This window comes from Leptosomus discolor, chromosome 7 (genome assembly GCF_034619465.1).
Source record: "Leptosomus discolor isolate bLepDis1 chromosome 7, bLepDis1.hap2, whole genome shotgun sequence".
Taxonomy (NCBI): domain Eukaryota; kingdom Metazoa; phylum Chordata; class Aves; order Leptosomiformes; family Leptosomidae; genus Leptosomus; species Leptosomus discolor.
In genome coordinates this window covers 28,489,431-28,748,143 of record NC_141397.1, presented here as the reverse complement: position 1 = coordinate 28,748,143, position 258,713 = coordinate 28,489,431, and the positions used below count along the sequence as shown (strand labels likewise).

Genomic DNA, 258,713 nt, shown 5'->3' with positions numbered 1-258,713 from the left:
TTAAAGCGCAGTAGAGTTTGGACTGTTTGCCTCTTAGCCTTGATCACTTCTTGACAAAATCAGCAACTGTTTCTTCTAGCCGTCTGGTGAAAATAATTGGATTGTTGGTAATGATAGGTCAGAGCTATTTACAACACTAAAGCATGTTTGAAACTTAAATTCTTGTCATGCTGACTATAATGCTGGCTTAAAAAGTTCAGGCGTTCAGCCACGTTTGAAGCATGTCACAGAAGGGCTTGATTTTGAGCTTAATGCCAGCAATTACCTCTTGTATGGAATATCTATGGAAACTGTTCTGGCCTCATTACTGGATTGTAGTTTCTTACTTTATCTCAACCAGTTTTGTGACTTATGTCAGTAGATAGCCAGCAAGCGGGATAATATTCTTGCATGTATGAAACTTAGAAAATAAGATGACACTGACCTCACTGTGAAAGCGATAAACATTTTTTTGGTAGAGGAGCCTTTTTGCTAGCCCCAAAATTTTACTTCCATCATTTCCATTTTGATGACAGGCCTTATGCAGAGAGGACAACTTTGTTTTTCATTGGATTAAGATGCAAGGAAGTGATAGACTGTTTCCAGCCAGGCTCCTGGCTGTTTTGTTACATGTTATTTCATTTTCATCAGTTTCTCAGCTGTTTGCAAATACTGGAATGGAATTACTTGCTCAAAATTGGTTAACAGTTTGTCGGTTTGACTTAGCTGAAATTCTTCCATCTCCTATTCCTATTAATACACAACAACCTCATTATTATTGTAGTATTAAGTGCTTCTAAGTTGCTCTCAATAAGGTAACATTTGCTGATTTGTTCCAACTTTTCATTCTTCTAGTCATGGCTACGACCATCTTGAAGAAATTATGATGAGAATGTCTCATGACACTGCTGCTTAGATATATGTTCATATCTCTGTTGTTGTCCCTTGAGAAGGGACAAGAAGAAAAGCTATTATTCAAGGTCACAAACGGAACAGCAAGAACCAAAACTCAGCACCACCTTTGGACCATGAATATAGTTAAAACTGCCTTGACGAGAAACGCTAATCAGGGGTTATCTGGTGATGAGTCTTTTTTCTCTTCTATTGAACACTGTCTTCTATTTTGTGTTAAAGGTTATTTTTTTAAAGGAGAGAAAAGACTTTATCCTGGGAAGGAATTGCCCACTACTGTATCTCTATACAGGCTTTACTGGGTGTTTTTTAAGAGTTGAAATAAATGGTTTGTTTCTTCTATTTATTTTTTTATTTTTGAATGAATTGTGCAATACATTTTTGGGTGGATAGCGGTTGAGGTGATTTTCCTGATGAACTAGACACTCTTAATGACTACTTTCTCCCAATTTGATCTTATGATTGTTTGCTAAAGGTCACTTCTATATGCTTTTACCTACAATAAATCCAAATTGCAGTACCTCATTTGTTTACTCCTAGCTTTTGTACTTATATTTTCTGGAGAAAAAGTACGTTACTGTAAATTGTAAATAGTTAATACATAACTGTATCATATGCTGATCTGTGACTGTTGACAGCACTAATCTGACAAGAGCTGAGATGAAATAAAGTTTATTTACTGTATAATTTCGGAACTTCTTTGGTGTGATTTTTTCGTTTTTTTGAAAGGATCTGACAGTTTTATTCTTATTCCTGTTTGAAACATCCTTAGCTGAGATGTTTCCAGGCTGAAATCCCTCTCACAAGAAGAGCTATTCAAGGGCATTGAACTGTAAGATGTCAGTGGAGACCTTCAGATTTTCAAGGGATCACAACCCTTGAAACAGACACGTGGTGAGCTGAAAAGCTGGCATGAGAATGTAGCAAGGAGGGAAGTTTGCTTCGTAAAGGTTTTAAATCATGCGGTTTTGTTCTTTTGATTAATGCCTGTCTGGTCATTTTGGCACATAAGTTGTGATCCTCTGAAGCGATATGCAAATATGGATAAATTTAACGTGTTCTCCAGCTACGTTAACACTTAGCATATCAGTAACCACCACCTGTACTGTATATGCTAGTTTGCCAAGGTGGTTCAAGGTGATCGGCCCTCCATGAGTATGATTTTTAACAAGTGTTTATGGGAGCAGCAGTCCTCCAAATAGCTCATCTCTGAGCATAAGCGGGCCTTCTCAATGTACCGCCTGCCTGAAAGATACTTCTGAGTGCCGTTAGGAGGGGATGGTTAGTTGCTGATGCAGCTGCTGCGGGGATGCTCCGTCTGTTCCTCAGGGTGCTGCCCTGTTAGCCAAGGAAACCAGCAGGTCCTCCTGACCACAGGAGCAGATTTGACTAGTGTGGTGTGGTCCAGACTGAGGGGTTTGATTTGTCCTCCTGCTCCAGCTGTCACGCCCAGGGGCACTACCTAAAATTTTGTATTTCTTTGTACCCAAATTTTGTATTTCTCATACTGTTATCTAAATAATCTCAGCTTCATACAGTGTTAGAGTTTCGATTACCTCGGCGTTGTTGGCGTTTCAAGACTCTGCGTCCCAAATATTCACCTCTGATTATAAAGTTCAGCCTTCTCTTGTGTAGCTCCCCCTGTGAGATCCAGCCATTCCTCACACCGCTCTGCCTTTTGTCAGCTTCTTGTACTGTTACCTGTCACGTTCAGCTGTTTCTTTTGTTGCATCCAGTGGTTTTCCATGTCCTGTGTAGTTGGCTTACCCTCAGGCCAGGGCGCAGGTAGCAGCCTAATACTTGTGTGTGGCTCCAAAAAATAAAGTACAGGCCAATGACATGTAGGGTGTTTGGTACAGTTAGGGGTTTGCTTTGGGTTTTTGTTGTTGTCTTTTTTTTTTCTTTTCTTTTTTTTTTTTTTCCCAGAGGGACTGGGATTCACCTTTTTTTTTTCATCTCCAGGAAAAGAAAGGAGGCAGCTGAATTTATTTGAACAGTTCTGTTGTATCCTAGCGAATGTGGGAGAAGTGCAACAATTTGAGTGCTCCAAGGCCTCTTGTGGTCACCCGCTGTCTAGAGAACACATCTGGCTTTGAATTATTGTTTGTGCTCTAAAGGGACATGGCTTGCCTTTGATAGTTAAGGACCCAGAGTTACATCTTTATTTCCTACTGCCTTGTTCTGGCAAAATCTCTCAATTTTCATGCTGCTTTATTATTTATAGCTTTTTTTACTTTTGAGCTTTTTCCTTTTATCAACTGTCTCAAATTTGGTTTAAAAAAAATTTCTTTGGCTACGGTTTCAGTTAGAAGACCTTATATTTGCTTCTGTTGCATAGCAGAACGGCATCCTCCAGCACATTGCCTCACACAGCAGCAGCCTGGACCAGGCTTGACATGGGTGCACTGGGCTGTGAAAAATGCACATTCCTCTTGTAGCTGGCTGAGGGTTGGTAGGATTTTGCTATCGCTATCATTACAGCAATCTAAAACGTAGATTTGAGTTTCAGGTGTTCATGTAAGGTATCTGTTGTCGTAGGCTTTGGGAAATTAAATGCAGGGATCTGTTACTCTGACAGTGAGTATCTCTATGATCACTTACAGTTCTCTTCTCCTCACAGGTAGGCTATTTTTCACGTTTTCTCATTTTGTTCTTTTGTTCTTTTCCCTTTCCACGAAAGATACTCATTATAGACTCTACTTAGTCAAGCATGACCTGAGTGCAGTGGAGCAAACTGAAATAGTCTGTATAATATTCATACAACATTGGATGGAGTAAATAAGCTTTTTTTTTCCCCCTTGAGCGACCTAATTAAAGAATCCAAAGGAGTTACAGAGTTATCCTTGATTCCTTTTTTTAAAACTAAAATCAGATAACTACTCCCCAAATTCACATTTTGAAAAAGTTAAATGTTTTTTCCCTTCTATATATAACTCATAAGCAACCACATAACTATTCCTTAACATAATGGGAAAGTGTGTTAAGTACAAGAGTTTTGTCAGACTGAAGTTTTAACTGCTTCTAGATTATTTTTTTAAGAGAATATAAATAAAGCATTGCTTCAGAGTTTAAAGAAAGAAAATTAGTTAGGGTGAAAGCCTGAAAATGAGAGCTTCACTTTGAGCAGTGGATTTTTTTGTTGTTGGAGTGTCATAAAATACTGCTAGTAGTGCCAATATGACTGTAAATTAATATACTCCATGCCACAAATACTTCTGATTATAAAATAGCCTTGTTTAGACACATGTAGCTAAAAGCCAAAGACTATATCAAAGTTTCGGCTGCCTTTTTACCCAAGGTTAGGGAATCCCAAGCTTGTCCAGACTGGATTGTTAAAAGATGCTGCTTCAAGAGATCATATTTGGATTGTCTTATGTTGAACTTTCCCCCAGTTTTACACGCAATGGACGTCATCTTTATAATGTTATAGACCCATGCACACATGCATAGAAAAGAATGCGTAGATCTGTTTATAAAGATAAGACTTAAAATGTTTATCGTGTCCTAAGGATTAAACATTGTTAGTTTAGATGAAAAATGCCAGAGTTTTTATTCCTGTATTATTTCAGTACCTAGGCTGATATTTATTGACAACATACTGTTTCAAACTTTATATAAAACATCATATATAAATCCATCCACCTTCCAGTTCTGCCATTTATAGTCCCTCTTTCTGTGTGCTGTACTAAAACTTATTTTCTTTCCTACGTAGTACATGGTCTCTGGTTCTCTCTAAAATGAGGATTCCAGGCTCTCTGAAAACTAGGATGAATACTGAGAAGGTTGGTTTCATTTTCATCCTTGTAAACGATCTTATTGTCCATCCATCTGCACCACAGAAAATATTTTTTTTCCTCTATGGAGTTTGTTAAATTGAGGAACGTATTTTTTCATTTGCTTTTTCAAGAAAAGACAGCTCTGTCACAATGCTGTCACTGATTCATTTTGGAAATCAAGATGAGCAGAAACTGTCAGCCTCTCCCCTACGTGTGGGATATCCAGACTCCGGGGGGTATGAATCCTTGTGGCTGTTTCTAGACCCTGGTCCTCGAAAGCATTGCTAGCATGGGATTTTCCAACTCTGTTTGGTTGTGTGTATTCATGACGTTGCAGATTAGAGTTGCTAGAACAGAAGCAAGCGGCGAGTCGTGTGTTACTCTACATTGTGTTTGTGATCTAGGAGTTGATGCTTTTCTCTTGCAGGCTCTCATTTACACTGATTCTAGTCTTCCTGTGTTAACATTGAGTTAGTTTCCTGTGTATATTAGAGTAATTTTAAAGGCATGTTGTCTCAAAGTAAGCACATCTCAAGAGACTTCTTTCATTGTAGAACAGTGACAGCTTTTATTTCCTACAGTTGCCACTTCATACCGTGTGACATTTCAGAGGAGCGGAAATTAAGCCCGTGGTAATTACGTGTTGCCTTACAGCTGTGCAAGCACATCGTGGTACAGCAGGGGATGATGATGGAGTTAAGCATGGTGTGGACATCTGCTGTGACACACGACTTGCTCCTATTGGTTGCAGCTTCTAGAGCAGCCCAGATCCTGTCATCACCTGGTGGCCGTTGGGCAAAGGGAGGAGGTAGTTGTTCTAGTTAGGTATGCTGCCGTGACCAGAGCGACTTCGATTTGGCAGGTAGCTTTTTCCAAATGGAGACCAAGGCCTGCGTGGCCCTCGGGGCTGACCAGGTTCACGGTCTGGAGTGCACCCGGGGGGCTGATGCCGACGCAGGTCAGCACACCTGCAGCAGAGACTCCTTTTCCTGCTGAGCTCTTTGTGGCTGGGTGGCTTGAATCTCCAGCATTTCTGTAAGCATTTAACTTCGCTGAAAGGAAAAGGGACGAATAGCAGAGCACATGCTGTAATCTTTGCCACTGTTTATATTTTGGAAACATTAGTGGTCCAAGAAAGTATTTATCCTTCTTATTTAGATCTGTGATTCCTACTTGTTACAGTGCTGATGTCTGCAAGAAAAATAGCCATCGCATTTAGCAGCATTGTGAATCGTCCAGTTTTATTGGAGCAAGGGCAGCACTTAAAAGTTTTCTAACTTGGATGAAGCAGTAGTATAGCTTTTGCAAATGAATCAAAATGATCAAACAAACTATACAAATTTAGAACAGGCATCTCTCTGTGCAGCCAACATGACATGCTCTGTGGTTCCTTAACTAAGCTGCTGCTTCTGCTGGGTCTTGCCAGTCTTTCTCATTCAAGCCACAAGCTCTGGAGAAACAGCTGAAATGGAAAACTAGGAGAATGCGTATCTGAGGAAGAGAAAAGTGAAGTAGGCCTAGGGTAAAGTTATTTGTGAGATTCATCATGGCAGAGCAGATGAGAAGTATTAAATATACTACTGGGTTTATGTAGAAGTTTTGAGTTCACCATGTTTGCCATGTCTCTGACCAACACTCCAGCTGTTCTCACAGCCCATCAGCTGTTGTGGAGGGGGTAGAAGTAATTGATCACGAGCAGGCACAAGCTGTCTGGAAGTAGACCTCCCCAGTGCCCATGAGATTTTGTGCCCCGATGCGTGAGAATTGCTGGAATGGAATATCCTGTGTAATGTAACGATATTCTGGTTCACTGACACAGCTACATATCTTTATGGATGCTACCAAATTATCATCCTTGCTGATGCAACAAATTAGTCTGGGAATGAACTGTGGGATTGCAAATAATACTTTCCTTTATCCCTTAACAAAATGGGCTGTACTTCCCTATGCCTAGAAGTGGAAAAGCCCGCTGCAGGTGGTTTATAAGCTTGAAACAACTAAATGGCAAACTACACAAAATGAAGACATAGCCAATCCAACAATTCTTACTGGTGTATGTTGTTGTGATGGCTATCTAGGGCTTATAATAGGCAGAGCAGTATGCCTTACAAGTAACGGAGAATATTTCCCCTCCTTATAGCTGAGGCTAGAACCAGAGTTACATGGCCCTTTTAGAATGGTGATTAAATAAGTGGCAAAAAAAAAAAAAAAAGAGGAGGGATAAGGTGAAAGACCAGGGTCTTCCTTTACGATAATGAAAATAACAAGTAGGCTGAGCGATCTTTAGAGAGCGAATGTTTTGTTTTCCCGCACTGAGTTCTAGCTTTGACTTCCCCAAGAAGTGTTTCCACATAGAAAGAAACTGCCCTCTCCTTCAAGCCCTGCAGCCACAGTGAGCATTATCTGCGTAGTATTTAAGCACAGCATGCTTCAGCCCCAAGATTCCAGTGCTGTTACGCACTGAATTAAAATCTGATCCAGCCATAAATTCAGTACAGGAGGTGTCTACCTTAGGTAAGTGTGGACTTTTTTTCCCCACTCAGCTTCAGGTAGCACATTGAGGATGTGATGAAGCACAGTTTCTTTGTATTTTGTGGAGGCTCTGCCATGGTGGGACCTCATTTCTAGGATGGACCAATAGAAATGTTGCTATAGTAGATACAGGGTGAGCAGGAGAGATCCAGGGTACCTGTACATTTCCTGAAGATGAGGATATCCCCATGCTATCCAAAAATACTATGGACATTGTGCTGGCCTTACAGCACTCTCCTTGTTCAACCAGTGAATAATTACAAAACTTCCATGTCAGTCCCTGGGAATATGGATACACCTTTATCTATGGGCCTGTCTGATAGACTTCCGTAGGGCTTTTTAATGTTTTGGGGGTTTGTTGGGTTTTTTTTTAATGTGACTTGCATAATACAATAACAGAGGAAGAGGGGAGAATGGGCCGGTAATGGCCAGCCCAAGTAAGGTCTTGCAAGGAGACATGTGGTTACTCCCTAGCGCGCTGCGCACAGCCGTGCGTAGGACCTGCTGTGTTTAGGCTTTTGAGCACAGGCAGACATACTGCCTTAGTGACTTGTAGTGGTATGAGGCCTTTTTTTATAAAAAAAAGTTCAGCGGTTAGAGACAGCCTTTCTGTTTGGAGAGCTAGACTTGACCTCGCACCAATGGGTGGATGCATGTGGCCACCTCAATAAACCAGTAGGGCAAGCCGGAAGTTTTGGCAGAGTCAGCAGCTCCCTCTAGGCCAGAGAGCTGCTGGGCGACAGCCAGCATTGCACTGTGCAGGCGATCTCTTAGCTCCTCTTTGACGTGCTGGTTATGTGCAATTATTCGTTAAACACTTGATTTCATTTGTCTTCACTGGCCCTTTCCAGGGCTTGTGCATCAGAGTCTCCTTGGAAATAAGTTTTTAAGCAGGCAGAAGGTGAGGGTGACTTTCAGTGAGCAGCTAGACAACACGGGTCCACTGCTTGTTTTATACAGTGTGTGGAGACTGAGCCTAAGAGGCAAACACGTGAAGTCACCGGCTTATTTTTAGGTTGAGAATAAGAGTGTGTGTTTCAGGGAGGGAAGTCGGAATTACTGTTTACTTTAGATAAGCTCTAATATTGACTAAAAATAGAAGTCAATTTATGTATTGTTATAGACATCCTTCAGAAGGATCCTGATGGTTTTCAGAAAGCTCTTTGTGGCTGCACTAATGGCATACTGTAGCTGGGGAATCAAATAAACGCGGTGGACAAGAGGAGGTAAAAATAACTTCAGTTCATGCCCTTTTGACAAGGTGACAATTAAACTTTTCTTATACCTCATGTCACTGCTGCTGTCAACTAATTGTGAGCCTAGCTTGTTTAATATGTCACACTGGGATGCCTGGACTAATTTATCTTGTGTCAGGGAAGGCAAAGCATCTCACCGGGTTTCATGCACACTGTGACCAGCCCAACCAGGCTGGTCCCAGTTTTGTGGGTGATGTTGCTGAGGACGGACGCATGGCTTGCTTTCACCTGGGACACACAGCCTGCAAGCACTCACAAGGAGGGTGGGGAAGCATCACTTTTTTTTTCCAAAGGTTCTGCTTTTCTCTGAAATTGGGGATGAGGCTGAGCTAGGACTATTTATTTCTCGTGGAGAAGCCTCTACCAAAACCCCAGTCTCACAGCTCAGGCATGACAGTCACTGTCTCCATTTTGGAAGACATCCCAAGCCTTTTCTAGCATTGCTAGTGCCACCTGGTCATCAGCTGAGTGAGAGGGCTAGGAGTGTGCAACTTTGTCTTAATAGAGCGTGCTAGAAGCGACTCAGCAGAAACTAACAGGTGAGCCGCAAAACTGTCCCATCAGCCTCCAAGTTTGTCTTATTTTCTTGCTGGTTGATGGGATGACAGGGTTGTTACTGCCAAATTCCTCCCAGAACCTCTCTTATACCAGGGTCAGTCACTGAGGTGTGTGAATAATATCACTCATAAACAAGAGAGCCTGCTGTGTTATCACAACTGCTGTGCTTCTCTCCTCATATTATTTGTAGTGAATATCACTCTGAAGATTGAAAATTCTTTGCCTTAATTCCACTAATTTAAATTGAATGACACCCGCAAGTGTCTTAGAGGGTGGGTGGGTTTGGGGGATTTTTTTGCCTTTTTTTTTTTTTTTTTAATTACTGGCATCAACACAGCATCCTTCTTGCTATCTGGATGTTCAAATTCAGTGTATTTCACATTATTAAGCTGGATAACTATGTGGCTTGTGGCATATCTCATGCCAATAACAAGTCCTATGTAGTTCCAAAGTTTACTTTTCTGAACTACGCTGTATGTGCAGCACACACCAAATAAAGCCATGGCATGGTAGGCAGTTTAGGAATAACTGCGTCATAGAAGGGTGCTGTGTATCCTAAATTACTTGGTTAAGGGCTCGGGCTTTGAGTGCCCAAGCACACAACTGCAAGAAGTGTCTTTTCTGTGTGGGGAGAACAGGTTTGGATCTCTCAAAGATGACAATAGCTTATTGTTCACCAAACTTTTCGCACAAGGAGCGTATGATAGTTAACATGTGGAATAATAAACACTGAGTGTCTGGCTAATGGAAAGCAGATGGGCCAAGAATGCCAAGCAAAACATCTGAAAGCCGTCGTGTAAACTGGACCTTTCGACAAGTGGCCAAAGCTCGTGTGACCACCAGAGTTTCAAACCAGTAGATTCTGAAACAGAGGCTAAAAAGGAAAGGAGACACCACTTTGATGTATAAATCAGGGAGATTTAGTATCCTGTAGAGAAATGGTGCATCACAGGCCAGTATTTCCTGACTTTCTTGTATCTAGTACATGCTTCCCATGTGGGATTTTTATTTTGATGTAGTGAAATGAGATAAATGAGACAAAATCCACTTGTATTTGGCTTAAAAAATTCTAAACAGTCCAGCTCCATTAAAGCTTCTGGGAACCCTTCTGCTGGGTTTCTGTGGGTTAGGTCCAGGGACCTCTATCACTGGAGGGTCACTGAAAAGTAAAAATCAAATGAAAGAAACAATCAACAGCCTCTGTAATTACAGACCTAATATCTTTGTCTTAAGCTGTAATTTTATAGAAAACTTAAGACACAAATTTAACAGCATGTAAGTTGGTATAATCTTTAAGTCTAGTTAATTCCAATTAGATTTAACACTCTATTTCTGAAAATAGGATAGGTCCTGGTTTATAACACTGTATTTGTTTTGTAGGTCTCATCACCAGCTGGCCCGCTGAGTACGGCCACAGCACAGCTAGCAGGGAGGGTTAGCTGTCTGTAAAGCAGTGGTTCAATAAGCTGCTGTGATACTGACTGCAAGGTAGCTTTCCTCACCTTAGGGAAGAGTAGGCTCCAGCTGTGCTCAGCACTTGAACTGTGCGGGCTGAAATCACTGGGATTTTGCATGGGAGGGAATGCTTGCAGAATTTCCTTTACAATTTATCCTTTTCGCCGCAACGCTGCAGCACGTTAGATTGCCTTATAAGGTTACACCATTGTCCTGGGGATCCCCTAAGAGAAGGGGGAAGAGCTGTCGGTGGTTTGCAACTCAGATAGCTACTGGGGACAGGGCTAAGCTACCCAAGAAAAGGGTGATAAGGATCCATTGTTTTTCTATGTCCTAGATACCCAAATTCTTGTCAGTCCGAGGTTGATGTAGGAACCGCAGGTTTTGCAGCAGGTCTAATCCCCTCCTGATGCTGGACAAAGAACAGTAATCAGTAGGGGGATTTGGTTTATCATTTCTCTTTGATGTATTTCTCCAGGCAGCCTAGCACTTTTCCCAGAAGTCCCAGGGCTAGCAGTAAGGAGGTAGTCTTCTGGGAAAAGGAGCACTTTTGTGAAAAGTCACAATTTCAGCATTCACCACCTTTACTTAAAGTCCCCATGAGGTTATTGAGGAGATTATGGAGAAAAGCTACAGGCTGGGGAAATGCCTTTCGAAAGCTAGTGACACGTTTTTCTCCACCTTGTATGGTACATTCAACAGCCTCATCTAGTCTGAGTTTAAAAGTCAGCCATGGGTGAAAGCTCACTGGTTAGCCAGGAAACATTGTTAGACGAGGCTGAGACAATGCTAGCAAGTGAGTTCAGTTAAGAGCATATCAACGTTCTGAAGCATGGGGATACCCATGAGTTATGTTTTAGGGCTATCATCTTTTTGGTTACACTTCAGTGATTGTTTCAGAGGTACTGACAAAGGCTCGCTTGGGTGTGGTGGGGTTAGTATTTCTGGGGTTTCTCGGTAGTCACGGGTGAGAAATGGGTTTTATCTATTCGACCATTTCTGAAAGCCCCAGCTTCAGGTGCTCTGAATTCTCCACTGGTGAAGCTTCAGTTTCGCTTAACCACAGCTCTTGTACCTTGATAACCTGTACCCATCCTCACCATGGTCCTGATGGGCATCTGTCAATGGAGATGAAGGAAACGGAACTTTTTCATGTTTTCGCTTAAGAGAGGCCATGTGGGGCTGGCGCAGCTATTTTAGGGCTAACTACCTGAGTCACATTGCATGTGCTTTGGAATGTATTGCCATGTGGCTTATTTTCTGGATTTGCAGATTTTTTATCCACTGGTCTTCCTTATCACATATATACATCAAAAGAAATAGCACATAGAGGATTTGATTACAGTATATTGCCAAATAAAAATGTGTCTCCTCTTGTTAGTGTGAGAAGAGCTTTTTGATCCATTGACCCCTGAGCTGTAGTAATGGGGTTCAGTCACCTCTGAGGGACTGAGCACGTGGCCTCGCTGTCATCAGCGTGAAATAAAAATGCTAGTGAACAAAATGCGATTCAAAAGAAGTCTGTGTGTGTTTGGTGTGCATGTGGATTTTTAAATATATAGTATGCAAATACGTCCAGCAAAGTTGTAATTCTAAGCACACGCAAACAAACACATGACAGCTGTCAGAGAGTATGAGAGGTGCAAAACCTGACAACTACTTGCTCTCAGCAGTGTATCTGAAAGGTAGCCTGAGTCCCGATTCCCCCTGAGCACACGCTTGGCTTCAGGTCTGCCTTCAGTTCCCCTTAGGTCAATGAAGCACAAGCATGCACTTGTGTTTAAGCACACAGCATAGCTGGACTGAGACTGCTGAGTAGAGGTCTGATATGTGAGTGTGAAAATGCAGAGATCTGAATGTACTAAACAAAGGAAAAAAAACCCACAACCTTTATCAAACTGGAAAAATGTACTTAATGGATTTTTATCTTTTACTTGACTCAGATAAATTTCTTCAGTTACCAATATGCAGCATATGATAAATGTTTTAGAAATATGTTTTGCATTATAAGATGCATTTTCATTTGGGCACAAGTTGACCATAAATCAGGCTGAAATACACCCCAGTATTGAAAGCCAGGGCAAGTGTTTAAGTGCAATGTTAACGCATAGTTTTCAAGGGGATAGAAAAATGGTGAGGCTGGATCACAGAATAAACCAGATTGCTGCTGAAACAGTACAGTTTAAGAGAAGAAATCCTTTAAATGCCTAAAAAGGGACAAGTGATTTTTGCGTATGAGACTGCGAAAAATCTGTCTTTCCACTCTGTTCTTTTAGCTATTATTATTAGAAGATGATTTTTGATTAAGTCATCAGCTTCAGTATCACCTAAGATTTGCATTGGCTCTGTCTTTCATCCAGATAAAACTTTTGGATTCTCAGTCTGTTTGGAAAACTCTAGTAGAGCTCTATGGGAAAGGTAAGAAACAGTGGTGGAAGAGCGAACGACAGCAAGTAACATTACCAGCAAGAGAATCGTTTTCCTTCTTCCGTATTTCCTCCAGCTGAAGAACTAGCTACAGCCAAAGGGAAGAGCAGACCAGTAGGAATTAAATGCATATATTCTGTGAGGAGAGCAGTGTGGGTACCTCATTCAGTTTTCCGGTGGGAACTCAGCCTGAATATGTTACTAGTGGAAGTAATTCCTCTTGCATTTGATGCAAAAATTGAGGCTGACATCTCCTTCTTTTAATGGGAATAGTGTAGGAAGGTGTCGTTTGTACCATGACAATCACAGTCTAGATTTGCCGGTAAGCCTGGATGCTGCAGGGGGTTTGATGTCTGACAGGCTGAAATGGTGTGAGTTGAAATGCAGGCAGCTCCTCTCGGTGTGACCGCAGTCATTTTGGAAACACAGAGCTCTGTCCTTGTCAGTCTGACCGCTTCCTGCCTCATTCTCTGGCAGGCAGGTGAATGTGGGAAGTTCCCTCTTTATCCAAAATATATGATGTTTATCTTATTTTAGGTATATATATTAATATTTTAGTCTTTTGTGGTTATTCCATCTATGTATTTCTTACCAAGCAACACCCCCTCTCTGACAGCTTCAGCAATGATGAGGCCTTGAAAAGAAAGGGGGAAAGAGGAGAAGTCTCTTCTGTTCTCCTTACAGTGCAGTAAAAGGTGGCAGTGCTCTTCTCTCTCCTTCAGTAGGGGAGGCAACCACAACCAGTATTTTGCATGAAGCCACAGTGGAAGAGGATGCTGTTTAACTGGTAGGCAAGAAAAGCTACAAAAAATGCCTGGAAAACATCTAATCCACTGAAAGACTGAAGAAGTTTGGCCTCCTGAGCTCCTTATGGCTGAGTCTGAAGGTGGATTAGATCACACAGCTCTATGGGAACTGAAAATCAACTGCAGTGTTACCATTCAGATCTGATTGACAAACACAGTTACTGTGGCTGAGAGCGAGCGAGAGGAAGCTGGGGACAGGTTCGAGAAAGCCACACCTGAACAGATGGGGCTCAAAAGAGGCGGTCAAAGAAGCTTACAGCAACGGCACTCGTGAGCCGTGGGTGCCCGTGGGAAGTCAGTGAAAATGCAGAGTTATTTGCGGATATAGACTAGGGGAGAACAGATGGTAAAACCTCAACCACAACACCACCACAGGAATGCCACAGCCCCACTTGGACACAAATGCAAGGAAAGGCTAAAGATGAGCATACCAAAAAGGAGTGTCTTAAAATTAAGTAAGGTATTGGTAAAAATAGGGAAAACAATATTGGATTCAGTACATGCAGTGCAGGAGCAAAATTATGTATATATATAAAAAAAGCATGTGTGAAGTGGTATTTTGGGAAGAGAAGCCTCCAGGAGGGAAACTATCTGTTAACACTCACTTTTGATGAACCAGGTTGGCACACAGCTGACTCTCTAAGCGATGCAGGCATGGGGCATTTGTTTTCTTTCTCTTTCCATAGTGAGAAGATTATTGTGATGGTTTTTTTTATTTGTTTTGCTTTGGGTTTTTTTTTTTTATTTGTTTGTCTTTTTCCCGAGCTCTACAGTTCAAGTTATTAATTAAAATGTATTGTCAAGGGTGCTGTTTCACCAACAGTCCTCAATTTACAGATAACTTCTCTAATTTAAAAACTAATCTGGAGACTGAGCCCTGCCAAGATCCAGCATGTTAAATTCCAGTTAAGTGCTTAATTAATGTAGGTGGATGTAAACTACAAATTAGCCCTGTGGTACAGGTATGGAACCTCCCTTGATGATGCAAATGTCAAGGTTCAAGCAGATGTAGCTACTCCTACTTTGAATGATTCCTTTACAAAGGGTTGGCATGTGATTTAACATATTCTTTCTTGTTCTCAGACCTTACTTTCACCGTCATATTCATTTGACAGTACATTATTGTTATTATTATGCCTGTTGCTGCAGTTGGACGCTTCCCATTGCTTTCGTAAATGGCATGCCAGGATTTTATCAGCTAAACGTACGCTGTCGAGACAGGCAGTTTCTGTTTCTGCTCGGACTGACAAAATTCCCGTTGGATTAAGTGTGGTGAGATGACTTCAGTATTTGGATGCACAGTAAAAGAAAGACATGGATGGACGTACAGAGTTCCTGGCCTTTCTCTGGATAGCCTTCCTTGCCAAGAATGGAGAGCTAAATTTTTTTCTGGACTGACACAGTTCCATGTTGTGTCACTTCCAGCTGAAATAAGTCCTCCCAAGAGCACTCTGCAAGTGTTTGATTCACCTCCTCTAGCCGCTATGCTTCCCTCCTCCCCCAGAGACGGACCAACCCCTCGCTCTGTCCAGCGTGTCAGCTCACTTTTCCTTTAGCTTTGTCGGAGAGCTGCCTGGGCATTGTCCAGTGCCCAGGTCATTAACTGAAAAGCCCCATCACTTTCTTGCTTGAAAAGGCAAAGGATTTGGCTTGGTGGTGCTGATGGGATTGCATGTCATTTGTGGAATTTGCTTAATCACCGCATATTGACTTTCTGCCTAAATCAGATTACTTTTATCCATATTGATTGCACAGTTATAAAACCCCCATGAAAATCTTTTCATTAAATGTTATAAATCTCTCTGCTAATGAGATGTGAATGCCCCATTGTTTTCACTTGATGCTCTAATGAGCAAATTGGTTCTTTCCATTTGATCACCCATGAAAGGCTGAAGTTACTGATAAGTGACTTTTCATTCGATATTGAGCATTGGGTCACTTAGATTGAAGAGTGGAAAACGTTCACTTCTCCATAACCCTGGACATGCACGAAGAAGAGAGGGCTTCCATTACCCCAACCTTTTTACAAGCCACCTTGAACAGGGGCTTTAAATAGTGATACCACAAGGCCTTAGGGAGCAAATATAAAATACCTTGATGACTGGAAACCTCCCTGCCTCCCTTGATTTTTGTCATCACAAAATTCTGTAGCTATTACTGCTCTGTTAGACTTACCCCTGGAATGTTCCTACGCTAGCGTCCACTTTCTGGCATCACAATCAATGTCAAAAATGGCAGTTTCTAAACATCAACATATACATATGGCACCAGGGCGCTTGCTCTGAGAGTGATGCTCAAGGGCGACACTTATGAACAATCTTTTTCCTGATAAGCGTGCTCCCCTGCAGGAACAGGCTCTGCTTTTGGAAGAGCCACGTGGCTACCATGAAACAGCCTACTGCAAAACTCCCTGCTGGCCGAACACGCATCCTGGTGCAAACCTTTTGCAGAAAATGACTAAACTTTCACCAAGAGCTTCCCGCGCTGAAAGACGGTTCGACCTGCAAGAGCATTTTCCCACGCCAGCTTTCAAGCAGCCCCAGCCTCCAGCGCTCTTCCCCGGAGATGGCTGTCGTCACAAAAAGCAAATTCCCCGTGAACCAGTGTATGCCTACACAAGAAGTATCAGAGCTGGCTGCCTACCTCAGCTGCCTGCTGGGAGAAGCAGTTCCTGCCGTATCAGAGCTGCTGGCCCCTCCGCTCATGTGTTTCCCAGGATCCAAACTGCCTCTCCCAGCGCACCTCCTCTGGGCGAGGGGGGCACATGGAATTAAACAGCCAAAGCCAAGGCTAATGATGACAAATGAAAATCCCAGTTACCTCTGAGGGAGTGTTTCTTCTCTGAGATCCTGTTCTTGGTCTTCAAGAGGGATCTAAACACGACTGCTCATTAATCCTGAGCACTAAATGATAGTGCTTTTTACTGAACTCTATGGGCCCAAGGGCTTTCAAGCACAGAACTCCCCTCCCCTTTCTCCTGTAGGGGGTTATGTCACCCTTGTCTTACCTGCTGGGGGAGACTATGGTCTTGCCTTTTGCTCATCTTTTATTGCATGTCTGACGGATTGTTTTTGCTCTCAGACAGTCTTACCTATTAAAGCATTAGAGCAATTATTTTCAGCTTTTACTTAGCCACAAAGGTTGCTTCTTCTTTTCAACCCTGAATGCCTTATGCCAGAAGATGGGTCCGATTTTTTTTTTTCCCAAAGTATTTTCATTCCTGCTGCCCTGACAAAAGACACCACCTCTCCCCACGGCTTCCTTTTCTCAGGAAAATCTCCCATTCATTTCAGCGTGATGCAAATCGGGCCCTTCTCCTGTCACCCTGGGCACGCAGCGGTCCTTTCCACCTGCCAAATCCAAGCGGGGCTGATGGCTGATGGGAGGGCGGGCGGCAGGGCCGACTCCTCCAACATCTCTTGCTGGCCCTCAGCTTCGTGTCTTCCCCGTGCTCCCTCCGGACCCCCGACGCTCCAGGACGGGGGCAGAGCTGGAGGCGCACGCGAGGACAGGGCAGGGGAAGGCGGGAAAACGAGGTTAAGCCGCAGCCGAAGGGCTGTTCCGTGGAAGACGGGGCTGCCGCGGCGTGGCCGCGGGGCTCCCGGGACCCTCACGGGCGCGGCGGCGGCGGGGGGAGCCGGGAGTGGAGCGACGAGAACGGAGCGCTCCGGAGCGGGGATTCCGGCGGGGCGCTGCCGGGGGCCGCCTGCGGCCGCCAGGAGGCGCCGGAGTGGCGGGGCGGGGCGGAAGGGGCGCGCAGTCCCCGCGCATCGCGGCGCGGGGCGCAGCGGAGCCGGGCCGGGTCGGGCCGGGTCGAGCCGAGCCGAGCCGCGCCGCGGGGCGGGCACAAAAACGCCTCCCCCGGCCCTGCCGCCTGGGAGTCGGCACCGGTGGCAGCGCGGGCTCGGCGGGCCGGGTTCAGCGCTCAGCGGCGCCGGGACGGGCGGCTGCCCCGGGGCTCGCAGGATGCCGGCGGCTGGGCGGCGGCGCGGAGAGCGTGTGCTGTGGGCGCTGCTGTGGGTGCTGCTGTGGGTGGCCTTGGCGCGCTGCTTCAACGTGGACGTGGGTCGCCCCGTAGTTTTCCAGGGCCCCAACGGCTCCTTCTTCGGGTACTCGGTGCTGCAGCACTATCACGACAGCACGCGGTGGTGAGTAGCGCCGACCCTCCGTGCCCGGGGGCGGCGGGGCTGGCGCTGCCGGGGCACCCCCCGCCGCAGCCGGGGAGCGGGACCCAAGGCCGCCTCTCAGGGGCGGGCGGCGGCGCCCCGGCGGCCCTTCTCTGCGCTCTTTCCGCCCCGTCGTGCCCCGTAGCTCCGGGGGTTCCCCTCGCCGGGCGGTGTTTTAACGCGGGAGTGCCCGTCCCGGGCCGGCAGCAGGCGCTCGGCATCGGGAACGGGCGGTCCGCAGGCGCCAGCGGCCCCTCGCCCGGCGGGTCGGCGCGGCTCCCCCCGCGCTTTGCAGCCCCTCTCGGTGGCGGCAGCCGCTGGCGGTGCGGAGGGTCGTGCCGTGCCGAGCGGGAGCCGTCCGGGGAGCGGTGCCCTCCGGCGGGAGCAGCGCGTTGGGCAGTGACAGCGCTGGTGTCGCCAGACGCTGCTGCGGGGGAGGGAGAGCTCTCGGGTGGCTGGAGGGACGTTTCCAAATCCAGAGGGGTTGGTGCCCTCTGTGTGCCCGCTTTTGGTGTGAGCGACCGCGTGAGCGACCGCGGAGGAAATGTCTGTGTAACTTTTTAACAAAATAAAATAAAAACAAAAACAAAAACAAAAAAAAAAAAACAAAAAACCGACGGTAGAAAGTTTGTCTACATCTCCAAAAAATTATGCAAACTGGCAAGCTGCTTGTTTTTCCTGTTGAGTGAAAAGAGCCTTGGAGCATAGTCTGTCTCTCTTGTCCGGGTCAGAGGCGCTTTGTTAGAGTTCAGACTGATTTCTCTTCATTGGACCTAGTTGATGTCATCTGGTGCACTTCTAATGTGAGTAGGAGCCCCTGCTGCCAGTAAGCGTCCACAAAGCTTGTCTTTATCTTTTGCACTTAGATATGGCCCAATTACTCAGCTGTTGGTGTTGGAACTGTGGTGCACTGTGATATAAATAAATGTATTCATGTCAGTGTCCAGTTCTTTAAAAAATGAATTTCTTTCACACCCTTTGCTTAACAAGAAGTTGAATGCTGTGCCTCTCTGCATAGTGGCTTTCATGGAGTGTTCATTTTTAAGGACTTATCAGAAATCTTCACAGAGGAAAAGCGCTCCGGGAAAAGAAAAGCTCTCAGTTTAAAGCAAGGCTTAACTTGGGGCAGGAACTGACAAAGTCTGCAAAAGCTGAAAGCGACTTGTGTTCAACACAAATTGCTGGGGATTCACGGTGGTGTGAATGAAGTGCTGATCTTGTGGGGTACGGTGGCATGAAAATGATATGTTTTATTGCTCCTTGTGTATGTCTCTCTCATTCTGATCAATAATGTGAATTATCTTCAGATGGCACCTGCTGGTATGATTTTGTTTTGTTGGTTTGTTTTGTTGTTGTGGGGGTTTTGGTTTTTTTTTTTTTTTTTGAAGGGGAGGTGGACCAGGGAGGAGAGTTTTCCAGATATCCCACTTTGTCTGGAAATGATGCTGGGCTAGCAATGCTAGGTGTCTGTCTGAAGGCAGGTCTCTGTAAGAAGTCTGGTGCTCAAAAGTAAAAACTCCCGTTATGCAAAGTCCAGTTTTCTGAAAATGGAGCTTCTTCGTGGAGTCTCAGCTGTGGCACCCAGGAAAAGAAATAGTATCTAAGATCATGAAGAGTGTTTAATAAATTGACAGTCCTAACACCCAGGAGGGTTAACAGCAGCTTAATATGGTCAGCATCAGCACTAGGCTGTCAAAAATCATGAGGATGGGATTACCATCACTGAAGGGAAAGCTCCTCTTTTTGTTGTGGAACCAGGGTGTTTATTTTCATGGGTGCTTCAAAATCCTGTGCCCAACAGAGGCTGGGATAACAAGCTGGGGAGATACTTTTCTTTTGTTTTGTTTTTTATTTCTTTACAGTCTCCTTGACAATGGTTTGCTATGTGCAGTTGTGCTCTTACTGTGTGCATGCAGCCTAAACGTCAATGGCCAGCAATGAATTTCTCTGCTCTTAAAAGTATATGCAGCCTTCTTCCAGTTTTCTGAAGGTGCCGTCTCCTGTAGTGGGTGGGTGTAGCTGAGTGCAAGCAGGTTGTTTTGCATACTGTAACATGATATCGATTAATCTTAAAAGATCTGGCTCATCTTCCTTGACATTCAGACCATCAAAGGGGTGAACACTTGTCAGTGCCTGTAGCTATGCCTGCTTCAACTGGGCATAAAGACTTGCAGTATTATATAGTATTATTTAAAAACGTTATTTATACTGTACAGAATCTTATTTCTGCCTCTAGACATCACTTTGGAGCATAAAAGTCTCTGATTTCCAGTTTAAAGTAATTACCAGTTGCAGGTTATTGAAATACAAGATACAGTCCCCGTTTATTGGATGAGTGCAGACGGAAATGCTTGGTAGAAGTGATGCCATTTTTCATGTTTGTCAGGTTTTTGTGTGCAAAGCAATAGAGCTGTTTCTCTAAATGGCTGGATGATTTTTCGTTTTATTTTTTTTCCTCCCTTCTCTTTCAAGTGTGATATTCTGGGGAAAGGTTGAAGTCTGTTATAGAGAATATGTAGTAAAAATGATTTTATTCATCCCACTGTAGTATATAGCTCTTCTTAATAGTCATAGGGTTATTGTTTGGTTTTATGCATCAGTTTTCTTCTTAGCTTTGTAGCTTTTCTTTACCCAAAGAAGAGTTACGATTTCAGTCTCTTATGCCCATTTGGCCCGTGCACTACAGTGGGCAGTAGTTAAGCTAAGTTAACTTTAGACAGTAATATTCTGGGAATTCATGGCTTGTCTGGTGAGCTGTGCGCTATGGGAGCCTGCAAAAACGTGACTGATCATATATGAGGCTGATAGGGCTCCTGCCTATCTAAAATTATTTAGTATGTTAATGTGCTCTCAAGCATATGAGAGTGTTTTCATGATAGTTCAGGGCTTCTTGCTATGAATATTTGGGCCAGATATTAACTTAATATACTTCTGATCATAAGAGCTTCTTAGCTGAAGCGTGTTATTCTCAGTAGCGTGTGTGTGTGTGTATAGTCACTGTTTTGTATTAAAATTGTATCTGTAATTGCCAGCTCTTCAACTTCAGTCTTTCAGCTGTTTGTTTTCCAGCACCACAAAGGCACCCGTCTGTATTATCTGCTATAGACTTGCAGGTTTCCAGTGAACTGATTCAGGGTTTGCTGATTCTTGAGGATTTGTATGAGCCAAATAGTCTTGCAGGAGGAAAGAAAAGGGGGATATTTGGTTTGAAATACTCCATCAGTTAAATGTGAATAGTCAGGCTGCCATGCAGCCCTTGATACAGAAATTGTAGTGGAATTATGGGTACTCAGCCTCCACTGCGACAGTGGAGTAAGTCCGTGGCTTTGACCTGTCTGAAACAGTTAATTGCGACGATGCTTCTGTTTAGTTGGTTTTTTGCATGGTTTTCATCTGGAGAAAAGTTTGTCATCACAGATGTGCTGGGGTTATTGTATTTCTGACAATGTCTCCTTTTACTTCCTTAAGTGGATTTTAGGACTGTAAATCTTGAAATATTTACCTGGTTCCTGGTCATTGCCATTTTCAGTCGAGTAGGGAACCAGGTGGCTGCTTGCGTTTGGCACAGAGACAAGCTGAAGTGCTTCTGTTCTCTGAATATAATTTCAAAGCTTGGAGTAAAGACTCTACAAAGCAACCAAGAATGTTGCTTTCTCTGCTTCCCTTCAGGCAGTTTAAGAAGAAACAAATGGCAATTTTGCCCCAATAAAAGAATGTTAATAATGTGACATCTCAGATAATTCTTTTTTAAAATAAGATGTTACTTTATTGCTCTCCTTTCCCTATGCCCCCTTCTTGCTGTCACCCTCAAATCCTGCAGCAAGTTCAGGGTAACAACTTTATCTTTTCTGACAACACAATCTGGCATGAAAAAGAAATGGAGTCAGTTTTTAGTTGCATGGTGTCCTGCTGTGAGTTTTACAATAAGGAATGAGTCTGGTTCTGTGCTGTTGCTTCGTTCCTTTGGCCCTGCTCTTCACTGGATTGCGCTGCTGCTGAAATAGTAAAGGCTGTTCTGCACCTCAGGCTGATGGGTACGTGTGGTTACTGCATGATGTACTTGTCCGCAACCAGAAGGAAGGTGCAGGAACAGACCGGCCCTGTGGGGGCTGGGTGTTGTGTTAATGATGCTGTAGTGATGCTGTAGGTGCTGCCGTGGCGTTTCAGGGAACCGATGTTGTTGGTCACAGGTCATCCGTCTGCTGCACAGATAACAACTGCTTCTTGCTTTGCGTGCAATGGATGAACCACTGGGATTTTTATTTCAAGGGCATAGCAAGTGACAGACCTTTCTGAAGGGAAGAAATGCAACTTGGCTATGCTAGTGGTGCACCCTCCTCTGGTGCTGCTTTTGAAATCTGCTGTGGCATGCGAGGATGTTTAAAGACTTTTTTTCTCCACCACTTAACATTGCAGCGAGGTGAGGTACCTCCACTCCCCAGTCCTTGAGCTCTGATTGCCTAATCACTGCTGGCATGCCGTAGGCTGATGCTTAATGTGCTTGGCATCTCTCCATGCCATCGTTCAGCTCGACACTGTCGTTCTCTGTTCCTTCTGCTAAATGCAGCACTTAATTTCCAAATCTGTGTGTCCCGAGGGTCAATCACCAGTGAAGTGATAGTTAATGTTACGCAGGAAATAATTTTAAGGAGGTGTGGATTTCCATGTGGCCAAAAAAGCTTCTTGTCATCCATTAATATTGGCTGCTGCAGCTCCTGCAGTATGATGGTTTCTGGCCATGCACCTGCATAGCTGTCTCTGTACAGATGAGGGTGTTTGTCCTTGGAAGTACAGATGCAAGAGGGTTAAGTGATCTCCCAGCCTACTACTCCTCATACCGGTTTAGACCCCAGTACTTGGTTCAGAGCGCTCTGTGCACATCAAGCAAAAATGACCTTAAAATGGCCCCAAATCCACTCCTACTGCCCTCTCTTCTCTTCAATGGAAAGTAATCCCTTTCTCTTGATGAGGTTTCCCCTTCAAGGTGTCTTCTTGCAGCTACTCAGAAATATCCTAGGGGCTTCCTGCAGAGCATTACGGTTGTGGTGAGAGACAGCACTCATTGATAATCTATGCAAATAGTACTGCCCACACCATAAGCCTTTTGGGAAAAGGCTGGAGAAGTGCTGGTGCTTGCTGACAACCCAAGTAGTCCTATAGTGGCACTGGAAATCTGTACCACAAAAATTAGGCTATTTTAAACGAGAGCTGGTTAAACTAGTGGGAATATGTTGGAAGGTTGCCTGATAATGGCAAGATGACAGGGTTGTACTTCTGCTGGCTGTTTACGTATCTTCTGTGTTTATGCCGGGCAAGACTCCACAGCACTGAAATGCAAGAAGACTGTATTAGACTCTAAGGCTTTGTTTTGAAATGGATTTCTGTTTCGATGTGGTGCCAGAGAAAAACACCTTCTCTGGTTGCAGCATTGTTTCATAGAAATCACAAAAAAAAAGTGTTAATATGCAGGGGAAATACAAAACAGGCATTTGTTTTGCTTAATGAGTCCCAAAATACCTGGATGCAAATGAGTCTTCTATGCTGGTCTGCTGAAAAGACTCATGACAGTTAAATAGGTGACTTTCTTCGAGCAGTTAGGCTGTTACATACAGCAACTAATGAAAGAGTGAAGGACTTTTCTTGACAAAATACTCCAGTCTCAAACCTTTGAGTAAAACCGAAGTAAGTGACATGTGGCAAATACCAGCTTCACTAACCAAAAAGCATATGAACCAACAAAAAAACCTCCCGTCTCCCTGAAGCTAACTGTCTCAGGGCACAGCTGAGCACGGGTCATGCCAAACGGAACAGGAAATCGGCAAAGGTTTTTCACCTGCCGGGATCTAGGTGCAAGAGTGAAAGAGAATGAGGCAAGATCGTAAGATGACATAGTGTGTGATATGGGTGAAATACCAAATTTAAATGTATGGACATTCAGGACAATCCAAAATAAATTTGCTTTTGGCACACATCACCAGTTGCTTTACTGGCTGCTTCCTTTTGCTCAGTCTGCATGAAGAAATAGGAACAGATGTTTTCTTTTTGAAAGGTATATTTGCTCAAGACAGCAATATTATCTGTCCAGTAGCCTACTCAAATCATCAATTATCAATTTTTCCCATTTGGCTACTGAAAGAGAGCTGAAGAGCCTTTGTGATTTAAGCTTCTCCATCTCCATCTTGCATTCTGCAACCCAAGGTATCTTGTGCACTAATTGCTGAATCGTATTTACTTTTCTTGGGTATAGAGCAAAGCTTCTTTTAAACTGGAGGTCAATGTGGCCTACATTATCTTATTGTTATAACAGGTCATAGAAACAGTTTCTTACCATTTGCAATTTGAACCCGTAACTCTTTAAGCTAGTAATATCCCCCCCTTATTTATTTTTGTTAGACCTCATGAATGTCAGTAAGTGAATGACATGCATTCATCGCCTGTATAAATGAAATGATTGGCATTTGATTTTCTGCCTGCTGCCTGCCTAGTGGGATTTCCATTTGGAGCTATTATTTCAGGCTTCTTTGCGCTCGCTCCCCAGTGCATGCAGGCTTTGTAGGTTTTAGCAACCTAAGTATTTCAGATATTAATTCTTCTCACTTGTGAAAACATGATGTATGTTCTAGAGTGCAGCCCCATCAAACTTGTCCAAAGGATACAGCTTAGCTCATGAAACTTTGGAGAAAACTGTTGCTTAGTGTGGGGGTTTCTCTTCTTTTTGTTAATGTATTTCCAAGTGCCACAGGACAGTTTTGTTGCATCCCGCATCCAGGGAAGTGTGTAGGGAGTGGAGGCATGCCTCTGTTTAGTATAGACCAGACTGATGCAGGAGCAACTGTTCCAGGTGACTCAGGTTGACCCTGGACACGTGCATGCCCTGTGCCTCGGGTCTCCCTGTGTTTACTGAGGTGGTGATGATTGGTGGCCGTCAGGGGTGGAACTTGCAATTAGACTATGAAGGAGAGGCTGTTTTAAACGGGGAAAGCTTCAATTCTGGGGCTTGTGCTGGGCTGTCCATGTGTGCTGTGGGTGGGCTGTGTATGCGGACTGACTTTGCGCTAGTAGCTCTTTATCCCTTTAGTGGTTAAACCAAGAACAGCGTCTCCTTGGTCAGCTGCTGCCTCCCAAGTAGCAGGCTAGATCCGCACATGCAAGTGCTGGAGGCTCAGTCTTTTAGAGATGCCCTTAGTTCCAGCCCTGGGCTTATCTTCAGCAAGGACTGTGTTATATACAGAAGCTCTGTCCTGCCTCATAGCATGAGGGTATCGGCAAACTGATACTAAACTACCTGGTGTTCCCCACTACCCTCCCTGGGGCTGCCTTCCTCCTGCTTAACCTACCTCCTCACTCAGATCTGGGCTCACAACCAGGTGAGAAAGATTGTCCCTTTAAAGAGGAGGCAGTAAAAGGGCTCCCTTAATGCTTCTGCTTCCCCTGTAATCTGCAAAAAGCATCTCTTAGGGCACAAGCAGTTGCCAGTTTTTTAAACAGTTACCTGGGTTGTAACACAAGTGATTAAAAAGTGCTCATCATCTTTCAAGGGTACATTAAGGTACCCTATGGTCAGACCTTGTGCGTTGGTGCTTCCCAAAGACACTAGCTCTCATGTGGGATAAATAGCCCAGGTATCATCTTCATAGCCTTAATGTTAAACGTTGTCAATAGCAACACATTGTGGAAGAGACTTGCTTCTCTGTAGTTGGTTGGATGTTTTTGTTGTTTTATAAAGCTGTAGTTAACATAAAGTGTTCTGAGAATGGGGTGCCTCAACTTTCTAAACAAGCTTGCTAGTCTGGCTGGCTGGCAAGCACACAGGTTAGATTTCATCTGCTCATGTTATGTGTATTAGCTCTTGGGGGTTCTTGGATTGATAGGGGAGTAGTTAAAACTGAGGAAAAATGGATGCAGCTGCTGTTGTCTGTCCTAATACTTTCCTACATGCTTTCAGGGGGTGGGGTGGAGGGGTACTTTAAATGTGTTACAATCCTAATGGAAATTTAACTTGTTAAAGTATTTGTGGCTTCACTGGGGAAAAATGCCCTTATTGTGTGTGAAGTTTTCAGTTTGTGAGTCAATGTCATCATTTTACAAGGTTGCTGCGGAAAGTCCTTTTGCTGAGGAAGCTTTGGCAGTGTGAACCTTACTGTTGTTTGGTTTTTGGGTTTGGGTTTTTTTTTTTTTTCCTTTTCTCTTGAAATTAATTGCTTGTTACTTTACTTTTGGTTTCCAGGGTCTTGGTTGGTGCTCCCAAGGCAGAATCTAAATACAGCACCTCTGTGCAGTCCCCAGGAGCAGTGTTTAAATGTCGAGTCCATACCAATCCTGACAGAAGGTGCACAGAACTGGATATGGGTCGAGGTAGGTAGTTACAATGCTTGGGAGGGGGAAGGAGTGGGGGAACCCAAAAAAATAGCATACTCCAAATGGCTAGCAATCCTCCTGACAGCTTCAAAGAGGCCCTAAGACACTGAGAGGGATTCGTCATCCTCTCCTGACAGATTTTGAGCACTGGTAGCAAAGGTGTCTTGTTCTCTTCAGCATTATGAAACAGCATCCCACCTGGCGCTGGTGTCCTCCCAGTGGTCCTGCTCGCTCTCTCCAGCAAGTAACCAGGCAAAGGTGGATTTTTCCATGCTTACCCTGACTTTTCTCCACCTGCTTCAGTGTGGCTTTGCAGTGTGGCGGTGGGTATGTGGCGCTGCTGCCCACTCCAGGCTGGGCTGAAATAAGGGTGTGTGGGACGACCCCAGGCAGTGCGGTGGTGGGCTCATGATGTGTGGTGTTATTAGCAAGGTGGCAATCTGTGGGTTCCCTCGTAATGCAGCAAACCATTCCTTGGGTTTGCTTTTTCTGCTAAAGGAAATAAATTTCTTGGTGAGAGCCGTGCTTGTACGCTATTGCACGCGATCAGGATCGGCTTTGGTTTCTCTGATGTACTGTCTAAATCAGAGGAAGGTGGAGTCCTAAAGTAAGGCTCTGATCCAAAACCTTGTGCTGGATTCTGATGGAGAAGACTGAAGCCTTTTAATACTTTGGTTTTCTTTGTGATATGCGTGTTACTGCTTTGTCTGCCTATTAAAAAGGCATGTTAGTATTGTTCATCTTTCATGACTGAGTCAAGTAGAATTTATTTTTATGAAGCATACACATGTTAAAACAGTGTTTTGGCTAAATTTGATTTGTCCTGCTATTGTAATGTAAACTGTCTCTCATGGGTTTGCGAATAGTGCCTGACAGGACTAAAGGTTTAGGCCCCAATTTTTTTGAAGTGCCCCAGATCTCATTTTCAATAGTAATTTTTGCTTTGATTGCGTTCTGCAAGCAATCTCACATCTCTCCCATTGACTTCAGTTGGATGGTTTATTCAAGTAGAGCTGTGGACGTGCTGTCATAGCTGCTGGCTGTTTGGAACAGGGTCTGTCCTCTACTATGTGTTTGTACGGTGCCTAGTAAGAGTGAGAGCATTGCCCTGATTAATGCATACAGGAGCTAATAATCAGGATGAAAGGGAAAAGAAAAAGCACTGTCGGGCACAGATTTGATGGGCAGTCTCGTTTCTTGTAGGGATTCTTTGGTGGGGGTTTAAAACTCATGTCTCCTTGCCTTGCTGCCTTTTCCCTCTTTGTGTAGGCAATTCTCGGGGCACACTCTGCGGAAAGACCTGCAAAGAAGACAGAGATGATGAATGGATGGGTGTGAGCCTGGCTAGACAGCCGAAGGCTGGTGGAAGTGTACTGGTAAGTCCACTCTTTTCTTTGATCTCATTAAAACCGTTGCTGCTGTCTGACTCTAATGCTAAACACGTCAGGATTAATGTGTGCGGCAGTGACTGACGGAGTCCAGCTTCACAGGCAGCAAATTCTGTAGTCCTTTCCTTCAAGCGGAAGGAAAAGTGAGCCCCAGCCAGAAAGCTTTATTTACAGAGGGAGGACTTCAAAGCTGTCACACCTGACTTGTGTCACCCAAGGGCTTCCTCCTCAATCTGAGGGATTAAATCTTTCAGCCGAATAAATAGAACTTTGTCTGGGAGGTACCTGCTAGTTTTGTTCTTTTTGTCGTTGGCCTGTGTTTATGTAGGGAATATGTACACATCCGTTTTCCCTGAGTGTATGTATTGCATGTCAGAACTTAGAATGAAAAATGTAAGATGAGTCTTTGTGGTGATGTTTTTTTTCTTCATGTATATTAATTTTCCATTAATGAGGCAGAAGAGTTGCGAGTAGAGAAGAGTTAGTTGTGTGCAGGTGGCCTTGTTGTCTTTTGAAATGGTTACCATGCACATAGACAGGTCAAGGAGAGCAGATGTGATCCTTAGGGTGTGGAATTTATCAGAAAACAACATCTCCTGTGTTGGAAAAAAGTAATCGTAAAGAGAGCTAGGCAAGAACCTTTCTAAAATACATGGGTGTATTATGATCAATAATTGTCGGTGTTTACATTCGCGGCTGGGTTGACTGTCTACCTGAGTGACTCTGCCTGCAGGAGTGTTACCCGAAATAAAAAAAAGTTGCAACAAAATGTTTGGGAGTCAGAAACTTGTAGTATGACCCCATCTTCCCAGTGAGATAGGGGATTGCCCTGGTACGTGGCATCAAACTGTCACAAAGCTGCTAGTGAGAAAGATCTTCTACAGTGATTACTGTGCCAACCACCTGTGTAAGGCAAGTGGACAAAGCTGCTTCATTCTAAGTTTTTTTTCTTAATATGTGCTTAGAGTCCAAACATTTACACCCCAAGTCCTTGCACATCAACTTCCCTGTGGGGTACCAGGTGATTTTTGATACCTTTGATAGCACTGTGGTATTTTCTGATTGTCTCTTTTGGTGTACAGCTTGCCAGTGCTATCGGGGCTGGCTGATGCTTTACTTTTCTTAGGTGTCTTAAATGTGTTCAGCACTAGAGAAGGAGGGGAAAAAGAGGGGCATAAATAAAATACGCTGTAAACATGTACAGCAGTGCATAAAATTGAGACAGTCGTGCTAGTGCAGGTAATTCATGTTTTCAAGGGATATCCTGATCTGTATGTGTGTTCCATTTTCCAGTCATCAGGCTGAACCAGACAAATGTCCCACTTTCAGAAGCTGCACATCCACGCTTTCAGGCAACGCTGAGGCATTTTTGTAAAAACAGTATCTTAAGAATAATGTTTTTGTGTATTTTGTTTCAAAGGGGAATGGGTTGCAGCTGATGCTTAGCTGTCATCTGCATAGACAGAAAGCAGCAAAGGAAGGGAAGGCGGGTGGGGAAAACCACCGTGTGACTACCAAGGCTGAGGCCGTCTGCTTGCTGGCTATGGGGATGCTACAAGGGTGAGAGACATGGGCAGGCTGTGAGGGCTTGGACTGGGGCTGGGCGGATAGACATCTCAGACCTAAAGTAGATTAAAAGCAAAATGTAGCTAAAGTGAAATGCACAGCTGGTGGTGTGCTTATTCCAGTGCAGCTTAAGCTGGTAAAATGTCTCCACATACACTGATTTAAGGCGGTCCTAACCCAGCCCTCTGACAAGATTATACTGGCCTTGCCAATTAGATCATGTCCAGATGCTTGAGGACGTTTAAATAACTAATTCTCACCAATATTTATCACCAAAGTGCTCGGTTGTAAACTGCTAATTATACATCTGTGCACATCTGTGTGTAGACAGAGCCTGGAATGAAGGCATATGGATTCCTTCGTGGATGGAAAATACCTGGCTGTTTCAGGGTGGTGTTACTCTCTGTTTGGAGATAACTTTTTAATGAAAAAGATCTGTGACTTTCTCATAAGCAGATGGTTTTAAATACATGTGCTCTTCTAATTTTGAAGATCAGGTTTTCTTTAAAATGCAGCTCTTCGAAGCCCCTACAAGAAACTGGTGTTCTAAAAAGGTGTGTCTGAATGTGTGTTTCTGCGGATTTTTAGCTTTTTAACAAAATTGCTGGCTAACTCTGAGTGATTCTCTGTTATTAGGAGAGTGTGCAGTCTATATTGTCAGGCATTGCAGCTCTGTTTCCTGCATCTTTTCCAGGGATTCCTTTTAAGTTGGAGTGGTGTCTTTGTGGTCAATAGCCCTGGATGGATTTTTTTTTTTTTTTTGCATAAATACAAGTAGTTACTTTTTAAACCTGTGTGAACTATTCATGCTCTTGACACCCTGTGTTAGAGGAATTAGTCCCACAGTTTAACTGTGGATTGTACAAAGAAATTGTTGCTTTTGCTTTGCAACTGCTTAGTGGCTTGAATTTCTGTCTTACCAACATTTCCCCAGTTGCCCCCGTAAGAGTACCACCTTCAGCGGGGAAGGAGCGGAGTGTGCAGGGGGGCTTTAGCTGCTGTTTGGTAAAAAGTGTTTGAGCCTTTATTGTGCCAGGATGTTACTGAGCTGGAGTTTTATGTCTGTGTGATGGACTAAATAGAAAAACGTCAAACAATGAGGATTTAAACAAATGAAGAACCAAGATTAGCTAAAAAAGCTCTGAGTTTGCGGTTCAGTGGCTTCCTGTCCTTGGGTATGCGATCAGTCAATATATGCATTAATCTAAGTGCTGCAGTAATACAGCTGAGATTGCCAGCTCTTTCCAAACTGAAACAGCAAAAGTCCTTCTCTTACTTTTGTTGGGAGAGGAACTGGGGACAGTGCATTATGATTTGGAGATAAGCCACATCCTTCAGTCTTGCTCTTCCTAAATACCTGCCACATCCGTCATTACTCTGCTTTTTATCAAGTGTTGCTATTTTTCGTTTTAAGTAGTTGACTTACTGGCACTTTTAGTGGTGGTGTGTGTGTCTGTAAAAACACCCATCACTGCAGCAAAGCCTAAGTCCTCCTCGGGAAGAGCAAAGCAGAATTCGTCTGACAGTGACACGTTCAAGAAGTCCCTTGTTTGGATTCTGACTTTAGGAGTCAGCGGAGGGCTCTATAAGGACTGTGCGTTCAGGTGGGGCACTCAGCCTCTGAAGTGAAGACTGCGTTTCTCATGGTGCTTTTCCTATGGAGCGAAGTGGCTGCAGTTCTGAAATGGCCTATTCATTATATTGCACTAACGGAGCGTCTGCCATCAACAGACACCTCTGGGTGCTTTGCCTAGAAGCGTTTTATTTTGCTTCAAGGGTTTGCATGCTTTCTCCCCTGTTCTATGGTCGAGCTGGAGCCCGTGCCCTGGCAGCAGCTGCTGAGCACCAAAGTGTGCTGATGGCTTCCTCATTGCACAGGGGCCCACCTATGGCTTGTGTGTATAAAAAAGCATATACCTATCAGTTGTTTGCAATTGCCTTGGGGGGGGAGGGGGCGAGAGAAAAACCCTCTCCACAGCATCAATTTCAGGTGACTCTGTATTCCCAAGACCTCTTCAGAGATGTGCCATTGAAGAAGGAAGGCTATGGCCACCTTTGGTAGCACATCACCTTGCCTGAGCAACATTGAGTAATGCAGGGACTGCATGCTGTAATACAACTAAACAGTTTTGGGAAGGCAGGGGAACCAAAAGCAGCTGTGGATGAGCTTTGCTGTGGCAGGGAGACAAATGTGCTGTTTGACTGGCTGTGGAGAAATGAGTTTTTTGGGGGGAAGAGGAGCTGCCTGGGGAAGCCCCTGGTGAGATAACCAAGGTGGAGCTCATCTCTTGGAGCTATGGTTATAAGCTGTCTGTGGACTTGGGCAGTCAGTGGTAAACTGTAATGTGCCTGAATACACAGCATGTTGAAGGTACAGAAAAGTGATCATTAATAAAAACCAACCAGACTAACAAAACTTGAACCCTAAGAAATCAGAGAAGTGTGCCCAGAACTGCTAAACTGAGCCCATAGCCTCCAGTTGATTTTGAACGCACTTCTTACGCAGCAGCTCCTTTTTTATTTTTTCCCCCTCATTATATTGTTCTATCTTTCTTGGCCTCTGCACCTCGCTCCTGAGCAAAACCTCCTGTTTGTGATGAAATGCTGCTGCTCTCTCTGCCTGTTGTTTATGCTCCTCTGGGAGAGATTAGTATGTTAATTTATGAGAGCCCCATGCAGTTTCTGAGATATAAAAAATGTCGAGGAATTTACAGTATCACAGTCCTTTATTTAGCTTTCCATAATTTTAAAAAATACCCTTGGTCTGTTGCCGTTTGAGTTTATATCTGGAGTTGGGGTTGACTTAACTGTCGCTTTAATGGCATGTGTCTTTATGGTGCTGTCTTTAAAAGGGCTGTGCAAGTGTATATTTGTGCTCACAGCACAGATCTGTCAGGAGAGAAACTTATTTCCTGCTTACTCTGAAAATGAGTGTTTTGTGTGCTGGATTTTTGTTGCTGTTGAATTTTGAATGAGTGGTGCATGGGGATTAAAATCATAACTGAGCTTCCTTAAGGCACATAAGAGTCCCCAAAGCTGTTCTTTGCAGGACTCCTCATGTACTTTTGGCTGTCGAGCAGAGTACCATCAGAAGCATCTCTCGCATCACAGGTGGTAGCCTGTGCCCTGCAGTGCAGACCTTTCCACGACCCCCGGAGTCCCTTGTTATCCCTCTGCAATAGCCATCTTCAGGAGATACGTTCTTCAACTTGAGTACTCGAAGTTAGGAAAGCAATAAATATCAAACTCCAAGTGCAGCACTGCTCACAGCAGAGCAGTCTCTTGCATAGTTGGTTTTGCTCTGTTTCAGTTAAAAAATGAGTACTATTACCATTTTATGTCTTTCTGGGGTGAAGTATATGGGAAGGGGCCTGTGTTGACTGCTGGATTGAATTTTGAGCTTCCCAGTGGTTGATACAGTTCCCAGGTCCTTTACCAGGTAGATGACCCAACTGTGCCTGTCTTATGGATATATATTTTTTTAAACGATTTTCTTGTGGTCCCATGGGCAGCTCTGAGGTGTTGATGCAGAAAAGTGGGGTAGCACAAAGGGAAGGAAGACAAGAGGGTGTCTCATCTGGGGAGGATAGGGTCAAGTGTGGGGATCGTGAAAGAGACTGATGCAAAGCTTCCAGGAAGAGTTGAAAGTATGTGCAGGAGACCATTTGTAGCATAGAGGCTGCTCTGTTCGCATGGGACCAAGCCTTTAATGATAAATTGACACGTCTATGCTGACTTCAGTGACTTAGACCAGCTGGAGATACGGCCCAGCATATGCTCAAGTTCAAAGCCCTTGCTGTTTCACATTTCATTTCCTTTTATTCCACGTAACCCCTCAGCATCAGGCAACTTGTGGTTTGTGCAGCAGCAATGCAGTGTTAATTTTTGGAGCAAGTGGGTTCTGGGAAGGTGTGAGAAAGGCTCCACATTGCTTGTGTGTGTGTGCCTGTGTGTGGCAGTTGTACTAAGCAAATGTCCTGATGAGGCTGCTTTAGCTCTGGTTTTGTGGGGTGTTCTTATTTTTCACTACAAAGGGAAAGACACCCCAATCTCTGCAGCTTATCTGCATCTTGACTGATGTTGCCACTCTTGTTTCCACAAAATCTCTGGCATTTTCATTTAACTTAATTACCATTAAGGAAGGCCCAGCTCTTCTGTCACCAGAAACAAAGCTGCCTTTCCCTCCGAGACAAGCCTACCTTCTAATATGGTATTAGTAACTTTCTGAGGCTTAGCATCCATTCTGATCCTCTTATGTGTATTCTCAATGTCTTTATTCCTGTTTTTCCCCCTTTTCTGGCTTGGCCGGGTTCTGTTAGTGCATCTTCAGTTAGAAAAGCTTCACTGCCCGTGAGCATTCATATACGGTGAGAGATCTTGAAGTCTCCAGCATGGGCTCTGTCTTGCTTTGAGACCTGCTGTTTTCCTAGTCATGCATACATGAAGGCTGAGATCTGAGCTGCCAGGTCAGGCGGTGTCATAAGCTGTGGAAGATAACAGTGAGAAGATACAGTGAGAAGATACTTTATCTAGAAAGAATGGGCTGTAAGCGGGCAACAATGGGGTTGTGGGGGGAAGGTGATTCTGAGATGTCCTGTTCATGTGTGCTCTACCTTGGTCGGAGGGTGCTCCTGTCAATCTGGGTCAATAACACGTGTGATATGATCTGTTTAGGCATGCGCACACCGCTGGAAAAACATCTACTACGAGACAGAGTATATCCTGCCCCACGGCTTCTGCAACATCATTCCCCCCAACCTGCAGCCCAATGGGAGGAGGCTCTTGCCCTGCTACGAAGGTAAGGGTTGTGGGGGCTGGGAGCAGGGCTCACCTCCCTTGCTGTGCTCTCATTTTACAGCTGCTGTATTTTCCCTTTATTTCCAAAACCATCGACTGTAATCCTCACTACTGATATTTTTTTCTTTTTTGATACTATATGTCTGCCCTGTGGCACAGCTGGGGTGGCAGTTGGGTTTTGGATGAGATTGGGAGAGTAGCACAATAACTGAATGGGCCCTGTGATTTACTGTGCATAGTTGCACTTTACTAGAGGAATGATACATTTCTGAACTGTGTTTTTGAGACAGCAGCTCTCTCTTCCCTTACATGAATAGTCATTATACTGATCTGAGCTTGGCTTCTCATGCTTCACTGTGGCACAGAGTAAAAATCCTGAGTTATGTTGCAACAGGGAAACAATTGCCCATCTTATGGAAACACTTTCATTTTTATGATGTGATTTATCAGAGCACTAGAGGAGTGGGGGGAAAGGGCTACTTAATGTCTTCCTCACTTTGGGGGACTTCTGTAGCAGTTACATCAAACTGCTGCTGTGTTTCAGGTGCCATAAGGTGTCTTGGTCACTGTTTGGATGCTGTGAAGGTTTGGTGTGCACTGAGAGGGAGGGCTCCAGCTCTGAGCAGTGGGTGCCTGTGCCTGTTGGTTCTGCTCCAAATCCAAAGTGTCAGTATTTTGATTTTCCAGCTCTCTGGTGCATGTGAGAGACTCTTCTGTCATGTGTCCTTTCCGAAAGACTTTGGAAGACAGTGTCTCCTTGGCCAAGTGCAGTTAACTAAACTGGAGGCACGAGGGCATTGTTAGGAAGAAGACAGTTTCTTGGCCTTCAGAGAAACATTTAGGGGAAGGAATCTTATTGATTTCTCCTGTCTGTTCTAGGCATCATCTTTCCAGTCTTGCCAATAGAAGCCTGAGGAAATGTAGGAGTTCAGGGGCCAAGACACAGCGGGGTTTGTTGTGGGCAAGACCCCTGATTTTGTTTATTTATTTGTTTTTATTTATTTCCCTGCTGGTCAAAGTCGTCAGGAGCCAGCAGCAGACTTGCTGCTGACACTAGTGTGAGAGAGATAAGGTGGTGAATATACCAGCAGGTTCCTCTGCTGCTGGTGAGTGGCCGTGTCCTAGCTTGGTGGCCTATGAAGCCAGCTATGTTACAGAACTAGATCTGCTCCATGGCTACTCTTTCTCCTGAGGCGGTGGCTCCTCATCTCCCTCTGGGCTTTGCTCAGGGAGCTACCTCCACAAGCCCATGCACCTTCTGGAGATGACACACACTCATGCATTGAGCATTTCCCAGCCCTGAAATTGGTCATTATTTGAAATGTGAGGGGTTTTGAGTCTCTTTACCCAGCCATGCCAGCTGCTCTGCAGCAGAATATAAGTAAGCCTTCCTTTTGTGAGCATTGTTCTGCTGTATTTGTCCTTTTTGTTGGTTTTTTTTTTTTTTTCCTCTTGTTCCTCTTGTCAAAATCAGGGTAAGGCCTCACACTTAATGTGCACTTAATGCACTGCAAATCATCCGATATTAACTTTATGGTCAGTGTGCATGCGTGGGGGCATTGCTGGGGCTCCCTCTCAGCCTGTCACCACTCCTGCGCTGCCTTAAAAGCGGCTTGCCTGAAGCCATGGACGAGAGGTGGTTTCTGGAAGAGATGAACCACTTGTGTTTTTCTGTGCGTCATGTCTTTGGAGTAAAACTGGTGCTAATCTGACAGGATATTTGCCAGGAATTGCTAGAAAATAGAAGTGTGTGGGCCTAGTACATGCAGAGCAGCCAGTGGAAAGTTGGCAGGGTTGGTGCACTGTGATGTTGGCTTAATTTCACTCCATGCTAGAGTGAAAATTGGAGGTTTGGGATTGATTTTTCTCCTTCTCCATCAGACATGAAATTACAAAGTATCATGAGGGATGGCTGCATTTTTTTTACTCCCGGATCTTTTAGGTTTCAATAAAACAAGCCTAAAGAGAGAAAGATAGCTGTGGTACGTCATGCAGAGGGATTCGTTGTTTGAGGTTTGCTGTGAAATAAGATTGCAGTCATCCTTATAACTCTTTTCCTTCACTTTCTGGAAGCAGAAGGAGAAATTCTCTGCTGACACTGAGGAACAGCCCAAACAGGAGAAGCAGCGAGTCTGATAGGGGTAATGAATGCAGTGTGTAGTGTAGCTGAAGTGCTGCTATACACAGAGCCTCTGTGGCCATCGCCGGAGGGCTGCCAGAGCTGCAGCTGCAAACCCTGTGCTGGGGAGTGTGCCTTTGCCTTCCGACGTCCCCGGAAGTCCTGGCCTTCTCTGGGACTTGCCATGTGTGAATGGGTACAGTCAGTCTGTGCAGTTTCCAGAAGCCCTGTTGTTAGTGCAGCTAAGGCGATAAGCCCTGTGAGAGGCTGGTGTGGCTGCATGGTCTAGAACGAGAGCTGGCTCTTGCCTAACTGGCAAAGGGTGCAGGCCAGTTGAGTGCACATCGGTCTCTGTCCATCTCGGTGTGTCTGTGTGTGCACCTTGAGATGGATTATTGGCTTGTATAACAAAAGTCTTGTGCCAGAAAGGGAGAAGAGTCTGACCTTGGGACAGATGTACTTAATGCATATGGTATGTTTTCTCTCCACATAAAGCAGGCTTAATAATTAAAGACAAAGGAGGAAATGGAAATTTCCTGACTGGATGGTAGTGGTGCAACAACATAGTAGTCTCAATCCATCTTATTCTTGTCCAGCTTCCCTGAAAGAGCCAGCAGAAGTCTGGAAGCGATTGAGAGCTAATGAGAACAGCAGCAAGCCTAACAGTTAAATGCGATCTCTCTGAGTAGGAACTAGTCTGGTTTATATGAGCTGGATATCCTTTGTGGTATCACTGACTTATGGAGCCACAGTCTTCCAGGCAGTGCCTTCACTTGGTTATTTTTCCCATAGTTTTAATGGCCTTCCAAGAAAAGGGAGCTGCCTCTTCATTCCCCTGATGCATTCAGTTTGCACAAAGGGATGGCTGCATCTACTGTGAGAAGCACAGCTGATGAGGAGGGCTGCGATGGTTTCCTGCTTCTCTGTGGTAGGAGTTGGTGACGAAGGTGGGGAAGACTGATGGACTCTTTGGTTAGTAAATACAGGGAACAGTACATGCTCCCATGCCTCGCCTCCAAAGGGATAAGCAAGTTTTCCCACAGGGTCCAGGCCACATTTGGTTTTCTGGGAGCCATCAAAACATCCCTGCTTTGTGGTGCAAACCCAATACCGCAATGCTAGGTCAGAAAGATTACTACTGTCTTTCTACCATGTGAGGATGGTGGATACAGGATTTTATTGTGCTCTGGAGCTTATGCGATGTTGAAGCATTGGAGTTTGCTTAGAGACTTTTAGTGAGGTTTGCTCGAAGAAGTTGAGGAGCGTTTGCCTTCAGAATCATCACACATTACAGCTTATCCTTTTTGTTTGTATATTGTTTTTATCTGTTCTTCTGCAGCCTTACTTCTCTTATAACCCGAGATCATCATGACTATAAACCACTACGATCTTCTTCTCTTTTTTGCTTTATGTATTTATTCATGGCATGTCTTCAAAGTCACAGAGACAGGCACCTCTTCCAGACTCAGCCTCATCTTTGCTATCAGCTGTTGCCACAGCAGTTAGTTTAGTTAGGCTTCCAGTCTGTGTAATCAGAGGTGCACAGCAGTCTGCAGCTGGACAAGAAAGATCAGTAAAAAAGTGTGAAAACAAAGGATCTGTTCATGACAGCAGTTATGGCCTGGAACTACACGGAAACTACCAAATCCGCTGTATGAACCTGATGCGAGTGTGCTACTCAGGTGTGCAGAAGCTGTGAGCTGACACAGTAACTGCACAATTTCCTGCTGATTGGCCATTTCACTGCATGGGTGGATGACAGTGTTGTATGAGTGACAGGTGTCACTACTGTGCACTGAAGTAGAGGGGAAGTAGAAGCAATCTTGGTTTTCCTGCCTTTTGGGCTTATCCACTGCTTGGGAGAGGTAGACAGGCTCTAGGTAGGAGGCAGAAATCTGTCATGCTGGGAAGTGACTGTCCAGGATGGCTGGCCTGCACTGGGCTGTGACCATGGGTGCATGGGTGGAAAAGAGCCCTGCTTGGGCATGGAGAGAGGTGTATGTTTCTGCAGATGGAGGTTAAGTTGGCTGACAAGGAGGGGTGGTTTTGTGTTGAAAGGGTTATGCTAGAGTCCAGGAGCCCAGTATCTGTCTGGGCTGGGCTGCTGGCTCCCTCAGGAGGGCTGCATCTGTCTGGATCCCCCCAAAGATCAGAGCTGATCTCTGCTCTGTGTCAGTGGAAGTTTAAACGCTCAAAGAGCCTCAATGTCTGGGGTGTTCAGGGCCTCTGTGCTTCCGTTTCCTCTTGCAAAATGTCCCTAAAGCCATTTTCTCTCAGAGGTATTAGGAAAAGAGGTTATATGTGATGTTCTCAGACCCCATGATGATAGGATGAAGTCTTGATACCTGTAGGGAGGAAGGATGGTCATTGCTTTTCATTGTTGCTGTGTGTCGCGCTACTGTAATGGATTAATTTACTCTTTCACAAGCGCTTTTTTTTTTTTTTTTTCCCCTCTGAGAAGTATTTATTCAAGTCAAAATGCTTTGATGTCTTTTCTTCAGTTCGCAGAAGCACTGGTTGTATCCAGACTCTGAATTTACTTGAAATGCTGCAATTCCATCTATCCACTGTTACAATCAAAACGTAACTGGCTATTTAAGTGAAATGTAAGGCCGTTAGTTTGAGCAGATAGTACTGACAATACAAGTGACTTAAAAAAACACCAAACCTCACATAAAGCCATCAACAATGTCTGTGGAAGTTTGAGATTCAGTGGATGTACCAGCTCAGTTTATTGTACAACCATGTAAACCACTAAATCTTTCCCATTCCTTATGCATTGCAGTTAATAAAAATTCACTTCATATAAAGAGTAAATTTTTTTTCATTGCCTGACAATGAAAACAATAATGTGTATGTTTCTGTTCCTTTTCTAATACATATATTGCTGATGAAAATCAGCTGTGTTGTGTCCTCTGATGTTGGGACTTTTGTTTCAAGTTACTCCTAGATCTGAAATTGTTGTTTTTTTTTTTTTTAAAGTAGGCAAAATTTGTATTATAATAAAACAATACTGTGAATTCAATAAGCTTTTTGACTTGATTGGAGAAATGGTTTAATTTTTGTGGATGTACTGTTTTATCAGAAGAAAATCCTCTGTATATCCTAAGCAATTTTGTGTGTTTGTTAAACACTACTACAGGAAGCTACGGATCCGTCTATCACCCTTGAATACCTGCCTTGTTCCATTGCTAAAGTGGCTACTGTTCCTTCTACTGTCCTATAGTTTTGCATGCCCTTGGTTTTTAATTGCAGATGAATTCAGGGGACAGCTCCTGTGAGCTGCATCACTTGCACCTGGAGGCATGTGTGGACAGGGTCTCTCGGGAGGCTGGAGTTATGCAGGGTGATGGTTTGGAGAAATTCAGGCCTTGCCCAAGTCTGTGGCAAAGCTCTGATGGGCTGGGGAAGCTGCTCTCATGTTTCAGGCTTTTATGTGTTGCTGAATTGCAAAAAAAGTTCTGGAAAGCCTGTTTATAAAAAGAGGAGGAGAAATTTGAAAATCTAAAATAAGAAACAAGTCTTATTTGCCTCCCATCCCATGCTCAGGCATTCCCCGCAGTTATCTCGTTATTCGACTGGCCTAAAACTTTCACTACGCAAGTTAAATACCCTATGGCAATTTTCCTCTTTCATTTCAAAGCAAATTGAACCGTGTGGTTTTTTTTTTAAGGAGACACTTAAAGAAGCCATGAGCCAAACATAATACAGTTTTATAGGGAAACAGAACATTTTAAATCCATCAAATTGTCAGTGGAGTCTGCTTGCAGTGGTTGATTAGGGGCATGACACAGAGTCATTGAGGCTTGCTCTCAAAAGAAATATAGGCATAAGAAGTCCTCCTTTCTCAAGGCCCAGATTGGGGGCCCAGCTGACTTTTAAGAAGCCATGCCCTGGTCTGGGTTGTGAGTAAGATCTAGCAGGGACCATGGCCTCTGGTGCCTAAAGGGATGGTGGGTGCTGTGGTCTTGTGGTGGGCTGGGGCCTGGCTGGCAGGCTGGGTTGGCCATGGCTGCGCAGCCCTTGGGTTTTCAGGCATGTCACCGTTCTCGCTTGTGCTTCCTGAGCATCAGCCTGAGGCCCTCTAGCTCTCCATCCAAAAAAAAGTATATACTTTAAAGTGGGATTTAAGAAGGCCGTCTCCAAAGCCTTGAGTGTTACAAGCATTACAAAAGCCTCCTGCCAAGTTTAGCAGGTAAGGCAGAAGGATACTTCTAGACCTCCAGGGCCACAGTGGCTAGTGGCGCTTTGTTTCAGTTTACAGTAGGTTAACTGTAAAATCAGGAGGAAGCAAGGTCTGTTCACACTTCAGTACATCATGTAAAAGGAAAACTTTGGCTGGAAGTGAAAGCATCTGAATGGGACAGACGTGGAACTTGCTGTGCGTTTCATCCTATGCAAGGGTGGGAATCCAGCCATAGCAAACGCAGGGCCTTTAGGACATGCACAGCATTATATTTCAGGAAATGCCAGAGAGAGAAACCTCATCTCTTTGGCTCTCTGAGTAAAAAAATGTTCATATCAATAAACAATTTTTTTTTTTTTTTTTTTCCCAGGCACGGAGTGCTAGCTGGGCTAGCTCTAGGTGGAGAGCTAGTAATTCAGAGCCCTGGTACTTTCTGAATAGCTATGAGCAAATATGGCCTTCAATTCTCAGTGGAATTGTTGTCGTGCATTCCCAATAGGAAACCCAAGTGGGCTTTTGCCCTCCCCGCCCCATCTGCTGGGACACACATCTGCTTTGGCAGGACCCTGCCTAACCCAAGGGCGTTAGGCATTTGGTCTGTAATTTGTGGATCAAGTCACTGTTCTGCATGGTCTCTCCAATTAAACCTCTCCCTGTGCAACTGGTATGACCACAGCAAATTGCTTAAAATCTGAGCATTTTTATAATGGAGGGACTATATGTAATATATGAAGGGGGAACTGGAGGGGTGTGTGTATCTATGTATATACATACAATGTTTTGAATAAATTCTGTGAGAAGGCAGCAGTTTATAATTAATTCCTTTTGATCTTCACTAAGTTAAAATGCAACTCAGAAGGAACTTGCTTGGTTCCAAAGAGGCAATTTATTCGTTGGTTTCGTTAAAAGTTTTATCATTCAGCACTGAGTTAATGGTGCTTCCAAAAAAAAAAAAAAAAAAAAAAAAAAATTCACAGTTACCAGGCTATGTTGTGAATGTTTTTGGAGCCTGAATTACTGTAATATGCAGAAAGTGGCAATATGCTGAAGCTGTCATTGTAGAGGAAAATCACTTTGTTTCTCTGAGGCAGTGATGGGCCTAAGGATTAAACCTCCTAGTGCAGGATTGGTGGCACTCAGGCATGTACGTCCCCCTTTGCTCCCCCCTTTCCAGCTGTACTGATCTGGCCGCCAGAGGCGGAAGCCTCTTCTGATACACTTTTACTGGGGCGGTAATGCTGCTGTTACCATGTTACTATGACACTGCTTATTTAGCATCACCCTAGGCAGCACACCGGATGTCTCCCCAGTTTTAGGCCCCTTAATTTACCCTCCGGTCTGGGTGAGGATGCTGCCATGGTGCATGTTGGTGGCAGATCCCACGAGCCCTGTGTGCTGGTGTCTCTCTGGGCTGTGTGTGTAGCGATGCAGAAGGCTCAGGTGGAGAGAGTGTGCTGTGCCAGGGATAACCATAGTTTGTTTTCTTCCCTTGTCCCATCCAGAGTACAAGAAGAAGTACGGGGAGGAGCACGGCTCGTGCCAGGCAGGGATTGCAGGCTTCTTCACTGAGGTGAGCAGGGGTGCGCGCATGGAAGGGGTGGGGTTGGTGGGTGTCTCTCCTGCTACATGCCCCAGGAGTGGAGCCTGGAGCACAGCTTGGACAGTGGGCTGAGCGCTGAGCATGGTCCCTTCCTGCTAGCAAACACCCTTCTGCCTCCTCCGACCTCCCGGATGCCTGTATCTTGCATAGCGCCTGCCCAGTGGTTTGTGTGTAGATGTATGTATCTCTCAAGGTCTGTGGATGAGAATGAATGAGTTGACTCTGGGAAATGTTCCCTTCTGGAGAATGTTCCTTGGAATATTTTTATTGTGTACATCCCAAAACTTGCATAGAGATATTTCTGTGTCTAGCATTAACTCTTTACTTTGAGTGATGATATGAAAAAAATTCTCCCTGAGCAGTTTTGTTTATGTATGCGTACATGTGGGTGGGTGTATCTATGTAAATATATATATGCATGTGCACATACATATACATGCGTAAGATAAACACTTTTTTTTCAGTTCTGCTTCAGGTCTTTATTGCAAAAAGATGGAGAAAAAAATAGCACGGTAAAATATATGCTCCAGAGCTATTCTAAATACCAGACTATATTCTTTCCTGGACAGAAGTCTGTCAGCCATGTTTTAGTTATGTCAAGGATGATTTTATTCCTTTATGTACGTATTGATGCTTTTTTGTAATATTTCAGGGTTTGTTTTTGTTTTGTTTTGTTTTTTTAAGAAAAAGAGAAAAGCTTTTTCAGTGTCAGACTTGCTGTTACGGTCATGTCAAGTATATACTCACTCCTAGTTATGTATGCACTGATCTGCAGAATTTATTGTCCAGGCTGATATAAGCAAAATAAAGATGTCCTCTCTGAAATGGCAGAAGGTGATTTCTGAGTAAACTGGGATGGCAGATGATGTTGCCACAGTGACACTGTCTGATAACTCGATGTTCAGCCAGCAGCAGCTGTTTCCTGGCTTGTCTGCGCTCTCCAGCCTGTTTCTGTTCCCATGCTTTAAATCCTTCTTTGCTACACTAGTTCAAAAGGTATCTTTGAACTTTCGTTGCTTCAGCCTGATGGCAGCTCACTGAGCAGGAAACGCAGATAAATGGCTTTTTGGGTCAAACAGGCAAGCCCCTACCATATATTCAGCACTGTTGATGGTAGTCGTTCCTGCCGGTAATTGATCCCTTGACCTGAGGGGCATGGCCCCTCCCAAGGAAAAAGGCTATTGCCAAGCACATCCTGTTCTTCGGTTGGGTTTGCAGTCCTGTCCCCATGGTCTTATTAGAAAAATCCCTTGTTTAATATCTCCCCCTGACTGGAGTCACCCAAAGGGATCCCAGGCATGGGAGCATTTTCGCACAAGGATAGAGTCCACCCATGGCCTTGCGTTGGCTGGAGATGTGAGGGAAAGCACCTGTCCTTATGTCTGTTCCAGGGATGGAGAACTTACCTAGGCTTAATGCTCCCCAGGCTTAATTTGGTCCCTTGCTGAAGGTATTTAAAACAACGTCCAGGAGTAAAGGTTTCCCTGCAAGGATGCTGGGTGCTTTGGGACAATGTTTTCTGAATCTCTCTTGTATGCAAACGTACCTTGGATTTTGATTCAAAAGCGTTATCAATGAGCATCTACCTTTGAATGCTGGATCAAACTTTGTCTGATTTCTAGTCTTTTAAAATACTGAGTCATGCTCAGTGTCTGTAACGAAATATAGCCCAATTATCTCTGAAAGACCAGACCACATCTGAGGACAGAGCAAGGGAGAATGTTCCAGCCATGACATAATGCACACCCTGCTTGTTGAGCGCATGACAGCTCTTTAGCATCAAAGTCCTTTGTGCTGTATCCTTCATGATACAGATTGGTGTAGCATGTCAGCCAGCACTGGGGCACAGTCTCTGTCTGACTGGTGGACCTGGCTGGGCTGGGGCACTGCTGTCACTTGGTGTAGGTCTTCTGGAGGGTGGTTGGGAAAAGCAGCAGGTGGAGACAGATTTTTGGGAAGCCTGTTAGCAGGGATAAGTTTGATTGTTAGTAAGGCTGAGGAAGGTCTTCTGTTGAAGCAGCAGAATAGCTGAGCAGAAGTGGCCATAAAAGGGGAGACCACATGCTCTAGGGTGTGCAGTGACCTCCATGTTTGGGAAGAAGGATACTCTCTACGTGCACACAGAATATAGATTGTTAGAAATGGACTTATAATTGGTGGTGTAGGTTAATATCCTCTCCCTTCTCCATTACTGCGTAAAGCATGATTTTTTTGTCTGGTTTTGATTGTTACTTATTTTTTTCCCCTTCCTTTCCCCCACACCCTTCTGTTTTTCCTGTGGTAGGAGCTGGTCATCATGGGGGCACCGGGATCTTATTATTGGACAGGAACTGTCAAAGTACTGAATCTCACTGACAACACGTATTACAAGCTGAATGATGATGCTGTGATAGCCAGGCGGTACACGTACCTTGGTAAGCAGCTCTCTGGAGCTCACTGTGAGAATGGATCAGTCCAACAATGTATTTCAAGGCTTTGATGCTACAAAGTTGACATGGATTTTTTTGGTGGTGTAGAGTATTTTTATGAAAAATGTGAAAGGAAGAATGTCTGAATTAGCTACCTACCTGGAGGGAAATATAAGCAAAGCAGCAGCCAGAATATTCCATTTTTGTTTGCTTGTTTTAAAAAAAAACTTTGCTATAATTTTTTTTTGACTAATATAGAAGATGCATTTCAACTGAAAAGCAGGTTGGATGCTAGTGGGCCTCCTACATTCCTGCTTTTACCCTGTGACAAATTATTTGTCATTGGTTAGGCTGCATCGTCTGCTTACACCTGTCTTTAAAATGGGTACAACACATAGTTACAGAATGTATGTTGCAGCTACAAATTGATCTCAACAAAAATAGCACCATACAAGTGAGTCATGGGCAACAGAAGGACATTGTGAAAGGATTGGCTATAGGTTTGAGTACGTCCTTAACTTGATTTGTTTTACTTGCTCTAAAACCAGGTAGTGTCTCAAAACCACATAATTTAAAGGCTTCCACTTAATCCCCAGTGCCTAAGACTGTTGAGACCTAGAAGGCATTTCAAACAGTCAGTAGTTTGATATTGTTTGACTAAAGACTTGCACTCACCTCTCTTTTTCCCCTTAACCTTTATTCTTTAAAATTACCACTTGGAAGATGCTGCTTTGTGATAGCTGAATGAGGAGTGTGTGTGTGTATATATATATATATGTGTATGTATGTATTTAAGGATATAAATAGGTTTTGCCACTGATAGACCTGAACTATAGCGTTTACCATGTAGACAAGAGCCTCATAATTTACAGCAGAAGACCAAGGCAAATACAAGACAGCCTTAGAAGAAAGGCATTCTTCTTTAGTTATTATATATCATTTTAATACATCAAATAAGACTGAATCTTTGATCTCCTTCTTTCAAATACACTCCTCCTTTCTTTGATCTATCCTCCCATTTTTCTTCTTGCCTAAACAAAAATCTTTTAAGCCATTAACTTCTCTGACCTCTTTGCCTACTGTCCTCCACTCCTCAATGCTCCCCCTCCCCCCACTGACCAAAAAGGCATGTAACTTTCCAAGCCTTCCTGGGCAGTGATTTTAGCCAAAGGAGGGCATTTTTGGCTGGTCGATGTGGGACTGTTGTTCTTTGACGTGATACTTACTCTGCAGTGTTGATGTGGTTTGCTCTGTTTGTGTATGCCTGTTCTCGTTTTACAGCTTTGCTTGCTGGACTTGCGGTTACTGAACTGCTCCCCATACCTTTGTGTGGTCCTAGCCCAGCTCTACACACCTTTCTTCTGTCAGCTTTTGGAAGAGTACTCGAGGCTGTACTGTCAATTCTTACCACCATGAGTTTTTGAGCGGAATATTGGCGCATCCTGATCAAAATGGTAGTTGAATGCTAAAAATGTGCCACCCAAGAGGAGCAGTGAAACCCGATGAGTGTGATCCAGCTGGCTGACCTGTTTCTGAGGCTCTTCCCTTTCATGATTGTTTATTTATTTCCTCTCTTCTCCCACCCCACCCCATCTCCCACTCAGGATATGCGGTGACAGCAGGTCATTTCTCTCAGCCAACTACCACGGATGTTGTAGGAGGAGCTCCTCAGGATGGAGGCATCGGAAAGGTGTGGATTTTTGTCAAACAATTATGTGGTCGAATGCAGCAGGACAAAAATGTAGTACTGATGTAGTTCCCAGGTGTCTGCAAAGCCAAGGGATTTTTGCCTACAGGGTGGTTTTGGAGCACTGAGCAGGGGAGAGGTGAGGTAGTTTGATGAAGTCATCAAATTTTCTTGACCTGTCCCTCCTGGTGGGGTGACATCCCTCACCCTTCCCTTTCCTCTGTCTCCGACCCAATCCTTACAACGGTTATTTTAACGAAACACTGGCAACATTTCTTTCACACTGCTTTTGTTTAGGTTTTGTAATGTATAGGTATCACTTAAACCTTGCCTGGAAACAAATAAAACTTGGAAAAGAGAGTTTTTCTTCTGTCTGTTTTCTTCAGACTTTTGACTGTTTCAGTATTTACTTTAGAGTAGCATCTCTAATAGTATGAAAAGCCATTTACTGGGCGATTTGATGTCCTTCTTAAAATTTCGTAATACATTGATGTTTAGTTGATTAGAGTCTGGGTTTCTGCCAGCTGTACTTAGAAATCTTAGTGATAGTCTCTTGAGGAGGAAAAAAAATGGTTTTCCTGTAGGTGTATGTATGTTCAGTGTCTCCAAAGATGTAAGTAAATGGCGAGATGAAAATGGCTCATGAGCTAGGTGTGCCTGGTGTTCCTGTGCCAAGTACCCGGCTGCTATCGGGGGAGCCGTTTGAGGGTAGAGTGCTGTCACCCTTCTACAATTCTGAACCAAAGATGGAGAAGTGGGAACAGGGAGAGGGAGGGAAGGGATATAAAGGATCTGCTTTTGTCCCTCTTTCTTCAAAATCCAATCCTTTCAGGACCTGCTGCCACCATGTGCTTGAGCAGAGATGTCCTGCAGCCCCCTTCCATCTTCCTCCCTCTGGCTCTCCTGCTTTATACGGACATGAGTTGTAGCTGAGTCATAACAATAAGGAGCAAGAGGTTTCTGCTACCAGGAACACTATCCCTTGGTTTAGGCAGGTTATTTTTGGTAGTAACCATGTCCCAGGGGGTAGCAGGTCAAGTGGGGAAAAATGGAATAGAAGTAGAGGATGGACTTGGTACGTATACCTGATCTGGCATGACTAGGACATATGTGATATAGTAGCAGCACAGTTGCTACTGAGAGGACATGTGTGGGAAAGACATAGTTTCCTTATCCCAGGTGCTCTGTTACAGCTGTTCCAATGCACCTTCCTTCCAACCTGTTCTCTCTGTGGGACAGATTTAATTTCTGTACAAGGAGGGGAAAAAACCAGCTGCTAACATGAGATCCATGAGAAAGCAGCTGGTACTGTAGTTTAAAGGCTACTGCTCTAGTTGCAAAAGCTTCCATTATTCTCCCTTGGCATGGGATGTGGGGAGCAGGAATGCATGGCAAAGGGGTGGTAGGAGGTGCTGAGTACATGACATTACGCTGAGCAGTCCTGTTGTGCTTTCCACACTCTCTAATAAGCTAATCCTTTCCAGTTCCCTGATAGAAAGTGATTAGCATTGTCACACCCTTTTCATTGAGGGTAAAGCCAAGATACTTAATGAGGCTGAGTCATTTCTCCAAAGTCATCAAGAGTGTCATTAGTTAAGACTGGGTTTGGAGTCATGACACCTGGCAATGTGTTCTTGGTGCTAAACATACCTCTGCAAAACCTGGAGAGTCCTTTATATCTGGAGCAATTGTCTGCAGTAAATCTGTGCTGTGTTCTCGGCTGAAAACAGCTTTGAACTCTGTCTCACCACCTATTAATAACTTGCCACGTATTAACTATGTCAAGTGCTTGGCTCCGCCACATGGCGTTGGAAGTAAGGGATCCTCTGTCCTGCAAACTCTGTGAGCACCTGCTAGGAGGGAGCCTGACAAATGCTGGAGGAGTCTCAAAGGTTGACTGAGCCAGCCTTTTTGCCAAAAGGAGTCCCTTTCTACAAGCCCTGCATTTTAGGTCTTAAATTTTGGTATAAGATCTGTTATTGAATTTGTATGAATACTTTTATTCCCGAGAGTTCCTGGTTAAACAGTTTCTCGTGTGGAAATGAGCAATGAGTGGACTATGTTTGAATAGTTTTCTGATGTACAGATTGTTTCAGACAGAAATGGGCAAATGCCGTGGGTGGTCTGATTCTACTCTGACCTTTGCTAAAGCATTGTGAGGTTTGCAGTGCAGTATGTGCAGGCATGCGTCCTTGAGAGTGGAAGGCTGGATAGGGGAAGGGGAGCAGGGTTATGCCTTCTCAGCCTTTTGCCCTGATTGTTTCCAGGCAGTCTCCAGATGCCACTTGTTTGAGAGTTGGAACGTTCCAGTACTAGGTGCTTTTTAAATACTCACATGTGCACGTATACACATGGGCACCAAAAAAAAGTAGGCGACAGGATACTATTTAAGCATTTCTCATGATGAGGCCTGTGATTCATCAGGAAAATTGAGAACTCTTTTTTGTCTTTTAAAAGAAGACTGAGCGATAAAAGTGGTCATGAAATTGGATCTTGGCAATAGCCATAGCCATGATCGTGATTTAGATATTGTTTAGAAAGCACAATGCTGTATCATTATGTGCTTCGTAGTTAGTACGAGTTACCTTTTTTCTTTTTTCATTTTTCAGGTTTATATTTTCAGAACAGACAGACGATCAGGCTCTCTAGTAAAGATTTTTCAGGCTTCAGGAAAAAAGGTGAGTTTTTGTGTATGTGTTTTGTTTTAAGGTGTAGAGAAGGGGGAAATGATGGCAGGGTCATCTCAGAACATCATTTTCATTCTACTGCTTCGCTTCATGAGTTGTCAAGCAAATTCTGTTCCTTCTCATCCTCCCAGAAGAGCTAAATCTATTGTACAGAGCAGCTGTAAGCCCTTTCTTCTGTAGCAGTCATGACTGTGATGTCTGCTCAATGCACTCATGTGACTTGAAATTAAAGGTCTTACTGAAAATCGTACTGGTGGTTCTCTTTAGCCTTACGCAACTGTAGCAGCATCTTCTGAGATGTGGGACATGGGGTGCCAGGTGAGCCTAGATGCAGAGATTTCCTCTTGGTAGATGTTGCTGGGAGATGTGGGTAGCCTGGAGCTTAGTTTAATACACAAAGCCCCAATCTGTTTTTCTGTGTCCTGCTGTGACAGGGGGGATATGAGAGTTATGCTGTTTTGTGGAGGAGCAGTTTCATTGCCTCAAGAGATGATGATTTCCCCCTTCCCACCATGAATCAGTCCTGCATTTTGCTCTTAGGACTGATGTCTTGGAGCTGAACTGCCCCATCGCCCCCAAAATTTAGTGAATGCTAGTGAGATCCCCCCATGTGGTGTTGAGTGGGGAACAGCTTGTGTGCTTCGCTGTGGGCTTGCTGGAGATGTGTTGCAGTCAAAACAAAGTGGACAGTATGTCGAACTATAGGTAACAACAAAAAGATGTCTTATTTGGGAATAATGCAGTGAGGAAATGATACCCCTTACCTGGGGTTGCCTGTATTCTCCTGGAAGGAGAGGAAATACAGAAGAAAAGCGTTACTGGTGGCTTCTGTCTTCAGGAAGACCTGCCACCCTCAAAAGGATCTAAAGTGTTTGACTGTATCATCAAGTTGGGACTGTTAGCATGTTTTGTTATTTTTTTCCCAACAAAACACAGTTGCAGTCTTTAAAAACACAGCTGGAACAGGGGAAGACTGCAAGGATGTGTAGGTGGATGGTGTGACTTATACTTTAGGGCCTCCCCAAAATCTGTTTTTCTCTGTGCTAGCAGAATTGCAGACTTCTTGAAAAGACCTCCCAGTTCATCCAGGGCGTCTCCTGTGTTTGATTGCTTCCTGTTCATTTCTTTCCCTGTTAACTTTTAGATGTCCCTAAGGATGTGCTCCTGGAGAACTATTCCTCAGCCTCATAAACAGAGTTATCAGGAAGTTTCCAGGTCTCAGCCAAAAACTTTTGGTTTTCAATTTAATTGCGTTATTCTTCTATTTAACTTAACTGATCAAGTATTTACATCCTCCAAGTACTTCTAGGCTGTCATCTCCTCCTTCCCCATTAACATCTGTCTTCTACGAATTCTCTAAAATCCAATTGAGAATTTCATTTTAAAGAGAAGGCTGTCCTAGGTCACCCTTTCTTTGTTTTATAATTGAAATATAACCAGACGTGGTCAGCAATGAATGCTGTCTGGAAGTGAGCTCTCACAAAATACCATGTCCTTCCCAGTGGTGTGAAAGTTCATTGCTCTGACATTCTTGTTAGACAGATATTAAAACCAGGCTGGTTTCTTCCTTGCCTTTTTTATTCTGGAGGCTGAACTAGGAAATCGAATGCAGACAAGAAAAAAGAAAACGCAGTGCCCTGTTGCAAAACTTAAGTGCACAAACTTCAGGTTCTCACAGCACCATGAACTCAGCCACGCTGCAGACGTACTGTGCTGCAGTTAAGTAAATAACAGCCTTTCCCTGAAAACTGCCTGAATTCATAGCGAAATGTTTCTCATAACTTTCTCTCCTTACCCATGAGAAATTTGTTTTAAAACCTTAGTGGATTAAAAAAATAAACAAATAAAAAATCCACAAGGGAACTTAAGCTACTAAATAACTGGAATCAAATGATATTTGAGGTCTGACCTTAAACCCACACAAACACAAAAATCTGAATTACAAACTGAAATTCTATCCTTAACTCACCCCACTATATATATTTAGTAGCTTTTAAATCTTATGAACTGCATGGAATAGAGTTGCTGCTGCACATCCCTAGCATGCCCAGTAGCTGTAGCTTGTGCATCTAAACTTACCAGGTGTGGAAGGCCGTAGGGTCAGAGATCCGCAATGAAGAATGTAAAACCATGTAAGAAATATGCTTAATTCTTTTTAACGTAAATAATTACTTCTCTAACCGCAATTTTTCCTACTGTGTAAACAGCTCTCAATTTCAAATAGAAGTGGTATCTTTTAATTTTTCCTCTGGAAGTTGCTTTTGATTTTGAGACGATGGTTTGTAGTTGGTCTCAAAGAGCATGCCTTGTGGTACCTTAGTGGAAGTGGATGAAATAAGGGTGGAATGTCATTCTTGATTTTGGTTTCCTTTTTGTGTTTAAATGTGTTTTGAAATTTGTAATGTGGGTGCTGGCTAGGAAATTGTTAGCATTTATTGTTAACCGGTATCAAAAACTATGTAATGAAATTCACGTATATCTTAAATTTAAGTAATTAAGTTTTATCAAGTAGTAATAACTGGAGATTGAAATAACTGGCTTAGGTTTTTCGTGTATCAACTGAAAAGCTTTTATTGAAAGTCTTTGTCAACTCACCTGCTTGTACATAAGAGGAAAGGCTATGATCAAAACCCACAACCAGTACCATTATTTGAAGGTGACTGATACAAATAGAGCAGGGGAAGATAGTCCACAAATAAGAGGTATTTTAGATGCCTCTTTCAATGGATACCCTACCCTTTGCCTATTTTTTTTTCTTTTTTCTTTTCTTTATTTCTTTAAGGTATCCCCAGAAGATTTGTAGTACCCAACTTCAGGTCTCTTCAGGAAGTCTGACACTGGGCATGAATAATCACTAGCCAGGTCTTGGTTTGGGAAACTTATTTTGCTCCTTCCTGGTTTTAAGCATCTGACAAGTGAAAGCTAGTCTAAGAAAACTTTTTAAGTGTCTCACTTAAACATGTCTGAGGGTATAAATTTTACTCTGTTGGTAAAACATCCAAGCTGATGCACTGTTACAGTAAAGGGTTTAATTCCTGCCAGAATTATCCCTTGGACTTTTTCTGTAGGAGTGCTTGTGAGTGATAAAGCGGCAACTCATCATTTGAAATTAAAGAGAAAAAAAAAAGAATGAACGCCTAAATAACTTCCTCCTGTATGTGGGCAGATACTGAATGCTTTGTTGTGACTCGGCTTGGTTACAGATGGGCTCTTACTTTGGCTCCTCCTTATGTGCAGTTGATCTGAACTCTGACGGGTTGTCAGACCTGCTGGTCGGAGCACCTATGTTTTCTGAGATCAGAGATGAGGGTCAAGTCACAGTCTATATCAACAGAGGAAACGTGAGTATGTACAGCAGATGTCTCGGTAGTGGATTGGGTGTGGGTCCAGGCAGGGTAACACTAATGTCCTTCCAGTACTGCATGGTGAAGTGGTGATGTCTCAAATAGTGGGTCTCTGAATGTCTCTAGCAGAACATGAAGTCACAGAAAACTCATCTGGTATCATGGTTTCCCAGACACCAGCCCACATTCATCACAGAGCTGTGAATCTTTTGAGGAGGTCTGGAAAAGTCTCTGGGTTTATGTTGAAACTTGTTGGTATTTGTGGCTTTACGTGAATTTGGTGCCAAAACGAAGTAAGAGTCAGCAGCTTTGACTGAGTTTCCTTTGTGTTTTGGGTGGTCACTAGGACCTACAAATTAGAACACAAATGTCTGGGGATTTAGAAGACCTTGTAAAGAGAAATTGGAGATTGAATTCATGTTATCTTTACATTATGAGTACATTATTACATCTATATATTTACGATATATAGACTTTAGGGGAAGTTCTTATCAACTGGTACTGTTGGATTTCACGTGACCCAACAACAGTCTTGGAAAAGTCTGAACTTTCTTGCATCAGCAAAACCAGATCATTCTTACATTGTATTTATAAGAAAACAATGGTTGCTTATGTATTATTAAATATTTAATATTCAGGTCCCAAAACTGCTGTCTCAAAGTAGGAGCTGTTGTGGACTAAAATTAAATTGGTTTGTTTCGTCAGCATTTTGTGAACTTTAATGCATGGAGTTTGTTTATACTAGACTTAACATTCACCACAAGTCCTGTAGGCAGCATTTAGAAGACTTCAGAACTGGCTTTAGTGTAATTTTATTTTCTATTATCACTACTTTAAATGAGCTTTAGTTTTTCAGTTTCATCCACAGGCTGTCCCACTTCTTATATTGCAGTGTTGCTGATGGGTCCTAAGGATAGGGTCCAGAATGTCAAGCCCGTAATATCTAACATTTCCTGCTCACAGTGACAGAATACATGAGTTCATTTTTATCTTTTATAAAACAATCAAGAAGCTAGTAGGAGTTTCTTGTACTCCTGTAGCAAGAATTACTTGCAGGAACAATGGCTTGCAGGATTGTAGGGTTTATTTTGAGGTTTGGTCATTTTAAGCTGTTTCATCATGCAAGCATCATTGCTCAAGAGGTGGTTGCAGTGGATCAGAGAAGACTGCGTTATAATACAAGCACGCATAGTGATGCTAGGCTTAATACGCTTATATTTTACCGTTTCCTGTGAGGACTGCAAAGAAATCAGTCGCACACACAGACCCGCCTGTCTCCTCTCTGTTGTGTTTCAATTTCATTATGGGGGATTTTCTTAAAGTCAGCAACTCCCTGCAGCCAAGAAAAAGGTTTTATTGCATGTTCCAGAGGGCAGTTTACTCTCATTCACAAAGGGAGAAAAACCAAACCAAAACAACCCTTGAGGTGGGTACAGAGTTGGATTGCATAACTAAATCTTGTTTTCTTGTGGAAATGTTCCTTTTCCCCTGAGGGAAGACTGCAAGAAACTAAAGTTTATGTATCTGACCAGAAGGTGGGTGGGCAAGAAATACCAGCTCTATATAAGGCTTCTCATGGCATAGGAGTACAAGGCTACTTTATTCTGAACTTCCCTCTGTCTCTTTATTGCATTAAGTCCCTTTCCTTATTCTTCATTTCAGAAGGCTTTTGGGGGACTTTGCTTTAATCTTTCTGTCCAATACTTAAAAAGTTTTCAAATCCAATTGTCCAAATGTTCTTTGCTTAGGGGAAAATTCTCCTTAACTTGCTGGGGTTTAGCGGAATGAGCCTGGACTGGGGATTTCACTCCTCGGATGTAATCTGCCAGTAGAGCAAGCTTTGGGCTGTTACATTTTAGGCATCTGGAAACCTTCCTGAGCTCATCAAGGCCGTGACTGCATTTAGTTACATCAATGAGTTATTGTTGAGTTCATTTAGCATTTTGGTTATATAACTCATGTGCTCCTCCCCCCCAGCTTAAAACTAAAAGACAGAAGATGGCTAAAAAACCCAAATAAATTAGATTTTTGGTACCCAGGTGATCTATGTGCAGTGAGGGTGGGAGTCAGACTGCAGCCCTGCCCCAGGTGCTTCCTGCAGTGCCTGGGCATGCTCCCCCCGGGAGGGCTCACCTCGTCCAGGGCTTGCACTATTTCCCTGACCCTCTTTCATTTCCTGCTTGCTAGGGAGTGTTGGAAGAGCAGCTTGTCCTGGACGGTGATGGTGCCTACAACGCACACTTTGGGGAGAGCATGGCCACCCTCGGCGACATCGATGACGACGGCTTCCCAGGTTGGTGCAATTTCCTCCTGGGCCATTTCTTTGGAGATGCCAGTGGGGCTGGTGGCACTGGCAGTCTCCTCGCATGGCTGGGTGACACGTGGCACCTGTTGCTCTTCTGGACCCACCCGGCACCTGGGCTTGTGCTAGGGATAAATGTGCTTGCATAGGATTTGGCTGCTAAAACCTTTTGTAGCTGATTGTCCTTGATGTGGGTTTAGTCCATGTCCCTGCAACTCGCACCCCAGTCTCATTAACATTGATTTGCTTTCCTTGCTGTTGCATTTTCTTCTTCCCTCTATGGTTTATAAAAGGCTTTAGACACCCACGTCCCGAACAAAATAGAAAGCTATATCCAAGTTCTTTCTTCTATCCTGTTTCCTTATGTCTTCGAGGTTTTCCAGTTTTGTTGATGTAATTGTATTTCTTAAGAATGTAATTAAGAAGTAGCTTCTCACTCCCGGTAGCATGTATTCTATTAATAATTTCTCTCCTTTGCTTTATTTTACCCCTGCTCCTTTTGCAGACTACTCAGTGTGGGGCCCCACGCTGTGAGAGCGAAGTGTTGATGCTGACACCTTTTCTGCCCTGATTTCTGGCAGTGCAGATTAAGGACTTCCAAACAAAGGCTGCCTTAGTGTGTGTCTGGATTTATTTCTTCCAGACCGCTCGGGGCTCAGTGTCCCATTAAGCCTAACCCAACCCCACTGCAAGTTGCGCTCACAAATGGTGGGCATACTCTTCCTCTGCACTTGGACATGCATTTGTGTGTTCTTGCTGCTGCTTGTGGGTCAGCTGTGGTGATGCAGAGACTGCAGAGTGAATTGGATCTGTCTGTGGGTATGAAGACTTTGGGAAAAGTTTCATTTTAGCAGCTGTGTAGTCACTAGATCCAACTAGGAGAGGAGAATGGGAGGTGGGATCATTCTTTCTGCAGGAGGTTGCCATTAAATTGGATCAAATCTAATTTGAAAATGTGCTCTCAGCAGCCTTTTTTTTCTTTCCTGCCTGTACATTTAATATACCCAGCCTCATTTTGGAGCCTTATATTTTCAAGCAAACTTAATGTAGCACTACAATAAATGTTTTGCCAATGCTATCTTGGTTCACAAAGCTGATGTCCCCCTGCATTGGAGGTATTGATATGAAAGGATTCTAAATTAACTTTTTAGGCATGGTTGCTGCTTAATAAACACACGTTTTTGTAACAAGCACATGTTTCTAATTAGGCACAACATAGCCACATGTGTGTACAGGTTCATACACGTTCATGTATTTTTTTACATTTATCTTAACATGAGCTCTTGATTGAATCAAGCAAGTTCCTTCTAGCCAGGTTCACATGAGCCACTGATCATCTTCGTTGCGGGGAGCTATTTTCCTATGGATACCTGCCTTCTAAAATGGGGAAAAAGTTGGATTATTGGAGTGGATTGTGAAATGTTTATGATCTGTACTGTTTTACAGATGTTGCCATTGGAGCACCTAAGGAGGATAACTACATAGGAGCAGTATACATTTACCATGGGGATGCCAATGGTATTGTACCTCAGTACTCTATGGTATGTGACAGTAGCGTTTACAATACCTGTGTGAAGTCACTTTACCAGGGCCTGCAGAAATAAACCGTACTTAGGGGTCCCTTTATAGGTAGCCTCATCACAGCTCTACATCCTTTTCTCAGTCCTGGTTTGAAGATGGCTTCTTCCAAAGTTTGTCCATATCTATGCTGTAGGGTAAAGTTATGTTAGTCAGGAGACATTTTTCACTGTCTTTTCTTACAATTTATCATCTGTAGCTTCCTTCTTGAAGCAAACAAAGTCTTAGGGTTTGAATGTCAGTTTTTAGAGATAGTACTGCTGCAGAAGAGAAATGAAAACCCTGGAGAAGCTGAGCGTACAAATTATGGATAGGCCAGTGGGGAGCTGGGAGGTTGCACTTTCTTCCTGCAGAAGCAGGCTTAGTGAGAAAGGTGCTAAGTTTTCTTTTGTGCCCCACAGAAGCCTCTTTACCCATCTTGTTGGCCTTCTCCTTGTGATATGATGATACATCACAAGGCCATTCTTGGGGGCCGTTCCCCTGACCATTATTATGAAGTAAAATCTTGGCTGCGGTGTGCTATAGATTCTTGTGCAGAGATGACACGGTGCAATTTATCTAGTGTAGCGAGGCAGTAGAGAAGAAAAAATTATGCTTGGGCTGCCCAACATGTGTCCCCTAGTCTCTGTCGAGCACATTTCTTTTTTCAGAGAGCCTGAATCTTCCCTCCCTCTGTGTGTTTGAAGTTTGGGGTTTTTTTTGTTTTATTGTTGGGTGGGATCCTTCACGGTCAATCCGTTTAAGGAGCATTAGAGAGTTTAGTGGTTATATTGGAGACTCTTCTAAGACCATAGAAGTTTGGTCCTTCTTCCTTTTACCATGTATATGCCATATGCTGCTTTTTAGAAAAAAGGAAGTTAAATGACTTTATGGATACTTTTAAAATGCACTAATTTGTGGCATGTGGAGGATTCTGTCCATTTCTTTTTTTTGTGATTTATGGGAAAACTTCACATTTTTGAAAGAGCCCAGATCAGCAGGGTGGGAAGTGAAACATCCTGCTCACAATCTCTCCCTCCCCATCAGAGCAAGGCCAACAGACATGGTGCATGCCTCTCTGCTTGGTCACTGGGACAAAGCCCAGCTCAAGAAGGTGGCAGGGTACCGTGGTCATTGACTCTTGATACTATTCCTATCGTTGTCCTGTGTCCTGAGGCAGCTGAGGGGACACCGCTTATGGGCAGTGTCTCTGTGACGTTCCCAATGTCTGCTGCAGGACACCAGACACACCACTGGTTCATCTCCCGTGTGTGACCAAAAAAGCTGTGTAACAACTTCAGATCTTTACCTGCCTGCCCTGGATTTGAACCCAGAGGTGAAAGACTTTTTGTGTCTTGTTACTATACCCCTGAGCTGTCTTAATGCCCTGAATTTCCTTTTTTAAATAAGCTGAGAGAGGTGGAGGGGGAGCCTGCAGAGTATGTGCTTTCATCCTTTTCATTTTGTTAGGTTTCCCCTGCCCCACTTTTTTTCATTTAAATTGCTGATCAATGTTGTTCCCTCACATCCCTTCAGCAGCTTCAGTGGTGGCTATGAGCAGAAGCAGCTTAATTGGCTTTGTGGCCTGCTGTTTTTGTTCATGTCACTTAAAAGCAGAGCAGCGTTATACCTCTGCCTTGTACACTGTAATAGCCTGCAGGTGTTCACTGGGATATTTGCTGGCAGGATTTACCACCCTAACTGGGACCCCCCAAAATGTGATGCAAGTGTAATGTGGGAGGAAGTTACTTCCAATTGTCTTAATCTTATCTGCCCGTGAGTAGGAAAAAGAGATCTGTACATGGTGGAGTACTGATTTCCCTTTAAACTGTCAGGACTGCAGGATATCTTTCTTCCTCTCAACTTCTCTTTTTTTTCCATGAATTTCCTGTGTGAACTTTTGTCCAATATTATGTCCTTTTATGGGAGGGCCAGGAAAAGCTGGTTGCATATCACAAGCTGTGAAACACCACCAACCACCTCAAAATTACCTTGTGAGATTTCTTTCCTCTGTCTGTAACTCCTGTAGTCAGATGTTGGTTTGAGTTCAGGCCTTGCAGTGGTGGCCCAGCATAATGAAGGAGAGCTGTGAGACATCTGATTGCGTTCTTAGAAAATGAGATTTTCATGTATTAATTTTCTTCAGACAAAGGCATTTACCATTCAAACTATTTAGAGAAAGTTTTTGCATTAGTAATTAAAAAAAAAAAAAGCTATGTTAGACATTAATTAGGCTTTGTATTGGGGAGGCAGAAATGAGACACAGCTTCCAAACTGACACAAAACACTGCATGATAGCTGATGGAAACCAGAATTTCCAAGTGATGAAAATTAATCATTTTGACTTTGAGTATGCTGGCAACCTTTGTGAAAAGGAATGGTTGAGCAGCATTTTCTGTTTCAATTAATCATCAATTTTGTTAAGGTGCCACTTAAAACTTTTATTTAAAGAAATGAAGATAGTAGAAAAATAAAAATAATAAAAAAAAAGATAAAATGGCTGTGGTGCAGTGAAATTCCTCCCTCTGCCCACCCCCCACCAAGAAAAATCTGTTTGATGCGTTATTTTGCTTGGGTCTGCATGAGGGTTGTAATGCAGGTGTGTTTTTTGAACCAAATCAACACTGTCCTCCCCCTAGCCCAGAGCAGAAGGGCTTCCTGCAGTCGACGGCCTTCCTGCTCAGGGCTGCGTGGGTGAAGTGTGACCCTGCAGATGTGCAGCACTTCCAGCCCATGGAAAAGAGCCCCGATGACCATGAAAATCAGGCTTGAAGGTTTTTTTGGTTTTTTTTTTGTTTTTGTTTTTGTTTTTTTTTTGGGGGTGTATTTTGTGGTTTGGTGGTTTTTTTGGTTGTGTGTTTTGTTTTTTTTTTTAGGAGGTTTCTTTGTGTCGCTGACTGATCTCACTCTTGTTTTCTGCTGCAGAAGCTGTCTGGGCAAACGATAAACCCAAAGCTGAGGATGTTTGGCCAGTCTGTATCAGGGGGAGTTGATATGGATGGCAATGGTTATCCAGGTATGTCCACTACTCTGGCAGCGAGAGCACTGAGGAGGCACAGCAGCAGGCTAAGAAAACAGCAGAGCTCATTGTTTCCAGGTTGCTGGTTCCTACCATTGCAGGAGGCTGATGAAGCTGAGCATTTTCTTCCTTTTCCTCTCTGTTATTCGAAGCTCCTGATAACAATTTGAGACAATGGCTTAATTCAGGTGTTTCATCAGTCGTGATGAAGGACTGGGATATTGAAGCAGAGGATTTCAGTATCTGGCCATGGGACATTTTTTGAAAGCAGTTCAGTCATGATGACAAGATAAAATGTAGACAATAATGTAATGGTAATAATAAAAATCAGATAATAATATAATGGTAATAATAAAAATCAAACCATGAAGTAGAAGTGAAGTAACATCACAGACCTAATCCTCCAGTGATGACATAATGATATTTGAAGGGACTGTCTGATTTAGGTCAGAAAATTGCTTTTTTTTAGATATATGCTCTGTAATTTAGCAACTGATTTGAGAGCTGAATTCTGTGCCTCCTTTGTAACTGTCTCAATGTTATAAAAATTTCAGATATGACTGTTGGAGCCTTCTTGTCAGACAATGTGGTACTTCTGAGGTGAGATGAATGTCTTTTTCATCTGCTGTTGTCTTTTGTCTTCTTTTTGTCAGTTTTCTTGTTTATGTCTTATGTGGTCTAAGTCCTCCACCACTCCAATTTTCTCCCTAGTTTATTGTGGTCAAAAGAAGCAAGCTGGATTGCTTTTTAAGCAGAACCTTAGACATCCATCAAATAATGCACAATCTAGTTTAAACAGTGTAGTGAGGGATGACAATACATAGGACTCCCAGGGCTATGAAGAAAGCAAAGGGTCACAGCCGGAAGGAGGTATGTTGCATCTCAGTGCTTCTTTAGAAACATTGCTCAGAATTTGTGGGAAGGCTTTTTTAATTGTTCTTACATTTACGTGAAGTAAATAAATTATGATTTAAGGGAACGCAGTTGAGCAAAAAGCCGGCTGCGTATGATGCCAGGATGTAATTTTGCAAGGTATAATGGGACTCGGAGTGAAATTGGAGTCTTCAGGGAAATGAATTATGGAGATGTTTTCAACGCACACAGGATTTGGGCTGCTGTTTTGAATGTTATGAGTGAAGTCAATTGTTTATTTCATCTGATGGAGAGAGGTGGGACAGCTTGGTTCACCAAATTATGCAGGTGGAGAGTTAGAGTAGGAGCGGGCTTGAGATGCACATACCTGGGGAAGAGAATGGGAAGTTTGAATTTTGGCAGTAGCTCTGTTGTTACACTTATTAGTATTTAATAGAAAAATCCTGTCCATACCTAGATGTAATTAGAAGTAGAAGTCACTAGGGACTCCTGCATCTTAATGGAAGATACAGGGATGTGGTGAGATTGGCAAGACAAATGCTAGAGCTGCAGAATGGACGTGCCAGCCTACTTCCTGTTCAAGGCAGGAAAGTCTGGCTCTGTTTCCATTTGAATCTGTTAAAACAGACAGAAAAAGGAGAGGGAGGAAGAAATACTCTTGATGATCAGTGTGGCACGTGGTCAAGTCTTCTGAAGAGTTTTCTGTTGCTTCATCATGCATGCAGAGGAAGACAATTGCTGCTTCCGTGGAAAGGTGTGCTGTGCCCCAAGTGGGATCTTGCAGCCCCACATCTCTGAAACTGCTAGAAAGAAAACTGTGCATTTTTCTCCTGCATTTTTTCACTTGCAGGAGGGGGAAAAGGCAATCTGAAAGGCTTGCTGTGATGTTAAAAATGTACACTGCAACAGTGTGGTGGCCTCTGTCCATGCGTTCAGTCGTGCTTGTGCATTTCAGAGGAAATTAGTGCATGACAGACTGACTTTGTGGGCAGCCTCATTAGTTGCTGCTACTGCCAATTTACAGCGTGTCCCTCTTGCTGTTTAGATTCAGATTAGGATAAAGAAATCAGCTTTCTCTTTTTTTTTTTTTTTTTTTTTTTTTCTCCCTCACTCCTCCAGAAGCCTTTTTGAAGTCCTTTGGCCAAAACCAACAAATGGTTTGCCAAGTGATATTAAAGGCTTTGGTGGAAGCTGCGGTGACTTGGGGCGGATTGTCGTTGTTGTATTGCTCGCGCGTGTGTATGGCCGTTTGACGGATGCATTGTTTTTTTTCCTCCCAGTGAATAGCAAAGTGAGCTAACATTAAGGAAAAATCACACAGTGCGTCATGGCTGGAGAAATACTTTTTTTTTGGGAGAAGTATTTTTCTAGCTTGGTCCTAGGATTTACTGTTTTATGTTTCCCCAAGGATTTGTAAAGAAGATTTTTTCGAAGGTGTGAAATGATCCTAGGATGCTCACTCTTTTTCCTCCTTACTCCCACCCACCATTTCTCTATATCTTTCTAGGGTTAACATTATCTTCATTCTCCATCTCAAAATGCGAACTTGCACTGTTGTTTCAGGCTGTGGTAAAAGTATCTGAGCAGCTGTCTCAGAGATTGATATGACTCTTGTTCCAGTCAATATGAATTAGGTGTAACCACAATCCCCACTCTCTTCTCTGCCCTCTCCCTCTAAATTAAGTGGCTTGTGGAGTGAGAGTCCTGAAGTGGTTTGCTTATGTGGTCTGGCCTTGCATGGCTGCTGGGACTACCTTAGCAGTGAATCTGGTGGTTGCTGCACTTTTTTTTTTTTTTTTTTTTTTTTTTTTTACTACTGGAGTTGGTTTTGGAAGAACATGTTCACGTTGAACATGTACAGAATTGAAACCATGAAGGATAACACTCAGTGAATTTTTGGGATGAAGTCCTGTGCTGTGCATGGCTCGGGAGAGCCTGTGTTTCTAGGTGCTTTTCCCAAGCAAGCTGATGGGGCTTCTGTGTTGTGGGAGAGAGGAGACCCACCTGGGCCCTGATGGCATTCAGCTTGCTCTGCAATTCTGGTGGAGGTTTTCTTCAGCTGGGCATAGTCGTTACAATAACCCAGTGCTGGAGCTGCAAGGGTAGAAAGCTTTCATTCACAGTGCACCGGGTAACTCCTGAGACAGAGTTCAGCAGCATGAAAAGAGTATTCAACCTTACCACTCGCTGGGAGGGAATCAGCCAATTGTTCCTTCCTCCAGAAAATGTGAATGTGGTGTCTGTTGTCCCTCTTATATTGTCAGAAAAATTATGTATGAATCAGTTTCCTACCCCTGTGCTCCCTCCTTGACTTTCAGGTCACAAATTTGACTGTAGACCATTCTCTGGAAACCTAAGATCTTTGCCTACCTGTGCCTGACTGTTCAGGCTGCTTAGCAGGCAGTCTCACTTGCATGAGCTTGTTGTCCTTGGTTGCCATTGTTTACCAAATGACTTTATTTTCCTTTGGCGGAGAACTTCTGTCTGAATGATCACTCAATTTCACTACTTTGTTGATCTCCAGATCCAGGCCTGTCATTACCATGGACATCTCCATTTTCCTGCCCGCGTCCATCAATATCACAGCTCCTCAGTGCCATGATGGCTTGCAGCCGGTGAACTGCCTCAATGTCACAGCCTGCTTTCGCTTCAGTGGCAAGCGTGTTCCTGGCGAAATAGGTAAGGTACCTGTGCCAGCCCTGGGCAGGGGCATACTAGCAGGTTGACCTGGAGTTGAACGCTCCCTTTGGAGTCAGTAACAGTGCTTTTACGTGAAATACGCTATTTCAAGGTGAGCTGGGCTATACAGTTCTAGAAAGTTGGAGCTCCCTGGGAACTTTCTTGGGCATATTTTTACCTTCCGATGAGGCTTATGTAATACTGGGGCAGTTTCTTCCTTACTGCGACAGAGAACACAGAAGTAATTGATGCTTTGTAAGTTCATATTCTCTGTTTACCTCTTGATAACATGTTTCTGTATCCATATCCTTTATCTATGTTATGAGAAAGCAGGTGTGATTTGCCCCAGATTAATAGTTTTTGAAAGTCTCCAAGGAGCTCTTGAAACAGAGCACTATAAATCTGAATTCCTACCAGACATGAGCAAATCCTTTTCTGTGCATCAGTTTACCTGTCTGTAAAATGACTATAAATAGTCCAGTATTTTACTGATGGCAAGAATATCTTCCGGGTTAGTTAGTCTCTGTAAAACACATGGAGTTTCTCAGGTGAATGTAATTGTGCAAGGTGTGTAATTGTGCAAGCCTTTACATCTTGGCTGCATTAAAATATTACTTATGTCTTTTATACTCCTGTGTTTACAAGTCAGGGATATCGTGTGAAGTGGTGATACAGCATTTCTAAATATTGTAAGGTCTGGGTTTAGTTCAGCCACAATGTTTTTTTACCTTCGCCATGCTTTAGAAATGGCAGAGAATTTGCAGTGTGCTGCTCGGGGAAGATCCTCAGCCTCACAGCATGCTGCATCTCTGCAGTGGGTCTGGTGAGGAGCCGAGGGAAGCAGTGTCTCCTCCTGCTCTGTGCCCCGGCCTTTCTTGAGAAGGGTGAGAGTTGCATCTGTGCATCCCAGTATGCAGAGCCTGCTGCAGTATTTGGATTTTAAATGAGTTGGAGAAGAAAAAGACTTCTTGCTACTTCTCCTGCCAGTCACATGGAGCAAGAACTACAAGCTGCTTGTTGAAGTTGCTTTCTGCAGTTTGTCTCTTTATCACCGGAACAGCTCAAACAAGTAGAGTTACTAAATTTAAGGTTCGTCTGGATTCTAACATACTTGTGCAACTGAGACTTTAATTTTTTATTTTTACACTTTTTCCTTCCTTGTAATTGATAAGTCTTAGGAGACAGATACATGCTTTGATAAAGTATTATTTTGTAATGCCTGCTACTCTGTCAGTTAAGAAAACATTTATCTCCAAGTGATTCCTTTCTGAAACCACTGAATAGATTTTCTGAATATCTAGGTTTTCTTATGTTCCTGGGCGTACTGTTTAAAATGTTTCCTCTGCTTTTATTTTGTATCTCTGGACCTGTGGCGAAGAAGTGAGCTGCCTTTTTTTTCCAGTCTAAGTATCTGTTCCCCTGGTTTGCAGAAGACCTATCTTCCTGCTCATCATGTCTTATAAGAGCCAGTTGAATTCCCCTGTGTTGTCATAGACTGTAGTCCCAGTGATTTATTGTGGTGAAAGCACATGTGCATCTTCTTTGGCGAGTAACATCCATCTCATTACAAGGAATTTTTTTACTATTAAGTAGATGATTATAAAACTTCCAACCATTGTCCTTTTATACAATGCTTCTAGCAAAGTGATTTGTCTTGAAAATAATGTAGCCAGAACTATCTGACTGTGTAAAACCCCCTGGGGATATGATTTGGATAAAATATCTCAAATAAGCTTTCAATTTGTAATCTAGCAGGCCATTTTAATTATATTGCAGCTGAAGAGTATCAATTAACAAAGGGTGGAACAATTCATATGATTATTGCAACAGTTCCTCTCCTGCGTGGTTAAATGTGGGGGCAAAAATAGAATAGCCCTGTAAGTACATCATTGTCCAGTTTGGACTCTGAAAGGCATATGGAGATGTTAAAATGCTATGGCGAAGTTTTGTGGCTGAAAGTGTTTGGATCATCTTGTCTTCAGATGTCTGGGGGCAGTCTGTTAAGACAGCGAGAACACAGTGCTCACCGGGAGCTCCGCTCCACTAAGGCTTGTCAGCACGGATGCTCAAGCCTGCTGCTTACTAGTGAAAAGCTGGTCATTGCTCCTGCTTTTGGGCAGCTGAAGTTGGTCACCTACTATACAACGTTTAGAAAGTCACGCTGAACATGCAGGCAGCATTCTTCTGTGGCAGATGTGTGTCTTCAATGCTTATTTGAACATGTGGTTATTTTGTTAACTGGCATGTGAAGGATAGTTGTCTTAATCTAGCACTGCATATAAACCACCCTCTTTTTTTAAAAAATTTTTTTTTCTTCTCAAGGTAGTTGCGATACTACTGGTCATGTAACAACTATCTGAGGATCTGCATTTATTGATACTGCTTGATACTGCCATCTGTTTTGTGGATACTGTTTGCAGACTATGGTCTTCAGAAGTATGAATTTATTGCTGAAATGGTTTTGTCTGAACAAAGAGCCGTGCCCAAGTGAAGCATGTGCTCTGCACTGTGTGCCAGGCATTGTTTGACCCTTTGCTCTGCCTCAGCGCTTGCTGGAGAGCTGGGTGTCTAGTTGTACGGCGACCGACAGAGACAGCCTCTGGTACATCTTGGATGTGTGAGAAATAAGGCATTTACTCTTAAATAAGTAAATTAAGAAATAAGTTTTTACTCTTTCACCTTGAAATCTTACTCAGGCTGTTCCTCCTTCACTGGAGGGGCCATTGCTTTGTCTCCCCTGGTGTCTCCATATCTGCAGGAAAGTCAGGGATGAGAGAAAGGCTTTCCTAGCCTGGATGAGCAAGCTTCAGCCTGTTCAGATCATGCGCTTTGGGTGACCAGGACAAGAAAACAGAGGCTACTGGCATCTTTGTGCATCAAGTGCTGCTTCTGCATTCATCCTTGCAGGAGAATGAAAGTAAATTTGTGCCCAGTCTGAATAATTTTCTCTACGATAATATCACCAACAATAATAACAGTGCCAATGGGAGCATTAGGTGAATTTTAGTGTCTATGAAAATGAAGGGGTTTGGACATTTGGCTAGAGTTAGGCAGATGCATTAGAAACTGCTTCAAAGTTTCTCCTGTAACCTTCACTTAAGATGTGGATCGCTTATGTTGATCCATTTCTGGGACTGTCTTCATATTCCAATGTCACCTGAAAGACTGGTGTGAGATCTAGTGTGGGATAACAGGTTGTTTGATATTTTCACTTTGTTTGAATATGTTTCTAGGACTGAAGAAACATGCCTGATCGAAACCTGACAAAAGTGGGCATTCCTCTTCTTACCTGTATCCTGCTGTAGTTTGAATGCAGGAGTATTATTTCTGTCTGTCTCTCATTTTTCCAGTCTGCTTGGATGCAGGCCTGAGTCAGTGCTATCCTCTGAACACCTCAGAAGCAGGGGTGCTGTGGGGGTGTGCTCAGTGTAGGGAGCAGTGAGGATGGCTCCCTGCTTAGAAGCTAGGGACAGCACTATGAGAGAGTATTTGAAACAAGGTTTGGAGGGAAAAGGAAAGCTTTTTGGAAGAAGGTGGGAGGAATGTTGTATGTATGTTGTCATTTGCTAGGGCAATTTTTTTTTTAAATACTTTCGTTACTTAAGAATTTTCTCTGCAAGCAAAGTTCATGAATCACTTTCTCATAATTACTGGTAGAGACAGCAAAGAAACACATTCCTCTTCCAATGGCTTTTTGTTGCTATTTAGTAAGTTCTTCATTTTCTCCATGTGGTGCCTCCCCTCCTCCACCCAGGGATCACTGCTATAGCTAGTAGTTTAACAAGCCCTTATGGATGAGCTTGTTCATGCTGAGAATTTTGCTGCCTGCTTTTTGTGTGGTGTAGCATAATCTAACTGGTTGACTAAGGGATGTGCCAGGTGGCTCAGGGTGTGTATCCCCTCCATTAGCACAGCAAGCTGTGATTTCTGTTTTAGGTCATGGGATACCACTGCCCAGTTTCAATCCCTCCTCACTCCTCTCTGCTTCGGGGGTTGACTCTTGTGTCATGAGTATGTATGCACCACTTAGGATGAAAATCTGTTATAAAATACCTGCTGCCAATTACTTGGTGCATCGGTTACTGGCTGGAGTAACTTGCATGATCTGCTGGCTGGTGGTCCTCTTGCAGGTATGACCAATAATTTCTCAGAGGAACTGTTATCAAAGCTTTTAGGCATTTAACTTTAGTTATGGAAAAGGATTAGTCATTAGAAGAATCAAGCCATTCATCTGAGCTCGTCAAATCCATGCCAGAGTTTTATTTCATCATGTGAAGCTGGGTGGGCAGATGCTCAGAAACATTTCTAAATAGAGGTGCTTAAAGCTGCTGGATAAATACTTGAAGGCATTACCTGGAAGAGTTAATTTGCTAGTGAAAGCTTGCATCCCCATCTCCTACTGGAGTGAGCAGGGGGAACTCACACCACCAGCAGTGCTAAGTTTGGCCTGTTACCTCCCTACCCTGGTTGCTTTTTGGAAGCAATGAAACTGGGGAGGGGAAAAAAAAACCTTACTCATGATATTTCAGTTTTTCCACTGATGTGACATCGTTGGATACAACATAGAAACAAGTTGTCAAAATAAAGGGGAAGCAGGGTGGAGGACGGGAACTGTGCTGTTTGATTGAAAACATCCACTGCCATTTCGGAGAGATGGTAGCTGGGATTGCTTTGCTCGGAGGCCGGGTACAGGGCTCACGTTGGGATGCATCTCGCGCCTGCAGCAAGGAATTGTTCAGTGTCGGTAATACATTGTGCTTCCTTCAGGGAGCCTCTGAGCCTCCCTCGGTGCCCCTTGCAAGCTCTGCAGCCCTGCCTTCCTTTGGTGCTCCTCCTTTGAAGAGAGCTGCATCTCCCTGTGGGGCTTTTTGCCTCTGCCTACGCAGGGTAACGGGTTGTCTTGTCTTTATTCTTGGGACGCCGGTGCAGTCCTCAGCATGTGTGTGTGCATGTGAGGTCTTGAAAGCGGAAGGGAGACAATTGGGGTTGGGTGTGGGATATACACACTTCAAAAACAGAAGAAAAAAAAAGTTAAAGAGACTGCTGGGATTTTAAACAGGCTAAACCTGGTGTTGCTGTTTAGGTAATGCTTTTTAGTGGGACTGAACAAATACCACTTCGGTGAGAGTTTTTGATGCTGAGAGTATGAGAGTTTGAAACAACTTTCAAGGCATTATCCCTCTAGAGCAAGTTATTCTGCCAAAAGCAAGCAAAAAAAACAGTTCAGGTGAAGCTTGTGATGGTAGTTATGCTGATTCCTCAGCTGTGGCTTCTCTTACTAGCTAGGCTATGTCTCTGGTTGCTTTGTGTGAACTTTTGAGTGAGCTTTTCGTCAGGATGCAACACATTTCAAATGAAACTAAGGTTGCTTTGAATTATGTGAATTGTGAATATTCACAAAGACTTTTGCACTGGATTTTACAACATTTTTAAATAAATTCTTCAAAGTAGTGCGATTTTGGTGGAGAAATGATTTGAGATGATAGCTTTGGCAGCCATGTTAATTTAGAGATATTAGTATTTTCATTGATTTTAAGAAAAAATACCGCCACAAAGCTAAATAAAAACACTCCAAAACCCAGCAAAGACCCCTTGCTGAAACTTGGTGTAGAAGACCTCAGTCCAAGAATGTGTTACATTTACATTGATTGTTTGTAAAATTCTGACTTTAAAAATGTTTACATTGATGGGGAATATATTATCTGGCATCAATCATTTAGGACTTGAAACATAAATAAAAGCCAAAGCAATAATTTGGCAGGCAACCTACATATATAATGAATCAGCACAGGAGCTGGTGCTGGCTGTCGTTTAAGAAGATTATCAACTAATTAAGCCATTTATAGTGAGCCAATCTTATGGTACTCCCATTATTGCCCGGATAGAAGCTGAAAACAAAACAGGCCATGGTCTGTGATGAGTGAAAGGACCTCACAGTCAGTGTTTCTCTTGTCTGTAGACAGCAGCAGAACAAGTGTTCATGCTTCTGTTGCAGTTTCATTGCTCCTGTTATTGCATTTACCAACAGGAAAGGTATAGACAGCTTGGAGCATTCAATCACTGTGCAGCTACTCTAGGTCACTAAGTTTTCTTTTGAACCCAGATACATGTAGTCATGAACTGACTGATTATGTTAAGCTGTCTATCCCGTAGAACAGTAGGAAACAGGATTTACAGAGATATAGCTCATTAGTCTCTGGGTGTGTCTTCTATAAACTGCCAGGGATGTGCAGCATCTAAGAGGGGGATAGTGAGTGCAAGGCAGTGACCTAAAGTTAGAGTCTAAATGCTAAGATGACTGCAAATCAGCAAAAGTAATTGTCAGGAAGTGCCACATCCTGGTCGACCTTTGTATGGTTTGTGCTGTTCTAGAAGGAAAACAAAGCTTGAGGCTGCTGTTGTTTGTTTGCTGCTGTTGTCATTTGTGTTTGTGTTTTTGCTTTTTCTGCTAGCAACGTAGCTTAAGCATCTTGGTTTTGTGATGTTTTGTTTTTTCATTAAGTGTACGTGTCTACTAGATGTATTTTTACACATCATTTCCTACGGGAAAGGATGGGTTGGGGGACTTAGTGACATGAAACCTGTGAGTACATTAGTAATTGGATTTGGTTTTGTGCAGCCGCAGGAAACTTAATGATTGATTGAGGGGCCTGCAAGGGTTGACCTTTCTTCAAGCACACATGCCCCCGAGGGCAACAGGATCCATTGATGGGTGGCTAGAAAAAAATCTATTGTTCACTGACATCCTTTGTTTTCTTCTTCTTCCTTTTTAAAACAGGTCTGAATTATAACTTGACTGCTGATGTGGCAAAGAAGGAAAAGAGCCAGCAACTCAGAGTTTACTTTGTGACTTCTGGAGAGACAGCGGGGCAGATCACAGAGAAGTTACAACTGTCGTACATGCAGGAAAAGTGCGAGCATTACCTAGCATATGTCAAGGTCGGTTCATTCCTGTCCTTACTTACGCTGGCCTCACTGCAACTCCACTTTTTTTTTTTTTTAAATATTCAACCAATTAAAGTTGTGCTGCTTGGCTTCAGATCTTCTTTGTTTGTCTGACAGGTGGATGAAATTTTTTGGGTGGAAGCTCAGAACTTCTTCCTTGGCATGATTTGTCAGTCTGAGCATGATCAGGCCTTCAGGACCTGGTGCCAGCAATATGTCTTTTATTTACTTTCATCAGGCACACTTGCAGGGGATTTCTTTCTTATTTTGGCTTGGTATATTGCTACATTTGTTATACTCAAAATAAGGAGGCAAAGTTTTGCTTTGGCAGGAGCAGCAGGTTTAGTGTTTGGTTTTGTGTAAGGTCTGACTGCACAAGGGACTGGTGATGCACTCTGCATGGGAATGACGCATAATATGGGGTCTGTCCTGAAGCACTTGAGCTCTTGGGTCTGAAAAGCGCCCTGGATTTCATCTGGGCTTGAAAATAGCAGTGGGATAACTTAATTTCACATGTGTCATGGTCCTAGAGATACAGAGAGCATTTTCCAGACATGCTGGGACATAGAGACGGTCTGTTCTTCTTGTGGCAAACTCTTTGGGGTCTACTAGGACTGTAGTTATCTTCGCTTGGCAGCTGTTGTTGAAGAAATGTCACTCAGGTGCCATTCTGTTTGCAAAGTAATCACAATAGTTTTCTTCTCATCTGAGAAATGTACAGAATGGATTTGAGAATTATATAGGAAGGAGATGTACCTTTTAAACTGCGTATGTCTTACAAGCACTAATCTGTATCACCAGTCTAAAGGACAGTATGTGGCAATATGGTTGTGTGGCTGAGTTGCATATTCTCCTTACTGAAGGACATATTCCCATAGTATGACCTATGTCCTAAATTCAGTGGATATCACTTGGCACTGTCTTGTTTTGAGAATCCAGCAGGCCCAGACATCCCTAAGTGTATAAACTTTTCCAGGAAGCTTCTTTGTCCCTAAAAACTGTGAGAATGGGAGATAAGATTCATCTTTTGACTTCACTGACGTTTTGTGCATGGCTATTGAGAGAAAATAAAATAAATAAAGGGACCACCAAGGAGGAAATGATGTCCTGTTGAGTGGATCTCTGGGAAGAGACTAGATATCTTTTTTTGTTTGTTTCTGGAACAACCTTTACTTTATGGTGTGGAAAAACTCCTTAAATGTAGACATATGAGACTACCATTACTTAGAAAATGTGGCTGTGAGTTTACTAATTCTGTTTTTTCTCAAATGAGCACATTGGTTCAGTTTTAATAAGTTGAGTTCAGATGAAAAGGAGCATGTCCTTTTCTATCTTAACCTAATAACGATTCCTTTCAGATTAGTCCTGTTGTAGTTTTTGGGTACTGCATTGAATTCGTTAAAGAGCAACATATGCCCAGGAAACTATTTGATTTATTGTGGCATTTCTAGCTGATGTTGGGAATGCAAAGGTATGAACTATTGTTCTGGAGAATTCCTGGGAAATTTGACTTTTATAGGCAAGAGAAACATTTAAACGTGTTTAAACGTAACAACAACTTAAAGCAAACCAGCTGGTTAACAAACAAGGCTACTGGCTTTCTATATGATATAAGCACCTATTTTTCACAGTTGGAAGAATAGCAGGAAGTGTCATTTTTTTGTGTAAGGGAGAATGCAAAGTAGTGAAGAAAGATAATCCCTGTGCTTTCATGAGAAAGGTGATATGATCCACGAGGCTACATGACATTAGAAACATCAAAGAGAGCCCTGCAGACTCTGGAGGAGTGGAAATGGGGTCATGATCTTTCACTGCTATCCTTAAGTAACAGCTAGTAAAACAAAAACCCTGAAAAACAAACAAAAAAACCCCTCTCCAAACTCCAACTGGAAACATCCTTGATTGCATAGTTTTGTGATGGAATGGGTGATAAAAGATTTGGCCTTAAAATAGATGAAGTATTTCACTTAGACGTTACTCTTTCCTTTTATTTTACTGTATGCGTTATGAATTTGCCTCCATGGCAAATTGAATTATAAGAATTGCAGAATAGTTGGGGTTGGAAGGGACCTGTAGAGGTCATCTAGTCCAACACCCCTGCAGGGAGCAAGGACATCTTTAGCTACATCTCATTGCTCAAAGCTGTTTGCATTTGAGCTGTTTGCAGTTCCATCCTTAATCTGTTCACTTTTTTGTTGTTCAGTTGAATCCCCGGTAACAGATCAGATTATATGGTAACATGAGGATGTCAGTTCTGGACTGCCTGTGATCAAGGACAGAGAAGCTATTTGGACTTCTGCGTGACCTCATACGCTAGCTTGACAAGCCCTACTAGGTAAATAAGGTGTCTAGTCCAAATGGCATGGAGCAGAGCTCTGTAGGTTGTGTTTAAATGGAAGCCTGTGTCAGGCCTTGCTGGTTGACCTTATATTACCAACATGTAGTTCTAATATGTTGGAGGCATAAAAGAGAAGGACTGAGAAGTCATGGAAAAACTAGACCTATACAAGGTTGCTGTGATTTCTTTTGACAGATTTGATCTCAAGAGACCCCGATGAAACTGAGTGCTGAAAGAGTTGCAGGCTGCAAATAAACTGACAGAGATAATCATTATATTATTTGCAGTTTATAAGTCTCATTGTTTTGAGTTTGACTCCTTTCCTATTTGTGGTCCCCTTTCAGGAGAGGAGCTACTGTTCTTATTGCTGCTAATGAATTTGAGTGTTACAGTTTGTCTTTCCTCATAATTGCATGACTGAGATAAATAGATCTCAGGTCTGTAGGGTAAGTGTAGCTCAGAACTTGATCTTGTACGAGGCAGGCTACTGAATTACAGTTCAGGTTGCTAGAATTATGGTAATTCATGAGAAAATGTGTTTTTCTGGTTGAGAACAGAGAATGAAATGGAAATGCTTTGGGACTTGAAAATGCTTTGAGTCTGGTTTTGTAGTGGGTGTGGGGAAGTAGAGGAGAGATGCAGTTTTCTGATTTTTCTTTCTTTCCCCTCCCCTCTCCATTGGAACCTGTTTGATGGTTTCTCATTAAGAAACTTTAATTCTTTAGTATACCTAGACAGTAATTCCAATACACTCAGCGCCTCAGGTGTCATCTGCAAAAGCTGCATTTGTTTTAACTTAAACGACCTTTGGAGGTTTGACTGATGTGTTCAGTAGAAAATGGACAGCTCTGGTGCAAGTGGCCATTAATTGAGAAGTTCAGGAGCATCGCCGATTATCTTATGTCAGCACGTAGCTGATCTACACTGTCTCTTGGGAGGTGCTCTGCTGCTGGACAGTTCCTTCTCCGTCCACCCAGGGATGATGGTGCTGCCAGTCTCCTTCAATGGTGGTAAAACTAGTGACAGGAGATAAATACATTACGTGGTAACCTTCCCTCAATATTGCTGGAGGAAAATGAAGCAAAAGTCTGATTAACTTTTTTTAAAATGGATTTGGCTTTTGGTAGAAGGAACAGCAAACATAAATGTGAGAAAATGGAACGTGGTACCGAGAGGAGAAGGAGCAGAGGTGCAGAAGTGGGTAGAAACAGCAAAGATGAAGAAAGTAAATGGGTTTGGAGGCTTTACAAGTGTCGTCTTTATCTTACTTAATATCTGGGCTGGCAGCTGAAATGTAGTTTTCTCTTGGGAAATGCACTCGTTTGATGGTGCTCAAAAGACTTGAGCTGTATGTTTAAGACGTGCTGTGATCAGGGCATCAGCGCTGAGGAAACGTTGTTTCGCATTTCCAGCAACTGCCCTGGTTGTTTCCTGCTTATGTGGGCTTCTCTAGTATTTAAGATAGATTTGCCTGTGGATAGGATGAGAGAATTTGATGCAAAGCACATTGTGCCTGCGGATCTATGCGGAGTCAGATCTCATCTTCCTTGATTTATCGCGAAGGTGTAATGGTGATGGTGGCGAAAGCCCCTTGTACCATGCCTGCATTTATTAAGTATCACTGTCTGGTTTCTTACCCCACCACGGGCCAGGCAGCTGGGCTGCCTGTTGCTACTAGTCACTGCTGTCTGTGTGCAGAGTGAACCTTGTAGCTTCAAACACCATCAGCAGTCCTGGCACCTGATTAAACCAGACACAGCATTTATATTTTCCAGAGATCCTTATCTTGGTGACTGACTGGTTGTTTTAAGCAGTCTCACGTTGCTCATTGTATTAACTCTTAATGAATCCGGCCATAGCTCATGGGGAGGATGGGGCTGAGAAGCAGCAGAGGAGCAGTGACAGCAAAGGCTTTTCTTAACTGCCTGTAGGTGAGGAGCTCATGCTGTGTTTGTACAGGCAGGTTTGGAATAAAATGTTGCCTTTTCAGCAGAAATTGCACAGCTATGTTTTGTTCACTGCTGAATTCTGCAGCCAAGAATTTCCCTTTTTATAAGTATATTTCTGGCCTTTATCTGCTATGCGTCACTGTTACTTCGGGTCTCTAAAGATACTCTGGGCTGCTGATCTCACACAACTTCATTTCTAGTGCCTGCCAGTTTTAGTCACTGTCTGTGGTTGTGATTGTTTCTCCCTCTGTAGCTCTTTGATCTCATCTGAGGGGACACACATGCATGTATTCAAGTCTTACTCTTAATCCATAGCAATTTTTTTTCCTAAAGTCTGGGTAGCAAAGCATTCAGTCTCACCATCACATGTGAGGTAGGGATGGTATAATTTTGATTCGCAAGATGAGCTTTCTTCTGAAAGCTGTCTGCCTGTGAATTAGCATCTCTATGTTAAGGTTTGGCTGGTAGTGTTGCAGGATAAAGAGGGACAGCCAGAGACACTGAAGAGTTTATTGTGAAGTTTTGGGGTTTTGTTTTGTGGGGTTTTTTTTTAACTTAATTTTTTTTTTTTTTTTGAATGGGGCTGGTTTCTCCCATACTGTCAACACAGAGCCTTTTGGAGAGGGAGCATTATCGACAGAGCTTCTGCTGAAGCACTCTTAAGTTTGGTGGCTCCAGGCTGAGCCTGGTTACTCACACTTGGCGAGGCCTTTCCTGGTATGCTGGTGCTACAAGTGATGGATCATGTATTGGATGTGGATGATAACCACTGCTTTGAGGAGGAAGAGGTGAAAACCAGTCCCTCAGAGTGCAGCATTTTGTGGTAGTGACCTGTCTGGTCCTGCTAAACCTTTCCCTGGGAGAGGGGAGAAATCAGGGCAAGTCGGGGATAACACTTGAACCAGTGACTGCTTTCACAGCAGCAACAGCTATGAAAACTTAGTCATGGTTATCTAGAATTTCACAGAGTTTGGACCACTGCGCAGACAAAGGGAGCACTGACCTGTTCCAGCCTGCAGCAGGAAGTTTATCGTCGCTGCAAGAAAGATGAAAGCTGCTGTGTAGTTTTGCCAGGAATGATGGCTGCAGTGAGATTCGGCGCTAAGACCAAGAGCAGAGTTGATATCTTTGGGTTTGTTCCTTTTGGTTGTTTTATATCATTTATTTTTTTCCCTTTCAGTGAGCCAACTGGAGAAACTGTCAGGCTGAGCCAGATGCAGTCATAGTATATGTCCAACCTTAACGGGCTGTGGGATAGGTTGGGTGATCACGAAGTGCAGAGGTTTATTTACAGAAGCATACTTTCCGGAACAATTCTGTTTTCCAAAACTGCGCAAAGTGTGCTCATGATCTGTTAGCACAGTCTGCCTCCCCTCCAGCAGAGCAAAATAAATACAATCTTAGGAAAATAAATATAGCATTTTCTGTTGGCTTACTCTGTTGTAAAGTGATCAGCCCTCTCCTTTCAGATACACCCTGTCTGGCACTGTGTAAAGCTGATGTCTCACCTTGAAAACTAAGTGAGGGAGAAGAGAAGCTGCATTTTTTCCTGAATAGCTCATATGGGCAAGGGAAGAACAGTTGTTAGCTGCATAACTCTGGGTTCCTTTTGATTGCCTCTTAAGTACAGGGATTTAGACATACCAGAAACAGTATTAGGAGTTTGTGGGAAGACTGAGCTGAGCGTTAACTATATCAAGATTTAAATCCTGTTAATGACTATGGAGTTGTCTTTGGCTTTTGCAAAGGTTTTTGCAAGGTTCACTAAGAGCAAGTAAAATTGTCCTTGAAGAATGAGCTTTTACTCAAGTTTGAAACTGTCCTGCACACTGTGGCTAAAATGAGGCTGCCAAACGTGCCTGGCAGTAGCATCCTCTCAGAGGGGACCTGTGCTGCGAGTAGTTAAGTCCTATAAGATCTGCTAGGGTTAGTAGTGTGGCAACATGGAAGAGCAAATTGTAGCAGATACTGTGCTAGTAACTGGGGGCTTTTTACTGGGTGGTGTAGCTATTAGGGCTGTTTGGTAACCCAAAGAGCCTTGTGCCCTGAGGCCTGTGGGAGGTTTTCAGCTGTAAGCTGAAGGCAGAGGTTTTGTCCAGATGCCCTCCTGTGCCCATCTTCCCAGATTTTTAAAGAAATTAGTTTTTGCCCCCGTTACACTAATAGATGATTTAACTGTGTAGCAAATGTCTCCTCCTTTCTGTTGGAGAGTGCCTTTGAGTGTTTTCTACTATGTACAAAGCTTGTCCATCATAAAAACAACAAAACAAAAAAAACCTCCATCCCATTTCAAGTTTTAGCAAGGTAACTAATTTTACTTTAGTTTACTGTTGCTCTTTGGCTTTTGCCAGTACGTATGAAAAAGGACAAGTATGTTGTTTATGGCCCAGGCAGAAACTTGGTTGCTTTGGTGGAGCTGCTGTCAGACAAAGTACCTGGTCAATCACCTTCATGAATCCAAGTAGAGGGATTTTATGCTCCCCAAATGAAATAAATACCATCTTGAATGAGACTCAGTCGGTAGACTTAAAGCACTGTGGCTGCTGAAATTCTGCGTTGCCTGCCTTGTATTTCTTTTTACCCATGTTTTAAACTGTAGTGTTTCCTGGTAAACCCTAAAGGGATCCAAATCTTTAATCTTGAGCCCTTTGATAAACTTGTCGCTTTGATATATTCTGTAATGGGAAAGAAATATGGGTTTTTTTTTTTTCAGTTAGAGTTCTTAAGTTTTAACAGAGGTGAGAATTACTTTTATTACATGTAAAGTCTTAATGAAGCCTGACACTTCGCTGCTGCTCTTAGACATTCAGTAGCAGGTATGTGCATGGCTTTACTGTCTGTCCACTGATGCCTTTCTGTCTGATCCTGTAGTTCCTCGAAAAGAGATTTGATTTGCAGGTTAAACCTTTTGGAGACCCAGGGGGGGCAGATTAAGTCCTGGACAGAGCATGGCTCTTTAGGGAGGAGGATACCAGAGCCCATGATTTGGAGAGGCTGTCCATGGGGCTTTTGTCTGGGAGGAGTCATTGCATCTCCCACTGACAGCCCTTTTAGGAAGTGAATGGTCAAACAGAGATAAAAGAGGTGCTGCACTTTGTGCTAGGAAAAGTCATTTCAAAAGGTAGGTAATGATGGATAGGAATATTTTTGCTTTCTCTGGCACTCCTGGTTAACCAAAAAGCTTGTTTTCTCAGGTGGAAAGAAGCAACAAGGAAGGCAACACTACCATTTTAGAAATTTTCTAAGCTTGTTTTTTGTACAGAGTGATATAAACTAAACACATGATGGCAAATTGTGCCGTAAAAGTTTATTAGTACTTCTTTGGGACAAATTTACAGTTAGGGGGAATACGCTTAATACTAGAGTATTGCTGCAGAAAATTACAATAGGGAACAGCTTGTTTGTCTTAGTGGTTTTCCTGTTTATAACACATGGAGGAATATCAGTCTGTGCGGTAATCTCGGGGACACACATGTACACGGTCGGCTTATCCTGTCCAAACTGGGGAGTGCCTAAAATTATCACCCTTTTATTTTGCTACCCTTAGGAAGGAATGAGCAGGGCACTTCATCAGGAAACACTGGAGGCAACTTCCAACAGAAAACTCCCCTCTAGGCTAAAAAGAAAACAATTAATTTTGCTGGCTGTGGCTTCTGGGAATGTTCCAAACCTATAACCCCCTCATAGTCAGAACAGACTTGAGTCTTCTGGGAGACTGTTACAGATGCTCACGTAATGCTTATCCAGTGCCCTAATTCATACCAAAAGTGCCTGACAATATGTTTGAAGAAATGTGGGAGTAATAGGTTGCAGGTGTAGAGCTTTTTTCACAGAAAATGCCATTTCTCCCTTTGTCCCCCACTATGTAACTTCAGTTGTGGAACTGAATCTTAAGACTCCTGAGGTCCAGAAACAATTGAGGAAAGGCCCATATGCTGTGCTGTTACCCTCACCCCCATGTGCACACTGGTGTTTCCATATGCAACGAGGTAGTTACAGATGGTATGGTTGTGCTGGTGATCATCCCTGCTCATAGGCTTCCAGTTTGTTGCATAATTCTAATTATCAATTCCCCTTGTAGAGCTCTGTGACCTCTCCTGCAGTCCTAGTTATTTTTTGTTCAGTATTCTGTACCTGGAACCTGCGTGTTGTCCTGTGCTAGCTGCTCTCCTCTGGAGAGTTGAAATAGGTAGTTATCTGGAAGTTCCAGTTGTTTTCCGCTTGCCCACAGTGTCTTTGACCTGATAGTATACGCTTAAGCTGGTTTCCTGACTTTATATACGAGATGTTCTTAAGGATGGGATACATTAGGCAAATCAGCTTTGTGCTTCTCCAGTGTGTCATGATTTTACAGTGGCCTTTTCTCTCATCAAACATTTGTGGCCGCTGTGCTTACTTTCAGTGGTCATTTTTGCTTTGAAAAAAGGATCATCTTTGAAAATAAGCGTTCTGTTGAAAGCTATTATCACAGCGGTAAAGTAGTAAAATTTTAGGAATATGTTCAATCTAATTTTGAGGGTTTGTTTCTTCCTTTGGTGTCCTATGGCTGGCTCATGGTGTAATGTGCCTTTTTTTTTTTTAATCTAATGTTAAAATTTGTGTTGCTATGTGTGCTACACAACTTTAAATGAACAATTTTCACAAGGGAATATTGTAAAGGCTGCATAGAACATAATTAACTGATTGATTCTTAAGCAAAAACAATGTTAATGCATTAAAGAGGTTTCTCTGATCAAATTCTACCACGAACATAACGTAGCAACTTCAGTGTTTCACAGAAAATTTCATTAGAGGATCTTCTAGTCTGTCTTTATTGTCAACTTTTTCTGCCTAAGTTGTACCTATTGGTGTTCATGATTTCTCGTATGTAACAGAAGCAGCTTCATGTAAATAACGTCCTCCTTGAAATTATTTATGAGCATTTATCTTCTCTGTGAAAAGCGGAAAACTAATTAAAGAATGGCTTTTGCATGCTTTTTATGCAAATCAGATTATTTTATTGCCATCTTGTTGTTCTAGCTATTTTTAGTCTCCATTTATACATACGTTTCAAGGCACTGAATATGTTTTACTCTGCGATATGTGAATATGGCGTAAGGCTAGGACTGGGTGATAGCCTGACTGTAATAACAAATAATCATGAAAAGGAATAGTTTATGTAGCTTTTTTTGTGTCCTGAGAGAAGACCCAGGTCTGTTGTTAAATTCTAGGCTGAGCTGGGAAGAGTTAGCTGTAAATCTGAGGGAATCTAATGTGAGAGTAAAGTAGATTTACTACTTCCTTCTTTTGGCACACACGCTGCATCACTTAAGACTTCCTTAGATGACAAAATAAGTTAAAAATACAACTGGTTAAACTTGTCACGGCTTAGTAATTTTCATCCTATTAGCAGACACAGCTTCTCATTTGGCAAGACTGACTATAAGGGAACTGACATTAATGTAACTTTGGTGAGAAGAAAAGAGTGTAAAAATAGAAACAACTAAAAAAGAATGTAAGTTAAAACAGGGTATGTCTTATATGAATGTATACCTTGTTTCACATATTTTTAGCCCACCAGGATATAGAGAGCACCAAGTGAAATGTAGGATTGGCCATGAAAAAGTGGATTTTATGAAGTTCAAGTGTATAGGGACATGGTCTGATGGAAAGGCTTTTAAAATCCTTTCCTTGTAAGAGACTAAGCTCTGTCACTCTGCTTGCAAATTCAGCTTGTGTGCTTTTGCTCTGGGAGTTAGAAAGGATGCAAACATTGAAAAGCCAGAAACTTCATCATGCTCCAGGAGTAAAAAACAAAACAAAACAAAAACCAAACCAAACAAAAAACCTCCCAAACAATCAAACAAAAAAGATGTTGAAGTGTATGTGAAGTTTTTACCCTCTTGTGTCTCTGACATGCAGTGGATCATGGATGTGTTGAGAACTGACTGGATAGCTGAGGTTGTCTGTAAGATACCTTGGATGATTTCAGGCAGTGTTGAGGTTTTCAGCCCTTAAATAATAATAAAAAAAATAAATTTGGCAAGTGTTCCTACAAGTGCAGAAGCAGCAGCAGTGCTGGAGCAGCAGAACCTGTAAACTCTGATTTTTGCTTTTCAAGCTCTGCTCTGTCTTTCGGGTACAAAGTCTTTGAAAGCAGAGTGAAAAGTTGTAAAGCGGTATCTTTTTTTGTTACTGTTTTCTTGTAAGGATTTTCTTTATTCAGAGAAAATGTTGTTTCATGCGAAATGTAATAACTATAAACTACTCCTTTTAAATCATTAAGCCGATCACCGAGTGTTTCTGAATCACTCTTTTGGTTATGTGCCACAGGGGGAAACTGTTGCTTCGTACCTGGTACAGTACAAAAGCCTGAGAAATTCAGATGGTAACAACCCTAATTTTGTATGAAAAATATGACCCCTGTGCAAGTGAGTGAGTCCAGTTCCCATTTGTGGTTCATGACCCCCCACCTCAGAAGCAGCTTGCTGAGGAAAGGCTGCTGGCTTGCCCCATTGAGTGAGCTCTGCAGTTGATGGTGAAGAGGAATTTTGAGCCCTCCAGCTCCCTGTGACTTGGAGATGTCAGTGCAGGCCCTGGCACATGCAAGCGTTCGAACCATCCACTGCTCAATTGCAGGAAAGGAGCTGGAGGAGGTGGTTTCCATTTTCTTGTGTTACCCGTGTGATCGTTTCCGTGAAAGCTCTTGAATTGCAGCAGCAACAATCGTGAGCTGGCTTTGAGAGGCTGAGCCCTGGAGCGCAGCCAGGTTTGGGAGCCCAGTCCCCAGTCTGTTCAAGCGAGTTGAGATGATGCTTACACCTCTGATATTTCCATTCCTGCTAAGTGCACTGGGACAGGTTGTGCTGCCTGTATCTCTGCTTGACCAATACATATGTGGTCAACTGTGACAAAACACAACCCTGAAATGGAGATACTGCATGAAACTGTGCTGTGACACCGTAGCCATTGCAAGCAATAAATATTATCCAAAGTGCTGGTTTTCATTTGTTCCTTCCAAGAACTTGGACAAATGACAGAATTTATTTTTATACTTTATATAAGTGACTTAAATATTTGTGATAGCTCATTTCTCTTTCTTTACTATTTTGGGAACAATCTTAATTTTGCCCTACATTGTTTCTGTTGGTCTTTTTTTACATTGGTTCTCTCTCTCTCTCCCATTCTGTAACAAAATGATCTCATGTCCTGTGTTGACTGAAAGCTGGGGGTTCAACACAAGGTTGCTTGCTTCAGGGAATGAGCAGAATGTATTTACAGGGCTTTTGCCATGTCTTCCTCCTACCCACCATGACAGCTATCTAAAAATGTAACATTTTGACTGCATAATCTGTATGAACCTTACTTTTGGCGTTAACAGTCTTTTTTGTCTTGAAAGGAATACTCCTGAGTGCGGCTCTGGAGAGCTGCATGGTGGGCAGCCAGCTTAACACTTAATACTTACGTATTACTACTATTAATCCCTTACTCTTGTAAGCATTTATCCTATATCTGTCCTTAATTATTTAATGCAGTGGTTCTTATATTGTCAGCCGTGAAAAAGTTGCAAAGGCAATATAGGTAAAATGTTGCTTAATAAGGTTCTATAGATCTCATCCTATTGTTTTTCTGACTACCAGTACCGTTTGGGAACCATTACTCCCACCTATGCTAGAGGCACAGAAACGGCCACAATTTTTCATTGACTTCATCACACAAAATCAATGGGATTATTAAAGTACAGCAACACATGCTTTTCATGATGATACCTGCTAAGATCTATTTGTCTCTTTAGTGACTGGTTGCATCAGTCCAGGATTTTGGATTGTGAGCTGTCGGGATCAGGGACCACCTTTGGTACAGACCCTTGTATGAATAGCAGCAGTGTTCATGGCTATAAACAGCCAGGGAGACAGTCACTGTGATGGATGAGGAACTTGGATGTTTGATGGGTTGTTTTCTTAAAGTAGACATCCCCCAAACAATCCCTATATAAGCTGTCTAAATCTTTTGAGAAAGCGAAGTTTAGGCTGGAGGTCCCGTGAGAGAAGGTTTTCCTCTCTTATGCTTCCCAATTCTGGCTTGTCTGTAGATGCTTTGTAAGGGTGCTCCTAGGAATGTATGTGCTCTCATCCTTCTAGTTCCACTTGGAACCAGAGAAAAAAGAAAGGTCAGAAATAATTAGTATCTTATTAAGAAAAAAAATCCAAGGCTTGAAAAGGCTCATGTGCAGCTTGTATGTGTGTCTGATTTTTACATAGCTGTAGTCTTTGCCATATGAACAGTGCAGTATTCTGCTGGTGGCTGAGAAGCAGAAAATTAAATAAGTAGGTATGAAGAGAAAACAAAGAGCATCAGTGATGTATATATTTAGATATAAATATCTCTTATAGTTCTAATGTCAATGTGCAAGGACTATTTAAATTAATTCAGGATATGATGATGTGTTTTAATTATCATACTTCTCTCATCTTCCTCTTCAGCTTAATTTTTTTTTTCTTCCCAAATTTTCCATGTGTAGGTTTGGAGAACTTCTTGGAGATCTGTGTTACATGTGAGGTAGAGGGAAATCTAGTCAGACAGTTAAATGCTTATGCTTTGCAATGTATTTTGCAAAGGACTTGTTACAAAACATAATGGATTGATACCTGGGAATCTGCTTCACAAGGAAATGGATGTTGTTTAGTGTGTTGGTTTTCCTGTTACTAAATCTCTTCTCATTCTGCTGAACACATTCCTCCAGTGCCAGGCTGGATGATAGGTGTAGGCCATGAGAGAAGTGTTGTGTAGCAGTTTTCCTTTGCCAACAGCTCAGCATTATCCAAAAAGAGCTTGATTTATGATCCCTGGAGAGCATGGCATGTAGGTTAACTTATATTGCCAAGACGCATACTGCCAAACTTGCACTCCACCTAGGAGCTTATTGGTCTATGCTAGACCTACAGCTGACTCTAGGCTTTGACAGAGGATTTTAGCATACCTCTGTTGCAAACAGCTGCTTCTATTTTAAAACATTTCTGTCAGCTGACAACTGTCAAAACTGTACCTACAGGTTGCAGTGTTTCAGATGAATGTGCTGATTTCCTTGATGGGTATTTAGTTGGTAATAACGTAGTTAAGGAGAGGTGTGATCGGGTTTTGCTCATTTGTGTACCACTTGCAATTTTGAACAGATGGAATATTCTTGCTCAGCTTTGTCCTCACCATTGGATTTGTACTCCACCTTCAGAAAAGTTTTTCCTTTTGAGTGTTGCAAGAAGTTATTTTTATGGATGCATGCTGCTGAATCTGGGTATGAAAGACAGGACTACATCAAGCTGTGGGCTGCAAATTGTCATCTGATGTAAACACAGATGCTGGAAGTGTTGACCTACAAGATTGCTTCACTAGACAGAGGGATGAAACCAAATAAAAATATGCCAGTTTATTTCATTCCCTTAGGAAAGACCTTTGGGTTGTAAAGTATCTATACAAACAAATCTTTATTTTTACTTTACTATTATTATCACTAATTTATTAATATTTTGAATAATATTTACAACCTTTTAGTATGCATTTTCAGTTTATCCTGTATTTTATAGAAACCATACCTTTCTGACTAATAAGCTGGAATAAATGCAAGTCATTTGCATAATGAAGCTTTCTGCTGTTCCACTTTTTTCTTACTGTAGAGCAGCCTTGTTCATATGAAGAGAGAGGGAGTGATGCTCATTTTTGTGTTAATTATATTTACAGAAACCATCCCTAATCAAAATTTGTTTGAAAAAGAAAGCTTGTTTAGAAGGAAGCTTACAAGACACCTTCTCTAGGAAAAGAAAAACAGTAAGGGTAGATGATAGTAGCCTCTAAAAATTCTAACAAGACATGAACTATTACTGTGCTAGTCATGAACAAAAGCATGTTTAGAACAGTCCTTTACCCTTCAGATTTGATAGTCTGTCAGGACCACTCTTACCCAGTTTGCTTGAGAATCGCCACTGGATAATCGAAGGAAGGAGAAGTCACTGAAGGGAATGAGAGATGGCTGCAGCTCTTGCATACAGTGTGTTGCATTCCATACTTAGCTCAGGTAGATCTCTTTCAAGCCTGGGTTTTAAGAATGCAATTGCAAGGGGTAAAGAGATAAATATCCATGATTTTTACCAGCCAGTGGTTGGGGGACTGTGGTGCTAAGCCATACCCTCCACATGCAAAAGCAATGTACCATGTGCTTTCCTATGGAGGCCATGGTGAGCAAGGAGGTGAGCATGGCTTTGGGAGTCAGCACAGCCTTGCAGCGAGAGGGCAGCTGCGGAGTTTACTATACGACCTGTTGTAGCTAGATTATACATGTGGATGAATTTTGTTTAATCAGTTAAGTCTATACCTACAGCTGATTGAAACTATCTTAACTTCTGTATGTTTTTATTTGTGACTTAAAAGGTATATTGACATTTTAATGTTGCATTTTCAAATGGATCTTTTTAGTTGACAATCTTCAGGTTTTTGTTGAAGCACTGAAAACAGGTGGAACTTGTATGAGAATGTGTTTTTTTTCCATGTAATCACTTTCCCAAATAGTGCAAGGGGATTAAGCTATGATGCTGAGCATATTTCATTCCAGCTCAGTCATTAAAGCTTGTTACCTAATAGCACTTAAGGCCCCCTGGAAGAAATGAATGTTTCTACTTCAGGGGAAGGTAGCATGACTTAAGACATTTTTGAGGAGTTTTTCTGGAACAAGATGCCAACAATGGTCATCTGAGAGAAAGCAGATGCAGCACTGGTGTAAATGAGGCTGACGTGCATGACTAAGTGATACTCATCACACTTTCCGTGTCTGTAGCTATTCACCTTTGGTTGCCCTTACAATTAATGGTAAGAAATAGGGCACGATTCACTTGGCCCACTCCATGGGTGTGCTAGGATGCGACAAGTCAGATTCCATTGACTTGGTCTCCACTGGCTGACAAGAAAGCCAAGGACAACTTGTTGGAGGTAGACGTCTGTATTCCAGATGTCTACATTTAGCCGAATGAATCACACTCAATCCAGTTCAGTGTTGTCTGACATTATTTGCAAGTTAAGAAGGAAAAATGCTCAGTTGGTAATGATACACTGATCTGTTTCCAATATTCTATTTATTAAGTGAGTCAGATTGAATTTTAGCCAAAGGACTGGAATAGAGAAGTGGTACAATCAAAAACCCCCTTTCCATCCTGCACCCCCACCCCCTGCAGTCAAATAACAGGAAAAGAAATGAGGCTTTTCATCTGTAAATCTGAACTCAGCACGGGATATACAAGGTCTAGTTGAGTGAAAGAAATGAAAGTGAGGAAAGCACAACTGCTGTCCTGTGTTCCTGTCTTTTCTGTCTGCTGGTCATGGCATAAAACATGTGAAGTTTTATACATCCAAATCCTACTAATTTTCTTTGTCGTCACTGAAGTGTGATGTGATGGCTATCCATAATCAGCAAATTTGTATTCCTGTATTACAGCCTGGTATCCCACCTTGCTTTTAAAATGGTAATCAATGTGTGTGGGAGCTCATCATAGCTTTTCTGTTGGTAGTTGTAGTAGCAGCTGGATCAGAGCCCCAGTGAACAACCCAGCTGTGAAAGATGTTAGCTAAATGGTTTAAAATAGTTTATATTACTCTCACTGAAGAGCTTAGTGGTAGCGTTGTTATGGTCTACTTCTTTTTCAAGTTTGAAATGCCTGTAAAGTTATCTTGTGTTTGAAGCCAGTCGTATTTTACACCTCATCTTTAGAAAATTGAGTGGGCATAAGGGTAAATCTGCCTTGTTGGAAATGAGATGTACATGAATTGAATAGTGCAGCTCTCTTACAGTTTTTGTTATCACTTAGGGATTTGGAGATCAGGTTGTGGAGTGTAGAAGACATATGCTGTGGCATGGGAATGTTAATGCAAGGGGCTAGTTGAGGTTTGTGTTTGGACCCTGACAGGACCAAGTGCCATCAGCTTTTTCTTCTTAGCAATGTCCACAGCTGTATTAAACAGTTTTGCAAGCAAACCTGCAGGAGCATAGGCACAATAAATTCAGGCATTACTTCTGCTCTGAGCATTCAGAGATGCTTCCAGCTTGGTATGGTGAGGAATACGTTTCTTTTATTCTTCTATGAAACCCTTTTTTCCTCCTGGATAGGAATAAAACTTTTTGTGTCTTTTTTTTTTTTTTTTTTTTTGGGGGGTGGTGGTGGTGGTGTGTTTTTGTAATGTAAGGCTTAACCAAGAGGTGAAAACATGCACAAGGTGTTTGGGATTTTAATAATCGACACGCAAGGTGGCTTTGAGAGCTAATGAATAGATTTAATCTTGTGTCTCCATTGCTGGGTGATTAGTTGTATCTCCAGAAAGTTGCATTACACTTTCTTGGCCCCTCAAGAAATAAGGTGTTGATGAAACATGTGATCTCATGTTCCAGTGTTAAACACTTGAGTTGAGATTTTGTGTGAAGATTTTGCTGACTCATGTTATAGTATTTACTACTAAGATCTTTCAGATCTGTTTCCAGTCGTGGGAAGATAGGGAAAACAGCTAAAATAAGTGAATGAGCATTATTAAGTAAAGCCACAAGAAAATTCTCTTCTCTCCCCTTGTTTTGATTTTTTTAAAAAGTTCTGGTTGGATCTAATTGGTTTAGGTTATTTTTACTGCCTGATAAGTAACTAGATTAATGAAAAAATAAATCATAAAACCCACTTAATCCATCCCTGAACAGTTTACCTTACCATCTAATTTTAGATCTGCTGTTAGAAAGAGATTGGAACAGAGAGAACAGCATTGTCCCTCTGACAGACCAAAGTCTAACTGGTTTCAGAGAGAGGTTCCTGCAGTGGGAGAAACAGTGATATGTTATTTACTATAGTAGGAAATGACTGTAGAAAAGCATGAGGTAGGGGCTTGGAGGGTGCCTAACTGACCTGCTGTGCAGAACAAAATAAATTATGTTCATGAAAAATATTAATATCTTGTAGAAAATTTAGCAGTCAGCCAATTTGTTGTTTTTCTTCGTGGAAGTCTTCAATTTTCCATGGAAAGGAAACGTTTTTGCAAAAAAGTCCACTGTTTTTCCCTGAAAAGTTTTTACTTATCCTCTTGTGGAATCATTCTCATCTCCTTTGTTGAGCTGAAGTGAGTATTGAAACATCTACATAAGACCAAAATAATACTGGTATTACATATGAAGGCAGAAGAACATGTGGGGCTTGTCTCTTAAAAGCTGCTGTGTTGAGGTTGATCCAGAGAGTACTGAAGTCAGTGGAAAGAGTTGTACTAATCTGAAAGGGCTTTTGCTGGGTACTGTGACAAAGTGGTGGTACTCAGTGATGGGGAGGAAGGTGTTATGGACAGTAATAAGAAATCATTGCCTTTCTATAGCAAACAAGGCTTTTGCTGAGAAATAGTGTTTTTGCTGTAGCAGATGTACTTTAGTCTTTTTCTCAAGTTTTGTTGCCCCACAAATAAAGAACTGGGTTTCTTTTGCCATGGGAAGAGGAGGGAAGAGGAAGGAAGAGAGCTGGAGGAGAGGCCTGGAGTGGAGTTGTTCTTGCTGTCAGTGAGCAAGCGAAATAATAAAGGAGCTGCAGTAGTGACTTCTGGTGTAGGCAGGTATGTTCCTACAACTATGGCTACCATCCCATGTCCAAACTCCAGAGCTGCAACAGCCTGGATTTTAGGTTATCATCAATATAAGGAGGGACGTTACCAACCTGCCAGTGATGATGACCATCTCTGAGGACCCATGCACTTGTGGCACCACACAGCTCATGCACTCTCCGGCTCTTCTCCCCTTCCCAGGAGAGAGCATCCGCTACCTGTGGGGGCCCCTAGCAGAGGGGTCATGCACTGCCCATGGATCATGGACCTGGCATTTCTGTCACTTGGTAGCAGATGTGGAAATGACTTCTGGAAAGGTTCACCTGACTTTGGCTGACTTCAATCTGTCCTATTTGTTTAACTACCTAAATGTACGGTAAGGAAGTTGTTAAAACATGCTCTCTGGTTTTTTCCCTTCCAACAGTGTTCATCTTGAAAGCTTTAGAAGTGCAGAGAGGCAGAAATGGAGTTTCTCTTGTTCTGTGCCAGCTTCTTTCAAGGCCAGGATGCCATGATAGAAATAAATGCCTTTCTACTAGTCAGGCACTGCTTTTGGTGGAAAATGATGGCACTTTCAGTTTTTATTTCTGTAACCCTTTGGCTTCTATAACAAAATTGAAAACTTTCTCCATGTCTTTGGTTGCTGTTTTTGCTGAATAGTGTTGCGTTTCCTGCCTTAAATGAACAGTGAGGAAAACTTGAAAGGAAACAAATGGACAGGTGAGGAATATGTGAGCCATCAAGCAAAGTCAAGCAGTTTTCCTGCTAGCAAAATGACATTTTAATCTGCAGGGTTTCCCCTGCAGGGATTAGGTAGTGGTGACTGAGGATTAAGCAGAGCTGCTGAGGGAACGCGTTCCTTCTTCCCAGTAGCAGCTTGTGTTTAAGCAGCATACTCTGTTTATATGGCCACGACCGCACATGTGACAGATCTAATTTCTCGCCTTGTGAATGGAAAAGTTAATCTCAGTAAGGTGGTTTATTTTTAGTTAGTCTACAAAAAAGTAAAATGAAGGACATGCAGAGTTGGTCTCACAGTATGCTTGATTAAAAAGTTTAAATTTGTGTTTAGCACAAACTTTCAGAGCTTATTTTCTCCTTTCTTAACACTGAAACATTCTTTTGAGCTGTTCCTGTTAGAGATCTTTTTGCTTCATTTTAACTCAGCAGCATGATTAAGATGTAGGACTGTCTTGGTTTGAAAGACAGGTGTCTGCGGAGGAAGGCAGGAGCCTCCCTTGAAATGGAAAATGCAACCCCCTTCCCTCCAAATTACTACGATTTTGAAATTAGTGGGCCTTCAGGCAAAGATATGGGGAATAGGAATAACAGTTCTTTACTAATATATCTATATCTATATATCTATATATAACACAAGGCAGGGAAAAAAAACCAACCCACTGGTTTACACTGACAGAGTCAGGAATACAACCTGACACCCTGTTAGGGTGGCAGTAGCAGTCCGATAAGATGCTGGCTGCAGTCGTCCTGAAGCGATGGATGTAGTTCTGTGGAAGCAGCGATCTTGTAAAGGGGTCTGGTCTTCCTCCGAAGGTCCAGTGGTAGGTAGGTAGCTCTTGTCCTCTGGAACTCCAGTGGGGGGGAAAAACTCCTCTGGGAATCCAGTGGAAGAAGGCTGCTAGGGTGTTCGAGATCTCAGTTTTTATTTAGCATGGACTGCTTGGCTCCTTCCCCCCGGGCGGAGCATCTCACAATGGGATGGGGAGTCGTGAGGCAGTTCCTTGATGGGCCATTAACAGGAGATAGCCCAGGAGCGAGTTATCGATGGGTCAGGCGATAAGGCATTGTTGTGCCCAGTAACAGGAGATAGTCCAGAGGGGGGAGGCAGGGAGCACCGCCCCACCTGGTCTCAACAGCTCCTGAACATGGTAATAGAATACTTTTTTTTGGGCACATTTTACACTGTAACCTAGGACAAGGACCTTGATCCCTGGCTGCATTCAAAAACGAGATTCATTTTTTAAGGGACCCTCACTACTGCTTCTTGGGATGTTGTTCCTGTAACACGCTTCACAAGGGAGAGTTAATTCCTCTAAACCCGGAAAAAAATACTTACAGTTACTGGTGGGATGAACTTCAGACTGGCACCTCAATGTTAGTAAACTCACAACTTTCTGATTTACATGTAGTTACTTGACTTACAGTTCGCCTTAGAACAACTGATTTTGCATCATCCAGGATGACTCCATTCCTACTGATGACTTTATCCTCGCTGCATCCTTGCTGACACCAGCAAGGACTTGTGGCCTCTGGCTGTGGGTGAGGGAAACTAAGACTTAGAGATCCTTTTGCTCTGCCTGCTTGCCATGTAGTCAGCTGGTGCAGCATGTAAGGCCAGGGATGTGCTAGCTGAGGGAAGCGAAGATAATGCCAGGCCTGGTCAGGTACTAGCAGCTTCTGACAAAGCAGGGAGCTAGTTGGCATCTCCTGGTTCCTGCAGGGCCCTCCTGCCTGCCGGGATGGCTCTTTGTTCCTAATGATTGCCCAGAAAACCTGCCAGCATTAGCACTTCCTGTGTTTCCGTAGTGGCCAAGAAATGCCAGACGTGCATATGGAGAAGTAGGGAGAAGCGTTTCAGCGTGTTAAAGATGCTTCTGCAGGAGTTGGGTCCTAATCGTGATGGCAGGCTTCCCTCCTGCCTTTGGGCTTTGGCCTTGTTCTGGGATTTCAACACCTTGGAGATGTTTGTTGTTTTTTTCCCCAGCTTTGTTGAATTTACCAGCACATCGTAGAATAAGATGGAATAAAATAGTTCATGGGCTGTGGCATATTTCCATGTAAATGAATAGTGGGTTTCAACAGTTCTCTTAGGAAATAAGAAGAAAATAGTGGGAACTTTACCTTTTTTTTTTTTTTTTTTTTTTAAAAAAAAAAAAAGACACAAACAAACAGAAAAGCCCCCAAAACACAAAGTAAATAAAGCTTTATAGTGTAAGCAAGTGGCTGACATTTCCCTGCTGGTAAAATTTTGTAACCCTCATCTGATCTGTAAACCAGGTACAGCAAATAATACTGCAGAAAGGTGCCTTGGGCTGTTGAGAAGGACTTGGAGGGGAGAAAGGATGTTACTGAAGATGCTGCTCATGGCTACGTTCTTCTCCAAGATCTGTTGCAGGGATGCCCTCTTTTTCCTGGGCTGGCTAGCACAGGGTGGTCTTCATCACGTTGTTCATTCCTGGTTGCTCTAGGGTGGTCTGGCCACTCCCATTCACTGCAGTGAGGTGCTGTGTGGTCACTGGCTCAGGAACCGACCTGCAAGACCCTTACTTCTGCTCACCCAAATGCATCTGCCTGCACCTCATTGCATGATGCAGCTGCTGTAGCATGTCCCAGGATTCTGCCAAAGGGCTCATGCAGCTGTGGCTCTCCCTCCTTCTCCTTTCTCCTCTCCTTCCAGTTTGAGGGCACCCCTCTGCTACGGGGTCTGGGATTTGCATGCTGCCATGTACCCTTGTAGGAAAGGAAGGGGTGTGAGCTGGCGGTAGCAGGCTCAGCAGGGCAGGCTCCCACAGGCAGTTAAAAGCTAGGTGATGATGAGAAAGTACAGTCATCAATTTCTAGGCCAGTACTCGCAAGAAGGATACTTAGGGAGCAGTGTCCAAGTGATAGCCAAAAAAACCCCAAACAATCCCCCCAAACCATAGAATAATTCAAACATTCTAGTTTAGGGTTAAAATGTGACAGGGAATTTGTTAATTTAAACAAATTACCTTCAGAAACTGGAGCGCTATTGCTGCAATATGGTTTGATGTGAGCTTTGCTCTTCGCTATTTTTGCATGTAACCTTGCTGAAGTCAGTGCAGCTGTATGTGCAAGTAAGGTAAAGAAACCTCCTCCCATGGCTTCTAACCAAGGAGTTAATGGTTTTGTGTGAAGATTTATAGCTGTGTAATAAATATTCCTTTGGATTGGCATGCTGATATTTTAGGTATCAGAGTTGCATCAATCAGTGTGTGAAGGAAACCTTGACAGGGCAGGAAGCTGAGAGATGAACTGGCATGCATGCAACCATAGCACTCGCAGTTGCACAGCTTTGTGTTCAGTGGTACCTGTGGCAAAAGGCAGCTTGTAAAAGGCAAAATTCTGCCTGAATGTTTAGCAGAACTGCCATTTCCCTGGCCCCTGAGGAGAAGAAAACAGACCACTTTCATATTTATTCATAAAGCAATGTAATGTGGTGGGTCGTATTGCCTGTACCCAGATAATGCTACCTACCAGTATCACCTGTGGTATGAAAAGGACATTGTAGGGAGTCTAGTGTCTCTAAGATGCTCAAATATACTGTATAAGATTGTATTTTGACTCTTACTAGGTAGGATAGAGGCTCTCAGTTTGGGGATCCCTGCATGTGTTAGATGCTGCTCTCCTTGCCCCAGGCTTCATCTTCCTCTGTTTTCTATTGCAAGTCCATTTGTCTGTCTGTGCTTCTTTCTCACAGCCCTTGCTTTTGTTCCCATTTTTCTTCATGAGAGCCAGAGCGGATCTGGTCTTTGATGTTTTATGGCATTGCTGCTTTCCCACAGTATGTGACTGCTGTGTCTGGTCTGTCAGAAGTCCTCCTAGCAGCATCTTAGAAAATGCCTTGTTTAACGACTGAATGAATTCACACTGTGCTATGATTTCCCTGACGTTCATTAACCATTTTATGCCACCACGTATAATACTGCAGAACAATAGTTTTGTGTCCTGTTATCTAGGAGAACAGTTCTGATAGTATTATGTAGCAAAGACATCAGCGTAATCAGAAGCACTTTTACTTATGTCTAAGCTTTGCTTTACGTGGCTTTCTCGAAATCATGGACTGCTCTTGTGCAACAATATATATAAAGCCATATGAACTCTTCTTCCAGTCTCATAGATTTACCTAGCAGGTCAACCCATGAGTCTTTACAGATTACTTCAGCACCTTTCTTTAGAGATGAGCACAGTACTGTGTTTTGCTATTTCCAAGTACTACCCTCATCTATTTTACCTTTTTTTTCTTCAGTTAAATTTTATGGTTTTGGCACAGAGGCTTGCTTTTATGTTTGTGTTAGGACAGTATTGTTGTCTTCTACTATAAATGAGATTCTGTATCCTGTGGTGATGCCCAGTTTCTGCATTGCCCAGAAAAGGAATTAATGATTTTTTTGGACATATTTAGAAACAGTGAAATGTTTACTTTTTAAAAAAATCTCATTTTTTCTGGGAGAATTCCTAAGAGCCAAGGATACTGAATTAAAAAGAAATAGTGAGGAATGTAAGATCAGAAAGTAGATCCATCTCCTTTTGTTCCACTGCTCCTTTCATGCTTTGCATTTCAGTTATAGTAATTACAGAGTGTGTCATATTCCCATAGAATACTGGCAGGGAAAATTTTTAGTCAGTGCTCCAGACAAAGGTGAAAACTCGCAAAATTTCCTATTTGTGTTAATACATGGCAAAGAGAAATGCCACTCTTAAAAAAAAAAAAAACAAACCAAAAAACCAACCAACCAAACAAAAAAAAGGCAAGCTATCAGTCACATTTGGATAGGCAGAGGTAAAATTTTGCTTAATGACCAAATCCTGCCTGTGCCTCTGTGTGTGTATTTCCTGAGCTACCAGTGGCAGATAATGCAGTTGCTTTTTAAATTCTTCATTTTCATCGGAGTTCACTTTGTCAGGGTCAAATGTATTCTGGGGATTTAATTACACCGTGTGTTTTCCTGAGGATCCCATGGGCATACTGCACATGGAGTTACATGCCACTCTACTCCAACACGGTGTAAACAGTATGACTCAGGACATGAAATAACTCTGAGCCCTGGCCAGGCACCTCTTCAGCCTGTCTTTTGCGAACATAACTTTTTCAACAAAAAAAATTCACTTGTGTTTCAAGTCACTGCAGGTCATTATGAGACAGTTGTCTGCTTTTAGTTTTGAGCTGCATACACAAGTTCTTGTTGTTATGCTTAATGTTGGCTTTAGAGTTACAGATGTCGATTCAGGGATGCATTCTAGATATACCAAAAAGAGGGGAGTTTTCTCCATCAGAAGATAAGGGGACACACAAGGATGCTCTATCTGTATAGCAGTAGCAGAGCTATAGCTTCAGCTTCTTGTCATTTAGAATTAGATGATGGATGAAGAGTCTGTTCTAAAGAAACCACAGTAGTTGTTCTACTCGCTTAAGAAAGATTTTGGTCATGCTGCCCTATATATGGGTTGAAAGAAAGATTCTGCTTGGATGAAATTCTGAAAGGAGATAATGCACAGGAGATTTGAATGCTGAGATGTGTGGGAGAAGCAGTGAGCCGGGTGCTTAAAAGCTGAACGGGACTGCTCAATCAGGTCAGAGCAGCATTGGTGTGAACTGTTTGCAGGAGACAATGTAAGTGCAGGCAGTGATGTGTTGCTCAGTGTGGATCAGCCTTCGTCTTTTCAGCAGAGCAGACCTGCTTCCATGTGTGGGTGATGTGTTGTGATCCTTCCCCCCAAGGATTTCTGTGGGTACCTGATCTTTGCTTTAGGTAGAAAGTCAAGTTCCAAGAAAGCTTCAGGGAAGTAGCCAGCCTGCTTCTTCCCCTTACAGGCTTAGGCTACAATAGAATAGTCAAAATGAGCATATGTAGGGAATTCTGCATGAAAATCATTGGACAAGGTTGTGTTTCTGCTAGCGATTTATTCTGGTTTTGATTTCTGTGGGTGGTTTTCAGTGTGATAAGGCCAAACGTAAATGAGTCCATCTATACTGCACAGTAGTTTTTGTATGTGCTAGTGGTACTATGTGGATGAAAACTTTTGGTATTTTCCACATCTATAACTCAGTGGTTGTCTGTAAATGAAACAGTTTTTATCTTTCTGCAGGAGTCTGTTGTATACATGTGCAGGTAATATGTTGAAGACTCCAGAGCACTCCCCTTTCTAGAAACCACTCGGTCCTTAATTTTTTTTCTGTGTTCCAAAAAAGCCCTTTACTTTTCCTGGACTGTTAAATGGGCTCTCTGAGGAGCTCACCCATCCATTGCCTTATTTTTGAGGCATGGAATTTTTAAAAGGCTCCAAAGTGTGGATTGTGCGCGAAGAAATATGGCAATGGTGTTTGCTCAGCATTAGTAGAGTTTTGATCAGAAACAGCACAGATGATGTGTCTGAAATTATTTCTGAAAATGGTGCTCTGTTCTGGTGAAAATGCCCATTCATCCAGGGAATTAATTTTGTCTTTTCAGGAATGTGAGCTTTAGGACATGTGGACCTCCTGGGTTGTTTGTTTACCAAATAAGAAATACACTGAAAAGAAAAGCTCTCCAGAACATGCTAAAAAACTCCTGCTTGTATCTCAAAGTGTGGTGGGGAAAAAAGACCTTTGGGATGAAATACTCAAACTTGGATTCATTGCTTCATCTAACCCAAAGAAGCTGCTCTTGCTTTTTGTAAACCTTTCATTATATTGGGCTACAGTAGATGTTTACTGTAGCTTTGAAAGTCCTGAGTCAGTATATTCATACCCAGTAGCCATGTTGTTGTATGGACTTATTTTTACCAGGGTTTCCAGTGCTTTCCTCGAGTGATGTGATCCACAGCCCTCAAAATTAATCCTTCTGTTACAGACTGTGAAGCTAAGGATTATTGGGAAGGTCGTAAGCTCTCTCATGCATAAAAATACTTCACCAAGTAGTGCAGGAAACCTTGTAAGAATTACATGAAATTAGGTCTGAACCAAAACTTGCCCATGAACATCTGAGGCAGGACTACTTTGTTCCAGAGCCAGACCCGTAATATACTCTTCACTGGTAAGCCCTGGCCAGCTCTTCAGCTCTAAGACTGTATTAGCTGGTTTCTAAAATAAAAATGTGGATTCAATGAGAGATTCATTACATGCAGTGGAGAAAACTGGTTCGTGTTAGATAAAAACATCTGTACTTTTCATATCTGATGGAATCTCAACATTTAATTCAAGTGGTTTTTTTTCAGGTTACTGCCTTACATGCTGCAGGAGGTGGGTCTGCCGGAACTGGCTGTAGCACTACCCACGTCTTTCTCTCGAATGGTACCTAATAATATAAATTATATTATTTCTCTAAGGTGGCTATTACCCTACCTTTATCAAAATTAGATTTAATGTGCCCTGGCTATCTTTTCCATTTTCTGTATGTTTCTGAATTTCATCATGGTCTTTTCTAGTTTTGGCTAAACTTAATAATTTGGCATCACTTGCCACTTCAGTGCTTGCTTATTTTCCCCAATCATTTAAAATTGCATTAAACAGTGGTCCTCACTCTTCAAATGCCAGACTGCGCTCTTAACCTCTTGCTATGCCTCTTCTATTAATGGTTTAACATGATAAAAATTCTGACATGAGTCATCCAGGGAAGGAAAACATTCATGCGAAAGACCAATGCCTGAGGTTCACAGAAATTAAAGCTTTTAGAAACAGTATCACGTCACTAGGAATTTGCCCTCATTAACCTGCTACCCCTCAGAAAAGCCCCCACCTAAACCAAAAGTAAGCTAATAAAAAGGCAAAAGATAAAAGCTTAAGTTTTAAGATTTATTTGTTTGTTTGTTTGTTTGTTTGTTTGTTTTTGCAGAAGTTACTTTCCTAAAAGGAAATGGTGAAATAATCACCTTTTTCTCCTCTCAGACATATTCCGTGCTTTATAAATGACTTTGGAAGCGCTGGAACGTCATTGTTGAACATCTAAAGACAGGAAGTGTCTGCTTGTCTCCATGCTTTAGGTGAATTCAGGTCTTTTCTAGTTCTTTGCCTGGTCTCTCTCAGCATAAAAATAGACCTCAAAGTGTTCAGTGATCCCTCCACATGCTTCCCATGAGACAGACAGTAACGTTCCAAGCATCCCCTGCTTGACAAATGCAATACTAAACATGCCTGAGTAGTTGGCATCTTCAGCAAAGAAAGCCTGGTGTTTGATGTCCAAGGCTCACATCCCTACTGTTTGAACTGAAGGGATCACTTTATTGGCTTCTACCATTAGTAGTTACCATCTCCTTTGTGAACCAGCCAGCAACTAGCCAGTGTGTGACAAGCACTCCTGACCACCCAGTTTGTTGTTTAAATAATCCAGAGAGTTTAAAAAAACCCAGGCCCTTGCACCACCACCAAAACCACCAAACTTGGCATGTCCTAGAGAGCTTTGTTTGGAGCTGTCATTGTTTCCCTAAGAGGAAATACTGTATGTTTCAAGTCCTGGGCTGGGAGTTCAGAAATCTGAGTTGAATTCTCAGCTGTAAAACAGTAATCTGGTGTGAAGCTGGGAAGGCACTTGCAATTTTTCTTTCAGTTTCTGATCTTTATGTCGCCCTCCTCTCTTGCCCTTGAGTTGTCACGCCTGTTTGCTTCACAGGCTTTTTGCACAGAGGACAGTCTGTAACTTGCTTGCAGTTCCTATGGTGATCATTTGTTTTATGTATTTGTGTATTACTTGAACGCTAATTCTCTGAATCCAGCTCAGAATTCCAGACAAATTAATTTGCTTTTTTTTTTTTTTCCCCACTTCTTCCGTTGCACTCTGTTTTTTCCCCTTATTTTGGATGTTTTGGCGAAGACAGGCATTGCCAAATCTCACTGCCATACACTGCTGTGTGGAGAGCTTGGGTGAAAGTGTGCAGATTGGTTACTCACAACTTCCAATGGTGTTGTAAGAGACTGAGCACTCCAGGGTCAGGGGCCAAGGCAATAGGTCACAGGGATGCTTTTAAGTTGGAGGCACTGATTGTTTGCTTTAAAATTCTTCTCGTTTTCCACACATTTTGTGTGTGTGCATGTATCTGCCAGCTGTGCTACGTCAGTACTTTTCTGTAAATATATTTTTCACAATACTTTCAGTTGTGTTCTCTATTTGGGACCTTTTGTTAGGCTGTTTCACTCAAATCTATTTTAGTCCCTCATACAGCCACAGCTTAAACCTTGTGAGCCTTGTTACAAATATCTGTTGATGTTTTTCAACAAAAGCAGAATAAGCTGCTGTTTGGCCTGTTGATAGCAAAAAATTGCACTGAGGGCCTCAAGCTGTAACACCTCAAGCTGTGATGTTGCTAGATCTCCTGAGAAGAAAAAAAGGCCTAGCATGCAGGGAAACTCTGTGGGAAAACTTGAAGACTGAAAAGCTGTAGCAGAGTGGGTGTGTGGCTTTGGGTTTTGGCCTTCCTCTGCCTTAGTGATGAGCCACTGCCCAGCATGGTAATGCTCTGCTGCTGTAGGTGCTTTTATTTCAAATCGATCAAAAAAATTTAGGCTTAGATTATCCCTTTTAACTTAAGGCAGTTAACTGTTGTTAAGTGAGTGCCTCATTGCTTCAGTCTGGCTGTGTTGCTAATGAGGGATGTAGATACCTGCAGGAGGGAGGTGACTTTGGGTCTTGGTGACCAGAGAGAGCGTGAAAAAAAAAACGCCTAAACATCCAGTCATGAGTCTCAGCTGAAGGTGTTGACTTTAGGATATCTCAAGCCTACTTTTCAGGAGATATCAGTATCACAGATGTTGGTGGAGTCAATGTTTCATTTGTTCTTCCTTGCTTCCAACAGTTGGTGCCAGCTTAGCCCCAGAGAACAACCAAGGGAGGCAGAGATGAGGTTTTGGTTGAAAGGTGAGCCTGGGAGGTGTGTATCTCAGCTTTTTCTCTGAGTGACTCTCAGTAACATGGAGGATGTGTTTTAGGAAAATCAGAGCTCCTAACTGAATATGGCAGAAGGCAGCTGGTTAGAATAGAGTTCCTTGTGGATGCCATAAATTTATCTGTGTTGAAAAAGTGATCACGTGAATCCATGGCATAATGCATCAAAGATACAGCCCTGGACTCAGGGCATCTTTATGTATTGGTAGAAGCTGGGACAGTGTGATAGGAAGCTATCATTGTGTCCTTGGCATTTGCTTATTCTTCTCTGTTAGGATTTACCATTGGCCATGGTTGGGAATGGGCACAGACTGAGACAGTCCCCTGGTCTTACCCCGTATTCTCATCCTCATGAATATCCTAAGTTAATTATAATTGAAATACTAGGGTCATAGGAGATCCTTAAACAGAGGTTTAATGAATTCGATATGTCTGCTGGTGCTTCAGCTGGCCAACAGCAGTTTTTCAGTAACTGGTTGCACAAATAGTGTCTTCATCCAAGGCTGCCACCCGAAGTATTTTACAGTGACAAGTAGAAAGATACAGAAGAGCTGTGCCTGTAGGCACGTTACAGGCAGGATAACCTGCAAACGGGTAGGCTCTGGCATCAGAAGGGGCAGGGGCTGAGCTGGGAGGAGAGACAGAGACTGAACCTGTGCTATAACCTGAGGAAAGAACAAAAGTGTCTTACAGCCTGGAGAAGTAATTGTCAATGGGATGTGAGACTGTTAAGATGAATGAGTTAAAGCCAGAGGGCTGTTTGAAAGGACATTTCATCTTACTGTAGTTGTCCATCCCAGTTTTCTATAAATGTCTCATTTAATAAAAAGATGATGGTGGCAAACAGTTCTGCAGTATTCCTTTGCAGGTGTGTATTTGTTTCCAGAGACTGTGAGGGAGGAGGGAAAGGTTCTAAATTGTTATTAAACAATCCTAGTTTTTCTCACTGTTTGCTTTTAAGAAATAAGCTTTTTGCACTGCTTCCTATTTCCATAATCAGCTGGAAGTGCTCTTATTAACCAAGTAGGAGGCAAGTATTTCATTAAGTTGCAAGTGATGTGAAAGTGGAGCTGGCTTGAAAACCATTCTTCCTCTGCCACCTTTTGTTTAACATTTTCTTTCTTCTCCAAGTTATCGTTGCAGAGGCGCAGGATGAATATCTTGGCAATTGTCAAAAAAATGAAAAAATATGTAAGCTGTTCTCTGATTTTATTTTTAGTTTCAAAAATAGTGACACTGTGTGTGTCTGGTCAACAGGTTCCTTGACAAGCCAAACAAATTATTTTGTATTGCTGGATCTAAAAGCAGTCCTGTGATTTAATAAAAGGGGAAAGAAGGGCTCCCAAAGAGAGGCTGAAGCAACTTTGGAAGCCTTTTGTTTAGCATTTAGCATTTTAAATATAAGGGGAAAACCTGAACTCCAGGGGGAACAACTGGGCTGGGGAAGATTGTGTGATTTCAGATAATATCATTAAGCCCTGGCAGATGCATTGTGTGATGGGTCAGGCAGCTGAGAAGTGCTTCTAGAAAATCTGATTTTATATAGGATAGCAAAGAGCAGCTACAGCTGAGGGCTATGTTCATCTAATTCTCAGAAGGGAAGAAACACAGTGACAGTTGACAATGCTCAAACATCTGAGAGTGTTCGGTTCCCTCTTGGATTACACTAAAATTATTAATGTTCTCCTTTCCTGGTGTACACAGAAACACTAATGCAGTATCTTAGGGATTCAGACTGCTTTGATTGTGGAACCCCAAGAGCTTCTGTGCCAGAGGGGAGGAAGATCATGAGATCTTAGTAGTTTTGTACTCTGGAGTCATCATTGTTGTATCCCTCTGTCCCAGAAATTGCACCTTCCAAAATAAAGGGATGTCCTGCCCAGTGATGGTATCTACCATTTCTAAATGCTGCATTGGGCTTGAGTCCCTAGGGACTGTAGATGGATTCTTTATAGCCATATACAAAGTATAGGGGCTGGAACAAGGGGCTGCTCTGAAAAGGGGCAGCTAACATTTAGCAAGCTTGAAGAGCAATGTCTGGGAGCAGAAAGGATGATCGAGCAACGTGAATACGCAGAGATGCAGACTGGCTGGGATTTGGAGAGCCTATTAGGGCCAATTCAGGAGCAGAGAGGAGGTGCCCTATGGCTTTAATATGAAGACTTTGGTTTTCTGATTCATTTGCAAAACAATACTTATAGTGGTATGGAATTTCCTTATCTCATAAGCATTGGTTAATTAAAGGCTATGTGAATGCTAATTGAGTTTTGGCTCAGCCCTACACTGGAAAAAGTGGGAGGTAAAGGAGAAAGAAAACTAAAATGGAGAACGAATGTTGGATTGAACAGAAGTGTTCTTGAGAAAATTGTCCATGGGGGGAAAAAAACCTCCACAACTCAGACACTTTCGGATTAAATATTTTATTCTGGTGAAAGCCATGGTTGTTTCTTTTCCATTTTAGGAAGGGTTTATGCAGAAGGGAAGTAGTAGAAACAAAGACTTAAGCTTCAAAGGCATTTACAAAATCAGTGAAAATAGAGGTAGGTGGTGGGCTGATGGTAACAGCTGTTAACCAAGATGGTGAGTAGGATATTCATCCTGGATATGAAAGGAATATTACTCCCCTCTGCCTGAGGAGAGGAAGAAGCCTAGGTGAGAAACTGAAAGATCTGTAGAAGATCAGGTCCTGAAATGAGGATTCACAGATAGCAAAACCATGGCGGAAAAATTTCAGTTAAAATTTTCCTTTTAAGTTCCTTCTTAAAATGCTTAGGCGGCTTCCTACATGATCCTTTCCTTATGGGAGACAAATGAGGTGAGTTGTCTCCAGCCAAAGTGACAGTGGAAGAGGTTGTGTGACAAACTGATGCAATGAATAATTGTGTCTGCATTTCCAGGACCATCTGATTTTCACCCAAAAGTTCTGAGGGAACTAAAACAGGAAATAGCAAACTATCAACTTGTATTGGTTTTATGTGGCAAGGTTTCGGTAGCAGGGAGACTACAAGGGTGCCTTTTGTGAGAAGGTGCTAGAAGCTTCCCCCATGTCCAATGGAGCCAATGCCAGCTGGCTGCAAGACACACCTGCCGCTGGCCAAGGCTGAGCAAATCGGTAATCACAGAATGTTAGGGATTGCAAGGGACCTCGAAAGATCATCCAGTCCAACCTTCCTGCCAAAGCAGGACCACCTAGAGTAGATCACACAGGAACGCGTCCAGGCGAGTTTTGGATGTCTGCAGAGAAGGAGACTCCACAACTTCTCTGGGCAGCCTGTTCCAATGCTCTGTCACCCTCACAGTGAAAAAGTTTTTCCTTATGTTAATGTAGAGCCTCCTATGCTCCAGCTTGCACCTGTTGCCCCTTGTCCTGTCATTGGCCATCACCAAGGTGGTAGTGCCTCTGGGATATTTAAGAAAGGGAAATGTTCCTGTGCAGGAGCAATTGCAGCCAGAGAGAGGAGTGAGAATATGTGAGGGAAACAACTCTGCAGACACCAAGGTCAGTGATGGAGGGGGAGGAGGTACTGCAGGTGCTGGAGCAGTGATTCCCCTGCAACCTGTGGTGAAGACCATAGTGAGGCAGGCTGTCCCCCTGCAGCCCATGGAGGACCCCCTGCTGGAGCAGGTGGGTGCCCGAATGAGGTTATGACCCCATGGGAAACCCTGCCCGGAGCAGGCTCCTGGCAGGACCTGTGGAGAGAGAGGAGCCCACACTGGAACAGGTTTGCTAGCAGGACTTGTGACCCCATGGGGGACCCACGCTGGAGCAGTCCCATTTCTGAAGGACTGCACCCCGTGGAAGGGGACCCATGCCGGAACAGTTCGTGAAGAACTGCAGCCTGTGGGAAGGACTCACATTGGAGAAGTTCATGGAGGACTGTCTCCTGTGGGAGTGACCCCACGCTGGAACAGGGGAAGAGTGTGAGGAGTCCTTCCCTGAGGAGGAAGGAGTGGCAGGGACAATGTGTGATGAACTGACCACAACCCCCATTCCCTGTCCCCCTGCACTGCTGGCAGGGAGGAGGTAGAGAAATTGGGAATAAAGTTAAGACCAGGAAGAAGGGAGGGGTGGGGGGAAGGTACTTTAAGATTTGAGTTTATTTCTCATTACCCTTCTCTGATTTGATTGGTAATAAATTAAACAAATTTCCCCGAGTCAAGTCTGTTGCGCCCATGACGGTAATTGCCAAGCGATCTCCCTGTCCTTATCTTGACCCATGAGCCTTTCATTGTATTTTCCTCTCCCCCTGTTCAGCTGCGGAGGGAAGCAATAGAGCAGCTTTGGTGGGTACAAGATATCCAGCCAGGGTCAACCCATGACACAACTCCAGTTTGTAAGGTGCCACTTAATTTGCTTTTTGGTATCAGAACAATGGCAAATGTGATACAAGTTTCATGGACACTAAAAACCGTTTGTCTTCCTACATACCAGGGAAACTGATAGAAAGTATAAAAAGTATAGAATTATTATGTCCGTATGATAGAATGAGGAAAAAGTCTGTGATTTTCTTGGGGGGATATCTATTTCTCACAAATCTGTTTGCATTTATTAGAAAGTCAGTGAAGGTACTATTCTGAATATTGTGTAAATGAATTTCTAAAAAGATTTTACAAGCGCTTTCATTACGTAGCCTTGTAGAAATGAAGCCTTCAAGAGGAAAGGTACTGTTGGGAATTAGGAGCTGATTGAAGAGTGAAATAAATAGTCTGGTTTTGTAGTTGAAGAAGATTACTGGGTTGTCATGGAGAACAGTGTTGGGCCTGTGCTTCATAAGTGATACAGAAAAGGGATGAGTGGTGAGATGACAGAGTTTGCTGATGATATAGTAGTATTCATGGTAGGAAAAAGTTGCCAATGGTTTGGTAGTATTCGGGGTAGAAAAACCCAAAGATGTTATTCTAGGTTTGCAGAAAGGTTTTGTAGTGAATGGGCATAAACTCCCAGTAGGATATATGGCATAAGCCAGCTGAAAATATATACACACAATTATAGGGCTTAAACTAGTTATTACAATTCAATATAGAAATGCTGAAATCATTATGGCTAGTGCTTTCAAAGCATCTGCTCAAGTGGCAGCTAAAAAGTCAACATTTGATCAGAATTTATTAGGAGAGTAGTAGAGAGCCAAACTGAAAATTCATTTATGTTCAGAATATCTCTGTGCTGCATGCATGTCCTGGGCACTGTCATGTTTCTCTGCTTTCAGAAAAGGTTATGACAAAGCAGAAGAGGTATAGAGAAATAAGGGTAGTTAGAGCAGTGAGATGACTTCAGAAGGTGATTGGGCAAATTCAAGGAAGAAAATTCCCTGAAGAGTTAATAACAAAAACTTTAGGTGAAGAATAAAGTGCCTGAACTTGAGAGTATATAGCAGAAATAGCGTTCTATCTTCTCTCGGCTCTTGTAGTCTCCCCCTCAACATCCTTTACTGGCTCCTTGTGTGCCATATCTACTGGTTTGTTGTGTCCTGTACAGCTATGCTGGGCTCCTCATTGAAGCTGCATTTCTTACTGGCCATCAGAGGACCCTCATCATAAGGCTGGCTCTGTGCTGTTTGGTCTGGGCTTTGTGGTCCAGTAATGCTATTCGACTTTCTATCAAGTGTTGTAATCCTTGGGCAAAAAAGTAAGCTTCTGACCGAAACCTGACAGTTAGTTTGTGAACTTGGTGGTGTGCCCTGAATCAGGCTGAGAGTGGATGTAAACTTGACTTGCTCAAGTTGCTCTTGCCCTGTGTCAGGAATAGGAGTACATTGTGGGAGAGGAGGATGGGGAAGCAGTTTGAGATTTCCCTCAGTAGTTTTGGCTGAAAAACTGTAGGTCTGTTGGATTCATAGCAAGATGGTGAGAGACTTTTGCACCCTTTTCACAGCAGGGTCTGTGTGCTTCTTGGTGCATCCTGCCTTAAGGCAAAGGACCTGTAATTGCCATCAGGCCCCTTCATAGGCAGTTGGGAGGGCCTATGTATTTTGTGCAAGCAGAGCACCTTCAAGGAAAGGATTACAAAATGATATCTCAGAACTGACTGATCCCCAGGAGGCTATGCAGCATGGCAGTGTTGATTGCTTTGTAAACCTGATGGGGAGGAACAAAAAATCTGTGCAAATACTTGTGAGTGTCCTTCTAATTTCTGTGTGTTTGAGGGTGATTTGCTACCACTCTTGGTCACAGTTCCTACTTTGTAACCAAGACTTCATTGCTTCTCAGAGGTTTTCATACTCTCTTCGTCTAGTCTTCTCTTGTAATGCCTGTCACAATCCTGGCAGAACATGCTAAGGAAGTCAGGTTTGTTTGTGGTCTTTTAAAGAAGAAGGGGAAACAAACAAACAAACAAAAGGCAAAAGGAAAAAAAAATAAAGCCTGATAACAAGTTCTTAAAGATCTTGATTAGGGATTCAAAATGAAGCGGCAAACCAAACTAGCATAAACCCACGTTTGGTTTTAAAAAAAAACCCCAAACCCCAGTGTGCATGTGAAAAGGAAAAGTGGGTATGTGAGTGAAGACCCAAGCCCTATTCCAACTGTCTGTTGACATTCCAGGCATGAAATATGGTTGTTTATAGTATTTGGCAGGAGATTTCAGAGTAGATTCTTGGCTTTTATCTGCAGGGGGTAGGAAGTGCTCAGGCCTTCGCTTGAGGTAGTTATAGATATTAACTTTATAAAACTAGTGTTGAAACTCTACAGAAGCCTGCAGAGCCAGACAGCAGAACTCATTGATACAGACGTATTTGGGAACTGGCAGAGCTGTCTGCAGAAGAAAGGAAAAAGACAGAGCCTGAAGATTTTGTTGCTTATGCATAGTATCACTTGCAAAGTAAATGAGACTTCCAGGGCTGGGTACTGCTTTGGTCTTGTGCTTTGATTCGGGCCTGTCTTGTTAGATTTAACTCCTACATCTGGTCATGGCAGGAAAAAGTAATCTTAACATTGAATTAAACTCACATGTGTGGGTTTTCACTGCTGTGTATCAAAATAGCTGCTTTTGTATTTGTTAGTATCTAGAGGCATTAAATTCAGGAGGATACTGTGGGAGAGTGGGAATGCAGCATGATGACGGCTGGATTGCAAATAGGCTTTGTGTGTTTCGCTTCTGTATCAAGATGAACTGCAGAATACAGTGTCAGGATAAAAAGAACCAGATATTTGCATCATTGTGAGATAACATAATGACTATGCTTTACTGAAAGGAACAAAGTTTTAGTGGCTGAACAAATCCTCTGGCGGCAGCTTCTTTTTCCATTCCAAACACTTTTTCCCCCCTCAAACTGTGAGGAAATTTTGCAATGCTGCTTGTAAAAAGTAACACCAGTGAGTTGACATTATTTAGGGGATGGGAGGTCACGCCAGCTGCTCTTCAGCGAGTGCAACAGATGTTCCTTCCTAAAAAGGACATGCTGTACTCTTTCTCCAGTGTTCTGGTGTCTCCGAAATACTGCATATCAAGTGCTGCAGCTTTCAGGCAGAGTTTTGGCATTAGGTATTTATAGTTACTCCTACACGGTATGACTCAGCCCCTCTTTTACACAAAAGAACACGGTTGGTTAAGGCCTTCCAAAAACTGTCAAGTGGGAAAACTTTACGATTGAAATGGATTGTGCCTCTGGGCTTTCACCGCCTGTGTATTTCGATTCGCTAATGAAGTCCTATGGTGGCCTTGGTGCTTTTGTTCTTTTCAGTGAAAGCAAACAAAAGAAGGACGAAGGTAATACTCCTTTAATGCCTTTGCTACTAAAAAAGCCCCAATCTGATGTGAGGACGCACTGGATTGATTTTAGGCTGCTACTGGTTAATGTCTGCTTCTTCTGATGAAATGCAAAATCCACTGGGAAAGAAATATGCTGTCAATGTAGTAAAGAAAATGTCCTCCATTTGAATTCAGTTTTGCATTTAAATTGATGTTATAGATGGCCAATCTTCTTGCTGCTGTCCAGCATTCCACCTGCTGTGTTACATAATGCATTTTATCCATTTGCTTTGATAAATGAAGTATCAACATGGTCAGTTAGTTGGTGCTCGGTACCGATTTGGCCAGCTACCAAACAAGGTGATGTTGGGAAATTGCAAGGCTACTGAGCAAAAAGGGCCATCACTTCTACAGTGCTATCCCTATGTTTCCCCTGACATTTGGGATAGAACTTGCTGTTTGCAGTCCAAAGCAAATAACAGCTAGCTAATAATCTTTGATTTACTGGAAGTTGGAGATAATGGGGAGGTAGTGTCTTCTTTGTGCCAGGAATTTAAAAATGTCAAATTTTTGGTTAAAAGAACAAGTTTCAAGATGAGAGGGTGATAGAACAGGCTTCTGGATGCATTCTAAGATGAAACAAGTGGTTTTTCATCTGCTGATCCTGGAGTTAATATACTTACTTTCTTTTCTCTCTCTCTCCCTTTTTTATTTTCATTTTTAATTTAACCAGTACTACAAGGACCGTGCAATCCTATCACAGTATTCAGTCACTGAACTTATATGCTTGTACACTTCTTTTCCTAAGTCTAAGGTCAGATGCCAACTCTCTGCAGGATGCAGATGCAACATGAAGCCCCTTTCTCACCTGAGGTTCAGTTCAAGCACAGGTTTTGTAACTCACTACACACTGTGAATTAGCAAATTACAGTGCTGCAGCAAGTGTCGAGCATTACAAAACTGAATAGTTGATAGTCTCCAGTCATGTCAACCAGAGTTTGCTACATGCGGTTGTTTCTGTGTTTGACTATCGAAAGTTCACAGAGTATACTGGAGCTCGCTGATTTTCATGTGATGTTAGGTTGCACTGGAACAAATCTAATTACTGCTACTGTGCTTTTAACTTCCTTTTAACAACTTTCTTCTTGTTTAGGTGAAATAAACTGGAGAAGTCAATGGGAGACAGATGACTTGTAGAATGGCAAATATTTAATATGATTAATTCTTTGAGTTTTCTTGGACAAAAAAAAAGCGTGTTGGTAGCTATTGTATTTATTAAACCTTGCTGTTGACTAGATTCTGGTGACAGAAATTCATCTGAAAGGCAAAAATATCAGAGATGAGTTTCTCATAAAACCTCTATTCTTTGTATGTTTTTAATCTGAAATGTTTTCTGATTTTTTTGTATTAAAACAAAACTCCAAACAACCCCACAACCCATCCTGTAGATACTGTTTCCACTCATGTTAGCCGCAGTGCTGATCATCTGGGAAAAGTTTCTTTCTGATCTAATGTCCCATTGCAACTCTGATTTTGGAATCGTTTGCCTTATTTAGTAACCACTCTAGTTTTCTTGCTGCTTTTTATCTCACTGATTTTCCCGCTCTCTATGGCAGAACTCAAATCTTGTGCCAATGTTGCATCATCCATTATACAGCTGAACCTGAAAGTAGCATCATCAGATGTTTTGCTTTCTTTTTAGCTGGAGCTACAGTTGTTCTGAAAACTCTTGGTCTGGGAAATCTTGCAAGATGAAATCCTGTAGTACAGCGCAAGCTTTGGAAGTGCAAGGTCAACTTCAGTGCCCTGCTGCTCTGTCTCATCATTGCACACCCTGTCTGCAGCTACTGCAGTAACTACATTTAAGATTTGTGCCTTGAACCTCAACAGCTGTAAATTAGGAATAAGTTCTAATTAACCTCCTCCCCTCCTCCGCAGGGTTGCTGTGAAGTGACAACACATTGGTTGCACAGGGGAAAAAAAAAAAAAACACATATCCTATTTCCCACCTCCTGAAACAGCCTGCACCTGGGTTTCAGTAAGTCAGCTGTACTGATGACTGTGCCATTGGTACACAGGGGCTTGGCTTCAGCCCAAGAGCAAAACCGTTTTTCTACTGGTCAGATGTTGCCTCTGAAGCATGCAGTGCTGAATAGACAGTGGGGTTGTGTATTATTCACCCGAATACCATGTTTCCATTAGTACAGTTTGCTCTGCACATAGTTGGGTTTTTTTTGTCACATGAGTTAAACTATGTGTGATTACCCTGGAGACAATTCGCTATTTCTGTGAGCCTCATGGGAAACAATAGCCTCGTGCCTTGTTTTTAGCTCAGATGTTTTCCTCTTGTTAATAAACAGGATGGCCATAGGAATTTAGGTTGAAAAATGTTTTGCTTTGCATTTGTAAAGTGTTTTTCTTCAGGATGCCTTGCAGACATTAATTAATCAGACTTAAGAAAGCTCCTTTCAGATAGGTGAACAGCATTGTCTCTGTTTTACAGGTGGGAAAGTGAGGTAGTGAGACAAAATAATTTGCTGAAATCCACCAAGGAAGTAAGTGTCAAAATCCTGGGATTAAAACTCTGTAGATTTGGCTTCGTTTCAGGTGAGGTCCAACAGGAGCAATATGCCCAGGTCAGGTGGTGAATGGGGGGACCTTAGGCTCATAGTGCCTTGTGCAAGCCGCATCCAAGCACCAAGGTCCCCAGTGATGGGTTCGTCGGAGGTAATTTGTATGAGAATTGGTTATATTTATTTACTTGAAATGTTTGCTAGCTGGATGTAGTGGCATTTATTTGTTGCAGTTTTCAGTTTAGTATTTGTTGAGTTTTCAATTTAGCATTTGAGCTGTTTTAGATGTGGCCAAGAGGCTACATAACCTCCAGAACCGTACAGATCTCTTCTTCTCGGTTTCCTGTTCTTTACTAGACTGCCAAAGAAATCTGCTTGAAAGCAAAACCGGGCAAGGAGAGAACGCCGTGAAATATTTCACCCAAACGTGAAAGCTTCCTGTGGCTGTGTTTCTCCTTGATGTAGGCTGCCTCCAGTCAGTAGATTTTTGGTAGGTTTTGGTAGAGAAAGGTATTTCTACTTCATTCATGATACCTTTGATATTTTGAAACTTGGTTTTGTTCCAGTTTGGAATGAAAATGGCAAGTGTCATTGGAGAGGGGTGGTGACTACAAGGGTGTATTGTCCTCTTCGCAGCATCGTCTGCCTTGCAGCTGAGGATTCCCAGCCTTGAGGCAGTTTGTGTAGCTGGAGATTGGTGTATAACTATTTATGAACTGAAGCACGGGACTTAGTTTTTGTGGCTGTGCCCATGCTACTGAATTAAGCATTACTGAGAAGCTCTAATGACTGCTCTGGTTCAGTCATCTGTGGCGCCGCATTGTGGCATAGCTCCTGGCATGGTTTTGGACCAAACTAGCTTTCTCCAGTGACTCCTGCGCAATCTTTGGGAGCTTGTGTGTGCTGCATATGGCTCCTAGTGTGTCGTGTGCATGAGGCTGGGAGGGAAGAGGGTTGCCAGGTGTGTTTGCTTGTGGTCTTATCTGACTTCTCCTGGTGGGGGCTGCTCAGCCTCCTCGGTTAGTGTGGGGATTAATTTGGCCTATTAAGGATTTTTAAAGGGATTAAAAGCTGCTCTTCTGTTAATGATTTTTTCTTTAAAATAGCTCTTTCAGAGATCCATGCTCAAGTTTAGGCATCAGGTTAAAAACAAGTCATTATACCATCTCTGCTGCTCCTGAAGGAGCCGCCATGTCAGCCTGTGGGGCATTTCACACGGGGAACAACATTAGCAGGCACGCTGCCATCTCCTTTTCTCTGTCAAACTCCCCCAAAACCATACCATGATTCCTCAAGAGTGGCTCAGACAGCTACGGGAGCCCCACGGGACCAGTTTTGTTAGTGTGCCCTTGCAGTTGAAAGGAAAGAGGAGGGGGGAAAAGCAGAAAAGGTATGTGCTCCCTGCAGCCAAACCACGATGCCTCACTGGCACTGCAGCTTTCCCCATCTGGCCCCAAAGCACATGCACCCACAGTGCGTGCCAGCCTTGGGCATGCAGAATTTACAGAGATGTGTTTGTCAGTGGAGGGTTTTGAATTTGGCAGGTCCGCAACGGTGGGTAACACAGCTGGGGTGGTTTACAAGGGCACCCACCTGGATATGTGTGGGGATCTGAAGGCCTGTGGCACCACGTGCTAATTTTCCCTTTGGCCCCTCTTTCTCCAGTGCAGGGAAGTCCTCTACCCCTCTTAGGGGAACTTGTTTTCCATGTCTGGCTGCCTTTGGGTTCTTTATTTGTAATACTGTAGGTGAGACTGGTCATTAAAGCAGCAGCATTTTCCTGAGGTGTGTTTTTCTGGAGAGGCTCCCTGAAGCTACTCCAGATCATATGTGAAAGCCTTCTTTCCATTTTAGTGAACCCATTTTTCTGCAAGCAGTTCCATCCAGCCCTCGTATTGGTGCACAGCTGCACCCAGAAGGGAAGCACCACATTGTCCTCAACAGAGCCCTGCTGCCATCAGGCTGTGGGGTGCCCTCCGCATGTTGGTGCATCACATGAAGCCCCTCTGCTGCGTGGTTTCTGAAAGCTGCTTCTGTCTATGGGGCTGCAGTTGTAATTAATTTAAACCTCCAGCTGGTTTAATAATCCTCGGGGGACATATGGGTAGTGGCCAGTTCCCAGAGACATGGCAGAGATTAGGGATTACCACCGTTTATTCTTGGGCAGGAAATGAGTCCCTGGGAAGTTTTGGGTCTGTGCTTTTTGAGGCTTTCAGGGTGGAAGAGTGCAGTGACCCTTTGATAATTGTAGACGGGAAGGACAGTAGCAGAGAGAGTGCTGGTAGAAGCTTGTCTGTGCAGTGTGTCCTTCTTTGATGGGATGGGTTTAGTGAGAGAATACATGATTCTTTTGGTCAATAAATCAAGATTTCTGCATCCCTTCTAGCAGCTGGCAGTGGCCAAGACTGTACCTGGAAATGTCCTTGGAGAATTGAAAATAAATAAATTGAAGCAATGTAAACATATAAATCCCTTCACCAGCTTTGCAGGCAGTTCTTTTCCACTCGCAAATGGCCGGAAGTCCCTCAAATTGCAAAACTACAGCTACAGTTATCAGTAACTCAGTTTAAGGCTAGTTTAGCTACTGCTATACAGTAATACTGTTGGGATGCAACATAGATGATTAGATAATGATCTTTTCCAAATCTTTGTGATTATTCCCGTTTATATTATTCTGACTGTTCTTTGCTTTATTTGCACATTTAAGAAACTAAATTTACTTACTTTAAAAATATGTCTTTTCATGTTCACATTTTTAATTGTAAGTTGTCTATACCTTCCATTTGCAAATAAACTACCCTTTTTTAAGGTAGTTTAAGAAAGTGAACAGATCAAGAGGTTTAAATATTTTTGTATTATTTCCTCTAAATCTCTTTTTGTATTATTTCCCTCGCCTGTGGTTTTTCCTCACATGAAATGCGATTCTTCTGAAAGGCATGACTTGGAATAGTTTAAAAGACTGTGTTGTCTTTGAAAGTATAAAGAAGGGACCACTACTTATAAATACCATGCCAAGGAAGGAAATGCTTCTTCATTATTATGTTGCTCTTGAGGGTTTCTTATTATCAGGTTGAAGGGAACTTGACAGATTGTAGTTTGTACTTTGTTACAGGGCATTTTCTATAACACAAACAGTGATATATATGTAAGAGCAAAATCTGACCCTGCCCCGTGAAACCCTCAGTACTCAAAACTAAAGCAATCTTTCTGTGCAAGTCCTAGAGGAATCCAGAAACTCTTCCAAACCCAAGCCCTTTGTGTGTTCTGTCCATCTGATGACTTTGGGAGCAATTTTTGTGTCATTTAAATTGATCAGTGTTGGGTGGTTGGGCAACTTATTGGTGAGATAACATGCTTTAAATGCAAGCTTTGGTGGCGAGCATGGTGTCTTACAAAAAATGAAACTAGTGTCCCATTGTGGTCAGCTTGGCACAAACAAAAAAGAAAATGTGGTGTGGTTTGTTTTGGTTTTTTTTTTCTTACTCTGCTGTGTAAGATGAATTGCATGGCAGTTGTCACTTTTGGGACAAGAATAGTCAAATGTATGAGGCAGACATTTGTGTGGCTTAAAATAGCAGAAACTTTCTGGTAATAGTTGGATAATTCTGTGTAAACAGATCTGCATGAGACAGAGATGTAAAGAAACTAATATTACTTTTCGTAGAGAGTGCTTTTTTTTCTGTAGAGACTTGGTCTGGGTAAAAATGGGCTTGGTTTGATATGAGAACAAGTTGCTGTAATTGAAATATGTTTTTTCACATCTTTCAGACCACTGGAAGTAGGAATTTTACAGACTAGTAAAGCTGTGTAAGCTCGGAACGACTGCAAGTAAGCAGTCAGTTGTAATGCCAATAAACACTAATGCTTTTCCATATGAAATTTTGCTGTGAATATATACAGCTTCTGAAATACATTTTAAAAATATTTATCCATTGTAACATTTATCTTTGGGTTAGAATTTTTTCTGTGTTTATCAGAAATGGAAACTGAGTCAAGCCATACTCCATGTGATGAATGGTATTTGCAAGTGAGAGGAAAATTGTAATATAGGAAAGTTGAGACATTATGCCTAAAAGGTACAGGAAATAAGGAGTGATGGGTTTCCAGGAAAGAGCAAGTTATATGCAGACATTGACTTGGCCTTTAGAAAAGACACTATGTAGAAATAGAAAAGGTAGGCTTTTATAAAGTTGCATAAATACCCAGAAGTTTGAAGATCAGAAAAACTGCGTTTTTCAATCTTCAAACATTTTGTGCTGCAACATTAGAAAGCATATTTTTTCTGTTTGTATGCTTATGTGGGAAGAGACAGCCTAGAACAAAAGGATTGTTTTTTGGTCCTCCAGCTGTGGTTGGTGGGTTGTTTTTTTCAGTCGCCTTACGAGCAAAGTGTTTTTCTGTTTGGGATAGGAATTTTCATGGGCAATGCTTATGAATCGTCCCCTTATTTTTATTTTCACTCTTTTCCCCCTCAGATTCAGAATTAATATTTTCTAAATGGACTTTGTTTTGTTTTGTTTTAAAAAATTTTGTAAAACCTTTCAGACTTTTTCTTACTGAGTCACAGAGTTTTGAGAGGGATTTTTGTCACCACATAAGCCCACAGTTTTTCTCCTTCAGTTTACCAGATTTTATGAACCTTCTCTATAACAACTTTTATCTTTCTATTACAAGAGAAAGAAGCAGTCTCCAGAGTCCTGCTTGTCTGTAATTACAGCCATCATCTGCAGTACGCTTTTATCTCAAAGAAAATTTGTTTAAGAAGGGAAATGAGAAGCTATGGAAGCAAGGAATATAGACTTTGTATTTCAGTAGCTGGCTGATAATTAAGTGATTTGGAATACGTCAGCCAGTTCTTTGCAGTAGTATTTTGAAGTTCAAGCAACCAAATTAGCACTGTTTATTCTCTTGTAAACGTGGACAAAATGATAAATTGCGTTTTGCTGCTTTTTCAAAATGCATGCTTGGCCATTGGTATGAAGTGATGTATGGATGTTTTTACAAAGATTTGTTTGTTGACTAAACCAGCAATTTATCTCAAATATAGGAAAAATAAAACACATTCCCTTTAATGAAATTTTTATAGTTTAAAAAATACCCAAACCGCAAACCATCTAACCAGCTGCAGAAGATATATGAAGAACAACTAAGGTGGCACACTTAGAAAATGTGGTTAAGTAAGTATGGTCACGTTTAATGTTTCCATATGATTGCCATTTTGGCAACTGGGAATCCTCTGGGCTCATAAGCTGAGCCAATGCTATTCAAATTTAAAATACTGTGATCTTGCAGGAGTGCTGAATTCTGGACAAGTAGTTGATCCTGCTCGCTTCAGCTGCAAGCAGAAACATGAGACCAAGCCTTTCCATGTATTGTCTGCTTCTGCTTGAGCTGTGCATATTCCATACCCTCTGATCTCTCACAGTGCATAATACAGCAGCTGAAACATGCCCTTTTTGAAACTGGGAAGTACAGATGTGGATAAAATGTTTAAAGTGGAGATTTTTGAATTGCTGGTGTATCCCCTCACCCTAAGAAGGATTGGAACCGTGTCAAGTTATTCTCAGGAATTTTCTCTTGTGCTGAAAATCAACAATGAAATCTTAGGAAAAAAAGCAGATCAATGTTAATTAAGTAGCCAAACAAAGCAAAAACTGGTTTCCTCTCCAAAGATTTGATTTTTAGATGTCTTACTGGGTTTCTCTAGACCATGGTGAAGGACTGGGAGGTCAGGTTGGTTGTGTGCATCCTTCAGCCTGTATTTTTTAGTGAGAAAATCCCTTTGCAACTGTGGTTGGCCTGACTGACCTGGGTGGAGTTCTTGCGCCTGCTTCTTCTCTTTTCTATTAGCTTGCTACAGTCTTCTGATGTACTCTCTGTAAATTAATAGCTACTCTGTGGCCATAGGAATATAAGCCATTATGGTGCCTATTGCAGAACTGAGACTTGGTGGGTTTTTTTTTATAATTTATTTTTAAGATCGTTGATTATTTAACTAGGAAGAAGGAGGATTCAATTTGGGTAATGTTCTGGATGATTTATGAATATCCTGTAATTGCATTATGTTGCAAAAATACTGAGAAGCTTGGATCTCAGCTGAGAACATTAATACAGCTTTCATGTGTCTTCCTGACTCCACCCTTCACTACTTTGATTAAACAGCAGGAAAGGAAAGAAAACCTCCCTTGTAGCTTTCCAAAACAATTGCAGTACTTTTGCTGCTTTTGCTTTTGGCTTGAAAAAATTACACCCTTGGCTTCATAGCAACTGCTATAATTACAGCTGCAAAAGGATTTCAGTTATAGCACCCTTTTTTCATGCTGTCATATACCTTTTTGGTAGACTGCTTTTTGGGGAATGAAATTTTCTGTGTGGCATGGCTGTGAGAAGTTGAGGTGGGACTTTCTCTACTTGTCCTTGGGTTTGGGCAAGGTTGGAAAAATACACACTTGAGCCGTTTTATTTTTCATCTTTTTTAATGTCTACACAGACAGCTTGTGCGCAAACAGCACATTCGACGTGATGTGTAGATACAACTTCTGAAGACAAAAATAACCTTCCTCAAGGAGTATATTTTAAAAGTTTGAAAACTAAAAGTGCTTACTAGTAAGCTCATAGTAATAAAATAAAAGTCTCAAAGGTATTTGAGTGCTTTCAAGGGAAGGGCTTTTACAATCAGAGCCTGAAAAATGTGAATGTCTGTAGTTAGAAGCTGATACTATGCAATAAGGATGCCCCAGGGACAGTGTGGTGGGAAGAGACAGCATGAATCGTCCTCTAAAAGCAGCAGAGAGCTGCCATCCTGTTGGGATTTGGGGAATATTTATGAAAGAGACAAGGTACCACAGCAGGGTAAAATCCTTCGATCTTTGAATAGCAGCTGCAATAAGCACCCATTCTGTCAGGGCAGGGAGAAGGTGGTGAACACTGTAGATCATAAAATGCATGTTTTGAAAGGAAAAGGGAGAAGAAAGCAAGAGCTGACATCTCGATGCCAGTACGCTGTCCCTCTGCCCCTGATGACAGGCTGTCCTCAGAACAGGGATTTACCCTGGCATGTGGAGCTCCTGTGGGGAAGCCCACTGCCCTGGTGAGGGGTGCATTGCAGCTTCGCATGGCAGCACACCCAGGGAACGTGCACTTTGGAAATCCCTCACCAAAGTCGGGTGGAGCCCCAAGGTCGAGCACACTGTCCTAACTTGAGGCTGAAGCAGCGTGCCAAATAGTCAGCACTACTTCAGTGGGTCTGACTGGGAAGTAGAGACAGCATATGGTGATGTACATGAGCTTTTATGTGGCCTCTGGTACATTTCTTTAAGGGATCTATTTGTTTGGGGTTTTTTGTTTGGCTTTTCTTTTAAATCCTCATTGCCCAACTGAGATTGTGAAGTGCCAGTAGTTGGTTTTTGGAGAGACCAAGGTCTTTAAACTGACTCCCAGTAAGTCTTGGAATTGACTGTGAGATTAATTAGAAGGAATACACATCCAGCTTGGACTAAAAGGTGAATCTGGAGATGCAAACCTGTCGTCCTCCAGAGTGGTTGACAATATTGTGACTTCCAGTGCATGCTGTATTGCTCACAGCATGCAGACTGAATGTGAAGATGCTCGTTTCCTAGAAGCATTACCTGGGTAACATACTCTTTCCAATTGTTTACAGCTTGGAAAGCCTACTAAAACATTAAGCTGAGCTTTTTTTGCCTGAGTTGGAGTCTTCAGGCATTACCAGGGAAGGATGGTGGAGCAGATAGAATTTTTAGCTACAACAAAAGCAGAACAAGGCAATTATCAAGAGTGCTGATTCTTAGAAGCAGAATCCCATTTATGTATTTGCTTTTTCCCCGCATGTGCTTACCGATGAGGTGGAGGTGAGGTGAAGGATTCAGGAAACCTATGTCTAGATAAAAAGGATTTGATTCATTATTCATGCAGCTGGAATTAGCTGGCATAATCTGTGTTCAGTTCTCAGACCAGATACCTGGGCCATAGCCGCATTTCTACCCTTGCACCATTGCATGCTGTGCCGTCCGTTATGCAGGACTGTGAACTACGTCATCAGAATGAACTGCGTCTGAACAGGTTTTTTATTGAGAAGGCAGCTGAGCCCACTCTAAAGCCTGACTGGGCTGAGCCACGCCAGCATAGCCAGGAGAGTGGCCCAGTGGATGTAAGAGGTAGCCCAACATTACAGTCAGATGTTGTGTAGTGTGAAATACAGCTGCCATGATTGGAGGGGGGTGATCAGTCTGCACGGTGCCCAGGCGGTCTGCAGCAGGGTTTCCAGTGGGGGGGGGCTCTGGGGCTCCTCTTCAAGTTTGTCGAGAAAACTGGTTTTGCTTTTCATGCTGGCTTTTTCTCACACACTGCCTCCACTTGTCCTCTCTGCAAAGCATTTCCTTCCTCCATTGTGCTTTGTATTTGTTTGCCAGATATTTGTATTGTATGACTAGAAAGAGATGGCTTTGAGAAAGCAAGGGTATACTCTACACTTACTTCAGTTCAGAGACTGGTGATCTAGTTTTGCTCAATATATAAATTTTCTAGCAAGCAGATGAGTAGAAAGTAAGGAGAGTTAAAAACAGCACCAGTTTTTAAGAATAACTTCCAAAGTAAGAATGCATAGCGTCTCCCTTTTTTGGTTTAAAAGATATGCACTGTATGTCTGAGTGCTTTGTATATAAACGACTCCTGACAGCATTGTTGTAAATGGCTGTGGAGGTGTTCTTCAGGCTGACCAAAGGCCAAGTGCTTTCATAAGCAAGAAGTGCCACACCAGTTTTGGAACGCGAAAATGGCATTTGTCTGCCTTTCCCACAGCTGTCTCCATACCTCTTTCCCTTCCATGTCACACCTCATCAAGACCATCTGCCACTCACTCCCCTCTGGTGAGGTTTGCAAGATCCAAGCTGAGGAACAGAGTGGGTTGAGGAACTATGGGACAGACTGATCTAGCCCTTGCTCTGCTCTTAAAACTATACATATATTCTTACCCCAAAAAAGTATATGAGGGTAGGGATATCATTTTGCCTTCTTAAAATCTTTGGATATTGTGGCTGCACTTTATTCAAGTGGCAGTGATGGATAAAAGGATGAGTCTCCATTACAGGTCTAGGTTATGCACAAACCAGAGCAGTGTAGTCCGAGGGTCTGATAATGGGCTCGCAGCAGCGGTTACAGGGGAGCGCCATAGACTGCTGGAAGGACAAAGTTTATGAATAGACTGAAAGAGCTTGGGGGCAAGCAGTTCTCTGGAGAGAAGCTTGAAAGTGGTTTCTTGCTGTATGTTACTGCCTTATTTAGAGAAGTGGGACTTTGCATATACTCCTCATGTGAAAACAGGAGTTACGACTGCATCTTCAGTGTCAGCTCTTAACAGACGTGGAATGGATAGTTTGTTTCCAGGAGCATTAGAAATATGTCCAGTGTTCACTGCCACCAACTAAGGTATTCTCCCTTCCCATCCCATCGTTTTCAAATGGTCTGTATTTTTAGGTTGTCATGCATTTGGGGGTCTGGTTGTTAATGTACTGTTTATTCTCTGTGGGGATTGCCCAAATCAGTTCCCATATGTTATGTCTGTCTTGATAGAAAGCCAATTTTAATTGTACGTGGGATTTGTGTGTGTGTTTAAGAAGCAGTTTTAAAGCAAGCCTAATGGGGCTAAGCTTGAAGTTTGAACATGATTGATAATGGAGTAGGAGTCTTCCAGAAACTTCCAGGTGTCATGTTTTTGTAATAAATTGTTAGTATGTTACAGTACAGTGTAACACACAGTGAAGAGAAGCAGTATATGTTACAATTCTACCAAATGGAAAGAAAAACAGGGTCCTGTTTTGAAGGTTACACTTACTATAACTCAAGGCTGGGTGGGACCTCAGGATACAAGGAGGATTTTTTGTTTTAGAGAAGTGATCAGACCAAGGGCAGATTTTGAAAACTGTGGAAGCAAACTGCGTCTGTGTTCAGGTAAGAACAAAATAATACCTATATGCATGGTCAGTTGGAAGGGTAATAATTTGATTTATGTGTCAAGCTGCACACATGTGTACCCAGAGCTCCAAAGAGAATGCAGGTGGGCAGGTACCATTTAGGCAGGGATTTTCAGAGAAATCTGATTTTTAGTAGTGGTTCGGCTGAGTGTTTGAGTGTGACAGTACTGCTTTTCAGGTTGCTGTCTGAGACGTGAATACGAGAACTCTTGGTTGCAGGGGTCATTGTTTGAGTTTAGTCAATTTCTACCCATGAAGTTGGAAAGTATAAAAATTTTTTTTTTTTTTTGACAAAGTGCTTTAAAAATAAGCATTAACGATGAAAGGAAGTGTAGGATGTGTAAAATACCGCTTTCAAAGTGTGTAAGTTTTTGATTGTGTCATGTTCACAAGTGTGTTTCAGGACTGCATGTTGCAGTGATGTTCACCTGCACTTCACCTCTGAGGCAATGGTTCCATGAGTTAGGTGCACAGGCTTTCACTTCTTTCTCTGCCTTTTTTTGCAGTAGAAACTATTTCTGGACTTTCTGCATCAAGGAACCCAGATTTTGTTTGACAAGGATGATTTTCCCCTATTTGACTTTCCAGGGAAGGAGATTACAAACCTTTGTAACTGTTATTCTGAATGCTAGATAGACGTGGCCTCTCCTGGGTAGCCAATTTTCATTTTAAATTCCATTTACATTAGCCAAGAAAGAAAACTGGCAAACCTTCAGTCTTTATATAATTTCGTCTTTGCAAAGCAGATAACATTATTGCAGTTTCTGTAGTATACAGACAATAGCTCATTATTTCCTAAAGCATTAAGGTTTAACAGCATTATGTATATCTGTCTTGCCCAAGAATTTGAAGTTTTAGTAAATGTTTCATCCATCTACAAAAAGCTACGGAATTGCTGGCAGTGAACATGCGTTACTTGAGGATCCTCAGGAGGATTTGTAATACATTTTTACGTTGTTGGTTTTTTTTAATTTTATTTTTTTAAATGCTCTTTCCAAGGAAAAGATGTGGTTGTTAATTTGGTCAGCTCTAAAGGTAGATTATATGTCCTGCAGACCAGCAGTTAAAGGAATGGAAAAGTCAATTGAGGCTATTTCTACATAACGGAAAGGGTTTTCCTCTCAGAGGTCTTGGAAAAACTTGCTGGAGGTGGATACCTACTACCGTAACATGATCTTTGTTTTTCCCCTTTTTGTTTCCTTTTTAAATGTCATATGCTGAGAGTAGCCTCATCTTTACTGATGAGTAGTGGTAAAAACAGGTTTCTGTGGAAAGAGAGTTCCACCAACTTTAAATAAAAAAGAAAACCTAAAAATCATTACATATTTTTAACAAAATAGAGCTAAGTAAGGCTTTTTTTTTTTCTTCCTGCCACTTATGATGTCTCATTTTATTCTTTCTTGCCTGACCGAGGTCTTTTTTAAAGGAATCAGATCACCTGTGGGTGGCCATAAATCATTTCTGTCATCTGGGTTTAAACACCTGTGTTGCTTCGAGCTTTTTACAGGACATTTTTCCATTCTTAGTGAAAAGCTTTGTGTATGTTGAGCCGCACTATACTGGTAAGTCTAGGGTATAAATTTGCCTTCATGCTGTTATTTGTGGGTGTTTTTGTGATTTCAGATTATGGAGATTTCAAGCTGTCACACCTGAAATTAGTCTGGAAGGTGAGAAAGCCAAGAGTAGTTGTTTGGACACATGCATTTATCTTTACAGAGAAAAGGAAGAGGTGCAGAGCGTTTTTAGAGAGGTTTCTCAACTCGCATCCCTTCCTATGTTCTCCAAGACGATGGTACATTTCTGACCTATTGCCTGGCTGCTCCATGGCATCTGTAACAGGGCCATCACTACTTGTGGTATAGCAGCTGTACTTTGTCCCCTCAGAATTTACGTGGGAGTCTTTTCCTCTGTGATTATAGCTTCTTCAGAATAAAGTTGTGATGCATTAATGAAATAAATCCTAGCATTAATATTGGCCCATCATTTGATGATGGTAATAAAACTGTTCATGCACAAAGGCAGAAGTGGTTCATTAAATACTTAAGGCATTTTGTGAAGAAGGAGGAGAATGCTCTCATATTTCATGAAGTTTATGCTGTGCTTTTAATGAGTTTGTAAATATGGATGATGTCAAATAATGTTTACCAGAAATAAACACATTAAAACGCTCTGGAAACTTAAGAGTCCCAAAGACTGGCTGAAGAGCTCTCTGGCTCCATATTGTTAACTTTTCTTAATTCTTGCCATGCAGGGGAAATTCCAGCAAGCAGTAAGGGTTTTAAAGTGTCAATATACCAAAAAAGGGTGGGAAAGCTGATCTGAAGGGCTGTACATTGACATCATCGTACAAGCAATATAATGGAAATGCCAATATGTCATGCGATTGCTCAAGAAATTAAAGGAACAAATACAGTTTGATTAAAAAGAGAAAAACACACTAAGTAACGAAATAATGAGTTTGTTCAGTGAATGTAGCTGTGAAGATGTAATAGAGGTTTAGTGACTTGCAATTTTACTAGTGTTTTAGGCACCATGATTAAAAAAAAAAAAAGGATTGTACAAAATCTGTATACATAAAAGTTAGTACTTGGACAGCAGACTGATCTGAAAAGGAGATTTCAGTGGAGGGTTAAGTGGGGTTAATTCTAGTGACATTCTTCAGGGATCAATAGAAAGCTTAAAATTAATATAGTCATTAAGGATCTGAAAATAAATACAAAATTACTTCTACATTTTGCAGATAATACAAAAATACTTAGTTAAAAGGGGAGGATAGCTATTTTTTTTATAAAGTGCTTTGCACTCAAGCACAGTTTATTTTAATCCAGTGAAGTGTGAGGTCATACATCCAGGAACAAAGAATGTGTCCCACCTACAAAGGGGGAAGGGGCTTGTCTCCTGGAAAGGGGTCGCCTTGAAAAGGATTTCAGGGTCATAGCAGACCAATCATTTAACACGACTTCCCGGCATGATGGTTGGCAAAAAGGAGTATACAGAGAGTACCTTGGAGTGATTCTTCTGTGTAGATAACTGCTTTGGCCAGGGCTAGAGTTGTGTGTTCACTGATGGGATGCTTTCTGTTTAGATGGTGTTGTAAACAACTATAAAACCTGTTCAAGTGTCCGAGAGAAGACCACACTTACAAATATGAACTAGTCAGAGCATTTATTTTAATGAAGGCCAAGAGGCACCTAATTTGTAATCTAGCAGAGAAAGGCGTGACAAAAACCTGTGACTGAAAGGTGATGCCACATGCATTTAAAGAAGCCAGACCCAGGACTTTTTACGTTCAAGAGGCGTTACTATATACATATACATTTCTGGAAAATATGCTGTAACTAAACAAATGATTTCATATAGGTTAATAAATGAAATGTAATGTTTGGGATATAGAAGTAGGCAGACTAAATGGTAGTCTGTTACTGCCTCTTAGGATCATTTATTTTTACACAAAGGAGGATTCCAAGGAGCATCATTAGTATCCCAGTGTTTGTTTCTAAGAGTTTCCTGTTGATAAAATGGGGACCAATTATAACAAAGCAGTATCAGTTTATCCGTAATGGATTTTTGAAGCAATACCAAAGCAGAGAGATAGGACAAAATCCCACAGCCAGTAGGATAAAACAGAGCAGGATGTGGTTCGTATCCAGGACTGAAGAGACAAATTCTGAACAAGTAATACAGGAATTAAGATAAAAGTAAAAATATTACAACTTGCCAGTGCCAGTGGTTGTATATTTAGTACGTTCACAGCATAGTTCTGCAATATAATATGCTGCTGGTAGATGTCCAAGTCTAGGCGAAGCCATGTGACATGAGTTGGTGCTTGAGAAGGCTGTGCTGGGGGTCTGATGCATGCTCCTCACTTGTGACTGTTTTGTGAAAGACTGACTTTGTGTCTTGAATCTGACCACATGAAGCTTCCTACACAGCTATTTTTCTTCTGTTTTTTTAGCTGTCGCTGTACGTTTAGAGGTGGCTGGTGGCAATTTTCAGGATTTGGTATGTGCTGCTTGTGGGGTCAGAGCTTTGCCATCCTGGCCTGTGGATTTGGTTTCCTTTTCTTCTCCGTCTCCCCTTCACTCTGTCTTTCCCAAGCTCTGAGTGCCATGCTTCTGATGCGCTTGCAGCTCTCTCCAAGTAATCCCTGGCCTCCGCGGTTGCTCCTTGCACTGTCTGATGTTTTTCCTCCGACGCACTTACTGTTCTCTGATCTACTCTTACTTCAGCACTGCATCCCAGCCAATTTGGAAATGAACAGACACTGGAAAAATATGTTCCAAAAGTTCGCGCAGTAAGAAAATTAAAGAAAGGCTTCACCCCTTAAAATGAAACAGCCTTGGCTTTGACCTAGTTTCATAGCTAGAGTGAGCATGGTTATTGCTGCTGCTGTTGCGCGTTGTAATAAAGCTGCTTCCAAGCCTGGTGCCACCGAGCGCGCAGCCTTCAAAAGCTGAGTTACGCAAGGGCAGTGATGCCATGCTGCATACTCCCAAACTGGAGGGCAATGAAGAGCTCTCGTTCCCTTTGGGGCTAGAAATGAGGTACCTCTTTAGCTGGTGATGTTGAAAACTGCCTCCTGGCAGGGGTCTGCTACGGTCCCCACTATGGATTCCAGTTGGCTTATGCCTGAGACCTGGAAAGATGCCTTTCTTCACAGTGTTGGCTCTTGGTTTTTAATGGATTGCTGTTTGTGGAGGAGGCAATTTTGTATCACAACCCTCTACAAAAAGTGCACAGTGTGCTCAGGGTACCACACAAATGATGATGATAGGGAGGAAAATAGTGGTTATTTCTGGGATACCTAAGGAGAGCAGCTGGGCAAAATGAGGAATTGCAGAAGAGATGAGTTTCCTGATAACATTACGTAGTGCTCAGTGTGCTGTCATGTCTTGTTGAGATTAAGAGATTAATGTGAAGTTACTTTCTACAGTGAAAAGGTAAAATTAGCAGATGAAACCACTGAGCCTCCAACAGTTTCAATGTTGCTGAAATATAGTACAAGCTATTTCTGCTCCTTGCCTGCTGGCATCTATTACCTGCAAACCCTTTCAGATACACTGTGAGCTGTTCACAGATGAAGTGGTTGTGAAGTCAGACAAAGTTACTCTTTGGAATTGAAAGTGGGTTTTGTTGCCTGGTAAAGACAACATTTCAGTTCTGGCATTTGTGTAGTTTTTTATCTCAGCCTGATGTGCTAAACACACACAAAAAATCAGTGCTCGGGGTGACTCTGGTTGGCTTTGCCTCCATTAAGTGAGGGAACGTGCTTCTGTTAAAAAGAATAATCTGGATAGATCAAGATTATTTTATGGCTCTACAAAAAAGAGAATATCTAGTGCAGATGAACTTGTCTTTTTATGATTTTTTTTTTTTTATATTATGTCTTCCTAAAAGCAGAATTAAAGAAAAATGCCAGTCCCCAACCTCCCCCTTCTTCTGATACTTTTTTCCTTATTACTCCCACTGGATAGTCTCTTTCAGACCTCTCCCCAAAGATTTGTGTGTATTTAGTTGGCAGGGCCTGCAGTTGGGTAGGGTCTGACTCTACCCTTTCCCATCTTAGCTGGCATCTCTTCCCTTGCCCCAAACCACAGCATATTCCAGTTATCCATTTAGAGTGATTGCATATCATGTAGAATAGTCTTCTGAGTAGGCCATAAATTTCTGTTGCCACTGAAGTGTTAGATGTTGTGGAAGTGAGAGATGGGGCTTTGAGGAAGTGCTGCTGTTAGGATGAACACTCTTGTCCTGGTGGATAATGTATGGAATAATCAAAAGTAATCAAATGAAGGTTGCAGATGTGTAAAGTCACAATACCTGCGCTTAATCATATTTGGTTAGAAACTTATTACGGTAAATGTAGTATTGCTGTTGTAAAGGGCTATTTTGTACCATTCCCCATGAATGCACCTCCAGCTTCAGAGCAGAGCTCTCGTCTTTGATCTGGGGAACTGTATGGTTTGCATTTATTTGCAGAAGCATTTGCCTTGGTTTTTTTTTTTTTTTTAAGCCAGTGGAACTCGAAGGGAAAGTTTTGTTTTTCTTTGGTTCCCCTGAGAAACACTTTTTCATCCTGCTCCCATCTGCAGGTTTAAACAATCGCCTTTTGTCGTTGTACAATATCCTCCAGCCCAGCCATCTCTGAGAGCCGGCCAGCCATGTCCGCTGATGTGGTTGCTGAGTGGAAGGCTCTGCCTCTTCATGAATGATCGGTGAAACAAGGGGAAAAGCCTTATCCTTGCTGAAATGAATGGCAAGCTTTCCGTTCAGTCATGATTTCAGATGTGAATGGACTAAAATGACTGTAAGGTTCCTGAAATACATCCTGATTCCTTCATTGTCTTCCTTTTGGTTTTGTGTTGGTTGTGAGCAGAGGCTGAGAGTCTGAAGAGGGGAGGGTGTAGTGAAGTGGTGTCTGGATGATGAGAGGAGAGTGGGCGAAGAGGAGGAAAGTGGTTGGAAGGGAGGTGACACAGAGGTGGGAAGGGAGATGACAATGAGGCAGGGTGTTATGGAGATGGTCATACTGATACGTAGGTATGTGCGGGATGGGAGACCTAGGGGCTAATGAAATGTCCTTGGAGTTGTCCATAATGCCTGTGCTACATAATGGATAAATTTCTTTCAACTCTTCTCCTCAGTGTTACTTGGTTAATAATATTAATTCCTATTAATTAGGTTGTTACAGAATAGTGAATGGGAATTTGTTATCCTTAGAGATTTCATTATTTCCAGAACGGTATGGTTCCCTCACCCTCATCAGATATCGCAGCTCATGTGTACAGAAGCCACAGCACAGGGGAGTAAAGAGCTCAAATGGTGGGTCCTGGTTTCGGAAGGCTTCTGGTAGCTACCTAGCGTGTGAAATGTGAATGTGTATTAAACATACAAGTAGACATCACAGAGGAGCTCTGTTCACATTTTTGAATTCACGTGGCAAAGTAGACAATCATAACTCTTTTTCCTTTTACCCATATTGATTTTTAAATTCTGCTCTCAAGAGGATTAAACTAATAAATACTGCCTCCTCCATTTAATGGTGGAAGAATAGACTTGGGTCACATTATTGCAACACTCCTCCCAGGCCCCCATTGTGGAGGTATCCATTCTTCTGTGACAAAGAAGGATTTATATTTCTGTGTGTAAATACCTCCAGATTTCTGAAGTAAACTGTTCTTATCTCAATAGTATGTCAGTGAAAGTATATGAGCACCATTCTTCTCATGCACTCAGCCTTCCTGTTTGATGCAGGCAGGCAGGCGGGCTAAGCAGTGTGTTGCTTTCTTTGCAAGACTTCCAAGGACCATTTCTACCAGCTCTACTCAACTGAATTAAAATACTGTCAGTAAAAATGGCAATGATAACCTTCTTTCATCTCTATCTAGCCTTTTCTACTAAGGATGATTCTGCTTAATTTCAATCCTGACACAATGCTGCTTAGCTGTTTTTTGTAGGATGCTGAGCTTAAGTAGAACATTTCTTTGTTCCATACATGTGTTTCTTATAAAGCTGTATTGATGAAATGCTTCTTGTCACAATGCTGTTGAAAGGATTGTAACAGCATGTTGTCAGGCCTTCAGTTCTAGTCACCTTAAAATGAAGTATCCATGAAAATGTTTTTTCCGCTGCTGTTGTGATGTTTCTTAGCCATCCAGGCTTTATGTCATTTACCCTGACTCTTCTAGCAGATATTCATCCACCTTGACCATTTGAGATACCAGGGTTAGAACTGAGGGGACATCTGGACATCTGTCATTTGGTACATACTGATGCTTTTCTCAAATAAATCTACTGCCAATCTAGGGAATGCAGCAGGATGATCTCATTCAGCCTATAGTTGTTTGACCTACTGATAAGACGATGACCTGCTAGATATGAGATAGACATAGACCCAGGACCCAGATCCAAGAAGGGGTATGTGTCCTGTCTCGGTTCACATAAACCTGTATTAGATGCTTACTCCACTTGAGAAATGGCAGGCACCTTCAAATGGGAGCAGGCATTTAATCAGCCACTTTGTGGGATGGTCAGTGGGAAATGTTCAGGAAGGGAGCATGTCCTATATCTTAGCCCTGCTTTTGGCTCCCGTGTCCTCTACAGAGATTTTTGGGAGAAGCCTTTTGATTACTTTGCTGTTGCCTCCTGGGATGTGCTTGGAAAGAATCTTCTGCTGGTTTGTTTGTTTCTTTTTCAAAAGAAGTAAGAAAATCCATCTGGAGAGCAAGGGAATGAGGGGAGTGATAGCTGCTCTCTCTTATAGAGCAGGTCAGGGGTTTACTCATGGCTGCGTAGAAGCAGGCTGAGCTCGGGCAAAGGCTGAGTGGCACAGTGCAACCAGCAGCCGTTGGCTGCGAGGCTACACTGTGCCTCCAGTCTGAGCTGCAACATGCAGGAAAAGGTGTGTAGGACCAGCAAGAAGAGCTTCTGGCCACTCCTGTGGGCTGTGGTTTCAGGAAGGGGCTGGGAGGGCCAGTCCTTGACCCCAGTCCTGGGCTCTGAGGACAGCCTGTGTGTGAGATTTTGCACTGGAAGTTGGATGGCGCATATACACAGCTGTTTTTATCCCTAGCTAGATGTATACAGGAAGAAAGCAAGTGAGCAAGCAAATATAGTATATGAACGCTAAGGTTAACCGTGATGTTTCAACCAAACAGCGCTTCCCTGGGTCCATGGACATGTCGAACTTCTAGCAGACCTGTTATCATATACAATCACCCAGGAGCCAAGGGTCCTAAATTCCTTCTCCTCTGACAGCTTCGTACCCAGAGACCCCTGTGTTCGGCTTCTTTATCGGGGTTGGAGGGAAATGCTGTGTAAACGGAAACAGGTAGTTGAACTGACTCTTATTCTGGACCCAATGCGTTTTAAGACTCTGTTAAAGGAAACCTCTTTTAAAGCTTGGTTTTGATAAAATTTTGTATCAGCAGAATATCAAGTGTGGTAACTCCAGCGGAAAAGACAAGTATATGATAGAGTTACGTATGTGCAGAAAGAGTCTGGATTTAATTATTGTCTGTATTCTACATGTAATTCCCTGCTAAAATAGACAGTATTTTCAGAAAGAGCGTAAAATAAATAAATGTTTGACTCGTTACCCCTGTTCTTCCTTCTTCTGTATGCTTTGCTCACCTAAGTTCAGGTCTTCATTTCACAAATATCCATCAGCTCCTGGACTTTGTAATTGTTTTTATTTCTGTACTGTTGGTATGGCAGGTATCCAGTCATATGTTACGGAGACTGATTGTGTCTGGCCTGCTACCAGGAAAAAGCTGGGCATCTGAGCCCAGCAGGGCTGTTTTCTGCAGAGGGAGTAACATGATTTTAGATAGTTGAGGAATTTTCTTTATTTTTCATCTAAAAAACCCCAATGAAAAACTGAAAGTGAACTATAAAAGAGAGAAAGGGAATGGGTGATAAAAACATAACTGAAAACACTAGGTCCAATAAAAGACCCAGTGTTCAAATGTATAGATAGGATGTGAAACTATGTTATAATGCATTTTAGTGCTGAGCTGGAAAATCAATCTCTAAGCTTACTAATACATAGTACCAAATTTGGGTGGCATATAGTGACTTTTCTTACTGATTACCATGAAAGAATTATCAGTAATATATTATTGCTAAGCCTTTGTAACCTCTGACATGGAATATTTACACTATTGATCACAATCTCTCACATACCAACATCAGTAATAGCTTTATCACTCCCCAGCTGATAGCGGGAAGCCAGATGTGCAGGGATGGCGAGCAGTTATTTAAACTCAGAGTGCGACTGTACCCAGCTGTGGTTTGGCTTGTAGCTCTTCCCTCACTGTGTCAGGGTGTCCTCTCAATGCGTGCAGGCTCCTGGGCGCCTGGTGTTTATTTAACGCCGGATTCCCCCAGGATCCACTTTTTTCTCTCCCACAATACCTTTCCAATTATCAGTGTTTGGGAACAGGGGTTACTGACCTGATAGAAAACAGTTTTGTGCTGGGGTAATGCATTTAGGAAGAGGGCAAAGGAAGCACTCCCATTTTTTTCAAATGCTAACCCTAAATAACACTCAAGGGTGTGACACTCTGCAAATCCTTTGTGGTTCCTCCACCAGCCCCACTCTAAACTTTGGGATTCTTATAAAGTTTGAAGTTCAGCAGCAAAGACTATTCGCCTACTTGTTGAATTGTAGCTGTCACAAGATCTTAAAAGAAAACAGAAGTGTGTGTTACTGAAACATCAGGCCTCTGATTGCCTTCATATGCTATTAATTTGACAAAAAATTCACCAATAATGTTGTAAATGAGCTTTTATCAACCAAGTAAATTTTTATTTCTGCCTCTTCTTGAGAAAAGACTTTTCAATCAGGTTTTTCCCCTTTAACTTGAGTAACGTCTTAAAAAATTTATATATATATATATTATAAAAACAACTTATGTGTGGAATGGAAATTAGATCTTTTTTAGATGATTTTGGCATGACCGTGTTTTGTCTGCTTTTGCAGTGGGGAGATACCAATGCTAAAATTACACCAATCTGAAATAAATTATTATAAATCCTAGAATATCAAAGTAAACTCAGGACAGAGGAAGGCTCTTGTGGGGACAGAGGTGGTGATTCTTTTGCCCAGGATTAGTAGAAGCTTGAAAGTATTAACTTGCACTGGGAATTGACACCAGGGGATCTGAACTTGGACTCAGTAAGTGTTTCAGGGAACAGGGCAAGGAAGTTAAGTTGCTCTTTACTCATTTTCAGGTACATGAATGACATGTATGTGTTCATTCATCTGAAATGAATGGAAATTGTCTTCCAGTTTAAAGCCAGTTTGTCTGATATTTTCATTGAATTGCATGACATTTAAGCCTTGCATCCTGAATGACTCATGGTTTAGAGAGCGAGGCTGATATAATAGAAGGTAATTAATTTTAAAGTCACGCACTGTCATCTTATTGATTCATAAGCCACAATGTATGTTTATTAAGACCTACAGCTGATTGTTCCATTTGATAAATTGTGGAAGTGGTGGCTTTTGGCTCTGAAGGCTGGTGGACATTTGAGTCATTTTTGATATCACTGAACAGGGAACTATTTATCTCTTGGCACGTAGTTGAGGACTTACGTGGTACTGACCTGTGAGCTGATTAAAGTGTTATGCTGGATTAGCATTAGCACTGTGACTTTTGTACATTTTACAGCATTAATATTGTATCTATTAAATCGGGATTGTCAAATTTATTTTGTGTGGTTTTAAGGCTGTAAAAATTCCCATAGTCTATTATTAGTGCTTGTTTAAAGCTTGAAATATGTTTAGACTAAAAGTTTCAAGTCAAGTGTTTTAAAAGCCAGGTTCTTGAATTCATTCTTAGTCACCAAATTAAACAGAGCTTGATTCTCAGAAGTACTGAAAAGCTGTGCTGAATTCAGTAAAAGGTCTGGAATCTATGCTTGGGTTGATGTCCTTAGGATCAAGTCAGAGCGAGTGGAAAAAACACCCAAGAGATCAGAGAGCTTTCTGACAGAGAAAGAGGAGAGAAACTGCAGAAAGACATGAATGAAGGACGAAAGTAAGGGGCAACTGTAGAAGTCACCCTGACAGTTACGTGTATTTCCTCACTTAGTGCTGTTCAGAATGACTTCACATTCATTGCTTTAATGGGCTGCTTTTCATCCTTCATTCCTGCAGGACTCTTGCTGTAGATTGTGGGGATTATTTATATCTCAATTTATTTCTCAGCCCATTGGCCATAATTAAAAATGGAATTTGGCACTCTCCAGAGCCCCTGCTGGAGACTTTCACCTTGTAGAAGAAAGAGGATTAGATGTGATGATTTATTGGGCTCGTGTACAGTCCCCCGACTGTACTGTGGCACTAAGCCGAAAGCAAGCTGAAATGATACCCAGTCCTCTCTAGCAACCACTCACACCATGAGCAAAGTCAATCCTATCCCTTGACTGAAACCCTGTCTTGTTCCATCCAAATTTTCCCGAGTTCCTGATGTGTGGGGGCTCTTGGTAACAGAAAGTTAAGGTGGAGGAGGCAGTGGCTGCCTGCCAAGACAGTGTGCCTTTAGTATGTTGGAACCTGTGCCTGTGTTTGTGTTGTCATGATGTGCCTTAGGCTGTGACTATGAAAAGTGCAGAAAATGATTTCTTACAGTCATCATGCTCCATCTTTGAGAGGGAATTGGAAATGAAGTTCAGAATTACAGCTCTGACGTTTGATCATTTCTTTGTGATTACTTTTCAGTTTTTTAGGACTTTTTGGTACTAAAGCCAAACACAAATACAGACATAAATCTGGCAGAGGTTTTGCTTGCTTGCTTTCTTCTCCCCTGCTAAGCCAGAAAACAAAAAGGAAGAAAGATGTGGCCATGCCCAGCTTCTACCACAGTGTTTAAAAAAATGCATATTTCTTTGAGTTGATTGTTCTGGGAGAGGAGATGGCAAGCCTGCTCTTTGTTAGGGTAAGCTTTCAGGACCATGGTGTCTGTTGAAACATTTCTAAGCACCTTATTGCTTTTTTAGATGCTCTTAAAAGCATGTTCTTTTTGGACTTGGAGTTCTTTGTCTTTGCTAGATACTCATGAAGGATCGTCCTGTAATAATCTTGATAAAAATTCAGCTTGTTCATACCAAAACACCTTTTTCTTCAACTCAGTGTGATGTCAGGCAACGTGCCTCACAGGAAAAGATAAAGATCCCAACGAAAGGATACAGCTGGCTAGGGCCATTTCCATTCCAGGAAGGGTAATTTTCTAGGACTGAAGCGTATTGATTTCTGCAAAAGCCTTATTGCAAAACTTTCTTATGTCCAGAATGATATCTGGTCCAAAAAAGAGAAGGGGAAAACCCCCACCACCTTACAGAAAACTGCATAGAATAGCTGATGGTTTGTGGGAAACCCAGCTTCAGGTCTCCAATCTAATTTGGGCACAGTGAAACTTGTGGCAGTTTAGTGGCATCCAGTCTGTGCAGACTGGATATTTATTGCTATTACTCACTTAACCCTTGTTATGCCATTGTTTCTGTTGATAATGTGAACCCCTTGGATATTACAGTAGTTTTAATGTCGTCCAGATGTTTTTTTCTGTTAAGGAAGCTGTGGTGTCCACGTGCTATCATTTGCCAGGGATGCTTTTTCATGATGCAGAAATGCCTTTAACCTTTGACACTTCCTTAGCATAGCAGCGTCATGGTGAAAAACGGTGAATACATGTAGAAGCTGCTTGTGGAAATTACTTCCCTTGGCAAATCCACTTCATTAGGGCCCTGTAACTGATACGAAGAGCCACACAATGTGGTTTCCTTGGCTTGAAGGATTTTTTTAGTCTATCTCAAACTTGTCATTGCATCCTTCGACTTCCTTTTAGAAATCAGAAATAGTTAAAAGCAATCTGTGGGCTGTGCCATCAGTATATGATTCAACCACTGGAAGTGGTATGTTTGGGTAGACTGAAAGAGTAGGAAATGAGTGTATTTCCAACCTAAAATAGTACTTCTCCACCATTATTCTCTTTATGTGCTCACATCCCAGACAGTCTGTGGTGTACCTGCAAGGCGGAACTGTCTTGTCTCTCTTTTGCTGAGGACAGTCCTGCTGACTGTCGCCTTCATGTTTGTGGGATTGTGAGCAGAAGGGACTGAACATGTTACAAAATTAGTAACTGGGTAGCATTCGTACTTTAATCCTTAATTAAAGACAAGTGGTATGTGAAATATATTTCCTCAGGGCTGTGGTGAGGAAATATCCACACATGTAATTAATCTAACTGCTGGAAGTCACAATTTCACCACTAAAATGAAGCAGAAAGAGACACCAGCACACAATAAGGGCACACTCCAACATTCATTGAAGTCAATGGGAAACTTGTCTTTTGACTTCAAAGGGCATTGGACTGAACCCTGCAAGATCATATTACAACACTTAGAAGTCCTTAAGCACTTATGCTTGCCGTACTGCAGTAATAGAGCTAGAAAAGCTATAGGTGGATTTTAATTTAACCTAGTCCCTGCATTTTTAATTATTCTGTGTTTACATAATTGGTTGCACACGATTGGATTAGGTAGTGATTTGCCTGATAATTTATTGTGTTTGACTGTTGCTGCATGGCATGCTCTTTTATAGTCTTGTTTCTCTGTATATATACTCTTCTTGTATGCTGACACAATCCTTGCTTAAGTTAATACACATGATTTTCTGTGAGAGCAAAGCTAGTAGCTTCTCTGAGTTGTAGTATTGTTACATAGTAATCTCCATACAGTACAACTTCTACCCCGGGGGTGAGACTGGGGAAGGGACTGAAGGCATCTGTGTTCTCTTTTGCCGAGGGCATTAGCAGTGCCCCAGAGCGTGCATGGTCCTTTGTATGGGATGGGGCAGAGGTCACAGCTCCAGTTGCACTGCTGCTATGTCCACTGTCGATGCGTGTGGGGACAGTGGTTCAGGCTTAGCAAAACTTTAGGCCTCAGGCTAAGCCTGAACCACTGTTCCCGCAGATTGGTGTCCATTACTGCTCCAGGCAAGGCAGTCTAAACTTTGGGTGCTCTGGGCTGCTGCTGAGCACAGGGCACTGGCAGACATGGGTAACAGGGGAAGGAATTCAGGGTCTGGCTGGAGGCTTCAAGGTGCAAGAGGGTAAATGTCATCCAACCTGGTCTCTGCTGTTATTCGCCTGGCTAACTGATGATTTGGGAATTTGGTTAGCCACTAATCTTTGTGTGACTTTAGACATCTAGTGGCTAGTTGACATATTAGAGAGGGCAAGTGGTTGCCTTGAAACAGTTCAAATAGGGTGGGGTCAGAAAACCAATTAGTGCCCAGGTTTCCCATATCTGGAAGATGCAATTTAAATTACATTGCATCTCAACTACTTGTTGTGGTTGGCAGGCTGTGTTCAGAGAAGCCTGCTAACTGATGCAAGGCGAAGTTAAGAGTTGGCCTATTTGAAGATTTATTGTGCTTAGTTATGGTATTTATCTATTGCCTCAATTTTGTCTGCACTGAATTCACGCTAAGTTTTTAAGTAGCTAAAATTTAAGAGGAACATTTGCCTATGAAAAAGTAGAGCACTTGCCACTTCTGTTTTCTGGTAAATTGGATTTTGGAAGTCAGGACTGAACAGAGCACAATGAGCATTTTGTCCTCACTCACACAGCAAACTGGATTTAGGTGTCGGATGTTGTGACAAATGGTATGAGTTTTGTGGCTTGGGTCCAGCAACAAGAAGAGGCTACCTTTCGTCCCATCAGATGAATAATGCAGCACCATTTAATACACCTAGTATGAAGCCTAGAATATAGCAAATAAAGAAACTGAAAAATTTTCTTCCTTTACATACTGAAACTGTTACTGTGCTGAGGGGCTGGGGTAGGAGCATTCAGAACCATGCTGGAAGATGGTTCTTGCCCTGCATTCTGTAATCTTGTTTTATAGCCACCTTGGTATCCTTACCCATCCATTCATTTCATTGCTATTGCAAAACAACATGGCAAGATGTTTGATTTGTTGGGGTTTTTTTTAATGAGTGCAGTACACTCTCACACTTTCACATTGTGCAGGATTATTGGAAACACTTGCTAATTTATTTTTTAAGAAATATCTTGTTTTTTATTGAAAAACACTTGATTTATAGGTGTGACAAATATGCCACTGCTTCTATGGAACCAAGAGTAGGTCCCAAAAGAGTAACTTACGTTTTTGTTGACTTTTTTTTTTTTAATCTTCTGGCTTGTTTTGGTGTAATGTGCTTATTCCTTTTTGGCACAGAGAAGACTAAAGGAAGTAGAGAAACCTGCTTCTTGTCCCCAGTTTTGAATATAAAAATCTGCTTTCATTGTATATGTAATTGTTATATATAAAAATCTGCTTGCCTGTATGCGTAGGTGAAATATCTGTTTGTTTTCTTTTACAGAAAAGAGTCAAAGACGTCATATCTCCGATTGTATTTGAAGCTGCATACAGCCTTGGGGAACATGTGATAGAAAGAGGGAAAGAGGACAAGGAACTACCTGCTCTCAAGCCCATTCTCCGCTGGAAGAAGGGACAAAAGATAGCACAAAGGAATCAGGTCAGATTTGGACTGTTATTTCCTTAGAAGGCCTGTGGCTAAACTGACAGTGGAAGTGGATGTAAGAGGGGATGTCTGGGTTGTTTGCACGCAGTAGTGTTTTCGTGTACAATCTCTGCTGTTGCTGACATCAGTGCTTCTCCGTGACACAGTTAAAACTTCTGCTTGACAAGGTTGGGCAACACAAGGTGAGGTGACTTTTTTGTTTCAAGGTGTTTGTGCTGGGAAGGAGACTGAGTAAGGGAAAGGATGAGAAAGGTCTGTCTCCTTCTGGTTCTTCCCTTTCTGTAGGAGTTTCTTGTGAAAGGCTTGGCCCTGGCCGCCTTTCCAGGTTGAGCCTTTGTTAGTGTCAGAGGGACAGGGCTGGCTCCAGGAGGGGACACAGGAACTTGCCCCTTTGTGTGAGGGAAGAACAGTGGACAGAATAAAGAAAAATTTGTCTGGCCCAACTAACCTCTTTTCTTGAGGGCTCCTCATATCCAGTCATGTGGCAAGGGAAACCTGTTCCTGCTGTTATTGCAAGACATGCAGTGCTAAAATAGGATGTTTTGTTTCAGAGGAAGAGAAGTGTAGGTGCAGCCGTGTACTTATTAGGATCATCTTTTCCTCCACTGCAGTGCAGAAAACGCTTTTGTCTTTAATTTTGGTGAGAGCAAGAGAATTCCCTTAATTTTGCAACACTTCTCATGTAGAGAGTGGAGATTATTTTTTAGGTATTTTTTTCCTCTTTCTCCAAAGTTGTTCCCTAAGGAATTGAAGTGTACGTGATAATCCTGTGTCTGTTTGTCTGTCTTGACCTCTGTAATGGGTCTGTGTGGCAAGATTTTGGTAGCGGGGGTGGGTTACGGGGGTGGCTTCTGTATGAAGTTGCTAGAAGTTTCCCCTATGTCAGATATAGCCAATGCCAGCCGGCTTTAAGACGGACCCGCTGCTGGCCAAGGCTGAGCCCATCGGCGACAGCGTTTTTCGCCTCTGTGATAACGTATTTAAGAGAGTGAAAAAGTTGTTGTGCAGCAGTAATTGCAGCGAGTGAGAGGAGTGAGAATATGTGAGAGAAACACCCTGCAGACACCAAGGTCAGTGCAGAAGGAGGGGGAGGAGATGCTCCAGGTGCCGGAGCAGCGATTCCCCTGCAACCTCTGGTGAAGCCCATGGTGAGGCAGGCTGTCCCCCTGCAGCCCATGGGCGGTGGAGCAGATGACTGCCTACACCCCGTGGAGGGCCCCCACGCCGGAGTAGGTGGATACCTGAAGGAAGCTGTGACCCCATGGGAAGCCTGCACCGGAGCAGGCTCCTGGCAGGACCTGTGGCCCATGGAGAGAGAAGCCCGCGCTGGAGCAGGTTTGCTGCTGGAGACCCCGTGAGGGGGGCTCACGCTGGAGCAGTCGGTTCCTGAAGGATTGCATGCCATGGAGGAGACCCACGCTGGAGCAGTTCATGGAGAACTGAACCCGTGGGAAGACTCACGCTGGAGAAGTCATGGAGGACTTTCTCCCGTGAGGGGGACCCCACATTGGAGCAGGGGAAACGTGTGAGGAATCCTCCCCCCTGAGGAGGAAGGAGCGGCAGAAAACAACAGTGTGATGAACTGACCACAACCCCCATTCCCTGTTTCCCCCCCTGTGCCTCTTGGAGGGAGGAGGGAGAGAAAACAGGATCGAAGTTAAGCCCGGGGAAGAAGGGAGGGGTGGGGGGAAGGTGTTTTAAGACTTGGTTTTATTTCTCATTACTCCTCTCTGAGTTAATTGGTAATAAATTACATTTTCCTTTAATCGAGTCTGTTTTGCCCATGATGGTAAATGTTGAGTGATCTCCCTGTCCTTATCTCAACCCCACAAGCCTGTTGTTATTTTTTTTCCTCTTCCCTGTCCAGTTAAGGAGGGGGAGTGATAGAGTGGCTTTGGTGGGCACCTGGCATTTTGGCCAGGGTCAACCCACCACAACCTCACAAGTATCTTCGGAAAATGCTGGCCAATTTTGGCAGGTTTTGACAGGGGTGTTCAAGACAGTGCTTATGAAGGTATTAAACACCTTCAGGGTTCATGATGCAGGCAGTCAGAGAGACCCTGTTAGTGACATTTTGAAAGACCGCAGTTTGAGTGTGGTCCTTGTAGGTGCAGGACAGTCTGCAGAGGAAGGAGTCTGCAGGACAATTCAACCTCCCACTGTGCCAGCACTAGAGCAGCCAGCCATGAAGCTCGAGGCTCCACAGGGAAATCAGACTTCGGTGGCTTGAAAAACTTCTTGTGGGTCAGAATTGCAGGATAATTTAGGCTGGAAGGGACCTTTGTAGATCCAGTTCATTGCTCAAAGCAGAGACAACTTAAAAGTTAGATCGAGTTGCTCAGGGTTACATCCAGTCGAGTTTAATTTTTTTGGTGTGGTGTTTTTTGGTTTTGTTTTTTTTTAAAAAAGCTGTGAGAAGTCTGTCTGGAGTCTGAGGCTTTTAGCAGCGAGTTGCTAGATCTGGTTTTTAACCCTGGGAAGTTCATGTCTATTAAGTGATGCTTGCATCATTATCTGTAACATTACTTTCTGATGCTGCTCATAAGGATATGTTACTGTGTTGAAATTGCAGGTCCCTGAACACTACTGAAAAAAAAGCAACTAAAAAGATTAGAGATTTGCTTTATCATATACCCAAGTGTTTTGAACTGTACTTGGTTGTAATCCTTGTACTTCAAGACATGAGTATTTATTCAAGTATGCTTTATTAATGTACAAATGAAAAATGCATCTGAGAATTACTAATTTTTATGAAGAGGGATTTTGTGGCTGTTACGTATCTGAATGTTGAATTGTTGCAACAGTATGATGGGTGTTTGTAGAGAACTTTAGAACTTGAGCAGTGTGCTGAAAACCTGTGTTACATGAATGAAACCACTTGGATGCTTTACCACTGGGTTTAAACTCAAAAGGTCATGTCTTGCCCTGTAGGCATAGTCTCAGATCAATATTAAAATACCTAAATGCTGAGATTATAGAGCAGAAATAAAAATATGTTGGGAGTTTCCCTGACTTGTTTTCTTGTGTAATTTGGATGAGAAGGAGCCAGTTTAACAATCCCTTTCCATTTGCTTTCCAGATGTGGTTCACTTAGAAGGATTTTGACATGGGGTGTGCCTGCAAGTGTGCTTTCAGCTAAGGAAGAGGGAGGAGCTTCAGAGTTAGTGTGGCAGTCGTGGTGGCAGAGCCCTGATGGATTATCCTCAAGGCATGGTGATGGGGTCCTCAAAGATCAATTTCATGGGAAAATCAGGGTGTAGCGTTCTCTTTAGGGATTCTTGTTATCTTGCAAGTAGAAGTTGTTTTAAAAGGCCAAGAGGGATAGTAGAAACTAAAGTTTATGTAATAGAGGATTTACATTTTCAAATAATGTAACGATTATGGAGGGATGTTACATTTTGGAAGTCCAATTCAAGACAGATTTAGTGGGCTCTGGTTTTGGAAGATACAGCATGAGTGAGGCAGGTGGACAAGCTTAGTGCTAGTGCTAGTCTTTAAAGCAAGCTAGTTGTGTGTGGTTTTCAAAAGCCCTAGATCCTATTGATCCAGTAAGACTTGTCATTTTGAAATTGGAAACGTTACGTCTGTTGCTTCAAGGCACCATTAAGATACTGTTAGGAGGTTGACGCTTTTCAAAATGCCCAGGTGGCTGGTTTTTTGTGAATGAATGTGGGAGAAGGAGCTGGAGGTAGTTAATAGCTGAAGAAATGGGAGGAAATGGGCAGGAAAGGGGGAGACTTCTGTCTTTCAAGATGCTACTGCAGATCTGTTAGACCTACTTGAAAAGCCACACATCTTGCAAACGTGGGCTTCATAGTCAGCTAGATACAATTTTATTTAAACTAAAGTGATGTTAAAGCTGAACTGTTCACTTACACTGGAATTTCGGTTTGTTTTTCGTGAACCAGTTGTTCTCTGCATGCATGTGTGACTTACCAACAAGAGTGTACAGCTCTGTGGCTCACAAACAAGGAGGTAGGAAAGCCATTAAGAGGCTTCCTGACATGAGAATGGAAGGTTATATTGAGCATATGAAGTTCTTCATGGTACATTCTGATGCATTGAGGAGTCAGCTTGGAAGTAGTGTTCATAGACGTGCACCACCAGAAGTGACATCTTCCTAATGATATAATCACAGAAAAGGATTTTGTTGGATATTCATCCTTTAAGTCAGTATTACATTGTATGTGAGAGAACAGGCTGGTCTTGTACTAATCGCTCAGACCAAAGCAGAGCTGTAGTAGTAAAGGAGTGCATGGATGTGGGGTATCATCCAAAATGTTTTTATTTATTGGTCACCTATATTTTAAAAGAATGCAACTTTTACTGTAAGGCAGTGCAAAATGCTTGTACTTAAAAATGAAACAAAAATAAACCTTGACTGTTCAGTGAAGGAGCCTGCTTCTATTCCTAAATGAACTGTTCTTGAAACAATCAAAATATGACAAATAATTTGAACATCTGATTGATTTGAAGAAAGAGATCTTAACTGAAGTTTCCTAATAAAAAAGCATGCAATTTTGGGACTTCATGTATGGGCCATTTTTTTGTAAGCAAAGAGACTTTGATACTTCAAAATGAAGTAATAATGTAATTAAACTGCCCTGAGGGACTATTTGGCCCAGGATAAGTAACAGTTGATTTCTCATAGTCTTAATTATTTTCTTGATTCTTGTATATGCTTAGTGGAAATGATGGTTGCTACAGCTTGGTGTAATTTTTTTGTGGTAGCAAAAGCGAATACTTAAGGGTTACGTATACGTGTCTATTGATAGATGCCAGCAACTTGTACAATTGTTGGGTGGAGACTAGTTGTGTGGAGAAGATTACAGCTTTCCAAGTTGTAAGTGGCTGGCCAGCTCAGTTTTGCTCAAACAGAAAAATCTCTAATGGGTCAAGTATTGGGTAGGGGAAAAAAAGATTCTACTTTTTGAGTGTGTGTTACAAACTTGAAAGCTTCCCACCCTGAGGATGACTTTCCATTAGCTTCTTTGTTGCCTCCCAAATCCAGTTGCTACCTCTATCCACTGGAAAAAACTATTAAGTCGTCTTACTTTAGGGAAATTAATGTGTATTTAGAACTTGGTTTGGTTTAGTTTGTTGCAAGTGGTTTGTACTGTAACATTTATTTTGTATACCCACTGTATAAATACATGTCAACCAAGAAGGAGAAACATCTCCTGCCGAATACAGTGGGGATTTGTTCCTAGTAGTATCCAGTAATGTAGCTTAGAATTCAAAATGTGGTATGCTAGAATTCTCTCTGTTCTAAATGCTGTAATAAAATCACCTGCTGTTAGATGGATGGAGACACCATTTTGTTATAGGAAAATATTCTCGGTAGATTTAATTGCGTCAGTGTCTTCAGGACTTTGTGAATGGTCTGCTGTAAAACTGCTTGTAAGTTATAAGAGGAGACAGAAAATGTTTAGGACGTTCTGTTCCCAGCTGCGCCACTGACTTTCAGTGAGAATTTGGGTACAGCGCTGCAGCTTTGAATGGCTGAGGCTGCAAGTATCTGGGATAAACTTCACCTTTTTAAAGCAGAGGACTTTTTTTTTTTTTTTTTTTAAATACTTGTGTTTGAAAAGCTGGTTAAGTATTTGTGCGTAAATTAGCTTAGTTGACAGGTATGAGAAAATATAGGAGGATTTTTGTGGAGCTGAATTATGAACACCTTTAGTGATTTTTGGTTTGCTGCGCAAATAATGCCATTCTCTATTTTAAAACACGCACGTATGCCCACGGTCTCATACTGAGGACAAAGCAATGACAGATCTGGACAGGCTGAAATGTAGTGTCCATCCACACAGCATGGTCCAGGTTTGTCGGTGATGCCTTCTCCAGAGCAGAGATCCCTGTGTGCCCGCTTGAGTCAGGTCATGTCTCTGCTAGCAAACTGAGCTGCACCTAGGGCATTTCTAGGCATTAGAATGACATTTTTATCCTGGTAAGTTGCTGGAATGGCTCTTGACATGCTTTTAGCCTGTGCAAGCTACTGCAAACCATTCCCGGGCATGGGTCAGGAGTTAGGATGCCCCTGTCTTGGAGATCAGGGCAGTTTAATTTACTGGTATAGCTGAATTCTCACTACCTTCGCATACCTTTTAGTGGCTCGATGGGTGGAAAATTTGATGATTAATTGACTTATACCCAGGCACACAGGAAGCCTTGGGAGACTGCAGGAGTCAGCCTAGTTGGTGTGTTCCAGATGAAATTCTTGCTAGTAAACTTTCCTCCATGGGCAGGGCAAGCTCCCAAAACATCTTCTGCATTTATTCTTGCCGAGATCCACTGTGTGCCACCCTTCCTGCTTAACTGCCATTGTTTTCCCTTTGGTTGGAGCGGGATTGCTGAAAGTGATGGTTTCCAGTCCATCCTCTGCCATCCCTTTAGTGGTGTCTGTCTTTTGCTCTAGACAAGTTTGGTCAGAGTCGGTGCTGAAGGGGCAGGGACTGCGTGCTGTTTGTGACAGGAGGGCTGGAAAGGACCCACCCTAAGCATGTACTGGGCTAGGCTGAGTATTACATTTGCCTGCCTTTTTTTTAAAAGTTTTTTTTTTTTTTTATTGAATGGTAATACAGTGGAAAAATTTACAAATCTGGAAGAGATTCAGAACTGAACAAGAACAGCAGGTGTCCAGATGTGTTGTACCTCTGAAACGTTTATAATTAGCAAACTCACTGAAGTAAGAATGAGTGGAAATCAGTGCCTCTGATGGTATGCATGTTTCTATATGCTTGCTCTTAAGCAATGACAGGCTTGTTCAATTTTTTCATATTCCTGTTTAACAGTAGAGGAAAAACAACATAACTGACAACATATAAGACATGGTTTAATCCCCTAAAGAACAATAGCCAGTATCATATGCTCATATGCATATGAACACACACAGATATATAGACCTTCATGTCTTGGCATATGTGCTAGGGGAGGCTCAGACTATAGGGTGATACTGTCTTAGGTGGTAGGATGTGAATTATCTGATTTAGTTAAAGGCTCTTCAAATAATTAGGTAGAGAAAGGAGAGATGATCACGTAAACATATGCAAGCTGAGCCCTAACTTAAATTTCCTACTGGGTAATTTCTGCAGTTCAGCGTAACAGCATGTATTTCATTTCCAAACTATTCTGAGGATGGAGAATTGTAATTGTAAGAAAGGGGGAGTTCCTGCTTATGTGTGGAGCTATAAAAGAAAATTGTAGTATTCTTAAAAAGGCAGAAACAGGTGACAGATTTCAGGAAGCCAGGCTCCATTAGCTCAGTTCATGTCTTTTCAGCAGTTATATGAGGGATCAGTAGAGCTTAATTGGAGAGGAAATAATATGATAGTATTAGTTCATTTAGTTCAGAGTACTTCAGTGCCACAAAATCCTTGTCGGTTCAGAGTAGCATTCGTAAATACAAAACCACTGAAGTGCAGGTGGGTTATAGGAGAGGACTTTCACATATCCTGGGGGGGCTCTCACTGAGCTGAAGGTAGACATAAATTGTGTATCTGATTTGTAGACTTTTTTTGCATTTCCAGCTGCCACATATGTTTTTCATCTGTTATTATGCTTTTGTATTTTTAATTACACAATTGTGTGGTGAGTAACAAAGGTTTTGACTCTTGTGTTAAAATGTTTAAGTATGAAAGCATCCTGAGTGAAAAAGATTCATCTTACATGATTCCACTTTTAGTAGTAGAAAGAAGGAGACTTAGAGTAGAAAATGTTCTTAAATATCATTAAAGAACCCTCCTGAGATTATATAATTGAATTATTCTGTAGTCATCCAAAATAAATGAAAGACCATTTAAGACAAGACAGGAAAATATATTGAGAAATGTGCTGCAGAAATCCATCCTATGATGGTATGGGGAGATGGGACAATTAACCCAAGAGGTCTTTCTCATCTGTAGTTCTATGAATTTATAAGGTCTGAAGTTTTATAAAATGACAACACGATTTGGATGATTTGAACTGTTAATGGTTTAAAAATAAAAAATTGCCTCAGCTTGAAAAATGAATGAGTCAGACTAGAAATCTAACAAAACTCTGGAAGGCTGGGGGCGTATTTCTATTGCCATCAACTGGAGTTCTTCACCTCAGGAGAATATGAGGACAAAAGATTGTGTTGTTAAATCCACTCACTGCTGTGAGGAGTAACTAATACAAATGTTTATTAATTTATGCTTTCCTTCAATAGCTAACAGATTTCATGCCTGATCTTTTCTAAACAGCTGGTTTCATTTGGGAGTTCCTGTTTCTCTTATGTTTAAGTGTTCTCTCTCCCTTTTAGCTTGGTGCTCCAGCCCAATTTCTAACACTTACTGAAAGCAGAATGCAGCTAAAATAGGGGAGAAATCATTGCATTTGGCCTTAGATGGCTTGACAAGTGGCAATGTGCTAGTCATGAGCCATAGGCCCAGAGTCTTCCACTCAATAAAGCAGATGAATTCCCCTGTTGCTTTCCCCAGCTGGAGAATTTCGACTTACATGGTTGCACCCTTACTAGCGTCGTAAAATAATTATTACTGGCCATTTTCTGTTTTCTTATGCTAATGCACTGTAAATGAACATCTGTTTTCTTTGTGTGAAGGCATGCTCTGATGAAGCCTATAAGATGCTGAGGGAGCTTGCTAGCTAACCTTGGTCCCCTGCACCATGCAATACCAGCACGGCTCTTTGGTTTTGGAGTAGGATTCTGTTCAATGCTTATCACTCCCCTGGTATTCCTGCCTTCATCATGTGTTCGCTCCACCACTCACTAGGGGTATTGTGGAAATCATGTGTTCTCATTTTAGCTAGCACATCTAATGAAATCCTGGAAAGTTTTTCACACTATTAATTGCTATTCTAGTGGGAATTTAAGTCAGCCGTTTTGCACTTGGCTCAGCAGGATATATGAATGGACTGTTTCCATGAGGAGTACAGTGAAGCATAGGATATCTGGGGAGAGTCAGTCACTATTTCTTTTTCTATGGCCAGTAGATCTGTAGGTAATAGCTTTATTTTGTAGGCAACTTGAAAATTTCAAAACAAAATAAATAAAGGTCTAAAATCAGGCTCCTCTATTTATATTTAGGCACGTTAATATCTGATTGATTTGTAAAACTATAAAACAGGAAATAGTTCCTTGAAAAGGCAGTGAGATTTGCTTACAACTCAGTGCTTTTGAAAATTGGATCACATATCCTGGTCCCTAAATAAGGACCTAGGACCCCAACTTCACCAGATAACATGGAAATAGTCGTATAGCATTAAGATCTAAAAAATAAAGAATGATTAGACCAACAAGCCTGCTTATCCTGCATCTTCTAAATAGAATTGCTTTTGTGTTACTAGCATGATCTAATTGGTAAGTCGTCCCTACACATATCATAGGGTATGATGACAATTTACAGGAAATCGTTTTAGAGATTGGAATACTGTATTCTTAACCTAGATTATTTTGCATAACCTAAATTATCCTGCTGAAGTACAGTTTATGAAGCTAAAGGAATGGATCCTCAGTTACTGAAGGCCAGCTCTTCCACCTTTTAAGAGGTGCTATCTGAACCTTTTTTAGACTGATGGATGAGGAAATAGTTAAAGGTCTGATCCAGCAGGACTCACTATTCTCTTATCCAGACCATAAACCAAGTTTTCAAGGGATCTTTTGAGAATCCTATTTCTTCCCCTTCTCTTCAAGCATTGTCCTTCAGCTGTCAGTTTCCCTTTTCTGTGAAAGGATGGGCAGAACTCTTACTGGGGCACAATACTTGTAACCTCTGAGAGTCTTGATTACACATTTAGGCTGGGTTTTTTTTTTTCTTTGTTTATTGGATAATTTCCAGTATTTTCTGTAGGTGGGAGTGTCATAAACACAGGGTGTTTTCTGTTTTATCCATTTCCTGTTCTCTTCCCTACTCCCAGAAACATAGATATGTTTAATTTTAGATAGCCGTTGAAAGAAAAGGAAGCAATTTAGCGAGCCAGGTTTGAAATCCCAGGTCACCTTCCTCTGAGCAGAGAGCTCTGATCATTAGGGTGAAGCTAGGCTCCTTCTTGCTTGTTTTACCTCCTAGCAGCATCCTTAGCAGTCCACCATCAACAGGAAGGAAAAGGAGAATATCTTCACACCCAGTACCCAGCAGCTTTGTGCTGAAGGTACAGGAACTAGGAATTCATCTTCCTCCTACTTCATGAGGCAGAGGATTGTACGTTTACCCTGGCCTTTACCACAAAATGTGGAATTTTATCCACTACCTCTCTTCAAGAGGCAAAGTGGACACAAAAGTACTTGCTTTGAGGCCCTGATCTGAGTGCCTGACTAGGCATATCCCCTTCCTTATCACCTGGCTCTAGTTCTGTCCTTAGTGTACAATTAATTGTGTACAGATGTGTATATTCAGTCTTTATAATGAGTATATCTTCATGTAGGCTTTTTGACTTACCCTCTGGAGGACATGGGCAACATGGATCTCTGCTAACCTTTCAGAACATATCTGCCACATTCCTTGACCTCCCAAGAAGCATCATCTTTTCTACCTAGAAAAGTTGCCACGCAGAATTTGAGAAAACCATGTTTTTCCAGGAAGTTTGGTGACCTGATGGGAACTGCTATAGAGCAATTGCCCAAAGCTGCTAGGTTCTGTGCGGCAGGGGAGAGCGCAGAGAGGACCCTGGAAACACTGGATTTGCTCTCTGCTTTTCTGTAGATCTGGTGATTGCAGGAAGTCTGACAGACTCACTGTGCATGCACTTTACTTTAGCTCTGTGTTTTTTACAGTAAAGATGTGTCCTAGGAACATTGAGGTTATCCTGTCCCTGCTACTGAGCACGCAAACACCTATTTCTCTGCTGGAAGTGCCAGACAAAAGTGTGGTGGCCTTGAGATAAGAGATGCAGCTGTGTTTCTCATTCAGGGCAATTTTTGCCTCTTCCCTGCTGCTGCCCACCCACCTTGAAATTTTTCTTCTATGTATTTCTTATGTGAAGAGGCTTCCTGACCATCTCTGATATATATAAACACGTATTTTCAAAGCTGTGAGGTATTTAGTACAGCGTAAGTGGAATCCAGTAAGAATTAATTGGACTTCAGTAAAACTACTGTTCAGAATTGCACAGAAATTCACAATTTCAGAATCGCAAAAATTATGAAGTGTTTCCACAGTGCAATGAATTTATTTGTCCTACTTTCCTTTTTCCAGTTCTGGATAATACATACAGCTCACTGGTTACCTTGTTCAATGCTTTTAACGTGTAAAAAGAGCTCTATAAATCCCTAAAACTGGTATTGTAAACTGAAACCACTTTAAAGATTGCTTAGAGTTAACATTAGTGATTATATTGTAATAGGGCCTGTGCATATCCCAGGAATGGACTTCTGCTCTAACAACGTGCTGTGTTGAGTTAGGTACCGTTTCTAGTCAAAGAAATCACAGCCCAAGTAGACCAAGTAAGGGCACAGTAACAGAATATATAAGCAGTGTTCACAAATGTTATGATGGCTTAAAGTATGTTTACTTCTTAATTCTTTAGGAGGGATTTGAACAGGCAGGAATTAGTCAGCTGGAAAGGCAGAAGCAGCAAGAGGCTGGGGAAGAGGAGGCTCCAGATGGCAGAGAAGAAAATGGAGGGAGTAAATTGCCTGTGACAAGCTACAGGGTTGAGGCTTTAGCACACAAAAAGAGGAGATGGAGTAGAGCCATGACAACATCAATCCAGAACAGGGAAACAGCAGAAAATAGCAAAATAATCCTTAGATGTCATTAGCCTGCCATGGAAGTGGGCTGCTGAACCAGCTGTGGCTGCATTGATAGGTCCTAGCATCTGACTGGACTGGAAATCCTTTCTCCCTCCAAACCTGAGGGTTCAAGGTCTTCCACAGAAGTAAAGGGTTCACTCCTACACAGTTATGGATCTGAGGACTCAACATCCTTATTTCTGTCTCCCGTTCCAGATGTGTAGGAACTTGAGTTTCTATGGCATAACTAATTACTCCCTGTGTATTTCAGAGCAGCTTGCTGTCTAGTGCATGGTATGTTGGAAGAGATACAAGCTCAGTAGTTCTAGAAAAATGAGGTATTTGTTCATTCTTTCTGAAGAACCGCAACTATAGATTTAGTAACAAAATTCCAGGATTATTAGGTAGTTACTTAAATGTACTTAGAGTATTCTTTGAAACATGCAGGTCATATCTTTGTTCACTCTGTTCACTTTGCCAAGATTTCTGCAATGCAAATAGGGAAACTGTCAGGCAAGAATATTTTTACAGTTTTATTTTTCTTTCTCCTCTGAAGGTCAAATGATCTTTCCTATATATAGCTACTACAGTGGTTGAGGATTAATTCTGAGGACTTTTGAGACTACCTCTGAAATGTGCAATGCTTTGAGAGGGATACTTTGTGCCGGTTCCTGTCTCAGGGCTCTTCTTGTCCGTTGGCGTAGTAGTTCTTATTAAGGAGGAAGGGCAGGTTCAGCGCTTGTGTTTAAGTCTTCAACAATTTCCACTTCTGAGATTCTGAGAGAGCGAAGGTGGGAAAGGAAAGTGAAAGGGCAAAGTAAATAGCCCCAAATGAATTGACCACCTCCCATCTTTCTTCTTTTTGCAACTCAGTACAACCTACAGCATAGTTTGATATCTGCTAGTCCAACACCATTTAACTTTATAAAGCTGCACTCCTTTTTGAAGAACTTTTAACAATATAGAAAAAGCTACCTCCTTAGCCAAGAATCTTCCTGGAGGGAGAAGGACTAGAAGTCTCTGTGCCCTCTGGGGTTAAGATTCAAAGTCTTTCTCCAGCCCTGATACAGTTGCGGGGAGCTCTTGAAAAATGTATTAACTCTGTATCATCTTTTATTATTTTTTTTCCCCTTTTGAGTCTCTTCAACCCCATCTAACCATTATGTGTGTCCTGCATGGATTTGCTCTGTCTTTTCATTTATGATTGAAATATATTTACTTTGGTAATAAAAGTCACGAAATCAAGCCTTCAGAGATCAGTGAATTGTCAGGTTTCCTAGATGAACAGTGTTGGCAGCGCTCATTTTGGGAATTTGTTTTTTGACTATTCGTTAAGCTGAAGAGCATTACAACTCTGAAGGACTGAATCCTCCAGCCTGAAAAGTCTAGTCATATGTTCAGAAGAGTGTTGGTCTCTGTTCTCAACAGCAGGGGAAAGTAACCATGATCTTGGCAGCATCTGGGTTTCTTGGACGCCAGGAACATGTTCCTATCCTCTTCTTTCACTCACCGGTGGCTGCCTCCTTTAACCATGACAAGCTGCTGTAGAGGTTCACATAGGCTCATAGACTTCTCACATATTCCCCTTCTTTTTGCTGCTTAAATAGCATGCTTGTGTCTAGTGCTATGTCATCCTTTCACAGTTCCTAACTTTATCAATCGGTTAAATTTCCTAAATGATAGCCTTTACCAAGGTTCACAAGATTGACAGTGTTTCCTTTATTTGAGGGTATCGCTAGCACGTAACAGTGTTTGTAATTTTCTATTGTGTGCAGGACGGAGGAAATGTTTCCTACCATACATAAAATTTTAAAACAAAAAAGGTTTAATTCCTTATCTTTAATATAGACTAGTGACTAGGGAATATGTTTATATGTTTGGTGCATGATTTCTTTACTTGCAATTCTTAGGACTGAAAATAGCTCGATAAATAGTTTATTTTCTGTTTCATCTTCATGCACGTGTATTGGGAAGAGAAATAATAGTGCCAGAACTATTGTGTGAGCAGTAATTCCTCTCAGATAAGGAGTGGGAATGGATTGAGGAAAACCTCTGATAGAGTCTGGTTTTGGTGGAACTTCTTGTTGGTTAGAAGAGAAGAAAAATGGTTCTGATAAAGATGAGATTTGCCTGCCCGTGAATTTCCTTAACACTCATACCGTATATGCTTGTATCATAGATTTTGGTGGGGTTTTATTTCATCCAAGCATGGTCCTCCTTTGAATTTTGATCTTACTGTTTTCATGCTCTAAAAATTCTTTTCTCTGTTTTTCACAGACTGTTTTTGAGAGGAACTGTCAATCTGATGACTGTGCTGCTGATTTGAAACTTCAGGGTAAATTATTGCTGTCTAGGTGAGTAGGTAAACTTTTTTTTTTCCTTTCTTACACACTAGTATGCCATTCATTTTATGTAAGAAGGCATTGAAAAATCAAAATACACACACTGGTGTTTTATATCCAGACTAGAAAGATGACAACAGTGATACAATCTTTAGTGTAGAAACGTCTTGAGATGTACATGGAATCTGAACTCCTGTGGTGGTGGCTCCCTGCACATACAGGATTAAGACGCCTTCACCTTCCCAATCACAACAAACAAAACTGGAGAAATAAAAATAGGATAGCAGAGGGGCAAGGAAAGTAAAGGTACATGCCCACATCAAGGACCAGTGTGGATCATGTAATTTTTCAGAGATGGTAAAATACTGTTTATGACACAGTAGGAGTAAAACTGCCTGCAGAAATGCAGTTTTGTTCAGAAAAAATGTCACATGGAAGGTTAAAAAAAACCCTGAGAACATGGCAAATTATCTTCAAATTATCTATTTTTGTTTCTGAACTTGTAGTTTGGTAACTCTTTGGAAATACTGCTCTCCTTTGCCAGATTCTTCTTGTTAGTGACTTGGGGAGGTGTGTCTGATTTCACTTTCTTCTGGTATAATAAACCTCATCAAATAGACCAGAGGTGAAGTTTATGTTCTGTCACTTGTGACTGGTGATCCTAGGAAAATGCCTATTGTTTTGCCAGGATGTAGTTATTCCGTTTCAGTATAAATCAGCCTGAAGGTGAGCTCTACACATAGCTTCTGTTTCCTTTTTTTCAGTGTGTTTAGCATGTTTTTAGAGATGGAAGTGCTGATGTGAGTTATTTAATTGTGTGCCAGAAGTTTTACTGTTTGATGGAGATATTGTGAAATTTGTGAAATGCTTTTCTTTCAGGTCAGAAAAGAGAGTGGAGAAGCCTCCTCTGCTTTAGGAAAACAAAAAAGGGAGAAGTAATAGTCAAGAAATATAGACAGACTTTATATAAGTCTACAGCGTGCTGTAACTGTACCTGCAGACAAAACTGAACCAGAGTCAAGTCTGAGAAGTTATGGACTTCTCCAGACACGACTGAAGTCCACAAGAATGTTTCAGGGGATTGGCTGGGAGCAGGGTTAGGTCTCAGGTTGCAAAGTCCAAGCTTTGACTGCAATTAGTCTGGATTTTTGACCTTTCGCTTAATCTTTGTGCTGAGCAAAATTGATTGAGAACTGGAGACATGTCTGTGCAGACTAGAGATTTTGTCCTGCAGTTGAGGAATAATCAATAAAGAGCAAGGGACAAGTCCTAAGAAGTTGTCAGTGTCAGTGTATAGTAATCACAATAGTAAGAGCTGTAGTCGTGATTGGAATGTTAGACTGTTTATTTTGACAGCTTTTATTTTTGTTACCTTGGCAATTTAAAAGCCACAACTGTCAAAGAAGCTTAGGATATTCAAATACAGTTTCTACATTTGTATAGCAAAATGTTGAACAAATGCTCTCAAATCTTTGTTGTCCAGTGACACTCTGAAGTCGTTTGAAATCAACAAGATGTCATCAAATCCATCAAGTCTGCACAGAATGGCTTTTCTTTAGCTGAAGGGCTATGTAAGCTTCAGTTATTAAGAAACCTAACACAATGAGTATCTCTAAAGAAAACAGATTTATTTATTTATTATTGCGTGTAAAACTGCAAAAACATGCTATGGATTCTGATTTTAGAGAATTGCCTATCTTGAAGAATATGGTAATTTTTCCAGCCCCGTGTGTTTTGTGCTAAAGAATCCTATCAGCATTTTCCCACATTATTCCTGTTTGTGCCAAGTCTGTGTGCAAAGCACTTTTTTAGAAAGAGCAAAAAAGGTGACTCATTACTATCTGAACTAAACAATTGACTTCATTGTTAGCAAGTTTATGGAAATGCCTTTGTCTAAATAATCACATCTGACTAAATTTGTTGGACTTATTATTGGAAACAACACAATTAATGACACACAGATACGTTGGATTGAAATAAACAGGATGTTTATGGGAAGGCAGTGGTAAGTGCTGTCTCTCAGATGTGCTGCTGCTCTTTGGAGATGTCACTGGACATGGGGATAGGGTGATCTGGTTAAAGTCATCTCACAAAGAGAGGAGGTTGCCCAGGTCTGAGAGGAACGGTGCCTGAGCATTGCTACATAATTAAAAGGTGGTCAACAGAGAGAAGGAGTAAATAGTTCGTTTTCCTGGTGGAGAAAACTCCACAAGTGGTTGTGGTGGGGCCAGTGGTATTCAGCATATTCATAAATGATCAGGGAAATAATCTGCTAAAAATTAATAACAAGGTGATGAAAGTTTGCTAATCATACTGAACTGTTCAGAGTAATGAACAGAACAAATGAGGAGGTATGTTTTCATGAAGCATGTCATTAATCTGTGGATTACTGTTGGGGATGTTGTAAATGCTGACTTTACATGGTAGAGAAATGGCAGATAGGAATGCTGGAAGCTGCAGAAATATATCAGCAAAATAACACTTTGTGCTTGCTTTGTTCTTCCGTAGGCCTCTTACTTTTAAATGTGGTTGGATATAGGGTGCTCTGCTAGAAGGACTGACTTGGTCTGGCTGTTCTTACACACTTGTCGTGAATTTGTAGCGTATTAGAGCCAAAAGCTGTGCAGAGAGCTATATATTGTAAGGTATAGTTTTGTCCATCACTATATGTAATACACTTTCAAGCGTGCTGGTTACAGCATATATGTGCATGGGAAGTTAGCTCAGGTTACATTAGTATCAAGAGAATTGCTTGCTGAGGTCACTCTTACGAGCTTAGGAACTGCACAAGCTACTCCAATTTAGAGTTCATCTGGGATGTGTTTGAGTCACTAGAATTACTCAGTTAAAAGATTGCACCCAGCTTTGAAGATGCCAGACCTGCAAATGACTAATAGGGAAACCAGCCCATGCTGGCAAGAGATAACCAGGTCTGCTCTGATTTTGCTTTTCTTGAGTTCTTCCTTCTCTTCTGAAAACTTACTTGTATGCCCTCAAGTTGGGAGCACTGCACTTTGGTAAATAACAGATAGTCCGGGATATTAACACTTGGTCTAGGTAACGACCTAACACATGGTGATTTATCCAAAAGTGCTTGAAGCAAGCAAATCTGCATGTGGAAGTTAGAAACTTCACTGCTGTTCTGACCAGATGTGATTTGGTTTGCCTCATTGCTTCCTGTTGTCAGGGTGCTGCTGCATGTAGAAACAACGTTGCTGGGCAAGCTGAAACACTCCACTGTGAAGATGGAGAAGAGGGTAGAATAGGACTGCTTGAAAGTGGCGATGATAAAGTCTTAAAGCCTTCTAACTCTATCTGGATGCTTTTGCAAAGATTTGGGAGGCTGGAGGTGGGATGTGGTGGTGATTCCTGTATTCTGGTTTTTTGAATACTCCTGTTATAGTGAAAAGTGACCTTAGAGACTTGGGCTGAAGACCAGGGTAACATGCTATACTGGAGTGAAGAAGAGTTAGAATGCATTTATACTGGAAAGAAAAAGGTTTGTGTTCAGTTAACAGATGAATCTCTTTAAGGCTTGTCCACCTTCATTAGCAGTAGTTTGGATGTAAACCCATCCCAGCTTCCTGAAGGGATTGTGTCAATCTCCTCCTGCTTGTGGCAGATTGCAAGAGGGGGAAGACTCATGGACTGTGGCTTGGCCGATTCAGACCAGACATTTGGAAAAACCTTCTTGCATAGGCAGTTCATGCTGCACGGGAGTGAGGTGTGCAGAGGTGGTGTGCTCTGCCATCCTGGGTTTCAGGACTTGTCTAGCTAAGGTCACCAGTGACCTTATCTGTTCCTGGCAATAGTCCTGTGTCAAGGAGGATGAGGATGTATTGTATGACCTCTAGAAATACCTTCCAACCAACTTTTCTGCAGTTTTCTGCCTCATCTCAAGTTAAATCCTCTCTGTAACTTGAGCAAAATTGCCTCAACCAAAACCAGCTCTTTGCCAACATGGAAACACCTGCCTAGGCTGGTTATGGGTGTCTTCCAGCACTGTGGCTGGAAACCTGCCTGTGGGACTCCTTCCCTCTCGCTGGCTCCACCTCTGCCAGCGAGAGCATGCAGCATCACAAGAGGGGACAGTAACATTGAAGGCTGGACTTGGCGGAGCAAACTGTGGGGATTTAACTTTCTATGGCAGACATGAAGAGGTAGCATGTAGAAACAGCTACAATAGTGTGTTCTAGTATTGCTACAAATGGTCTTTTTAGTGGTTGTCCTGGACTTACTTGTAGGAATAGGAGTGTTTATGTATTACATACGGGTAACTTCAATGACGCAACCTGAAACCATAAGAGAAATAGGAATATAATATTTTGCAATAAACTATTTTTATGGCCATAGCTTTGAGACAGAATAGGAAACCAGTTTTCCTTTCCAGCAATCTAGTACTGAAAAGCAAAATGCAATCAAAGAGTGTTCTGTTAGCTATTATTTTCAAGTATTGTTTAATATTACTAATATATTTATTGCATAGCATGCTTCACTTCAGTGCCTCACTGTTTTCTCAGCACAGCAAATGTCTTTTCCATCAGGTTTCTGTAGCAAATAGCACATTTTTATTGAGCCTCTCCATAGCTACTTATTTAGAAGCTGAACTGCATCTGTTTCCTCAAGATGTGCTGGGAGAAACTCTGAAGTAGGTGTTCTGTAGAAGACTAGACTTCTCAGGCCTTTAAAATCTGCTAATCCATTCCTCTGGTACTTTATATGGGAGAAAAGCACTCTGGTCTGTTAAGGATAACCTGAAAGTGCTGAGGGAGCAGGGTTGACAGGAGCACACATCTTGTCTGACGTACCAAGGCAGTTTCAGGTCCTGAGCTGATGCCTATCCATCTAATTGGCACTCTGTAAAGGCAATAGTACTTATCACGTCCTGTTTAGACTGTAATGGGAACCAAATGAAAACCGTGGAGAAGACATTTGAGTAACAGTGAGGGTGTTTGAAAACACAGACTTTCTCCCAGCTATAATAAACAAACCCACTAAAAAGACCAGAAAGGGTGGTGGCTTCCCTGCGAGATGCAGCTAGGAAGGAAATCCTGTATGGCTGTGTAAATATACTGACGGCCCATGTGTTGCAACGAATATAGCAACTTTACTGAAAACAAACAGTACAAGAAGAAAGATGATGTTGCGGCATGTCATGTAGCTGCTGTGTTCCAGCACAACCTGTGTGCATGGTGTGTAAACCTGGTTGTAAGCACAGGACTATGAGCCCTTGGATAGAAAATGCCATAATAAATACTGCTATAATAAATATTATAGCAACAGAAAATGCTGTAATAAATATTGCTATTCCTAAGAAGGTTCCAGGAGGAAGTCTGTCTTCGATATATTTATGTGACATGAGGTTACCCTTCTTCCATCGTTAGAAACAGAATTACTCGCCCATTGGAGTGCTTCTGAATGTATGTTTGGCTGTTTTGGAATAAGCAGCTTGATTTTATGTGTTGTTTTAGAGCATCCTTATCAGCCACCATTCATTAGACTCAAATTTATGTTCTTCCCTTGCAGACTGGCTGGAGTTCCTGTATATACTGCTGCAAATTGTTTATTTTGGAAATGTGAAATTGGAAGCAAAAGTGGTAGAAAGCTAAAGGGGTAACAGGTGCATTTTGCAGAAGTTTTCAAGGTTTTTCAAGTTTTGTGGTTTTTTGAGTTGGAGTCGATGCTTTCAAAAGTCCTCTCGTGAAATGGAATTTTGAGAAATGCCATTTTCCAGTTCAAAGGCCAAGTTTGTGACTTGGGCCGTTTCTGCTTCTGTTTGTCCCTCTGGAGTTAGACAGAGAATGGACAAAACCCCAGTCTGTCAAAAATTTCTTTAAGTTTGAAATGTTTCCATTTTAATGAAACAGTAATTTATGAAGAAAAAGTATTTTCCAGTGTCTTGTGGTCCACTCCAAAGGTTGGAGGTTTTTTTTCCAAATTCCTCTGTGACTTACTAAAGGATTAACATGTTTTCTGCCAACTCTCCTTTTGTTTCTATGATCTCTTATGCATGGCTCTGTATTTGATAGGCATGTAAGTGATTTGATGTGATGTTTTGGGGTGTAATCTCAAAGTACCTAACCTGGGTCTCAATGAAAAGACAAGGGAGAGTGCGCACCACCACCCTGTGGTCCTCCCAGCCCTTGAGCTTACAACTCTGAAGTTTGTACGCATATTACTGAAGAATTAATAATTTCACATAGGTGACTAACTATGCAACTGCAAAACCTGTTGTTTTGCAAATGCTGTGTATAGATGCAAGAATGAATATGCTCATGGACCTATTAAAATCAGTGGAAGGACTCCCTCTGGTTCACTGGGCACTTCATCAGACATAAGGCACGTGGATTTGAAAAATGTTCCTCAGTAGTTTCATATTGACTTGTCAAATTATTACAGAACCTGAGCTGAAGGAATCCAGAAACTGTAGATAAAAACACGTGTTATGACTGCTTTGTCCAATTTGCTTTTCACCAGCACAGAACATAGGTTAGTGCAGTAGCAGTGCATAAAGTCAGTGTATTCTGAAGGAAGGAGCAAAACCATAAAATTTTGATCAGAAAGTTTAAAATTTTTTGAGTGTATCTCATTAATATAGTAGTGTTTTATAAAAAAAAAAAAATTAAGGTTTTCACTGATCGTAGACTTTTGAAAACCCATGGAGAAAAGCTGCAAGCCTGTGGTTTAATGTGGAAAGCAAAGCTGTTTCCTAAGTTTGACCAGGCTCGCACCTCAGCACTTATCTTCCTTTGATCACACAACAGGGATTTGTTTCCAAAGAGGCTTCACGTTTCATGGCGTGCCCGTTGTGGTTTTATGCCCCTGAAGTGCATCTTAACAAAACAGTCGTGATGAGGAAAAACAATATCCTTTCATTTGGAGCTTAATTACACGCTCTGATAATATCTGTTTTTCCCTTCCTCTTCATTCATAGCAGATGAAGAATTTGTTTTCTCTTATTTTATCTTTCATTGAACAAACACTTCTTTCAAAAATATTTTCAACGTTCTGTTTGCCCTAGACAGGCTACCCTAAATAGTCAAGCTGCTCAGATGGAGCTAATTTTCTGCTTTACAAAAAACAACAAAAGAAAAATGAGCAAATGCTATGGTTTAGCATTTCTAGTGTTAGGAAAGTGGTCTTGAGCTTTCAGTCATGACCTTGTGAGTGTAAAACTGTGTGTACCAACACGGATATTCCCAACTCCCAGGACCTGAATATGGAGCCATGACTGATCCCACTGCAGGCATGTGCTGCCCACCGGTTAGTTGGTCATACCCTAGTGCTATCCTAACTCGTGATCTTTTGAACTACAAAAAGAGTTATTTCCAGGGAGAAAAGAATGACAAAACGTTGGAAAGATGGGTATGAGTGGATTGCTTTCTGTTTTCTCAAAAAGTCATACCAAGTTTCACACTGTGATTTAAGTGATTTCATAAATTATAGTGTAGTATAACATTATGTCAGAGTAATTTACTGCACTATAAAGGGTGCAATGAAAGAAACTCTTATGCTGTTTCATGTATATTAGTGCATTAGTAATTCTGTTTGGAATTTAGTCTTTTTGGTGAATCCAGGAAGCGGAATTCTGATTATCTTTTACAGACAGTTGTTAGTGTCTTGAATGCTGCATTTGTGAGGCACATGGAAAACTTTGTTGTAGCTTATCCAGGATCAGATTTGCAGTTTCCTGAAAGGGCTGCCCAGCAGAACCCACAATTAATCAGGATGTAGTACAAGTTGCAGAGGGAGCATCGTCTTGGGAATGAGTGAATGTTTTCCCTTGTTGAGGGTGAATGGGGATGAAGGAATGTTTTTTTGATTTCCATCTGGTTAGTTGCACTCAGAGCTTCATAAATCTCTCCCAAAATAAATAAATAAATCCAGCTTGATAGCAGTGGGCAGTCCTGTTCCTTTTGAACATATGGTGATTGAACCCATATGGATTGTAATAGAGCCATCAAGTGATGAGTGGTAACAAACCTCAGTAGTCCACATCTCATACAAGAATACAGATTCCCAATCTCTGTTTTCTAATAGGCCACTGATAATCAGTCAGGGATACTGTACAGGCCAGTCTTATCACTTCTTAAATACTGGGTTTCTTTTGTAAGAATCACTTGGCTGTATCTGCTGGAGTAGGATTATGCTGTTTGTTTTTAAAACTAGATCCTAAAGAGATGTTCTTTCATATAATTTGAATTCATTGCTGAACTAATCTATAACCTGTCCCTCCTTGTGAACATCTAAACATCAGTATTTTATGGACCTAAGATAGTTCAAGACACCGTATTGTTTCTTGCTCTAGCAACTGAAGTATAAAGCTAACAATACAAAAACTTAATCTCAGACAGCGCTGTCATACATTAGGTGCCTCCAGAGATGGAAATTCTTGGTACTGTACCACAGTGAGAAGCAGATGCACCATTGTTTTGTATTTTCAGAATATACCTTGGCTCATGCATCCATGCATGCATATGTATACATACATACATATACACACACTCTTGTGATGCAGCTATGTGAACTTTTTCTGTAGTATGTCCTGCAGTTACAAAATGTAGTAAGGTTGAGGTTCTTCACAGGTCACCGGGTCAATTGTCTTGTTGGTTTTGCATGAGCTGTAGAGGAAATGTGCTGATATGGGTATAAGTTGCTTATCATGTTTGATGTTTAGACATCACTTACTCCTGATGTATAACACCTGCTACTGCAAAACTGATTTCCTAAAGTAACAAACTTGTACTGTTTCTAACATTTCATCTCTGATTTACTGCCTTTTATTGACATCTGAAAGTGATTGCTGTATAGGGCACTGGTCTCTTTCTCCCTCATTGATGCTCAGTTGAGTATGCTTTTTAAATTACGTATTGCACCCCAGCATCTCAGGAATGGGACAAGCGATTGATGCTATCTAGTAATAGATGTCTTCTGTTTCTGAAGGCATAATTTCTGTGGTAAATACATGGTTTGCGTGATGACTTTGTTAATGATCTAATTCCTAGAAACAGTATGTTAGAAAGTGCTACTGATTCATCCTCAAATTTCAAGGCGAGATCTATGGTCAACAATCACCTCTTTTAACAGACCTCTTCAAGTATTTTAACAAACAGGGAAAACATAGAGGGTTTTTTTTCTTTTGCATTGGGCTGATGTGTGCAACTTTCGGCTACATGCCTGGTACCGTTTTTCTTTGGCATTTCTTTCTGCCACTAGTAACTAGTTTTTGTTTGTGTTCCAACCTTAGGATGCTGCCTTACACACACGTGCAGGGACAACTTTGTCCTGGGAGCACAGTGCCATTGATTTCAAGGAGGCTGCTTCTCGTTATAAAAGATCATGATTTGTATGTGTGTTTGCAAGGATGAAAGATTAGATTAGAGCTTCTGTAGATGTTGTGCCTCATCTTGCTTTCATGTGACAGTTTCATAAACCAGCTCCATTCAAACCAAAAGCTGCTCCCTGGAGTAAACACTGTGTGAAAACAAAGGCGGTTCTTTCCCCATTGATCCTTCAGTTCTGTTTATAAAGGGTTGTGAACATCTGAGTACAATTGAAAGTGCTGATAATAATAAAAGGCATCAGATTTCTGTAGGATGATAAGGGGTATTTTTTATGTGGATGTTGTGCCCTGCTTTTTTACTTAAAAATTTGAAGACATAGGTGGCTGGGAACTAGCTGGATGGAACTACTATCTATTTTGTAGTTATGGAGGATTTATGTGGAGAAACTACATTTTGGGGAAAAGAGGATAATTTCCAGGGAAGCTTTGAATGTATGGTAACTAGCTGTAAGTAGAAATCACTCTGTTGATTCAATACCATAATAAAGAGCAAAAAGGATTTCCTAGAATGGCTTTTCTTCCCCCATTGTTTAGTACTCAAATGCATTCATTTTTAAAATTAAAGTGCAGGAAAGATGGAAAAGGTAATGCTCTGTGCTGCATTCCTGAATTGCAGTATATATGGGAACTGAAGTGTTAGAGACAGCAGCTCTGCTCCAGAAGGGTACCGGCACGAGCAGTTCCACTGCCTTGGCCCTGGGCTTACTGCCGTAAGCGCTTTTTTCATACGGGACATTCAGTCCCTTCCTGTGGGGAAACATTGGCACATTGTTACTCAGTCTTCCTAGGGAGCAATATTGGTATGATATTACTCCCAAACTGTGCTTTGCTGACACAGAACCTTGGTTGACCACTCCTCGAATTCTCTGTTATGTTTTTCCCATCGCCTCGTGTTATCTTCTACTCAGAGCACACTGGAAAGTTTTCACTTGAGAAACGGAAATAGAAAAGATCATTAATGAAATGACTCAATGGGCTCGGAGCTAGCTTACCATAGCTGGCTTAGTATATTTCAGATAGGCTGTGGTCATCAACTGCATGTGGTCTCAGCACCTTTGCTAGCGTAGTCAATGCAAGAGTGGGAAGGCAGCAGCTCAGCTGATCCAGAATAAGCCATGATATCTTGAGTCGAGTCATTAGTCTAGGTTGACTGTGAACTTTGCAGAGAATTGACCTTGAACACACGTGCGATGGCAAGACAATGTAACCACGTGGTTGGTTATCCAATCGCTTTGCTCCTCGTGGGGCTATGTAAGATTTTTGCATGTTTTGGATTTGTTTATAGGGCTGCTACCTCTCAGTTTTGCACTGAGACATCTAATGAATTCCCAAGAGATCAGCTGAGGGTTTCAGCTTTTCATTGGCCCTTGAGGTTTATGTATCTGCAAAACTCCTCCCAAAGTTCAGCTAATCCTGGAGCCTGTGGTAAACACCCAACAGGAAAAAGGTTTTCAGGGTCGGTGTAAAGAGTCCGTGGAGACAAAATTAATATTCAAGTGTCACAGTAACTGTGAAGACAACTGCAGTACTGGTTGGTGAAGGCAGAAATCTGTTTGGATCTGTCACAGCATCAATGTTGTTAACTCACACCTTTTACTGATTTAAAAGAAGAAGGTGGGACTCTTTAATTTCATCTGATAGAGATGAAGGACAGATTGGATTTAGTTGTTTGGAGCATTTTTACCCACTTGCAGTCTAACTGACCCCAGCTGTAACTTCCACTGTCCGTTGAGCAATAGTGGTGATTTATCCATGAAGGTGCCAATTTGCTGTAAGGAACGAAAGGCTCCTAATATAAAAGGGAAAGTCGGTGACCCAGACTAAGAGGGTAAATGTGACCCTGTCACATTCCTTGCCCTGTGTATGATCTGTGGAGGCTGAGAGGAAATGCTTTTTCAGTTTTTAAAAAAAATTCTCTCTAGTTCAGGAAATAGAGAAATATGTGCCTGCCAACTTTTGGAATGCAGATTATGTCTCCCCTGACCCACATTAATAAAAACACCAGCATCTTGGAAGGTGGGGAAATGAAAATCGCCGATCTTTTCAGTTTGCCTTTCCCATCTGCTCTTTCTACCCTCACTGACCATAGTGCAATGACGTGGCTCTACGTTCTTAACAAACATTAAAGCATACAAAAGAGATGATACTTGTTTTATCCTGGAATTTATTTTCCTTTTCTTAATCACTTAAGAGGAAAATGTTAAATATTTCTATTTGTTTGATGTATAGTACCACAGCCAGTGAATTCAAAACTGTGACAGAAATTTGGAGCCCGATTTTCAGAACTGCTTGTTACCAGCAAGTCTGGGTCATGTGAATGAAAGCTGCAGGTATTTAGTGCTTCCAAATGTCAAACTTCTTTCCCTTTCCATGCAAACATTGATAGCTTGTCATCCTTCATGTGCCTGTACGTATGTATGTACAAATGTGGTTGCCTATATATAATGTATATGTATGTCTACAGTCTACCCAGAACTTTTACTCAGGTCATTGTTTGTGTGTAGTACCTGATGTAATGACGTGGTGGTGTTCTGTCCAATTAAGTGATTATACGTTGCTATTTTTTCCCTTTCTTTTCTTTCTGTTCTTTTTTTTTTTTTCCCTTTGAGTCTGTTTTTATTTTGATGTAAGCAAGGTTACAAGGGCCATGGTGAGGATGTTGGTGGCTTTGTAGTTCTCATCCAACAAAACATAAACTGAAAGCCATGGCTTGATTACATTTCTTAAATTGTTTGGCATACCTTGTTGAGATGAAGGGGTGGCTTTAGTTTGTTTTCTTGTTTCTGGCAGGTGACAACGGTTTTTTAGTTGACGTATTTTGACTTGGCAGCTAGGCTGCTTAATACACAGCTGGCACTGGAGCAGGATGGCACTGAGTTGGCAGCAGAGCTGCTCCAGCACCACAGCAGACTGTCCATGCCCCATGATGTTACTCTCTCAAGCAGCAAACAGGGCCTGGGAGCTCCCCTGTGAACAGGGAGATTCCTAATCCTCTTCTCTCTGCAGGTGAACCTGATTCATTCCAGATGTACACAGATTTAATGACTTGGAAAGCTGTTCTCTTAAAATGGGACTTACAGCACAATCTCATATGGCCTTTCAGAAGAACAACTAAACTCCTCTGCCAGCCTAAAATCAGTGAGGCTTTTCAGAGTTAATTAGTGTGTGAATTTTGTGTAGAAGAAACTACAGTGTGCTCTTAGAAAGTGGGGTTTCTTTCTCTGCTGAGGAAAACGTTGTTATGAACATGATTTTGGTATGATGCAATTTTAAGGGAGGAGTGGTAGCTTTAGAAAGGAATGACACGACCCAGTGGTGTTTATTTTAACATTATTTTTTGTGGGTTTAGTTTTAAATAGGATTTCATTCTGAGTATTTTTTATTATTCAGTAGGAAGGAGAGTATTGTCGATTGTCTTGACTTTGTGTTAAATCTCAAAGTGCTGCTACTACCAATTCAGAGAGGATTCTGTAGTGTGCATTGCATTTAGTATCAACCCTGCATGAGATAAATATCTTGTAATGTTCCTTTGCTTATTGAAGCAATACTTCCAGATTTTGCTAATGGGTTTGATAGATGCTGATTAAGTTTTGAAGTGAGATTATAAAGTTAATGAGAAATAATTCACAGTAATAAATGGTTGTTTTACTTCTTTGCATCTTAATATGCTCTTCTTATTATTAGAAAATCCCAGCAGATTGTTTAGCTTCTTCATAATTTGTCTGCTTTTCAACAGTAAATGTTGAAGTTAGGGCCAAAAGGTTAAATGCTTCCAAGTACTCTCATATAGTTAGGCCATTAATTTGGTGTATAAGGAACAGCAACTCAAATGATTTGGACCTCAAACTAGTTTTGCAGTCAATCCTGCACTGCATACACGTTTGCAAATGTTTATTTGCATTGATAGTTGACTATGAGGATAAACCGTAATGTTTAGAAAGCAAAGCGTCCAGTTATTGGGAGGACTGGTTGGTGATTGTAAGCATGAGAAAGCAGGCACATTTCCTGGAGACTTCTATCTGCCTCATAAGGAGCTGTCATTGAATGGTAAGCTGTAATTTTGGGCTTAATAAATGAAGATCATAATAAAAGTAAGTACAGGAAACAGATATGCTATAAATATTGTCTGTGTTACATGGAAAACTTACACTCACAATCCACAGCCATCAGCTTTAAAGACTGAGTCTAGACCATCTTCCTCTGAACTTCTCATTCACCAGACCCCCTGACTGGTTCAGCATGTACCTTCAGAAACCCACATCTAGAAACTGATTGGCAAACGCAAGGAGACAGAGTACAGCAAGCCCTGCCTTTGGAGGTCTGTTATGGCTGTGGTTGGCAGAAGATGCTGAAGGGTTTATTAGCACCGCATTCTCAGAAATGCCACTTTTACGCAGGTGCTCTGGCTGCAGTACCGTGAGCAAGGATGGCAGAGGAGGGCTGGCAGGACAGGCTGCCTTTTAAACACAGCTCACAACCTGGACCCAAGCCATTTTCGGAGGGTTGCTGATAAGCAGAGGAGCAGTGTGTGCCAGCATGTAGGTCCCAGTACAGCCACTCCTCTATGGAAATTGGTTGAAGGAGAGGTGTCTTGGTTGGCTACAGATTTCTCTGTGCCATTGCATGCTGCTGCGTGCACGTGCATTGTGCAACAGTGTCTGGCAGGCTGGATGGTGTGATGGTTTCCTCAGAGGTGGTTCTTTCTTACTTTTGGGCTGTCTATCCCCTAGAGGAAATAGAGAGCATCCCCCTGCTGTGTGGCTGGAGGTCTCTGCCCTTTCCTGACAAGCTACTCAGTGTTTTCTCTGTGACACTCTGTCTTTGTTTCTGCAGGATGTATGAATGGTCTTAGATTCCAGTTATAAGAATTGTAGCAAATTTGATATTTTGGCTATTTTTACATTTATACCTGGTATATTTCATATTATCTTTTACTGTACTTTTAGTTCCTAGACCTGCAGATCTGTGCACTGATATTGTATTTTCTAGTGATTTATCTTTAGCCTTTATTCCTACTTGTTAGCTCATCTTCTAGACAGCCTAGAATGATTAAATACCAAATAATAAATGTGTGTATGAATATTTATCTTTTCCTCTCTGTGTGCATGTCTGTGTTCGTAATCTGTGATGCCATATTACAATATTGTATTGATTCATGATATATAGCTGCAATTTTAATTCAACCATTCCCATACTATTCTACTTATAGAAGATCACTCCAGCATGTTAGGTCCAGCATAAACACCTGAAGAAAGATCAGTCACATAGTGGATATTTGTTGTAATTTCCGTACATTTTTCCACTTACACCACTTTCTGGATTTTATTTGACCATCTTTTCTGTTTTTGATATCCATAGCATAACTCTAAGAAGATTTTTCAGAAAGTTACTAGAATGTTAGAACAAGTTTGAATTATTGAGACACAAACTGAAATAGCTTGTGTATTTGAATGTGGGCATAATATCTTGCACTTGTTGCATTTCCTCTGTTCAGTTATATTACAGTCTTCAAGTATTTTATTCTCACTAAAACCATATTAACAATAAGTCACATGAATTAGTTCCACATGACAATCATGCGGCTTCATTACAGTTACAAAAGGCAGTGTCAGAACCAGGACTCAGGAGCTGCTCATTCCCAGTACAGCCCCCCACACTATGCAGTGGCCATACAGCACATTCCTGAATTACCGACTGCTGAGATTTTAAGCAGTTGAGTTGTGATACTTCTATAGCAGGAAGAAAGACAGACCAGAGTGTGGAAGTTGTCTAGAGTTAAATTGGTGTAACTGTTTCTGCCTACAGTGTTGACGACAGAACTGCCTACCTGGCCCTGGGAGCGGTGAGGAACATCTCACTTAACATTTCGATCTCTAACGTTGGGGATGATGCCTACGACACCAATGTTTTCTTCAATTTTTCTGGGGAGCTCTTCTTCATCAAAATGTGGCAAAAGGTAAGAAAGGCCCATCTCGCTGTGAGCAAGTCTCTCTTAACTTTAAGCCAGCTTAATTGCAAGATGTGGGGACAGGGGATGCCCTGGTCCACACCTCTGAGACATTTGGAAGTTATTTCTGGTTATGCTGGGCTTGAATTTCTTCCAGGCTCTTTACTGAGGTTTTTTCTTTTGTTGGTTTGATCTGTGTAAATTACACCTTTGTGTTTCTGTAGAAGACACATCACTGTTATTTGGGGTGCACTAATTAAAAAGAAAGACAGTTTGGTTGAGGTATTAGGGTATTAAGAGGTAGAGGGAGACTGCTTTGGAAACTGGTAGGGTACCAAATGGCACTGAAATACAAAGGGTGCCTCTAGTTTGAGTGGTGCCACACAACACTTGGCAGTCCTGGTCTTCTCCTGCCCAGGGCTCCTAGGTTTTCTCCTTGTTGACACCAAGATACAAGGCTGTTCTTTGCTCACATCCTGGTGCAAGTTTAGACTGTGCCCAGGGCACATCACTAGATCCAAGAGCTCAAAAGTGCTTTTACTTTCACTCACATGGAGTCAGCTGAATGTTTTGAGTTTTAGCCTCTTTATATTTAGATTGAAATACTTGGATGTTTTCATTAATATGAGTGCATTTAGAAATAAAGCTGTTGAAATGCAAACACTGAATTGAGCTTTTTGCAAACTGATGGCCACAAAAGCTGTCTGAGTGTGAGTAACGTGAAAATAATTGTGCAAAATGGGAGCTGTACAATTGTAACAACACTCTGTCTGTTCCTGCTTTTCACAGTCGTTTGTCTCTCTGCTGGAGCTTTGTTTTGTAAGCCATAAGTGCAATATTAAAACCAGTAGTACAGCTGTTGCAAAGTATGGGATTAACTTGGTCCATTGAACCAATGACATTTTACCATTATTTGTCATGTTTTATAATAAGATTCCAGTTATTATAAGCCTCTTAAATGAACTTATTACATAATAAACCAAAATATGTTAATTTCTTATACATGTTAATTCTCTTAGTGTTCAGTTTTTACTATTATGTTCAATACAATTGCAAGCCTCAGAAAGTTGTCTCTGTATTATAAGCTTCATTTTCAGACGTTATGTGCTGCAAGTGTGTAGTTTATCAAGCGGGAAAAAGCAGGGGATAAAATCGAAATGCCTTACGCCAATATGCAACTTCTCCTTAATGGAAGTTTTATGTGAAGAATTTCAGGGTCTGGCCTAGTTCCATTGAAGTCAGTGGGAGGGTTTCCATTCTTCTGCGCTGGAAAAGAAACAAAGCTTGATGCATGTTCTTTTAAAAGGTTGTTGTGGTTTGGTTTTTCTCTTCTGTGCTTACATGTTGAATATTTTACACACAGAAATTAACTGGAACACCAATTGCCTTCATTGTTCTTCTTGGCCAACACTGTGAGGGAACAAGCTGAAGATGATGTGTTGTTTCCCTTGGTATTTTACCTTGAGCCTGGGTCTATAGCAGACTTGAAACATCTGTGCTGAATGCTGCCTGGAAGGAGCAGTTTCTGGAAGCAGATGACATTGTTGTAGGGTTATCTCACTACTCACTGTGTCTTCTGCTGATAGAAGCTAGAATTTCTTTAAAATAAAAATAAAAATACAGCACATGTCAAGGAAGCATGTAGGCTTCCTTCTTCTTCAGGTCTTGCAAACAGGATCAGGGTATAGTCTGCTATTATTCCTGCTGTTCCGCTGTTTCTGTGATTTGATTTGATAGAGTTAGGTGTTTTTTCTGATAATTATTTTAGTAACAGTTTTGAAGAACTGAGTCACAGTGCTGTGTGCGGCTATTTTACTTCCTCTAGGTCAGCTTTTGCTTTAGGACAAACTAACATATTGTTAGTCTCACCATTTGCCCGGTGGGGAAACTGGATTATGACTTCATAGCGTCAATTCCCTGAGCTCTTTGAACAATATTTTTTTTTGTGAAATGTCACAGCCTCTGTGTTTCATAACCTACTCCTATCCCTTGACACCTATGCATAATATGTACTATGCATGTACTTTAAATAGATTTTGTTCCTGGTTGAACATTGCCCAGGCAAAAATCCAGAACGTAAAGCCAGAAAAAAAATGACGACTCCCGAGATTTCCCTTAGTGGGGCAATTTTGGAATCAAAAGAGTTTCTTGTTGTGGGAAACTTTCAGCACAACTGCCTTTTAGTGAATAACACTAAAGTCAAAGAGAACAGTCTCCTCCATGTGGTTGTTCGGTCCTTTTACTGCAAGGTGATTCTGAGAATAATGGTCGTATGGTAGGCATTCGTAACCTGTCTCTGGAGTCCTTTCAGAATGCTGTGAGTCCCCTGTGTGTTTTCCCAATGTCCCTACTGGGAACGTTTCTAGCAGATTCAGTGCAGTTGTATTTATTTCTATGGACTGGTTACAATGAGATCTGAAAGTGCAAAAGTTTAATGATGATTTTTTCAACAGTTATTGAGACATCTTGTGTTTGAAAAGAAACAAGGTGGCCTAGCGAAGGGATGATGATGGTAGAGTGGAGCTAGCCCCTCTTTCCTTTCTGGAGACTGAGATTTCATGAGACATGGTGGATAGAGACACTAGCTAGAGAAGAATCAGCCATTGGAATAATCTCCCCAGGGAGGCGGTGGTTTCCCTAACGCTGGACAGCTCAAAGGTTCATCCGTATAGAGTGCTAGGCCATCTTGTCTAGACCGTGCCAGATGATCCTTGAGGTCCCTTCCAACCTGGTTCTATGATCCTGTGATGCGTGGCAAGACTGCTGCATCTCTGCGAGGTGAAAAACCATTCACTGACTGATATTTAGGAGACTCCGCCTATTGCACTTTCTGATTTTCCTGTCGTGCTGCAGCCAGTCCTCCCCACCTCCATGGGCAAAGCCCAGCATTTTCTTTCCGTAGCTCCTGACAGACAGTCATTCTCTTGAGAGGCACAGCATGTGGCACAGGCTGACTTCTCATTCCTGCCTGTGTACCCTGTAGCACTTTTAATTCTCTCACCGCTACTGCCCTTTGAAGGGGCTGTTTTCACTGAGGTGTCACTGTCCTTCTGCACTCAAAGCATCCCTTCACCTTTTTTAAATACAGTGGGACTTCTCTGGGGAAATGGGCATGTAATTATGAAATACCAAATTCCGTAACTGGTGAAATTTCTGAAGACTTAGGATACAGCTGTGGGTTTCATATCCAATAGCTTAGTGTGCATATTCTTTTCCCTTATGTTTACATTTACATTGCCTTACAGTTGTGCCAGTTATTTTACCTCTTACTAGGCATGACAACACTTTTGTTATGAACCTTATTTTTCAACTCCTAAATTTGGTGGGGTTAAACTGTTTGAGATGAGATTTTTGGAAGCCAATTACAACTCACATTGCTTATTTAAAAAAAAAAAACATTCAGCTAAAATGATAAAGTCCTTTCAGGGATGGACTGAGGCTGGGTGTGTTTTTGAGAGACTGATGAAGATCAGACATTGATGCAACGCCTGTGCAAAGTTTCAAGCTCTCACTCTGTGAGAGCAGGTTGTTTTACAAGTGCATGGAAGTACCGCACTGCAGTGAATTGCAAAATGTGTTCACTAAGAAAAATGTTCCTTTTGAAATACAGGAAGATTTAATCATGTTCTTTTTAAAGAAGAAATGAGAGACTGAGAAAGACACCTCACCTGTCCGCTTAGATTTTTTTTCTTTACTATGTTGACAAAGAAATCTTGGTCCCTTCTTCCGTGTAGAGTAGATTTTTCAGATGTTTGCGCTTATTTTAATCTTGAAGTTTATTGTCCCATAATCTTAATTTATCTTCAGGAAAGCATCCTATTTCAGAGTCTGAAAAATCCACTTAACAGAGGTGATACCACTTTCCTATAGAAGTACGCAGAGTGCTACTCTGTGCTGAGTCTGCAAAAAGAATAAAAAGCTATTGCCACTAATTCCTACACCATTTCACATCTATTGGAATTACCTCCTGGCTTGTAATATTTTGCTGAAAATGCTTCTCAGCAGCAGGCACTTTGCTTACTGTTCGTTAGTTGCTGTTCAGTGCAAAGAGGTATTTTCAGTCCAGTTGCAGAAAAAGCACTGTAAGTTTGCTGGCAGTGGCAGTTACCGTGGTGTAGGGCAAAGCCGTTTCTTTATTAAATCAGCTCAGCTATGGCATGAGATTTTATAGCAATAGTATGAAAATAGCATATATAACATAATAATAGTAAGAACAACAGCAATAACCCAGTATGCATAGCATTAATCTCACTGCTCTGCAAGGGCTGGTGGGAATCCATCAGCTAACCCCCTTTCAGTGCTGGCTACAGAGAGAGTAGGTCAGGCAATCCCATTGCTGATCATCATTTCCAGCCATGGATTGTTCCTAAATTTCAGGCAGGCTCCTGGCATCCAAAGCCAGCTGCGTGTAGCATTCCTGCTGCTTCTCAAAGCAGCTTTCACAGGCAACAGCTGAGTGAAGTTGGTGGGGCTGGGCCAGGGCGAGGTGAACAGCAAGGTTATGGTTTCTTCAGGCGCAGTAATTTCCCATGTTTTCTTCTTGAGGATGTACCTGAAACTTTGGTGTGGAGTATGGATACTGCTGATAACCAGAGTCATGCTGCTTATGGGCTCTGGGGTTTTTCTTACTATGAGTATTGCAGTACCGTCTCTTTCTGGGTTAGCAGGAAGGTTATGCAGTTTGGATATGAACTCTTTCTTCCTTGCTCCCAGAGCGTTTGCTGGCATCTCTTGACTAGGATTGCCAAGAAGAGCCGCAGATGCAGGCAGAGTTTAATTTTTTCCAAATTGGAAATTCTTTTACACCGGCTTCCCATACTGTTCATACTTTCTGAGAGTCTTAAGGCTGGCAGCAGCAGGATACTGATAGGGCACAAAAGCCAAAGACACGTGCCTTTTTTTGGATTCATCTGTGCCATTGGAAGAAAATTTGGATTGTGCGTATTCGTTACGTCTCTTTTTCCAGCAGTTACTGTCCCTTTGGATCTGCTGGCAGACAAGTTAACATGATCAGTCTCAATTCACATCCAGCTGGTTAGCAGAAACCATTTAAATTAGTGCTTTGATTTAATCCAGCTAATTTTGCGTGGAGTGAGTTGGACTTAAACCAGCGGGTCAGAGGGGAGTGGTGCCAAGTAGAGTGGAAGCTGTGACCCCTTAAGCTGGTACAAGTGCGTCTGGAAGGTTGCCCAAGCCATATATCACTTACGTGAGGGGATTTGAACCCTTTTGCCAAGACAGCTTTTATAGCTGAGGCTTGGGAATATAAGTAATGCAGCAGCAACCACGTCACATGCTGCCTCTCCGTTTTTGAAAATCTGATGCTTAATTTTTGCTCCGGAGTGCACCAAAAGGTTTTGCATCCTAGAGTAAAATTGTTCCGTTTCTTAATTGGGAAGAAAAAAAGACGTGCAGTTCAAGCTATCTGACTTCGTTGTTTGTTTTAATTTTCTTTTTCTTTGAATGCTCAATGAAAACCTCAACTTTTATGCTTCTTTAGGGATAAGTAAGGAGCAGCACCTTTTTCAGGTGATGGGCTGTTAGAGCCACCTAATACCCCCTGGTCTTAGCAGGTAGTAATTGAAGGCTAGGCTTTTGATCCAAACTTTCCACTTGGGATTCTTGTATCACTCCCATGTTCAGGGAATGGGCATTGGAGACTGGGTTTAGTTGTGTAATTAGTACTGATCAGCCTTGTAAATTTTTCTCCTATACTCTGATTTATCATGTATATCTGAAAGAAGTCTTTGTTACTTGTCCCAGCAAATTAGCTTGATGAATGGAATGTAAAATTCCTAAAGTCTTCTGGCAAAATCCTGATTGGAAGAAATGATTCAGAAGTGTAATTTTGCAAGGCACTAGATCTCTTTCTGCTCGGTGTTAGAAGAGCCTATGTGAGTTTGACTGTTGAATCCTGTTTTCAGGAGCAGCTTAACACTTAGAAATCTCACTGAAAGTTCCAAAAGCTGAAATTACTCTGGCCTTGCAAAACTGAATGCAGCTAACTCCAGCTAGCTTTAAAAATTCAAGTTTTTGCACTCTCAAGTAACTTGCAGAGAAACAATGAGTTGCAGCAGGGGATCACCCCAAGCATTTCCACAGAAAGCAGCAGAAACTTGAGATTCAAGACAGGACTTTTGATGATATGCCTGTTTCTTTTGGGTAAGATTAAGTAGAAGATTAATTTACTTTGCAATACAAAAATGTGATATACATTTTTGTGTGGATTTGGGAAGGGGGAAGTTGATGGTTTGTTTTTAGGCAGCTTGTGATTAGTAAGCTATTACCAAACATCTCTGTTTTTAAGGAGTTGATGGTCTTGGTATATAACATATGCAACCAGATACATTGAGAAGTTTTACGCTGATCAGGTGGGCCTGTGCTCTCGGTTACGTGATGTAGAAAGTGTTTGTCCTGGACGTAGCTTGTCATGACTCTTAACTTGACTGTTTACGTATATATACATAGTGGTTTTGAGGAATAGCCTGGGGTGCTTTGTGTGGCCCAGATTATTAAGGGAGGTTTTGTTTGACTTCCTAGCCCTGCTCTTCCCTTGGGGCTGCAAGGGGAATGATTTTTGTAAAGGAAGAACAGCTCTGTAGATGACTACATTCATGTGAGACGTACTTTTTGTAGAGGCTAGAAGGCAACCTGTGCTATAGAAAAGCCTGTTTGCAGTGAATCCCAAACTACCAGCTGGTGTACCACCCAAGTTGAGGTTTCACCATGGCAGGGCACCAGCAGAGGTCCTGGTTTGCATCCAGGTGAGGGAGGGAAAAGGAGATCTGAAGCACTGAAATGATGAGATGACTTTGAGGGGGTGGAGAAGGGCTCCCTGGGCTGCAGGTGGTAGCTGCCCACCCTGTTTTGGTCCCCGTGCGGCCCATAGCTCATCGGCTGAGCTGCTTCCCCCTGCGTATCTTCAGGAGCTGCTCAGAGATAGGAGCCACTGCCATGGTTGTATCAGTTATGGCCATGGGAAAGGGCTTTGGAAAAGGGATTTGGCTGCCTTGATTGATGAGATCCTGCCTTCCTAACCTAGACTGTTATCTTGATTAACTGCATTGCTAGGAGAAAGGGAAAAACCCTTCACAGAGAGTAGAGCCCAGTATACGACGAGCTCAATACACTTGATCTTGGATATGTTTTTTTAAAAGTTGTGCTGCCCCTATGGGAAGATCACCAGTGACTTTCAAGTGTCCCAGTGTCTCTCTTCATTATCATATTTTGCTCTCAAACACAGTGGAGACACTCTTGCCAGCGTTTGAAGTGAGAAATCTATGGGACAGGGTTTGTCTCCTCTGCTCTTAGGATGAGGCTTAAAATTGTCTGAACTTTGACATCCTCAGCAAAAGTCTTGAGTAAGAACTGATTTGCACAGCTTTCAGTGGCTTTCATTACAGCAAGAACTGGGTTTTGTTTTTTGTTGTAACTTGAAGCTTAAAGTTTATTGAGTTCCTGGTATGAAAGATCAATTCTGTTCCTGCAGGAGTTTCTTTTGGTCACTTTTAAAACAGGCGTCTCAAGATGGTGCCAGAAGATAAGTGATACCCCCAGTGGAAAACCCAATAAACTTGTAAACAAATACATAGATGTTTACACTATATATAAACAAATATATATCTATTTACATTATATGTATAGTATACATATATATATGTATTTATATTGCTTAGTCCTTTGAGATGTTGTAGTCGTGGTGCTGTGTGGCTAGAAGTGGTGGCAAATGCTCTCTTTCAGCTAGTTGTTTAGATTTCTCCTGTGATGCTGATCGGATCTATAAATAAAAACAAGCCCCCCTTTAATTAATCTTATTAAGCACAAGGCCTGATCCTGCAGTCACACTTCAGGCATAGCCTCTCTGACATCAACAGCAGTTTTGTCTGTAGGGAGACAAAAAAACCCAGCTGCAGTCAAAACGATGAGTAAGGGTGTGAAGAGTTTTTAACTGAAAATCCAAGGAGGGGCTAGTGCTGCTGAAGAAATTGCAAGCTTTCCTTTCCTTGGGTTTGACACAGGGACCCTGGGATTTTTTGACACTCTTGCGAACTCCCTCTTTTCTTCTGGTGCGAAAGGAAAGTCCCAGCCTTGTTTTCCTTTCTGTTACCTCTCCCTCTTTCCTGCTCATTCTTTGCTCTTTCACTTCCTTCAAAAACATGCTGGAAAAGCTCTCAGGAGAGCCTTGATTTCTTGTACGGAACTACATGAGGGAGGCTTCTTCCTCCCAGAGCAGCTGACAGTCAGCGATGTAACCCTTGGTTCAACTGGCATCAATCTGCGTTCCTATTAGCAGGAGAAGGCATGTTAACACACCCCCCTGCCCCCCCCCCCCAACACCCCCCCCCAAGTTGGCCTTCGGGCCCCAAATCGGAGAGGGAGCTTCCTGTAGTGTTTCATCAAAACCAGAGGCATTGAGCGAGGTGGGGAGTAAGAGTGAGAAGCGTTTCAACTGGCTCTGTTGCAGGCTCCGGGGGTGAGCGGGGGACCCCCTCTCCAGGCCGTCTCAGCAGACCCCCACCCAGGCAGGCTGCAGGGGATGCTGAGACAGGCACGTTCCCAGCCTGCAGTGCTTTCACAGCCTGCCCTTGGGAGGAGGCCAGAAAACCTGCGCTTGACTTTTGGCCGTAAGCATCTGCAGAAGAGTAACGCAGTGATTTCCAGTTAGCAAGGGAGAAAGGAGGAGTTGCGCTAAAAGGCTGCTTTATAAAGTAGAGTGGCACCTCTTAAAGTAGAGCCTTACGAGTAAACTGCTGAGCTTTTGTTTTAAAAATAGAAAAGATATATTAAGAGAAACCTGTTCCAATATTCCAATGCAGTAAGTAATGTATTATACCTTTGCGTTTCAGCAATGTCCCTAGATTATGTAGTATTTATCATGTCGTCAGGTTTTTCCGTGAAGAAGTCCTGATGTGCCCTGTATTTGAGTTTCTGAAAGGCGACTAAAACCCCCAAACGTGTGTGTCTTTGCAAAAGGCATTTCCTGAGGTTTCAGATGTGGCTTTGGTTTTTGGGGGTGGTAGGTTGAGCTAAAATTTATTAATTTCAGGAAAATACGCAGTGCCATACTCATTATTGTTGTTATTACCTTAATATTATTCTTTACACTTGAAAATTACCACCAGGGAAGAAAGGGGTGGCAGGAGGGTAAGGCTTGATTTTATTGATTGTGTTTCCTTATCCAGTTCAGTTTTAGGGGTTTTTTTAATTATTTGTGAGGTTTTCCATTTGCTTTTTCATTGGCTGTGTGTAGTTGATGACATTTGAATTTATTTCCTGAACTTGTTATTAATTTAAGCATTGCAGTATAACACTAAAAGCAAATAGCTGTGCAGTCGAATACACCAATATTCAGTATAATTGATGCCTTACACACAGAAGGTTGTCTTACAGTATATGTGAGCATATATTATCCATGCTTTCAGAAATACTGCTAGGAAATGAATGTTGGTCCATTTATTTGATTTCTGCCACTTTTTTCTGCTTTTAGTTTTAAGAGAAGCATGTTTTGAAGGTATGTTTTTGTTATTATAGAATAACAATGTGTGTAATCCATGGGTTATCTTTAATAATTAAAAAAACAATTCCCTGTTAATATTGCCATGCAACCATGATTTAGTAGTGTGACATACATGTGTGTAAGAGCACATGTATACATACATCTACATGTGAAGTGAGATGAAGGAAAGCTTTCTCCTTCTTCTCTGGTTTTTCCCTGGGTTTTTGGAGAGCATGGACTCATATGCACAAAAATGCACTGCTGTTATTAAGCTTATTGTAATATTCCTATGGACAGATAATGAAGGAATAACAAAGATAAAAATATACATGTTCATCCACAATGTTTTTGAAATAAAGGTGTAATCAAATGCATTGCTGGCAGATTACAACAGTTTATGTAGTTTGGATATACATGTATTGGTGTGAAGAGTATAGGAACATGCCAGCGTCTAACTCTGGACATGCTTTTTTTTGTTTACTGTCAAGATTGAATTTTCTTTTCTGGATAATTACATTGTGTCTGGACAAGCAATTAATCCAACAAAGTTTCTGCAGTTTATAGAGAAAAGCTTTTCTTTGGGAATAGCACAATCTAAATTACTGCAGAATTTAGCTGAATGTATGTCAGAGATATTTTGTTTTTATAATAGTTTTTATGGTTGCTTTTTAAGTATATCACTATGGAGTCAGAAACCTGATTTTCCCCTAGTCTTTATTTTCCTCAGGGTTTTACTATGTTTTTGTACGTGGAACCTGAAGGACATGACGAGTATGTAGAAGTTGCCTTAAGCTTAATAGTATCTTTGTGTATGTACTAGCTAGTGTAGTGTTTTCAGAAAGTATGTCGTCACATTTTTATGAGCAAAGATTTTGTCTTGGATGGCAAACAGATAGTGCATTACTAAGTAGGCACCATTTTGTAATGCTTTGGTACATGTGGGTTGTGGATTTTTCCCATTCTGCACCTAAGTTTCCATTTTTCATTAAATCTTTGGTCTAACTTGAAGAATATTGTAGCAATGCATGATTTGTAAGACTGGCAGTCACGCACCGGGTTACTTTTTGCAGGTTTCTTTTTTAAGATGAGACTTGTAATCAAGGGATGCAGAGACAAAACAAATATATGTCATGTTCAACCGTTTTTAAGCATCTCTTTTTGCAAGGGGAGGTCTGTGTTGAAGTTCCTGTCACAGCTGGCTCACAGTCCAGCAGTCATCTACGCATGGGCCTCTGGCTGCTTGGCAGCATCATTGGACCAAACCAGGAAAGGTACAAATTCTGAAATAAGGTGCAAGTACATGGAGAAGATGGACTAAATATAATCTAAACTCTAAGTTTCTAGCTTTGTATTTGGCTGCATTAATATCTCAGGGACTGTTCCTGATGCTGTGGCACTTGCAGCCAGCACTGGGATCCTACTGGAGAGGAGTGTCCAGATCAGTGCTGCAAACGGAGAGGAGGTTACTGAGTCCACTTTCTATTTGCCTTGTGGATGGTGGGAGTTCAGCTGGTCAGCTTGCTTCCCAGTTGTTTTACTTGTCCTGTTGTTGGATGCAAAAGGCTGTTGCCCGCATCATGCCAAGAAATGACACTGTGTGCCTTTAGAAGGGAGAGCTCTACATCTCTTGGAATAAATGAAAAACAGTATTTCAAGTGATGGCAACACAAGATTTGTTTTCCAAGATGGCTGCCTCAGACAGTAGCTGGGGAAGGTATCTAGTAAATTAGCTGCATGTACTTAAGAGGGGCAATGAATTTTTTCTGCTATCCTGCTGTCTATTGTAAGAAGGAAACAAAAGAAAGGGGTGATTCACACCATGTCTGGTCTGTGCAACTCGTGACACTCATCCTGAAAACTAAGAGTTTTGACACAGATGGTAGAGGAGCCAATGAGAGGTGTGCTGCTGGACCTTCTGCTAATAAACAACGAAGGGCTGGTTGGGGATGTGAAAGTTGGGGGCAGCCTTGGCTGCAGTGACCATGAAATGGTGGAGTTCAGGATCCTGCGTGGAAGAAGCAGGGCAATTAGTAGGATTACAACCCTGGACTTCAGGAGAGGTAACTTTGGCCTCTTCAAAGACCTACTTGGAGAGATCCCGTGGGATAGGGCTCTAGAAGGTAGAGGGGCCCAAGAGAGCTAGTTAATATTCAAGCACCACTTCCTCCAAGCTCAAGGTCAGTGCATCCCTGTAAGAAGTGGAGCAAAGGAGGCACGACACCTGCGTGGATGAACAAGGAGTTTCTGGAAAACCTGAACTGAAAGAAGGGAGTTTACAGAATGTGGAAAAAGGGACTGGCCACCTGGGAGGATTATAGGAACGCTGTCAGAGTATGTAGGGATGCAATTAGGAAGGCTAAGGCCCACTTGGAATTAAAGCTGGCAAGGGATGTCAAGGATAACAAGAAGGGCTTCTTCAGATGCATCAGCAGCAAAAGAAAGACTAGGGAAAATGCGGACCTGCTGCTGAATGAGGTGAGTACCCTGGTGATGGAGGTTACAGAGAAGGTGGAGTTACTGAATGCCTTCTTTGCCTGAATCTTTATTGCTAGGGCTTGTCCTTGGGAATCCCAGACCCTGGAGGTAAGAGAGGAAGTCAAGAGAGGAAGATTTTCTCTTGGTTGAGGAGGATTGGATTAGAGATCATTTAGGCAAACTAGACACCCACAAATCCGTGGACCCTGATGGGATGTACCCAAGAGTGCTGAGGGAGCTGGCAGATGTTATTGCTAAGTTGCTCTCCATCTTCTTTTTATTTTGGCTTCTGCCTTGCTAATGAATGGGACAGTGTATGTGTATGTGGATGTGTGAGCGTGTGTATGTAAGAAAGCAGCTGAATTTGTTCAAACAATGGTACAATAGGAATAGACCAAAAATATAAACACTTCTGACAACTCAGGGATCCTATATATTCCTAATCCTTCTCCAACAAAGGCAGAGCAGTTTATTTTTTATCAAAAATGAACTTTTGGTGGAATTGATGGAATAGTCAGACTTCTGAAAGTTGCTGTTCCCAGTTGTGCTGGATCTTTGATCCAAGAAGGAAAAAAAAGTCTTAGCTTTATTATTACCGCCTTTGAATTTTTCATTTGTTTGTTTGTTGGTTTTTTGGGTTTTAGTGCAGCAGCCATAAATGCATCCCATATGTATTTATTGGGCAAGGAGTATAGCAACAGGAGCAACATATATTTTGGAAATATCTGTGAGGTCAGATATCTGTGAAGGTACCTGACATAGTGTGATATCTTACCAGCTCTAATAGAATCATGACTTCGTTCCTCCCATTTCTTATCTGAACTGTCTATGGAGGAGAAATTAAAATTATTAGGTTATGGTTGTGAGCGGAGCCAATTGTTAATCCATTTGAAACCAGTATACTTTTGTCTGTCTGCCTCAGCTGGAAAATAGTATGAGCAATAGACCTCAAATAAAGTTTGGTGTTAGCTTTTCTGTCTTTCTTTTTTCCCCAGTGACTGTACATAGTTTTGAAATGCTGCATGCGAAGAAGAGCAAGAGCAAAGGGGCCTGTTTATTGTTTTAGCCAGAGAGCTCCAAGCATGGAATTCTTTCTATCCCAAGCAATAATTACATTTTCCCACTATAGAAAGTACTTGTTATGTGAAAGGCACTTGTGTCTTAATAGTTATAAGGCTGATTCTTTAGTGAGGATTACAAAGGACAGGTGAAAACTGGATCACTGGAATGGCTTTGGTTTTAGCAAACACGAATTCATAGAGGTTTATGAAGGTAGTAATTTCCTGGTAATGATAGACATAAATTACATTGAACTGTTTAGTGGGTAAGTTCAGCTTGCGAAACTGTCTTGTATTCACAGCTTGATGCTTCCTTTGTATTTTTAAATTTTTTTAGGGGGGTTTTTACTTCTTTTTTTTTTTTTTTTTAGTACTTTTTTAATTGTGGAGTGACAGTAACTGCCCCATCCTACAAGCAGGCAGCCCTTTTGTCCTCACTTTTCTTGGTTCTCTAAAGAGGGGAAGTGTCACAGTGAACAAGGCCACTTTTGAGAGACAGATGATCGTAATATGGTCTTAAATGAAGTTGTCTTGTTAGAAGTACCTTGTCATTGCTTAGCATTATTTAAAGGAAGGAGGGACGAAAGAGGCCAGTCTGCAATAGGAAGAAACCAGAAAGGGATCCAAGTGCAAGTGGGGCTTCCTGCCACAACCTGTTTGAGATGGTTTTTACTTTAGTACTAGAGGGGACATAGAATTTCATCTGTACACTTCCCACAAAAAGAACGCTCTTCCTTTTTTGGTAGAAAATGAATGAACTGATTTTGGGCTGGTACTGATCTTCCTCCATCATTTTCTGGACCATTCTTCTGTGGAAGCAGGCAAATTCCATCCCAAAGACACCCCAGCTCAAGACAAGTGTTAAAACAAGGAGGAATGTTGGCAGAAAGTGGCTGGGGGAAGCTCGCAAGCCCTTGTGTGCTCCTCCAAAGCCTGAGATAGTAAAACACACAGAAAATGGTGTGACAAGAGGCTTCCTTGTGAAGTTTCCAGTGCCTGCAGTCAAGGTAGCTGCTGGCGACCTTCTTGCAGCCTTTCAGCTCAGGTGATTCCTCCTCAATGTGATCTAGGAAGCATTAGAGGTTTGCGGCGATGGGAGGGAAAAGGCAGCTTGAGCTTTCTGGCCCTGGGAAAGTGTTTGGGTTGGGTTGGGTTTGGGAGTTAGAGAGGCCTTCAGGAGCCTGAGGTTGTCCAACTGCACCAGCAGCCCCCTGCGCTGAGAAAAGAGGTGTGAGTGCCAAGCCTGAGCTAACACATCTTCCCTGGGGCATGCAAGTAGCTGCAAGGGCCAGAGCACCAGCATGAGTTCCCCGACGGATAGTGTCAGCAATGATGTTACTTCTCAGATGCTAATTGCTGCTGGGGGGCAGGGGTGGCCTCAGAAATGCAGATTTGTCATTAAGAGCCAGATTCCAAAAAATACATATTTGCTCTGCTGAGAAGGATTTTCCTCTGTGACTGCTTTTGTAGCACTGTCTGTGGAAAGGATATAAAAGGAAGAATAAGGCTTTCATCTCTATTCCAAACTTTTATGAGACATAGTAAAGAAATCACAGAGAAAGTCTGGTGTCTCCAGCTGTTACTCGCCTGGACAACTCCACTGGCGACACTGGTCATCCACCACTGTAAAGCAGGCTACTGTCTCGTATCTGGGGGACGCTATCAGTTTATCCTAAATAACAAGCTCTACACAACTTAGTCATACGGCCTACTGTTCCCGAATTTAAAAGGCATTCCTTATGTTATTAATAGCACCCAGGTCATGCCCAAGGGTGCTCCAGTGGATGAGCGTTGTTGTGTGGGCAGGTGGAAGTCTGACCTTTAAGCTGCTCCTGCTCTGCTGGCAGAGCACGAGTAGCTGTACATTAACACATGGAAAAGGGTCATACGATCAGGCCTGACCAAATAGCATAGTTGAAATGTGGCCAACCTCGCGATGAACGAGGGATAGCTGACCTAACGGCTCTATGGGGACAGTGGATCTTGGTGATGTTCCCTGGATTATTTCCTATATCTTGAAGAAATTAAATTCAGCAGTTCTCAACAGCTGGGGAAAAGAAAGTTTTAGCTTGCGTAGTACAGTGAAAGCTGATGTAAGTCTAATTGCTCTATTAAAAATGAGAGTTAGTGTGGCAGCAAAGGAGGTGAAAATTCTCAGGGTAGTACCAAATCCCCTTTTCTCCTTATAGCTTCACCACTGCCCTGCAGGTCCCTTAAAAGGTTGGAGAAGCAAAAACTGGGTGGTTGTTTGGGTTTTTTTGACCAGTTCTGAAAGTTGTTTTGGGGCTTAATCACTTTTATGAGCTGAGCAAGCATCTTCTGCTGCATCTTCAGCTTCTGAGATGGTGTGCTTTAAAAATCTGCTGCGCTAGCTTTTCACCACTTAAGATAAATGTTTATGAGAGAGAAAAAAAAAAATGTTGGGAATATTCAGTAAATAGAAAAGGTTTTGTCTTTCTCTCCTTTTTTACTGAAAGATTTGCTGTGTTGGCTGGCATCAGCAAGCTCATGATCTATAAATAGTTTCCATCCAGCGAGGAGAGGGAAGAGGCAGGAGGCTCTAATTAATTATACAGAAATAGTTGTTTTCACAAAATAAGCAGCAAATCCAAGATGTTTGAAGCCAGGCTTGCTGGGCTTGGGGGTGGGGTGAGCCTACAGCATTTACTAGTGAGATCATGGAATAAGACAGGAAATCTCTCCCTAATGCCAAAGAAAATTCCCCCCCCACACACACCCCCCATTTCTTTTCCTGAAACAACTGTTGAGATTCCCCAACCCCCCTTCAAGTTTATTTTCGATAATGAATCAAAGGATTGATTAATTATCAGAATACATGTCCAGACACCCTGTTCCCCCAGACAGATCTTGATATGCATATTTGGCTGCATGCATGTCAGCAGGCTCGGGTGTGCGGTTTTGCTTGCTCATGTAAGCACTGGGATGACGAGGGTCTGTGCTGGTGAAACAGCAATTTGTGGAGCTGCAGAATTTATAATGTGCGACATTCACATTTGCTGATTTGGTTTGTTAGGGGAATATCTGTGTGTTGGAAAGTGAAGGAAAACTTTCGGTCCCTGTGACACCTTTAAAAGAGACCTCTGCAGTGCACACACAAAATCTTTTTATTCCACTGCGTAATTTGGTTGATATCCAATATTCTTCAGTCATTGCATTCAATAAGTTAGATAGATGCTAGTTTCATGACAATGTCTAGCTGAGCTGTCTCCCTCTCTATAATATTTTTTCCTAGCAGGTTAATTAACAATAATTTTCACACTATAGTTGGTATGGCTGCTGATTTATCATTGACTTGTCTTCCATGTTATTCACATCAATACTTTCATTCCATCTGCATTTGGAAATCATTTACAACAGAAGAAACCTGTGAAGCTCAGGCAACAGAGCTGTTATGTTAAAAGAGTAAAACCATCTTAATTTCTTTCAATTATGAACATCCTTTTGCTCCTTACGTGTGATTCTGTCACACACTGCTTTGGCAAGTGACAAAGTGCATGCAGAAGAGTTTCTGAACACGAGGTGTTTGCTTAAGTTGCCAAATAAAGTACGTTTCAAAAAATTTAATAAAAATTACGAGATTTTCATTTCAGCAGAAACTCCCTGAAATGCACATGACAGTTTTTCTGGTACCTTGATTGTTTTTAAAGCCATGGCCACCTATGCCGAACCACTGCAGTCCATATTCAAAGCTACTGTCGGTAATAGTATTCCCACTGCGCCACACCTCCCTCCCGCCACCCCCTTGCATTCACACTCACAGCTCACGAGAGGCCCCATGCCCTTCCCAGGTGGCCTGGTGCCACCACCGGGTGTCGCCACCTGGGAAGGTGGCCTCAGGGAAGGAGTTCATCCCTCTGCTGCACACAGCTTTCCCTGCCTTCCTCTGTCCTGCCCCCAGTTTCTGCAGTGTTGGGAGCTGGGTGTTGATGGCAGTGGGTGCTAGAATTCTTTCTGCATTTGTAACTACTGAAACGGATTAACAAAAAAAGAAAACCAAACCCCAAAACTGCTGGCTCAGTTTATGAGATACTGAGATTTCCAAACGGGGGTGAGTTACTGATGCCTTCGGTGTTGGCTGTGGGCTGAAGTAGTTGGGAAAGGTCTGTGCCTGGCAGGGTCCAGCCCAGAAACACAAAGGAAATATTAACTGTTCAGCTAACAGAGAGTACTGCTGAGAAAGAGGCAAAGCAGACATCAGACTGCTAGTAATACGAAGAAAACAGAGGCCCAAAGGGCTTTCAAGGATGATAATCAGAGCAACTTTTAAGAGGTATCTGAGGTAGATCAGACCCACCATTTTGGTCATTGCAGAAGATTTTTACTTGAGTTATTGTACAGTGCCAGGAAGAGTTTCTAGTCAGTAATACCACTGATCCTGTTTGTGTTCTGGCAGTTTTAAAATACCCAGTGAAGCCCCATTTTGGAGGAAAGCGTGATATCTGTGGAATTTTGTGTTAGAAAAAGTGAGCTGTTGTATGTACAAGAAGGGGCCTCCAAGATTAAATTACTCAGAGCTGCACTCGCTCTCACTCATAGGGAAACTCAGCCTGAGCCAGTCTTTTTATTTGAAAAAAATCCCCAAGCTTTCATGAGCTCAGGCATCCCTAATTGCTCTGTACGTGTGGTTAACTGTGATCCACATTCTTTGATGACCTCAGCTGCTGTTGAAAGAAAGTACATCAGTATGCTCAGGGGGTGGCTATTGAATGAATTGACAAACCTTCATATCCTTAAAGCCTCAGTGAAGGCATTAAGAGGCTTGTGAGGCAGGGAGAGATAAGGGTAGGAGCAAAATGATGCTCCCAAAACCCTAAGGAAACCCACAAGCTGTTGATAGTATCACTGAAGGGCTTAGACCAAGATTATGAAGAGTGATTTGAAGAAGCCACCTCAAACATCATCAGAGAGTTAGGTGCCTCACATGGGAGGTGTTTGTGCTACCTGGCTTTATTAGCTAGGTGCGTAGGAAGGAGATTACCAGCTGTGAACAGACATATGTTCAGTGATACCTCCCAAAAGTAAGAAGCTCTTAAAATGCAGGTCAGGTCTATGTAATTGTCCTGTTGCATGGAACAAACATCCAGATGTTCATCTAAACTCTCATTTGGGAAGATGTCCCTCTTCACCAAAAGTACAAATTGGAATTGCTGAAGTATAAGTATGTGCTTTAAGTCAGGGTCCATGATGAGAGTAAAAAACTACAAATTTAGCAAAACTGTATTTTTCCCGGTGCCTGATGTAAACCTCTATCTTTGGTGCAGGTCAGAGAACCCACATTTCCAAATAACTAGTGGGGAGAGCTAGTGTAAAGTCTATATATTGGAGAATGTATAATAGGTAGATGCATAGTATCTAACCTTTGAGACTTATAATAGCATGAAGTGGATGGTGCAAGTAGCCTTCCTTTGTGATATTTTCTTAGCGTATTTGTTCTAGGACTCCTTGGATGGAGGGTACTGTTCATGGTCCCCTGTGGTGTCAAGTGTAATGGTTCAAGACGGGCATTATAGAACAAGAAAACCAATAACAACAAGAAAAGTAATAACAAGAGTCTGTGCTCTGGCAACAAATGCAGGGTTCCTTGGTATTTACTCTTGTCATGCTTCTTTTGTACCCTTTGGAAAACATGCAGCAATGTAAAAAAACAAAACAAAACAAAAACCCAAAACCTGACAAGTTAAGTAAATTCTCAACATCTTCAAAACAGAAGTGTTCTGCCAGCATATTATCAAGGCTTCCAGGACATATTTTCCTCTATTCCAGAGTGTATGTGCTAGTAGCCAGGATTTGCAGGGGAGTCTTTTTGTTTCTATCTAAACAACAACAAAACCAGCTTTAAATTAGTATAGCTAAGGAAAGAGAAATAGAAACTATGGGTAAATATATTTTCTAACAAGTTGGGGGTTTTTTTATTCTAAAAAAATATACATGTTATCTTAACTGTTCTGCAATGAAGATCGTTTCACTGCCTTTCGTTAGTGGTTTTAATCCATTCAAAAATAACAGCTAATCAGAAGAGTATTTAGAAGAGTGAAGTCATCTCTGGCACAGATAATCAACAGTATTCAGAGCAGTACTAAACTTAAACTTCAGCAACTGATCTGACTTTCTGTTGACTATCTTGGTATGATTTTATTTAAAAAAATAATCAGTTAGAGCCATATGCGGCACATCCTTTTGCAAGTTTAGTATTGCTCTACTGCATCTCCCTGCTGACATTTCAGATGTAGTATCTACTAGTAGCTTGTGTGCTTAGAAAAGCAGAAAGCTAGGAGGCCATAAATGAGTGTTAGGATAGCTGAGCTCACACCTTCTCTGTGAGAGCACTGCTGAGTGCAAAATAACACAAGTGACCTATACGTTTATATTTGTTTGCTTTTGCTGATAGTAGCTGGTAAAAGAGTTGTCAGATAGATAAAAGGCTGGTACTGGAGATTGTTGAAGAGGAGTTAACGGACTGGGAGAGATTACTTAAAGAGATGCTTGAGGCAAGGAGCTTGCAACCAGTCATGGGTGGGAATGAGGGATGGGAACAAGTTGAGAAAGCGCGCTGATGACTCTGGGTTGGGGCCAACATCGATTCAGAGGAGTTGTTCTGCCTTTGGGGAAGAAATGAATGAACCTAAGGGTGGGAAAAAAAAAAAACCAACAAACCCAGAATATGATTATATGAACTGCGAGATCAGGCTCAGGAAGGTTGGAGGGTTTTGGTTGGGTGTAAGTGAGGCAGAGAAGGGTTAGGGTATATTGGCTGATTAATAAGTAATCACATACAAGCTATGCAAGACTCACTTGGGAAAAAAACATACGTGCTCTGATTTGAAAATGGTTAGTCAAGGTGAAGCTGAGGAAATTTCAATATCCTTCTTTGGGCTGTACCGTTTCATGTGTGATGGCCAGTTTTGGTCATCTATGTTCTGGAAGAGGGAGCTCAATTAGGAGCAACATGTTGTGTTGGTTTGTCACCATGAAGACTCTTCCCAGAGGCAGAGTCTCTGACCTGTGACTGTGTTTTATCCAGAGCCAGGCAAACTTTCTTCCACCAGAAAGAACTTACTGTTTTCTTAAGGCATTCTCTTTTCCTTCTTCTTAAGTCTTAGATTTGGTAGTTAACCAAGTTGAAAAGGACCCTTCAAGGGCAAAGTAAACAATATTTAAGAAATCTTCTAAAAATGTTTGTTTCAGGAGGAGAGAGGTCAAACAGTAGCTGTCTTTGAGCAGGGTTTGTTTCTAATAAGGGGCCTTTTGCAGGACCATACCTAAAGTAATCTGGTCTTGTGCTCCAGCTGGCACTGGGCCCACCTTTGTACCATGAGAACACTGGGCCCATCAAATACTATTAAGGGAAGGCAGGCTTTTTAAATGCCAAAATACACGCAGTGAAAGATTTATTTGGTATGACCTGTTCTAGTCCTGACAAGCTGTTTTCTTACTGATAATATACCTTATGCAGCCTGAAAAACATGTGGTTCTCTTGCAGTCCAGTCATGATCTCTGTGATAGAAAGAGAGCAACATCTGGAGAACTTCAATGTTTTATATCCCCAGATAATTAGCTAGGTGAAGCTAGCAAAAGGATACTGCTTGTGAGTTATTTCAGGGTAAGGTAATGATCCCATAATCTAGAATCCCATCTATGTGGTTAAAATGCTTTCTAGACCAAGTTGAATGCATTGTTTTAAGCATTCAGCTTAATCCAACTTGTTTACCTGTCTTAAGAAAATTACTTTGTGAGCACATTGCTTTCTTCTGGCAGGTATCTGAGTTGTTTGGGGCAGTAAGGGCTTGACTGCATGTAGCGTGTGGGTTAGGAACAAGAATACGAGGAAACGTTGCTCCTAGGCACATCTGATGTTGTCAGCCTGTTGTCAGATATAGTCAGAGGTCCCATGTTCAGCAATTGCCCACTTCTGCTGAGACAGGTACTGACCAAAGATGCCCAGGGAGGAGACAGCTGGAGTCCCCCTGTGCAGACTACATGGTGCACCAGGTGAATATCTGAAACAGCAGAGACATGGGAAGAACGGGGGAAGAACATGAGCATTGCTGAAATTTCTTCTGTCAGGTCTTAAATTTAGCAACATTTCCAGGTCACTGGTTCTAGGCACTGTATTAATATGATCATTGCCAACATCCTGCACTGCTTAGTTGAAACAACACACAATATTGAAACTTCAAAACACTTATGTCCAGAAGTAAGTCCATTTTGTAAGGCTTATACCCCTGATCACATACCCGAGGAATTAAGTTTGACAGTTTGCTGCAGAATTTGAGTTGTTGTTTCCCCATGTGCCCCTTATAATGGAGCTAGAACTTGACTGTTTTGTTGCTAATGTTGTAATTATCAGGAACTTTTCTTTCTGTGATAAAAGACATTGAGAAACAGACTGTGAGCCAGCCTGAGCTTCATGTTTCTCGTACCCGGGTCTGCATTTGTTATGCAGTAATAGTACAGCTATTTGGCTAATTAGCTGGCTATTTATCTGATTGATTCTTCTAAGAATATGAAATGCTGTGAAACGTTTCAGAGAGAGAACAAAGTTTTCCAGATGAAGCTTCACACTGTCTCGTTGGAAGGGAAACTTCCAACCCCTTTGGCTGTGTTTTCTAAGCAAGCTATAAACTGCTATGGAAACTCATGCAATAAGCTGGGTTCTCAGCTGAGTTGTATTGTTATAGAGAAGCATTGCACACTAAAAGTGTTATCTAACATCAGTGAGAAGTGGCATCAAAAATTTCTGTAAGCCCTGAGTTGCGCTGTTTCCATTCCCTATTTGTTAGATAAGACAGCACCAGCCCTTCAGCCTGCTGGAATAGTGTGAAAATTCAATTTATTTAGTGCTTAAGAGTGCTCGCGTTTTACAGAGCTGAACACCATAGGAAACCCCATGAAGAACCAATTTTATGTCTCTCCCAAACAGTGCACTGCAAATAAAGCCTGAAGCCGGACAGTGAGCAGTGAAGAAAACCAAAATGTTTTCTTACTAGTTGAGCTTCTCCTTGCTAATCACAGAGCAAGGCAAGGGGTCCATGTGAAAAGTTTTCTGGGTAGCCTGTGTAACTTAGAGATGTGCAGAAGGCTGAACTGATGTGGTGCAGGCAAACTTATTTCTGCTATTTCCTAGCATTTAACAATTTGACTTTGCAGCATTCATGGAATCATAGAATATCTCCAGTTGGAAGGGACCCATAAGGATCATCGAATCCAACTCCCTGCTCCTCACAGGGCTACCTGAAACTAAATCATATGAGTGAGAGCATTGTCTAGATGCTGCTTGAACTGTGACAGGTTTGATGCTATGACCACTTACCTGGGGAGGCTGTTACAGTGTCTGACCACCCTCTCACTGAAGAACCTTTTCCTAATGTCCAATCTGAACTTCAATAATGTTGTATTAATATTAATCATTAAACTGGATGGTATGCTGATGAAGCCAGAAGGTCATTCAAGTCAATCTTATTGCATCCACTAAGCTGTAGCAAGCAACAACAGCAAAACCAGCCGATGCAACTTCATCTGTCATTTTGTTAACAGGCCATTATAAAAAAACCTGGCATCTCCCTGCCTGCTGTCAGGGCTGCAAAGGCAGGCAGCCATCAACATGCGAAGTGAAGAAGTACTGCACTTCTTCCATTATCAATATGAGAGTTCTTTCTTGTATCCTGTTTTTTGACATCTCTGAAGGGATAGGGCCATGAGGAGAGGAGGCAGCCTCTTGGGTCTGTCTGGTCACTGTCACCACCTGACAGCTATATAAACAGGAACCCCTCTTGAATGAACAGAGGCCAGGAGTTGATGAGAGAGAGTTCATAGGTTGCCACAGTTAGACAGCAAGGGACATTTGAACAACACAGAACCAAAAATGTTCCCAGAGGAAACAGCTGTGAAATTTTTCATTTCGTTACGCAGCTGCTCAGAGTTTGTGTTCACTTGATCACTCACATAAAACTGGAGAACCTCCCAGATTGCCGAGAGGAAAAGGCAAGTGAAGGGGATGCTTCACCCATGAAGCACTTGCTCTGCTGTCTTGTGTTAAATGGAGGAGAAAATCTAAGAGAGCATATGAGGACAGCAGCTTTGTACGACTGAAGCTAGATATTTGATTTGCTGGGCAGTGCCATCTTTTGTATTTCTGGAAATAGAAGCCTACTGAAGATTGCAACGGAACAAATCCACAAAGAAGCTGAATGTGGAGGTCACTGCTCTGGCATTTGAGTAGTACTGGAGTAATTTCACGCCATCAGGCATCTCCAAGAATGCGTTGATTTTCTCCTTATGTTATTTTCTTTTCATGTGAAACCTGAGTCACATAAGAAAGGTAGCATTAAGTCTATAATCTTCTATAAATGTATGCCCTGAAGATAAAGGAGACCTTGTCTTTCAGCTATCACAGGAAGCACTTAAAAGATCAAGAATCTGAATGCTGTCAGACTCATAATTAGGATAATAGTAACGTCTGTAGAACAGTAATGTTGTACTTGCATCAGAACATGAAAGGCAGAGGAGCATTTTCTGGAGATGCTTATAGCCTGAGTCCGTGGTTTAGGAAGCTACTTCCACATGTGCTTATTCCAGACGAGAAAGGTACTCGTGTAAATTTTAAGTGCATGTTTAAGACAGAACTCATATTTGAAGTGATTTGGGAAATGTGCATAAGGAGACAGAGCCTGGTCTTCACAAACTGCTGTGGATACTGAAAACAGGTCAAATAAATCATATGTCCTGTGCTAAAGATTCTCAGCTGTATGTCTAGAATAGAGTTAATTTCTGGATTCAGGTATCTAAATGTAGGCATTCTTATTGTAGCTGCATAACATCAGTACCATAGCTCCAGTGATGATCTAGTCAGTGCTAGTGACTAAAGAGGTATTCAGCCCAGTCTGAACTAAACATCTGCATTTGGTCTGCTGAACCATTTTCTACATCTGTTGTCTGTGCTGGGAGCAGTGACACCTAGATCACATAGCAATCATTTGCTGTGCAGGCCCCTGAAAGTGCATATCAGATTCTGGAGCTGAATCCCACTCCTAAAGTTTAGTGGGATGAACTTGTCCACAGTGACAGAGCATAAAACCGTTCCCTGATAATCTGGAGATGAGAACCTGCTAACCTGGAGCCAGACAGTTATTTTAGGGAGCAATGAAAGACTCGCTGCTCAACAGAATTATTTCTGTTGTTGTAGTGGAGTCACCAGTCAAGCAGGATAGGGCTGCTCTAACCTTTTTCTTTTGTATTTTTGACAATGTTCATAGTCTATGAATGTTTAGCATGAGGAGGGGTCATTCCTCTACTTTATCTATGCCACTGTTGAATTGTTAAAGAAAATTGCTGTCCTTATCAACGTGGCTCATCCTGTGGTCCAGAGAAAGAGATCAGGGCAGTGAATGACACAAGCACCAGATCAGCGTTTTCTCCAGCATCTGTGTGTGGCATGGTTTAGTCACTGTCACCCAACACAGTTCTCTCTTTATGATGCTAGTACCTGGAAAAAACTACCTTGAGGAACCCTTATTCTCAACCATTTGAAAGCTGTCTTGTAATAGACAGAGGGAACAACTGATTGTCTGAGTTATCCAAGAACTTGGGCTGATCCCCTGACTGTAATGTGTTTGGTCATGCAGTATTTCCCTGTGGCTGTCTCTCAGCACAATGTTCTGATGGTTGTCTTCTTCCCAGTACTGGTCTGACTGTGATGGAGTAAGGAAGTGCAATACTGCACTTTCCCTTATTCAATGAGTATTAGTTTTCTGGGAATAACAGTGCTATGGTGGGAAATGTTTAGTTTTCTATGATACTTCATCACTATGGTATTTCTTAGTAATCTTCTTTTTGTTCCCAAATCTATCATCTCATGGTCTTTTTTATTTTTTTACAGGAGGAGCTGGGCATTGCCTGTGAGTTGCTGGAGTCAGACTTCCTCAAGTGCAGCGTGGGATTTCCTTTCATGAGATCGAAATCTAGGGTAATGTTGTGATATTTGCATTTGCAGAATGATGATCCGTTCACCTCTTTGTCTTCAAGGAGTGGCTGGAAAGGCAACAGCTCTGTTAAAAATCTCTGTGACTGATGCTTTCTGTAGCTTTCTAACCCAGATATCCAAGCCTTTCACAGTTATGGAGGGTAGATGTTGTCTTTCCCACCAGATAGAGCCAATGACAGGACCCTGTGCATTGCAATACAGTGCTTTTGAAAAATGATGCAAAAATTGCAGCTGTGAAAAACATGTATTTCCTCTGCAGTAAATTAGAAAAGGACTCTCTGTCTTATTTATGTTGTCTTATTCTGTTTTTAATTTTTGTTTTGTCTCACATTAAAGTGCAAATGAATTTGTACAAATTACAATGAAAATGTCTTAATGACTTTTTCATATTATGGTCGTCTGGTAGCTTTTAAAGAGGATTTTGTTCAGTAATAGAAGATGTACTCTCTTATAATCTTTAGAAATCCAACTGGGTTCTTTCTGTTACCAAACTGAGCTGTACAACCCAGAAAGGTGAGAAGATGAGGAATAACTTCAGGATGACCTGAACAAACTAAGTCTGAAATTTTTCAGAAAATTTTGATTTCAAAATCTAGTCCTTTACATTTGAATTGACATATCCTGACTCAACATGAAACTTTTTATGTGTTTTATTGACTGTTAAATGCTCTTTTGAAACATTTAAAAAGATTGGAAAAAATAAATACAGTAGTAAAGTGTCATCTGGAATGTAAGAATTTCAGTGGTTTGCTTCGGAATGACATCGTTGGGTTATCTTCAGAGTTTTTTCAGCAAGCCATTGAAATTAGCATGAATTGGGAAACTCTTTCACTGGGCCAAAAACTGTTTTGGAATTAGGTAGAAAAGTTGTTGCATGGAGAAGTTAATGTAGTGCTACAGTGGTCACCAAAGTAGATTCTGTTTTCAAAATTAGCACCTGATTTTATCCATTATGATGGGGGCCTGATTGATGCTTTAGCTTGGACTGTTGCTCCAAGTCTCTGTGCAGGTATGATCTTTATTCCCCCGAAAGATCTCTTCACCAGCAAGTAACGTGTAGATAGGTGCTGAGGTAGTTTCAGGGAGTGATCCCCTTATATTGGAAGACTCTTCTCTGGCAGATGGTCTCCTCACAAGTATCTCTGAATGGCAATTCTAGTAAAGGCCTTTTCACAATGAAGGAAAAATCAGACTGTGGTATTTGAACAGAGACACAATTGCTAAGATTTAAAAGCTACTGTGCAGTAGAGGAAGCTGTCTTACATGTATCAAAATACACTACTTTTGTACAGCTGTGCCAGTAAAATATATGTGAAGTTTCTAAAGAAATACATTTTGGAACAGTATACAGTGTCTCTAAATACTGCCTTTTCTTTGCACAGTATGAATTCAGTGTGATCTTTGATACAAGCCACTTATCTGGTCAGGAAGAAACACTTAACTTCCTTGTCGCTGCCCAAAGGTAAGGGAAACTTTGTACATCTTGATGACTTGGATATTGTTTGTCACATGAAGTGTGCATTGCATATGATTGACGGTTGTGTGATTGGTTGTAGACACATATATGTGTAATAAATGAGGTTAAATTACTGGGGCTAAATATATGTAATTTGGTAATACAGAGGAACCATGTGACACAGCTTCCTGAAAAATGAGGTATGATCATCCTTAGGCTTTCTTTGCCAGGCAGTTGCAATTCTGAAGGAGCGTTTTGTGTTCTCTCAGTCGAAAGGCCCTTGTCTTCCTGTGCCCATCCCTTTGGGCCCCGTATCAAGCTCAGCTCAGCTGCAGTTGACAATCAGCATCAGGCAAACCCATTTGTTCCAGCATTTGAATGAAATAAACGTACTTGGATGCAAACCAAAAAAGATAAATGCTTTCATCAGATGGTCAGGAATCTCACTGACAGTTTCCAAAGTTGCATGTCTATTTTTTCCCCCTCTCTGGATCTCCAGTGAGCTATGACAGACTGCGTGAAACAGCTGAATAAGGTACTTCCCCAAGGGCACTTGGAGGAGGCATTGAAGTAGGGTGATGCCAAGTGTGCATGCATAGGAATTGTATCTCAGGCAGAATAAAAGGTGTGACACATGCTCTGTGCCTCCTAAGATGATGTGCTGCAAAGCAGCAGACTCAGTGGGTGATTCTGTCAGAGGCACTGTTGGGGTGTGTCTGGGAACTGATGGTAGCACAGCTGCATTAACCTGGGCCATGAACTGCTGCGCTGACGTGCTGGGGCTGTGGCTGGTTCCTGCTTCCACTTACTGTGTGAGTGGGCCAACTTCATACCCTCCTGTGTCAAAATCGGGATATGCAGCCTGAATTCTTCTCCCCAGTTTGATGACACCTCACCAATCAGCTGGAGATGAGATGTAGCAGTTGCTGAGTGACTGCTCTCATAAGGTGTAGTCCTCCCCTGCAGTAACAGCTGTAGGTGGGAACAAGATCCCGCAGTATGTGGGGCTGGCATGAAACACTGAAAGTGAGACCTTGCATCAGAGAGGCAAGACTGTGTCTCACATGTTGGAGAAATTCATCGTGTGTTCAGAGGACCCTGTGATGCTTCTAGGTCAAGGAGATGCATCAGTATCTGCTAGGTGAATGCCAGCTGGTGCAAAGACGGGTCAGCACTGCTTTAAATTTGCCCAGCCAGTGTTTTCCCTATTGTACTTCTCATTTCCCTGCCTTGGGTAACACAGGACTTTCCTCTGTAACCTCAGTCTTCAGATTTCTGTGTCCTACCAGTGAGAAGAGTTAGTCAGTGCCTTTAGATGGAGCAAAGAAATAAATAGTTGTTTGTACACATAGTGCAAATGCTCAAAGGGGTTAAGAGAAAGTTTTGCATTTCAAAAGCGTGGGTGGGAGGTCAGTTCTGTTTTGAAGGATTCAACTGAACCTCCAAAGACAACAGTGCAGTCCCAGTGCTGATTACCTTCTTTTTCTCTGTGACTTTAGGCAAATTGCTCAATTCCCTCACTGTCCAGTAAGTGTAATAAAAATCTTTCTACCACAAGAGTTGCAGGGAGCCCTGGGGTAAAGTGATAAGGAAATTGAGAGGAAATGCCTGCGCTGTGGCCAGACTGCAATTGTTTCCACACAAAACTGGAGCTAGTCTGGCAGAAATAGCTGGGCTCAGAGAAGCTATGCCATGCTGTCATGGGAAAGTAAGTGGTCACTTAAGCCTGTCCCTTGAAGCTGCAAATTTGGCAGTAGCATCTGTAACAAGAGACTGTTCAGTAGTGGGAGAGATCAGTTGGGAAAGAACTAAAGCTTACATTACACTTTATCTTTTTATTTAAAAACCCAAACCCCTACTTCTGTGCTTCCTGGCATGAACTATTTTTCTAGAGCTAGATTCACTGAGCTATATTCTCATTTTCTGACAGTACCTTTGCTCCATTTGAAACAGGTAAGACATAGCCATGTCCCTGTATGGAATTCAACTTGCTTATTCTGCTTGCCACCATGGTACCTTACTTGTGTTGGATGAGAAATGTCTCGATTTTGGACTCTTCTTTGAGTCTATTGAGAGGAAAAGCTTTTATTAAGCCTTTTTTTTTCCTGGGACTGAAAATTTGTGGATTTTTCCATTTGGGCCATAGTTTTATTAGCAGACATGGCCAATGTGTCAGTTGCAGAAAGCTGAGCTATATCTATGCATGTATGTAGCCAGCAGGCTCTGTTTTTATAATCTGAGCAACTCATCATCTGCATGGTATCACTTGGGATGTTACTGCCTGCTATTGCCTCAGTGATACTGTCCCCAAATAAATACAATCATATCTTTTGTTTTGCCAGTTTGATTTGTGAGTAAATCCAATGAACTGCAAGGCAAAAGTGATTCCAGAGTCACTGCTGAAGAAATTGGAAAGATATGTAACATATCTTTCAAGATCATTCTTCTGAGCTGTCACCCACCAAGCAGACTCACCATCAGAATTGGAGTAGTTACAAGTTCGTGTGTTGGACATGCATTTTAGGAACCTTTCCCAGACTTCATAAGTGTTCACACTAAAATAAACTGACTCAAATGAGAGATGATTGCTCACTTTTCTCTTTCATCCTTCTGCTTTTGACCAGTTGAGACAACTGCCTTTGAAAATGTAAAGTAGAAGTGCTTTCATTTTGGCAACTATGTGCAGGAAGAGGAGGGGAACTGCTGAGAGGTTACAGCCCCTTCAGTATGAGGGTCTTGCCCCAAAAGCTGCATGTCGTGGCACCAAATTGGTGCTGTGGTACAATGCAGGTACAATGAAAGCATGGTTCTCTTACTGAGTAAAGACCCTCTGTGGGGTCTGTGTACCCTGCCCAAACTGACATACAGTCAGCCTGGGAGAAAATGAACCCTTGCATTGGAATCTAAATGTCCTTGTTTCTCTCCACTGTATATGATGGCTGCGGTAGTTTCACACTGCCATTTGAATTCACACCTTGCTCCAAGACAGGTTTTTTTGGTGAGAGCCTGATCATGTCACAGAGGAGCAGCTGCAAAACATATGCTTTATGTTTATGCTCTCTCCAAGGTGGGTGAACAAGTGTAACTCTTAATCTTTAAGAGGCTTCTTAAGGAGAGCTGACATCACTCAAATAGAGAGACTCAGGGTACAAGGCAGAGAGTTGGTGGCTGTGAAACTGTGTGATATATTGCAAAGGCTGTCATATTACAGCATGTTTATTATTCCTTTCTGGCACAGTGGAAACCTAGAACGCACTGAATCTCTGCATGATAATACTCTAACCTTGTCGGTGCCCCTGATGCATGAAGTGGACTCATCTATCAATGGGTAAGTACCAGTCACCAAATGAAAACAACAAAAATAATAATAATCCTAACAATAACGTCTGAGTCTTTTTCAGTGAAAAACTGAATTATTTTCTTTGTTTACGTGTGGCCAGACTGTTGCTTTTTCCCTGTTTCCCAGACTCTGGAAATACAGACAACTTCATTCATTATCTAGGAATTTTATTTGTCGTGCCTTTCATTTCAACAGTGTCCCTCTTTCTCACTCCTTTCTAGCTAACACTAATTAGTTACCATCACATTTATAGTAGGTATTTTAGTGAATATATTTGAATTCATGTGATTCTGTAGATGTGATGGACCTTAAAATAAAAGGATAAAAAGTACATCACATCTTGTTCCTCAGGGCATATATTTAAGCATATGGTTGAGAGTCACCAGGCCAAAGGTTAGGGTCAAATCTGGGATTTTAAGGAGCTCGGTGGAGTCTAGCTGTTTGCCTTTCTGTTTAATTTCACAATCAGAATTTGCTTCTGCTTCTGTTCATTTTCCCACTCCCTTTGCTCCCTAGTCTGAAAGGTGTCTGAATACCAACCGAGGAACATCACTCACCCTTTGACTGAAATACTTGTGTAACACATAGCCGTTGTCCTCTCCCAGGGGCTGCAAGTTCCTGCCTTTGTACTCAAGGGTCTTCCCTTCCACTTCTGCATTACACTCTTAAGTCTAGAATGAAAGATTTATGGTCAGTCCCAACAGACAGACAGTCCTCTAGCATAGACAGTGCTCAAATTGGAACTGGGGGACCTGGTCACTAGAGGTGAATTAGCATCCATGTAGAATGAGAAAGCTGACATTCATACCTAAAGTGAGGAAGCAAAAACTTAACAGCAGTGTTCCCAAGAGGTCAGTGTCTCTTTTAGCCACCATTTATGGCAACCTGCAGGGAATACATATTGTCTAAATGACCAGTGCAGGTTGGCATCAGCAGAAGTTAAAGATTCCCTTGACCAGCATGCTACATGTGTAGGAAAAGAGTTACCTGCCCTGACATATGATTTGGCTGAAAAGCTGGATAAACTCAGATTCATGGCCTAGTCTGGGTTTTACTACATGAAACTGGGTTCCCCTCTTGTTGCATAGAAATAAAATCCCTTAATTACTGCCACAATAGTCAGAATGGGTAGAAGATACATTTGAGCCTGTTCAGAGAAGTGAAGGAGTGCTAGTGAGGTGAAGATGACTAGCAAGGATAAAAATCTCCTCTAGATTGGGAGTGCAGTCCCAGCAGCGTGTTCTAGAAGTTTTGGAATGCTTTCATTATTACAGATTGTGTAGAAATTTAACTCTGTCCCTTGCTTCTTGATGCTTTGATACAGATGGATTTTGTAGAGCTTTACAGATACGAATGCTCTCATCTGTGTCTTTAGATCTCTGTCACCTACAGAATACTGCATGCCAAAAAAACTGGTAAAAGTTGGGCTCTTGTCTTTCTTTTCAGAATGTACTTTTTAAGCACAAGGTCTCTGAATTTATAAGCCCCACCCAACTGACTATGTGGATTATTTTCTTCTTTCTCATAGAGAAGGCTTAGTTAATTCAAGTTCACAGAAATGTCTGTCTACCAGGGAAAAGTTGGGTTAATTGGAAGGCACGACATTCCCAAGCATGGTAATGTTAGTAATACTCTTTTTTTGGACAGTCTATTTTTAAAGCTTATTTTTATTAGCTATCCTGTATTAGAGTCTGCGAGAGCAAACTTCATCTCTGGTCATAAATAGCCCAGAAGGGCTTGTACCATGTTTGGGAGGAGCTTTCTGGCACGACACTTTAAATGGGAGGAATTAATCTGTCTCTTACTGTTTCCCCTAGCAATCCCTGGCATAGGAGGTAGGCAGGAAAAAAGGAAATGTACCTAAACAGGCTTAAAATCATGCGTCAAAAAACTCTGACCCAAAAGGACAGCCTGGGAAAGATGCAGAGTTTTAAGCAGTCCCTTGCCAAGGTTTGTCTGAAATTACATCAGGACCCTTTCCAGCCAGTGGAGCAGCCTGAGGTTAGAAGAAGGCACAAAGGATGCTTAAAGCACTCCTAGTCCTCTGCTGTAGGGTTTCTAGGTGCTGTGTTGCGCTTCCAAGTCTTTTCTGATAAAACCCTACTGCGTTTTACTTTGTGATAAGATGGTAAGAGTAGCTGGTGCGAATTGTCTTGTGCCACTGTAGTTTAAAGCAAGTTATATCCCCCTCTACTCTTCCCTTTAACCATCTGCTAGTCATAAAGGTAGTGAAGCTCAGATAATTAATGAAGTGCTTATTCCTGCGATGCTATGTAAGTGCTAGATGAAATTGAAATGTTACTTTAGTGAATATGTAACCAAAAGTATTCCTATTAGTAACTGTTCAGATTAATTTGGTAGTGCAATGACTTCCTGTGTTATACAAGCTATAGGACTTGTGCAAATCATCCATGGCGTGGGGCCCTGGAGAAGAGGTTTTGTGATAGGAAAGGAGAAAAAGAGCTAAGTAATCAAAAGAAGTCTACTTCAATGATGGACTGTTAACCTGGGTCAGTTGAGATGCTGCTTGTGTAGTCTAGTGTGGTCAAGAAAAAATCAAATCACAAATAATAGATTAGTGTCAAATGGGCCCATAGAATTTCACATGATCAGAAAGTAAGGGGTGCAATTCAGCTTGCCACAAATACATCTAATTTTTGTGACAAACACAGCTTATTAAACCTGTGTCTTGATCTTTCAGAGAAGTCTTCCCTACTTCATTTTTCTACGGTGATTCTGTGGAAGCATCCAACTTTGTTCAGTTGGAAAACCATGAATGCCTTTTCCAGTCTCTCAACTTCACACTGCAGGTAAAACTGATAATTATTTTGACTGCTTTCCTGCTTGACAGCACATTCTGGGTTTGTATCTCTTTTATTCTGAGTGTGGTATGGGCTTTGGTGCATGTTTCAGAATCACAGTATGCCGTGCAATGCATTCTTGATTGGGTGCCACATGTACAGCATGCAGGGATGGTATGTTATCTGAATGTATTATAACAAGAGTTGCAAATAGGGCATCTTGCTTCCATAGGAATGAAGCTGCTGCCATTTGTTTCTCTTTTACCTTTCATCATGTGCTGAGTAAAGAACTCTGGTAACTCAAGTGCCACATGTTGAATGCAGTCACAGGTTCAAAAGGCAGGAGTAATTTAGTGGCATGGTCACAGAGCAGAGGAGTGGGCAGCCTTTAGCTGTGAGAATACATACCTGTGCAAGGGATTCAGACTTGCTAGATGCCCTCGGTATGAAAATGTTTATAGCACTACTGAGAAGAGTACAGTACATGGAAGAGATTGTGACACTAAAAATCTGTGAGGTGTGAGAACATTTCATTAAATGTCTCATAGTATCTCAGTGTTATTCAAGTATTATCTGTAGATTGCACTTCATATGGCAGTTAGATGGATTCCTGATGTGGCAAAATATATGGATGATTTATTGTAGCAAACTCTTGTGATGTGGCTGAAATGAACGTGTTTTGCTGCTGTGACTGTATCTATTACAAGCACTTCAAATCCTTTTTGACCACTAGATGGAACTAGGGAATGATAAATCACGCAGAGGTGGGGGAATCATTTATTGTGAAAGTCTTTTGCATTTTTTCCCTTTTCTGTTCTCTTAGGCATGAATGCCACTCAGCTCATAATGAATAACATGTGTCTGCCTCCATGGACAGACTGTGGTCCAGAGCAATTAAGCCCCCACTGTCATGCAGTGCCCTTAGCTATTTACTGAAAAGGAGTGAAAGCAGGATTTCAGGACATTAAAGCTTTTGTGAACCAGGCTATTAATTCTTGTGATGCTGATTTCATTCTTGAGGGTCTTCCCCTCTCAATCCCTGCCATAGCCAGTTATGGGTTAAAAACAGATAAAGAACAGATGTACTGATGCTTTAACTATGCAAATATTTTCAATAAAACAAAGTGATAACAGGTAAGGAGAGAGAATCTATACCTTGGCAGAGCCACCATTTGTCCTGCCCAATCCTCTTGTCTCATGCACACCCTTCCAACTTGTGATGTTAATAAATTTTTCCATATAGAAGTAGAAAATTATACTGTAACAAGTCACAGATCTGCTCTCCAATATCGTGGTAAACCTCATAGCTGTGTGTGTCAGAGAGAAAGGGTAAAGTTTCATCATGGGCAAAGCATAATTTGTATCACTGTTTGCTTAATTGTTTTTAATGATTTGCCTGCCATTTGTTAAACTTCTCCAGATGGAGAAAGTAATAGTTTCTTAACCAAGAAAAAGAGATGATTTACAAAAATAGGGGTTTTATAGCGTTTTTTATATGTGACAATTTGTACCATGTCCAGTGTTAATAAGGAAGCAGATCTATGCATCATTTTTGGGTGTTAAAGGATGTGCAGTGAATCTGCATTAACTCTTATGTCTGATCTCCGTGAGATAATCAAGTTTTTTTTAAATGTCCAACATGAAACATTATGTTTGTATTTCATGCAGCATTTATCATGCTCCATTGTAGTGGGATTTCTCCCCCTGCCTGGAGCCTCAGGGTTTTTGTAAGAATTTGGCATTGTGAACTGATTCTCTTTATCAGTCAGGCATTTCTTCAAATATAAACTGTGTTTGAAGAATGAAAACCTGTTGGTTTTAATACTCGTACTTTAAACAATTAACAACTGCTTGCTACATCTTTTGACAGTATTATCTCAGTGTGGATAAATATTCTAATGGGCTTAATGTTTCTACTGTATGCACTTATATATATGTCATTAGAAACAACCAGGGAATATTTTTCCTAATAAAAATATGTAGCTAGACACGAAAACTTATTTTTATTGAAATTTTTCCATGGTTTGTTTCTTTCCAGCACAAACCTACAAATTTTGGAATTTTCACTGGATATGTTTCTGTGGTGGACTGGAAATTCTTTGAGTTTTTGTTCAAAATTTGTGGGGGGTTTGATAGAAATCCAGTGTTTTCCACTAAGAGTTTCACTTAATTTGAAATCCTAGAACTTGAATGGAAGTTGTTCGCATGCATTTCCTGGCAACTCAGCAAACCCACAGTCCGGTAGTCGCAATTATCATTACTTTGGCTTCTGCTCCATAAGGAAAACATATGCAGAATATAATGCAGTGGTTACCAGATGGAAATGAAAATGTTAACTGAGACAGCAATATTTCTTACAGTCTTCTGGGTGGTGTTACCAAAATACTCTGAGTACTAGCAGTGTCTCTGTATTTAAGGCAGAAGTCTCATGCTATTTGTGTTGATGACTAGTAATTATCCTGCAAAACTGCATCTCACTTGATATTTGAGCTGTGCCTAAAGACTGTTAGATGAACTAAAGCCTTGACTTCATCCTGGTACTTACAAAAGAAGTCTTAGTCTGAAGACATTGAAAAACTTGGATAGTATTTGAATTTTTTCAAATTTACCTATTCTCCCAGCTCTGGTTCCACAGTAGTTTCCTGTTTATGAGCAGTCACATATGTAATTTTATTTTTATTAGTTTTTTTATACATTTATATGCATCTTTGTCTTACAGGTTTACAATGCTGGACCAAGCACTCTCCCTGGAGCTTTTCTTGACCTTTCATTTCCAAACCGCCTCTCTGCTACTGGAGCCGAAATATTTCACGTTCAGCACATGATGGTGAGTACGTTACAATGTGTTCTGAGCCCAGAGAGGCACTGAGAGCTATTCATGACTGAAACAATAAAGTCCAGCAGAACTAGGTGAATCAGCTGCTTTTTTACACAATAAAAGGTTCTTTGTATCTGTGGCCAGATCATCATAAGTAGCTGAGCCCCTCCAGCTGTTGGCTGCTGTCCCTCACCTACGGCAAGCACCCGGTTGTATGTTCCTGGTTTCCTACAATGCTGTGTAAAACTAGGGCAGGCTAATCCTGAAGGAAATGTGGAGAACACTTCTCTGAGTCACACCTCCAAAGAGGATTGAATCTTAATCAGTCCTCCCTGATTAAATGGTGTATGTAATATCAGCAGGATGTGTTACCAAGCTGACTCACGTTCCCTGTATTTTTCTGTGGCTATCTGCAAAAAATGCTAGCTAGGTCTGAATATATTATCAATACCAAAAAATATTTTTCCATAGTCCCTGTTATGGTTTGCTCTTTTTGGGTGTTCTTTTAACAAATGTAAGTCATAGAGAAATTTATTCTTTCAACATAATATTTTTCAAAAGATAATTTTGTGTCAACTACACAAAAGAAAATCAAAATAAATTGTAAAGGAGACACATTCTTGTATTTCATTTCTAATATTTATTTCTTACTTTCAAAGCTTTTGTTAAACCTCTAAAATACCATCATTTATACTGTGGTGGCCAAGAGGGAGAAACCTCACAACTGAGGCGAATTTATTGCTGAAATTCAGAGTAATCTGTCTTTGTGAGATGGAGCCAGCTCTTTGCACTACTTCAAAAGAAGCATTATACTTCCTTTGTTGTTAGCTACTTTTCTAGCCTTTTGGCTGAAAAGTATTACTCTCCCTCATATGCAGGTAACTGTATCACTGAATCTGTGTAAATATAGATCCAGTAAGAACTTTCTAAGCAGATTTCAAAGATTTGTGCTGTTGAATGGTATGAGATAAATATATATATGGCTTACAGATGGGCACCGAAGGCAGAATCACTGAGAAACAGTTTTGGGATATTGTATGAGGCACCAGTATAGTATAGACGTGAGTCAATTCTCCGACTAGACTCAATTAATTCTCCAGCCTATGTCTCATTTTCCATGGCATTTCATTTTAATGTTTTATTTAGTCCAGACTTATATGTGGAAGATCACCTTCCCTTCGACACATTGCCTGTCAAAGGATTGTGACCTGTTTGCTTGTCCCTTCTGGTCTCTGTGTGCCATGGGAGAGGGTGTGTGTCTGTGTTTGCAGTAGCAGCAGAGAGATGGGAGCCTCCTTAACAGTTTTTGTCTGCTCAAGTGTTGGTATCTCCTTTAAAGTCAGTCATCCTATATGTTCCTATATAGCCAAGACAGAGGAATGGAAAACTCAACCTATCTAACTTTGGGTGTGATGAATTCCTTCTAGGCATTGCTTGTTTCTCTGCGTTGACTCTCTCAGAACTCTTGGACAAGACACCGGAATTAGCTGAGGCATATGCTTCCCACCAAGTGGGCAAGGGCTAATTTCCCAGCATAGCTTGTCATCATTTCTACACAAGACCCTAAGTTACACTGACAAGGATGGGATGGACTATATAGTTTTGAATAGCTGTTAGCAAAACAAGGCAAAAACCTTAAATCTTGGGCTTAACTTGTTTTTTGTTGCTGTTGTACCTCTGTTGGATTACTTAAAGGAGGTCCAGCTGGGTAGTATGGTCTTGGGCACTGTGCTAATAAATAATTGCAGCGTTTGTACCCCTCTTCCTCAACAACAGGTTGCATTTCCCCCGCATTATTTGACATCTTTCTTCTACTTTGCAGTTTGTCTTTGGAGAAATTTCAAACTGCTGTTGTGAGACCTATTTGCATTGCAGGCTGAAGAGTGGTAGTAGGCAAGTATGGTTTTATGAGAGATGTCTGCATGACACACTGGCATACCCTGGGTCATTTCGACCACTGCTTTTGGGTATATGGTCTCTAGGAGGCTAATACATGACTTTTTGAGCACCTCTAACATGTTAATAACTGTTATCCAAGCAAATCTTGTCTGGGATAGTGGTTATCCCTGCTTTACAGATAAGTAATTGAAATACCAAATGGTTTGCCTGAGGTCACACAGGAAATTTGTGTCAGAGCCAGGCACTCAACCCATGTCTCCCAAGTCTTGCTATTGTAACAGGAAAAGCATCCTACTCTCTTTCCTCCTGCCTCTCTCCCACTGAGTTTTTATTGACTGAAAAGAGAACTAAAATTGTGGAGCTTTTCATCTTTTCACAGACCAAATATACTTCAACAAACAAACAAACAAATGATAAAAGTGGCAGATTGAATGAACTTTGGAAAATGGGTTAGAACAGCTGTTTCTCAAGAGCATTTTTGTAAGCATAGTCATTAAATATTTCAAGCTTTTGGTTATTTTGAACTTTCCAGTATCTAGACTGCAGTAAAGTTGATAGTATCCTTTCAGACAGTGCAGGTATTCCTGTAATTATACCTTTATACTTATAATCCAGCTGTTCTAGGTGTCAGTGTTGCCGGACCTTTCAGAATCGCTGTCATTAATACAGAGCTTTAAGAATTGTTATTTATCGGTAACTGAAACTGTTGATACAGTATTTGGGATTTCATTACATCATGGTTTTGGTTTTTTAAAGCTAATAATTCTTTTGCCACTTCTCTGATATACAGTACAGCAGTGAAATTTCTGGGTGAAAATGCACATTGAAAGCACTAGAGTTGGTGTCTCGAATACACATACAGCACACAAGATAGTGCCAGGAGCTAATTCCTTCATATTGTGTTGACTGATCTAGTCTTTCAGGCACAAAAAATAATCAAAAGAAGAGTCACATATGGCCCACTGGAATGGTCTGTATCTCTGGGAGGTGTTAATAGGAATTATTATCTTGCTGCTTTTAGAGGAAATGACAGCCCTCATGCTTCCTCTGTTCCTGTTGCTCTAAGCTTCTGGCTTTATTGCAGAAACTGCTTTAAGATATTCTTCCAAAGAAATTCAGGTCACAGAGATGTTTTGACATTTGGAGTTCTGCCTTAGAGATGTTCAGACGCTCTTCAAGGGGTCTTGGGATTTTCTACAGCACTTTGCCCGACAAAACCCCTAATATATAAAGGAAACAAGTCAACACTGAAAGCGAGAAGTAAAAGAAAATGGATAATTGAAAGAAAACTATAAAAAAAATAATCCTTCCTCTCAGAAATTTTAAACCGAAAGGAAATGCTAGAAATTTTATAAGTAATTTTAACTATTGAGTTTCACCATTGACATTGATTTTTACGTAGTAGATACTCAAATTCTGCAATGGTACATGGTATTTCAGAAGTAGATGAGACAAATTAGTGCTTGTTTATTTTTATGTATTTTTTAATTTGCTTTCTGGCAGAGGTTTCAAGCCAGGTTAAAAACATAATATATTAAATTCCTCAGCTTGTTGGTGAAAATGTTGTGATAGGAACAGTACAGGTGATGACACAGAAGAGCTTCACCCAAACAGAGTACAGAAATACATATTCTCCACTTTTCAAGCCATTGATTACCTATGCTTCCACAAAGGAAAATGATGCGCATTATACTGTGCGTGTTTTGGTTTTTAACTGAAAGATTAATAATTTCCTTCGGGTATCCAGCTAATTTGGAGGGCAAGGGAAGCGCTACTTGACTTGCCAGCCAAGGAGCTGCTTTCCAGGGCATCCAAAAAGATTTTCACAATGGGACTTCCTACCAAATTAACCAGGGTATTTCCTGAAGCTGTTGATAAATTAGCAATGTGTCCAGGATTATTCTGATGCTAGGTTTATGGAACTGGATCAGCTTGTCGCCTTCCTATTTATTTTATTTCTAGCGAAGGTAAACACAATTATGAGGAACAAGGGACTAACAGTTGGAAACTGAGTTTGTCTGTTTGAACTGGAAGCCAACTGCAGTGCAAGCAGATGATCCTCACCCCTCCTCTGGAGGGACCAAGCTCTGCAGGGCTGCCAAGTTGGTTAGACTCCAGTCAGATAGTTGTTACCAGAATCAAAGATGCACAGTGTTAACCCAGAGCAAGTGCCATGTGCGCTTGTGGGCTTTTGGAAGGAGCTGTTGTGCGCTTGTGGGTTTTTGGAAGGATCTATTGCTTCTTTTATTGCATGCGTCATGCAGGCCAGCAAGCACTGATTTTATTTTTTTTTTTTTTTTTAAGAGCCTGTTTAGGTGAATCAATACCGAGGATATAAAGAACTGTGTTATTATCATTGCTGAGATAAGAATCTTGTTGCAAAGTGAGATGCGCATGTTGCAAGACAGTCTCTTGAAAGAGTTTGCAGTCTAGGCAATGAAATAAAAGGGAATTTGGAGGAAGGAGGGAGAAGGAAAGAAATACTATCTTCAATTTTCTGATGAGAAACTGCCTCCCTGCGTGTAACTTTTGATATCTAAGTGCAGTAAGTACTGTTTTAGTAATTGCTAGTAGAAGAACATGTTTAAATTACCATGTTCTCCTACTCTAGTAATTAATAGAAAGAGAAAGGCATAGAAACAACTGTGGAGAAGCACTTGCCGGTCTCCACTGACTATACAAAAGCCATCTAGTCTGCCTGAGTTTCCCTAGACATCTAAGCTTAGACTTTGAGAATTATCTCCAGAGAGCAAAAAATGGGTTAAATCTGTTTTGTGAATCCTGCTCCCATTAAACTTGAGTGTGCCAGTTAGCTCAAGCCCCTAGTTCCTGCTCCAGCGTTCCCATCACTTTTTGGTAAGGGAGCAAAATAAAAAGTCCTTCTGTTGGAAGGACAAACAGAAGGCCTCCAGTTGTCCTATAATGCTTGGTATATTCACTTCGCACTTCCTTTCTTCTGTCTGAGTAGGCAAGACCTGGATTGTGCCTTTATGAAATCTGGGTATCAGTAAGATTTAAAAAATACAGAAAAGCTAAATTGGAAGTAAATTAACAGCATGGAAGAGTTAAAGAGAATTCTTTTTCCAAGTTGCCTTTTAAGTTAACGGCTACCTGACCATGGGACTGTAGAAAAGCTTGTCATGTTCAATAAGGAAAACTGTTGAAACAAACATTATTCTCTTCTGTGAATGTTGAAACTGAAAAAGCAAAATGGAGTCAGTCCCAGAACCACAAGTCTTTCCTGGCTGATGACAGGTTACATTTTTAGGGCCAGTTTTCTGTAGCACTGTCATTTTTCTTCCTGGCATTTGCACAGTAACGTCTGTAAGGAGGAGGAGGACGTTAAGGGAAAGAGTTAAAGCTTGCTGTCTTGTTCCATGAAAGGTCCCAGGCTGCTTGAGGTTTTTCTTCACTTGCATAATGAAAAAGAAATCTTTGCAATTTTAAAACCTTAAATGTAATTTCTGCTTATTATCTGCAGGTTGTTATCCTCCAGCGTAAGAATAAGATGCTTTGGCTGCTGCAGAGCTGATGTTTAAAACCATAAGCATAGGAGGACTGTCAAAGCTCTCTAAAGTCCTGGTAGTGCATGAGTGCTACTGGAAGCGTATGTTGAGATTGTCAGGCTCACTATTGCACACACCTCGTACAGAGGCAAACCTGTATATCCTATCATTATGTAGAAAACCCCTTGTTTGTTGGCATCCAGTTTAAAATTGTTTAGTTTCTGTCTTTTGGAATTTCAGGGCTTTGCTCTGAAAACATGTATATATACACGGTCTCAGCATGTGAAGATCTGAGTATTTGCTGATAGTACTTGATGTAGCAAATTTTTTTTTTCAGCAGCAATTTATGCTGCTGCTGGTTGCACCATCGATACAAGGGTTGTATAGGAACGTTCTGGACTTATAGCAAGATTGAATTTAGACTTTTGTATTAGTTATCTGTGCTCTTTGTTTCAGTGATTGTTATATACACGCTGACATTTTGGCACAATATTTAAAGGCATAGCTAGGTTGCTGGAGGAAATTATTCATTCCAGGGAGTGTGTTGTACAGGAACTTGCTGACCTTCCTGCCTCTTTCACTTTAATTGCTTCTTTAAATGATTGTTCCAAAACATTTTGCTTAGGCACTTGGGGGTGTTCCCCCCACCCACGGTCTAGAGCATCTCTGTGATAGCAACTGAATCTGGCTTTGCCTGGGAGCCCTGTCATTTGCAGGAGAAACTGGTGCATCTACCTGGCCCTGGGAAGGCCGTGCAGGCAAGCAGGAGCACATGCTGTGGTCCAGCATGGCACAGTCACCTCTAGACATGGGAAGCAGGACCCCAAAGCAGCTCAGAAAGAGCTCTCAAACATCTTCCTAAGTCAGCAAGATAAACTGAAGCTCTTTCAGAAGAGGGATTTAGCTCTCATTTAAGTTTTCATTGTTATACAGGAAAGGGTGCCTGGCTATAAAATTAAGTTCTTTCCTGAGTTGGGACCTTAAAATAAATCTAAAGAGGAAAAAAAGTCATGGCATTTTTGCTTTACAGGAACCATCTGTATCACTATACAAAAGCTGTGCCTTGGTTAGAGTTCACTGAATTTAGTGTTTAAAAATAATCTCTTCATGCATTGCTGGATATTGCCTTGAGGGTACAGCAAAACTACTTAACATGGCAGAAAGTTTCTGTGACTTCATAGTATGGATTTTTAGGTGAAACCCGACTCAAACAAATTTTCTGATGTTTTCTATTTGTTTTGATTGAATCTTCTAGCAATGAGAGTGCTGTGGTATTTGCATAAGCAGTGACATTTTTTGAAAATGCTAAAGACAGTGTTCATGGAAAATACATTTTGAATGTAGAAAAATGATTTTATCTTTCAAGAAAGACTAGTACTATAAAAATCAAGGTCATCAAATCATGGAAAAGATGCACTGTGATCTGTGTATTAAAACAGACCATGGCAACACTTGGCGTGTTCACTTGTGGCCTGCTCACAATTAGCTTCTAAACTAAAGAAGTAAAATTTGTCAAATTACTTAGTTATTGAAATTTTCCAACCTCTCTCCCCCCAAAACTCATGACCTGTCAATATGATGGTTCAGTCTGATCAATATTTTGGATCAACTGAAAGTGTTGCTACTTTGTGAACTGCCCATAGTTCCTGTTTTCTTGGCTGAATATGTGAAAGTCCAATTTTCATTTGCCTTTTTATGGAAGTGAATTTCAGATAAGGAAAGAAGTCTTATGAAGTGAATTGGGTTATATACATTAGCTCTTACCAGATTCATGAAAGAAGCAGGAGGTTTGGCAGATACCACAGTAATCAGGACTTTTGCTGAGGTTTGGAAAAAAAAAAAAAAAATAGAGAGTAGATTTTCTGTAAGCTTTCCAGCCAGAGGAGGAAGCTCTTCCTGGTGAAGGAACAACTGAATGAGAAAAGAAGAGAGGCTACAAGTTAATTTTTAAAGTTCTCTTTCTTTTTGAAGGAGTGTAAGAATTGCATCCTTTTACCATTTTCCCCTTGGTGAAGCTGTTCCTGCCAAAAAACAGTGAAGCAGCAAATTCAGGAAAGAGCTGATTGATTAATTCTTTTATCATGTACACCTCTTTTAAATTCTGATTCATAAACTAGCCTTTTTCTTCTGTAAATAATGTACAAGATTTGTGGTTTAAATGTAAATTTGGAAATTAAGAAAGGAAGAGTTAAAAGCAACAGTATCTGTGTGTGTAAAGTCTAGCTCCCCTTTGATGGAAGGATTTACACCCCTGTTCATAGAACAGAGTGGAAGTAAGTGTCTTTTGTTGGATTACTTTTCTGACTTTGAAAGTACATCATTCCAGTCTTGTGCAAGGTACCAGATAGTATCAAAAGTATCAATAAACCATTCCTTGCGGGAATGAGACCTCTGAGGATGTCCTAGAAACAATGGACATCCTCTGCCTAACTTAAAACACACCACCACTGACCCACCCCTCAGGAGAGTTTTTTAAACTGGATGACTCATTTAATCTTCAAGTGCCTGCAATAGATCAGCAAAATCATCCTCTTGGAGCTCCTACCTTCTCTAAAAAGAGCTTAGATCTTAGAGCTGATCTTAAGATACCTTTCTGGTACGTTCAAATATCTGCTTTAGTGAAACATCCTGCCTGAGTTGTTTGACTCTACAGGGAATGTATTTATCTGCACAGTCTTCAGAACTTTTCATCTTAACATCACCACAGCCAGTGAGGAAAGTCCGACAATTAGGTAAAGAAAAAACATGGGCTTATTTGTGTTTTATGCACTGTAGGAAAGGCTGTAGAAGGGGATGTGCTGGAGACGCCTAGCTGAAGTGGCGCTGAACCCCAAGTGATCTCAGGGGCTTTTTAAATAACAGGCGTACCTTGAGATCTATTTGCCCCTTCATATGTTGATTAAGCGTTTCACAGTTCATTATAGGGAGAGGAAGTGTACCTGTCAGTGACTCTGTCTTAGATTTAACTGTTAAAGGCTGGTATATAAGGAGGACATGAATGTTAGAGGTAAACTGGTTTCCATGTAAGGTGGTGTTCATTCATTCTTAGGCCTGAACCTTCTGTGGACCTTGCAGTGAAATCATACAAATGGTCAGTCTTTCTTACTATGTACAGGTGGCAGTGCTCTCTGTCTCGGAAAGAAGCTGCTGTCTGTAAAGTCAGGAACTTTAAATCAGAAGATCTTTGCTTTTCTTAAAAAAATGGGTAGGCATCACTCAAGAGTAGTACTTTTGGGGATTGCTGCTAAGTACATGCAAAGTGGTTGCAGGGCCAAGACCAGGCAGATGTTGCTGGATTATGCTGATCAAACCCGGTTAACGAGTTATTTAATTAAGCTGCAGGGTTAAGTGCATCAGAAAAACATCTACAGACGTTGCAATCAGGTTAGCACAGATTTATGCCAAACATGCATCTGGTGTGCTCCTTTCAGCTAGAGGAGCAGAAGCCACAGCTACATGTACTCCACTATGCTGATTTAATGTTTTAGCATCTCCACTTTGCTGTTTAAATCTTGCCTCTCATGATTGTGTAAGTTTACCTATTGGAGCTGTGCAGTACTGGTTTTCCTTACCAGCATTGCTGGTTTTAGTCAAAATCTTTCAAGGATTGTGTAAAATAGGTTAATTTTTAAAATTATTTTCTGTTGTTTCGTTGGCTCTTAAATTTGTTGCCAGAATCAACAAAACTGCTCTGATTCAAACATGTTTCATTATCTGTGAACGTTAAACATTTTTGGCATATGGAACAAGTACTCAGATAACATATTTACATAACTTATTTGTCTACTGTTGAAAGTCTGACCTTGTCTGGAATTTCTTGTCAGTACCCTTTTTTTCCTCAGTGTGACATGTTAGAATAACCATGCCTATTAGTTCATCTGCGTTCACCTACTAAAGGGCGAATCAGTATCTTTGAATCAGGACAGATGTATATGTTTTTTCCCTAATATTAGGATGAATGTGCTATGGTTAACAACAAAGACAAACAAAAGTGCATCTGTTATTTATTACCCAGTTTGCGAACTTGAACCACTGATTAGGCACGCGTACATAAATAAAATAGTAAAAAAACTCAACCTAGTAAGAAAGGAGAAATATGTAAAAACTATCTGGCAGCAATTTCAAGAAGACTATGGCCCAACTGGCCTTTGGAGCCAGTATACCCCAATGCTGATGAGAAAGGCATCCATTTCAGAGTTAAACAATGTTAACAATTTTTACAAACTACTGATCTGTGTTCAGACCTTGAGTGTGTTTCCCGCAGGTAAAATTGCTCTTCCACATATCTTGTGTCTCACAATGTTTTTGCTGAGCTTGCCCCTGTGCTTTTTCCATGGTCAGACATGAGTTTGGTTCCATCACATGCACTTACAGCTGGATTCCACCTTCACACTTGTTTTATGTCAGCTTAATTCTGCTGACTTCCAGACTCTCACTAATTAACGGGTGGTGATTTAGCTCAAGAGGGGAATCAGGCTTACTGGGAGAGCCTGGAAACCTGAAGTTTTAATACCATACTGGATTCTTTTGCATTAGGTGGAGTCTAGTGCTGTCCGTAAGGAATAAGCTGAAGATACACATTTGCTCACCTGTTTATCTCTTAAAATGTCAGTCATGATATATGGGCTTCTTATGTGCAGCAGGGTTATTGTACTTACTGCTTCATTGGAAGGAACAGCTAGTTTCCTCTTGTTTTTCAGTTTCATTCTTCCAGGAGACTCATATCACACATGCCTACTTAACCCCGTGCCAACTGCTAATTCCTACTTCCCTGTGCTTGGTCCTCAGCTGACCTTCCCAGCCACTGTTTGGAAATTGTATATCGTTTCCCTCTCCCAGGTTGGTATCTTGTACAGGATATGGGGCTCTGAAAAAAATGAAGGGTCTTGCCTTTGTGTGTTAAATGGTTTGAGCTTAAGTCTAGAAGGGGCCACTGGATTTCAATCCACCTGTGAAGTTTATGTTACAGGCAATATGGCCTGACCCCTTAAAATGCATGCTAACAAACCCCAACAATTTCTTGAAGTCCCCAAAGGCTTGCTAGAAATTGTCATGTTCTGAGAGTAGCCGCAGATGAGCAGAAATGATGTTATGAGTACCCTGAAGGTGGGGGACAGAGCTGATAGTAGAAGGGGAATGAATGTGCTGAGTCAGCAAGTGCGTTATTTCTCCTAGAAACTCCAAATCCCCTAAACCCAGGGCTGACCTGGATTAGAAATGTGAGGTGTTTCACTGGCAGCCCTGGGTTATCCTCTGTGTCCCCAGGGGAGTGCATGGTGATGGTCCCTGTTGTACTGGTACCAGCTTGTTGGAGTGCCAAGCCCATCCCAAGTATTCTCATAAATCCCTACACGTGCGGGGAAAGTCAGAGAGGAAGATCCCTGTGCTATGTAATAAATCCAGCATGCTTTAAGTATCCTGCAGGTTTTTTAGGATGTAATGTCTGTGGAGCGTGTGTGATAGGTTTTACATAAAACTGTTTCACTCTGAAATGTCCTCCTGCTGCTTTTTCTTAAGGGTGGTGCAATCTGATATGATTAAAAATCATTGCTACTTTATGGGTTTGCCACTGCTCCATAAGACTTTTCGAATACTCGGAGTCCACTAAAGTCATCCTGTGGGAATTTCTGCCTTGTTGCAGATACAGCATTTTTAAAGCATGAAGTAGTGCACATGCTTTCTCCAGTGGTTACGTCTTGTCTCCGAGAAGTGTAGTGGTTTGTGCTGACGACAAGAAATTGGCAGAGTAATCTGTTGTATAGGCTGTCCTATTTAAACGTTCTCTCTCAAGCATGTTTATGGGCTCTTTAAGAGGGCAACAACTTCCAGCAGATTAACAAAGCTAGAGACTAACTTGTCTCTGAATGTGTGGCCATTTATGGGTAGGGTCAGCAGCATAAGGGATATTCTGCTTTTTTGCATGACAATAGATTAGTAATACTATTAGCCTTTGCAGAGTTATGGTGACCTTTAGAGGCCTGTTATGCAAGGTGCCATTTACTGCCTGTCTAGTACAAATGTTCTGGCTTTTAACTCTTCATGTTTATGCATATTGCATGTATATGCCATGAAATGGGAGAATACACAGATGTATGTTCACAAGTGAGTAGCGGTTTTCATTCCCTTAGATTTTGGATTAAGTGTCACATATCCACCTTCTGGAATCAGGCCAGGTGTTTGAGGCACCCAACAATAACCTCTCACTATTAGAAACTGTAGATGGGTGTTCTGGCATCCAGTCATGTTCAAGAATGCAGGTGAGATCTGAATGCAGGCTCTGCTGGCTTTAATCACTGATATTCCACAGGGGGAATATCAGAGTGGGTTTTGGTTTTTTTTTTTACCTTTCTTTACCTTGGGGCTGAGCAGTTTGACAAAAGTACCTTTGAACTGGAGATAAAAACTAGAAAAAAATAATACACGTGATGCATCAATGTTAGGTGTTTTGCAATATGTGGCAAGATGTTCCTAGAGAATGAGAATCCCTGTTCCAGAAGGCTTTGCTTATGTAGAAATGTAACCATTCCAGTAAGAAGCAATATGAATTCCAGGAGTCCTGCTATAGGAGTTAATGTAATATCCACACTCATGGGTGGAAAAAATTGATAACTTTTTCTTAGGAAGCATGCATAAGGTATATTTTGTGCATCTTTAGAGTCATGACCCTTTGCAGAAGTTCTGCTGGGCTGACAAGTGTGCCTTAGAGTGCTGCTTTGCTAGCATCTTAGTTCGGTCCAGAAGTGAGCTTTTAAAGCAAAATCCTCATCCCTCCCCACGCAGGGAGCTGTGGTTCACATCACAGAGTGCATAGACTGGATTCCTTTTGGGGCGGAAGAAACACAAAGGAGCACACAAAGAGTGCACTTAACACTAATTTGTGGCTGCAGCACATTCAGGCCACAGGAGCAGACTCAGAGTGAGTTAGAAAAGTATGTAATATAGACATGAGGTATTGAGGATACCATGCAGTTAAGCCTGGTTCACGTTTTTGTTTGGCCTACGTTATGTGCTAATGTAGATTTTGTCTGGGTACAGATTTTAGGTACACTTTCAATACAGGAAATTTAACTGTATTGCTACTGCACCAGATTGCAAATGATTTTTTGCAGGACTTAAAATGGGTAAATCCCTTCTGGAAAACAACGTGAAACAACCTTCAGCAGAGACAGCTCTGAAGCAGCTCCTTGGGAAGATGCAGGGCTGCTCCTGCTTGGTACCTCACCCAGGACAGGGTTTTTACTTCCCAAGCTGCAGACTTTCATTGTAAACAAAGTTTAATGAAAATTTACCATAGTTTTGTCTGACTGGTTGACTGAATCTTCCCTTTATGCATGTAAAAATGGAGAAAAATAAGAGATGGTGTGAAATACGTGTCTGACAGTGACCCTAACAAAACAAATAAACAAACAGCCGCCCCCCCTCCTGGGAAAAAAACAAAAAACCAAAAAAACAAAAAAACAAAACCCAAACAAAAAAAACCCCACAAAAAAACCACGAAAACCAAAACCAACAACTGTGGCCAGTTTTTTCCTCCTACCTCAGCATGATCCACACATTTCAGAGTTGTTTTTTTACTTTTTTCCTAGTGCTCTGGATCTGTGGTTTCTAAGAGTGCTAAAAGAAACTGCATGCTTCTCAGTTGCCTTGCATCCTTTCCTGCTTACTGGCTGTTGGCATATGCCGGTTGATCACAGATACCCAGATGAATATGACCTAATTTCTACCTGGTTGAATTCCCTCAAATTCTACAGGCTAGGTAGTAGTGTCTGCCGCCTTCTAGGAAGTGGCATCCGCTTTTGGCTGTTAAACAGGCTGTAGGTGACCTGCTGCTCTGTTCCAGAGCAGTGCAGGTGACAGGAGGCGCTCGGTCCTTGCACATGTCCCTCCTAACATGGACTGAGAGACTGAATTTAGTAGCTGCCTTCGGTGGGATTACTGCACAGTTGGCAGAGAGGAAAGGGTGTTTCCAAGATCAGATTTAGTTCTCTGGAGGTGCCTTTCTCTGTTTCAGCTGAAGTGTTGTAAAAAGAATGAGTCGTAGCCAAGCTTCAGTTTAAGAAAAGATAATCATTTAGAGAAGAAAGGACCGTATTTATGTTGCTTCATGCCAGATAATTCCTCTAAGTCTTGTGAGAGATTTCTGCTTTCGTTTGTTCTTACGCAGTATGTACAGGCTGTAAATCAGGACTATTTGGAGAGTATGCCAAAAGCTGGGATAGTGCAGAAGTTCATACTGTCTTTTCTGTACCTCTTGCATGAATCTAATGACATCTGTCCGAATGTCTGGTAATTCAAACTATCAGGAAGAAAGAGCAAGTACTGAATAGATCTTGACTCTGCTGTTCTTGATTTAACATAAACCTTCTGGTTGATCTGGATCTAATTCCCATGTGAAAGTTCAAAGTAAATAAATGTCAATGGGCTTTGTGAATCTCTTACCTACAGTAAAGAATGAAAATTCAGTCCAGGTGATCTGGACAAATGGAGATCATCATAGTCTTAATTTTCAGTTGATCCCAAGGAGACTATAAACTGTGGGTAGCTACCGGTGCCTGTATCTGTTGGGAATGTAAGGACAGATTATGTAAAGGCAGATTATGAATACATACTTCAAAGAACAGATTAAGAGTTTGTGGGCCAGTGAAGCAGAAAAGGTATATCTTACCAAGACACATAGACAGCACTTGTCTGGAAAATAGCATTCAAGATCTAGATAGACCTTTGTTTCTTTTTTTGGTGATACTTTGGCTAACTCAGCTATAAACTGTTTAATGCAGAATCAGTCTCAGAACGTGCAGTAATTTCATATCTATAACAACTTTTTTTTCTCCCTCTTTCAAGGATTTGTGATTTGAATAAGGTACAAGTTTTCATCCTCTCAGAATAGAGGATGTGGGGAGGTCAACAGCAGGATGTGTAAGACTGTCACGTGTTGGTTTGTGGGAAAATCTTCTCTCTCACTCTTATAGGTTTTAAGGATGGCAGCTGGACGAATTTGCTGATACTTTTCTGTCATAATTTGTATTAAATTCCAATAGACTTTCTTCAGTGAATATTCATAAGCTGCAAAAAGCAAGACGGGTTCTCTAGTGCAAGGTTATCTTAACTGAAGATCATTTTATTCAAGCTTGATACGTTTCACTTGCTTCAAGCATCTGCTTTTCTCGACAAGTGAATAAGCTACTGATACAAAAAGTTTATTTTTGTACGATTTATGCTGAAGGTTAAAGGACAGATTCAGTGTCCAGGCTTGTGCATTTACACAAAGATTTCATTTATCTAGTTAGTTCTGATATAAACTTTGGAACAGCCAAGTTGGCCAAAGCACCAAATAATATCTTTACAAAAAAGGTAATACAGAGGGTAACGCTGTTGATTTAAAATGCTACATGGTGATTTATGTCTTTCACTGAGATTCTTCTCCTCTGTCTCTATCTCCAGACACGTAAAGCACAGACACCTATCTACATGTGAACTAGGTTAGATACATTCGTATCCTATCCAGTCGAGAGACAAGCATTTTCAGAGCATGGTTCATTTGGCTTACTTTAGATATTTTCTGGAGGATTATTTGACTCCCAAAGTGCTTATTTCTCTCTTTTTACTATTAACGGGAGTCCAGACATCCAGCTCAGATGTGGGTGTATTTTTATGGACAGGCTAATCCCACCTTCTTCTGTCGTTTAGTTTAAATCAGAATAATAATTGTGATTTATAATTGTGCTTGCAGGTTGGTCAGGACAAAGGAAGCTGTTCTTTTCACAGAAGCCCCAGCCCATGCATTGTTCCTCAAGAGAATGAAAATATTTTCCACACAATATTTGCTTTTTTCACAAAATCCGGAAGAAAAGTATTGGTAAGAAAGTCCATGTACGGCAAACTTGAACATACAGTGTGTCTTACAAAAGACTGCATCGCTTAGCATGAGGAACTCAAGCAGATAGTTCATTATTGAGCAACTGTTTGGCACATGTATGCTAATACTGATGTTGTGCTGTGGGGATGTTTGGTGATTTTAATTATCTGATTTTCAAACAGAAATAGGAAGTTTCAGGAAGTGCAGTAGGAAGGGAGTTACCTGACATGGCAGCACACACTTGGTGACCAGAGCCCCCTCTCCCATGTTTTGTCAAAGGCTCACAGGGCAGCCGGGTCCTGCACAGTGCTCAGGTCCTGACCCATGCACAGGGCTGACGCGCAGCAGTGTCCCCACTCCTCCCGGCCCCAGGTGCTTGCCTGGCTCAGCAGCTCTGCAAAGGGCTGAATTTTACCTGGCTTGCTTTTGTGCCCGTTTTTGTATCTAGCTGTCTTCAGGTCTTGCAAGTTGCTGCTATTGCAATGCAAGAGTGCTGTATTTTAGCGTTTACTGTGTAACTTAGCTGGTGTGTTTGCTGTCACACAATTTGTCATGGAATTTTTTCCTCCTTTGCTTAATGGCTTTTTCTATATTTCCTGTAGGACTGTGAAAGACCAGGCAGGTCCTGCTTGATTATACGCTGCAACTTAAGCTCACTAGCCAAAGCAGAGTCCTGTGATATAAGTATCTACACACTGCTGAATACTGAGATACTGAAGAAGGTACACACTTTCTTTGTAATTTGTCTTAAATACCACTTTAAGTATGCTTATGTGTGCCAACTGACTCAAAACTTACATTCCTTCCTCTCTTTACTAGTGTGGTATAAACAAATCATGGTGTCAAAGAAAACAGATCTATTTATCAACAATGTGTATGGAGGTGTTAATCCTAGTTCTTACCCATTGCCCATTAAGACAGAAATAAATTAAGTTCAGAAATTTATACATTGAGAAATAACAAATGAGGCCCCTAATTGTATGTAAGGTGTTAAGGCTAGAGACTTCTGAAAGTCGAATTGATTTCTGAAAGTTTTCATTCTCAAAAATGAGAAGTAGAGTAAGTGCATGTAAACTGTGACCAACTATCTATCATTCCTTCCGTGTAAACAGAGATGTGACAGTTTTCTGTAATATTTTACTTCTCATGATTATTATTCAAAGATGATACATCACAACCGTATTAATGCTGAGCTTGACATTTGTGACAAGAAACAAATGGTTGCAAGTTAATTCCTGTCTTCTCTGAAGCCGCTGAATGAGACAGTGAATCTTTTAAATTTCTCGTGATTTACTGTGTTTTGTCATCTTCCTTTACTTACAAAAATGCTGACTGCGTATTGTGGCAAGATGCTGTAAGATTATGAGGGTATAAGATAATCAGAGGAGAAAGCTGATAACATGAACCTACTAAAATGAACCTGTCTTTGATAGCCGCTAGATTAAAAGCATTGGAGAGAGCCCCTATTAGAAAGCAGTTCCTAAAGCAATTGATAGCTCTGAGCCTCTCCAGCTGAAACCAACCAGTTTGCTAATATTTGTTGATGTTTGAAAACAAGAAATATAGGCAAGGCCAGAAGATTCAGGTGTTTGTTACATGCTTATAGAAATACTGGAATATGTAAGTAAGTGACTGAGTGCACACAATGTGTGCTTTTGGGAAATTCAATCCTGGGAATAGCCAGGATTCATCCTATCTGCTGGGTCCTTTGCAAGATGACCATTAGCAACACTTCCTTAAAAGACATGCAGTGCTTACACATGTGTTTGGGTCAGTATCACCCATATATGCCATTTGCTACTTACCACCCACCCTCCCCAAGGTGAACAGCATACAAGTGAATAACCAATGAGTTGAAATGGCAGCTTACTGGATGTGCGGGTTAAAATGCACTGTGTAAAATGTAGGAGAAATATATATTAATAAGAGGAGGTGTACTTTGAATATTTAAGAAATTTGCAGTGCACAGATCCAAAAAATTAAGAAATTTCCACCTTGATATATAGTGGATTTTATCCGAGGTTTCATATATCTTTTTTTCTGTTCACTTGAAGAAAAAGCAGGAACTTTGGTTAATATTGAGCCTGCCTGTATTGATTGGCACTGTTCGGTCTTTTGTGGTAAATGTGGGAAACACTAACAGGCCAAATGCAAATCATGTGTTTAAAGTCCAACACACCTGATCTTTTTTTAATCTGAGATAATGTGCTTGGTTTTGTCTGTCTGTGATGAGCATAAGGTATTTTTTTTCAAAACAGAGTTTTAATGAGGATAGTACTTAACTCTCAACCCAACCTCCACTAAGCATTGCCTAGATGTGTTTATTACCCTGGCAAATGTTTGATGGTTTTATCTAGGTTTTTTGGTAGGTTGTTTGGGTTTTTTCACCCTCGAAGCCAACTCTTCCTCTTTTTACTTCTCAGGACAGTTCGTCGGTCATCCAGTTCGTCGCAAGGGCAAGGGTGCGGGTGGACCCTGACCTCAGAGTTGTGGAGGTGCCCAGTGGGAGCCCAGAAGAAAAACCAGTAAGTAAATAAACCTCAAAGAAATCTTTCCTCATCCCAGTGGGCTGGAGATCGTTGAGAGCTCTACGCAAACTGGAATTTGTGGCTGGGCTGGGCTAGCCCATGAGAGTGCCCAGACTTTGGCTGACTACACTAGCAGTGCTACGTACTGTGCTTCTGTGGTTTTGCTCTCTGTGATAACTGTGCCATCACAGTGAATGATGTTGTGTGGAGCAGGAGGATCTGTATTGTACTAACCAAAATTGTAACACCCTTGAGGTATTCATGTCAAAATTAGGTTTAGCTTCCTGTTCTAGGGTTAGGGTCTGCTTTAATCTAATTCAGATTTTACTTGAAAACCTAGCAGAGACTTGAAACCCCAGCAAAGTCTTTTCAGATGTGCCAGCATGAAATATTTAGAAGTGTTAATAATATTTTTGGGAGCTGTGAAAGGGAGGTCTAAACTTTCAGAGATTCATGTAACCGTTCCATTGTGCTGAGCTGGTAGAATGCTGTATGACCTGATACTGCATTTTGTGTTGATCTTCATGAGGATGGATTGAAAATTGAAGGGGAAATATTAAAGTTCAAGGTGAATTCACTGTATATTTTTAGCTGTAAGTAAAACAGTACAGGGCCATGTTTGCAATTTACTGGAGAAGGAGGAGCTGATGGCTTTGGTTTCTTACTACCAAGTCACTTAATACTTACACATGAAAATTGAATGGGGCAACACACAAATTCATCTTTTTGCCTGGTAAAATTTTAAAGTTTCATTTCTTATTTCTCTGTCATGTGAGGATCAGAGGTAATCTGAACCACTTTCAGTTTCTCCTCTTGCTGTGTATTTTTGGAGCATGATCTAGATACCATCTCTCAGTTACACTTTTGTCCCTGGTGATTATCATCACTACCAGCTCATGCAACCATTCTCTCATTGGCTTTGTATCAGTGAGTACTATTGAGGTTTGAGTGTGAGCGCAATGAGTTCAGCGCAGTTTTGGAAGACACTGATGGCCCAAATTAAAGCACTCATCTCAGAGATACTGAATTTAAAACCCTACAGGCAAAGGAAGAATTGAACTTGAGTCTACTTACTCCCTTCAGTCTGAATATAGAGACACAACTACAGTGACCATCTTCTCCACCATCATGTCTGCAACCCTAGACTTAAATTTCTATTTTATTAGACCTGTCAGAAAAAGAAATTCTTTTCTATGACAGGACCCCGTTTTTTCCCTTCTGTTTTATTTTCTTTGTCAGGTTTCTGGGCCATTCTAAAGAGCATTAAAAAATAGACTTGGCAGCTGAAATGAAAACCATAGCTAGCCTTCCCTGGGAACGTGCCTTATAAGTGATCTGCAGCCCAGATTGTTAATACATTGCTTGATCTCTCTTTAGTTCTGCAGCTTGCACAGAGCAAATCTTGCCATTTTATGGCAAAGTTTCATTAATGACTGAAGGAACATCTGACGGTGATACCCATGCCCCAACTGAAATGGAAGAAGCCAGGATCTCTGTGCCAAATATTTTGATCTGTAAAGGGTTTTAGAATCTCTCAGAATGATAGGCACAATGTAAAATGTGTGGGATTACTATTATTTAATGTTCAAAATTAAGAAATGTTTTTATCTAGGAATGCAAGCTCTGCTGTATTTCATTGTTATCTAATGTTTGGAGAAAAAAAGAAAACAAACAAAAACCCCATTGTCCTCTTCCTATTCCTGGAAAGCCTTTCATCAAGCCTTAAGTTGCAATTATAAAGTGCACTGTGTGTGCTGGGAAGCTATATTAATCTTAAAACAAGAGCTTGCTCCTAGTTCTTGGGAAGCCCCAGCTGTAGAGGAGGATGCTTGACATGTTGTAGCCATGTAACATCAATTTGTAATTTCAAGTCTTTTCTAATGGGAGTGCCTTTTGCTCTCTCCTTTATGCTATTTCCATATGTCTGTTGGCTTCACCATTGCTGTATGTTTTGCATAGGGTCATGGTCAGGGAAAAATTTAAGACGTGTGGTTTGGCTCGAGGTATTAATTTTCCCCCTTCTCTTTTCTTGTGGAATGCAGAAGGGAATAGTGCTTATTGCAAGCCACAGCTATTCAGCTGGAAGTGGAGGCAGGAGAGATAAAATGTACTTTGCTCATACTCCTCCCTTCCTTTTTGAATCTCATCCTATATTCTTTTCATTGACCATGGACTGCTGTACCATATCCGTTTGGATAGCAGCTCCTTCTGAAGAGTTGTGCATGGACTTACTTTGAGTCTGTTTATGAATGTGTTCCCTAACAGTGAAAAACATTTTCTTAGACACTTTATCATGGTCAATTTGAAAAGGCCTTTTTGCTTTCTGCAGCTAAATATAGACTTATTAGCGCATTTGAATGGTTCTTTAGAACCAGATGCCCTTACTTCACTGGGCAATTTTACAATATAGTGTACAATATCAGAGTGCAAACTATCTGTAAAGAAGGCAAAAGGAAAAGGATGACTGATATTTGTGATGCTAGTGTAAGAAGTACCAGTGGTGGCAGGACCACTCATATAAATATCAGCTTTGTCAGAAACTGTAGTAGACGATTTATAAGGGAGATGCAAAAGCTTGTGTAAATATCCATAAGCTGGGTAGCAGGCTGTCTTTGAAATGAACCGATTTTTTAAGAAGATGCATTTATGCAGTTTTCAGAAATCATTTGTCTGGATTTGGATATGGTTTGGTGTGATTTGGAATGATATATTTTCCGTCTCCAGTTACAATAGGCTGTTTAAACTGTTATGCTGGACAAGTCAGATGAAGGTGAGCAGAGTTTGGATTTGGCTCTCTGATGACAGTTGTATTAACAAGAGTATATATTGGCTGAAACAGATGGCATGGTATTTTCAGGAGGCGTGCTTTCTTTTCTTGAGTGTGTGCGTTGTCCATGAAGGTTTGGCTCCCTCCTCCTCTGCTTGTGAGGCAAACCCAACAGTAAGCTCTATGAGACTGTGGTGGTCAAATACCAGATCCAAAGATTCACATCTTATGCTTGCTGCTTGTGTGCAGGAGGAGGAGTGCTCTTATGGACCAAAAGGACTTCCTTCTGTGGAGGGGAGAATAGGCTGGATTTCAGAGAGCCAACTGAATGCCTGAGTCTCCCTGTCTTGAAAGTGAGGGAATGCAAACTGAGTAGCTGAAAGGAGAATCCCAGATAAAATGCGTGCAGCTCCTGCGACAAAGTGTCCTGTAGAGCTGAAGGCTAATGTATAGCTGTCTGATGCTGTCAGCTCAGCACAGGTATGCTTCATCAAGCCTTTGACCCTTTCCCTCCTCCTAGGTAGAGTTCACTGTTCTCTCATTTTCAGCCCAGTCACCCCAGGTTTAATTCAACACAGGCAAGTGGTTGCCCTACATGGATTCTTTTTTTTGCTCAGGATTTAAGTATGTTTATGTTTCCAATGATAAACAAACATATTTTGAGGAAAATAACAACAAAAAAGAAAAACTTTTTAAAAAAATGAAATTTATGGTTGTGAAGACCAACAAGGTGTTTTTTGAGTGGTCTTTATATGCATATTTATATGCAGAGATTTAAATGCATTTTCACATACCTAAGCTTTAGTCATCTGCCTGCAGTGCAGAGGACTCTTGACTTTGGCCTGTTCTCCATGTCTGCGTTGGAAGGAGCAGCCTGTGATGCTAGACAGTGCTCATGATGTCCCAGCCTTTTTTTTAATGCACATGAGAATACTTCTTCAACTCAGCGACCCACCACCACCCCCTCTTGCCTTTTAGAAACACTCCGCATTTTAAGGTACCAACTTCTTTCCAGCTTACCTTTGAGATGGGTGTGACATCCTAGCCTGGCTGGAGCCGGGTACGTGCTTCCTCCAGCAGCTTTGCAGCCTCCCTTTCCAGTGGGTTATTTGCTACCTTACTGTTTTCACTGTGTTTTTCATTTGGTGGTTTTACCTCTCCAGCTGTTACTGTAACAATCCCTTTGTGGATTTTGTTGTCTTTGCTGTGCAGTCTGATACATAGAAACAGAACAATACACAATAGCAATAAAATACAGTTAATTTCCCGGGGATAGAGACAAGCAGATAGCAAGGATACCTCAGGTTTGTATTTTTCAAGAACCTCCAAGGTTTTTCTTAGTATATGTAAATAAATAAATATATAAAAAGGGATGCATATACATATATCTACAGATGTATAGGAGAATGGTATCTTTACTTAAAGTTCCCCCAGGTATAACGGGACTTGAATGGACAAGTCAGACAGCAGTGCAGTGTGGTTTGAAACACCAGAAATATTCTGGGTGATCATACAGAAATAAAATAGCATTTTTTTATAAGCCCATGCCTTCCATGGTGCTTTGGTTCATGATACAAGTGCATGAAATTCATTTAGTGCGTGTAAGCAAAAAGAAATGAAAATTTTGCAATTATGTATTTCTAACCAGATTTTGCTGATGTTTCTTGTCTTTCTTAGTTCCAGTGCAGCAGCATGTGTGTATTCTGCAAAGGGCTTCAGCACAGTATGAACTTGAAGTGTTTGCAGAATTCCTGCTCGGTTAACTACTTAACTTCTTGCCTACACACTTTACTGAAATAGAGGGCTTTAAAAGCCCTAAGCAAAATGCAAAATTCTGATTCTTTTCAATTTGTTCACTAAGAATAGCGTTTGGCACAGGTAGAGGATGAACTGGTAGATGCCCTTGTCCAGGTGGGTTCAACATTTCAGAAATCAGTGGCAGGGTGCAGATCTGTTACTTTGCAGAGGGGCAGTTACATTGTGTAAAACCTGATTGACATGCGAGCTACGTACAGCTAAACGGCAAGCTACACTGCCTCCTGGGCTTCCCGACTTTCAGATCGCTCAAGTACAGTGTAAAATGCAAAAAATAAATATGAAACAAAAGCTCCTCATACATTGTCAAGACAACTGCATTTTTCACAGCCTTTTGCTGGTGTTTCATCAGAGTCTGCAAACAAGCCTTTAATCCGCTCCATGTTTTATGACCGTTGTATGTGCTTACTCAGAACCAGACTGCTGCCCCCCACAGCCCTCTCTGGGATGCTTTCCCAATCTTCTTATCTTCTGCATCAGTCACTCTTATCACTCCTGTCTTCTTTATCGGTGGTAGCTGCCTTGTGCTCCCCAGCTCGTTGGCTGTGGTGGACAGGACAAGGAGTCCCAGGTTCGCTCGAGATTGGCTTTCAGAGACTGGGCGATGGCCAGTGGGTCAAGTGGCAGGCAGCGGATGGTGCTCTTCTCTTTAGTAACGTTACCCTCTGCCTCCCTCCCTCCCCCGGGATGATTTGCTTCCCTGGCCTCCCACCACTTACTCTACTGGCTTCTTGCTGATACTCCCAACGTGTGTTGTACGTACCCTGACTGTCTTCTCAGTCTGCTCTGATGGGAGTTTGTCTTGGGTTTCTTGCTATTGGTTGCTCTTTCACCAAAAGCCATTGCAGTGGCTGTGTATCAATGCAGGAAGATTTTGAGGGCTTGAGAGGGATAAGGAAGTTAACATGCACAACATTGCTGCTCCTCTCCAAACACAAAGCCACGAACAGGGTTGCTTTTGTGCTTCTATGTTGATTCCAGACTGCTAGAAGAAACCGGATAGGTAAGAAGCTTTTGTTGCTCTCTGCCCATATAGCTTGAGCTGTGACTGATACAGCGAAGCTATTCTAGCCAGTGTGCTTCAAACCTGAAATGTGGGGCTCTTGCTGTAGAGATGATGTATGATTTGATCTCTACAGCTGTTCCTGGCTCTGTCTTTTGGCAGTAGGAAGGACATACAGGTCTATTGTGCTAGAGGTTGTGTTATGTTAACTTTCCTCTCTGAGTAATGGAGAGAACACACTATCTTTTGCATCCACGGACTGCTTGAAAGGTCTCTTCACTAAAGTTGACAATAATATGTTATGAGGTTTTTTCTTTTAGAGTCAGAAAGGAAAATAACATTAGTGCCTTATCATCTAAGAAATGGTCATCTGACTTGTGTGCGCAAGGTGGATGCTATCCATAGCCTCTGTGAGAAATGGACTGCCACATCATATTGTCTTTCCAAGCTGGCTCAGAAATACAAGGAAAGCACAAGATTTGTGTTTGATCGTTCTGTCTGGTATTTCCCTTTCGCTTGTCCTGGCTATGAGGGAAACTCTACTGCTTAGGAAACGTTCTCTGTTCAGCAAGATGTCTTAAAAAGTTTGACAAAGGCTTTGTGCTAACGTCTGAAATGCTAAAGTTATTCTTTTTCTTGGGTGAAGAACTGGTCTATGTTCGAGAGCTATTTTGAGCATTGTGGTACTAATTATGGGAAATACTAGATAATGCTATCTATGTATAGCTTCGTTCCTGTCCGTTTGTTACATGTTCTTGTCTCATTGTCATCCAATGCCTGATACTATCTCATCAATAGAAAAAAATGGTGTATGTAAATCAGCTGTGTTCAAATTCCTCCCCCAGAAAAGCTGTGGTCTTAATCAGCGTTAGCCTGTGAAACTGAGATGAAGAATCTTTGAGTACTTTTTTATGAGAACACTGTGACAAAATACAGCCCTACTCACCTGCTTTTTCTCATCTGTGCCTGTAATTTTTGTGGGTGTTTGCTGAGGCTGCATAAGCTTATGAAAACAGAGAAATGTTCATTAGTGGGATCTTGGGAGGCTGTCGTCCCATTTCCCACTTGAGGCATGGCTGTTGCACACACTGTCTCAGGATCCCCATGGCTTTGTCTGAGGCTTGGAAACCTGCAAGAATGGAGAACCTAGAGCCTGTTTTGTCCCTGTTCCAGTGCTGCCATGACCTCCCTGTTGCAGCCTTTTCCTGAATGCCCACCTTCAGCAACCATAGGGGTTGTATGGTATCATGTTCCCTTTGCTGTCTCATACGTGATGCTGTTTGAATGGTGTCACCAGTGAGTGGAGGTATTTCATGGGTCTTCCATGGGCCTCTTAAAGATGAGTATCTTGGTGTTGCATAATTGTATCTGACTCTAACTCCTGGATTATCATCTACTTTTAACTACCACATTTGTTTCTTTTGTTTAAAAGATTGATTTAGCGATTAATATGTTCAAAAGGGTTTTGATATTTTTAAGCAAAGATGATGAAAGTGGTTTGTGAAGGAGGGAGGAAAACTCACTACTTTGCCTTCCAAAACAAACCAAAACAAAGCCAGACAAATCAAACATATTATCTTTTTTTAAAAAAAAAATCCCTGCTGCCTCTCTGCATTTGTTGGATATTGAATTGCAAAATTTAACATAGAAATAGCCCTCACTGAGGAGAATCGGTTTTGGGTTTTCCACTGAGGAACTGGTTTTAATTGAAATAAGAGACTGGAAATTCACATAGCATATACGAGTGGTGTAATTTGCTCCCATTTTCTTCTTAAGGCAGACGATTAGGGAAAGGTCTTTGTAGGATGTATTTCTCTGCCTTACGTGCTACACAAAAAGGGAGAAGAGATCAGCAAGGGACTGCTCCCTGCATTCCCACAAGAACCCATGACATCACACACCCTTCCCTCGTTCACACAATGTGTCTTGTGGAGCACAGCAGGGACGGTTTGTGTTCAATAGGGATATATATGAGTTGCCTCAGTTTTTGTGAAAAAAAGTTAACAAGCTCAGCATACATGAGTGTTTCATGTGAAGCATCGGGACGTTCAGCAGGGCCAGAAGTAAGACAAACCATGTGAGATGTCATGGCAATCCCTGCCAATCCAAGAGATGGAGTTTTTCACGCAAAACTTTGTGCACCTTTGGTGGCCCAGCACCAGGTGTCTGGGGTGGGGTAGGGGGTTGTCAGGGTAAGAGTTCTTTTGGAGTGGAAGCTGATATCCTTTGGATCCAATGCATGACCACTCCACTTAAAAGCTTTAAATCCCTTGCGAAAAATAGATGGAAAGCACAAAATTAGGGACGCATTCCATATTTGTTTGACAGATGAAATATGATCAGTGAGGCCACCATGCAATGTGTTTAATAAGATGAGTACAAGAGAAAACAATGTAACTTCCAATCATAAAAAGATCTTTTTCTAATTGCTTTGTAGGTGGTCTTTGAGGCTTTGCACAATCTGGAGCCTCGTGGGTATGTTGTCGGATGGATCATTGCCATCAGTTTGCTGGTGGGAATTCTCATCTTCCTATTGCTGGCTGTGCTCTTATGGAAGGTAAGGTAATAGATGCAATGTAAACACCAAGGCTAGCTTAAAGTTATCCTTGCATTTAACACCCATTTGCTTTAGGAACTAAATAATTGTCCACTCTATTACAGAAGCCATCGGCCAGCAAAAATATTTTCATGTTCAAGCTTTTGTGAGGGTCAGGGGACACTCATGATGTAGAGAAAAATTGGAAAAGTGGATTAGTTTGTTGTTTTTTTTTTTTTAAGAGCCTGGTTATTAAAAGTTGAAATGTCTGATACTGTTTCAGGACAAAGGAGGTTCCCTCTTAGAAACCTGCCGTTGTCTCACACTTACATACTTCTTAAATCTCTATGGTTTTCTGATGACTGAGGCTCACCAATTTCAACAGGGTTTCCTGAAAATCAGGTCAGCTTTGACCAGCTAAAAGATTGGGTGCGTGCCTAGCAAAAACCAGTTGGTAGCTACTGTTTTCAAGAGGTAGATGCTGGGGCAGGAGAGGAGTATCCAACAATAAATTCTTCAGATCCCCCAAAGAAAGAGTTCCAGATGAGTAAAATGCATTACCAGAGCGAGAAGCACTGGGACCTCTTAAAAGCCAGCCTTCACACCATCTCTGATAAGATACAGTTCTTGTACCCAAGCACAGTTACATGGTAAAACTGGGCTGATGCTGACACTTAGCAGCAGCCATCTGGTGTGGTAAATATGAAGGGTAAGGAGCTTCGAGTGTTTTCATTCCTCGGTTCCCTGTTACCAATCCATAAATTTAAAAGGCCACAGTCAAGGTCAGGGACTGTCTTTGAGAAAAGTAAATCTCAACTGCACACATGGGAACAAGTCCAACCTTATTTTGCTTCCCGTGGCGGAGGTCCAGCAGCCTGATTCGCACTGTTTAGCAGCATGTGTGCTGCAGGCTCTGCTCGCCGGCTATGCCGGGACTGGAGGTCGCAGCCCCAATGTGCTGCAAAAGGACATACCGCTGCAGGTCGCAAGGCTGTAAAATAGATTTACAAACCTGGGCCAAAAACTGGCTGTGCAATTGTTATCATAGATTATATGTGTATAGCTGTGTTATAGATTATACATCTACTTTGTAGATCACATAAATTTTATATGGGTTATAGATTTAAAGTATTTTTATAGTTAGTTTTGAAGATTTTTAAGCATATACTGACCAGGTCAAAATTGACTGTGCTTCCCATTTGGAAAACAATGTTTGACCACATTCTAGGATATCTCATAACTTCTGTTTTTCTGCCATGTGGGAAATGCTTTTGCTTTCTGTGGCAGAAAGGAGTGAGGGGGAAGAAAAAAAAAAAAAGTGTGTGCAATTAAGGCAGCAGAATAACCATGAGAATGGAAAAATATGAGATTGGAAGAGGCCCAGGGTTTATGTCCTGATGACATACAGTTTTGAAAAAGAAGCTGCTGATACCCGTATGACTGATTTCATATGGCTTGTTTCCTGAAGGTAAAAAGGCACTAGATGAACTGTTTGAATATGTGCAAGATAAGAGGAATAGCACCTTTCACTGTGAGTCTCCATGAGAGTCTGACACAAGTTCAACTCTTGGTCTCTACTAGAATTAATAGAGTCCTTTGCTTCCTGGCTTGTTCTTGAGACTTGAGCTCTTTTAAATTTTATAGAGATCATTCAAGTACACATGAATAAGCTGCGTTTTGTTGCATGAAAACCTTAAAGGAAATTCCAAGTGACAGAAACAAATAATTATAACTAACACCAGGCTTATAGAGCCCTTTGATGCATGCAGATCTTAAAGTGCTGAGGCAAAGCAAGGTGAGCTACCTTGCCCAGAGTCCTGTGGCAGAGATGGCAGTAAAAGCCAGGCTTTGTCACCTGCACTCCAGTGCTGTATTCATGGAGTTGCATGATTACTAAAGGAACTAATAACTTAAGATTTTGTTTTAGAGAAAAGTGATTAAAAATTTGTAGCTGGTAGTATCAGCCAGTATTTTCATTTAAGTCTTAGTTTGGAGCATAAATATACATAGGTAATACTTTGCACTCACTAGTTGCTATATTTATTAAAGTTACTGGCAATATTAAAGTTGTCTGAGATAAAACTGACATGGGAAAGTTGCAGTCCTACAGAGGAATCTTAGTTGTCTAATTGTAAATATTTGTTAGACAAAATTGGCCAAGTATATCTTACAGTCATTCCTAAATTTTGTGTGTGAAGAACTCAGAAAACCTCTTATATTAGAAATGTTTTAGTCTTCAACTGTGGAATGAAAGAACAGATTTGACCTACATGGAGTTTTGGGCGTCTGAGAACCACTAGTGAGAACTAGAAATGACCCAGATTTTAGGACTAAAGTATAAACTAAATTATATTTTCATTAAGAAATTAATTAGAGCTAAACTGTGGTTCTGGAAGGCAGCTGTTTACGCAAAACAGTGCAGGAGCTGGAGCAAACTTACAAGGGAACTGAGCACTGGCAGCAGTGAGGGGCTTGCTGGCAGCAACTGTCTCAGCCCTGTGTGGAAGGTACACTGTCACCCTGTGCACAACTGTGCTGTGAGTGGTGCAACACAACAGACAAATCCTCAAACATATCGGTATTTTGCAGATGGAGTAGGCAGCTCCTTGAAGTTGCAGAAAAATCTTAGAATACATGTAAATATTTCACATAACACACTGCTAGAATTAATGCCATTAGCAGGAGTGAGATCTCAGGGACATTCCAGCCCAAAATCCTGTTTTGAATCAGAATAAGATTACTGTGCATACAGTAGGATGAGGATGGTAATTATTTCATTATTTGTAGATCTAAAATTTAGGTGTTCCATGCCAATGGAAGTGATGTGAAACGCCTGATTGTTTCACTTCAAATAAAAGCTTATTTATTCATGTGTAAGACCACAGGCAGGTTCATGCACACGTAACAAGCTTTCTAGCATGAGCTTGATCAGGTTTTGACTGGCTTTGCTTCTGTTTTTGTTTTAGTATTTCGGGTAGACATCATGTTTCCTCTGGTTTAAGTGCGTGCAGATGCACAGGGGGGTGAGCAGCTTTTCCCTGGCTTCCACAAGATACCATGCAGACTGACAAGAGTTGCCCCATTTTTGCCTTTTGTGTTAGATAGCCCAGTTTTACTCTGACCCTTATGGCTATTTGTATCTTGTTCATCACTCCAGATGCCTTTGTGCAGGCATCCATGGGGGTGTGCTCCCACTCTTGGCAGTTCCTCTGCAGCGCAGCTCACTCTCCCTACTTGTGCCTTGTCTGTGGTCTCCTGTGTGCAAGAAGAGCAGGAGGGGCTCTTGTGCTGTTACCCACAGCAATACATCTTGCTTTTTACTGTGGAGATTTGCCTGCACCTCTTTGGTGGCCTCCAGATGCTCGTGGAGAGTAGAGCAGGGGAGGAGGTCAGTTTGCTTCAGGACAGCTACCCATGTGCTAGAGGATCCCGTGGTTTCACAAGCACTGGCAACAGTTCAGGAGGGAAAGGCGGTCACGACTGGATTGTTTTGGGGAGTGCTGTCCCACACATGTTTCCCTCAGCTGTCAGGACTGCAGCCATGCATGGGGACAAGATCCCCTTTGGGCTTGTGCATGAGTAAAGCAGGGGAGAATTGGCATACACAATGCAAATGAAAAACTGAAGCGTGATATATTATAACCCAATAAATATTCTGTTAATAATAGTAGTGCTATTGAATTGCTATGTGGATTGAAGTTTCTACATTTGAACTGGCTTGAGTTGTGGAGTGAATTATTCAATCCATATTATTTAAATAAAGTGCACAGAAAGAAAAATAAAATGGTTTGTGCCCAGAGGATATCAAAGAGCGGATGTGTAAGCAAGTACCAGACTGGACATTTGGGCAGCTGAGTGATCTGTGGAGTGAGCCGTGGAAGTGATTTGCAAAACAAAGATTTTACATTCATTGCAGTAAAATTATTTTGTTTCTTTGTGGCATGTTTAACACAGGAGCTGGACTTTTATCTAAACTTATTTATCTAGGCATTAAGCTTCTTTCTGGACTGAGCCTGTCCCTGTGGTATCCAAGCTCTGACTTGTCTAAAATGAGGTTTCTAGCATTGTTTTATAGCTTTGAGATTCCTGGGGCAAAGAATTGATCTCTGGGTGTCCCTTATGTGATAAGATACTCTTCTGCTCCAAACCCTGGATTTTTGACAGGATGGCAGAGAGAAGAAGGACAAGTAGAATAGCACCCATGTACGTTGGTTTTTTGATTTGCCAGAGGGTTCCTGCTCTTCAGTATGTGCTAGATAGAACATTTTTGTCCTTTGTCTTAAAATGAGAGTTTGAAAACTTTTTAGTTTTTAGGAAAAATACTGTGAAGACATTTCCATCTACTGAGCTGAGCTAGTGCAGGTTTTGAACTGGCTTTTTCCAATAGGGAGCATGAGTCCTACCAAGTGCTGAACTTGCGACATCCTCATTTAAGCAGAGGCTGTATGCATGGATGTAGCTGTTTGCTAGTACTGCTTTAAGGGACAAACTTTGAAATATAAAGCTTTCTTTATGAAATATGAATTTCTTTAAGAAAAGCCAAACAAACCCAGGCAGGTTTTTGAAAGGTGCACTTGGGCTTCTTGCTTGGAGAACCCTTATAATTTTTTTCTGCGACTGCACAAGTGTCTTTGAAAGAACACTTGTATTCCCTTACATGCAGTAGTTGCCATTGCCTCACATACTGTTTCAGCATTCAGAAAACATCTGAAGCTAACTTGAAATTCACCTATGTAGCAAAACCCCCTGTTTTCCCCTTTTTTGGAAGGAGACACTTTCCCTTACTTAGGGCCTCAAACATTAAGTCTTTTTACAATGGGCCAAACCATACAGCTCACCATTTTCCAGCAGAGGAAAAAAACCCCAAACCTCTGCACTTACTCTTTGCCAGTGGTTGCTCTGTATCCTGTGTTACAAGCCCAAAACCATTTTCTCTCCTTTTTATCTACAGCTCAGGTGGCAGAGGCTAAGTACCATTTCCTGGCCAGTCCTTGTACCGACCCCCTTTCCTGGTGAGCAGGTTTTGGAGTAGTAGGTCTGCAATGAAATAAAACTGCTGCTGCTGCCTATTTATTTTTCTTCCTTCACCAGAGGTGCATAGGCACATGAAGTTATGGCACAAAACCTCTTTGGATTTTGGTGCAGGAAAGAAGTCTGGCTTTTCTCTCTCTCTCTCGCTCCCTTTCTCCCCTCTGTATATCTATGATCTATATATATCTATGTGTAATCTATTTGTATGTATAATCTTTCCAGGAAGAACACTTTTCAATTAAAAATGTCTCCCAGGTAGGTGTAACGCACCCATTATCACAGCTGTCTAGCTTCAAATGTTGGTTTTAGAGGTGGAGACAGAGAAACCTGTTGAAACTGAGTGGCATTTCATATCTTTGATGAAAGTTGTTGTTCCTACTCAGAGTTCACTCCTTCTACCTTTTTGTACATGTAATTCCAAGAACAAACCATTCTTTACTGTGGTGTTGCTTTAAAATTCTATGCTTAAAAGTCTATACTTCTTTTTCTTTTTTTTTTTTATTTCTCTGCCATCTCTCCTCTGTTTAAAACCATGTCAACACTAGTTTCTCACACTTTCTTCCAAGTTCCTGCCCAGATTTGTCCTCTCCCTTTTCATCTTGTCTCACTTGTAAAAGTATGATCCCTGCCTGTAGGAGCTGCATAGCCCATATCTTGTCCTGTCTGCCCATCACAACTTCAAAAACTGTGACTTCATTTGTGTTCTTTGAAATTCCTCTTTCTGTGGTCCTCAAATCATTGTGTTCTGTAGAATTTTTCTGATAAACTTCTCATTTTATTGCTTTTGTTGCCCATTTATCTAGTTGCTTCAAGTAAGTTGCACTTGCTATCTCATATGTAGGCTTCTCTTTTTTGACATAGATTCTAGGTTCAGTAGGCCCAGAATTAGGCTTTTTCAATATCATACTGTTATAAGTAATAAAAATGCAGTCAGGTGATAATTAACTTCTGTGATTCAAAACCAAACCTGTATTGTCTCCCAAACGTAGATGGATCTTCATTATGTATAACAGCTAGGAAACCTTGAGGAGGGAATGGGGCAGTGGAAGTGGTTAGTTGCCTGCATACATAATGATGTTTTCACCATGCAGAAGTTAGGTGAATAATCTGAAGTCTGCCTATTTTCTTAAAGTAAGTCAAAACTGCATTTTATTATGTTTCCTTTTCCTGGACCAAAGTGAGCATCACACAATATTTGTAAACCCTTGACTTCCTGAGACCAAAAGGGTTTGTATTCTTGCAACAGCGACTTACATGTTGGGTTTTCTACAGTAGGTTATTTGCGTGATTTGCTGTGCTTTTTGAATTTCTGACTGAATGTTAAAGGGAGATTGAGTTTGGGCATCTCTTATTTATTCTTACACAAGTAAATGGTTAATGCTGCTGTCATAGCCAAAACACTGCCTTCCCCAGTGATCATTCTGACTGCCATATAATATTTGTTCACCACCCTCAAGAGCAAGGCTGGCAACATTTCAGTGGTGGTTTGTGTCCAGTACTTGTGAAATGCCTTTGTTATCTTTCTGGATAAAATGAGCTGTGTAAATGTACAACAGTAATGTAATGGTTGAGTGTTCTCTCTGGTTTCAGTGCCCTCCAAACAGGAGCTGTGCATACCAGGGCGCTTTGAGAACATGACAGCCATTGCAGCTATGTTGCTCTCATCCTCGCACTGTGTGAACAAATTGAATCCACTGGCAGGAGAGAGGTCAGGTTGTGGTTTAGAACATCTTTCTGAAAAGAAGAAAGACAGCCATCATTTTCAGGAGCCTAAACCAGAAAAAAAATATGTGTGTAGACTGAAAAATTGCAAATAAGTACCTAAGGTTCCAAGGTTCCCCACTGCCAGAACACAACATGTGTATTTATTGGAAGCTGTTAGCATCCCTCAGACCTAAATGCCAATAACAGAGAAATTATGACTTGCATAGTCTGAATTCTGTCTTTAGACTTGGTGTCACAGTGGGAAATGCTGTATTATGACTTTCACTACCCATAGCCATTTCGTCCTGGTTCGATTAAACCCATGAAAGTAACTTACTCTGATAATCATGGATGTAGTACAACTTTTATTCAAATATTTTTGGCAGGTCACATGTATCAAAATATGATTGTAAAGCTACTTTTTATTGATTCCAGAAATAGTCTTTAATGTTTAGTCTCTGGTTTTCAAGCAAAGCCAGAAATATTTCAGTAGTTTTTCTTTTTTTCTTTGGAGAGGAAATGGAAAATATGGATTGAGATATGTCTTAAATTAATTGCACTTACAGGAATGATATATCTAATTACTGTCCTATTCCCTGCTGAGATTTAAGAAATCAGTATATAGTAATTTGTCTAGACATATCTGCAGTAGACACTATGTTCTTTCTAATTTTTGAGACTCATAATCAGAGATGAACTTTGGATGATGGCTGTGTTCATTCTATGACTTTTTAAAAAATAAACTACTTAGTAAAGTTTTGCAATAGGAAAAAAATCTTTAAACTGTTTGGAATTGTTTATAAGTTTTAATGTTGCCTGATTAGCTTTTTGATTACACTTATAAGAATACTGGTAACATCTGTTGTGCAAGTTACTGTACACAGTTACCATCCTGCAAGAAGTTCATGCTTTCGTTAAACTCAAGTTAGCAGAACTCAGCACTGAAAGATCTTTAAAAGTCCAGTCACTGGAGTTCCCTTCATTGCTAAAGTACTGTGAGTACTAAGTCCTTAACAAAATATTTATGTATGCACAAATGAGTCAAATGCTAGGTGACTGAGTCTTGTCTGAGGCAAACTAGATCTTACCTACATGGGAAAGATCTTCCAAGGGTGGACACCAGAACTACCAGCTTTATTCACCACATTAGCAAGTAGGTCCATGGAAGCCAACTGAGCAGTTCCTGGGCGAAAAGTTGCATGAGAAGTGATTAGAGGAACAAATTGTTGATGACTGGGCTTTAGAATGGAGTGACACTAGCATCAGTGACAACAGCAAGACGTGATATTAAAGAAACCAAAGTACTAAATTAGATTGTCCCGGAGTCCATCTCTCTGTGCAGTTACCTCTTTTGCACACCTAAATGCATCTTTTCAATGCATGCTGCTAGTCTGTATTGTGTATCTACTTTGAGGTAGGTAGCAAGCCTTAGTGACTGTTTTTTGAAAATTTGGCCTTTGAGATAGACATAAAGTATTTGGTTAAATTAATAGTTTATTTAATGGCCATTTGAGCTAAGTTTGTGAATTGACTGACTATTCTTGGCAAAAAAAAAAAGAAAGGCATTTTAAATTTTTTCTTTACAAAGTAACTGCCTAATAAAATGGGTGTTTAAAAGCTATGCTTGTTTTACTACTAGAGCATGTAAAATGAATTTCCTTCTAAAGTCTACAGAGGACTACAGATCCTAGGTACCAACAGTAGTACCTTAAGTCAGTTAGCCAGGCTATATGAAAGTAACTTAAAAGTTAAGTGGAACTCTATGTACAGTGCTAATTCTTTTCTGCCATAGCAATATCTATCTTTTGCAATACATTGGTTTCGCGGTAGGGACCGACACCGACAAAAATATATGTAAAAAAAAGGCAGCCTTTATTAAGTCACAAAAAGCCAAGATGGCTGAGATGGCGCAGCAGAAAAAGCATACCCTTTTATAACCTTTCTTATCTGTCCACCGGTTCATGCATTAAGGCTATTATAATGATTCGCTCAATAGCTCTGTCTATTTACCTGTATTCACATACTGATTGGCTGGAGCTCCTACTGTACTTCCCACTTCACCTACTGTTCTCTTGCCAAGTTTCTGCTCTGTGGTATTCACTTGTTTAGTCTCTCCTTGCTCAGTCTCTTATCACCTCCTCAACCCTGCTTACAACATTCCTCACCCACTACTTTCATCTTCTCACGGGTATACTGGGATGCTGTCAAGGCAAATTTCCTCTCCCTCAGTCAGGCTATCCCCGACACATTGGGATTAGATACAGATACTAGGTATCAAATTCATCCATAGTAGCTAAGAAAGCGTTTGTAGAGGAGAACTTACCTTTGAGCAAGCTGCTGAACTTCTCTTTGCCTCAGTTCCCCAGCTGCAGAAGTATATATAGCATTATGTGTATCTACAAAGTATATGTTATATGTGTATGCATACACACACAAACCAGCCACTTGTGGAATGGTGATGTTTGAACCATATGTATTTGTTTTCTTGTACATGTTTCATTGAGCAAATGAGGACTTACATTACAGGAAAGTTAAGGGATTTGCCTCTCAAAGAGTCAATGAAAGACTGAATAATCAAAGTCAGACTGCTTGAGTCCTCGTGAGTTTACCTTATCCACACTATCATCCTTCCTCCTAAATACATAGTTTCTCATTTAACTACAGACAGGACCCATGGCTGCTTTCCAAACATGTCTTTTCCTCACAGGGGGGCCCAGGTGGTAGCAGTTTGCCAGTCCTCTGTGGAAAAGCTGGTACACAATATCTGTTCATGGCCCCTGTACTGTGGCAAGGGTCCTTTAATTAGGAGGAAGGAAACTGTGCATCCTCTTGGAGCTGGTGGCTTGCCAAAATCATCCAGGGCCGTGCGACCCCAAGTGCAAAATATTTTTTCCTGCCTTCTTGGCAGTAGTAAAGTGAGATGTACTTAACCAGTGATCAGTCTCTGTGTGGGGAAACATTCTGTGCTTCCAGTCTCAGCAGCACTGCAGAGATTGGGAGTGTTGCTACTCTGCCGACTGATGGCATCTTATGTGAGGTGAGGTTCTTGGCCCTGCTTTGAACCATGATTAGCTGCATACTTTTCTAGTTTTGGTGCTGTTTATGAGAAGGGAGAAGTGTCCAAGGGGCACGCACCTAAAAAAGGTGAGGAGAAAAGTAAGTTAATTCTTTCTGAAGGGCCACGTGGTGATTGGCTTGGAACCTCTGCCTAGATTAAAGAGATATGGCAGTAAAAGATTCATGATGTAAGTCCAGTCTGTTCATCAGGTATGGGTAGATAGTGCTTACAGTAGATGAAGAAACTGTCTAACAGAGGAAAGACAGCTTGTGATTAAGGCACTGAACCCAAAGTATCTTGTCAAAGCCTAGTTCAATGGGAGAATTATTCAGCAGTTCTAAAATTTCATTTTATTTCTTAGTTACACCTCTGTCAGTACTTGCTTCGCTCTCTTTTCTTTTTACTTGTTGGTTTGTACTGTGCTCAGTGATCTCCATTAGAAGGCATTTATCAGCAAAGCCATAGTGATAAAAATCAGTACTTTTTATGTGTACCTCAGTATGCACTAGAGAAACTTAATTAAAAAATTTTCCAAAAAGCAGTAGAAGTCTGATGCAGTTTTGGATTCTGTTTGAACATTGTCATTCACAAACCTCTGTTCCTAGTTCAGTTATAGTCTTAAAACACTACTGTAAAACAAGACATAATTTTTTTTTTTTACAGCAGTTCTTATCAATTTTTTCTTAATGGACGATGTTAATGGGAGAAAGACTTTTAAAAAACCCACAAAACATAGCCATTCTTCTACAATCCACATTTCAAACAATTTAACTATTTTTTTTGACCATAAGCTTCGCTGGGCATGATAAAAATGCTTTAGACATTTACCCAACAGTGAATATAACAAAGGCAGTGATACTGCTTGCCCTCTGATCAGCCTTGTTTTTTTCCCAGCTGTGGCTTAAATTTTATTTTGTAATATTGTCCCTCTTCAAACATAGTTATAATTGGCACCCTAGAGAGATAGCCACAGGACGGTACTGGAGGAAATGCTGGCTAAATGTTTATGCTTTTGGAATTTAGAATATAAGGTCCAGTAATTCAGTGATGAGCCTTTGGATATGCAGAAAATAGCAGCAGGGAAAAAGACCATTTATTGTGATGTTAATTCAACACTTTGAAATCACTTTGACTGAAGTTTTCAGTATGTGTGAGTGCATGAAGAATGCTATTTTATGCGAGTGTTTTAGATATGACTTATCTGTGATTTTTGAGGGATTTAAACCTGGCATGACAGCTAAAGGGAGCTGTGTGTGCTAGTGAAACAGACTTGAAATACTCAAGATTGAAAAGAAGACTTGACAGTGCTGTCACATGGCTGGAAATAACTTCACACAAACAGGTATAATTCCCCAGCCTAGAAATAACACAGATTTTCTGTTGCTTTATTCAGTTTTGCCAGGAATGTGCTTTTTGCTCAGCGTATACTGTAGATGGCAGTAAGGTTATGCTAGAAGAGGGTACATAGGCTGGAATAACTGAATTAAGGGATGTGTGTAAAACCTATGGATGGTTTCAGGTTTTGAATCCAAGCAGCCTGTTTATAACAGCTCTAATTCTTACTTGAAGCACCTCCAGAAAGGACTGGTTATAGTTTGTGACTTCTGGTAAAGACCAGGCCAGCTTTTTCTTTCCATTTTGTTTGGTTCTGCCTGAATTTTTTGGATTTGTTTAAAAGCAAGCAGACATCTTTGCAGTTTATCATGGCAGATGTGAAACATGACAGTTTGTGGATTCACAGACAATTCAGACAGTCTCTCCTTTCCCTGGCATGGGTTGTGAATCCATTGTGAGTGACAGTGATAGCTGCAGGATTTTGGGACTGTCCCTGTATTCCCAAAGTCTTTAATGGCCCTCTTTCTCCTCTATGCTTCAACAGAGAAGAAACAAAGTAAGACATGGTGGCCTTGGCATAGCAGTTTCCCTCTGGTGAGGTCTGCCAGGGTTAAGAGTAAAGCATGGTGCATGCTGAGCAGTGTCCCGCTCCTGAGACCTTTCATTCAGCCACACTGACCTAAAAGGCCCATAACTTAAGTTGGCCTCCTCAGCTCCCCCAAATAATTTTTACCCAACTCTAAAATGCTGACTGTAGTTCACTTTTCTCATTTCCTGCATTGTCTTTGGTGGCTGAAGCCTCTTCTTCCATTGTAACCTTTTGGCTTCCCACGGTACTTTCTTCTTGCCTCCTGTAAATATGTTCTCCTGTTGCTTATCCTCTCATGAGTGCCTTCCCCAGGCAGAAGTTTACTGATCAAAATACTGTCATCAGTCCTTTCTATGGGTGTGGTGGTGTGAACTCACAGATTGCATGATATGATCATGGCTCTGGACTTGGGTATTCCTTTGCCATCTACATACATCTGTGTGTCTGCACACACACATGTGCACGTGCGTGCATATGACTGTATATGTGGAAAGCAAAGTTTGGGAGAATTGAACAACATTAGAGACTCATTGCCCATAAAACATGGGTTGGAGACCATGGGCCAACTGTAAACACCCATTCCACAAATGAGATCACAGCAATACTCCTGTTAAAGCTGAGGATCTCTCCTCCTCTCCCCGCTTGAAATCCAGGACTGAGTCCCAGCAGTGCTGTCCTCACTGGGTTTTTAGAGTTCCCTTAAGGGCTTTGTGTTAGCCACAGAAAAGAGATCTTCTGGTGTCACTTGTGCCCCAGTGACAGAAGAGACAGGATATACTCAGCCCCATGTTGCATCAGTTCTCCTGCTTTGGACCAAGTGTCCTCCTCCTTATTACCCCTGTATCTCATCATTGTATGTTAAATTCACTTATTCTCTGCAGCTTGCCACAGGCACTTATCAGCCCTTACCATATGGATTAATAATGCTGTCATTTTTAATGAAGTCAGTTCATTGTAAGGAGATGGATATGTGGGTTGTGTGGTCTCTTGTGAGACAGTGACTGTGTTGTGATTTCTTCACAGCCATTACAAAAAAAAAAAAACCCTTTCTGCTGATGATAGGGACTCTATCCCATTAAGTGGAAATATGTGGTTTAACACTAGGGAACAGTGTCCCATAACAAAGCACATCCTTGCCTTTCAGGCATGGGAAATATATCTAATCCCTGACCACTATTTCAAAATATGTCAAAAAAAAAAAAAAAAAAAAAAATCCTTAAGGTCCAGTTTCTGTTTTGCTTGCACTTCAGTTGAAGTCATCTGCATAATTTTAGATTCTCCACCTAATTTACAGCAAGTAAACATATACAGCTTCATGGTGGAAGCACCCCTAGATGTAGGATTTCATGCTTCATTAATATTTATTATGTTCTTCAGCTCACTTTTTTGCCCTACTGGGAAGATATACAAAGCATTCTGTATCCAGTAAGAAAATAGTAGAATACCAAAACTATCATAACCAACTTTTAAAGATAATTCCTGAAGCAGATGTTCACAAACAGACAATTTTTATTAAAATAACAGTGAGAAGGAGTTTAGTTTTGTTTGTTTGGCCCTCAAGGAAATTAAAGAGCCTTTCTATAATTTTGATTATAACTTCAAGAGAGGATTTTATTGTACCAAGAATGTGGTTGCATGAAGGATGGAAACCTTAAGGGTTTAAAACCTGTTTTTAAAAGCTACAAATTGAACTTCTCTTGTTAATCTTAGGAAACAAAGTCCTGTGGCAATTTTATTTTCTAATGTGCAGAACATGTAGGTCTGTTACAAAAATGGATAATACCAAACCGGTACCCACTTCTTCAACACATCTACTCCCTGAGCATATGTAAGGAATATCTGCACGTTCCGGTGACTAACATAAGTACCTACGATTAATCCTACTGGGGCCGAACAACAGAGGAGGAGTAGATTCTTACACTGGTTTAGTTTTTTTTCATTATCAATGAAATAATTCACCTCCATTTTAGACTGTGAAAATCTAGAGAGACGTTTGACTTCAAGTCTCCATTGAGCCGAAGTACGTTGGTACCAATGGTGAAATTTCACTGGGATTTTATGATGGTGCTGTCTTGAGGATGTCTTTTCAAAATATATCCTTTGGACTGGTATAGCTTGTAGGTAGAAGTACAAAAATGACTAGTAAGGATATTTTTCTGCTAAAGAAAGATCTTGATCTGACTTCTAGAGCAAGTTTGAAGAATGGGAAGCTAGAGAAACTCTTCCTTAATTCTCTGTTTCTGAATCCTTGCGTACACTGTTTTGAAAGATGCTAGGAGGTGAGGGAGACATAGCCCTCCGAAATTCAAGTGTCCCTTTTGTGAAGTGGTTTTTCAGGACAGAGCCACCATTATCTATGCGCTTGCACGTATTGAGCAGCAGATAAAGCTTTGCTAATGATAGATGAGAAAGAGACTATGTCTGCAGTCTGTGCACAAGACTATGAACAAATTACTTTTAAGGTCTAAATCCATTTTTTCATGGGAGCCTTCATAAGGTCATGGGACCTCTGTAAAATTGAGATTGTAGGCATTTATGTGTATGGCTGCCTATTGTGTACTTATAAAGTGGTTGTAGGTGCGTGTGTGTAATGCGCATCTGTGCACTCAGGAGGGTATACCCATCTCTAGATTAATAGCACGTGCCAGGGCCATGGTCTACAGCTGCCCAAAAGGAGCTTGTTAGACGATGCTGCAGCTTCTGTGTCCTTTGCACAGAAGCCAAGTGGTGGAGGTAAGAGATGGTGAGAAGATGGTGTGTGTCTGGTCTCATGTTGCCGTGAATTCAGGATGTAGTTGGGAGCACTGGGCTTGAGGAAGCTCTGCTGGAGAAGCACCCTTGGCACTTTGAACAAGCTGCCTTTCAGACCCCTGTGAGTTTAAATATACTTGAAGAAAAGTGAAGTTGCTAAAGAACTGAAACGAAAAAGCCCAACTTAACAGAATCTTAGCATTGACAAAAGAGCACAAAATATTCCTACATATAGCCAATTGGGGAATAAAGGATGGCAATAACTGGTTGATAAAGGAAGACTAAAGCATCATGTTTTACCCAGCAGGAGTAAGAAAACAGGTTTAGAGTGGTAGGAGTTACATAAATGTTTAATTATGATGAACAAAATATTGATTCAATGGTCTCAGTAGTGCACTACTAAGCTTGAGGAGTTATTCTTGAATGCTTACCAAAATCTGTTATTAAAATCATTTTTGTTTATTTGAAAGACTTAAAAAAACAGAGATATGAAAGGTTTTTATCCAAAGTGGAATGAAAACCACTTGCATTTCTTTAACTAAGTACAAGGGTTGAGGAAAGGAGAAGAAAAGCAAAAGCAATCACCAGCCCTGCAGCATGTTGAAAGCTTTTGGAAGAATTACTGTTTATGCTCTGCGTTTTGTAGGATCAGGCTTGTATTTTGCCTTCTGAGCTGCAGATTACACAACTGGTAGCAGCGGGACAAGGGAAATCATTAGCAAAAAGAAGAGTCTGTAGCGATCTGTTTCCTCCAAAGCATCTTAACATAAATGATCCTCAAATAGAAGATTTGAGACCTGAACTTAGAGTGACTGCTGGCAGGAAAAGTAGTACCTGTGGGTGCACAGCAGCAGCCTGATATTTCTGGAGACAGGCACATCAAAATGGCAGCAGAGCTCTTCAGAATGGTGGTGGAGTGCCTGCGATAGACAATAGACTGTGCTAGGTTTTCTGGAAGAGGCTTTCTTACCAAAAAAAAAGGCCGATAGTTGGAATTTGGAGGCTGGGAGGTGGGTGTACTGTATTCCTCTGATCTCTGTTCGTTTGTGCAGTTGTGGACACTGAGAGCACAGGTTGTAAAACTCTGGCAGCATTTACTCAGGACCCAAGCGCTAGCCTGGCTTTAGGTTCAGATCCAGATTTTGCATTAGTCTTTATTTGAAACCAATAAACCCGTATCTGCCTCTGCTGCTCTGTGTTTATTAGAAGTACTTTGTCTGCATTGTTTTTTAAATCATGTTTCACATAAGAACTTTCTTCCCTCAGAGTAGTTCATCTATAAGGAGCAGAGTACTCATGAAGGTTTGGAACATGGTTTGATCTCATTTATACTGATGTAAACAAGGAGCTATAATTCCAGACTGGCTATAGGAGAAATTGGCTATTAACACCTGTGCTGTTTTCTTCTGCACGCCATTTTCTGAAAAAGTCTCAAGTTAATGATGGTTACTTACCACTGTTCTCTCTTCTCGATTTGCAGATGGGCTTCTTCCGCCGGAGGTACAAAGAAATTATTGAGGCCGAAAAGAGCAGAAAGGAGAATGAAGATAGTTGGGACTGGGTCCAGAAAAATCAGTGAACTGCCCATGAAAACTAAAGCCCAGTCATGTGATACGCGCTTGCTAGCCTATAGGTCCTGCTCTCATATCTTCCATATGTGGAAGAAGGAATCTTCTCCAGATTTTTCGGAGACCCCATTGATGCTGTGTCTTTATCACTCCAACAAGCTAGGGAACATATCCTGAGGCAACCACTGCAGCCATGTCAGGTGACTGGAGCAATTTACACTTCATTTAAGAGCTGAACTTTGAACTTTGGTAACCAAGCTGCAGTGCAGAGCAATATTTATGAATCCAACTATGTGGTATACCCTCAGGGGAAGACTGTTACCTAAAAATATTTTTTATAAATATAAGCTTTTTATATTGATTATTTCTTTATATTTGTATCAATGTTTTATAGTTTCTATTGAATAGCTATATAGTTCACTCAAGCACTGATATCTGGCTAAATCCTTGGAAATACATATATGTATATATAAATCCTATTGTACTTTTAAACTTCAATGCAAGAGAGAAAAGAGATTTGCAGATAAAAGTAGCTGAAATCCTCATATGCTTAATTCACAAGGCTTGGTAATGTTGTATATATTCCATTTAATGGCAATAAGCCAAAGTCTTTTCACTATCTCTTTTTTTGAGTTGAATTTGGTGTTCGATTTATAAACTAAAGAACCTGAAGTATTACACAGATGTGATGTTCTGTATCTGAGTCTATCCTTTACTGGCCTGAATGAGAGAGGATGAAAACGCTTCCTCGGTGACATGTAGCAAGACTTGTACCTTGCTTTGTCTCACTGAAGAAAGCATCACACAATGTTTTCCTTTGGGAAGTTTTCTCTTGCAGTCTCTAGTACTTTGATAATAGTCTAGGACTGTACATCTGAGATACCAGAAGGATATAATTGGGCCAACCACTATAGTATTGACAAATTTATTGGAATTAAAAAAAATAAAAATGAAATAGAGCCATATTAATGTTAAGAATGATAGTTTTTAAGCTAGTTTTAATGATTGTGATCTGTTGCTATCAAAGCAAGTGATAAATTGCTACAAGCTATGAGCATTATGCCTGCCTTGTGAGTTTCATACACAAGTCATTAGTTTGTTTATATGATAATTTTAAGAGAGAGAAGTAGATGCAAAGTTAAAAATGTTTGGATCTTTGGATTGTGAGATTCCCTATCTGGATGTTCCAAGTACTGAATGTCATCCTTCCTCAAGCCTTAAGAAGGAAGTTTAGTCAAGGTGCAGATGTTACTGGATCTCAGATTGCCACTTTGTTTTCTGGTAATTCCTTAGCAAATAATTTCACAGAAAATACCTAAAGTTGTTGAATTAGAAGAAACTTAGTTGTAATTAATTCCACCGTGTTTCTTCAAAAAGTTCATGGATTTCTGAATCAAAACAGTGGAACTCTGTAAGACTTGGGTTTAGATTCTACTTGAACTTTGCACCTTGTGTAAATGAGTAGTAAATGTCATGTTGGCGTAAAATCCATGTAAGGGAAAGAAGGTTCGAGTTCTGTGGTAGAAGGTGAAGGAGAAACAGGAATGAATGGTTGCAGGATGTCTCCTTCCATAAGGGTAAGGTAAAAGAACTGCTAGAAGTTCGGAAACTTGAATGCAGAGAACATGCAAGAAATCTTCTTGAGAACAGGTCTTATTCTTGTTTTTCCTTGCCAAATTCATTATAGCTTCAAATCTAGAAAAACTAACCATGTCCATATTCCTGTTTGCCTTTTTCCCCCCACTGGCATTAGGTGCCTGCTCTTACTACAGTTTTGATCAATATTTATTAGCTTAACTATCTGCACCCATTAGGCAGATGATGGTTTTTAAGTGAATGAAGTGTATTGATTCAACATTTGACAAGAAAAGCTATTAGTCTATTCAGTTATCTTTCTTAAAACAACCATTGGTGATTTGACAGGTTTCATCTAGCAAATGATCATTTAAGTCAGAACCTGAAACAAACTGCTGAGGCAAAATCCTGTTGTAACCACATGTAGTGGACTGCAGGTTTTTCATCAGAGAGCAAAACCAAAAGGCTGATGGCCTTTGACTGCACTGTTGTATTAGAGGCTGTTGAATTCCTCACAGTATTTCTGACATCAGTTAGTTTTGCTAGTATTTAAACCTGATGTTATCTATTTTTTCTGTTTTTGAGAAATACCTAAAACTGGCAGTTAGAAGTTGGACGTGAGATTGATGCACAACTATGAATTGAATAAGAAATTGCTTAAAATACTGGGTGAAAAAAGTCCATTTATTTAGCTGTAAGAATTTTCAGAATCTGCCCTCTCTAAAATTGGGCCTCCAAAAAGTAGATTTGCTGAAAAAATAATTCACAGGACAAGTGAAACTATTTGTGAGTTTAACTGAATTTGAACATTTCCATCCAAAAAAAAAGGAGGAAATTCCCTTTGAAAAGTTGAAATGCCTTGTTTTAAACAAAAATTTACTTTCAGATCTACCAAAATGCTTCTTTACAATATTTTTAAAATCAGGATTAGCTATTTCCTTTGAAACATCTTTCTTAAGTATATGAAGAAAAGAGTTTTAAAAGATAAAATAACCCATTTAGCATTTCATATTGTGTTGGACAATTATTTGTTTTTTGGCTCAAGGAAAAAACGTTTTCCTTGGTTAAAGTAAAAAACAAAAGTAAATCCCCTTTGACTGAGCCTACACTGGACTTTTTTGATCTCTGACTTGACTTGTCTACTGTTGATCCAGCACAAGTCATCATTAGTGAAAATCTAGTTGTTGGCCCGATTAGCAACGTATTCTTGAAATAATCCATAAGTTCTTAGTATCATCACTGTAGGGTACTCAGTAGTTCTGTTGTGACAGATGCCTTTGTTTTTTTATATAGATACTCGTCATAATTTTTTTTCCTTTTTTTTTTTTTTAAATTCCATTGTGGCTTTTGCTTGGTTCCAGTTAGGATAGTCAGATTTGACAATGACGCATACCAATACTTAGTATTAAAACACTGTAGATGCACCTTTCCACTCCTTAAAAAGCAACCAAACAAGCCAAACAGAAAACCCCACTAATATCAGTTCGTTTCAATCAGTTTCTAACCCAAAAATCTTGTGAAAACATAATATACTTCAAGAATGTGTGGACAATAGCTGTGCTATAAATCCACTGGGTTTTTTTTAAATTAAGAAATAGTAAAAAATATAATTGTATCAAAATCTAGAGGTGTGGTTACTTTGGAAATTGCTTCTAGGGCTCTGGAAGTTCCCATCTGTCAGCTGCTTGGTAGTTCATTTGTGCTGTAACGCGTGCACAGCAGAGCTGGGCGAAGTTGTTGCAGCAGTTATCTCCAGTTAATACATTTTGGGATAAAGTCATCGATTGTCTTGGACAGCTTCTTTGAAAGGCTTGCTGAATTGGCATTATGTTTGTTTTGCAGCGGGCTCACTTTGCACTGGCTCTAAGCTATGCAGGTGGAAGCTTAGGAGTAGGACAGTACCATTTTCAAATGCATTACCTGGCACCTGAGACATCTTTGTTTGAGCCCTGAAACTTGCAGTGTGCAGGATGTCTTCATACAGATAGTACCCTTGACGTTGCTTTTAGGTTAGGAAGAAAAATACGATCAGGAATTTAGTACGAGGAGGGAAAAAAAATTAAAGAAACATTCACTTAGTGCAGAGCCCATATTGTTGCAACCTCATTTAATGTCCATCTTGACATCAAGATCATGGACATTTCAGAGATTTGGTGGCCCACAGCATAGGGATGAATTTCACTTCCCAAGAGCTGAAAGCATTTGCCACCATTCACAGCATGTTTTTGACCATTTAATTTGAAAATGAAGTGTCTGCTCTTGGAGGTGAATTTCTGTTAGATCAGCCCAAGCAACAGCAGGGCTAGCGTGCTCTGAGGCTGTCACTAGTATGCTCTGGTACTTGGCCATTGTAGCTAACAAAAAAACTAGCTATGTTTTTCTGAATAAACTTAGTTTTTAATTTGCTCAGTTACAATGAGGAAGTCAGCAAACTGCAGAAAATACTGGAGCAGCCTCTGAGCTGAAGTCACCTCACAAATCACTTGGATTGAGAGAGAAGCTGTGCTTGCTGTGAACTCCAAGCCTGTAAACCACTTAAGCAATCCTTTCATCGCAAAGTGGCAAAGGCTTTTGCAATGCTGAGCACCCCAGTGAGGACAACCCTCTCTGCCTTGATACATGAATGGGGAGGACCCTACATACAAGTCAGTGATGTGCAGGTAACCTGGCTTGCTGAAAGCAACAGTTGTGCAAAGATTGTGTTTGGCAATATTTAGTATTGACTTTCTTGAATGTCTTCTGTTTATGGTCACATTTTGGAGTCTTGCACAAGTTTCAAGCATAGTATCCATGTGGTGTGGCAATGTATAATACTGCTTTCACTAAAGGATTAAGGGAGTCACAGAACTAATTTCTACCTTTGTCCAAGTCCGTCTACTTGCTAGGGTTTCTTGGGTATAATGAAAGTAGGATTTGGTTTGTTTAGCATACGTTGATTAAACTGGCATGAAGACTATAATTGCTTTTGGAGCACAGTTTGCATACACAGTAGGGTAGCCACACCACTGTCACTCCTTTTACTTAGATTGTTACTCCTTATGTATTGTAAAACAGTATGTTTCTTTTTGTGAACTTGTGATTGGAAGAATGTGTTCACTCTTATTGATGTCACCTGTATTTAGAAGCTCATGTTCACCTGTATTCTAATTCACTTGCACTGTTTTGGAAATGTCAGGTTTACAAAAACACAACTTTTTGGAATAAAAAATGGCTGCAAAACTATTCTAATAATATAATTTTGTCACTTATTGCCCTTGTCCAGCTCAAGTATTTTTCTGTTAATCGGGTGAGACATTTTCTCATGTATGCTTGAATTAAATGGTATGTGCATGTGTTTGTCTGTGTGTGGAGAACGGACATCTTTTATTGTAATTCTATGACTCGTATAAAATCAAGCTGTTTGGAGGCTAAGAGTATAACCAGCTTGTCTTACAATATTGTAAACCCATGGAAATAAAATAATAGCAGTGGGAATTATTTACATTTTGACAGTATCGCTCTATCAACATCAAATAAAATCCCGTGTGGTGGTGATACTGTCCTACGATAAGAGTGTCAACCTGTATAACTTGATTTCTGTTTCCATCTGTATGAATTTGGATGAAAGTCAAATTATTCAGATTCACGTATTTTTTCTGCAAGGATTTCTATTCCGTGAGTAATTAAAGAATATATTTGAAAGATCTTCTTCAACTCCATACATCCCCATGCTTACTTTGTCAAAGGGAGTAGAAGCTGGATAGAAGCAGTAAAAAAGGTGATTGATACCTATGGCTGTGGTGTACCTCTTCATGTTTGTAATACCTGTTAGAGGTCCCGTCGATGTTTTCTCATTGTTCTGGGGACGGGTGAAACCTCTGTGGTAAAATATGAACTGACCTGAACCTTCATTCTAGTAAACAATCTGGAATTTCAGGCTCTTGCTTTCATCATCTTCGGCTCCATTTTCTGCATTTTGTGGAGACCCTCCAGGTAAGTGTTTAAATGTTCTCCAGCCATTCAGAAACAGCCTTTTTCCTCTGTGTGAGGCTGTCGGCGAAATATCTAAGAACAGGCTGGGGAGAGTTAGGACCTAACCTGTGACTCAGAGCATGTTTGTACTGGTGGAAGACCACAACTTTATATAGCACAAAGCCAAAGGCATTAGGAGACCTCCAAGTAGATGTGGGTCCTGGCATGTAGGTAGCACCCTTCAAAGTGAAAACAAATGTTCTCAGTCAGGAAAGCTTTCTTGAGGGGAAAGAAAACATTGTTGGGCAAAAGCGGGAAGAGGATGCTGCTGCAGAGAGGAATGCAATGCACAGTTTGTTTTTGGAGATTAATGGAAGCTTTAGTGCAGCAGCAGCTAAAATAATAACCAGAAACTTTTAGATGTACTAATACCTCTTCATTATTGTGCAAGCATGTGTGTATGTGGAAGCAGGCAGTGGCTGTCCCCGCCTGGGGCCAGAGGGTTGATGAGCTGACAGTGCCCTCCATGGGGCTGGTTCACCTCTTTTCTTTTTGATAAGCAGAGAACAGCAGTCTGTACATTGCAGGATTTTGTATGTTGCCTTCCCCCTAAGCAGCTTTTAAGAACCTCTTAGGACTTCTATGACAAAGCGGCTTTGTTTTAGAAAACCCAAGACCTTTTGCAGATGTGTTTCTTCCAGTTTCATCAAGAAGGGAAGAACTAGATCAAAACCAGATCAAAATTCAAGGAAAGGAAGATATTCTTTCACCACAGAAAAAAACAGCTCATTTGTTAGCATGCTGCTCAGCCTGGTTCATGTCTAGGACTGGAGTTGGCCTGACATTTTGGTTTCCTATGCTGGCCATTGGCCTGCTCTTAGGATTGGACATAACACGAGCTCCTCTGCTAGTTCTTTTCCATTTAGTAGTGAAATACCCCATGAGAAACAGATAAGTGACTTTTCCCCACAGCTTTTGGGTATAGTAGGGTGGATACTGACCTGAGTATTCTTAGGTAAGGTATTTTGATTTGATTAGAATTTTGAGGGTCCATAAGACAGTAGATAATTGAGTCCTGGAATGACTAAGGAGAGTGCTGAGAGAGTTATTAAAGATGCAAAGTAGGTCTTACGGTCCTCTGGACCAATTTGCTTGCTACCAGAATTGCAACAAAAGCAGCTATTTTGTGAAGATTCAAATACACAAATGGATATAATGTCATATGACTGCTCACTCCTGCACATCCAAGGTTTCAACATTTTAAATGGCTGCAAACAGAGGCTATATTTGCAAGTGGTTTTGACAGAAGTAAAACATAAGAGTGGAGAAATGAATCATCTTAACAAAAGAGCAATGGAAATTATTTTTTTCATGTCTTAGCCATGATATAATTTCCTGTGACTGTTGGAAAGGATTAATTCATTGATTTCCAGTTAATTTCTTCTTTGCTTTTGATGCAGTTAGTGTCATTTTAATGCCTGAACTTCTGGATGTGCAATGTTTTGGTAAGTTAACCAGCAGTTCAACAGCTGTAAAGAATCAGAAATTAATGAAGTAGTAACCCTGAGCAGAGATTTCCCTGCTGCAGACATGTATTCAGATATGATGTATTGACTTTCATTGAAATTATTCTAGTTTTATACTGACTCAAGTGAGAAGGGACTCAAACAGGCTCCCTTGAAGCTGAAGGACACACATCATGAGGCAAGGTTTGCACTAATCTGCATAAGTGGTAACGTACAGTAATTTCTGTCATTTAAACAGTGTTCCTCTGGGTTTGCTCTCTGAGATCTGTGTAATTCAATCCTAATGATGCTGCTCTGTGCTATATTCATGAAAGAGAAGGAAAAGTAAAAAAGTGATCACAATATCCAGCAAAGAGATGACTTCATAGAGAGGATATAGTCTGTCCTACATCAGTCTCTCGGTGGAGATGGGGCATTTGGGAACTGGACATGATCTGCCCCTGTACCTTCATCTAACTTGAATAATCTGGCTGCTGGTTAAAATTCATAGAATCAGATTCCTATTATGGATTTTGCTGTGTTGATTTTAGGAGAATGGCACAGAGTAGGAAGCTGGCAATAAAGTGGTTACCTAGTAAGAAATCAGAATACCTGCTCAGTATTAAATTCATGAAGTCTATATATAGGGTTGAATAGAAGATGATAGAAATGGGCTAAAATACTTTCTGCATTTTAATTTTCAGGGTAGGAGACGAGAGACTGCATCTAACAGTGTAAGAAAATAACGTTTTTTGTGAGATTGCAAAATGCCAACATCAAGGCAACATGTTGCCCTGTTTCTTAGCTCAAGACTGTGTCCATGACATGGCTTGATCAAAGGAGAGACCCCTGCTTCACCTCGACGAGGTGGCACATGTCACCCTACAATAGCTTGTCTCATACTCCACTGCCTGCTCAGCTGTGCTTGTCCCACTCTCATTCCCACCCTACAGACGCTACGAACTTTTCCACCTGGCCTCATCTTAAGTTTCTCCTCTGCTTCACAAGTGTTATTACCCTTCTTTCTCAATTTGTCTGAGTAAGCGGGCTAATTAAATTTAAGTGATTTTTCCCAACTTGCACTTAGTTTGAAATATGTCACTTTTCAGACCAAAGGAGAGATTTGTCCTGAAAACTTGACAGTTTTCCCAAATACATCGGTAGTTCTGAGGCCTATGGGAGGTTGTCAGACACTGTGGTCTTTTCCTCAGCTTCCTTTTGGTCTAACTTATTAGCCAGGTAGGAGTATACCTTGTTAAAACACTCATGAATGTGAAATCTGAGGGAGGGAGAGAGGTAGATACACACACGTGCATATGACTGAAACTTATTTTGGAAGCGGACAAATCATATAAAAAAGGCTAAGCCTGCCAAAGCCTCAGCCCTTCAGAATAATGTAAACATTTTTTTTTGGAAATTCTGAAATGCAGTTAGGAGCATGGGATTGGAAGGTCCTCAAGTCTAGTCTCCTGTTTTCACTGGCGACTACTCCATATATTTCCTTTCATGAACTAACTGAACAAATTCCAGTAGTACCAGTTAAATTTCTTTTCCTTATTATTCTTGCTAAAAGACTATTCTAGCACCTCATTTTGGTGGTGCTGTTAATGACCATTTTCATCCCAATTTGTTCTCTTGCCAACAAGGTCTTTTAATTGAGTTAGCTCCCTTCCTTCCTTCCTGTTCTGAGTGGACCTTTCCTGAATATCGGTGACGAGAAGACACTGTTTTCCAGGTGAGGTACCAAGTTCTTTGTCCAATATCTTGTACATCACCTGTACATAAGACTGGCTCTGTGGCGCCATGAGGGTTACCAGCTCACTATGAGATGTCTTGAATGATGGTTGACATCATTGAAAACTCCAGCACAAATGACCTTTCTCAGTAGCTTTTAATCTACTGTTTTGTAGAGTCCAGAACCAAATACAGTACATCCTCAACAGAGAATGTTCTTATGAAATGAAAGGAACCATCCCATGGCTATGTCTGGAGCTGTAGATCTTTGGAGCATGATGCTTTCCTGCTAGGTGAGCTGGAAGGTAATTGGAGAGGTTCTCCATGGGAGGCTGTATTTTGACAGAAATTAACTGAAACTGATATATAAACGCATAAAGTGGTTTGTCTTCAGTGAGTATTTTCATCAGAAAATTCCCAACTAGTGGTGACCACATGCTAGGTGACTAAAACACCCATTGTTCTTATTTATACTTGGAGTCTTTCCTAAGATAGCATGCACTTAAAGCACCATTAATTAGTGTCTAACTGCTTTCAGCAACGAGGTATGGAAAGAAAAAACATGCTCCGAGATGGTGAAGTTGTCAATTAGAGCTGATAATTAAGGGACCAGGTGCATGTTGTATTTAACAACCTAAATACCTCCCCAGATGTTGAGTATCTGAAAGTTCATAACTACAGAGCTATTTGGTACTTGATGCACCAAAGTCACCTTCAGTGGATATTCATTTAAGATGTCCCTTTATTTGTGTGTGTGTGCAGTGGGGTTTGGATGGCATATGAACATATTGCCTGTTGAATGATCTCCTCCTTGTTCTCTTTCTGAGTTCCAGGCTACTTTACCTTAGCATGCGCCGGAAATGTTATTTTAATTTATTTATTTGGTTAATTTTCAGACTAGAATAGCTGTCACATACTTCTGAGTGCTGACATACCCTACAGAGAACATAGTCTTACAACAGGGTGATAAAATCTTAGCAACGTTTTTAAAAATAATGACTTATTTTGGCGACAGGTAACAAAAGCTGACATACACTGTGAAAGAGGCACTGTTAGTTGTCAAACATTTCTGTTTCTTTTCTTCAATAAAATGGAAAAATAAACTGGTCAAAGTGTAAATGGGTCCTAAAGCCCACATATTTTCTAAGGAAAGAATGATGTAGGCTAAGTGCCATGAAAGAATCTGGAGTTACTTCTTTCTGTTTTAATTTCTTTCACTATTTAACTCTTGATGTTGTTACTCCTTGAGAGAGTAGAATTGGGTTTAGGCTAAGGCTTTTGGAAATTGCTTAATTACTATTTACTAACCCATTTGGACAAGATGATCATTGTAGTTCCTTCCAACTGAACTATTCTATTCTGTTCTGGTTCAACAACTTCTCAGTTAACGAAGACCTATGCAACTGACTTAAACGCAGCTTTGCATTTTTATGTTTATTTTATTTATAGCAGTAAATTTTTTAGAGATATTTCCGTAATGCCTGATGCGGAGAATTCTAGATGGATTAAACTGCTTTTGTAATGGTCCAGAATTCTAGCATTCTCATGAAGAAGTAATGCGTGCCCCTTTATCCTGGCAGAATGGGTCTGCCTTCAGTGGTTAGGGTGTGTATGTGTAAATTGGAACAGTTCTGGCGTATGGAGAATATTCAGGAAAATACTCAGACTTTACCTCATTGATTTTGCTTTCAGTGTGAAGCTGACTGACATGTAAAAGAAAAATGCACTAATGGTGATTGAAAGAAAATAGATCACCTCTGGCTCAGGAAATCCCAGTGATTTCTGCACTGGAGGCAGGATGAGTGTACTGGGGAAATGTCAGTCCCCATTTGACCTGCTCTCTTTTCTATGTGTCTGCCCCCAGACAGTGTTGAAGACAGGATGCTGGGCAAGATGGACCTTAGGTCTGACGCACAGCAGGCATTTGTACATCCTCATGGCTTTCAACTGGCCTCCATCAGCAAGGGAAATTCTTCAGATGAGCTATGGCACCAGAGAACTTCTCTGGCTTCCTAAGGGAACTCCTTTTGTTTTGTTTCAGTGGTTGTAATAATAATAATAAAAAAATCCTATTTCCATGTAAGTCAGCTGTCATCCGTCTTAGAGAGAATAATAAAACATAATAACAGAATAAGGAAGACTGAGGAGACCAGTTTGTTTTTTTCTATTATTCTTGACATTTGTGTCTTTTCTTTTGCAGTTGGACAGTGAATTATTTCACTAGCTCTTTCACCTCCCCAAAAAACTACTTCTGAAGAAAATTAATACTTCATACTAAACCTATAAGAGGCCCCCAATATCAAATATCCTAAGTATCCAATATCAAACACTCCAAACATGCAATTTCCCAGTATGATTTTGAGTCATCTCAAACGTCACCAAAGTGATACCTAAATATTCTGTTTGTTTCCATCATTTAGAGTTTTCACTCCTTCTGGCATAGCTCTTTATAATTTGTTTTACTGTCTAGCACTCTCCCATCATGTAGACAGTAGCAAATACCTTCCCCCTGCCACCCCGAACATATGTTACTGCAGCAAAACATTTCAGGTTGTTCCCAGAGGAAAATTGTCCTTCAGATGCCAATCAACAATATTAGTAACAACAACAAAACTGGTTCTACTTTGCTTAGCTCATCCTAAAAGCTAAAGTGATGCTAAAGGCTACTCAGGAACGTGACCGGAAGTTAAAGGTGTCCACCTAAAGAACATCAAAGAACTGTAATTTGAAACTGTAATTTGAGTCTCAAAATAGCAGGTGATGGCTTCTTCTTCCATGTCTTTATGTTGCAGCAATCACATAATGAGAAGTGTTAGTAAATGTTTGTGCTTTGTTTCTTTGCCCGCTCTTTTTTTTTTTTTTTCCCAGCGGAGGTGTAGTGTTTTGAGAGGTAGCAGAATGAAAGCTCTGAGGGAAGAAGTCCTCTCCCTGAGGAGTAGGCAGGCCCGCAAAACACCACCAGTGTTGTGATGAGTGTTGCCACGACAAGCATTTGAATACTGAAATAACAAGAGATGCTATGGGAATGAGAAGCTGGATCCTAATTTTTACCTGTGATTAGAATTTCAGCGGGACTGTATGTGGTAATGTGGGCACACATGTGCTTTTCAGCAGAACCAGTCTTAGTCCTTGAGCCTCTTACAGCAGATATGTCTAAGAGAAGTTATTACTAAACTATTACCAGTTTAGTGCTGGCAATTTTTTACCAGGGACTAGGCAGGTATCAAAATCTCATTTGATGTAGACCTCCAACACTTGTCACGTTAAATTAACTACTGGGTAATTTTAAATATGTACTTTTAAAGCTGAACAACGGCAGTCTCAGCTACCTGTTTCCTGAGCTGCTGCTGTTTGTACATTGATGTTACGCTAGTGCCCAAATGTTCCAAGCTCTAGACCCTGTTGTGTGAAATAAAATAAATGCTCCAAAGCTTCTGTAGTGTTAGAAGATCCTACAGGATTTTGATCTTTATCTTACTGATTGATCTCAATGATGTAAAAATCTGCCAGTCAGTGAAAACTCCATGGTCAACACAAAGGGTGTGAAAGAAGTATGAAACACAAAATTCTGTTTTTAGCAATAGTGTCTCTATGGTTTAAAAGCCCATTGTTCTAGTATGATGTAGCATTCTCTTTATTGTTCACTTCTGAACAGACTTTGAATGATATCTGCACTTTTAGAGAAGTATAGATTTTGATATCAGACAAGTTTTCACTGTAATTTATATTTATTAATCTGGCCTAAATTACTAAAAACCACCTAACTTTCCAAAGAATGAGTCTATGACCTACTCAAGCAGTGGTGTGCTCTAATAGTCTTAGTCTTAAAACTGTAGGCGGGGTTAAGAAAATATAGGTCATATCCTCTAACGTGAATACTCTCATCATTTCTCCTGAATTTTGAACAAGTGTATTCAAAGCCACCTTGGATAATTAGGGTAATCTCCATAAATTGCTTATGTCTCATGATGCCTACAATAATACCACAGCAGCTTTCTGCTGTGTCACTTACTGTAATGCCCTGTCTCTTATTGCTTCATCCCATTCTGCTTTCTTGTATCCATTAATTTTTTTCGACCTGGTGCCTGGGACTACAGAAACTGCAGAAGTGATGGAGCAGGGATATTTTTTCAGTATTTGACACATCCTCAGTTCAGTCTGTGACTTCAAACACTGTATTATGGATACAACAAGCCTCAGACTACTTGAAATCTCGATAGACCTTGAATCCTAGACAGAAAGAAAGAAAAAGTTAAAACTTCTGGTTGTTAAAAAACCATCTTGTTTAGTTTAGGTGCTTTCATTTCTTGATGGTGAGCACTTCCAGCACAGCCACAGCAGAGGTAATTGGAGCAGCCAAGTGAATGTAAACCTGAGGAGGATTAAGCCCACTCACCATCTATAAAGCTCATGTAGCTGTTGAGCAATCCAGCAGTGATCAATTCATTATCATTACAAGCAGCCTGCCAAAGAAAACCTACAGGCTATTGAAGGCAAGATGACTGTAAAATTAGAGATCAGACCAACTGTAATGTTCACTAATGGACATGAACATTAGCCTTGCAGCTTTAGCCAACTGCGCTGAAAGAGACCCTGGTGACATTTTTGGATAAAGTACATTAGGGACTGAAGATTTTTTTTTTTTTAATATATTGATTTGTTTTTTATTGGGAGTTAAATTGACTGAGGAAAGAAAGAAGTTGGAAAGAATACTGGAAGTGGAAAGGAATTAAGATTGCCCACTGGCTTGTCTTAAATATTCCTTTCCTAGGTTTTTGCAATATTCAGCAGCAGAATCTCTGAGTGAATATTTTCTCCCCACAAAACTTTATTCGTTTACTTTATAGTCCAGTACTAGTGCTGTCAAGCACTACACGCCAAATGAAACACTGGAGGTAAAACTGACACCATATAAACCCAAAAAAAGCCAAGTTTATGTGTACAGAGAGCTACTTGCTGTTAGCAGATCTTGAAGAGTAAGTAGAAAACCCAAATAATTTCTGCTGTATTGCGTGCTTTATTGTTAAAAAGCTGCGATAACCTCTTAACAGAAACAATTTTTAGTCTTTAGGAGGCGAGCGACCTCTGCCCAACAGTTATAAGAACAAATAACTTGAAAGATACCTTAATATGTAAGCAGTGGTTCAATTTCCCTATCAGATCTAGCATCACATCAAGGAACATACTCCTCTTCGATTATTTTTTTTTGTTGCAGAAATGACATGGAAACAAACACTTGTTGGACTCCTTTTTTCAGCTATGCTGTGTTCATTATTCTGACTAAACTTTTACACTTTTAGCTGTCCACAGCTACTCCGAGGATCAGTTCTGCCTTTTTTAGTTCTTTCATACACCATGTCATGTTAACTTGTGACAGGCTCCATTACGTAAAGTAGCATGGCCACAGCACTGGAAGTTACATGCAAAAGCCTGGGTAGGACTTCTTCACTGACAGCCACTGGGATTTTGGCTCGGTTACACATTTCAGGCATTCATTGACTTTGAGTGTACTTCAAAAAGGGCATTAAGAGAAACCCAGGACTGTTGAAAAGCTGTCCTTTTAGCGAATTTTCTGAAGCCTTTAAACAGAAATTTCTGTTGCTCATGCCAGACATCTGCACAGTCACATACTACCATGAAATATTTTGCATTTTCCCCATAGTAGTTCTGCGCAAGTGCTCCAGGCAGCTAAGAGGGACCCACTGCTCCCTTGTCTGTAGCTTGTCCGGGGACGCTGCCCTGTGGTCTTAGCCCAGCGAGCACTGGCGGTGCTGGCATGCAAAGCCCAGGGTTACTGGTTGAAATCTGCATCGGCCTCACTGGCTTTGCAGTGTGCTCTTCCCAAAGATATGCCTGAAAAACAAGCTGAAAGTTTTGTGACTATGAGGCTCAGGCAGGGATCCAGGAGATGCTGGTATCTACGGAATACATAGACTTAAAAGAGCTGCTTTAACTCCCTGGGGAGCTGAAGGCAACGGAGGTAGTTGAAGGAGGGCAGGGAGTGGAGAGAGACACAGAAGTCAGGGAAAAGCTCAGCATCATTTAGGTCATTGGCTAAACTGGCCCCAATGCAGTTTATTTTTAAAAGAAGTGCTGGGCATGAAAATTTGCTGAGACACTCCCCAGCTGTATGTTACGTTTTCACACTGAGACATTTCCTCTTCCTTCCCATACTCCTATTTTCTCCGTATTTGTTATTCTACTTCTCTTTTTCTCAAATGTTATTGTAATTGCTCTAAAAACAAAATCCTGAATAAAGTAACAGTAAACTGAAAAAAATAAGAGGAGTGATTACCCCTTTCCTCAGGAAATTTTGCTGGAAGCCGTAAATGATTCATGTAATGGGGGTGAGATGGAGCTTTGCCTGATCCCATGTCTATCATAAGCTGCTCAGCTTTACCTAGTTATCATTGAATTGATGTGTGCCTGTTACTTTAGGGGAAGGGAGGGGAAAAATGCAAATCTTAACGTTTGTATAGCAAAAAGCGGAAAACGCTTGTGTTGAAAAGCAGTCAAAAGCTGGGAAAGAGCAGCGAAAGGGCAATGCACTATCTTTACACAGCTACATCAGTGGAAACTTGGTACTATGGTACCAAAGCCTCTTCCAGGACTCGAGCTTAAATAGGTCCCCTGCGCTCATCCATTAGAGAGCTGCCCTTCTGCATGGTTTAGAGTGAAATCCTGTCCCTTTGAGATCACCACAATTTTTATTGTTGATTTTGGCGGGAGCAGGGACTTAACCTAAATATTTTATGGTACTATCACATAGCATAACATCTTATAATTCTTGGGGGAAAAAAATTAGATATTCATTTGTGACGCCATGTGGCAAAGGATGTGTCCATATGGCCATGTTCACAGCAATCAAACAGATAATGCCACTGAATTCAGCAGGCACCATTGCGGCACAGCCCTGCGGAGGCTGAAAGAGAAAAAAAAAATTAAAAAAATCATTGATTCAAATGAGGCCAAGATTTCACCTCATGTTTTCGGTGTAGCAAATGTTATTGCAAGCCCACACAGAGCCAGCGTGAAGCTCAAATTACCACAGGAATTTGTCATATTCATTACCAACCTAGCATCATTAGTTTATATGAGTGTAGGCAATTAGAAGAGAGGTTTCAGTTTCTTTCTTTGAAAATGTGAATTTTATTAACAAAATGACAAGCTTTCTTTCAATGAAAGCAAGTCATATGCTGTAGGAAGTGTTATGAATTTGAGGAAAGAGCTGAGAGCCAATTTTAACGAAGGCAGCATTACTCCACAGACTATAAAACAGGGGATAACTCATTCCCTCATGTACATGGGAATCCATGTAGGAGAAAAGTAACCATGACTGAGGTGATTTCGTTTGCAAAGGCAGATTTAAAGCTACTGAACATGGAGTAAAGACACTCAGGGGACATCAGTGGAACTTGTTGTCAGATGCTGTACCTAGACTTGGTTATTTTCCATTACATTTCCATTGATAGCTCTTCATTTTTTGGTTATTTGGTGACCCACCCATATTTGATAATCTCTGGCACTTAGCTCAAGCCTGGTACCATCTGATTTTTTTGAGTATCAGTGGGAGAACAGAAAAACAGAAAAAATATAATAGTAGTTTTGTCCATGGATGTATAAACATTATGTATATTTGAAAAAGCTACATGCAAGCAAAAAAAAAACCCCAACCTAACCCAGTTTGCAATCTGATGTAACTTTCTTGCAACACAGGGTAGCTGTGTTTGCTGGGATTTTGTCACCGTATAGGATTAACGGGAGCTGTCAGGGCGGATAATCCTATTCTAGAGCGACCTCTCGTGTTACGTCGGTTAACTTGTCTTTGTATTTGTTTCTTTCACCCAGTTTCCAGTAAGGTTATGAAAATATAATTTAATCTCTTTGGATGCTGATTTTGCTCTGTGCAGCAAGCTCAGTTACATTTCTCCCGCTCATGCTTGTTGCTAGTCAATGCTCTGACTCCCTTTTTTCCTGAAATCATCCCAACAGCACTAGTGAGAGGATTTCCCCCCTCTTTTAAATTAATTTTCATGTATATTCACTTCTGTTAGGAGTCTTCACCTTTCAGTGAAATGACCAGATGTCTCAGAAAGCCTGGAGCAATGCTGGCATCAGGAGACTTCGCCCCCATCCTGAGTGACTGCAGACTGAGATGCCAATATGTTCTGGTTTGTAATGGATGATTGATTTGCAAGGCTGTTTTGCTCTGATTCTCCCTTGCTTAAAGAAGCATCGGACTTTTTTTTTTTTTTTTTTTTTTAATACCAAGCAGTATTTCCCCTGTCTGCGGTCTTGTGTCCAATAAATCCAATCATATTATTCTTCTAGCTACTAACTAGCTGCTCTTTTGTTTGTGATTTTTTTTTTTTTCCTCCACAGGGAATATTTACTGGCAATAAAATTACATTGGGGGAACAAACAGATCAGTCACCTAAATACCTTTGAGTGTACAAGGATTGTCCCTGGTGGCAGCCCACTCCTCAGCAGCCTTGTGGACAGAGCACCATGGTTTCTGTCTTCTCCTCGGGCCCACTGTGCATCTCACACATCAGATCCAAACATCTAACGTCCACACACCATAAGGCTTTATAAATTGTGTCCTCAAGCACCATAGACAACCCTGTGGTGACACCCCTCAGGTTCTGCCAGGGTGTGAAGATGTGCAGCCACTCTCCACATGCACTAGCACTAGAAAGTCCTCCGCATACAGTGAAAAGACCATAAAATTGTTTCTCTGTGTGTAACCCCTCTCCCCATGAACGTTCACCTCTGAAATACCAGTACAGGCCAGGCCACCTCTGGGGAGAAGCCTGTGAATAGCTAGCATCAGAGTTTGGACCTTAGTGGTAGCTGGCATGAGACTGGAAGCGGGGTTTAGGAAGTTACAGCCTCCAGTTTACAGTCCCCTGTCTTTTCCCTGAGAATTGGAGTATAGCTTGGTTGAACAATAGTAAAATCACTAATTTAATCCATTTCAGTTCCCCAGAGCTTTCTAATGCATGCTACAAATTAATTACATGACTTTTACAACTAATAGGGACT

General features: G+C 41.4%; 1 protein-coding gene across 1 annotated transcript; it reads left to right on the top strand.

The window, feature by feature from the left end:
• The first annotated feature begins 17,667 nt into the window (after positions 1-17,667).
• Positions 17,668-240,914, top strand: ITGA9 (integrin subunit alpha 9). Its single transcript, XM_086468071.1, has 28 exons — positions 17,668-17,849; positions 26,095-26,222; positions 27,495-27,601; positions 33,854-33,977; positions 41,784-41,851; positions 44,166-44,295; positions 45,894-45,979; positions 48,586-48,654; positions 51,867-52,004; positions 54,195-54,300; positions 55,756-55,850; positions 58,792-58,882; positions 59,440-59,485; positions 62,283-62,437; positions 69,216-69,376; positions 134,006-134,161; positions 148,158-148,234; positions 163,371-163,521; positions 188,438-188,524; positions 189,925-190,004; positions 193,237-193,326; positions 196,040-196,148; positions 198,859-198,966; positions 214,093-214,218; positions 214,821-214,940; positions 216,642-216,743; positions 224,769-224,888; positions 240,816-240,914. Exons 1-28 carry the CDS (start codon positions 17,668-17,670, stop codon positions 240,912-240,914), a joined length of 3,111 nt encoding a protein of 1,036 aa, XP_086324197.1.
• The last annotated feature ends 17,799 nt before the right edge of the window (positions 240,915-258,713 follow it).

What these genes read in the sequence shown, in the direction of transcription:
- ITGA9 (XM_086468071.1), top strand. Translation starts at nt 17,668, where the DNA reads ATGCCGGCGGCTGGGCGGCGGCGCGGAGAGCGTGTGCTGTGGGCGCTG. An exon ending in GGTAAATTATTGCTGTCTAG is followed by an intron (nt 148,235 to 163,370) that starts GTGAGTAGGTAA and finishes TTCTGCCTACAG; the next exon opens with TGTTGACGACAGAACTGCCT. An exon ending in TCATCAAAATGTGGCAAAAG is followed by an intron (nt 163,522 to 188,437) that starts GTAAGAAAGGCC and finishes ATTTTTTTACAG; the next exon opens with GAGGAGCTGGGCATTGCCTG.